This window comes from Tursiops truncatus, chromosome 1, assembly GCF_011762595.2.
Source record: "Tursiops truncatus isolate mTurTru1 chromosome 1, mTurTru1.mat.Y, whole genome shotgun sequence".
In the NCBI taxonomy this organism is placed as follows: domain Eukaryota; kingdom Metazoa; phylum Chordata; class Mammalia; order Artiodactyla; family Delphinidae; genus Tursiops; species Tursiops truncatus.
The window spans coordinates 67,052,541-67,300,465 of record NC_047034.1 but is presented as its reverse complement, the minus strand read 5'-3'; the positions used below and the strand labels follow the sequence as shown (position 1 = coordinate 67,300,465).

At 37.7% G+C, this 247,925-nt stretch overlaps 2 protein-coding genes and 1 pseudogene across 7 annotated transcripts; all 3 read left to right on the top strand.

Annotated features, from left to right (window-relative positions):
- Positions 1 to 13,632: 13,632 nt before the first annotated feature.
- On the top strand, positions 13,633 to 19,966 carry DUSP12 (dual specificity phosphatase 12). The gene is made up of 6 exons (XM_004330499.4): positions 13,633 to 14,335; positions 15,294 to 15,407; positions 15,498 to 15,616; positions 16,008 to 16,104; positions 16,416 to 16,602; positions 19,573 to 19,966. The coding sequence occupies exons 1-6, from the start codon at positions 13,953 to 13,955 to the stop codon at positions 19,732 to 19,734; spliced, it is 1,062 nt and encodes a 353-aa protein (XP_004330547.3). The 5' UTR covers positions 13,633 to 13,952; the 3' UTR covers positions 19,735 to 19,966.
- Positions 19,967 to 27,401: 7,435 nt separating this feature from the next.
- Positions 27,402 to 247,553, top strand: ATF6 (activating transcription factor 6). 6 transcript variants are annotated; one of them, XM_073805156.1, is made up of 17 exons: positions 27,402 to 27,547; positions 38,606 to 38,670; positions 41,332 to 41,419; positions 43,379 to 43,485; positions 49,467 to 49,596; positions 50,189 to 50,392; positions 55,869 to 56,089; positions 72,136 to 72,321; positions 73,251 to 73,342; positions 80,046 to 80,084; positions 98,686 to 98,817; positions 111,260 to 111,373; positions 112,452 to 112,551; positions 118,207 to 118,274; positions 125,280 to 125,391; positions 194,577 to 194,661; positions 242,293 to 247,553. In XM_073805156.1, the coding sequence occupies exons 1-17, from the start codon at positions 27,496 to 27,498 to the stop codon at positions 242,499 to 242,501; spliced, it is 2,004 nt and encodes a 667-aa protein (XP_073661257.1). In that variant the 5' UTR covers positions 27,402 to 27,495; the 3' UTR covers positions 242,502 to 247,553. The 6 variants fall into 6 exon arrangements, with proteins under 6 accessions (XP_073661257.1, XP_033711832.1, XP_033711839.1 ...); XM_033855941.2 differs by having other exon boundaries at positions 125,277 to 125,391; XM_033855946.1 differs by lacking the exon at positions 27,402 to 27,547 and adding an exon at positions 27,773 to 27,791 and having other exon boundaries at positions 125,277 to 125,391.
- LOC141278770 (glycine cleavage system H protein, mitochondrial pseudogene) lies at positions 94,046 to 95,090 on the top strand (annotated as a pseudogene).
- Positions 247,554 to 247,925: the final 372 nt, after the last annotated feature.

Sequence of the window (247,925 nt, the reverse complement as noted above, 5' to 3'; positions counted from 1 at the left end):
TGCATTTAGGGAAACTTTGGGCTAGCCCAGGCTGCCTAAGGAGAATCTCAGGCTCATTCCCAAGCAGCAAGGGTAGCAACAAAATGCTGGAGAAGCCTGGGGAGGAAGCTGCTTCTCTCTGGTTCCCTGATCACTTCTGTGTCTCAGACTCAGACCTTGACCCTAAACCTGTGGGAGTCCATACCAGATACCAGGCAAGGAACCCAAATGTCCTCCACCAGAGAGCAGAAAGGGTTCTGGCAGGTTTCATTTGGATCTCAGCTTTACTCTCTCATTCTGTCCTCCCTGAGTCTAAGTTTCTTATCTGGACTTCACTCTATAGAAAGAAGGAACTCCACTCTTTGGGTTCTACACTTATGACTTTTCCGGTAAAAGAGTGAATCAAATCCTCTAGGTTAAAGTCCAAACTCCCTATCATGACATATATAGAGGTCACACTGACCACTTGCTCTTTCCCCAGCACACCAGCCTCTTTCATACCTCTGTGCCTTTACGTATACTTTGGCCTCAACCTCTATTGGTGGGGAGTGGACTGCACACGCCTTCTGAGCTCAAGATCTCTCATTTGTCTAAAGAGGGAAATAAGAGTACCCTTACAGAGAGAGACAGACAAATAAACAGACTTTTTCATTACTAGAGGTTTTAAGACATGGGATGCTAAGGTGCTTAAAAGCATAGAGGAGGAGCACTAAGCTCGGTGTGGAGGTTCACAAATCACTTACCAGAGAGATGACATTTGCCAGTCCCTAGTGATGAGCTCTTAGATTATTTTTAAACTTTTGCTGTTTTAAATTATGTTGCAATTAATGTTCTTACACTGTATCTTTTTTTTTTTTTTTTTGCGGTACGCCGGCCTCTCACTGTCGTGGCCTCTCCCGTTGCGGAGCACAGGCTCTGGACGCGCAGGCTCAGCGGCCATGGCTCACGGGCCCAGCCGCTCCGTGGCATGTGGGATCTTCTCGGACCGGGGCACGAACCCGTGTCCCCTGTATCGGCAGGCGGACTCTCAACCACTGCGCCACCAGGGAAGCCCTACACCTATATCTTTATGCACATATTTGAACATATCTGTGGGATAAACTCCTAGACTTAAGGAGAGTTGCTGAATCAAAGAATGTGAGCCTTTTAAAATTTTAATAGATATTTTCAGATTATGCATGAGAGAGCTTGTTTCTCTTACCCTAGTCAGGATAGCATATCATCATACTTATATATTTCTTAATTAGACCCAGAGAACCTCTTGACTCTTTATCTGCTATTGAATTCCCCCAGTTGGATCTTGGTAACGTTACTAACCTTGTGTTGTGCAACAGCCCAGCAGTACAGTCCTTCCAGAGTCGATATCCCTGTTTGTATTCCTAATCCATCCCTCTTCTGAATTCTTGTTAGCTGGTCTGCAATTAACTAAGAGAAATGTACTCCTGTCTATATTTCCTTATTAAATGAGAACTTTCTGCCAAGTAGAGCTCTTATTCCCAGCCAGGTCATCCTGGTTCTTCACCAAATTCCCAACATGTACTACAGTTTGCCCATATTGGTTTAGTTTATTCCCCAGTCATTACACCTGCAAAGATAATTTGTTTCAATGCTTGACATTCTAATTATAATGAGGACCCATGTAACTGTACATCCCTGATTCAGCTAACATCTGAGGCTGAAGAATTGGTATAGTACATGTTAGCCTTTTTCAGTTCAAAGGAGCCAATCTCATTACAGTGATGTGGGAAATGACCTCTCCCCCGTTTCTTTACAGTTAATATGCTCTTAATGTAGCATGTTAAGTTGTAGTAGCCAAGCTAATTAGCTTTGGACCTAGAGGTGACAGAGTATAGAAATTAAGAACCCTGGCTAAGCCGTTAATAGACTTGGGTTCAAACATCACTTTTACTACTTACCAGCTGTGTAGCCTTGGACGAGATACTCTGTCTCTGAAGTTGGGTTTCCTCATCTGCAAGACATAATTATAATAGTGTCTTCCTTACAGAACTGCTAGAAGGATTAAAAGAGATTATGCAAGTAACACACTTGGTAGAAGCAGTAAATTGTTATTATGCCTGTAATTCACTGAATCTAAAATGACGTTGACTGTAGGTTGCACCATTAAAGAGAAGAGTAAGAAAGAAAATTGTGGCCAAGTAGCCACGCGATGTCTTTTAGGCTTAATTAGAAACAGAAAATTAAAAAATCAGAATCACTCTAAATATTCATAAAAAAGGACACTATAAGGGAAATAAATTGGGTAAGGTATTCCTAAAACTATTTCACTTTCAGAGTCTGACTTTTCTGAAACACTTTTCCACTCAGATTTAGCCAAGTCTGTGTTTTCCCATTCTTGTAACATACTCTTTCCTGTGAAGAGCATTAGTAACGCAGCGTTTCTTAAAAGAAGCCATAACAAGAGTAACAGTTATCGTTGCCAGACTTTTAGGCTGGCTTTGCAATTATCTGGAGTTAGCTTACTTTTGACTTCTACTTCAGGAATGTTGCTAAACATGTCTGCTTCACCACTCACTCCACTTCTCCTCACAACCTATGAATATTTCACCTTCATCTCTAGAAATTTCTCCCAATATGCTCCCACCCATTCTTAAATTTTGATGCCAGTACTTTAATGTACATGCTTGCTTTAAGCAATGAAAACGATGACAAGACAACAATTATAAGATGCATCGTGGTTTCAAAGATGTTAAATGTAGTTTGAAAAAAATTATTTCTTAGGATTAATAAAATACAAAATGCACCCTAAAAGCAAATCTAGGAAAGCAAATTTTAAAATGTCTAGAAAAAAAGTTACATATGACACAACATGTAGCCTGAGACTAAAGGTGGACTTCTTTTGAGTGGAAGTGGAGGTTCTCAAAAATCTGAAAGGAATTTAAAGCCTGTTTAGTTCAACCAAGAAACCACTATTGAGACCTTCTAAACTTCTCCTGCCATGTGGCCACGCTTGACTTTTTGTGAGGATGTGGTCCTTATTACCTCCCAAGGACAGCCCACTCTATCTCAGGATAGCTCTGGTAATTAGAAAATTCTTCCTATGGATAATGAGCAAAATGATTTTGCTATAGCTTCTACTCACTGTACCTCCTAGGGTTACACAGAGCAGATCTAATTCCTGGTCCTCTTGTCAGGGCTTTAGATGTTTAAAGACATTGCTTAGGTTATGCTTAGTTTTCTTAAAGATAAACTTGGTTTCAGTGTTTTCAACTGTTCCTAATTTTGAGTTCCTTCTCCATCTGGCTTTTCTTTCTTTCTTTTTTTTTTTGGCGGTACGCGGGCCTCTCACTGTTGTGGCCTCTCCCGTTGTGGAGCACAGGCTCCGGACGCACAGGCTCAGCGGCCATGGCTCACGGGCCCAGCCGCTCCGCGGCATGTGGGATCTTCCCAGACGGGGGCACGAACCTATGTCCCCTGCATCGGCAGGCGGACTCGCAACCACTGCGCCACCAGGGAAGCCCTTTCTTTTTTTTAATATTCAGAGTTCTTTTTTTTTCTTTTAAAATTTATTTGTTTATTTATTTTTGGCTGCGTTGGGTCTTCGTTGCTGCGCGGCTTTCTCTAGTTGTGGTGAGCGGGGGCTGCTCTTCATTGCGGTGCGTGGGTGCGTGGGATTCTCATTGCAGTGGCTTCTCTTGTTGTGGAACACGGGCTCTAGGCACACAGGCTCAGTAGTTGTGGCGCATGGGCTTAGTTGCTCCGTGGCATGTGGGATCTTCCCGGACCAGGGCTCGAACCCGTGTCCCATGCATTGGCGGGCGGATTCCCAACCACTGTGTCACCAGGAAGTCTCCATCCTAGCTTTTCTGAGCACATCTCCAATTGCTCTATATTAGGTTTAAAATGTGGGACCCACAACAGAAACAGCCGTTTCTCAGGTGGGTGTGTCCAGGGAGAATGAGGCAGGAAGGCAGAATTTTATTTTTATTTTTTACAATTAAGCAATTGCACTTGTGACAGGATGTCAAGAGTGATATTTCATGATACAAGAGACATGGAATTCTGAAGCCGGATCATCATACCCAGAATTTACAAAGGAAATGGTTAAGCATCTGTTCCCTGACTTTTGGACTCTGAAATCACATCAAGGAGATAAAAAGGGGTCAGAGTATGGAGAAGAGAGAAGGTCTGTGAAGGTTTCTTTGCCATGTGAATAGTCGCCATCACAATTCTTACTCACAGTGGGGAGTTTTGGAAAGTTTACCCTCTCCTCATGAAGCCTAATAAGGGAGATGCCCATGAACTCACCCAGAGAGGTCTGAAATGTGTTGCCCACGGTAGGGAGACACATGGAACTGGGCCTGACTCACACGTGAGAAAGCTAAGGTTAATTGTGGCTGTAGGATGGAAGAGCCTGTTTTGGGATTCTGCACTACAGAAGTTGCTGGGACAAAGCCATGTGTGTATGTATTTCCATAGTCCATGAAAGACAGAGAGCTGGCATGGGTTCCGGTACAATAAGGAGGGGTTGAATAAAGCACTAAAAAGCTGGAGATGAATCTACATTCTTAGGGGTTGAGGAAAGAGGTGCAAGTGCTCTCCTGGAAGAAAGATGCATCTGCCTTGAATGGAGGAGAGCAGTCCCTCCAAACAAACACCTCTAAAAAGTCCACAGAAGTGCCCATGGGAGAAAGAATTGGACAGTCACTTCTAAGCTGAGACAGCAGGAAGCTGCCCAGCCAAAGAACTTTCTACTTCTTTATCTATCCTCCCTCCCTTCCCTATTCTCTCCTACTTTGGCCTAGGTGAGGTGAAAAGGAAACAGACACTGAGGAGAGAGGGAGGAGATATGGAGAGAGAAAGAGAGAGAGAGAGAAACCAGTCAAGTTCCTTTCCCAAGTCAGGACCTAAACTGAGTAAGTAGGAGAACAAAGAGTTATCTCTGAATTAAGATTGAAGGGCTGATTAACATCTAGGACTGGGCACTCTAATTCATAAATTGAAACTATGCTTGTGACCTAAAGTTGTTAAAAGACTATCCATTATCAAGAGAAGCACAACAAGCAGGGACTGGCTCAGAATTTAATGTACACATGAATCACCCCGGGCTCTTCTGCAAATGCAGATTGTGATTCAGTGGGTCTGGGGTGGGGCCTGAGAATCTGCATTTCCAACAAGTTCCCAACTGATGCCAGTGCTGGCATTTTGGGTCACACTTTGAGAAGCAAGGGGAGCAGGGGATTACCCCACTGAATTAATTTTAAATGGATTATAAAAGATTAAAAAAGCTACATTTGGGGGAATTCTCTGGTGGTCCAGTGGTTAGGACTTCCACTGCAGGGGGCCCATGTTCAGTCCCTGGTCAGGGAACTAAGGTGTCATGTGGCAAGGCCAAAAATTTTTTTTTAAAAAAGGTGCATTTTCAATGTTCATTTCAGCACTATTTACAATAGCCAGGACATGGAAACAACCTAAGTGTCCATCGACAGATGAATGGATAAAGAAGATGTGGCACATATATACAATGGAATGTTACTCAGCCATAAAAAGAAACGAAATTGAGTTATTTGTAGAGAGGTGGATGTACCTAGAGTCTGTCATACAGAGTGAAGTAAGTCAGAAAGAGAAAAACAAATACCGTATGCTAACACATATATATGGAATTTTTAAATAAATGGTTCTGAAGAAACTAGAGGCAGGAAAGGAATAAAGATGCAGACATAGAGAATGGTCTTGAAGACATGGGGAGGTGTGGAGGGGAAGCTGGGACGAAGTGAGAGAGTGGCATTGACATATATACACTACCAAACATAAAATAGATAGCTAGTGGGAAGCAGCTGCATAGCACAGGGAGATCAGCTTGGTGCTTTGTGACCACCTAGAGGGGTGGGATAGGGAGGGTGGGAGGGAGGGAGATGCAAGAGGGAGGGGATATGGGGATATATGTATATGTATAGCTGATTCACTTTGTTATAAAGCAGAAACTAACACAACACTGTAAAGCAGTTATACTCCAATAGAGATGTTAAAAAAAAAAGGTGCATTTTGATCATGCCATGAACTGTGCTTTCAACATATCCTGTCTGCTATAGTCCAAGGAATGGATGCTCAGGGTCCTGCTTCTCACCTCAGCACCACAGAGCTAGTGCCTGAACACTGGGATCGCTGCTATTGCTACTGCAGAAAAAACCAACAGCTTCCTCAAACTGGTTCCGGAAGCAACAGAAGCTGCACCAGTATAGCCTCTGCCTCACTTGTACCTTCCGTATGTTGTCCAAGGGCTTCTGAGTGGCCAGACCTAAGTTACACCTCGTACCTAGCTGCAAGGGAGTCTCAGTCCCTTTTAGCTTTCCAGGCTCTGCAGTTCGGGAAGACACTTGAGAAGGTAATGAAGTGGATGTTCACCCCACCTCCTCAGACAATAAAGGGCTGAGTCCTACCTAGGCTTTTACTGCTGTAAAAGACCTAGAGATTTAGTCCAACTTGTTAATTTTAGAGATCAGGTGATGGAGACGCAGAGACTAAATAACTTGTTAGTGGTGGGGGTAGAAATAGAGCTCAGGTCTTTTGACAAGGAGTTCAGTGTAACCTAAAGGATAGCCTCTCTCCCAGGAGGAAAGTGATATTGTCCAGCCTCATTAAGCTTATTGCTTGCAAACCCACCCAAGATGCTGTTTTCATCTAAGGCATACCTCTTCAACCCCCAATTTGTATTTATGTAGTTCATTTGGGGGACCAAAATACAGAATCTTACATTTATCTTTTTTTGAATTTTGTCTTTGTTAGCTTAATAAGACAATTTTGGATCCCAATGTAGTCCCTCTCAGCTGTAACACATGCAGATTAGTAAGCATGTCTTCTGCACCGTAATCCAAATCACTATAAAAAAAAAGTTGAATCAAACAGATTAAAGAAATTTAGATGATCGCGCTGTCTCACTAGAAATTTCTCTCATGATTGCCATGGATCCATTTTTTTCTCTTTGGGTACAATTGTTTAACCAATTACCAACCTATTCAATTGCTCTAATATTCAGTCTATATATCTCACCCTTATCTACAAGGAGATCTGTCTAAAAGACTGGAGAAGTACGGATTCAGTGGGTGAGCATTTCCCCTAATCTGCCTGTCTAGTCATCGTCAGAAAAAGAACAGGCTGTCAGGGCAAGACTGTTCTTGGTAAGCTCATGCTGGCCCCTAGTGGGTGCTTCTTCTCTTCTCTTCCACCTCCTCACACCTCCTCCTTCACCCCCGCTCCTTCTTCCTCTTCTTCTTCCCTTTCCCCTCTCCTTCCTCTCCTTCTTCAGTTGAGGTAAGATAATTGACATATAACATTACACTAGTTTCAGGTCTGTAAGTAATGATTCAGTATTTGTATATGTTGCAAAATGATCATCACAATAAGTCTAGTTAAAATCCTTCGCCATACATAGTTACACAATTTATTTTTGGTGATGAGAACTTTTAAGATTTCTCTTAGCAACTTTCAAACAGTTTTATTAACTAAGTCACCATACTTTCTATAGTTGATAATATTAGAGCTAATATAGCTGCTTCTTTTTATAAGTACTTACAAGACATTCCTGCATTAACCTGCATCATTTTGGATTAGAGGCAACCAGTCATGCTTTGATAGCCTAAAGGTATAAGGTATAGAAGCAGATGGGGCTCATCCAATATCCATTTTCCATTTAGTGACCCCACTAAAGGATTCTGAGACCCTTTGTGAAAGGGGCTGTGGAAAGATGAGGCCTATGCTGGACATGTAGTAGCCGCTTCCCTCCAAAAGGGCTGCAACTCTGCATGGCCGCTATTAGGACTGGATGTGGCCAGTGGGACTGAACACATGTCCCAGGATCGCTTGTGAAGTCTCAAAACAAATCGTTCATTTTCAGACATATTGGGCATATACTTAATGAAACATTCTCAAGTGTCTTAGCCCTCATATCCCTGCGCCTTCCCCCTCAGTGCTCTCTGTCTTTCCAGCACCTTTCCATTCCTTTCTCCCTCATCTCTCTCTCCTTCACCTGTGGGAAAGACCCAACTCAAATGCCACCTTCCCAGAGAATTTTTCCCAGTTTCCTCCAGCCAAAATAAGTTACTATTTTTTTTTTCTGTCTGAGCCCCCAAGCGTTTTGTTTGTACTGTCAGTTTAACACATGATTTGGGTATTCGCACCCCTGTCTGCATAGTGGAAACGTGAGTCTAAGGGCTTCATCTTATTCCCACTTTGGGATCATATAAAAATGCTTCTATTGAACATCCAAATCTAGTTTTTTTCCCTTTATTTGGGCAGTTTCCTCCTGCCAGCTTGAACATTTATAAATGGCCTCTCTGTTTTCAGTTCTCATGGCTGGTGATGAGTAATTATTGGAAGGTGTGGGCAAAGAAATACATCTTGAAAGATATGAGTCAGTGCATATGAAACACACACTTAGAAGCAGCAGCAGAGCATATTTGGTAGTAAGGGGGGGCAAGGAACAACATTTTAAAGGATTTAGAAATATTCTGTGGACTGACCAAAAGTTTATAGGATTTCCGATTTTTATAGTTTAAAATCATTTAGGGAATGTTAGAGCAGGCATTATTAGCCTTGCCTTTTTGGGGTGGGGCCATTGAAACTCAGAGGGCTTAACTGGCTTGGCCACGTTATATAATTAATACATGATGGAACCAAAACTTAAGTCTAGGACTTGTGCATACAAGTCCAGAGCTCTTTCCATTACAACACACTTGACTACATTTAGACTGCAAGAGAGCTCCAAAGGTTGTGACGTTGGGAAGGGGCAACTGTGGCCATTCTCTGTATTTTGTTTGGGGAAGAATGAAGGGAGAGGAGTTCTGCAAAATGTAACCCAACAAACCTCTGACACGCAACAGGGAACATCTGTGATCTCCTTTGCTCTACTCATCTGACTCTTTGTTTACCACTTTCTCCTTGAGTCAAAAAAGGAACTGAGAGCACGACCCAGATATCATCAGCCAGTTCCTGCCCTAGTATTCCTCAAATGGATAGTCCTACAATGTGATGAGTTTGTAAATACTGGGGGTGAGTGGGGGACGCAGTTGGGAATAAGGCAGGAGGAGTTGTTGGATCAGCTGACCAAGTTGTCCTTACATAACGAGGGGGCTTCAACTTTATTCAGTCATCTCTGGTCCCAGGGTTTGTGGAGCTGAAATTATTCCCTCAGAATCTTGACAATAGATGCCCTTCTAGGGAAGGAGGACACATCTTTACCAAGACACAGACTCTACATTAATAAGTGGACTTCAGGGGGCTTCCCTGGTGGCACAGTGGTTGAGAGTCCGCCTGCCGATGCAGGGGACACAGGTTCGTGCCCCGGTCCGGGGAGATCACACATGCTGCGGAGCGGTTGGGCCCGTGAGCCATGGCCGCTGAGCCTGCGCGTCCAGAGCCTGTGCTCCGCAGCGGGAGAGGCCACAACAGTGAGAGGCCCGCGTACCGCAAAAAAAAAAAAAAAAAATAAGTGGACTTCAGGGTGTGGTTGTAGCTGGATGGGTAGTTAGGATCCACTTTCTGTTAAATCTCATGACCATTGAATTCCTGGACTGATCACGCTCAGCAATTTATCTCTGCTCAACAGCTTCCTCAAGACAAGCCATCTGCAGCCATATCTCCCTCACCACAGCTCAGCCTCTCCTGCATGGAATCCTCTCCGAGCTGCTTCTGATGCAATGGTTCAGCTTGGGATTTCTTTCTCCCACTAATAATACATGTTGATAAGTTAATTCGTGTTAGAACTCTGTAATATGGCTATAATTACTCCTATTTTGCAGGTGAAGAAACTGAGGCTTAGAGAAATCATATAATTTTCTACAGGCATACAATTACATATTAATAGGTAATAGGGTCAGAAGCAGTTTGGGATTCAGACTTGGGTTTTCTCTGTCTTCAGACTGTGCCCCTCAAAGACAGTACCAAATCTGAACTCACCATTTTGTAAGTATACACCTTCTACTCATGAACACAGAAAAAGTAATAGAATTATGTTATTATCACCCATTTATATTTTTCGTCACCATTTTGATTTGGGGATCTTAAAGTACATTTCATGTGTATCTTCATAACTGTCCTAGATCTTAAGCCCCATTAAGAACATAACTGGCAAACATTTACTGATAATTCATTGGGTGTAGGAGGGCCTAGGCAACATGTTGGAGATAGAAAGAGGAACTTGTCTTTGGACCATGATGGGGAGGCAATGGGGCAGAAGAGGGGAAGTTTCCCTGCTCATTGCTCAGCACAGATATGCACTTACAGCAAATATTTTTAAAGATGAAAGTGATGAATCATACTTGTGACTGTGCTCTAGAAGAAAACCAAAGAACAGGAAGGCTGGGTGATGTGTATTCTCGTGTGATTAGGCCATGTTACATAGAATGCGTGGGTGTCTTCTTAAAATGCAAACCACAGCATACTAGACTATCTCTTAGAATTTTTGCCTAATTCATGCTTATCAATGATGTAGGCTTGCTCGTAATAAAATGAACAGATACATCGTGCATGTGTGTGTGCGCACACACGTGCACCTACCAGTGCTAGGACATAGAGCCTCTTCTCTTCTCCTTGACAGGAAGCAACCCAGCTGCCCCTCTAAAGACGAATTTCCTTCCCTGGGCCTAACATCCTGCTTTTTTGCATGTCGCCATATTCATTTTCCCCTGTTTCAAGGGAGGTACAGAAAATGTATCTTGCCAAAGGGCACATGGTGCCAACTAGTGGCTAGGAGGAAAAATACAGAAGCTGGTAAATACACTTCAGCCTCAGGAATTGAGGCGTTATTATTACCCCAGATACAGATATTCACTGAGCCGGGCTTTGTGGGTATTCAACAACAATTCAGAAGTGTCTCTTACTTCCATCCTTGAAGGAAACTATATTCATTTTAGGGCGTTGAGGAAGAAAAGCTCATTCCCAACAGAAAACTAATAAAGCTGAGGGAATGATTAGGATATCTTAATAAAATGTCCAGGAAATTAACCCTTAATTCTTTTTCCCCCCATTTTTCCAGAATGTCAATACCTATGATTGTTAACAGTGAATAATTTTAATAATACCTGTTGAAAAAAGATTAAAACTATATAGAAAGAAGTGTATAAAGCCTATCATGTAAGTCTCCTCATGCCAGCTCCCAGAAATAACCACTGTTAACAGTTCATATGTATATATTCCTATACATACATACATATATATATATACACATATATATGCTCAGACATGCTTTCTATTTGTAAACCATCTTTAAAAATTTTATAATATAGCTAGCATCAAGCACTTCCTTTGTTATCTTTTTAAATAGTTGCCTAGTATTTTATTGAATGGATAAAACAACTTCTTTAACCACTCCATTACTTGCATTTATTTAGATGTTTCTAGTTTTCACTATACTAGACAATGGATGCTGTGTCAGGGGTCACCAGGCTCCTTCAGGCTTGCTGAGTCACTGGAAGGATTTGCAGAACTCAGAAGAGCAATTATACAAAGTTATGGCTTATTCCAGTGAAAGAATACAGATTCAGATCAGCAAAGAGAAAAGGTGCATTGGTGAAGTCCAAGAGAAGCCAGGTGAAAGCTTCCAGATACCCCCTCCTAGTGGAGTCACAGAGGCACTTGCTTCTTTCTCCCAGTGATGACGTGTAACAACACACTTGAAGTATGGCCAAACAGGAAGCTTACCCAAACTTGGTATCCGGGGTTTTTATTGGGGGCCATTCACATAGGCATGCAGCTCCTGCATGACTGAGCATAACTACTCCATCTCCAGCCTCCCAGAGGTCAAACTGATACAGCATGGCCCAGGGCTTCAGGCATTCAAAAACAATTTTATCAGGCAGGCTATTCTGAGGGCTCAGAGATTGTCTCCCAGGAGCTGGTCAAGGGCAGTCCTCCTGAAGACAGACTTCTCTTTGGAATGTGCTGGGAGAATTAAGCAAGTGCCTCACCTCCCTCCTTTTTGCCCGACAAATTCCCATTTATCCTACAAGACCTAGATCAAGCATCATTTCCTCTGGGAAGCTATCCTTGATTACTCCCCTTCCATTAGGGTTAGATGCCCAGCTCCCACATGCTTCCTTAGTAATTTGCCCTTACTTCTATCAGAACAATAATTGGGCTATTTACTTATCTTTTATTCCAGCTTTTTCTCTAAGTTCCTCGAGGGCAAAGACTCTTATTAATTTTGTAGCCTCAGCATCTACAGTAGTGCCCGACACATAGTAGATGTTTCCAGGATTGTAAAGTGAGAAAGGTTGAGTTGATTCAACTGGGGGCTCAGAAGACCGCTAACATGACTCTCCAGGCAAAAACGCTAAGTGAGCCCTTGAGGTAAACCCTTTGGGATGGGGAAGGAAATGGCATTGAGAGGGAAGGAGTGTCTCTTCTGGTACTCCTTTCCCTTCCATTTCTAACATTCAAAAGATGGAGTAACCAGCACCATTAGCCTAAATTCTGTGGGGGATACAAAGATGAAAAAGCAAAGTCCTTACCCTGAAGAGGTTCACAGCCTGTGGTGGGAGTAAGGGAAGATAGCACTCTTCCTCTATCCCTGCAGGCTGCCCACTTAAGTGTTCCCAAGCAGAAGCATTTGCTGCTTCCTCCATCTGACTTGGATGGGGCTCAAGTATCCCTGCCCCGAATCTCAATCTCTCTGAAAATTATAAAGTTATATATGAGAAAGACAAAAGCAAGCCCTGGCATCCAGGAACTGGCCTGGAACTACGAGGTAGATCTTCCTTAGTGTTGCTACAGCTGGCTGGGCACTCACAGGTGTTTTTCCCCTCCTGCTGAATATAAACAATTTCACGGGACATCAACCCCAGACAAGGCAACACTGACCTCATGATGAAGAAAGACAAAAACAAGACCACCATGAAATTCCCTGCTCATGTGGGAATCCTCACTCTGGGCCCATACTCTAACAGCAATAAAAACCCCAAGCCAGTTTTCTGTCTCTGCTTTCTCAATTCATTTTTGGACCTACTTGTGAGTCACCCTGCTATCTCCAGAAAGCCTCATTATGTGAGTAATAAATCTTTTTATGCCCTTAAAACAAAAACAAGACCACCGTAATCATGTTTGAACACAGATAAAACAGGAACATTGTCCAACTTCAAAATGCCAAACATGTTTTGGTCTTTATGCCAGGACCATGACTGACTGCTACTTCTTGACCAATTACAGCTTTAGTGTTTCTCTAGCCTTTCCTCCCTTAGGTAAGATTTATTAAGATACCCAGTGATAGAATCACCCCCACTTCCTGACAGCATCCAATCCAGAGCAAAGTCCTGCTTCTTTAGATGCTTAGTCCCTTAGACCCTTAGCCCAAACTCATCTAATACAAGCTCAAATCCTGTAATAGGATCTTCCTAACACTCTCTTACCTAGATTTCCCGAAATTCTCCAGTTCATGGTTGAGTAATAAACCCAATTTACTTAACTACAGGTGGATTCTTGGTGGTCTTTGGCTGGAGGGCACTGACACGCAAAACCATAGGATTAATATCTTCAAATATATAGAACAGTATACATCAACAAGAAAAGGATTCACATACCAATAAAAAACGGGACAAAAAGGGGGAAAAAAAGGAAAAATAGTCCCAAGAGAAGAACTACAAACAAATGGCTTCATAAGCATTGAAAAATATTTTATTTCAAATGCATAAAATTATGCTGCTGATTCAGTTGGTGGGACCATCATTTCAGTTTGTGTCCATTTTCTGCTCCTGCAGAAAATCCAGAAAATCTCAACACTAAGAGCCTGAGAAGCCCTGTATTAGCGTTAGTTTATCCTATCCCACCAAGTTGGAGGAGCCGGGTAGAGACAAGGCTCCAGAAGCGGTTTTGAACGGGGTTTAGCTCCGCCCCAGCCGCAGTAACGTCACCTTCCCCCAGTAAATCCACATTCCCGCGGTAGACGTGGTCCCACGAGGGAGCGGCGGCGCAACTCAGGCCGGCTGGTCCTAGATGAAGGACGTTCTAGCCGACCCCCTTACTCGATGGTAGGGCCCTCCTCAGTCCGGCCTCCGGGCGCCGCCATGTTGGAGCCTCAGAACGGGAGCCATGGATGTGAGCGCACGGCCGGCAGCCGGAACCGGGCAAGCTCCGCTGAGCACATGCTGGAGGTGCGGCCGGGGCTGTTCCTGGGTGGAGCTGCGGCAGTCGCGGAGCCGGACCACCTGAGGGAGGCGGGCATCACGGCCGTGCTGACGGTCGACTCGGAGGAGACCGACTTCAACACGGGGGCTGGGGTCGAGGGTCTACGGAGTCTTTTCGTGCCAGCGCTGGACAAACCCGAGACCGACCTGCTTAGCCATCTGGACCGGTGCGTGGCCTTCATCGGCCAGGCCCGCGCCGAGGGCCGCGCGGTGCTGGTGCATTGGTGAGTGGCCGGGTCCGTGGGGAGAGCAACCCCGCCACGCTTCCAGCCTGCCCCCCTCACCCTTCTCCCAGGCCCCAGAAGAGGACGAAGGGGCTGTCGGCCACTAGAACCTTCTCCTCCTCCCTCTCGCACAGGCTTGTGTCTGAGAGAGGATCGGGCAGGAGGCGGGCCCCTGATGGCGTGCAGGCTTTCGTTCATTCAGTTTGTGTTGGTTCATCCTGCAGCCGCTGAGTTTTGTTTCGGAGGTAGGAGGAATCTTCAGGTAAATGACAAAGTCTCTGCACTTACAGAGTTTAAATCTGTCCACGAGAGGCCGCACACATACCCAGATTATTGTAATGCAGACTAGGATGCGAGGTGTGTAGTAAGAGATTAACAAAGGTTAAGGTTATTCAAACTTAAGAGGAAATTATTTTCATTGCTTTTGTTTGAGGCGGGGTGGCTGATGTAGGGGAAATTTGGGGAGAGAAAAATTGGTTAGGATGTAAAGGATCCCTAAGCCATTCCTAGGGGAAAGATGGAGTAGGTGATAGCAATGGCAAAACGAGTGTAATAACGATAGTTTACATTTATTGAGCCAGCACTTTTACTGCCAGCATTTGCTCTAAGTATTACATAAAGGACATAAGGTAGTGATAAAAGGGAAAGAAGTCTGGGATCAGATCTCCAGGGCTCTTAAAGCCAGCAAAGGAGTTTAGATTTTTTCTGAAGCCATTATAAAATGTTAAAAAAAATTAGTGTAATTATTTTTGAATAGGTAATACCTTCATATGGTTCAGAATTCAAAATGAATAAGGAAATAAGGGAATAATTCTTTTGTACAGCAGTAGTAATTCAGAGGCAAAGGGTTTATTTGCGTAGAAGAAGCAGACAAGAAGTGGACCTGAACTTTACCATTAGTGGGGGGCTGGGTTTTTTTAATTGTTGCTATTTGATATTTTAAAGGTTTCTTTTTCAGTCACGCAGGGGTCAGTCGAAGTGTGGCTGTAATGACTGCTTTTATGATGAAGACTGACCAACTTACCTTTGAAAAAGCCTATGAAAACCTTAAGACTATCAAACCAGAGGCTAAGTGAGTTCTTTGTCGTAGTAATAATTCTGCTTTTGTGATGTGATTTTATTTATTTAAAGAAAAATTAACTATGTTTGTTTGTCCTTGCAGGGTGAATGAGGGGTTTGAGTGGCAACTGAAATTATACCAGGCAATGGGATGTGAAGTAGATACCTCTAGTGCAATTTATAAACAGTATCGTTTACAAAAGGTTACAGAGAAGTATCCAGGTGAGTAATAATTGGTAGTATGTGTTTGGTCCTTTCTAGATGCTGTTTACTCTGACACCAAATGTTTCAGGTGCATTATCCCTTTTTCCAGCGACCCCTTGAGATAGGTATTTATTTCCTTTTGAAACCATGGTTTAGCAAGAAATAGCTTGTTCAGGGTCACAAGGTTTGTAAGTGGCTGGCTTGAATTTGAACTCAGGCAGTCTGTACCTGAAACCCAAGGGCTTGATCACTGTGCCCTCCTACCTCATCCTGATTTCTCAACAATGGAGAATATATATATTTTTTAATTTCTGAAGTTAGCACTACTTGCCTCAATTTGACATTAGCTGAATTTTGTCTGAAAATGCAGAGTTGATTTTGACAAATGGATACATTTTGTGTCATGTAGAATTGCAGAACTTACCTCAAGAACTCTTTGCTGTTGACCCATCCGCCATTACACAAGGATTGAAAGATGGGGTTCTCTACAAATGTAGAAAGTGCAGGTAAAATATTTTGTATCTTCTGGAGATTTTATTTTGTCTCAGTAGCTGAAAAGTACTGAAAGTTTCAGTTTCTTAAAATCTAGTAGGAGGAATTTGTTTAATTGAATAATACAGAAATTTCATATTCAAATCTGGTTTCAAGAAGAATATGAATTCTTAAAAGTAATGCAGTTACTTGTAGAAGTTATTGAAAATTAAAGTAGCATAATCAATGTTATATTAATTTGCCCCCTAAGAAATAACTGCACATTTAATCTATTTTTTCATCCTTTTGCAAGTCATTAATGTTTTTGTTTGTTTGGGGGTTGCAGGCGATCTTTATTTCGAAGTTCTAGCATTTTGGATCATAATGAAGGAAGTGGTCCTATAGCCTTTGCCCATAAGAGAATGACACCATCCTTCCTGCTTACTACAGGGAGTCAGGCTCAGTGTACATCTTATTTCATTGAACCTGTGCAGTGGATGGAATCCAGTTTGTTGGGAGTGATGGATGGACAGGTGAGAACACGTTTTACTTTCTACGGTTTTATTATGTCATCTATATTTTGTTCCTTTCATTTTAAACCATATTTTAACTAGCATTTTACTCCATCTTAACTGCTTTCTTTCTAAAGTTTAATATCTTTCTGATATAGATAAGACTTTATCAAAGATAAATTAGTCAAATAAAAACGAGATGATGTAAAATAGTGAACCACTTTTGGTGGAAAGCTGTTGGTCTAAGTTAATTAATTCCTTTTAAGGGTATTGTTTGTATTTTTTCAAATTAAGACTAACAAACTAATTAGAATATATTTAACAAAACTTGAACTTTGTAAGAAGTAGGGCAAATCAAGGATTTTAAAATTAGATTTTAAATTTCTTCTTAATCTTCCTTTTTTTCTCTTTTGGCTTTGTGTATTTGTTTTCTTGGTTTTTCAGTTTTGTATGTTTGTTGTGAGATTTTTTTTCATTTCCTGTTAATTCTAAAGAATGCAGCTCATATGAGCATCCTGTGACAGCCACAATTCTCCTTTAGGTTTACATGATATTAATCTAAAGATATTCTAAATCTAAGATATAATGATGTTTAAAGTTTGTATAAGTTTGTATGGTGAGTATTTTATGAAACCTTTTCACTGTATTATTTCATTTGAAGAATACAATAACTTTATAAAATCGAGCACATATCTATTCACATTTTATATGTGAGGAAACTTAGTTTGCATTAGTTAGTGTCTTGCCTAGAAAGAGGTACCCTATATTCAAACCCATGGTTTCAGATAATGCTGCTTTATTGAGGTATAATTCACTTACCATATAATGTACCCATTGAAAGTGTACAGTTCAGTGGTTTTTAGTATATTCACGGAGGTTTTTGCAGCTATCACCATTTTTATCGCTACCAAATAAACCTTGTACAGCAGTCACTTCCCATTCTTGATGATATTATTTGTTGAAGTCCACTTTATCTGTTTTTTTCTTTTGTGGCTTGTGCTTTTGCCTTGCTGCTTTTGTTTATTGTTTTTTGGGGCGTGCCTTGCAGCTTGTGGGATCCTAGTTGCCCAACCAGGGATTGAACCTGGGCCCTCAGCAGTGGCAGTGTGGAATCTTAACCACTGGACTGCCAGGGAATTCCCTTGCTGCTTTTATTTAACCCGGAAAACACAAGATAAAGGCGTTTTTGTGAAATATTCTAGATCACATTTGTGCATACTTCTTTGTACACTTATTTGAATTTTCTTATAGAATATATACCTAAAAGTGGAAATCCTGGCTTGAGGAGTGTGTACATTTTAAACATTACTGATAGTCTGGGCTGACATTAACAATGCCCATACAAATTTGCCTTTCACTAATGTTGAATGCATATACTCATTTCCCCATACCCTTGACATAATGGATATTGTAAAATTGGTAAGGTTTTGTCAGTCTGTCAGTCTGTGAGATGAAAAATGTTAATCCTAAAATGTTTTAATTTGAATCTCCATGACTACTACTGAGACCAACATCTTTATATACTTATGAGCCATTTATATTTTCTTTTACAGTAAATTTCCTTCAGGTCCTTGGCCCATTTTTCTGTGGGTTTTGTCTTTTTCTAATGGATTTGTAGGAGTTCTTTATATAGTCTAGAGTTAATGTTTCGTGTAATATGTTGCAGATATTTTCTCCAGTCTGTTGCTTTTATCTCAGCTTTGTGATACATTTTTTTCTTCAGCTTTTTGAGATATAATTGACATACAGCAGTGTATAAGTTGAAGGTATACAGCGTAAATGACATACATATATTGTGAATGTGGGTTTTTTAAATTGTGGTAAAATATTCATAACATAAATTTACCATTTTAACAGTAGCCTTGAGAACATTCACATTGTTGTGCAACCGTCACCACCATCTTCCCCAACTGAAATGCCATACCCGTTAAACACTAATTCCCCATACCACCCCCACCAGGCCCTGGCAACCACCATTCTACTTTCTGTCTTTATGAATTTGAGTACTCCAGGTGCCTCATAAAGTGGAATTACACATATATTTGTCCTTTTGTCACTGGCTTATTGCACTTGGCATAATGTCCTCAAGGTTCATCCATGTTATAGCATGTATCAGAGTTTCCTTCCTTTTTAATGCTGAATAATATTCCATTTTATGTATAGGCTACCACATTTTTTTTTTTTTTTGCGGTACGCGGGCCTCTCACTGTTGTGGCCTCTCCCGTTGCGGAGCACAGGCTCCGGACGCACAGGCTCAGCGGCCATGGCTCACGGGTCTAGCTGCTCCGCGGCATGTGGGATCTTCCCGGACCGGGGCACGAACCCGTGTCCCCTGCATCGGCAGGCGGACTGTCAACCACTGCACCACCAGGGAAGCCCCACATTTTGTTTATCCGTTCATCTATCCATGGACATTTGGGTTGCTTCCTCCCTTTGAGTATTGTGAATAATGCTGCTATGAACATGGGTATACAAATATCTGTTTGAGTTCCTGCTTTTATCTCTTTGGGGTATATACCTAGAAGTGGAATTACTGGATCATATAGTAACTCTATGTTTAATTGTTTTGAGGAATGTGGTATATTTTGTCAAACTAAAATTTAAGATATTTATGTAATCAATTCTAATTTCTGAGTTTTATGCCCAGACTTTCTATATAGCTTGTCGATGATTTAAAAGTCAACACATGTGCCACAGTCACAAAACAGTCACAAAACCTTCTGTTTCACATCTCAACCTTCACCTTTCTCCCTTAATGCTGGAATTAATCTATTCCTCCTTTAAACTCCCAGAGTACAACATACTTCTTACACAATTATTGTAGTCTACTATCTATTACAGTAAATTGCCATTACATCTCACTGATTAGACCATCAACTCCTTGAAGGTATGAGCCATGTCTTACCTGTTTTTATATCATATATTACCAAAGATAATTATTTGTTTTGTATAAAAGTGAATGAATGAAGTAACACATTTATTTTATTTCAGCTTCTTTGCCCCAAATGCAATGCCAAGTTGGGTTCTTTCAACTGGTATGGTGAACAGTGCTCATGTGGTAGATGGATAACACCTGCTTTTCAAATACATAAGAACAGAGTGGATGAAATGAAAATGCTGCCAGTTTGGGGATCACAAACAAGAAAAATATGAACTTGTGACATTTGATAACTTGCTGATGATATGTGCTACCCTTGCTTATTGTCATTCATGGCAGATTGTTTAGTTTTAGGCCATTAACATTTCATTTGAAATATGAGAAGATAAAAATCATTTGACTTAGAAACTATACTTTGTCAGCTTCTTACACTAAGTAGAATGGAAATCAAAACCTTTTAATCATGTAAATTATACTTTATTTGATATTAAAATCTTTTATAACCCAGATACTTTCTTTATTTCATATATATTTAAAAGTTGTGATTTTTGGAATGTTAGTTATGTAATCTTAAGGTCTAGATGGACAAAATTATGTATAAAAATTAGAAACTGTCATGTTTAAGTGACATTCTTTTATTTCTAGAAATGTAAAGCAGATTTGTTTGGACATATTTTGACATTTCTCTTTCTCTCTTTTAAGGGACATTAGTAAAGCTACATTAGTCTGGGTTTTTCTTGGAAATGTAGAAGAAAAGGACATCAGTAAAACACTGACTAAAGTGTGGTTTTCCTATGATACTTTTTGAAGTAATCTACTTAAAGAAATGTATTAATGTTAGGTATATTTCTAATGATGAAGAAAATTAAACGTGGAGTAACTACATATCAATCACCTTTTTTAACCTGATGTGTTAGTGTATTGGAAAAGGTAATATGTCCGGATTAGTTTTTTTTTTTTTTGCGGTACGCAGGCCTCTTGGGGCATGAACCCGTGTCCCCTGCATCAGCAGGCAGACTCTCAACCACTGCGCCACCAGGGAAGCCCCCAGATTAGGTTTTTAATGTGATCTCTGGAGACTGGAATTTATTTTACTCATTGATAATAGTTAGAATTATACCTAATTAGATACTTGAACATTTACATTAAATCAGAATTAGCTAATAAAGAGAAATATAGTCCATGTTCTTAGTATGTTTTTCATATTTACACATGTGAGTGTATATGTACATAAACACCAAAACGGGAGTTATTTTAAATGCAAAATAATGTGAATCAGGATCCTCTTTAAAAGTGTGGGAGTGTTATAGGTGATTCTTGAGAATATCTCAGCATAGGACCTGAAGCCTTTGGCAGCTTTCGTATAATAAATTTTTCTTAGGAGAAAAAATTTTTCCACTTCTGTCTTAGCTTTCACAATACCTGTTTACTTCTTTACTTTGTAATGTTATACTCCAGAAAGCTTTTTAAAAACAATTAGGTTGAACCATATGAAATTGCCTCTTTGTAGGTGAAAAGTAATTGAGTAGCAGCAGTTTTGTATATGGTTCAAGCTAATACCTATGTATAACACTGTGGCATCCATCACAGAGAAAGTGACATAGATTTTATTTGAATTTATAATTGTTAATTCAGTAAATATTTACTAAGCACCTTTTATGTACGCGATTCTAGGTGATATATTGAACAAACGAGATAAAATCTCTGCCTTGTAATTTATATGCTAGCCAGGAGACATTGACAAAATAGTCTCTTTTTTTGAAAGATAATCGGTATTTGCCAATGAGGAATGATTTTGGGATACCTGACTTTTCTTTATGTAAATTTTGAACTTTTGTGAAACATCCACTAAGCAAGATTTTCAGATTTGAAGTCTTTTAATGTTTTATTTTGGGGGTGGGGTAAATCCGTTATGCCTTTGTTCTCAAAATAAAAAAGGAATCCTTTCTTTTTAATATTTAGGAATATCAATGTAAAACATTTGAATTTACACATTTGTTGAAAATAGCAATATTAACCTTACTTCAGAGGCAGTGTGGTACAGTGAAAACAGTACTGAAGTAGAGGTCAGAGAGCGGCTCTAATAATTCTGGCTCTACTGATCACCATCTTCCTGGAAGTGAGCAGGTCTTTTGAAAATTGGGAGTCATTTCTCATCTTCACAAAATGGGATTAATATATGTTCTGCTGTCCTGACAGGGTTGTTTGAAAGATCATTTGCATTAGCTTTAATTTCTTTTTACATAAAATGGAGATAACAGTAGTATCTGGGTTATTACAAGGATTTTTGTGATACACTGCAGATAAAGAACTTAGTATAGTGCCTAGCTAGTAGCAGTCAACATTTTCCCTTAAAGGGACTTCCCTGGTGGTCCAGTGGTTAAGAATCCACCTTCCAATGCAGGGGGTGTGGGTTCAGTCTCTGACTGGGGAACTAAGATCCCACGTGCTGCGGAGCAACAAAGCCCGCAGGCCCTGGAGCCCACATGCCACAACTACTGAGCTCATGCACTCTAGAGCCCGTGCGCCACAACTAGAGAGGATCCTGCGTGCTGCACCTAAGACCCGACGCAGCCAAATAAATAAATATTTTTAAAAAATTAGCATTCTTAAGAAAAAACCTTTCCCTTAAAATAGCTGCAGTTTATTGAGCACTTACCTGCCAGTCACAATCCTAAACACTTAATGTGTATTTGATTTAATCCTCAAAACAGCCATGAGATAGATCCTATTATTCCCATTTTACAGGTGAAATTGAGGCTCAGAAAGATTAAGTCACTTCCTCAAAGTTACATAGCAAATGAACCTAGATTAGAAGCAAGATTTGGCTTACTCCAAAATTTGAGGTTTTAACCTCTATATTCTAATATTTGGGCTCACTGTTCAGGGTGGTATTTGTCTTAAAGATGTCGTACTAAAAATGTCAATCAGATTGTAAAATCTAATAGTACTGATGAAATGCAGTTTTTAACTAAGCTATAAATTCACTAGTCAGGCATCCCACCAACATTTGCAGGGTACAAATTGAGGCCTACATTCTATTTCCCTTCAAAGTTATAAATAAAGCTACCAAACTATTAAAATGTTTTGTTCTCTTGACAAATATATCTTCATAATGACCTGGAAGACAAGGTTTGAATTTAGAATTCTCTGACTTCATGGAGTTTCATGACAAAATATGGCAATGCACTGAGAGTTGGCCCCTGACCTACAGACTGCCCCCCTTTTCCCACCCCTGGATTTGTTCATGCGGACCCTGGTGTATATGTATATGTGGACTCCCCACCTCACATTTCTAAGCTCTGTCTACACTCCTGGCATACAGTATTGGCACAGTTCTGTCAGAGGCCTGAGCAAGGCTTGGAGCTATTTGGGCTAGTTGGTTGTCAGAAGTGTGTCTAGAAAGGGACCACGTGTCCTGGCTGAGCACATCACTTTGGCATCGTGTATTCTTAACCTGTGGGAAGAGACATTACCAGATGCCAGAGTAAAGTCCTAGGTATGGATCTAGACATAAAATTCTTTCAAATTTTATTTCTCTGCCAAGGGTTTAAGTTGAAAGCAAATGAATAAATGAAAGCAAAAGTATTTGATAACATTCAACATTTATGACAAAAAAAAAGGTAACTAGAATGGAAGGAAGCTTCCTTAATGTGCATATAAAAAAAGAAAACTACAAAGAGCACATTTCTTAATGATAATCGAAAATGTTTCCTTGTATTTAAAAAAAATCTCCAGAAAAAAATTTTGCAAAAACAAATGAGGAAACAAAAAAACAAAACCAATCAAGCCCCTAGATATTACAATCAGCAGAATCACAAAGTGAGAAATTATACAGGACAAATGAAAAATTCTTTTTTTTTGGCCGCACCGCACAGCAGGATCTTAGTTGCCTAACCAGGGATTGAACTCGGACATCAGCAGTGAGGCAGTGAAAGTGCTCAGCCCTGAAAGGGCAGAGTCCTAACCACTGGACCACCAGGGAATTCCTGCAAGTGACAGATTCTTATCTCTTGTTTGTTTGAAATTTTCCATATTAAAGGTTAAGTTTTAAAACGTTGATGTTAAATAAAATAGATTTTTAAATGCTAGTGTTTGTGTACAGTAAGTCTACACAGAAAATTCTAGAGGATTTACAGACAAAATATTAGAATGATGTAATTCAATACGGTTTTTGAATACAAAATTGCTCTATAAAAGTCAATAGTGTTACTATACCCCAGCAATAACTGAATTAAAAAAAATTTTTTTTTAAAGAAAAGGATGTGTAAAATGAAACTAAAACTATGAAAAGAAAACTTCCCTCAGTAGGGGGAAGGATTTCTTATGCAATATACAAATAACAGAGATCATTAACAAAATTTGATACACTTGACTATGTTAAAATTAAAACCTAGAGGACAAAAACCCCATAAACAAAGACAAGTGTCAACCTAAGAGAAGGTATTTGCTATATACATACGGGTTAAATGAATAGACTATTTAAAGGTGTACACATCATTGAGAGAAAGAAAATCCAATAGGAAATTTTATAAAAGGTAAGAATGGGCAATTCACAGAAGAGGAAATAAGGTTTAATGAACATGAAAAGATGCACCACCTCTTTAATTTACATTTAATTTAAATGTAAATTATAGTCACACCCTTCACAGGCAAAAAATAAAAGTCTGACTACATCTAGTGTTGGTGAGAATTCATCACTGCTAACGAGAGTGTAAATTGGTATAATTTGGCAAATAGTAGTACTCCTACTGCATGATCCAGCATATATCTTAAAGACATTCTTGCATATATGCACAAGGATACCCATAGAAGGATATATTTTATGTAACAGTAAAAAGTTGAAACAATCCAAATGTTCACCAGTAGGGAAATGAAAAAAAGTCTATATTGTATATTAATAATGTATATATTCAAGGAAATACTATAGAACAGTTAAAACAGATCATCAAAAAGTAATATTGAATGAGAAAAGTGACTTGGAGAACATTAGTGCTATAAGTTTATGTAAATTAAAATACCCCCAAACAGCACTAAATGTATGTATCTATACACATATTTAAACATGATCAAAATAAAAAATGGCTTTGAATGATTACCATAAAATTTATAATGGAAGTTGTCTATGTGGAGGGAGGGAAATGAAGCAGAGGAAAACGCAGACCTCAACTTTATCTACGATGTTTAATTTCTTATGAAAAATCTGAAACGAAAATGGAAAAGTTAATATTTGTTAATTCTTGGCAATAAGTACACAAGTGCTTGTTTTGTAATTATCTGCACTTGAATAAAAAATTAAAATTTTGAAAATTAAAAAATCGAAAATTTATTGGAGTTCAGTCATGGTGATTTTCTTAAAAAAAAGGCCAAATTATCTGGTGGATACAGAAGACTTGCTGGTTTTATTTTAGGTTTTATGCCAATTTTTGAATTTGCAGTTGGGTAAGAATAAAAATCTTATAAATTGCACCTGAAATGAAAACTGATTAGTTAGCTGATGACAGAAGGAATCACCTTTAACGTAAGGGAATTTCGTGATTTTTTTTCGGGGTTTGGGTCCCAGGGCTATTTTGTACATTGGGGATTGTGTAATCTGTAGTAATCATCCAGCCACGAGGAGTTTGGAGGATTCTGGGAAGCATTTGTTTCGTTTAGTAACCGAGGGAAAGATTCCACTTAGTCCTAGAGGGATACGTGTTCTTTTTTTAACATCTTTATTGGAGTATAATTGCTATACAATGTTGTGCTAGTTGCTGCCGTATAACAAAGTGAATCAGCTACATGTATACATATATCACCATATCTCTTCCCTCTTGCGTCTCCCTCCCACCCTCCCTATCCCACCCCTCTAGCTGGACACAAAGCACTGAGCTGATCTCCCTGTGCTATGCGGCTGCTTCCCACTAGCTATCTATTTTACATTTGGTAGTGTATATATGTCCATGTCTCTCTCTCACTTCGTCCCAGATTACCCTTCCCCCTCCCTGTGTCCTCACATCCATTCTCTACCTCAGTGTCTTTATTCCTGTCCTGCCCTTAGGTTCTTCAGAACCATTTTTTTTTTTTTTTTTAGATTCCATATATATGCGTTAGCATACGGTATTTGTTTTTCTCTGTCTGACTTACTTCACTCTGTATGACAGACTCTAGGTCCATCCACCTCTCTACAAATAACTCAGTTTCGTTTCTTTTTATGGCTGAGTAATATTCCATTGTATATAAGTGCCACATCTTTATCTGTTCATCTGTCGATGGACACTTAGGTTGCTTCCATGTCCTGGCTATTGTAAACAGAGCTGCAATGAATATTGTGGTACATGACTCTTTGAATTATGGTTTTCTCAAGGTATATGCCCAGTAGTGGGATTGCTGTGTCATATGGTAGTTCTATTTTAGTTTGTTAAGGAACCTCCATACTGTTCTCCATAGTGGCTGTATCAATTTACATTCCCACCAACAGTGCAAGAGGGTACCCTTTTCTCCACACTCTCTCCAGCATTTATTGTTTGTAGATTTTTGATGATGGCTATTCTGACCAGTGTGAGGTGATACCTCACTGTAGTTTTGATTTGCATTTCTCTAATGATTAGCGATGTTGGGCATCCTTTCATGTGTTTGTGGCAAATCAGTATATCCTCTTTGGAGAAATGTCTATTTAGGTCTTCTGCCCATTTTTGTATTGGGTTGTTTTTTTTGATATTGAGCTGCGTGAGCTGCTTGTATATTTTGGAGATTGATCCTTTGTTAAAATTTGCTTCGTTTGCAAGTATTTTCTTCCATTCTGAGGGTTGTCTTTTCATCTTGTCTATGGTTTCCTTTGCTGTGCAAAAGCTTTTAAGTTTCATTATGTTCCATTTGTTTATTTTTGTTTTTATTTCCATTTCTCTAGGAGGTGGGTCAAAAAGGATCTTGCTGTGATTTATGTCATAGAGTGTTCTGCCTATGTTTTCCTCTAAGAGTTTGATAGTGTCTGGCCTTACATTTAGGTCTTTAATCCATTTTGAGTTTATTTTTGTGTATGGTGTAAGGGAGTTTTCTAATTTCATTCTTTTACATGTAGCTGTCCAGTTTTCCCAGCACCACTTATTGAAGAGACTGTCTTTTCTCCATTGGGGATATGTGTTCTTAAGGTAGAGTATTTTAAATATTCAACTGCTGAAATGCTTTAAAAAGAAATTCCATTAAGTAGCATTCTTGAAACTGCTTCGTCAAACTTAGTTAAAATTTTCAGTTAGAGTTTGTGACGTAGATGGATTTTTCTAAACAAAACCGTTTCTTAAGTTTTAGTAATAAAAAGACTGGGAATTTACCTTATTGTAGGTCTTAGGGTAGGGTCGCTTGGACTTTCACTACTAGGTACTATGCTTTAGAAATGTATGTTTAAGGAGGTGAGTTTGATTTGGGGGAGTTTATCTTTTATATTTACGTTTTAAAATTTGTTTAAATAAACATAGTCTTTCTAGAAGTACGATTCATATTATTTTTGCTTATCTCAGGTACTGTGCCAGTGGAGAGGCAGCTCAAACGAATTTGGAAAAAATAGTTGTGTGTTTTCCTTCCACACACTTGTGTATACGGAGAACTTTTACATTGATAGTGAGTTTTTCGTAAAAATTAAACCAACTTTACTTTCTTAATCTCTAGTTTTGTTCTGATATATCTACACTGTGGTATTGAGAATGATACTCAGGGGACGAGCCAGTATGTTCAGAAAGGATTTTCTTCCCCATTTTTTATGTTATCAATATATCTTATTTAACCGAAGTAGTGATTACGTCTCTTTCTTTTTTCCCTAAAACAGCGGGACAGAAAATGCCGAAACCTCCAAAAGGGAAATATTTACTCAGAGATTTGCTTAAAATTAGCTTAGTCTCTGACGTCACTCGCGCAGAAGTAATTTGTCTTCATTCGGCCACCGTCGCGTCAGCGTTACGGGGTATTTTGTCCATCTGCCGCCACCGTCCCAGATATTAGTTGCCGAGTTCCAGGGCAGGCGAACGTGTGTTTCGGGGGAGCCGGCTGGCGTTGCCGGCACCATGGAGTCCCCTTTTAGTCCGGGACTCCCTCACCGGCCGGATGAAGAGTGGGGTGAGTGGGATATGAGACTGTACCAGGGGTGGCTCCAGGTTTCTTCCCCCTTACTTCTGCGCATTTGTGGTGACAGGTGTGGACGAACCCTGCCGAGGGAGCGAGGGCCACTCGTTGCTTCCGTCCGTGGTCCTAGTAGAGTCTAGCAGAACCTGTCGGTTTCTGCCCTGGGGACAGCGAGCGTAAAATGTTGCCTGATTGGAATTACTACCGTGTTTCACCGCTTCCTCTGGGAAAGTACCAGGTGATGATTTTGTGGGGCGAAAACGACGTCATTAGGAAGCTTAGGGCAGGACGGCTGTGACCATCAAAAAGGCTGCAAGCTATTTTCTCAGAGTGTGGGATGTGGGAGATGCTTGCCATGGAGTGTACGTGTACGTGTTTGGTTTGTGTGAGAGAATGTGAATCCTCATCTCGAAGCTTCCACTATTGATCGAGGCTGATGCCCATCTTGGCAGAGAAGCAAAGCACCCCAGCACCTGACCCCATGTCCCTGATTACGTAGACCTAACGCTTATAAACGGATATAATCCTGATTGCTCTCCGAATACAACTCTGAATTTTCTTGTTATGGATATTTTGTTTGGTTTTGTGGTCAGGAAGAGTGGAATGGAATGTAGTGGAAATGAGAGTGGAGAAGCTTTATCATCTAAGTGTTTAGAAGAAACTTATATTCCTCCCTTGTTTGCCAGACATAGTACTAATACTGTTCTTGGGCTTCAGTATGAATTTGGGGTTGTATACGTCCCTGAATGTGTCCTGCGGTGAACCTACACCCTTCACTAGCTTTAAAATTTGGGGGAAACCCAGACTGACCTTCATTTTTTCCCCCTTGGACCATCGTTCTCAGTAGCAAGAGTGTAATCTCAATTCTCTTTGTTGAACTGAAGTCCTCATTTGATTTTCCAAGGGCAGAACTTCTCTTAAATTATATAGTGTTAGAGATTTATTTCAGTCCTTGGATAGGTTTTCTATGAGTTGTTGGAAAAACGTTAGACTATCTCTTCCAAATGTATTTTCCCAAGCCAAATGTAGTCGTAGTAATAGGAACAGTTGCCGTTAAGCACTTTATTTGTGTCAGGTGCCCTGCTTAGCTCTTACATCCCAAGCCAAGTGTAGTCGTAGTAATAGGAACAATTGCCGGTAAGCACTTTATTTGTGTCAGGTGCCCTGCTTAGCTCTTACATCCCAAGCCAAGTGTAGTCGTAGTAATAGGAACAATTGCCGGTAAGCACTTTATTTGTGTCAGGTGCCCTGCTTAGCTCTTACATCCCAAGCCAAGTGTAGTCGTAGTAATAGGAACAATTGCCGGTAAGCACTTTATTTGTGTCAGGTGCCCTGCTTAGCTCTTACATGCATTATCTTATTTAATCCTCCCAACAGTCCAGTGAGGTATTGTTATTTTACAGATGAGGAAGCTGAGGCTGAGAGAGAACGAACGCTCAGAGTCTTATAGCTAGTGAGTGTCAGAAACAGGATCAGTACCAGGTTTGTCTACCTCCAAAGCCTGTGCACTTAGTCACTATTCTATATTGCTTTCCTAAGTTATTTCTACAGATTTGATTTTTACCAAGATCCCCCCAGTTATTAACAAATCTACTTCAGTATACTCGGTTGTTATGATCTGTTTTCTCAGCTAGTCAACTATTATATTTTCATGATGTTTCTTAAACTATAACTGTGAGGCACTTCCTGATAGCATTATTATGTCTTCTGATACCCAGGCTGCATTTTCCTGACTAATCTGACCAGTTGACTCCTAGTCTTAATGTTCTTTAACAGAGCATTCAGTTCTTTGTAGTAGGTTCACTGACTCAGCTCAGGTACCTTGCCCTGCCCCTCCCTGAACATGCCCATTTCCCATGGTTTTCCAAGCTTCTCTTTTCAAACAGTTAACAATCTTTTCTTAGTGGAACACTTTAATTCTGCTTCCTCAAGTGTTCAGTAAGCAGGATAGATTTTGCAGGCACTGGAGTGAAAGGTTACTGTTTGCTAACATTTCTCAGTAGAATATGGACTCTTTTTCTGGGAGTTGCCATTTTGGGTGTTCAAGTACTTCACTGATTTATTTGACTTTTTTTTTTTTCTATATTAGAAACTAGCTAGTTAAAATTTTTAAAATCAGATTATGTAATTAGTACTTGTGACTCTTAACAACTTTGTATAATTAAAAATGACTTACTCAGAACAGCCTATGATGGGATGTGCATCCCATGTGCATTTTCCCTTTATGTGGGGTGATGAAATTTTGAACGGGCCTATAAACATTTTCTGTAAAGGTCTAGATAGTAAATATTTTAGGCTTTTGTGGTCATGTGGTCTCTGTTCTGACTCCTCAGCTCTGCCAGTTGTAGTACAAATCAGCCATGGACAATGTAAACTGAGCATGACTATGTTCCAAAACAACTTTATTTATGGATGCTGAAATTCTATTTCATGTAATTGTTTTTAATACTTAATAGAGTTTACTTTTAGTACAGTTTTAGATTTACAGAATAATTGAGGGGATAGTACAGAGTTCCCCTGCCCCCCAAGTTTCCCCTATTGGTAACATCTTGCATTACAGGAGTACATTTGTTACAATTGATGGGCCAGTATTGATACATTAGCATTAACTAAAGTCCATAGTTTATATTAAGATTCACTCTTGTTCATTCTGTGGGTTTTGACAAATGCATAATGTCATGTGTCTACCATTACAGTATCATATGGGATAGTTACACTGCCCTAAAAAATCCGCTGTGCCCCACCTGTTTGTCTCTGCCTCCCTCCTCCAAAGCCCCAACAACCACTGTTCTTTTCACTGTCACCTAGTTTTGCCTTTTTCAAAATGTCATATTGTTGGAATGATAGAGTACGTAGCATTTTTAATTTGGCTTCTTCCATTTAGCAAAATGCATTTAAGATCCCTCTATTTTTAATGGCCTGATAGCTCATTTCTTTTCAGCACTGAATAATATTCCATGGTATGGATGTACCACAGTGTCTTTTGGGCTCCCATAACAAAATACCTGGGAAGCTTAATGAACAGAAATTTATTTTCTGACAGTTCTGGAGGCTGGAAGTCCAAGCACAGGTGCCAGCATGGTCAGGTTCTGGTGAGACTTCTCTTCCTAGCTTATAGATGGCCACTTTTTATTGCTGTGTCCTCATGAGGCAGAGGGGTGGAAAGGGAAGGAGGGAGGGAAGGAGGAAGAGGTGGGGGAGACAGAGAGGTAGGTAGGTAGGTAGACCTATCTCTTAGTCTTATAAGGCCACAGTTCTAGTAGATTAGGGCCCCACCCTTGTAACCTCATTTAACCTTGATTACCTCATAAAGACCACCCTACCTCTGGATGCAGTCATCTTGGGGGCTTCAATATATAAATTTTGGGGGGGATACAATTTGGTCCATAGCACACAGTTTGTTTATCCATTTACCTGTTGAAAAACGCCTTGGTTGCTTCTAGGGTCTCAAAACCAGTTAAAGACAGACTGAGGCCAGGAAAGAGGGCCAGGCATGGGGGACAAGAGTGACAGGTTCCGGCTTATAAAGGGCTTACATGCAGTGAAGGGACAGCCACAAACTGTTCTCCAGTGATGGACACTGCACAGAGAATTAAAATTGGTTGCTTTCAAATGTTGGCAGTTATATATAAAGCTGCTATAAATATTCATGTGCAGTTTTTTTTTGGCTGCACTGTGAGGCTTGCAGGATCTCAGTTCCCCGACCAGGGATTGAACCCGGGCCATGGCAGTGAAAGCGCCAAATCCTAACCACTAGACCACCAGGGAACTCCATTGCAGCTTTTTATGTGGACGTAAGTTTTCATATAAATTGGGTAAATATCAAGGAGCATTAATGCTGGATCATACAGTAAGAGTATGTCCAGTTTTGTAAGAAACTTTCAACCTGTCTTCCAGAGTAGCTGTGCCATTTTGCATTCCCACCAGCAGTGAATGAACATTCCTGTTGCTCCAGTCCTGCGAACATTTGGTGTTGCCAGTGTTTCAGATTATAGCCATCCTGATAGGTGTGTAGTGGTATCTCATTATTTTAGTTTGTAGTTCCCTGATAACATGTGATGTGGAGCATCTTTTCATATGCTTTATCTATTTGTTTTTAAAGGAACGGTCTTTTAAAAAATATTTGTTTATTTATTTTATGTTTTGGCTGTGTTGGGTCTTAGTTGCGGCATGCGGGATATTCGTTGTGGCGTGCAGGCTTCTCTCTCTAGTTGTGGTGCTCAGGCTCTAGAGCATGTGGGCTCTCTAGTTGCGGCATGTGGGCTCTCTAGTTGTGGATCTCATGCTCAGTGGTTGCGGCACACAGGTTTAGTTGCCCTGCAGCATGTAAGATCTTAGTTCCCTGACCAGGGATCGAACCCATGTACCCTGCATTGGAAGGCGGATTCTTAACCACTGGACCACCAGGGAAGTCCCCATATGCTTTATTTGTCATTTGTATATCTTTCCTTTCCTCTTTCCTTCCTACCTCCCTCACTCCCTCCCTTTCTTTTTCTTACAATTTGCAAAAGCCACTTTTTTTTTTGCCGCACATAAGATATATGTACCAAGATCAGAAGCTTCCATCTGCCACTGTGGTTTCTTTGATAAATTCAGTGTCTTCTGTGAAAGTTCTCTGTACCCTCCTGCGTTGACCAAAACCTGACTCCCCTGATAACACGGTTTTCCCTAAAGTCCTAGTGAATGGTAGCTCTTTTCATTCTCAAAACCTTTTCTCCATTAGGGCCTCTGAAAGTGGGTTAGTTATCTTCCTTGTTCTTCATTGCTACTTTTAGATCATTCTCCTTTCATCCTCCCTAAAAACATCCAGGCTTAAATTTCACATTGTCTCACATGCTGTCCTCTCCCTCTCCCTCTTATAGTCATCTGGTGATTTCTGGTTCACTCTCCCTCACTTTTTGAAAAAATTTAGTTCCTAGCTTATTGTCACTTTCTTTAACACTCCTTCCATCATGATTCTTGGCTGATTTCAGTATTCTCAGAGAAGATCCTTCAAATACCCTGATCTCTCGTTTCCTGGGTCTCGTCTCCACCTTCCACCCTGTCTCAGGCATTTTCTTCCCCAATCATAAACCTAAACCTTGTCAGTACTAGTAACATAATCTCAGTTTCCAACATCCCACTCTGACCATCACCTTCTGTCTTACCAGCTCACTCTCTTTAGTACTCCAATTCCAGTGGTACCTTCAACACTGCTGAGATTCTGCCATCTTTTCACTGTCCCTCGTCCCCTTTATGTTATCACTTTCCCCTTATCCAGTTTAAATTCCATGGACAATCTCTGTAATCATTCCCTCACACCCTCAATATCCTTGTCTCTCTCTTGTTTTGTAGTTCTCTCTTTGATCAACTGCAACCTTGGCTAAATCCAACTCTGTCTACTCCATGAATGCACTCAAGTAGCTGAAAGTGGCTAAAAAAGAAAATTCAACCGTGCTGATTGGTCTCACTTTAAATTTATGATACTAACCTGAAATAGACCATTAAGTATTACCTGGCTGATCATATTTCCTTGGTCCTCTCTCTCTGATGATCGTTTTTATAAAGGTTCTTCTCTCCTCAAACCTCCAGCACCTCCTCCTGCATTCTTTGAATCAGAAGAGAACTGCTGCAATCTCCTACTACCTCATCTACGTGTGTACCAGTATATTTGCCTTCTCTTTGTTGGTGGGAATGCTAGAACCGATCACTTCTATATGTGCTTTAGACCCCTCCTTCTTTGTTTTATTTTTTTAAAATTTATTTATTTATTTTTGGCTATGTTGGGTCTTCGTTGCTACTCACGGGCTTTCTGTAGTTGCAGTGAGTGGGGGCTACTCTTCGTTGCGGTGCGTGGGCTCCAGGTGCGTGGGCTTCAGTAGTTGTGGCTCATGGGCTCTAGAGCACAGGCTCAGTAGTTGTGGCACACGGGCTTAGTTGCTCCATGGCATGTGGAATCTTCCCAGGTCAGGGCTCGAACCCATGTCCTCTGCATTGGCAGGTGGATTCTTAACCACTGCACCACCAGGGAAGTCCCTAGACACCCCGCCCCCACCCCTTTATTCAAGAATATTGCTCAAGCTCTTCTTCCTTCTGTTTCCTGAGTCTTCATTTCCATCCCTACATGTAGTTGCTTCTCCTGTCTAGAGTGAAAAAGAAAGAAAAACCCCCAAACCCTCTTTAGATGTTACTTCCCTTATAGCTTCAACTACATTTCTCTTTTTTATTTTACAGCAGAATTCTTTTTTAAAAAATGTCCATGTTCACTGACTCCACTTTCTCTTTTCTCACTGTCTCTTGAACACAATGCAGTCAGGCTCCACCACTCCACCAAAGCTGCTCTTTCTAAGGTCACCACTGTTTTCCAGTGGCCATTTCTCATCTTACAAGAAGTAAAAGAATAAGTAAATGGTCAAAGCAGCAGTCAGGTGGGAAAGCTTGCTGAGCAAACAAAAACTAATAGCTACCATGGTTTACTACTGTTAGGAGAAATCTATATAGTAGGTAGTGTGGGGTTGGTGAAAAAGATATAGAAGTAGGTAGTAAATTTTAGAGATACTTCATAGGTAACCAATGCCACCAATGTCACCACTTTCTCATGGATCTTTCTAAGATATTCTGTAGTATACAAATGTATTTATCAACCCACTCTCAGTTTTTTTAAGTATTCACAAACCACAGAAAAGTTAAAAAAGATCAGTACAGTGATAACCTGTATTTCCCTTATCTAGACTTACTGTTAACATCCTGCCATACTCACTCTTTCTGTCAGTATTACCCACACTTCTCTCTTCTCTCATTATCTGAAAGCAGGCTGCAAATAATATGAAACTCCTAAACACTTCACTGTGTATCTCCTAAGAACAAGGAAATATGTATTTTTAAAAAGCATGAATTCATGCTAATACCCACAGTTCAAAGCCAGTACCACAGAGTTCTTTCTCACCTTCTTGCATTACATACTTTTATTTCTCTTTTCCTACTGTGTAAATCCTGATTCCCAATAACATCCTATGTTTTTATGGGCTCACTTTAGCTGCTCTATTGAAAATATACTGAAAGAGGGTCAAGGGCAGAAGCAGAGAGACCATTTGGAGGCTACTGCATCAATCCAAGTGTTTTATGATGAGAGCAGTGGAGATAATGGAAGTGGTTGACTGTGGATATATAAACATACACATATGCATATGTATATACCCATGTGTGTATATATATATATATTTCTTTAAATAAATTTATTAATTTTATTTATTTTTGGCAGTGTTCGGTCTCTTCTGTGCACAGGCTTTTCTCTAGTTGTGGTGAGCGTGGGCTTCTTATTGCGGTGGCTTCTCTTGTTGCGAAGCACAGGCTCTAGGTGCACGGGCTTCAGTAGTTGTGGCACATGGGCTCAGTAGTCGTGGCTTGTGGGCTCTAGAGCGCAGGCTCAGTAGTTGTGGCGCACGGGCTTAGTTGCTTCGCGGCATGTGAGATCTTCCCGGACCAGGGCTCGAACCCGTGTCCTCTGCATTGGCAGGCAGATTCGTAACCACTGCACCACCAGGGAAGCTCCCCATGTATATTTTTTATTCAAAATTTAAGTTTTGGAATAGTTTCAAACCTACAGAAAAGTTATAAGAACTGTGCAAAGAACTGTTGCATGCCTGTCAGACAGATTCCCTGATTGTTAAATTTTACTGTATTTGCCCCATTTCTCCTTCTTTAGAGAGAGAAAAAGAGAGTGAAATGTGTTGTTAACTCATTACCCTTAAATACTGCAATGTGTATCCCCTCCTCCCCCAAACAAGGTTACTGTCCTATATCACTGTCATACACTCCTTCCAGTCAGGAAATGAACATTGATACAGCGTTACTATCCAGTTCACAGATACCGTTCATATTTTGCTATATGTCTTAATAATGGCTCTTTTTCCTTTCTAGTCTGGGACCCTACCTGCAAACACACATTACTTTTACTTTTCATGTCTCCTTAGAGTTTTTCAACCTGGGATGGTTGCTTAGTCTTTTCCTGTTTCTTGTATTCTTGACAGTCTTAAAGAGTACAGGTCTTTTGTTCTGTAAGATGACTCTAAACCTAAGTCTATATACTGTTTCCTCATGACCAGAATCAGGCCATGAGTCCGTGACAGGAATGCTAGAGAAATGATAGAGGCACACTATGTTGACCTGTTCCAAGGTGATGTTCACCTTGATCAGATTGTCAAGTTAGTATCTGCTGGATTTCTCCACTGTAAAGTCACTATTTCCCCTTTTACATTTGATTCGTATTGGGCTGGCCAAAAAGTTCCTTCGGGTGTTTTTGGTAACATCTTACGGAAAAACCTGAACAAACTTTTTGGCTAACCCAGTATTTTGGGGGAGATAATCTGAATGCCACCAATGTCCTATTCCTTACTAAACCTTCACTCACCAGCCCTGGCCTCCATTGATAACTCCAGCTTATATCAAGTACCACTCTAATGCCAAATGGTGATTCTCTCTTAACATTCTGTGTACATTTATTAATTGACATCATACTGTAAGAAAAAGCTTTCTCTGTTTCTTTGTTTATTTCATTATGAGCTCACTAATTCCTATTTGATTCAATGGGTTGTAATCTGGCTTTATTTTGATGCTCAGATTTTCTGAGAATTGACCAGTAAGAGTCCATTCACATCAGCTCCTTTGTTCTTTTGACATGTTTCCATCATTCTCTGAGGATTTCCTTATTTTCTGGCACAACAAGATTTTCCCAAGCCTATTTTGCACTTTCTCTGCCTAAGCCCTGGAATCAGCTCTTTCTCTAAGGAGCCCTTTAGTGGACTTCCGTTTAGTAGAGGATGGTATTCAGTATCCAAGGTCTGGAAACATACGATTTTTCAGTGCTGGTGGGATGTCTTCGTTTCTAGGACCTGTTAGCAGACAGAACTAGGACATACATGTATGTATATGTGTACACACATATACAAACATCTATAATTCTTTCTGTGTATGAATATTTTAAGAAAATGTGTTCGTATTAATACTTCTAATTCCAGTGCAACATCTTAGCGTTCTTTTATTCTCTTCCCTTTTCACGTTTCTAAATCCTTTCTCAGAAAGTGAGAAACCTAGCTCTAATATACTTTATCATTTGCTCCATCAATTAACACATCTGTTTGGTACTATCACTCTCCTAACCACTCAGGCTGCTTCTTACATCTGCCACTCCGTTCCTCCTCCCACTGCTCCATTTTTTTGGCATCTGAGGCATGCTGCCACCTCCACAAGGCACCTCCCCTCCTATATCATCCTATTTCCTTGGGTACCAGGCACATTGCCACAGAGGATGACACACACAACCCCACCACCCTCCTTGCTCTGCTGACATCTCTGTTGGGAAGAGTAGGGAAGGGAAGGAAGAATGGAAAGGAAAGGTAAGATGCCACATTACCAATACATACTTTGAAGACAGAGCTGACAGGATTTACTGGTAGATTGAATACAGAGAGTGAGGAAGTAAGCAATGACTCCTAAGGTTTTTGACCTGAGCTCCTGGGATAATTGAATTGTCATTAACTGAGATGAGGACGAACCAGTAGGAGGTTTGGTGAGGGATGATTTGAAGCTCAGTTTTGGATGTGTTAAGATTGAGATGCCTTTTAGATATCCAAGAGGAGAGGTAGAGTACTCACTGTGTACATGCGTCTTGAGGTATGGACTGGAGATGTATATTTAGGAATCCTTGGCGTATAGATGCTATTTAAAGCCATGAGCTCAGCTGAGATCACAAAGGGAGTAGAATAGATAGAAAAGTTTGCACTAAGCCCAGGGACAATTTCATGTTAAGAAGATGAAGAATAACCGGTAAGGTAGGGCCAACCAGTAGGGTGGGAGGAAAACCAGGTGAGTATGGTAATTTGGAAGCCAAGTGAAGAAGATGCTTCAATTAATATGAAAAGATCAACTGTTTCAAATGCTATTGAGAGTAAGATGAGGACCATGAATTTACCATTGAATTTAGCAGAGGAGAAATCATTGGTGACATAATACCTGATGTGTATGCGTGTGTATGTGTTGGGGGGGAAGCTTGATTTGAATAGGTTCAAGAAGGAAAGGGAGGAGAGAAATGAGAGGCAGCAGATAAAGAACTCTTTCAAGTTTTCGCCTGTGTATAAGGTACATAGCCACAGTCATCTTCTTATATGGGTTTTTTGTTTTGTTTTGCTCTGCAGCTGAGTTTAAGGTAGTCCTTTTCTGAGAGTTATATGAATAACCTTTCATTATCACTACACACAAAAAATGTGCTATGTACTATTTTGTTTTAGGCTGGTGAAATGTTTCTACCGTTGGCCAAGTCGGTGAGAGACTTGCAGTGTAGTTCTTATATATGTGAAGTAGGGAAATCACCAGAGCAAATTTCAGTGGCATGTTAGTAGGGAGTACAAAGGCAGACTTAGATTGGGAAACTCTTCAAAGTGCTTGAAGTTCTGAAATGTTAAAGAAAATAGACACATTACAGATTATACAGTAATCAGTCTTCTTTGGCCTTATCAGCACCTTGACCTGTGTTCATATATTTCTCAGTTTATAAGGAAATCTTATTAGGAAATTGGAACATAGTTAGATTTGTTGAAATAAATGAAATGGTTTAGATGAGTGAATTCCTTATTGTTTGGATAGAAAATTGGTTGTACCTCTAACTTAAGGCAAGGATGGCAAATACCTGGTACCTGTGTTGCCATATTCCTCTCCTGTCATCACCGCTGATCAACCATGTCACTTTTTTTTGTGCTGAACCCAGATGAAGCCTCAGAATTTGTGTTAGTAATGTTCCAGAAAGTCACTATCAATTAGTCCAACATGACAGGACATAAAACCTGTTTTTTAATCCCTGGTATAATGATTTAGTTCACAAGATAAAAATTATGTGGAAAACAATACATATGTTAGAAACCAGCTTTGAATTGGTTGTCATTCACACTCCTAGAGTTTGTCAGTAATAGTAATGGCTAATGAGAAACCCTAATAGAGCTGGCATAAGGATACAGCACTTATTCTTTTGTCAAAACATTGAATTAACAGTAAATATCTATTCTTTTTTTTTGTCCAAAGATTCTGCCCTCTTTGCTGAACTTGGCTATGATGACCTGCAATTGGATGCGGCAAATGAAACTTATGTAAGTATTTATTAGAGGAGAAATGCTGAATAATGTGATATTTAATCTTTAATTATTGCAAGAAGATTTCAGGATAACACGTTTAGGCTAGTTATTTAAGTTTAAATAACTTTTAAGATTAAGTATGAAAGTTAGTAGCCATTTTGTAGTCAGTGAGTGTAGGATTGTAGAAATTGCATTGGTCTTGGTATGAGAAGACTTGTATTCTAAGTCTACCTTTGGCCCCAGGGTTTTTTTTTGGTTTTTACAGATATTTTGCTGCATAAGGGAAACAGTGTGATGTTAAGGAGTATGTGTGTCATGGATCTAGTTAAGAGAACTTACCAACTTCCTTTTTTAAAGTTATGTATACTTAGTGTTGAAAGCTCTGAAACTTAGAAATGTCCTTATTTTTTGCCTTTGGGTGGTTAGAAGTATGCGTAAAAGCTATTATTACAGCACTTTAAGTTCTCAAAAATATTTTAGATTTTTTTTTCTTTTCTGGATTAGTATATGTGAAGCTGTTTGGCCTGAACTCTTACTTTGTCTTATTCTTTAATGGATGAGGTGCTTTTTGACTTGGGAAGTAGTTCAAGTGAACAGAGTGATTTTATATGCATATCAATCAGGTTGAATATTTATCACTTATTTTTTAAGCCCTTATTAAAAATAAAGCTTGCTTAGTGAGTTTAAGACAAAGAAAAAGTTTAAAAAATATCATGTGTTTCACTCCCTTCTATTGATTCATGGTAAAACAACTGCTAAATTATTCTTGTTTTACCATGAATCAATAGAAGGGAGTGAAACATGATATTTTTTAAAATCAATGCATGAGGTTTTAGTGGTTTCATTTACTCTGTGAGATGCTTTACAGTGTTGTCTGTTGATTAAATTGGCTTTTAATATTGGCTGGTTGCTTAAGCAACTGGTATTTTTTCATAACCTCCAGAGCCTAACATCGTCAAGAAACAATATAGTAAATTTGAAAGATTCAGGGAAATATGATCCTGATTTTATAACTAACATTCTGTCACTCAATCTTTCAGTTCCTTAGTTTTTCTGATATAAAATAAGAGATTGGATTAAATGGTTTCAGACAGCCCATTCTAGCTTTAAAACTGTCATTCTTCTTTCACATGGCTGTGCAAGTTTCCCTTGAGAAGTCATTGAAGAACTAGAGTATATAAGTACCAGTATGTTTTGCTTTACATAAAATGGGTCTGTGAAATTTCCAACCAGATAAAATTCTTATGCTGTAAAATGTATTTGACTTTTTTGTCTGAAGATTGAGTATGAATCATCCTCGAAGTAGGTCATGCCACTGTTGAACATGTTAAAAAGTATTGCGAGCACTCAGGCAAATATCCTTCCTCAGTTTACTTAGATTAAGAAAGTTTGAAGATTTTTCGTTGCTGAAAGTGTGGGGCTGCTTAATTTTTTGATAGCTAGATTCCAATATGAGAAAAAAGCAAAGGAGATTGATTTAAAAGGTGGTTCTTTCATAATTTAAGTAGTTTTTTCTTTTTTTTTTTATGTGAACTTTCACACATTCTCTTTATGTAATTTGCAATAATATTTACTCAGTTTAGGGCAGTATAAGAAAAGTTTCCCTTCTCTCCTTCTGTTACATTCTCAATAAAAATAAACCACAGAATAGACATTTGAAATGATAATATTCTAGAAATTATTACCAAATTGTTGTTATTGATAACTAGATTAACCTTTACTTTTTTCCTGAGGCTTGCTTTCTTGCTGTTTTATTATCTGTCACATTAAGTTAATATTGACTACTTTTTAACTTTGTTGTACTGTTTATATATTAAGTTTACTTCTGTTCTTATCTCTGTAACCTTAAACATTTAAAATAGTTGTGGTACTGTCTTAATCTTAAGCTCCTATGAGGGCTCTGAAATCATGTGGCAGTTCTTCATTAATATATATGGTATAAGATGGTCATCCAGATGACCCAGAATATGATTATATTTAAATTTAAAAATTGTCATCTGAATGAAAAGAAACTAAGAGCCCCTCTAAGAAGTTTACTGACCCCTGTTTGAGAAACTTAGTTTTATCTTCTAGGATTAAAAAAAAAATTAGAAATTTTATTTTAGAAATTTGAAAAGTACAGAACAGTAAAAAAAATATAAAATTACCCATCCTCCTATGGATCTCTTCCTTCTCCCATAAGCATTTTAATAATTGGTATATTTGAAGTTTCAGTTACAGTCTCTTTATGATTCCTGCATGTCTTTTGGATACATCTATATTCTTTCCCTTGTACATAGAGATGATATTGTAAATAGGCATTTGCTGTGACTCTTTTCCTTAATGGCAATGGGAAAACTTATTTTGCTGGATCTCCTTTATGACAAAACACATATTTTGTGACTGTTGTAAAGGTCCATTTCCACTGAAAAGAATGAGACCAACTGAATCTTTCAGATAGATGTTGACTTCAATACCTCCTTCCTAGCTGTTACTACTGTGCTTAAAATAACTAAATTGGTTTATCTCTAAGCTATCCAAGATGTATTTTCAAGATGAACTGATTAACTTAGAAAGTTATTTTTACTAAGTTGGGTAATCACAATTATATTATTTATGGCAAATTGCATCTGTTAGTTTGATTTCTGGATGTATATATTTTAATCTTGTAATCTTTTGCTGATTTGAAACCTACAGGAAAATAATTTTGATAATCTTGATTTTGATTTTGATTTGATGCCTTGGGAGACAGGCATTTGGGACATCAACAATCAATTCTGTACAGGTAATGCTGTATTTCATTGATAAAAAATTTAAATGGGTCCATATTATTTTGTAGTTTGGTAATAGTCAAAATTAGGTGGGGTTACTGGGCCACTTTTGTAGGCCAAAAATTTCCAGGGACTACATTCTATTTTGGTGTAGCAAGGCATACGTAAATTTCTTGCCAAAATAGATATAAAGAATTTCATAGTAATGTGTTAGTCACATAATGAATAAAAATCTTATTATTCAGAAATATTGATTTTGAATTATATGTAATATTCTCTAAGAGATTAATCTATCTGAGAATTAGACAGAATTTAGGTAATCAAAGGGAAGAAGCTTGGGATTATTAGAACCTAGGAACTTAGTGTAGGGGTCCCGTGTATACACATCTGAGGAGGAGGCCCTACCTGGCTAATGCTAGTATCTTTAAGGGGCCCAATGAGGTGGGTTTTAGGTGTGCTGAAAAAAGCTGGAACCTGGAGCAAACTGTCCCTTCTGGGATGAAGCTGATGGGAGGATGAAGAAATCCCTTCTTCCCTTCTACCTTTTAGTATCCTTCTAGTATCCCCTATGGACAGGACCTAAAAGGAAGCCAGCTGAGACATGTATTAATAATTTGCATCACAGACTATAGAAGGTAGACTTAGAGCTGAGAGACAATGTGTAAATAACCAGCACATTTCCCCATCTAAATTGCAGCCCTCCCCACTGCTGCATTTCCTTTTCCCTTTCATTTTATGTATTTGTATATCTTGCTCAATTCCTGTCTTCCCTCACAGAATAAGAGCTACACGAGGCCAGTGTTCTGGTTCCTACCATTGTGTAACAAACTATTCTAAAACTTAGTGGCTTAAAACAATAACCATTTTATTAGGCTCCCAGAATCTGTGGGTTAGGCATTTGGACAGGATGCACCAGGAATTGCTTGTCTCTGCTTCATGGTGTCCAGACCTCATCTGGGAAGATTTGAAGGCTGAGGTAGCTTGACACTGGGGGCTAGAGTTACCTTAAGTTTTCTTCACTCACATGTCTGATGCCTGGTCTGGAATGACTTGAAGACTAGGACTGCCAACTTGAGTGCTTACATGTCACCTTTCTATATGGCCTGGCTTCCTCACAGCCTGGTGGTCTCATGGTAGTCAGACTTCAAAGGCTCAAATGTGAGTGTTTCAACACACAAAATAGAAGCTGCATTGCCTAATGTAACACAGCCTTGGGATTCACCTAGCATTACTTCCATACTCTGTCAATTGAAGAAGTCATAAGCCCACCTAGATTCAAACAGAGGAGGAAATAGTGGCTACTTCTTGATGGGGAAGTGGCAAAATCACATTATAGATCATGAGATATGGTAGATATTTTGCACCTAACTTTGGAGAACACAGTCTGCCACAGAGATTCTTCTCTTCCGCATTCCTACCCTGTTATAAATTTGACACCTAGGAACACCTAGGCTATAGTTACTCAGCACATTTTTAAAAATACATAGTTCAAAAGATAGGAACATTTTTGTGTTTTAATTGTATTATCAAAAATGCTTTCCACAATAATTCTTTCCTGTTTCTTATGTTTTAAAATTATTTTGGGGGGAGGCTATAATTTTGCATATTGCATAATATTCAAAAGGTACAAAAAGTCTGTAGAGAAGAAAAGTGTCTCTTTTGGCTCTTGTCCCTCAGCCACCAAGTTCTGCTTCCCAGAGACAACCGCTGTTATCCATTTCTTATGTTCATCCTTCAAGAGAGTTAATGCAGATGCTAGTAGTACAGTAGTATACACATGTATAATTTATTACACAAATGGAAGCATACTAGATTTACTGTTTTCTGCTCTTGAATTTTCACTTGATGATATATTTTGGTGACCTTAGCTTCTATATCATTGAATTTTAAAAGCAGATTTTACCTTCTTTCTTATTCATTTCATTCTGAGTTTATATTGTTCAGTGGGAAAATTTTTGCCCCTTGTTTTTCAGTTAAAGATATTAAGGCAGAACCTCAGCCACTTTCTCCAGCCTCCTCAAGTTGTTCAGTCTCATCTCCTCAGTCAGTGGACTCTTATTCTTCGACTCAGCATGTTCCTGTAAGTAACCAGTCTTTTACAGTGATTTTGGTTACAGTGGAATCTGGAAAATATGTATGTGTGGGAGGCAGTTAACATTTATTAAGTGCTAATATAAGTCCTGTTATCTCATTTAATCCTGAGGAAGCTGAATCTTGAGGAATGGCCTTGAGGGAGCTAGAAAGCTGTTAGTCTCTTTGGTTTTGCCCTCCTTCCCTTATGTTCTTGTCTTCATAATTTCATTGTTTCATTGCACCTTACCAGTACCCAATATTTTTTTTGTTTATTGACTTATTGTCTTTTCTCCCTGCTACCCTCTTTACTCCCCGTTAGAATATACATTCTTTGAGGACATGGAAGACTGTAAGATGGTCTGTTTCTGTAACTCCTTAGCCATGTAACCTAGAATGGTCTCCTTAGTTCAGGAAAGCCTAGTACTACCTTTTGAATGCGCTAATAAGGTTTTTTACAAAAGCACCTTAAAAATGCTTCTGCTCTTCATCTAGACAAAAGCTCTGAGGCCAGGAAAGCGAAGTACCAAAGGGCTTAGGTATTTTTTGGAATGGGGAAAGGAAAAAATATAAGAAGAAAAATTCAAATTACTGTTTCAGTGAATTATATCTGCTGGAAATTGAGGTATCTTCATAATTTCCGTATAGTCAGTTACTAAATCCTGATGATTCTATCCACTTAGTATCTCGAAGATTCATCTTCTCCACACACACCAGGCCATCGTCACCTCATCTGGATTAAGGCAATAGAATTTTGACTGGTCTCTCTGCCTCCTAACTCCCCAAACCTTTCTTAGCAGAGGAATCTTCAAAGAGAAATTTTTCAAAATCACAAATTTGATTGTGCCAGTTTTTTGCTTAAAACCTTCCCAACTCTTACAAGGACAAAATTTAAATTGCCAGTGTACTAGGCCCTCCATGTTCTGGCTCCTGTTTACCTTTCCAGTCTTGTTTCTCACTATCCTTCCTGTTCCTACCTTCACACTCCCCTTGGGTTTAACCCTGAGAGCTCCTGTGTGCTCCAGTCATTCAACAACTGTGCCAGGAACTGTGCCAAACACCGTCCGTGGACAAGAGCAGCGAGATCTCTGCTCTTACCATTTTAGGTTTTTGTACATGCTCTTCCTTCTGCCTGAAATAGCCTCATTTTCTTTCTTCTTTGAAAACTCCTATTCATCCTTAAGTCCCAGTTCAAAAATTACTTTCTCTATGAAGCTTTTCTCTGATTGCCTGTCTTGGCAGTTCTCTGTGGTCCCACAGTTTCTCCAATGATTTAATTTTAAAAACTTAATTTACTTTTGAAGTCAAAAGTATTAATATATAACAAGGTATATTCACAGAAGCCTGGTTTCTGTCCTATTCTTTCCTTTCCATCCTTTCTTACACAAAAGGTAGCATACTACATACCCTGCTCTGCACCTTGCTTATTTAACTTAGAGGTAACTCCAATTTCAGGATATAGAATCTTTCTCATTCCCTTTTATGGCTGCATAGTGTTCCACTGTGTGACTATATTATACTTTATTCAGTGATTTCCTTATTGATGAACATTGGTGTTGTTTTTGGTCTTTTCTGGACTCAAACAATGCTGTAATAAATAACTATGTACATAAGTCACTTCATATTTTTGCCAGGATATCTTGGCAAAGATATCTGGTTATACCCCTAAAGAGAGATTGCTGAGATCGGGGTGAATACTTTTTTAATGTTACTGTTTATTGCCAGATTTCCCTCCACAGGTTGTACGGTTGTATATTCTGACCAGCAGTATGTAAGAGGGCCAATTTTCCCTTCATCATTACACAGCATGTTTTGTTTTCTATTTCTTTTATTATAAGTGTGGTTAAACATCTTTTTGTATATTTCATATGTCTAAGGCCTATTTGCATTTCTTTTTATGAACAGTTCAAATTTTTGTCCACTTTTCTATTGGATTGTATTGGTCTTTTTCTCTTCAATTTTTAAAGTGTTTTATTACATATTAGGATTATTAGTGTTTAGTGTGTGAAATAAGTTACAAGTGTTTTTCTCCAATTTGTCATTTGTCTTTAAGCTTTATTTTTGGTGTTTATTTTCTCCATAGCTGAATTATCAATCTTTTATTGCTTTTTGTTGTTGTTGCTCAAAGGAGGGTTTTCACCACTCATAGGTTATAATATTTTTATTCTTGTTTTCTTGCTTATATTAACTTTTTGTTTTGAAAAACCTTAAACTTATAGAAATATTACAAGTACATTACAAAGAACTTTTTTTTTCCTCAACCATTTGAGAGTAAGTTGCCAACTTGATGCCTTGTCACCCCCAAATACTTCAGTGTCTACTTCCTACAAGCAAGGATATGTCTTCTAGCCACAATAAAACCATTAAAATCAGGAAATAGATGTTTATACCATACTATCATCTAATCTTCAATTCCCATTTAGATTGTACCAGTTGTCCCAAAGATGTCCTTTAGTGAGCGGAAGGATCTAGTTTAGAATCACACATTGCATTTGATTGTCTTGTCTCTTTAATCTCCTTCAGTTGAAACAGTTCATTCTTCCTTGACATTCATGACCTTGTCACTTTTGGAGATTAAAGACTAATTATTTTATAGAATGTCCCTCAGTTGGGTTTGCCTGATGTTTCTTCAGGATGAGATTCAGGTTTTGTATTTGTGGCAGGAATATCACAGAAGTGATGCTGTGTCTGTCTCATTTACTTTTGATGTGATGGCACACAATTTTCATTTGTCCTGTTACTGATAAGGTTCACTCTGTTCATTTGATTAAGGTGGTGTCTGCCAGGCTATTCCACTGTGAAATTGCTCTTTCTTCCTTTGCCCAAAATAAGTATTTTATGAGGAGGTACTTTAAAACTATGTAAAAATAACCTGTTTCTCATCAGACTTTAAATTTATTCATTTATTTGTTTATATCAGTATGGACTCATGGTTTCCTAGTTTATTCAACAGATTATAACCCATTACTATAATTATTTATTCTGATTCTTATGTTATCCTGGATTTGGCCAGTGCAGGTCCCTTCACACTGACTCCTGTGTTGTGGGCATTGACACCTGCATCAAGCTGACCCAATATGAGCAGGGTAATCTGCTCTGACTCCCTGTGCTGGGCTGCCTGCCCCCACCTCCTCTCCTTAGGCTCCGATATTCCACCAGCCTGCATGGATGCTGGTCTTGCACTGCTCCATCTAGTGGCCTTAGGATCAAATTATTCAGGAAGTAATAGTTTCTAAGTGACTGTTAATACATATTTTTCATAAGGTTTTATTTTAAATATTTAGATCTCTGATCCATTTGGAGTTATCTTCGTTTATGATGTGAAATACGAATCCAAGTTTTTTGTTTTCCCAAATGACTATCAGAAGGATTGTTCCAGTACCATTTATTAAATCAATTCGTTTTTTAAAAAATGAATTTTATTTATTTATTTATCTTTGGCTGTGTTGAGTCTTAGGTGCTGCGCACAGACTTTCTCTAGTTGTGGCGAGCAGGGGCTACTCTTTGTTGCGGTGCGCAGGCTTCTCATTGCGGTGGCTTCTCTTGTTGCAGAGCATGGGCTCTAGGCGCACAGTCTTCAGCAGTTGTGGCATGCAAGCTCAGTTGTGGCTTATGGACTCTAGAGCGCAGGCTCAGTAGCTGTGGCGTATGGGCTTAGTTGCTCCATGGCATGTGGGATCTTCCCGGATCAGGGCTTGAACCCGTGTCCCCGGCATTGGCAGGTGGATTCTTTTTTTTGTTTTTGTTTTTTTTTTTTTGCGGTACGCGGGTCTCTCAGTGTTGTGGCCTCTCCCGTTGCGGAGCACAGGCTCCAGACGTGCAGGCTCAGCGGCCATGGCTCACGGGCCCAGCCGCTCTGTGGCATGTGGGATCTTCCTGGACCGGGGCACAAACCCGTGTCCCCTGCATCGGCAGGCGGACTCTCAACCACTGCGCCACCATGGAAGCCTTCTAAGTGATTATTAATACAATATTTTCATAGTGAAAATTTTGTTAGCTGGTTCTTAAATGTGTTCCAAGTAGACAGCATATCACCTTGCAAACAAAGGCGCTTCTGTTTCTTCTATTTTAGTATTTATTCCTTTTATTTCATTTTATAGTATAATTATGTCTCCTAGAATTACAGAAAAAGCAATTATTTCTTTCTTGTCCTGACTTTAATGGCAAAGCATTTAGTATTTTACCATTAAGTATGACTTTGGCTATACAATTATGCATAGCTTTTTTTTTAATGTTAAGAAAATGTCCCTCCAGTCCTTATTTTTTAGGACTTTTATGAGGAGTCTTTGCTGAATTTTATCAGATGCCTTGTAAGCATCTAAGGCTATGAAGATAATCATTTCGTCCTGTGTTATCTCATAGTCTTTGTTTTTTTCCAAATATATTATTGTTATAATATACTCTGTAAGGTTCATACAGCCCCACTTATGGCTACATGCTGAATAGGTGTTGAGGATGAATGAATGAAACAATTCTCATTCTCACCAGCATTAGTGAGAATGACCATTTCTCCCATATGGTCTTTCAGGTCATTTTAACTTTTTCTTACCTGATGATTTTTTTAAAAAAAGATTTTCTTTTAAATTTGCCTTTGGATACTATTTGCATTTCCTTTTCAGTGAAATGGTGGTTTCTTTCCTTTATCCATTTTTGGCAAATATTTTCTCCCCATATGTATCTTTTAACTTTGTTTATGTTCTGTTTTTTTCTTATAAAATATTTTAATTATTATTTGTTCAAATCTATTTCTTCTTCCTTTATGGCTTCTGGCTTTTTTGAGGTAAGGGAGCCTACATCATGCTGAGAGTAAACAAGTATTCTCTTAATTCTTCTTTCAGTAATCTTATAGATTCTTTTGAAGATGGTATGATGTATGTATTTACGTACTTGTGCCCATTCCATTATTATACATAACATCTTTTTCTCTTGGAATTGAAATGCTACTTTTATCCTATGTTAAGCTTCTTTATTCTAACAAAATGAGACAGATCCACTGAATATTAAAAGACTTTTAGAAAATATTAATATTTATATATCTGTTTTTTAAAAACATTTATTTATTATTATTTTTTTAAATATTATTTTTGTATATTGCATCGGGTCTTAGTTGTGGCACACAGGGTCTTCATTGAGGCATGCGGGATCTTTCATTGTGGCGCGAGGGCTCTTTGTTGCTGCGCGCGGGCTTCTTTCTAGTTGTGGCGCGCAGGGTCCAGGGTGTGTGGGCTCTGTAGTTGTGGCACCCAGGTTCCAGAGCGTGTGGGCTCTGTAGTTTGCGGCACACAGGCTCACTAGTTGAGGCATGTGAGCTCAGTAGTTGTGGCGCGAGGGCTTAGTTGCCCTGCAGCGTGTGGGATCTTAGTTTCCCGACCAGGGATCGAACCCATGCCCCCTGCTTTGTAAGGCGGATTCTTTACCACTGGACCACCAGGGAAGTCCCTCTGTATTATTAGTTTACCCATTAAATAAAATAAAATAGCCCTGCTCCTTTCAGTGTTTTTCTTTCAAAACATTCGGGACAAAGGCAATGTTAAGAAATAGAAAAGGATACAAATAGTGAGAATTATTTGCTTTTGAGATTCCTGTAAGACAGAATAAGAGATGGTGGGGGAAAGATATTAGCATTTTAACTGTAACTCTATAATGATACTAAATGTTTGTATGACTAGGAACAAGTAAAATATAAAGTTTGTGGGAGAAAATATAGAAGCAGATCAGATCAGTGATTCATATCTTTCATATAAGAGGATGAAATAGACATACTTCATTTTTAGTTATTTTTCCTTTAGTGTAGATGGATAATGTTGATTTATCCATCATCTCTTAGTACTTCATATATAGATATAGTTCTAATATATCACACCTTTGCCTTGAAATTGTCTTGAAGTGTTTCTCTGTTTATATATAGATCTTGCCTCTCTTTCTAAGCAATTTTCTGCTCAAGGATAGTATTCTTCTGCATGAATTTGTTTGTGTTTTATTTTGCTACAGGAGGAGTTGGATTTGTCTTCTACTTCCCAGATGTCTCCCTTTTCCTTATATGGTGAAAGCTTTAATAGTCCCTCCTCAGCAGAGCCACTGAAGGAAGACAAGCCCATCATTAGTCCTAAGAGCAAAACTGGTATTACTCCATCTCCTAACTTCTGTTATCTCTATTTTAGACTGAGCTTAGGCTCCATTTCTTAAAAGAAAATGTTGGATTAAGTGTATGTTTATTAAGCTGGCTTGCTGTTTTTAAATTAGTGCACCTGTTTTGTTTGTTGTGGATGATTAATGTGGAGAGGAAAGGGAAGAAATAATCTTCTTTGGTTGTTTTTGTCTTTATAGGTGAATGATACTTTAAATAGATTTAGGGCCCCACCATCTTCAGGAGAAATTTCAAAGTTTCAGTTAAAGATATTGAATGTGAGGGCCATTTGGCTGTGACATTTGTTAACCTTATTCACCTCGATGCTTTATTCAGGGGTTTTAGCTATTCTTCTTTACTGGTTCACATGTCCCTTCGGCAAAGCTGCAGCGTGGTCAAAAGGGAAGACCTCAGATTGAGGACTTTTCTTCAGTCCATTAAGATATAGAGTGGCTATGCTTAAACTTCAGTAAGGGTAGTCAGAGGTCAAGAAAATGTTTAGGGAAAGGTGTATAATAGCATCTCCTTTCTAGGATTTGCTTAATTGCCCTTAAACTGATTTGTGGTTTGTTTGGTTTTTCTCCAGAAAATGCACTGACTCCAAAGAAAAAAATTCAGATGAGTTCAAAACCTTCAATTCAGCCCAAGCCTTTATTACTTCCAGCAGCACCCAAGACTCAAACAAACCCCAGCGTTCCAGCAAAAACCATCATTATTCAAACACTGCCAACACTTATGCCATTGGCGAAGCAGCAGCCAATTATCAGTATACATCCTGCACCCACTAAAGGTACCTGAATGGAATTTGAGGCTGTGTGTGTTTAATTGGAGGGCACTGAGGCTTGTGTCATATGACTTGTTTTAATTCAGGGTATAATTTCTGAGCACATGCTGTGTGTCAAGAATTGTCCTTGGTCTTGAGGATGTTGTAGAGATGTGGTTCCTATCGTAACAAGGGAGATAGCTATCAAGATTATTTACATCTGATAGTTCTTTTTTCTCACAGTTTTAATTATGAAAGCACCTGTCTCTAAGGCTTGTGGTTTTATATAACCACTTGTAACGAAGAAGAAAATCTGGGAAACTTTTTCGGTGCCATTTTATTCTGAGATTTTTGTGTCCATGAACTTTTTTGTTTTTAAGGAGAAGTCAGTATTTAAAATAATATGGTCCATTTCAGGTCTAATAGGTGTGTTTTGGCAATAGAGTCAGATAATCTCTGAGGAGGCAGCGCTGTTTAGTAACATGATCTTGTATGGGGCATTAAGAAGAAACCTGAAACTGTCTTCAAGTAGCTAAGAATGTGTGTTTCTATATTTTGTCCACTAGATGGCCTCCCATAGTTGATTCTGCAAGAAGCTGAGGTCTATAGTGAAAGTTCAAGTTTGAGGATTTGGTACTATTCAGATATAGGAATCATTTGCACATAGAGATCTCTTGGGAAGATTATTCATCATTGTACTTATACTGATATGTGTACACATGACTAAATGGAAACTTGCACAGCATTCTTTCCCTGGATTTAGCTTGTTGGCGCCAAGTAGGACTGGGGTCAATGGGGAATGGGTTGTAAATAAATACCCAGTGTTACACTTATGGCTGTATTTCCAGCTATGGATTGTTAGCTCATTTCTTTGGAGCATGGTTTTAATGAGGGCAACGTCATAAATTTGATTTCCAGGTACTCTGTTATCTTTGTTCTGTTCCATGGTCATAGACAATACGACATTGATAAAAAGAACTAGGTGAGAGACTGGATGGATCCGTGAAAATCCACCAATCCCTACCAAAAAAACTCCAACCAAACAAACCTGAAATACCTGCCCTCTTAGGACAGGGTGAAAACTACTGCCTTTTTCCTGTGAAAAATAGCAGTCCTGTAGAATGGGTATTCTTGTGGCCTGTGAATGGATGTTAAGTGTTCATAAACCCCTTGAAATAAAATGCGAGATTTAGTGTATGTTATTTGTGGATTTTTCTAGGGATAGTCTCCAAAACTTTCATCAGGATCTCAAAAGGGTCTGTGTTTTCCCAAAGGCTGAGAATCTAAACTTGTGAAGAACTTCATTATAGTTCCCATAAGCTGTTAAAACACATGTATAAAAAGTAAAAGTTTGATATTAATATGACCAGTATGTAAAGCAAGGGGTATTCGTGAGAATTTGCTCTTAGCAGACCATTGGCTATGTTTGAATGATAGAAGTTCCTACCTATAGCAAGAAGAGAAACTTCTCTGAGCAGTTTATCAGTTTTAGAAACCTGAATCATACATTATTCAGAACTTCAGTGCTTTCCCGTTATCTGAAGACAGTTTTATTTTGGGGGAGCATATGCTAATATAGGGCACTTGTCTGTTTTTATAGTACAATCTGGAGAGGTATATTGTAATAACATATAGATTTAAGTGTATATCTTCCATTTATTTGAAAATGGGGAGGGAAGAAGAGAAATATAGGAAAGGCATTTTACAGTTAATCGATATAAGTATCAGAAGTAAATATTTTGCCATTAAAAAAGAAGTAATTCTTACAGGATTAAGTTCAAATTCTCTGGCTTGGAATGTAAAACCCTTCATGGTTTGGCTCCAGTTTAGTTTTCTAACTTTACCTTATAATAACTCTCCTTTCTATAAATCTTTTAGTTCGACTTATCTGGCCATTGTCCCTTAAATTTTCTTTTTTTTCCTCGTTTCTTGACATGCCATTCTATCTGCCTGAAACAGCTTCTGCCTACGTCTACATCTAAGTCCTATACATCCATTAAGACTTGCACGAGTAGTGCAGGTGAGAGATGATGAAAGCCTGGAATATCAATGAAAATGAAGAGCCAGGATAGACAGTAGAGATGTTAAAAAGTGTAGAATCACAGGGCTTGGTCATTAGGTCATGTGAAAGGGGGATGGAGGATAGAGAGGAAGGTATCCTGTCTTGGACTTTTTGGGTAGATAGTGGTAACAAATCATTGAAATGGAGGATAGAGGTAAAATAACTTGTTCTAGGTCATTCTACTAGTGAGCAGTAGAGTCAGAACTTGAGCCCAGGTGGTCTGGCTCAGTCTGTGTAATTAATCACTATAGTATATTGCCTCTAAAAGAATGCAGAGATGTGGTATTTGGTCTCAAGAATTCTAACTGGGGAGTTAACAAATTTATATCAACAGTTAAATAACAGTAACTGTGAGAACTAATGAATTGATAATACATGCAATACCCTTATAGAAGCTATTATTATACATAAAAGGAGGTTAATAGTAATTAATAATAATAAAAATAATTAATACTAGCTAACATTTAAGCTCTTATTACGTGCCAGACACTGTTCTAAGTGCTTAAGTGCGTTATCTTATTGAATCCTTACATCAACTCTGTGAGGATAGGTACTATTATTATCATCTCCATTTTATAGATGAGAAAATTAATACACAGAAAAATTTACTGTCACACAGCCATACTATTTTAGACAAAGCAGGCATTCAATAACTGTTTGATATAAAGTTTGAAGTCTTTGAAGGTAACTGAAAAGGAAGAAACTGACTATCACTATCAGTGAGCCATACATAGTCAAAAGTATCCAGCATTGAAACCAGCCGTGGTCCATTAAGGGGGATTTGTGTGTAATGCCAAAGAGGGTTTTGAGCATGCTGAAAGGGATAAACAGCCTTTTGGTATGTCCTTTTTAACTGCTTCCACACTAGGAACAGTAGTAACTATGTTCAGCTGCTAACTATTTAAGACCCGAAACAGTCCTTTGCACTGCATTTTGTGAGCTGGTGGGCATCTAGCATGTCAGGTTTAGCAAGTCACCTTGAACACATTGTCATGGAAATTTAGTTGTTTCTCCACGTTTTGTCTTGAACCCAAACATGCCTAGTATTTTTATAGGATCTTTGATTTAGGTGCTCAATAATTTGAGGTTAGTTAGGCACTCTGGGATGAAAGGGCCTGATGTGCATTTTGGAAAAAAAAGGAGGCATCAGTGGCCTGGTAGGACTTGGAGCCACATTTGGTACGCAGACCTTGACTTGATATTGCTCCATCTCCCTCGCTCCGTGTTGCAGTTCTTTCAGCAACGAGATGGTGATAACCAGACACTGGATACTACAGACTTGGATTATTTTTCTCAATTAGTTTTAAGAAATATTACAAAGCTATCTTTATGTGTTAACTGCTAATACTTTAAATGGGTAACTGGAGCTAGAAGTAGGATCCTTTCTTTGAAATGACTTAATTCTTTATGTTTACCACCTTCTCTGTTCTTTGGAATAATCCCACAATTCATTGAACATTTTTTAGTTTTTCAGGGTCTTTTTATCATAATTTTTAAACTCAAGATACGGAACACTACTTCTGATAATGCTCTTCTCAAAGTATTGGTTTAAGTCAGTGGTTCTCAACCTGTAGACAGTGGGCCCTGAGATACGTGTGGTTGGAGTAGTAGTAACATTTGGCTTTTGCAGGGCATCTGCAAATCCATATTTTCTGTAGACTGCATAAATAATTTGTTTCATATATCTTTGTACTGATGTACAAAGAAGTTATACTTCTGATTACTCAACTCCAAATTCATTTAAAATCATTACTAAATTCTTAATAGCCTTTTCTCATCACATATTTTCTCAATCCACAGAAACTGAAAGGACAGCCATGATCATCTTGGGTGACCATGATATTTTTGCTATTAAAGAAGGGTCTTTATATTCAGGGTGGGAACCCTTGGTTTAAGTTTTACATTCTGATGAGTATGTCTTTTCATAGTACCAGATTGACTGTAATATCTCAATAAGTGTAATTTAAAAACTTAACATTTACTATTTAAATAAATATGCTATTTATTTTACTTATAAATTTTCTTTTTTGGCTGCGCTACATGGCTTACGGGATCTTAGTTCCCTGACCAGGGATTGAACCCGGGCCCTCAGCACTGAAAGCGCAGAGTCCTAACTACTGGACTGCCAGGGAATTCCCTGTTAATTATTTTTATTTGAATATTTGGCATAAGCAAATATATATCTGCTTATGAGCCATTTCCGTATTTTATGTTTTCATTTCATAAAATAAATTATGCCGGGGAAAATTAGAAGATAAAAATATTTAGTGATCATTTACGCTCAAGTAAATTGTATATATTACAAATCTGTGAGATTATTTTTAGGTCTTTCTTACTAATTTACCTGGGATAAAATGCTATGAATTAAATTCTAGTTTTCGTATGCTTTCTGAGGCCTTCTGAAACATAAAGACTTTGATTTTATACAAGTGATTTTTTTTTTTAAGCTAAGACAGATGTTCTTAACAAACAGGTGTTCTGAAGCGTCATTTTGATTTTTAGATTCCTTGATCCTTTGAAATACTGAGCTGAGTTTTACATGGATCATGTTACACTGTCTGAAAGTATAGTATGTTTTTTTTCCCTTAAAGAAGAGTATAAATATACTATATGAAATTTTAGTTGCCAGTTACTTTAGTACCTTTATTTTGCTAAATGGGCTCAAGCAGCTGTGGATGTTAGGTGAGGCTTTCAACACCTTATAAAATTGGCCAGATCTGAAAGCAGATACTCAGCAGGCAAGTAAAAATTTTCATAGACCAGTGTTAATGAGTTGTATGAGCCTTCTTTAGGTTAATGATACTAATTTTCCTCAGATTAGTGTAATTTTAAAATAAGGTTAAATGTAAAGATTAAGAAAAGATTTGTAGACCATTTTGGTGGGTAGGGGAGTCAATATTATCTGCAGACTATTTTAAGTTACAGGTTTACATTTCCCGTGTTAGCTAAGTGGTTTTAACATTTTCGATATTTGTAGCCTCAGGTTCTTCCAGGTATTGAGTTACTGAATCTCTGTCATATATTTTTGGTGTTATATGTATTTCTAAATCCCATTAATTTAAAATATATAATTCTATGTTCAGAATAGAAGGTTTGATATTAGTAATATGATAAATACTTTTAGCACTAATAAATTTCAGAGGTTAATACTTAGAGAAACCTATGTATAACTTAGCAAATTTGATGTGTGTTAGCTGAAAAAAAGTGTGGAAATACGTTAATGATAACTTCAAAGAGAATGAATTTAGTCGGTTTCATTAAAAACACAACAAAAGTCAGTATGAATGTGTGCTGCTATTGATTGTGTTTTAATTGGTGGTTTCACATCCCTCCGTTTGGTCTTACCTATTATATCTGCAGAAGAGACCTAAATGTTGAATAGCTTCTCCTGCCACAGTAGTTATGCACCCTCTGATTCCTTTTCTTTTTTCTCTACTGCAGGTCAGACGGTGGTGCTCTCTCAGCCTACCATGGTACAACTCCAGGCACCTGGAGTTCTGTCCCCTCCTCAACCAGTCCTTGCTGTCGCTGGGGCAACCACACAGCTACCTAATCACGTGGTGAACGTGGTACCAGCCCCAGTGGCAAATAGCCCAGTGAATGGAAAACTTTCTGTGACTAAACCTGTCCTACAAAGTACCATGAGAAGTGTGGGTTCAGATGTAAGTTTTGAAGCTTAGTGCTTTTTTAATGCCTGATTTAAAAAATGAAAACAAAAAAAAGAACGAAACACTTTTTTGTTTTTTAAAGTTTGTTATATTGTGTCAAATGTGCTGAAATTGCAGATCCAGTCTTTGGTGGAAAATTAGGGTAAGGCTTATTATGTTAGAATCTAAGTGAAAAGGTTTAAAAAAAGTCTGAAGTGGTTTGACGAAAAGAGAAGTAGGCATACCTCCCTCTTCTTTAATTCCTTCTTTTGAACCTTTTCATCACATTCCTCCAGACTGTCACCCCCAACTCAATCATACACTAGTATTTTACAGGATTCTTTCATGTTTCCTGATTGAAATGTTTTTGGCAACTCCCCAGATAAGAGTCTGTAGACTGCTTTTTAGTCAGGGTTTATATTTATCTTCTCTCTTGACTTATTGAAGGGTTTTCACCACTGCTTAATGACAACTTGCTATTAGGAATTCTGTTTCTTAATGATTATTTAGTTTTTCCCCATCTTTGCAAAACTTCAAAATTTCTGTTGTAGGGACTTCTTGTAATTTATGAATCACAGAAAGTTTCCTAAGATCTGTCACAATCTAGAACTGGTTATAGTACTTGCCAGCTAACTCTTGCTTTCTTTAAAAGTGATACAAAATACCTCATGTTATGTATTAAATAGTAGTTGAACGTTATGGTCCTAAAGTTCAATGAAAGTTAAATAATCAGTCTAAAAGTGGGTTCTCTAAAATTGTGGTTGTTAATATTGCTACTCCACCTTTTCTTTAGGTATTGCAAAGTACTTTTAAAATCCTGTGAGTTATGTAAGGTTGTTTATCATACTACTGACTCATCTGTCTACCAGAATTATTAACTAGCATGTCAGTAGCCCATTTAGTTGTGAAACTGCTCTACTGTTGCATAAACACAACCAAGTAATCTCCATCAGAAATATTGTAAGGACCCATAACAAAAGAATATTATCTACTGGAAGTAGAACCTCGAAGTTCTATAGTAATTCCCGCAGTTTATATAGGTATTGAAAACTGTGTGCCAAAACATGAAGGAGGAACATTAGTGTCACGTGAGAACAGACATGGATAGTACAGGATTAAGCTTGACTATTATGTTAGTTTATTTTGTGGACTAAGAAAGGTAAGCACAGTGCTTATGGCATAATAGGCACTAATGCATAGTGTGTGTTTCAGTTGAAGGTGAAATGATATGAAGCTGGGATTTGCTTTAAAATACTCTATGGGGAGATGATGAGCGCAGGATAGAGGAAACATGATTGGCAAAATGTTGGTAATTATTTAAGTTGGGTATGTAATCTTTCTTTCCTTTTGGTGTTTGGTAAATTTTCTACAATAAGTATATGAACAACAATAACAAAGATCTAAAAATATTTCATGATATTTTCAATTAAAAAGTTGTACAACCAATAAAAAAAAGAGTATGTTTTTCACAGGAGACTGAGGAAGTTAAGAATGATGAAAGAGGATTTTTTTTTTAAAAATTCATTTATTTTATTTATTTATTTTTGGCTGAGTTGGGTTTTTGTTGCTGCGCGTGGGCTTTCTCTAGTTGCGGTGAGCGGGGGCTACTCTTCATTGCGGTCGTGCAGGCTTCTCATTGCAGTGGCTTCTCTTGTTGTGGAGCACGGGCTCTAGGCACGCGGGCTTCAGTAGTTGAGCCACGTGGGCTCTAGAGCGCAGGTTCAGTAGTTGTGGCGTATGGGCTTAGCTACTCTGCGGCATGTGGGATCTTCCTGGACCAGGGCTCGAACCCGTGTCCATTGCATTGGCAGGTGGATTCTTAACTACTGCACCACCAGGGAAGCCCTTTCATTTCTTATTTTGTTTATTTGGGTCCTCTCTCTTTTCTTCTAGGTGAGCCTGGCTAGAGGTTTGTCCGTTTAATCTTTTCAAAAAACCAGCTCTTCTTTTTATTGATGTTTTCTGTTATTTTTTGATCTCTATTTTATTTATTTCCTCTCTGATCTTTATTACTTCCTTCCTTCTGCTGGCTTTGGGTTTTGTTTGTTCTTTTTTTCCAAATCCTTTAGGTGGCAGGTTAGGTTGTTTATTTGAGATTTTTATTGTTTCTTGAGGAAGGCCTGTATCACTATGAACTTCCCTTTTAGAACTGTATTTGCTACATCCCACAGATTTTGGAAAGCTATGTTTTCATTTTCATTTGTCTTGAGGTATTTTCTGATTTCTTCTTTGATTCATTGTTGACCCATTGTTTTTTTAGTAGCATGTTGTTTAGTCTCCATGTGTTTGTTCTTTTCCCATTTTTCTTTCTGTGGTTGATTTCTAGTTTCATACCTTTGTGGTCAAATAAGATGCTTGAAATAATTTCTGTCCTGAAGGATTTTTAAAATGATCCCTTAAAATTTTCTTTTAATACTCTTTAAATTGAGAATTTGAATGTTTCTTCTATAATATTCCCAAATAGAACTTGCAATAGAAAATATTCAAAGTTGTCTTTTTTTTTAAATTAATTTATTTATGGCTGTGTTGGGTCTTCGTTTCTGTGCGAGGGCTTTCTCTAGTTGTGGCAAGCGGGGGCCACTCTTCATCGCAGTGCGTGGGCCTCTCACTATCGCAGCCTCTCTTGTTGCGGAGCACAGGCTCCAGACGCGCAGGCTCAATAATTGTGGCTCATGGGCCCAGTTGCTCCGCGGCATGTGGGATCCTCCCAGACCAGGGCGCGAACCCGCGTCCCCTGTATTGGCCTGCAGACTCCCAACCACTGCGCCACCAGGGAAGCCCCAAAGTTGTCTTTATGTAATTTGTTTAGACATTTAAAATATGTATGATGAAATACTTTAGACATGAAAAACATAATGACTAATTAGATATTTAAAAAATATAAACAGTATATCACAGTTGTTAAAAATATTAATATAGTTTTAGTCTACATTCATAGAATTATGACATTCAATCACTGGACAGTCCAGAGGAACATAGCTAGGAGGGGGAGGAGGTCTAGAAACCATGTCATGGGGAGAGGAAGGGTTTAAGGGTTGGTATGATTCAGTAAGGTGAAGGAGAGAAGACTGAAAATAGAGCTATCTTCTAGGAAATGAAGGTTGTCATGTGGAAAATAGGATAATTGTTCTGGGTTATTTCAGAGGACTCATCTAGAACAGGTTCAGGTAAGTTATAGAAAAGTTTCTTCTAATTCTAAAATTCTTTGATATAGTAATTGTATTTAAAATCCAGAAGAGGTCTTTTTTTTTCTAGGCTTAATATCTGAATAGTGAGCATCTTAATGCTGGCAATCATTGTATGTCACTGACCCATTTTGTAATCTCTAAACATTTCTATTAATTATTTGTTGGTCTTTTAGCCAGACATCCTTTAGAAGTTCTTTGGTGAGAAAGACTATGTCTGTTCCGCTTTTGCACTCTTAAGAGTGCTCTGTAAATTTGGTGAATAATTTACTGATATAACTTTGGTGAATAATTCAGTCAACATTGAAGAACTGGGGGCTGTGTGAGATGAGAAAGTATGGAACCAACAAGTATTAGCTTTTTTTTAAAGCATTATTTATTGACTAGCATTCTTATTACTTTTCAAAATTTAGAGTTGACAGTAATACACAAGAAAGATTTAAGTACTGTGTGTCTGGTGCAAGAGACCAAAAGACGATTAGAATAAAGTTTCTGGTCAACCTGCATGGAGGTTTTTTTGCTTATTTTTCCTTGGCTAGCACGTCAGGAAGTGAGCCAAGCCTTTTCAGTATGAGTTTTCTGGTAGAGGTTTTGACTTAATGTTTATTTCAAGTAAAGAAACATCAGTCTGTCCTATCTGCTGGCCAAGCCATTCAGGAACCCAGAGTAAATCTGTTCCAGAAGGAGCTGCAGAAAACTTTGATCTGCTCATGTATATAGTCTTCTGTGAACTCAATAGTGCATGTGTTTGTTAGATTCAAGTCCTGTTAAATTAGGATAAATTTGAGTTAGTATAAATTTCTGGTTTAAAATGGCCAAAATGAAAAATTTTTCAAGTGTTTTTTTTTGTTTTTAAACCAAAGGTCTGGTGAAAAATTCAGCACCAAAAAAAAAAAAAAAAAAAGTGCATCAGTCTTTTGTGGCTTTGTATTGCTGACATGGCTTCTTTTTTTCTACCTTTTTTGTTCTTTTGTTTGGCTAGTTTCACTCTCTAGAGGCCTGCTACTGCCATAAAGTAGCGTTTTTAGCATACCATATTCTGCAGACTACATTAAGTGCCACATTTTCTGTTATGAAACAGTTTGCCTGGTTCAAATTATAATCTCACTCTTTCTGCCTTTTGCTGGTAAATCTGTTCTGTTTAACTCTTGGAAACCTCATCTAAGTTTTCAAGAAATATGGTTGGTTTTTGGCTGTGATCCTGATGGAAAAAATGAACATGGTCTCTTATTTCAGTGTAGACATTCTCTTAAGCAGTTTCTTAGTAAATGGTAATCTTGGAACTACAAAGATGCCTTCATGGGAAAGCATGCTTATCTTTCTTTAAAGTGCTATTGAATGTGACCAAGCATCAAACCAAGGGCTTGGAAACAGCAGTCTGTTTAAATCTGCATTTAGTACTTCCGCCTACCCGTTATAATTCCATAAAGTTCATGAGACATTACGGTCCTGGTTTTAAGGCTGTGGAGCTACATTGTTCTGGTGATTGGGACAACAGAGCAGGAAAAAAAAAGTGGTGAAATTCTATTCTACATGTCCCATAGTGGGTCAACGTGGAGCAAAAACCCTTAATAGAAATCAGTTGGTGGGAACAATGGAAAGAAAATGATCAGGAACTAGGTCAGAACTAGAAATAACATCAGATAGGAGGCTGATGAAGGGGTACAGGCTATACTGACAGGAGGCCCAGGTCTTCCTCTCAGCCCATTCACTCTGTTGAGCATCTTCCAAACCCTTTATTACTTTGGACCCTCTGTCTAATTCTTTACTTAGTGACCTGACCTCTTCCATCCCAGTCCCTATCCTTTGGAAGTCCCTGCCCTGGGTCACTAGAACCATCATGAGAAGGTAGTTGCTGGGGGGATCCCTTTCCACTGTCCTTCAAATATTTGAATGGTGTGAAGGGGATTCCCCTAGCATACATACCAAATTAAAACTTTGTATTTGTTTCCTATGGAGACAGTGTTATACAGTTAAGTTCAAGATTTCAGGTATTGTTAGTATTGTCACCACTGAGGTAATGTGACACTGGCCCAGATGGGTGCTGTGCACACAGTGTTCCTTTACAGCAGTGGAGGAATGCTGAACCTGGGAATTGACTACCCTTTTTTTTTTTTTTTAAATGTTGAGCCTTCTTTTAATTTATTTATTTTTATTTCTGACTGTGTTGGGTCTTCGTTTCTGTGCGAGGGCTTTCTCTAGTTGTGGCAAGCGGGGGTTACTCTTCATCGTGGTGCGCGGGCCTCTCACTGTCGCGGCCTCCTCTTGTTGCGGAGCACAGGTTCCAGACGCGCAGGCTCAGTAGTTGTGGCTCACGGCCCTAGTCGCTCCGCGGCATGTGGGATCTTCCCAGACCAGGGCTCAAACCCATGTCCCCTGCATTAGCAGGCAGATTCTCAATCACTGTGCCACCAGGGAAGCCCAAGGGAATTGACTACCTTTACAGCAAGGAGTAAGCAAGCCTCCTAATTGTCCCGAGGAAGATGTTACCTTATCTCTCAAGGTTTCAACCCTGAGAAATGGCCTAGGTAAAGAGTGGTCAGGGCCTTGTATTCTTGTTGTACCCAGGAGGACATGTGTAGCATGACTCACAGGGGAGCCCCTAAAGGAGTATCTTCCAAGAAAAATATGAATCTAAAATAATCTGTTTACAATGCAAAGCAGTGCAGAGAAACTCTTAGAAAAATGGAGAGTGCCTATGTTCTATTTCAGAAAAAAAAAAAAGTGTAACTTTTACTGACACTTAAGCTGCTTATTTTATCTGTAACACCCAAGAAGAGATACTCTGTTGGGTCAAGGTGTGAGCTAAATATCCTTAAATTGTGTGGGTACCTCAGATCTAAGAAGGTGAATAATGAGTAGATACTTTTTAGTAACTAAAGTCTTTAACAGAAACATTGAGATCATGATATTTCTTCAGGCTATAAAGTAGAGGAATCCATCAGAACAAATTCAACAGGAAGATTTGGAGATCTGAAAAGCTATCCACATTATAGTAAAAAAAAAAAAATCACACACAAAAAAATCACTTCTGTGTTGACTACTTTTTGGCTTTGCTGCTACCAGGGACTCTGCAAATAAAAGAAAAACATGCTTTGTTAAAATATTTGCAGTTCCTTTTTAGATGGAGATTTGGGGCTTCTAAAAATTTATCTTGAATAAAGACGTTGGCAAGTAATCTCATTTGTGTTTACAGTATCTTTGGAATGGGAAGTGAACAGAAGGTTTCTTCTTTTTTTCCCTGATGTGTTGCATTAGGTTAGATTTTTTTCCCTGATGTGTTGCATTAGGTTAGATTTTATTCTTTATTCTGTATTTTTCAGTGTAGCATCTTGATAAGGTTAATAAATAATTATTTTTAGAGGGGTGCTGATTTATATCAATAAATAATTAAATACTTCTTTCCTTTCTCTGATTTCCCTTCCTGTAACCTGTCCCTGGAGACTCATTCTTAAGGAGACAGTTCTCCCATGCCCTAGATGCTTTCTAGCCATTTTGTTCCCCTGCTCAGAAGCAGTCACTGTTAACTAGTATTTTATGCATTCTTCCTGAGACAGTTCTTTAATATATAAGTATTTGTCTTTTTCCCTATTTACCTATTTTATGGAAATGGTAACATACTATAAATATAAACACTGTCCTGTACCTTGCTTTTCTCACTTAATACATCTTAGAGATTTTTTTCCACATCAGTACATAGAAAGTTTTCCTATTTTTTTAATAGATGCATGGTAGTCTTACTTCACAGAGTGCCATACTCATTTAAGAGTTTTGCAGGTTTTTTCTTTGTAAACATTCCTCCACTGAATAACTTGTTACTTATTTCATTTTGTTCATGTGCAAGTATACCTGTAGGAGAAATTCCTGTAATTGGAATTGGAGAGTCAGAAGGTGGGTAGTTTTTCACCTTAGGGGTAAACTGTTCTTCTACACAGTTGTAATTTGTTCTTCCACTTTCAGCGTATGAGAGTGACAGTTACAGGGTTTCTTAATGGAGCCCATAGATAGGTTTCAGTGTTTACATAAACATGTTCCCTTTTCTTGGCCTCACTCATTCCTTGCATAATTATTTGTAACACTTTGTGTGCCTGTACACTTGTCTGGAAAGAGAGTCCATAGCTTCCTAATGGCCTTTTGAGGTGAATGAAAGTCCTTGGTTGTTTGGTTTTCTAATAGCTTAATTGAGCTAACTTTCATACACCATAGAGTTTGCCCTTTTAAAATGTACTATTTAATGGTTGCTTAGTATATTCCCAGAGTTGTGCTACTATCACTGCTGTCTAATTCCGGAATATTTCATCACCCTAGAAAGAAACTCCATTCCCATTAGCAGTCATTCCTCATCCCCCAACCTCCACAGCCCCTGGCAACTACTTACTGATCTGCTCTCTGTGTGGAGTTGTCTATTCTGGACATTTCATGTCAGTGGAATTATACATGATGTAGCTGTTGTGTATGACATCTTTCAGTTACCATAATATTTTTCAAGGGATGTTCATGTTGTGACATGTATCTTACTCCTTTTTATGGCCAAATAATATTCCATTGTTCCGATATACCACATTTGGATTATCCATTCATCAGTTGATGGACATTTGGATGGTCTCCACTTTTTGGCTGTTATGAATAATGCTGCTTTGAGCATTCATGTACAAGTTTTCATAGTCTTTTAAAAACAATTTTTAGTATATAAAGTGTTTACAAAAAAGAAAAATGCAAGTTAATCCAGCAATCAAATGGACAAAATAAGTGAATAATTTACAAAGGAGAATGGCAAATTATTTCAATGAAAGGATCAATAGCTATATAGTCTTAGAAGGTGTATGTTCTCCAGAACGTTACTGCTTTACAAATATGTGAACAAATATTAATTGTTAACAGAAGAGGACTTTTGACTGGTTAAAGGTGGTTAACAAATGGTACTCAAAGATTAAACCTGTTATGGTTAAAATTTTCTGTGGCTCTTACCCCCCTGCCCCTTGATTATGAGTTCTAAAGGAAAGTTTCTTTTTTCGTTTCCTGTAACTCCTTAGTGTTATGTGTGCACTGCAGCCGTTTGTGTGTGTGTGTGTGTGTGTGTGTGTGTGTACATGTGTATTAGACTTTGTATATGGTAATAACTTCAAATTTTAAAATGTTGCAAAAACAAAAGTAGTGCAGAGAACACCCACGTGCCTTTACCTGGGTTCACCTATTGTTAACATTTTACCACATTTGCTTTATTAGTTCATGTTATCTATCTGCCTGTCTATCCATCTGTCAATACATACATACTCAGATTTTTTCCTGAACTATTTTAGAGGAACTTACATACCTCATAGTCCTTTACCCCTAGGTATTTCAGTGTGCATTTCCTCAGGATAGGGATATTCTCTTACATATCTGCAGTACAGACCCATAAATTTATGTTTGTAAAATACTTTATTCAAATGTCAATGTTACAGTTTTATCAGTTCAGTTTTTTTCTCTCCAATACAGGATCCAGTTTAGGGTCAGATATTGCATATAGATGTCATGTCTCTTTAGCTTCTTTTAATCTGGAACATTTCCACAGACTTTGTCTTTTTATTTTATTTTATTTTATTTTGCGTTACGCGGGCCTCTCACTGTTGTGGCCTCTCCCGTTGCGGAGCACAGGCTCCGGATGCGCAGACCCAGGGGCCATGGCTCACGGGCCCAGCCGCTCCGCGGCATGTGGGAAGAGTCTTCCCAGACCGCGGCACGAACCCGTGTCTCCTGCATCGGCAGGCGGACTCTCAACCACTGCGCCACCAGGGAAGCCCCAGCCTTTGTCTTTTTGACACCTTTGAGAAATTCATCTCTTTTCTAATGTAGTTTTTTTTAAAAATTAATTAATTAATAAGTTAATTTGGCTGCATGGGGTCTTTGTTGCTGTGTGCGGGCTTTTTCTAGTTGCGACGAATGGGGGCTACTCTTTGTTGTGGTGCGCAGGCTTCTCGTTGCAGTGGCTTCTCTTGTTTTGGAGCAAGGGCTCTAGAGCGCAGGCTCAGTAGTTGTGGCGCACGGGCTTAGTTGCTCTGCGGCATGTGGGATTTTCCCGGACCAGGGCTCGAACCCGTGTCCCCTGCATTGGCAGGCGGATTCTTAACCACTGCAGCACCAGGGAAGCCCCTCTAATATAGTTTTGATAAGTACTTCACATTTATTTTTGCATAGTCCTATTTGATTCTCATAGAATCCTTGTAAAGTAGGCTTTATTCCCATTTTACCATTGAATAAATCAATTGGTTAAATATTTCAGCCAAGGCCATATTACTTAGATGGCTAATATTGATAAAGTGGTATGTGCCAGACACTTTCTAAGTGCATAAAACCTCCTGTTGGCCTTTTGAGGTGAATGAGAGTCCTGATAAATACAGAATAAGGAGCAGTCTGAGCGATCTTGGGAGGAGATTAGATTTTTATTCTTAGGCTCTGTTTTTCTGCTCTTGTAGGAATTAAGTGAGATTTCCATATTTTGTCTGTTTTTGTTTTAGTCTGATATTTAAAATTTGAAATGTGTAAAACTAGGAGATGGAATGAGGACAGATATTTTCAATATTACTTTGGTTGCGCAGTTTATCGGAGCAGCTGTGAGGCACATTGTCATTGGAATTAAGAATTTTTGCCTCCTCACCCAGTTTATTCATAGCTGCAGGATGTTTCTTTTTACTGACACTTATGTGTATGGTACATTACAGTTTGCAGAGAACCTTCATGTCCATTACTCATTTGATCCTCACCTCAATCATATGACCTGCGATAATGGAGTTAGGATTTAAGCCTAGGCCTTCTCTGAGTCCAGTGCTGTTGTCATTACTCTGTGCTGCATTAATGGGGCTTTACTTTCAAGGCAGCCCTGATGCAGTGCAAACTTCAAATTACCTACGTCTTGAAACTTGCTGCTCCCTCTTCTCTCCCTCTGCAAATGTATTCTCTTAATTAAAAAAAAACATTCAAGCAGATGGTTTTACCTCTTGAGAGACAAAGCATAACGATTGACCTTATTTGAACAATCTGGTATCAAATAAAACAGCAAAGTTAATATCATCCATATTTTATGATACAGTAGTCATTATTGTGCTACATGGTAATTAAGCACACATGTTTAACATCAGTGCTAGAACCATTTTGTTTTTGGATTGGATGAGACCTTTAGAGGATTAAAGCGGTGGCTTTAAACTTTTTGTCCACAATCCACAGTAAGAAACGTATTTTACATTTCTCTTGACATACACAGTCTAATGAAACAAGAGATAAGCTCTTACTAACTCCCTCTTTTTATTAATGTTTAAATAGACTCTGGGAGAAGAAATGATTTTTCTAAGATCTTCCAATTAATTTATTGCAGTGCTGGGACAAGAATTAAGAACTTCTGACTTCTGGGATTTCCCTGGTGGTCCAGCAGTTAAGAATCTGTGCTCCCAATGCAGGGGGCCCAGGTTCAATCCCTGGTTAGGAAACTAGATTCCACATGCCGCAAGTAAAGATCCCGTATGCCACAACTAAGACCCGGTGCAGCCAAATAAATAAATAAATAAATATTTTTTAAAAAAAGGTCCACATCCGAAGTGAGAGAGGAGCATTGACATATATACACTACCAAATGTAAAATAGATAGCTAATGGGAAGCAGCCGCATAGCACAGGGAGATCAGCTCAGTGCTTTGTGACCACCTAGAGGGGTGGGATAGGGAGGATGGGAGGGAGGTGCAAGAGGGAGGGGATATGGGGATATATGTATATATATAGCTGATTCAATTTGTTATACAGCAGAAAGTAACACAACATCGTAAAGCAATTATATTCCAATAAAGATGTTTTTTTTTAAAAAAAGGTCCTCATCAAAAAAAATCATAAAAAACCCTCCCGACTTCCAGTGTTGTCATTTTTTAAAAAAATTTATTTGCTTTGTTTTATTTATTTTTGGCTGTGTTGGGTCTTCGTTGCTGTGCATGGGCTTTCTCTAGTTGTGGTGAGCGGGGGCTACTCTTCATTGCAGTGCACAGGCGTCTCATTGCAGTGGCTTCTCTTGTTGTGGAGCATGGGCTATAGGCAAGCAGGCTTCAGTAGTAGTGGCTCGTGGGCTCAGTATTTGTGGCTCGCAGGCTCTAGAGCGCAGGCTCAGTAGTTGTGGCACACGAGCTTAGTTGCTCCGAGGCATGTGGGATCTTCCCGGACCAGGGCTTGCATTGGCAGGCGGATTCTCAACCACTGGACCTCCAGGGAAGCACCCAGTGTTGTCATTTAATGACTAAATTACTATTACTCTTATATAGCTACACCAAGTACTTCTAGGGACATATGAAGCAGAGGAGTCATTAACTGAAGGCACAGGAAACTGCTCTGAGGATCTTTGAAGATCCTGTGCACAGGACTAAGATTCCTGCATTCTCCAGGAGGCTCTGCCCATAGTGTGGCTTTCCTGAGGGCATCTGGTGGATACTCTTGTCTTTGCCTCTCTACCAGTTCTTTCTTTTCACTCAGAAGATGGGATTGGATAGGGCAACTTGGACCTACAATCTAGTAGGGATTTTGTCTGTTATCCTTTCTCACTCTGGAAATCTGGGTGAAAATTATCTACTTGACTCTGCCAATTTAATGGCTCCTGTTACCAGTAATGAAGAGTCTTTATTTAACTTTTAATGAGTAGGAACTAGTTACACCACACACACACACACAACTTAATAGAGAGTAAAATATAATTTTGGCTTTCTGTCATAAGATTTGAGAAGAGTAGATGTAGTATAAGTAAAAATTTTGGTTTTCTGTTTAAAATAATTTTATGAGAAAAAAAGGAGTGTACTTAAGATTCTTAAGAGAAATCAAATTAAAATGTTTAATTTATTTGAATATTTAAAATAAGGTTGCCATAAATTAAATTTGCCATTGATTTCTGCTGTACATCTTTTTTAGGATGTATTTATAATAAGTATATTTACTATGATATACAATAATATAATAATTATGTAAATTAAAAGAAGTATTTAAGAAAATTTACTCCTTTGCCTTTTAAATCAATTTCAAATAAAGTTAATTTTTTTTTTTTTTTTTTTTTTTTTTGCGGTATGCGGGCCTCTCACTGCTGTGGCCTCTCCCGTTGCGGAGCACAGGCTCCGGACGCGCAGGCTCAGCGGCCATGGCTCACGGGCCCAGCCACTCCGTGGCATGTGGGATCTTCCCGGACTGGGGCACGACCCCGTGTCCCCTGCATTGGCAGGTGGACTCTCAACCACTGCGCCACCAGGGAAGCCCCTTTTTTTTTATTTAATTGAAAAAATTTTTGTTTGACATGATGAAGAGGTTAATCAGTGACAGTTTCCGCTTCATACGTCAGTTGAGAGGGAAAGATTCAGCAAAATGAGAATTAGAACTGACAGATGTGCAGTAAACCAGTGATTGATTCAGCTGTATGTTATCAGTACTTGATCTCTCTTGAGCTTGTGTGTGATGTTAGAATGTATTTCTTAGCAGTAAATATTTTAATATCTTTAATTGATAGCCATTCAGGACTTTGAAGCTCATTTCTTAGCAGCATCACAGAATCAAGGGTCTAAATAGCCTTATTTTATTTGTAAGAAGAACATAATATCTTATAGTGTTTATTAGTCAGTAACTTAAAATTTAAAAACATAATGGAAAGAGACTTAGAGTTTTGACTCTTAAGTTGATCCAGCCTTCAAATGTACTTGTCCATTTGTGAAAGTTCTCCTTTTACGAGTTTCTTTCTTACAGTCAAATAAATGTTTGTTTGATAGTGGAACACCATATTTTATAGTGCAGTGTCACTAAAGGGAGAATATTTTGCTGCCGTGGAGTTTTTTCTGTTTTCTTTTTCCAAGGCACAATGCTTGGTGGAAGAATTGTCTGAAGGCAGGATGACCAGAAGCAGTGACTGGCTAGCTGTTCACTCATTTTAGTCATGCTGAATCTTCTCATACGCCCATAAGGGAGATGTGTCAATTGATTAATGGGCCAGAGTATTCTATACTTCTAATAGAGGAGAATAAGCTTCTATTCAAGCAGTTCCGTAAGCCTTCAATTTCAAACAGGCACATAATTAAAGTAATCATACAGCTCACTGAGTTTAGAGTTCCATACTGTGATGCAAGACTTCCTGTTTGGTGTTTAAAAGCAGTGTGGAGCTGTTGTATCAGAAGCACTGGGCTTGGAATCAACTGTCCTAAGTTCTAGCCTTGGCTCTTCTACTCTCTGACAGTATCAAATGATAAGGCTTATTTTAAAGAATCTTGAAAACTGTAAAAATTTCAACAAGAGGAGATTAATTAAATGTATTATGGAACATCAAGATAATTGAAATACTATGCTGCCATTCTCATGGCATTTCAGAGATGATCATGATACACTGTATGTTAAAAAATTAGTTTACAAAACAGTTATTATAGTGTAATCCTTTTTTTCTTATAAAATATCATTTCCCATCAAAAAACCAAACAGTATGTGTGTGTTTAATCTGAAAATTATGTTTTTTTTGCCTAGAATATACAGAATAATTTAAATATTATTTATTTAGATAGCTGAAGATAGCTTGCTGAAATGTAAAGTTGGAACTCTGGTGGTTCCTGTGGATTTTATATATTTTTACTGTATTTATCCTTTGTATTTATTGGTAATATTGAGTATTTACCACATTTTCAGAGCTATTGTATCTTTTTCTGTGGGAAGAAATGAATATTTGGCCACAGATGGTTTTCATTTTTTTAGTATGAGGCATGTGCACTGACAGCCTTTGAAACTTTATGCTGTATAAAATGCAGGTGCTTTTATTGTTTACAGAAATCCCTAATCCTTGTTTGAAATTTATTAAATAGTGTGCCATCTGTAAGCCTTCCCAAATTCCATACATTAATTAGCCTTTAAAGTAAGGTTACCTTTTATCTAACTTTTAGTATAAACTCTTCCATCTGGGAACCTTCTCTTTTATGTGTTTGTTCAGCGTTCTGTGTACTTAAGCACTCTAGTATTAAGTATTAATTATGGATACTGGCATTCCAAGTAACAATGAAGATCACTGAGAGTAACAGTAGTTTGAACAAAGTGGCATTGTCCAGAGAATAGTTTGAAATTGATGAATAATCAGTCCATCGTGGCTTTGCCACCTCTGTTTGTGTGTGTGTGTGTGTGTGTGTATTTAGCATTATTGAAGAGTGGGATAGTTATTCCACAGGGAAACTTTATAAGTTTGGTAGATGGTTATATAAGTCAGTATTCTTGTGAAGTTTCAGTTAAAAAAGAAAAAAAAAAGGAAAAAATACTCCTCTTGACATCTCATATAATGTTTCTTTTCCTTGTGGATTCTGATTGCTTGGCTGGCTTTGGTATACCTCTGTTTCTAGCAAATGTAGTATGGGGTGGGAATTGTGTTGTTATTTCAAAAGAAATCAGTATTATTTAATTGTATTTACCAATCTGAGTAAGCATTATTAAACACCCACAGTAAAATGTTTATTTTTTTAAAGTCCTTTACAAAACAGAGAACTCAGTAATTCAGTCATCTGTATTCTTACAATAATAAATTTAATATTATTTGGTGCTTTTTATGGACTTTTGCTACCTCACCATCTCTCCCAAATAAATTAGACTAAAATTAAAACAAATAGGTTCCACACCTTAGTTCAGAAAATATGACAAAAATAATTTTGCTCAGTAAGTTTTGATTATGGTAGCTATTGTGGGTCATATTACATAGTTTTGGTTTCCAGGGTATAAAATCTAGGTGGCGAGAGAGAGAGTCAACATTTTTGAGACGGTTGAGACCATTAGAGTGTTCAGGTGTATCTTCCAAATTATATGGGCATAAGAAATTCAGATAATATAAAAACTCCGAGTGGTTTATCATAGTTAGAGTTTGGACGGTCCTTAATATTAGCTTAGTAGAGGAGACAGCATTCCAAATTGGAACAAACAGTATGAATAAAGGAACGAGTTAGGTGTGTATGAAGATCATGGAGTAGCCTTAAATGTTAAGTTTGGAGGGTGTGGTGTGAATAGTTGTGGGGATAGAGAAGTAGGGGGTGGTCACATTATGGAAGATCTTGAAAGCAAAGGTGGGTAGCTAGAATGCATGACTAGCTTGCTTTTGCAATGGAATAGCAAGATTAAAATGTTTTTAGGGGAAGGAAGTTACCTTAGAAATGGTAGACAGAAGGAGCCTGAAGCCAATTAAAGTAGTTAGGAGGCCATTGTAGTAGTCTAGAGATGAGTTAATGAGTGCCTGCATTAGGAGAATGGCAGTGGAAATAGAAAGGAATGACAGAGACACTTTCACTGGAAGAAACTTGGTCATTAGTATATCCTCAATACATATTTAGTGAGTAAGTGGGAGGTTGAGAGAGGGAGTAAATTTAGACAATGAAAGAAAAATAGGTTACTGGTCACATCTTCCATTATATCCTGAGAGATACCACTGATATAAAATGAATAGATTTTTTAAAAAATAGAGGGAGATAATGAGTTCAGTTTGCACATAGTGAATTTCAAGTGATGGTAACTACAAGTAGAAGTGGCCTTATAGGTAATTGGATATATGGTTCTGAAAAATAGTCAATTAATTCAGGGCCTGTGATATTGATTAAAGGTGTCTGTATATATACATACATATATATGTAGTGTTTCTAAAGGGAAAATTGGAAGATCAATAAATAAGCCTTAGAAAACACCAGAAGAAAACGTTTAACAGGTTTTAGAAGGCCTTATTTAATCATTTGATTTCAATTTACTTTGAGTAATATTTTTTAAAACAACCAGTAACCTGTGTTTTGAACAATTTGTTAAAAGATAATTGTAAAAATCAGTATATTCTTAACTGATCTGATCCTAAAATCCAAATATTTTGATTCACTGTAACTTTTCCTAGATTGCTGTGCTAAGGAGACAGCAACGTATGATAAAAAATCGAGAGTCAGCTTGTCAGTCCCGCAAGAAGAAGAAAGAATACATGCTAGGGTTAGAGGCAAGGTTAAAGGCTGCCCTTCTGGAGAATGAGAAGCTGAAGAAAGAGAACGGATCCCTGAAGCGGCAGCTGGATGAAGTTGTATCAGAGGTGAGTGATGGTTGTGATACAGCCAGGATAATGGGTTAAAGTGTTCTTTTTTTCTGATAAATCAATTGGAAATTTTACATTTTAAGTTAAATTGTGTAAAATAATAGTACTAGGAAAAGGCAGGCACGATAAACCCCAAAACATTTGTAGTAAGGATAAAGTATTGGAAAGAGGAGGTTTTGAATTGTACCTCACAAGCTGTATACAAAAGTTGTCTTCTTTTCCTGGGTTTCTCCTCACTTATTACCATAGCACTCTCTTGTTTTTTTTTTGACTAAATGAATCATATTGAGGCTCCTAAATAGTCCCACTAGGTCTTCCCTTTTAAAAAAGAAAACAATACAAAATAAAAACTTGTTAATGTTTTCTTGGTCTACATGACCACTATTATGTTTTCTATTTTGTTGCCATGCTGGTCCCAGCAAGGTTAATCTTCTCCTCAGTTCTGTTGATGAAATCTGCTGCTTCCAGGGTTTCCTACTGCAGTGCTGTCCTGAACCAAATTGATGCCTCTGCCTACTGAGTGGGGCTTCTTAATATTGCTCTTTCTATCTTTCCTTGAGCATATGGGAATATTCCATTATGTTACTGAAAACAATGATTTAATAGGGAGACAAACCACAGAAGTATCTTAGGATTCTCTGAAGATCCATAAAATTATAAAAATTGTTGAATTCTTTCCCTTTGGGTGAGGATGCCTCTGCCACAGGGTGGCTGCTATGTTTCTTCTCTCCTGCTACTCTCCTTTTCTCTCTCTCTGGAAGGTTCTGCTCTAGTCTTTTGGAAAGTACTATTTCCTCACATTTGCGTTTTGTTTTTTTGTTTAAGTATTCACATAACTGGTGAAGAGGAGAGTTGTTGTCTCAGATGTTGCTTTTTGTGAGATTGATGTGTAGTTCAATTGTATTTCATATGGTCCTTTTCTTTAGAACCAGAGGCTTAAAGTTCCCAGTCCGAAGCGAAGAGCTATCTGTGTGATGATAGTTTTGGCATTTGTAATACTGAACTATGGACCCATGAGGTAAGTGTATAGATATTTATTTTGGATACTAATGCTAAAAATTTAAATTCTTGTTATTTATTATTCTAGCTCTAGTCATAAGCTAGGGAAAAATGGATTTGTTTTGTTCTTCACCTAGGTCTGGCAGAAAGTTCATGTTTTTTAATGAAGAAAGCCTTAAGTTATTCAACAGATCACTGACGAAGCAGAATAATGAACTGATTAGGATCATGGGCATTGAAATTAGACTGCCTGAGTTCAAATCCTATCTCCTCCACTTAGTAACTTTGTTGTCTTAGGCAAGTTACTTAATCTCTCTATGCCTCAGTTACTTACTTTTAAAATGTGTTTATAAGAATAATATTACCTACCTCAGTACTATGATACTTGAGTATCAGAGATTATAAGGCACTTGGGTGGCTTCCTCCCTAGCTATAAAATAAGTAGGTAGAGCAATAATTCTCAGTTTCTTCTTTAGTAGATTTGGAATGTGAATCAGTATAAATATTTTAAGGATCTAGCTGAACTTGGTTCAGGTTTCCAGCTAAATCACAGCTAAGAAATGCTGCTTTTGTGTTGGAGTCATAGAGTACTAGAATTCAAAGGGATCTTAGAAATCATCTTTTTCAGACTCCCACTAACCATGGCACACTCAACACATGAACAAAATCAGCATCCTAGGTGTTGGGGAGTCAAGAGTAGTTAGACAGGGGCCGTGCCTTTAAAGATGTCGTGATCCAGCTGGAGGAGAGACATGTAAAAGGATGACTACAGGATAATGTGATGAATGTCATAACATCAGTATGAACAAAGTACTAAAAGAATATAAATGAGAATATGGATTCCTTGAGGAGAAGGTTCATGTCATATTGATAGATGCTCAAAACATTTTTTTGTTGAATGACAGAATGGTAAGGGACATCCCATAGAGGAAGCTGAATCTTAAAGTGTGATGACAGTCTGCCAGGTGGAAAGTATGGGAAAGGCATGCCAAGCAGAGGGAGCAGCATGATAAAAGGCACAATTATGAAATGGCCTGACATTTTCAGAAAAAAAAATGAAAAATTCAGTGCATTTTTATATATGTGGGAGTGTGTATGAGGAAATATGGCTAGCAGTATAAGTGGGGGCCAGATAATGAAGGGCCTTGTTTGCTGCTATATACAGTGCTACTATAAACCAGGCATTCCTGAGTTTTTAGGCAGAGGGTAACATAATCAGTTTTGTATCTTAGGAAGATGACTCTGAGGGTGGTATTGAGAATGGATTGGATGGAGGAGAAACTATTGGCAGAGACAGCATTAGGAGGCTGTTGGTGTATTTAAGGTAATAGATGAGAGCCTGAACTTAGACTATGGTGATGGAAAGGATGGACTATCTCAGGGTACATCTCTGAGATAGACTCTGTGGGATTTGATGACGAATACAGTGTGGAACATGAGGAAGAAAAGAGAGAAATTAAACATAATTCCAAAATTTCTGTCTTGAAGGACTGAATGGTGATGCTGTAATAGGAGGTAGCCAACATAGAAAGATGAATAGTTTTATGATGGAAGACAATGGTTTTTATTAGTAGTATGGGAAATTTGAGATAGTGACTAGATATTGGGAATTACCATGATAGATGGGTAGATAGACAAACAGAGATGTTAGTGGAATAGCTGAGATTATCCAAGGAGAAAAATAGAGGAAGAAGAGTAATAAGAATCTGAGGGAATCAGCATGAGCAGTAGATTGACTCAGGAAAAGAAACTTAGAGTGAATAGGGTTAGGGACAGAATGAGAAGAGAATGGTTTTCTGAAGCTAAGGATGAAAAGAGTTTTAAGAGGGGCTTGAGCAGTGACATCACATGCTGAGGGCTTGAGAGAGGCAGAAAGCTGAGACAGGAACATTGAATTTGGTAATTAGCAGGTCAGTAGTAATCTTGGAAAGCAGATTTATTAGGGAGAGGAGCGAAATCTATATTAAAATTAGTTGAGAACTGAAATAAGTTGAATTAATCTCTTTTATTAATAAAACTTTATTATAAAGATTTTCAGACAGAGAAATTAGAGGAAAATAGTATAATGAACCCCCTTTTTCACATGTTTGATGGGCAAACTAGGTCACTCCCATTTTATTCCTATGTAGTTGGTTTCTAAAAAATAAAATATAGATCTCGTATTGGACTTTTGTTATTGTTTGGTGTTAGCACAATTCCCCAGAGCATTTGATACCTCATCATGGAGCCCCAGAGACCTATCTACTTTTTAATTAGTTCACTAAGGCAACTCAGTGAAAAGAAGGCATAATTCTGAGTTGACTTATTTTTGAAAGTCCACACTATATTAGACAAGTTACATAGAATATGCTGAAGAGATACCTGGAGTAAGCCTTTGAATTATTAAAAAATTATTTTACTACTTTATTCATTATTTACTCTTGACATTTTACCCATATTTTTCATATTAAAATTATTTTGTCATTTTAATTTTTGTATTTGAGGACTGGGACTTCTTTATTCATGAAGATCTATCTCTTGATTAATAAAGGAGAAAAGAGACATGCTAATCAAAACTTTGTCATCCTGACTTAGGAACTTGAAAATAATTAAATTCCTTGAATAAAGTGAATCAGATTACTGTGGAGTGAATACAGAGTCACTAACAGCTCTCAAAATGAAGCGTTTTATACTGGGACCCTCAGTACCAGAGGGGGCTTCATGGGTGTAGGCCATTTGTTAGAACTTCTCCAGCTACACTCATTTCTTCCTTCCAAAGTCTCTTTTATATAATGACTTTTCCCACTGACTTTCCTCTGTGACTTTTGCCACAGCCATTGAGGATAACAGAGCCATAGGTTTCAATTATTATCTTATATTTAAATACCAGTTTTTAAAGGTGACCATTAGTAGTTATACCCTGAAGATTCTTTTATCATTACAGAGGCTGCTACTTTTCCTTCTCCTTTTGAATGCTCTTTGGACTACCTGGAACCCCAGGGCTCTACACTTTGAGAACTGCTGCCATAATTAATTTAACCATTTTCCTATTAATGGGCATTTAAATTATTTCCATACACACACACACACACACACACACACGGTATTGTTTACATACATGGAGTCTGTATTGTGTGTGTGTGTGGAGAGAGAGAGAGTAGTAGACTGGAGTTAGAAGGCATGAATATCTGAAATTGTAATAGATTCTGCCAAATTGCCTTCCAAAAAGACTGTCCCAGTTTACACTCCCACCAGCAAGTGAAAGGAAGATCCATTTCTCTACACCTTTCCTAACATGGATATTGTAAGTGTTTTTTAATATTTACCTATCTTCTGGATCAAAAATGTTATCTTAACATTTTTGCAGCCACAGTGGCCTCCTTGCTCTTCCTCAAACACACTAATGATGTTCCTGCTTCAGTTTCTTCACATTTATTATCCCTACTGCCTGGAATGCTCTTCCTCCAGTGGCCTTCCTTCAAGTGTTAGCTCAAATGCCACCTCAATGAGACTGTCCTGGACTGCCTTCTCTAAATTGCCACCCCTGCTCCTGCCACCACACTTCCTATTCTCTTTTTTCTTTTCTCCATAGTACCTCTTGTCTTCTAGTATACTGTATAATTTATTTATTTATTTTCTTTATTTCCTTGCAGAGATTTTCATCTGTTTTTTGTTTTACAGTGCTTAGAACAGAGCCTGGCACATAGTGGTCTCTCAATAAATATTTTTGGTATGAATGAATATGTTCCCCCTACCCTCACCCCCCATTAGGAGTAAGTTATTTTTTGATAAGTCTTTAGCTAGTTGTATTTCTCTTTTAAAAGGATTACTTGTAATCTTGACCAAAAAATCTTTTCTTTTGGTATGAGTTGCTGTAAACCTACTTGCATGTATTAAATATGTATCTAGTGTTTATTGACAAGTAAGCTGCTTGCCATACTCTGCATATATTTACTAATTCCTATTTTTGTACGTTTATGTACACCATTCCTAAACTGAAAGAACTTCCTTCTGTCTTTCAACTTATGTTTTAGTCTCTCCCCACTGACATTCTTGATATTGTTTTATTCAACTGCTTCTCACCAGTTATCAATTTGTTACATTTTCTTCCACTTGTTGAAGTTGTGTTTTGTGCTGTTACTGTTTCTTATGCATATTTTGTCACAGGTATAAAGTCTTAGATCATGTTGTCTAGTTCTTTAATTTTGTCCTGTAGAGACAAGACAGTGTTCATCCCAGAGGAGATACACAGTTATGTGTGTTCATTTGCTATTTCTCAAAAGCTGTGTGCTTTTAGTTCCTCGTTTCTTATCTAGGCTATATGAGGTACTCATTATTTATTCAGTCAGACATACAGCAAATATTTTTAGAGGACTATTGTTTGCCAGGTACTGAGCAAGGAGCCAGGAATGCAAACATGAATAAAAGTCTAGTAAGAGAAGCACATATGTAAACAACTGTGGTATGAAAAAGAATTATGTAGATGTTGTATAAAGATAGGGGCATATTCTTTTTTTTTTAATATATATATTAAAATATTTATTTATTTATTTGGTTGCACTGGGTCTTAGTTGCAGCAGGCCGCTCCGTAGTTGCGGCTCGCGGGCTCCTTCGTTGTGGCATGCGAACTCTTAGTTGCGGTATGCATGTGGGATCTAGTTCCCTGGCCAGGGATCGAACCCAGACCCACTGCATTGGGAACGCAGAGTCTTACCCACTGCACCACCAGGGAATTCCCAATAGGGGCATATTGTTGAAGGAACATCAGTGACTCTGATGATGGTAGTCACAGAGGCTTTATGGAGTAGCATTTGATGAACGAATAAAGAGAATGTAATTATGCTTCAGGAAATGAGGGTGGTATTGGGGACGTCTTGCTGTGAAAGCTCTCATAAGTCAACAGAGATTTGAAAAATAAGACAGGAACAAAAAATTTTTAATGAATTAATGATCTTCACTGATGGCTGAGGTGATGGGTGTATCATGGGTTGGGTCTTATTTCCATGAGCAAGTAGATTGATCCATTATGGATGGAGGAGATAATAGTCTCAATTTATTAATAAAGGTTTGTGTTTAAAAAAATTAGATGGACAGTACAAAAAGGAGAATTAAGAATGGGAGAAAGTTTAAATACTTGAAAATACTGAGCAACAACCTAAGGAAATCTGTGTCTGTCTCTGTGTGAAGGCTTTAGGAACAGAAAGCCAAGAAGTAGTGGGAATATTAGGAACTGTTCAGACTTTGAAAACATGTTAAAAGGCTTAGATTGAAGAAAAGCAACAAAGAGAAGAGCTAGAAGGAATGAAGAAATATCAAAATGTCTTAACAAGTTGGAATATCTCCAGATACCAAGAAGGAAATAGGAAAGAAACTGGCTATGAAACTCATAAAAAGCAGGAACTATTTCTTCTGGAGAAAATTTGACACAGTGAAATATCAAAGCTCAGAGAGCAACAATGTTTGAAAGACTGAAATCTACCCCTGAACCAAATGTTGGGAATGGAGATGTTGCATCATGTATATTATTCAGAAGCATTTCTTAATTGACCTCATTGTTTGCAGTCTTTTCACTGCAAAACCAATGATCTTCTCGGACCTGGGAATCTGCCAGAGGAGCGGGAAATCCCCAGTTGAACCTTATTAGTACCACCTGGAAGATATTTAGTGAACAACTTCCACATCCGTGGCCTTGCATATCTATAAAGCAAGCATTATGTTTTCATTGGTGCAGAAACTGCATAGGCTTCTAAATAATAGATTGTGAGTTCTAACTCAGCTCTTCTCAGGTACTACAAAACTAAGTCTGGCCAGACAAATAGACATTTTAATCAGAGATTTTGAAAGCATTTTAAATTTAGGAGCCTAAAGTCTTTCAGAAGAGATCACATTACCATAGTAGTGTTGTTAATGTTGTTTCAGATGTTCAATGTAGAATTGAACTTTTGTGCCTTACTGGTATGGGTCCAAGTGAGAAAACATATAACACACATTTGCCAAATATAGGTATGCCTTAAGAAACATTTCCTGAAGGCACTTGGTGATGAAATGTAAATACATCTAAAGTAAGAGAGTTTTGTCAAAGTAATGTGTAGCAAAACTGACTAGTTTGGAGAGTTTGGGGTTACTGAATAATCATCACACAGAAAAAGAAAATAAACTAAGTAGACTTAAAAGGGTTAATTTTTCTGACCTTATTGATATTGTGTGGATGGTAAAGAAGGCATCTAGCTATTTTTGGCACAGGATTCAAAGAACTGGCCTACTCTGGGTGGTCTATAAAAATAGTAACTCTAGGCAGCAGGGAATGGCTAAACAGGACAAATGTGAATTGGTAGGAAACCCTCTTCTTACTTACTACTCATTGGGATTGATTCTATGATTATTAGTCATATTTTATAGTTGTAGAACCTGAAATTTAACCCAGATCTCTTTTTAAGAAATGACCATTGAAAACTCTGCCTTTTATAAAGAATTTTTTTTTTCCTACCATTCTTCAAGAAACCTTAAGGACTTCTGTTTTGGGCAGTATGGTGGGCTAGAGGTACAGAGAAACTTCGCATTTTAGTACACCGGAAAATGCTGGATTAAAAAACAAATCAAAACTCTTTGATTTCATGGCTGAACTGAGGAAAAGGAAGCACTTCTCAGAGGCCAGAATATTAAGGTAACATAAATCCATAATGGTAAGCTAACATTGGAAGTGGTGCTTGTCCTAGAGTTATTTCCTCATCCTTTTGTCCTAGCATCTGGGAAGAGGAAAGAAAGCTCTGGATCCAAACAAGGTGAGAAGTCACAACTGAAGCCCTCCTACCCCCACCCAAGTAAAGCTGGAACTTCCAAAGAATGACATTCTTGGTTGCTAAAAGAGAAAAAAGTAGATTGCCATACCACATAGGGAGAGTGTTGGTAAGTACCTATCTTGGTATTGGCTTTGAGTAGAGGAGAAATAAAGAAAGATTTTCTCTTTACCACAAGCCCTAACTCATGCAGTTTGAGCCTGAATTTACACTACTTGTGTGGCCCCAAAAAAAACCAAGACAAAAATTTAGTTTAAGCGGTCCTGTGTTGGTGGTACTGCTAGTCTCCTGGCAGAATCAAATGTAAATCCTTCTCAGAGAAAGGCACTTTAAACAGACGTCTAAAAAACTGCCAAAGGTAGGGTTCCAACTGAACATGAATCCACGTCCTCTCACCTCCCCCCAATTATTAAACACACCAGGAAACAGGCCACCATGAATAAGAGTTAGAGGAAATAAACTACAGAATAAAACTCTGAAAGACTACAGATATTTGAATTAACAGATACTAGAGGTAAAATAAATATGTTAAATAAAAGAGGGAATTGAAGTATGATGAAAGAACAAAAGACTATAAGAATTAATCAGGACATTATGAAAAAGAACCTGGAAATGTGATAATTAAAAAGTTGACATTAGAAAAACAATGCACAGGTTAAAACAAAAAATTAGGCACATTTGAAGAAAGAAATAGTAAATGGGAAGATGGATCTGAAGAAATTATACAGAATGTAACACAGAGAGACATAGAGATGGAAAACTTGAGAGATATTAAGAGACACTAACCATAACTATGGGGTTACACTACAGTAACTTAGTAATCAAAGTAACATCACCAGTCATGAGGCATACTGACATCTTGTACCTCCTGATGTGATGCACTGAAAAGGGCACAACATCACTTCTGTGACATTCTTGCCAAAATGGCATAACCTGGGTTTTACCATGAAGAAACATCAGATAAAGCCAGATTGAGGGGGACATTAAAGTATTTTTGTAATCTTCAAAAGTGTCAAGGTATTAAGGAAGAAGGAAAATAACCTCAAAGAAGATTTGAGATAACAGAAATGAAGAGCCAACAACAACAAAAATAATAAATGTGAATGAAACTTTTAAAAAAGTTGATGGTATAAAACATTAACAATGTCTAGTTTGTAAGGTTAAAACAAATCAAGATGGAAGTATAGTATTCCCCCCTTACGCTTGGGGGATATATTCCAAGACCGCATGGATGGTATCAAACTCTATATATACTATGTTTTTTCTATACGTACATACCCATGATAAAGTTTAATTTATAGATTAGTCACAGTAAGAGGTTAACAACAGTAACTAGTAATAAAAAAACAATTATAACAATATACTGTAATAAAAGTTATGTGAATGTGACCTCTTTCTCTCTCAAAATAGACAAATTTAATGTCAAAATAGTACAAATTTAATGTCTTTTCCGTCTTAACTAAGCACTTATACACTGTGGCCATAACTTCTGCAGCTAGAGATGTGATGATAAAACTAGTACAAATTTCTTTTTCCTTCTTCACAATTTCATGGATAGAAGATTTGTTCTTACCGTAGATCTTAGCAACCTCAGCATATGATTTTTTTCCTTTCCATATTAAGTAGAGGACTTTACCTTTTCACTTAAAGGAAGAACTTTGCGGCTTCTCTTTGGCATATACAGATTGCCAGCATCTCTACTCTTGCACTTTGGGGCCATTATTAAGTAAAATAAGGGTTACTTGAACACAAACACTGCAATACTGATACTGCGACAGTCAACCTAGTAACTGAGATGGCTGCTAAGTGACTAAACCAGTGGGATACACTAAACAAAGGGATGATTGACATCTTGAAAGGGTGGGACTGAGCAGGACAGTGCGAGACTTCATCATGCTACTCAGAATAGTGCACAATTTAAAATTTAAGAATTGTTTATTTCTGGAATTTTTCATTTAATATTTTTAGTATGTGGTTGATCACAGGTAAATGAAACCGTGGAAAGTGATACCACAGGTAAAGGGGGACTACTATAACTTCTGGACAATAACATTGGATAAATTGTGAGGGGTGTGACTGAGCTTAAAGCACTCAAAGTTTCTATTGTTTGGGAAGTAAGTAAAGATAATGACTATGTTTAGACTTGTTAAATTAATTGGCATTTTAAAGTTTTGAGGGGTAACATCTAACAAAATATAATTAGAATATATCATTTCAAAACCTATTAGAAGTAGTATTGTGGAATGAGGTGGACAGATTCAGTCAAAAAGATGGCATGAAGAGAGAAATAAAGAAACAGCCAGATTATGAAAGCACAGAATATTGTAGTAGAAATAAATCTAGAATATTATCTGTAATCACAATAAATGGAAATGTACTGACCCGTGCATTTAGAAGGCAAAGATTGTCAGACTGGATGCGGGAGAAAAGCAAAATTCAACTTCATGCTGTTTATAAGAGAAACACCTAAAAGCATAAAGCTACAGAAAAGTAGAAGATCAAAGGATGGAGAAGCAAACAGTAGCTAAAAGAAAGCTGGAGTTACTCTATTAATATCAGATACATATACTTTAAGGAGAAAAGTATCATTAGACCTAGTCACTCCATGCTGATTTAAAAGTATAGTTTATCAGGAAGGTATAATAATTCTAAATTAGTATGCTCCTAATAATATAGTTTGGAAACGATAACTGATGGACCTACAGGTGAAAATTGACATTCTGCTGCCATAATGGGAAATTTTAGCATACCTCTCTCAGTAATTGATAGACCACATAGACAAGAAAATCTGCAAGGATACAGAAGATTTGATTATTGTCATTAAATTTGATCTAGTGGCTGTATGTATATATACGGCATCTATCAACACATAGTTTTCCAACCATATATGAAAGTGTTAAAAATTACTCTGTACTAGGTCATAAAGGAAATATCAGCAAGTTTCAAAAACTACATATGGACTACATTCACTGTTAGTGCAATTAAGCTAGAAATCAATAACAAAAAGATGCAACTAAGAACTCCTATACTACTAAAAATTAAAAGGCACAGTTCTAAATAACCCATAGATCAAAGAAGTCATAATGAAATTTGGTTTTAAATTATGGTATTAAAATGCTATTTATCAGACCTTGTAGAAAGTACCATACTGTGCGGGAAAAGCAAATTGCAGAAAAATATGTACAGTATGATTACATTTATAGAAAGTTCAGATCAGAAAAACTGTACATTATGAATGCATGTGCATAAATGGTATAGCTATAAAGAAAAGCAGGGGAATTGTTATTACAGATTTCAAAAGTGGCGTTGAGCAAGTTCAGCTCACCCCTAGGCTGGGCTAAGTATTTCTTGGTGTTCCCAAATTATCCTGTATACATATAATAGAATGTATCATATTTTACTAATTATTTGTTGGTGTATCTGTCTTCATCACTATAGACTCCTTTTTCCTTTTTTTTTTTTTTTTTTAATTCTTAGTGGTGCTTACTTTATTGAGATTCCACAGTTTCCCATGGACCATTCTTTTTTTTTTGGCCTCACTGAGCAGCTTGTGGGATCTTAGTTCCCCAATGAGGGATCGAACCTGGGCCCTGGCAGTGAAAGTGCTGAGTCCTAACCACTGGACCGCCACGGAATTCCCTCCTTTTTTTTTTTTTTTTTTTGAGAATAGAAGTTCTGCCTTATTCCTTTTTTTATATATTCTCAGCATCTAGCATAGTGTATGTAGTACATGGTAGACACATGTTGCACTGAATTGCAAAGAAGGTTTTTATCATGGTGACAGAGAGGGAAGGGCATTCCAAGCAGAGGCAATATTCTGAACAAATGCTTAGAGAGGTGAAAGAAGATAGCTTTTACCCACAGTAAGAAGCAGTCACAGATGGCTAGAGCTTACCTTGCTTTTAGATTGAGCTTGACGTGTTGTAGCTACTTGATAAATATTTGTTGGATGATGGTTGAGTGACTAAATGAATGAATGATTGAATGTTAATGAGCATAGAATGTATGGTGGGAAATGGTAAACAATTGGGCTGAAAGGGTAGGCTGTGTTCAGGTCACATAGGCCATCATGTTCACTCTAAAGGAGAACAGCATGAAACAGTGACTAGTGCAAGGAAATGTCATAGTGAGCACCAAGTAATGTGGTGTATGTTGTGAGTGTTGTACTGAGAAGAGGGAGATAAATGGAGAGAGTTATTATAAGGAAAGACTTCACAGAGGAGAGTAGAATTAAAGATTTATAAGGAGAGAAGGAGAGAAGGACATTCCAAGGGAAGTTTATGGCACATGACAGTAACCAAGGTATAATACAGAAATGGAAAAAAAGTTGTCCCCCCTCTTAAAAGAATAAAAATGGCAAAAAAAATTTTTTTTCGAGGCCTGGGTCTCCTATGACTGGTTCCATTTTCTTTATGTTTTTCTGATTGTACATTTTCTAAGATACCTTAATTTTCATAGCTGTTCTCTTTATCTCGTTACTACTACTTTCTGCACTATAAATGTAGTTTCTTCTAGTCATTTTTCAGACACTAAACCTTCTAACAGACGTTGAAATTGGATAGGGTACAGTATAAATGGTTATTACATTTAAATTTTATGAGGTTGAGAAAGATATTTTCTTTGTTAGGGAGAGGACTTAATCTTTAGAATTTCCTCTTCTGGGTTCGTACTTAACTCAGTGGTCAAAGTTCATACCTGATGTTCATACCAAAGGCATAGTTTTTCATTACTTCTCTATGCTGTGCTTCTGTTTGATTTTTAAGTTTTGTTGTTGTTTTAAGTTTGCACTTCATCACTGTTTTGACATTAGGTAAGTTTAACTTGCTCCCAGGCCCCAAGGATTGATGTAAATCTCAGACTTGTACAGATATGAAGGAAATACAGTGAGGTAGGGGAAATGAGCAGTGTTCATTTTAGACACTGGTGAAAATATTTCTTCGTGGAGGGAAGCTGAATTTATTTAAGAAATGAGGGGGAAATAAGGGAAGAAAAAGGGAAAATAGATTAATTTCGATAGAAATAAAGGAATTTCTGAAAGATTCTGTTATGAACATAAAGTTTAACCAGCAACAAACTGTGTTAAAAATAATTCCTTCTTTATAAAACAAGGTGATTAAGAGCTAGTTGGGAAAACATCAGTCTAAATGCTACTTGCAATTTGTTGTTTATTATCAGCTTTGTTACGTTCTGAGTTTTGTTGATTGTTGAGTATAGTAGGGCTACAGTTTTTATCATAGAAGTTTGTCTGATGTTTTGCTAATTTTCCTTTTCTCCTTAACAGTTTGGATGACTTTTTGGTAAATTCTCTCATAGTGGTTTTCAACCTTTCCTGTACATAATCACTACGAAATCTTAAAAAGAGAGCTAACTGAGCGCTACCCCAAACCTATGGAATCTAGTGAGATGGGTCTAAATCATTTATTTTTATTTTTAAAATTTATTTATTCATTTATTTTATTTTTGGCTGCACTGGGTCTTCGTTGCTGTGTGTGGGCTTTCTCTAGTTGCAGCGAGTGGGGGCTACTCTTCATTGTGGTGTGCGGGCTTCTCATTGCGGTGGCTTTTCTTGTTGTGGAGCATGGGCTCTAGGTGCACGGGCTTCAGTAGTTGTGGCACGTGGGCTTAGTAGTTGCAGCACACGGGCTCAGTAGTTGCGGCACACGGGCTTAGTAGTTGCAGCGCATGGGCTTAGTTGCTCCATGGCATGTGGGATCTTCCTGGACCAGGGATCGAACCCATGTCCCCTGCATTGGCAGGCAAATTCTTAACCACTGTGCCACCAGAAAAGTCCTTAGATCATTTATTTTTAAACAAAGTATTTTTCTTTAGGTGATCCTGAGGTATGTCCAGGGTTGAAAACTACTGTGTATAGTTTTATATTTCTTTCTATACATTGACCCCTATGGTAATTGTAAGAGCACTTATCCATTAAATTAGAAGATAATATATATAAGAGAAATTTTATTAAATCTCTAGACAGATGCTTGTATAGTCATAGGTTTGTATTATATAATTGAGGAAATTTATGGACCTGTGTTTTGGACAGAACAGGAATCATAACAGAACCCTGTGAGAGGAACTTCTTCCTGACACATAGGACTTCAGTATATAGATTCCTTTGTTACATTTTTCCCTTTCTACTATTTAAAAAGTCACTATAACCATTCTCCTTTTCTGCAAATAATAAGGCAACATCCAGAGGTGGTTTTAAATATATTAGGTGTTAAAAAAAATTAACAAGTGTTTGAAATTGATAATACTTTTCCCTTGTTTGTTCTGGTTGGGTGCTGTCCCCTCACAAGAACCAGAATCTTTACAGTTTGAGACATCAGACTTGGATGAGGAAGGGCAAATTGTACTACTTAAGGACCAGCTACTCTGTGGTTTTCTTATGAGACTATGTTATAGGGGAAAGGTAACCACAGAGAATATGGTTTTGAATTTGAGTGGCCTGGAACTGGTTAGAAATAAAATGTCTCTAATTCCAATATTCTCCAAGTTTGTCAGCTTTTCATTATTTTTATGGGAAGAATTCTAGCTTTTTATCCTGAGATGAGCCTGTCCCCAAATCTGGCTTCAATTTTTTTTTCCTTATTCAATTGCTGAGCACACTTTGCTGTATGATATCACTATTGGCTGTAAGTTAAAAGTTACTGTATAACTTAAATGTCAGACTTCAAACCACCAAGTATACATGGTTTTGTTCAGCCAGGTTTTTAAATGAAATCTAATTCAAGTTTTTGGCTAAAAGTGCTTTCCACAGTTATCAAAGTGACACATAAACTGAAGAAATACATCTAAGTACCAGGTGTTATTGAATCTGGGGTTGCAGAGAGGTAGCAGAGCTAAGGGCAGTTCTTTTCCCAAATAGTCTAATTTACTCATGTTCTTCAAAAAAGTATCTGTGCAAAGTAATTGGTTCTCTTTTCTTCTAGCCCCTGTGGATTTCATCCTTTAAAAAAATGGCTTAGAGTCTATCAGTAGTGAAGAGCTGAGTTTTGAGGGCATGGAAAATTCTGTTGATGATTTTCTTTAGTTTTGGCTTTCCTGAGTTATATATAGGGAGGCTTATGAGGAGTATCACAGTGGCTTTATCATGTATCACTTGGCTACTTCCCCCTCAGACTTGACTTGTTACAGTGAAGGGAAAAGCAGTTGAAATCAGAAACGTACATCCTTTGTTAACTTCCTTCTTTACCTTGAATAAGTCACTATGTCACTTTCAAAGATAAAAGGAGATAATGTGGTAACTTCTGCTGCTTCTGTCTTGTGAGAGGACATCAGTGAGAGACTAGGGCAGATGAGAAAACTGTCAGTTTATGTTGGTTACTTTGATATTTTCTTTACAGATCTTTAACGTAAAACAAGGACTAGTGGATGGTTTGTCTGAAATAGCTTTCTGAAACACTATTTTCAGTACTGAGCTGTGCAAAACATAAATAATAGAGGAATACACAGCTTTACTTTTGTAATAAGTGAAGGTCTAGCCTAATATTAAGGTAGTATAATAACTTTGAAACTTTTGATTTTTCAAAATATATGTGTAATTATTTATTGCTTCTAGGCAGTTAGCCTTTAATGTCTTATTTTCTCCAGATTTGACCTGTTCTGTCATTTCAGTAAGCATTTGAAACATATTTTAAGGGTTATTCTACAGATTTTTTTTTTTTTTTTTTTTTTTTTTTTTTTTTTGGCGGTATGCGGGCCTCTCACTGTTGTGGCCTCTCCCGTTGCGGAGCACAGGCTCCGACGCACAGGCTCAGTGGCCATGGCTCACGGGCCCAGCCGCCCCGCGGCATGTGGGATCTTCCCGGACCAGGGCATGAACCCGCGTCCGCTGCATCGGCAGGCGGACTCCCAACCACCGCGCCACCAGGGAAGCCCTACAGATTGTTTCTAACAGAGTTATGGCTAGTATAGCATGAACTGTGTGTGCTGTGCATCTAGACTTCATGGTGTCTGTGTTGTGAACATAAGCAAGCATTGATGTCTTATGTTCCCAGGCAGTTTGTCACAATCCATGAGCTCTGAGGAGCTAATATTGGGGAATCACAGATACTCTGTATGCCTTATATGGCTTTCTATCTCAACTCTTTTACTGGAATTCTCAATAAAACCGCATTACTTGCTTTCATTTTTCCTTCTCCCCCCTTTTTTTTTTGTGTGATGTGAATTTGAAAATGAGAGATAAATGGAAATAAGACCATTGGAAAAAAGATGATGAATAAAAAAGTGAAGACAGTTTCAAAATAATCTGAGTTTGGCTGTATGTTGATACCACCTGTGCTTGGTTGGTAAAGGTAGCAGTTTTTGTGTGTTTTGTTGTGTTAAGCTTTTATTTATCAAACATTTGCTCTGCACCAAGTACTAGTCTAAGCACTTTATATAAATTAATTCCTCCTGGAACTCTAAGGTAAGTGGTATTATCTCCATTACAGATGAGGAAACTGAAGTCACATCTAACATTTGGCAGAGCTAGGGTTCACAGTCTGCCTTTGGAGCCCTTGTGTTAATCATTAATAGAACAACAGCAATCCATGTAGAGAAAAAGTTGGTATTTACAGATAGAGGAGTTAGGACTCTATCCAATAACTTTACCCATTTTCCTAAAGCTTAAGATTGGATGTGAAAGGAGAAAATATATATTTTATGGGTTGATGGGATTGGTGGGAATATAACAGAAGAGATTGCACTCAAATTTACAGGCATCTTTTTGACATTGAGAATGAGTAGAGTGTGCCTTTCTCAAGTGAGAGGATACCAAAGAGTTGTTTGCACACAAACTTTTTGTATTAAACATTGACTCATTGACTTCAGCAATTTAATAACTATAGTGTATTGGTTATTTACTGCTGTGTAGCAAACCATCCCAAAACTTAAAGGCTTAAAACAATAACAGTCAGTTACTTTGCTGAAACATGTGCAGTTTGGGAAATTCAACGTCTCAGTAGAAACAGTGCTGCTTTGCTCCATGGAGTGTCAACGGGGTTGGCTCAGGATGGTGGACCTACTTTCGAGCTGGCTCACTCATCAGGCCAGCAGGTTGGTGCTGGCCTGAGCTGGGACCTGAGCCAGGGCCATTGGCTAGAGGGTCTCGGTTTTTTTTCATTTGGGCCTCTCCACAAGTTGCTTGGCCTTCCTCAGAGTATAGTGGCTGGGTTCCAAGACTGATCATCGCCTGTTAGAAGAGTGCTTGCTTTATAATTTTTCACTGAATGGATGAAAGAATCTCAGGTTGTTTTCTTGCTCTTGTTGGCTCACTTGGCAAACTGCCACTGTAAAAAGTACGTGTTTCTTCTCAGGGTCTGGTAATCCCTGGTTCTGAGAACTGCTATTTAGAGGATTAAAAAGAAAAAAAAAACATTTCAACTATTGATCTATTTCTTCCTTCAGTCAAATTTCTGTTTCTAGTAAATTATGCCGATTTACTACAAAGTCTGCAAAAATCATCTGTGAACCATTCAATAAACAGAGAAAAATAGCTTTTTTAAGATTTGGAGAACTCCCTGTCTTTAGCCTCAGTTGCAATGAAAATTAACATAATTTCCTGTTCCTGGATCTGGTATAATAATGAGTTTACCACCTGCTGTTCTTGAGTTGTGGGTTAGTTTCCCTAAAATAAAGATCTGGATTTTTTCTCCTGGCATGAGGCAGAATGTTAAATAAAATTCATTTATTTGTTATTTAAAAAAAAAAAGAATGCCTTCTATGGGTTAAGCATTGTCCTCGAACAAAACAGGTCTCTGTACCTACAGGGACATACAGACAATAAACATAATAAGTGAAATAATAGAACAAAGGGATAAAATATAGTAGGGTAAATGGTTTTACAAACGTGAGAGTGGTTGTTGGAATTGTAGTTTTAAATAGTGATCACTATAAAGTAGACATTTGAACCAAGGTTTAAAGGTGATAAATAGCCATATGGATATACGGAGGAAGAGCATTCCAGACAGAGGGAACAACCAGTACAAAGGCGCCAGGGTGGAAGTGTGCTTTGCATGTTCAAGGAAAAGCAAGTGGGTCAGTGTGGTTGGACTAAAGTGAGCAAGGGGGAGAGTAGTAGGAGATGATGCCAGAGAGATACGGTGGAGGGGTTAAATTTAGTGAGGCCTTGGTCATTGTAAGGATTTGGGCTTTTACCATGATAGAAATGAAGAGCCATCTGAAGGTTTTGAGCAGAGGAGTGACATAGTAATCTGACCTAGATGTTAAAGCAATCCTTCCAGTTGCTATGTTGAGAATAGCCTGAACCTGGCAGGCAGGAAGACAAGCTGTGCCACTAACTGCTGTGTCATCTGTGGGACACATAGCACTTTCCGATTTATAAAGCATGTTCACATCCATCGTTTCATTTGAATCTTCGAAAAACCCTGTGAAATATTTATTTTTCCTATTTTACATTTGAGGAATTGGAGGTTCAGTGAAGTTAACCGACTTTCCCAGAGCGACTCAATTGGAGAGTCTCATAGCCACACGTTGAATCCATATCTCTTGACTCCAAATTTTGTGTTCTTTCCTGTATTCCACCTTAAAACCTGAGGATTTTCATGCTCTTTCCAGCTTAAAGTGATTTCACTTTTTCATGTGCAGTTCTCAGGAAGAGGAATAGCAGCATATGGATATCTTTTGGGGATGGGAACCAGTAAGATTCTTAACTGCTGAGATGGCTTGAACTTAAAATTGACCAACTTGTACCATAAGGAAACAGGTTTGCAAAGGGAAGAATAGATTTGGAGATTTGCCATTTTTTGTTCAGCTACTTGGTATGAAAATTGGGTATCTGAAATCATATCTTAAGGATTAAGTTGGCTTCATAAATAATCTAAAACAGTTGTTGGCTTTTAGAATTTCATAAATGAAAAAGTAAAGTAACAATTCTTATAATACTTTTTCCAGACTTTTGGGGAAGTTGAAATTACTTGTGTTTTATTAATCTGTGCTTTTCAGGCCCATTGACCCACAGCATGAGCAAGGTTTATTGGTGTAATGATTATTCGAAGGCTTAAAACTGTTGTGATTCTTGCAGGGTAGCATGTTTCTGGTCATAGAGACTTCTATTTTAAAAAATATTTATTAGTTTATTTAAAAATACTGAATAGAATCTGATTTAAGCTAATCATGAAAAGTGATTAGATTGCCATATTAATATGATCTATAAACAGTTACTCATTATACTAATTCTTATTGTGACTCTGAGTCATCTCCTTGTGTTCTTGGAAATATATTTTTCCCAAAATTAACAAAAAGGGACATTGAATGATATAAAACACTCATGCCAAGGATCTAAAAGTTCATATCAACAGTAATTTTCTCATACTCTTTTGTACATTTGGCCATTATAAGGACTGTCAAATTCCTTTCTTAATATTTGTGTTGTCCAAATTGTACTAAGACAGTCTTGAATTCTGGCAGTAAAATAAAACTCCTTTATGTCTTTCAGATATTAATAAAAACAAGGGAAATGTAAATTTGCAGTTATTTAGATGGTTAAAATTAGTTTCTATAGGTCATTTCATAGGTTCAAGCATATATAGTTGTTTTGAGCTGAATTGGACAGTCAGCTTCTCTGTAATTTAGCTTGAGAAATTTCATTACACTTTATTTTTTTAGAAATTTCATTTTAAGACTTTAAAAAAAATTTGCAAGGAATTGGGACCAAATGGCAACAACAACTAAAAACAAAAAAGTGAAAAACTTTAAAAGATTCTTTCTAAAATTAATATATTGCCTTTTCAAAATACTTCCTGGCCCAATGGGTAGATAATAAAATTGAGACTTATAGACTGTTTGGATCCTTATTTTTGCCTCTTCTCTGACCCACTTCCTTGTTTAAAATGCTTTGTTGACTCTGTATAATAAAAGTGTTGTGAAGATCCTTTTTGTGGAGTCCATTGAATGAGATCTGAGTGAGTCCTCAGGCTAAAAAAAGGTAAAAGTTACTAAAGTAGCGGTAAACATATATTGTCATTACACTGTAATAATCATTACTCACGTGGGCAGTGGGAAAAAATAGCGATCACTTATGAGCCAAACCAATCAACATTAAAACTGATTCCTAGGAAGTGTAGCTACTAAGTGATTATAGCACAGTCCAGTTACAGATGGAATAACCTAAACTGATAGTTAAACTCAAGGCATTTGCTTGCAACAGTCACAAATTGTGAATCAAAATGCCAGTTTTCACAGTGGTAATAAAATCATGAAAAGAACAATGATTAGTAGAAGAGCTCTTTGAAAACTTCCAAGTACTAATGATTGTGAACTCTTGTAATTTACTCCATAAATCATCCATAAACCACATAAATAATTTTTTAAAAATATTTATTTATTTTTGACTGAGTTGGGTTTTTGTTGCTGCGCGTGGACTTTCTCTAGTTGTGGTGAGCAGGGACTGCTCTTCGTTGCGGTGCGCGGGCTTCTCACTGCAGTGGCTTCTCTTGTTGCGGACCATGGGCTCTAGGCGCGTGGGCTTCAGTAGTTGTGGCTCGCGGGCTCTAGAGCACAGGCACAGTAGTTGCGGCGCACGGGCTTAGTTGCTTCGCGGCATGTGGGATCTTCTCAGACCAGGGATCAAACCCGTGTCCTCTGCATTAATAGGCAGATTCTTAACCACTGCGCCACCAGGGAAGCCCACATAAATCATTTTTGATTGTGTCCTTCCACATGCCTCTCGTCTGACTTCCCCATCCTTTTCCCCAAACTGTCCACTTCTGTTGGGTTTATTGTGAGCAACGTGTAACTTTTAGGGAATTGAGGTAGGAAAGATGTTATGAGAAACAAGATTAGTTTAAAACAGTGGCTCTCAAACATTGGCGTATAGCAGATTGTTAGGCACCGCTCCCAGAGTTCTTGGGTGAGTAGGTCTGGAATGGGGCCGGAGAGTTTGCATTTCTAACCAGTTATCAGGTGATGCTAATGCTGCTGGTCCAGGTACCACACTCTGAGAATCACTGTGCTAGGGGAAGGTGCCTTCTGATCCAGGGGAACTAACAAAGTGTGTTAATTGCTAGTTGACAGTAGGATTCAAGAAAGGAAAAGGATAGAAACTACTCCTAGAAGCCACAGCAGCCACTTTGACTTGGCAGGTAACTATGAGAGCCTTGCAAACAGCTTTAAGATCCCTAGCCAGGAAGTAGGAAAGCAGAGGAACCGTTCTAGTAATCTGCTGTTTTTCTGGCAGTGGTAACCATCAAGTAGTCTAGATGAATAGGAGACAAATGTAATACCAGTTTTTAAAAGAAAGAAGGTAGATTTTCCCCATTAGACCAGGGAATTTAATATTGTTCATAGGGAAGATTTTGATATAGAAAGGGATATGTTAACTGGGAGCCACAATTAGAACAAGAACAGAACATAACAGTTTTGTTTATTTTATTGAATAAATTGCTAGACTTAATGATAATGTGGCAGACAGGGCCATCCGTAAATAATCTAGCCTTGCATTATGGTTAGTCTCCTTTCTTTTCCTTCTCTCTCTGAGATGATCCCTTTCTCACTGTGCTTGCACATGCACATGTCCACTTACATACCCTCTCCTGCTTTACTTGCAATTCCCCAAGCAAAACATACTCTCTTATGACTGTGTCCTTTTTCATATACTAGTCTATCTACATGAAATGCCTTCTCACTCACATCCTCCTTTCCACCTGTTTATTTACTGCTTGTATTTTAAGATAAATTCATGATCCTCTTGGTAAAGATCAAATGCCCTAGCTATATGCTTCTGTAACATTTGGCATTAACCGCTGTTATGCTGCTAATCCCTCTATTATCTTTTGTCTGTATCACTCTTCCCCCTGCCACACACACACACACACACACACACACACACACACAGTATTTGATTTTTATCTTTGAGTCTTTAGCATCAAATATGATTCCAACATAATAGGTATCTAGTACATGTTGAATAAATGAGTGAATCAGTCATTCTGGCTGCGAACATGGCGCTGCGAGTGGCATGGAGCGTGCAGGCCGCGCGGTCGGCAGCCTGCGCGCCATCTCTGCGCCCAACGCGCCCTGCCCGCCGCGGCCCTGGGGACTGCGGGCGGTCGCCGGCCCCGTTCTGCTGTCGGGTCGTAAATTCACAGACAAACATGAATGGGTAAGAACAGAAAACGGTGTTGGAACAGTGGGAATCAGCAATTTTGCACAGGAAGCTTTGGAAGATGTTGTTTACTGTAGTCTGCCTGAAGTTGGGACAAAATTGAACAAACGAGGAATTTGGTGCATTGGACAGTGTGAAAGCTGCTAGTGAACTCTATTCTCCTCTATCAGGAGAAGTAACTGAAATTAATGAAGCTCTAGCAGAAAATCCAGAACTTGTCAACAAATCTTGTTATGAAGATGGTTGGCTGATCAAGATGACACTCAGTAACCCTTCAGAACTAGATGAACTAATGAGTGAAGAAGCCTATGAGAAATACATAAAATCTATTGAGGAGTGAAAATGGAACCACTAAATAAACTAGTTTGAAACAACTTAAAAAAAAAATCAGTCATTCTGGGAAATGTCAACATAATGCAGTGATGATGTTCTCTAATCCTGGACCCAAATCCTGGCTTTGTTAATTACTCAGAGCACTTATATTTCTGACACCAATTCCAATGTATGTTTTTCCACACCACCAAACAGTTCTCCCTAAGTGTTCTGATCACCCAGTTCCAGTGTGTGGGGAGGTTTTTCCCATACCACCAAGCAATTCTCAGACACTAGCTGGGTGTCCTACAATTAAACTTAATTCTGACACAGACAGTGTGGAGATAGTGTCAAATCCCACAGGTTAAGTGCTCAGTCCTACAAGAGTTACCCTACACCCCCTTCAGGCATCAATCGCTAATCCAAGTTGTCACCTGTGCTTCTGGCTGACGGGCTATAGATCAGAGGTTCCCATGACCTCAGGTTCAATTAATTTGCTATAGTGGCTCACAGAAGTCAGAGAAACGCTTTACTTACTAGAGTACCTGTTTATTATAAAGAGATATAACTCAGGAACAGCCAAATGGAAAAGCTGCATAGGGCAAGGTATGGGGGAATGGACAGGGAACTTCCATGCCCTCTTCAAGCTCACCACTGTCCCTGAATCTTCACCAACCCAGATGCTCCCTGAATCCCTTCCTTTTGGGTTTTAATGGAGGCTTCATGACAGAGACAGGTTGATTAAGTCATTGGCCATTGGTGATTGAGCTCAATCTCTAGCTCCTTTCCCCTCCCTGGAGTTGGGGGGTGGTGGGTGGGACTGAAAGTTCCAACTCTCTATTCTTATGGTTCTCTCTATCCTTGGGTAACCTAGGGCCTTCCAGCTCACCTCATTGACATAGCAAAAGGCACCTTTATGGGTCTTATCACTTGGGAAATTCCAAGGGTTTTAGGAGCTCTGTGCCAGGAAAATGTTGTGACCAAATATATATTTCTTTTTATAAATCACCATATCACAGCATGACTTGGGCAAACTGTTTAAACTCTTTGAGCCTCAACTTTCTTTGAGTTTTCATTCCTTAGCACATAGTAGGTGCTCAAAAAATAGTTGCTGCTGTCATACTGTATTTGCATCTTAGAAGAACGTTTAACAGTCTTGTAATATCTCTGTGGTCAAGACAGGGAATTTTGGTCTAGGATATATTACAATTAATTCATAAGTGGTTTAACTTGTGTTTTTACAAACTTGGAAGGCGCTCCCTGGGAGCATGCTGCAGGGCTCAATTTCTTGGCTCTGTTCTTTTCGATATCTTAATGACAACTCAGTTGAGGATGTTGATGGTATGTTGTTCCTTGCTTAGAAGGAGAATTTCTTTTGCTAATTAGGATTCTAGAAGTTCTTGAATGATATTTTAAGAGGAATGTGATGTAAATTATTCAGCTGGATCAAAAAGCTCAATTATATAACTTCAGAATTGGAAGTGAGAGAGGAGAGGAAAGGAAGGGAAGGTAATAGTCCAAAATCAGTTTGTGAGAACAGTTGGAGTTTTAATTATACCAGCCTCAATATAGAGTATGATGTAACTGCCAAAAAAGCCTACCTGGTATTAGGTATATTGGTGGAAGAATAATATTTAGAACATGGGAAGGAATTACCCCGTTCCATTCTGTAATGGTCATACTACCTCAGAAGTGTTGTGGCCAGTTCTGGACCCATCTCTGAGAAACATATTGAGAGGGAAGTGACCAAATATGCTGAAGGGACCTAAGACTGTACTCTAAAGAGGAACATATGGAAGAAACTAAAGCCTTGAAAAAGAAAGCCTGGAGTGAGGGGCGGGGGATGTTAGGTGTCTTTGGACATTGGAAGAAGGCTTGCTTAGACTTGTCTGAATAGCCGCAGAGTCCAGAACTAGTACCAAGACTGGTGGTACTAGTTAAAGCATTTCTAGTTATAAAAAAAAAAAAAAAAAAAGAGGACCCTATTGAAGTGAATCCCAGGGAGGGACAACCCAGAATTTGCTCCCCTCCCAAACACTGTTCCTTCCCAGGAGCTTTAGCTCAACACTGTCCAATGGAAATAAAGTGTGGGTGGGCCGCATACGCAATTCTTAAATAGTTAGGGTGATAGAGCTTCTTCTAGGGATTGGCGGGGTTGAGGGAGTACTTCCAGCAAACAGGAATGTTACTATGTGGATATTTCACTAATGCAATGGAGGGGTGGGCCAGTAGGGGGTGAATTAATTGAGATGCTGTAAACTGGCGGGAAAGTTCTTAACTTTGATTTTGTTTACTGCATACTTTCCTAAGTAAAATTTTTAGCATTACACTTGAAAGGATTAAAAAGTAAACACTTTTCAAAAACATAAATTTCAAAAAGAAAAAATATATTCTGCAGTTATCATCACATTCTTCATTTGGCTTCCCAACAAAATTGTTTTGTTCACTGCTTATCTCATGTTTTCTAAAATACTCACCAAACTAAGTTTTCCTGAGTTTATTTGGACATTCCATTAGACCTTTTACCTCGTTTGCAGAAGGGTTTATACTGTTTGTGACCACTCAGGTAAACACTCTGTCTGAAAAATACAATTGTAACAAAATGTAGCCTCAGTTGTAGCAAAATTAAATTTTATACAATGATCATAATTTGGTGATACACTTTTGAAGAGTTTGTAGTATGCCAGAGTGCCACAGCATACCTGTGAGAACCACTGGAAGGCAGTGATTCTGGAGGTAAAGAATTGAGGAGAATAGGGAACATAATAAGATATCAGAAAAAGAGTCTAGGGAGGTGTACCTGCTTTTTGCTTCCACCTAACATCCCTTTCCCCAAATTTGGAGGCAAATTACTAAACCCCAAAGAAATCCTTTTCTCTTAGAATCACAGGACCCTTAGCTGTGACGTTCTCGTCAGCCTTATTTTCCTCCTCTACTTCATCCCTCTAAATAGAATCTGGTATCCCTTCTTTTGTGCTTTTCTAGGGAAATTCCCTTTGTGTTGAATTTCAAGAAGATTATGACTAGTGTAAGTTATATGTGTGGCATTGTAAAATTAAACACACACACAAGATATCTTATTGATGAGCCAAATTTCTAAGCCCTTGATTAATGAGCTAAAAGTGTTGGGACTTCCCTGCTGGCACAGTGGTTAGGAATCCGCCTGCCAATGCAAGGGACTCGGGTTTGAGCCCTGGTCCAGGAAGATTCCCACATGCCATGGAGCAACTAAGCCCATGCGCCACAACTACTGAGCCTGTGCTCTAGAGCCCGCAAGCCGCAACTAGTGAGCACACGTGCCATAACTACTGAAGCCTGTGCGCCTAGAGCCCGTGTTCCGCAACAAGAGAAGCCACGACAATGAGAAGCCTGTGCACCTTAACGAAGAGTAGCCCCCGCTCACCGCAACTAGAGAAAGCCCACGCACAGCAGCAAAGACCCAACACAGCCATAAATAAATGAATGAATGAATAAATAAAAGTGTTAAATAACTATTGCAGTATTTGATTGATATTGATATACATATGTTTGCCCCAAATACATGAAGAAGTAATTAGGGAGAGTGGGGAGAAAGAAGTAAGTAGGAAACTTTCATAGACATTTAAAAAAATTTCTGTTAGCTTTATTTGATAGCCTGCCTTCTGGGATTGTGAAAATCTAAAGAATTTGGCTGTTGATAGAAAAATTCCCATTTCATTTGAAGTATTTCCTCATTGAAAATAATCAGTTTGCAGCATCTAAGACTTCTTAGATGTTATTCCAGTTATTATCTGAGTTTAGAATTCGTTTATATGTACCTATTTCTACTTTTTATGTACGTGTTTCTACTTTTTTTAATATATATATATATATATATACACACACACACACACATAATTATAGTTTTTAAAGCATATAGAATACTGACTTTGTCTAAACAGGTTATAAATAAGGTACTTCTATACTTATAAAAATTATTTTCAAAATTATTTTTCATATATGTACAGGATGCCAAGCTAGGGATTTGACCATATCAGTAAGCTGTTTTGACTTGCTTCTATGCCTAGTATTCTTGCTGTGTGTATAGAGCTACAAAAGAATTTTGATTTGCTTCAGAGCTACACGTAGGATGCATATGTATGACATTTTTATTTCAATTATTTCTTAATATTTTAAAATTTTCAGTATGTTGGAACGAGATTCCAGGAGGATGAATCCTGGTGTGAACCCTACAAATCAAAGGAGGCATCTTCTAGGATTTTCTGCTAAAGAGGAGCAAGACACATCAGATGGTATCATCCAGAAAAACAGCTACAGGTTAGATTTACATCTAAATTGTTTATACACAATTTTAACTAGTAGAACAAATGAGTTACAAGGACATTCATTAAATTTACTCTTAAGATCAGTTCTAAGAATAAATATACTTTTTAAAAGCTGTCCCAGTTTCAGAATTCTTATAGAGATGTGACCTTAAAAATCTCAGTTTGTGTGCACTAATATACAAATTGAAACACATATAATATATACATATTATATTGTATATAATGTCTTTAATATAGTTATTTTATTGTCTATCATATGTTTATACATATAATGTATTTAATATTTGTTATTATATCATCTGTGATAGATATGATTTGGTGGAATGATATGGTTGAATCTGTTTGTAGTCATTAGGTAAAATCATTTATACTTGTTTATTGTGATTTTTGTTGAATCTCCTTCCCTTGTTATAATTTAATTCAGTCTTGGTAAATTTCCATATAGCTTCTCAATAGTAAAAGACTTAACTCTATGAAAATACAATTTCTCTGTTATGTCAACTAGAAGAAGGTTATAGTGGACTTTCTCAGACCTGTATACTTCTTGATAAACATTTCCCTGTGTTATTTGTAATTGTTATTACAGCCAAATGGAGCTAGGTCCTTGACTAACAAGGCAAAGGGAGGTCATAGTGTGGCAGCTGTGGCACAGAATAATGCTTGAAAATCATTAAAGATTTGTTTACTCTTAACTAAGGTTTTACAGGCCAAAGGCCATAGGGGAATCATTCTCCTGATTTTTACTTTGTTACACCCATACCATTTAATGAGATTATTACCATAGTCCTTCAGGCTTGTCTTCATTTAGTCTTCCTGGAAAAAATGCTAGTATTCATTTTTTTTTTTAGGAAGCTGCAGTGTGCAAAGTACTATGCTAAATGTGGCAGAGGATCCAAAGAATTATATGGTAGTGACTGTAATGCAACATAGAATGTGATAGATGCCATGATGTTGGAAAACCTAACATTTCCTGCCTTTTTTTTTTTTACATGCCCAAATTAGCCATGCTTCTGAAATACTGATCTTAGTGATCATATAAGTGTGTCCCTGAATATTGCTAGAGTTTAATAGAATTTTTAATTTACTAAATAATTTTTCCAAGTTTGCCCTACATGTCCTGTAATTTTGAGTTCTGTTGTTGTCTACGTGAGATCCAGCAAAGGTTACATTTTTAATAGCTAGTCTTTGGATGTGTGAGAGTTGAGACTGTGCCACTTAGGTTGTATAGCTTGTTGCTAAAAATGGAATGAGATTAGACACCAGAAATTACGGTTCAGGTAAGCTTGACAAGAATATTACTTATTTTGCACTAACTACAATAAATAGAAGCCTTCACTTATTATATGTCCATGTTAGAGTAAGGTAATATGGTGGTTCCCAGAAAGCACAGTACACTGATTGTACTAGTTCAAACTAGAGGTCTGGATGGCTTTTAGGCTGTAATTTATCAGCTTTCAAAGTAGTGCATGAAATGCAAGCCATCTCTCTGTCCCTGACCCCAGAGTCACCACTGCCTGTGCATAATCTGGGTTACTGGTCTTAGTAAAAAATGGATGTGATTATCGATTCTTGTAAAGGTTACGTGTAAGTCTCTTGAAATATCTAAGGTTATTATTGAGGCACTTGGGAGATTTAGGTGTTGGTCCATTATTTGATGTTCTTTCTTTTATTATTATAAATACTGAATAACAGATACGAGAAACATGTTTGTGAAACATTTGAAAGCACCGAGTATGAATTTGTTTTAAACTGAATTTTAGGTAGTTTATTTACACTCAGCCATGACATTTGTATTTATTTTTTTAATGCAGCTTATTTTATGTTATGTTTCATTTTTTAGGAGAGTTACGAGAACTGGTTCAAATAAAAAAGTAGATTCTTTTTATTTATATATATATTTTTTGCGGTACGCGGGCCTCTCTCTGTTGTGGTCTCTACCTTTGCGGAGCACAGGCTCGGGATGCGCAGGCTCTGCGGCCATGGCTCGTGGGCCCAGCCGCTTCGCGGCATGTGGGATCTTCCCATACCGGGGCACGAACCCGTGTCCCCTGCATCGGCAGGTGGACTCTCAACCACTGCGCCACCAGGGAAGCCCAGGAGTAGATTCTTAATGTTGTAATTTATAATATTGCATTTGCCTTTTATTTAATAATTAACTGCATATATTTTTTCAGTCTTAGAAATGTGTGGTATATAAGTAATATGACCATATAGTTTGTCAACCAAACTGAGGCACTTATAAGAATGAAAGGTGGTGCTAGTAATATTTATGTCAGGACGTCAGGCATAAATCAGGACTGTTTTAGATAAAGGGAAAAGGATGGTCACGCTACACATAAGGCATCAGCCAGAACCTGTAGTCCAGGAATTCTCAGTAACTCTAGCTCCTTAATACTGTCCTTCACTTTAGTGATTTATTTGTTGAAATTTTTTCTATTGGTATGGAATGGTTTGCAGGCAGCCTAGAACCCTGACCATCTCAGGACTAGTGTGGATCTATTTGCCTCCAGATTGCATGTTGGCTTAGGTTCTCCCTTTTCTTTCCCCTTCAACTCCACCCAGTCCCTTTCCTGGTATTTTTCCTATCAGATTTTTTTTTCTTTTCCAAAGAATATTTTTGGCTGATAGAACAAAGCCAGTCAGCACAGATGTGCGGAAATCATTACTAGAGTTTATCACATGGAAATAAAATTATAAATCAGAATTATATTTTCAATAGTAGTTTTAGACTTTGCTGATGGACTTAAGCATTTGTATTTTAGGCCTGATTTTTTTTTTTTTGTTTTTTTTTTTGCGGTACGTGGGCCTCTCACTGCTGTGGCCTCTCCCGTTGCGGAGCACAGGCTCTGGACGTGCAGGCTCAGCGGCCATGGCTCACGGGCCCAGTCGCTCCACGGCATGTGGGATCTTCCCGGACCGGGGCACGAACCCGTGTCCCCTGCATCGGCATGTGGACTCTCAACCACTGTGCCACCAGGGAAGCCCAGGCCTGATTTTTAAAATAACAAATATGTGACAGATCTTTGTTCTTGACAGTTTTTTTTTTTTTTTTTTTTTTTAGTGTGGCACAGCGTTTTCTTATAAGCATTCAGAATTTACCAAGTGCAAGGCAGAGTTTTTTTTTCTTCTCCCTCAGCAGCTAGTTTAGGCTGCTTTCCTTTTGTGTGTGCAGTCATTACTTATGTACCACCATCTCTGTTTTATTTCAAATAACCCTAACAGGCAGAAGAAAGGACATCAAGAATGTTTCTGGTGCAACCTGTAGGGAAGAATCATCTATATACCCTCAGCTGTTGCTTTTTTTCCCCTTGTATGTGGCATACATAGAAGTCTCTGACTTTTATCTTGAAGTTAGTTTCCACTCTGCCAAAATTATTTTTGTCAAGGGGGCCAGTGAATTCAGCACTGTCAAATTCAGTGAAAACTTCTTTTCATCTCACTTGACCTTTCCTCAGCACTTGGCTGTGTAGATCACTCCTCCTTGAAGCATTCTCCTTTTGTATTGCTACATTTTTAGTTTCCTCTTTTTTCATCGGCTCTGTTTCATCTTTGTAGGCTCCTCCGCTATCCAGATCTTAAGGCTTGGAATTGTGAACTTTTTTGTCTTCTTTCTGCCATAATTTAGCACACAGTCCATTTCTATATATCCTGATGACTCTTGAATTTATGTTTCCCGTCCAGACTTCTGAGTCTCCAGTCATATATCCAGTAGTTTCCTTGAATTCTCTTTTAACATTTCAAACTTAACACCTGCACAGTGAAACTCGAGGTCCTTCTCCATATTCTGTTTCCACCCACTTGTCTACAATAGGCTTCTTTTTTTTTCCTGTTTTTTTTTAACATCTTTATTGGAGTATAATTGCTTTACAATGGTGTGTTAGTTTCTGCTTTATAACAAAGTGAATCAGCTATACATATACATATATCCCCATATCTCTTCCCTCTTGCATCTTCCTCCTTCCCACCCTCCCGATCCCACCCCTCTAGGTGGTCACAAAACACCGAGCTGATCTCCCTGTGCTATGTGTCTGCTTCCCTCTAGCTATTTGTTTTACACTTGGTAGTGTACATATGTCCATGCCACTCTCACTTCATCCCAGCTTACCCTTCCCCCTCCCCGTGTCCTCAACTCGTTCTCTACATCTGTGTCTTTATTCCTGTCCGGCCCCTAGGTTCTTCATGACCATTTAAAATTTTTTTTTAGATTCCATATATATGTGTTAGCATACAGTATTTATTTTTCTCTTTCTGACTTACTTCACTCTGTATGACAGTCTCTAGGTCCATCCACCTCACTACAAATAACTCAATTTCATTTCTTTTTATGGCTGAGTAATATTCCACTGGATATATATGCCACATCTTCTTTACCCATTCATCTGTCAGTGGACACTTAGATTGCTTCCATGTCCTGGCTTTTGTAAATAGAGCTGCAGTGAACATTGTGGTGCATGACTCTTTTTGAATTATGTTTTTCTCAGGGTATATGCCCATTAGTGGGATTGCTGGGTCGTCTGGTAGTTCTATTTAAAATTTTTTAAGAAACCTCCATACTGTTCTCCATAGTGGCTGTATCAATTTACATTCCCACCAACAGTGCAAGGGGGTTCCCTTTCTTCCACACCCTTTCCAGCATTTCTTGTTTGTAGATTTTTTGATGATGGCCATTCTGACTTGTGTGAGATGATATCTCATTGTAGTTTTGATTTGCATTTCTCTAATGATTAATGATGTTGAGCATCCTTTCATGTGTTTGTTGGCAATCTGTATATCTTCCTTGGAGAAATGCCTATTTAGGTCTTCTGCCCATTTTTGCAATGGGTTGTTTGTTTTTTTCACATTGAGCTGCATGAGCTGCTTGTAAATTTTGGAGATTAATCCTTTGTCAGTTGCTTCATTTGCAAATGTTTTCTCCCATTCTGAGGGTTGTCTTTTTTTCTTGATTATGGTTTCCTTTGCTGTGCAAAAGCTTTGAAGTTTCATTAGGTCTCATTGGTTTATTTTTGTTTTTATTTCCATTTCTCTAGGAGGTGGGTCAAAAAGGATCTTGCTGTGATTTATGTCATAGAGTGTTCTGCCTTTTGTTTTTTAATAATTTTTATCTTTCTTACCTTTTTAAAAATAATTTTTTACAGCTTTATTGGAGTATAATTGCTTAGCAATGATGCGTTAGTTTCTGCTTTATAACAAAGTGAATCAGTTATACATATACATATGTTCCCATATCTCTTCCCTCTTGCGTCTTCCTCCCTTCCACCCTCCCTATCCCACCCCTGCAGGCGGTCACAAAGCACCGAGCTGATCACCCTGTGCTATGTGGCTGCTTCCCACTAGCTATCTACCTTATGTTTGGTAGTGTATATATGTCCATGCCTCTCTCTCGCTTTGTCACAGCTCACCCTTCCCCCTCCCCATATCCTCAAGTCCATTCTCCAGTAGGTCTGTGTCTTTATTCCTGTCTTACTCCTAGGTTCTTCATGACATTTTTTTTCTTAAATTCCATATATATGTGTTAGCATATGGTATTTGTCTTTCTCTTTCTGACTTACTTCACTCTGTGTGACAGACTCTAGGTCTATCCACCTCATTACAAATAGCTCAATTTCGTTTCTTTTTATGGCTGAGTAATATTCCATTGTATATATGTGCCACATCTTCTTTATCCATTCATCCGATGATGGACACTTAGGTTGTTTCCATCTCTGGGCTATTGTAAATAGAGCTGCAATGAACATTTTGGTACATGACTCTTTTTGAATTATGGTTTCCTCAGGGTATATGCCTAGTAGTGGGATTGCTGGGTCGTATGGTAGTTCTATTTGTAGTTTTTTAAGGAACCTCCATACTGTTCTCCATAGTGGCTGTACCAATTCACATTCCTACCAGCAGTGCAAGAGTATTCCCTTTTCTCCACACCCTCTCCAGCATTTATTGTTTCTAGATTTTTTGATGATGGCCATTCTGACTGGTGTGAGATGATATCTCATTGTAGTTTTGATTTGCATTTCTCTAATGATTAATGATGTTGAGCATTCTTTCATGTGTTTGTTGGCAGTCTGTATATCTTCTTCGGAGAAATGTCTATTTAGGTCTTCTGCCCATTTTTGCAATGGGTTTTTTTTTTTTTCACATTGAGCTGCATGAGCTGCTTGTAAATTTTGGAGATTAATCCTTTGTCAGTTGCTTCATTTGCAAATATTTTCTCCCATTCTGAGGGTTGTCTTTTGGTCTTGTTTATGGTTTCCTTTTCTGTGCAAAAGCTTTGAAGTTTCATTAGGTCCCATTTGTTTATTTTTGTTTTTATTTCCATTTCTCTGGGAGGTGGGTCAAAAAGGATCTTGCTGTGATTTATGTCATAGAGTGTTCTGCCTATGTTTTCCTCTAAGAGTTTTATAGTTTCTGGCCTTACATTTAGGTCTTTAATCCATTTTGAGCTTATTTTTGTGTATGGTGTTAGGGAGTGGTGTAATTTCATTCTTTTACATGTAGCTGTCCTGTTATCCCAGCACCACTTATTGAAGAGGCTGTCTTTTCTCCATTGTATATTCTTGCCTCCTTTATAAAAAATAAGGTGAGCATATGTGCATGGGTTTATCTCTGGGCTTTATGGCCTGTTCCATTGATCTATCTTTCTTTTTTTGTGCCAGTACCATACTGTCTTGATTACTGTACCTTTGTAGTATAGTCTGAAGTCTGGGAGCCTGATTCCTCCAGCTCCATTTTTCTTTCTCAAGATTGCCTTGGCTGTTCGGGGTCTTTTGTGTTTCCATACAAATTGTGAAGTTTTTTGTTCTAGTTCTGTGAAAAATGCCAATGGTAGTTTGATAGGGATTACATTGAATCTGTAGATTGCTTTGGGTAGTATAGTCATTTTCACAATGTTGATTCTTCCAATCCAAGAACTTGGTATATCTCTCCATCTGTTAGTATCATCTTTAATTTCTTTCATCAGTGTCTTATAGTTGTCTGCATACAGGTGTTTTGTCTCCTTAGGTAGGTTTATTCCTAGGTATTTTATTCTTTTTGTTGCAGTGGTAAATGGGAGTGTTTCCTTAATTTCTCTTTCAGATTTTTTATCATTAGTGTATAGGAATGCAAGAGATTTCTGTGCATTAATTTTGTATCCTGGTACCTTACCAAATTCATTGATTAGCTCTAGTAGTCTTCTGGTAGCATCTTTAGGATTTTCTGTGTATAGTATCACGTCATCTGCAAAGAGTTACAGCTTTACTTCTTTTTTTCTGATTTGTATTCCTTTTATTTCTTTTACTTCTCTGATTGCTGTGGCTAAAACTTCCAAAACTATGTTAAATAATACTGGTGAGAGTGGACACTCTTGTCTTGTTTCTGATCTTAGGGGAAATGGTTTCAGTTTTTCACCATTGAGAACGATGTTGGCTGTGGGTTTGTCATATATGGCCTTCATTATGTTGAGGAAAGTTCCCTCTATGCCTACTTTCTGGAGGGTTTTTATCATAGATGGGTTTCGAATTTTGTTGAAAGCTTTTTCTGCATCTATTGAGATGATTATATGGTTTTTCTCCTTCAGTTTGTTTATGTGGTTTATCACATTGAATGATATGCATATCATTGCATTCCTGGGATAACCCCACTTGATGTGTATGATCCTTTTATTTTTTTATTTCTTTTAACACCTTTATTGGAGTATAATTGCTTTACAATGGTGTGTTATTTTCTGCTTTATAACAAAGTGAATCAGCTATACATATACATTTATCCCCGTATCTATTCCCTCTTGTGTCTCTCTCCCTCCCACCCTCCCTATCCCACTCCTCTAGGTGGTCACAAAGCACCGAGCTGATCTCCCTGTGCTATGCGGCTGCTTCCCACTAGCTATCTATTTTACATTTGGTAGTGTTTATATTTCCATGCCATTCTCCTACTTTGTCCCAGCTTACCCTTCCCACTCCCCATGTCCACAAGTCCATTCTCTTGTAGGTATGAGTCTTTATTCCCATCCTGCCCCTAGGTTCTTCATGACCATTCTTAAAAAATTTTAGATTCCATATATATGTGTTAACATATGGTATTTGTTTTTATCTTTCTTACTTACTTCACTTTGTATGACAGACTCTAGGTCCATCCACCTCACTACAAATAACTCAATTTTGTTTCTTTTTATGGCTGAGTAATATTCCGTTGTATATATATACCACATCTTCTTTATCCATTCATCTGTCGATGGACACTTAGGTTGCTTCCATGTCCTGGCTATTGTAAATAGAGCTTCAGTGAACATTGTGGTACATGACTCTTTTTGAATTATGTTTTTCTCATTGCCTTATGTATTGAGGCGCTTCTTTATTGGGTGCGTAAATATTTACAGTTCTTATATCTTCTTCTTGGATTGATCCCTTGATCATTATGTAGTGTTCTTCTTTGTCTCTTGTAATAGTCTTTATTTTAAAGTCTGTTTTGTCTGATATGATAATTGCTACTCCAGCTTTCTTTTGATTTCCATTTGCTGGAATATCTTTTTCCATCCCCTCATTTTCAGTCTGTATGTGTCCCTAGGTCTGAAGTGGGTCTTTTGTAGACACCATATATACGGGTCTTGTTTTTGTATCCATTCAGCCAGTCTGTGTCTTTTGGTGGGAGCATTTAATCCATTTACATTTAAAGTAGTCATCGATATGTATGTTCCTATTCACATTTTCTTAATTGTTTTGGGTTTGTTATTATAGGTCTTTTCCTTCTCTTGTGTTTCCTGCCTAGAGAAGTTCCTTTAGCATTTGTTGTAAAGCTGGTTTGGTGGTACTGAATTCTCTTAGCTTTTGCTTGTCTGTAAAGATTTTAATTTATCCATTGAATCTGAATGAGGTCCTTGCTGGGTAGAGTAGTCTTTGTTGTAGGTTTTTTGTTTTTTTTTTTTTTTTGCGGTACACGGGCCTCTCACTGCTGTGGCCTCTCCCGTTGCGGAGCACAGGCTCCGGACGCGCAGGCTCAGCGGCCATGGCTCATGGGCCCAGCTGCTCCGCGGCATGTGGGATCTTCCCGGACCGGGGCACGAACCCGTGTCCCCTGCATCGGCAGGCGGACTCTCAACCACTGCGCCACCAGGGAAGCCCCTGTTGTAGGTTTTTCCCTTTCATCACTTTCAATATGTCTTGCCACTCCCTTCTGGCTTGCAGAGTTTCTGCTGAAAGATCAGCTGTTAACCTTATGGGGATTCCCTTGTATGTTATTTGTTCTTTTTCCCTGCTGCTTTTAATATGTTTTCTTTGTATTTAATTTTCGGTAGTTTGATTAATATGTGTCTTAGCGTGTTTCTCCTTGGATTTATCCTGTATGGGACTCCGTGTGCTTCCTGGACTTGATTAACTATTTCCTTTCCCATTTTAGGGAAGTTTTCAACTATAATCTCTTCAAATATTTTCTCAGTCCTTTTCTTTTTCTGTTCTTTTTCTGGGACCCCTATAATTCAAATGTTGGTGAGTTTAATATTGTCCCAGAGGTCTCTGAGACTGTCCTCAATTCTTCTCATTCTTTTTTCTTTATTCTGCTCTGCAGGAGTTATTTCCACTATTTTATCTTCCAGGTCACTTATCTGTTCTTCTGCCTCAGTTATTGTGCTATTGATTCCTTCTAGAGAATTTTAAATTTCATTTATTGTGGTGTTCATCATTGTTTGTTTGCTCTTTAGTTCTTCTAGGTCCTTGTTAAATGTTTCTTGTATTTTCTCCGTTCTGTTTCCAAGATTTTGGTTCATCTTTACTATCATTACTCTGAAATCTTTTTCAGGTAGACTGCCTATTTCCTTTTCATTTGTTTGGTCTGGTGGGTTTTTACCTTGCTCCTTCATCTGCTGTTTGTTTTTCTGTCTTCTCATTTTGCTTAATTTACTGTGTTTGGGGTCTCCTTTTTGCAGCCTGCAGGTTCGTAGTTCCCATTGTTTTTGGTGTCTGCCCCCAGTGGCTAAGGTTGGTTCAGTGGGTTGTGTAGGCTTCCTGGTGGAGGGTACTGGTGCCTGTGTTCTGGTGGATGAGGCTGGATCTTGTCTTTCTGGTGGGCAAGACCGTGTTTGGTGGTGTGTTTTGGGGTGTCTGTGATCTTATTATGATTTTAGGCAGCCTCTCTGCTAATGCGTGGGGTTGTGTTCCTGTCTTGCTAGTTGTTTGGCATAGGGTGTCCAGCACTCTAGCTTGCTGGTTGTAGAGTGGAGCTGGGTCTTACCATTGAGATGGAGATCTCTGGGAAAGCTTTTGCCATTTGAAATTACATGGAGCTGGGACGTCTCTTGTGGACCAATGTCCTGAACTCAGCTCTCCCACCTCAGAGGCACAGGCCTGACACCTGGCCGGAGCACCAAGACCCTGTCAGCCACATGGCTCCACAAGGATCCTGAGGGAGGCAGGCCCTTATCAGCTCAGGTGGAAACAGTGAAACTGGGTCAATCAAGCCTTGCGGTTCAGACACTGTACTGACAGAGACAACCATGCACGTGGGAGCAGCGCCATGTTCCCTCATCTCTGAGAGGACTGCTTCACCACTCGTGCACCAGACAACCCAGGATAAAATGGTTACAACAGGCTTCTTTATTTCTGTTTCTCAAGTCAGAAACCCTGGTTCCTCCCTTTCAACATGTGCTGTTGATGTTCTTTCCAAATATTATCTTGAATTGGTTCATTCTTCTTCATCTTCATTGCCACCACCTTAGTCCATAGTATCTTCATCTCTTGCCCAGATTGCTATAGATCTCTCCTAACTGGTCTCCCAGCTTCCCCTTTTGCCCCTATCAAAACTGTTTTTGGTAACAATGGCAAGGCATAAATGTAAATTAAAATATATCACTTCTCTACTTAATACCCTTTTGTGGCTTCTTATTAAATTTAGTAATTCCTTATCATAATCTGGTCTCTGTCTTTCCAACCTCATCTTGTGCCTCCCTCACTTGCTTACAACTCTTCAGCTGATGAGTAGTTTTCCTTAAGTTCCTTAAATCCTCCTTTGTCCCACCTGCCTCTGTCTAGAACGCTCTTACCCCAGTTTCTATAGGGCTGGCTTCCTCTCATCCTTTATGCCTTGTCTTAAATACCATCTCCTTTTCAGACCATTTTATCTAAAGTAGGCATTGTTGTTGGTTTTCTATTTCAACCATATGCTTATTTCTTTCATAGCTCTTACCACAGTTTGGATTTATTTTATGTGTTTGTTTTCTTGTATTTGGTCCATCTTCCCCACTAAGGTCTTTGAGGATGGAGACTTCATTTCCCTTGTTCCCTATTGGAATTCCAGCACCTAGCACAGTACCTGGCACACAGTTGGTATTCAGTAAATATTTGTTGATTGAATTAATGAAAAGTACAAATCTAGCTGTGTCCAATTTTGTGTTTATAGTTTTTCTTTTTAGATTTTAATATATCCAGTTTTCTAAATCCAGAGTATTGTATATAAAGAAATTCAAGATAGAGCTAAGATTTCTTAGTGAGAAAGGTTAAAATAGCTGACTGAAGGGAATAAATAACAATAATGCCCTCAGCTCAGATTCTAATTTTCAACTCAGATTTTGCTCCCTACGTCACATCCTGGATATGAATTTGCATGATATAGATCACTGTGATGATTAGGAAAGTATATTTTTTGAAGTTAATAGAATAACTGGTTAATGTCACTCTGTTGTTTTATTAGGGATTCTAAAATTTATATTTAGCTTTTCAAAGCTTTTACTTTTCTCCTACCAAGTATTTTATGCTTTCCCTTTCCCCTACCACACACACTGTTTTAAGGAGACTATTCAGTTCTGTTATCACAGATATGAGAATGACCACAAAACTTCAATCCTGGTTACATAATACTTTCCTATCAATCGTAAGTCTTTCCTATCAATCGGTGGGTCTTTCCCCCAATTTCCCCTCTTACTTTGTCACCACCTCTGTTCCAGCAGCACTGTGTATGCCTTGAGCTCATTGAAGATATGAGCCATGTGTTATCATTGTATCCCTAGTTTCGGGTACATAATAATTGAGCAATAAATGTGAACTACCATGATAATCTCTGTAGAAAACTGGAAAATGAAATTTGTGCTGTGTGGTCTATACTTCCCTCCTTTTTAAATTACATTCACTTCTTTCCTGCAGTATGTTCTATTTACAATATTAAAAACTTTTTTTGTTGAAGTATAGTTGATTTACAATGTTGTGTTAATTTCTCCTGTACAGCAGAGTGATTCCATTTTATATGTATACACACACACACACACACACACACACACACGCATTGTTTTTCATATTCTTTTCCATTATGGTTTATCAGGATATTGACTATAGTTCTCTGTGCTATACAGTAGGACTTCGTTGTTTATACAGTATTTTTATTTCCATGAAATCTTAATACTAGCAATGACTTTCTTATAGCAATCTTCGTCTTAGGAATTTAAGACAGAAGGTAACACATTTTGTAAATCTGTTTTTCAGATATGACCATTCTGTTTCAAATGACAAAGCCCTGATGGTGCTAACTGAAAAACCACTACTCTATATTCCTCCACCTCCCTGTCAGCCCCTGATTAACACAACAGAATCTCTCAGGTGAGTGTTTTCAGTTGTTGCAGATATATCTGAGTGGGTTCCTGTGTTTAGCTTTGGAACCTAGAAAAGTATTTGTTCAAATTAACCAAGTGGTTGAGAAAACTATGAATTATTTATTGAATAACCGTAGGCATATCAATTGTTGTCCAGTTTCCCCAGCAACCTGATAGAGATGGTGATGGGTCTATTTCATGTGATGGTATTGGGGTTGTATACTTAAATATGTCTTATTTGAAAACTGAAGAATGATATTAATATAAAAATTCAGGGTAAGTGTTAGACTCGCAGTGGTAACATTCATAGTGGAAAGTACTTTTTTCTTCAAATTAGGAAGATAATAATTTGAAGATATGTGATTCTGGAGTCATTTTCACATTAGTGTACTTTTCTTTATCTACTTTTCCCTTGAATTTTTTCCTGTGATTTTGGATCCTATCTTTGAACCTCAAAAACTGCTTCAGTTTTTTTGTGATACATAGTAATCAACTATATTTAAGTAAGTATAGTCTGACATCTTCACAACTGCTCTAAAGAGTAAGCAAAATAAAGGGAAGTTATATTTGAACTGGCTTTTTTTTTTTTTTAATTTCCAGTGTTGGAAAATTTGGATTATAGTACCTTGAAATTTCTCCTCCTGAGCAGTTGATTCATTCTTTTTCTACTCCCCAAAAAAGCATTATTTTCAAAGGCTTTAATGAATCCATTTGTTGTTAGGAGTCCTATGACTTGTTTTGTGCTCTCCAGTGTCTCCAGTATTTGTGTGTACATAGTCCAAGAGCAGAAACAGGAAATACTATTTTGTGGAAAAACCTTTGCATCCAATATTGATGTTTGCCAGGTATTTAGCTCTAATTTTCTTTGAATTTTGAACTCATGATTGAGGAGGCTACCATATAAAAATGCATGTCATTAAAGATAACATTAAGTGTCTTAGCTTTCTCAAATCAAAAAAGAATATTGAACCATTAGGCACTTGGAATGCTCTTTAGAACCTCAGAATATGATTAAATTCATTTCCAACCAAAGGTGAGACATCTGTTTCTATGAAATATGTTTAACTAATTAAGCTATTTTATAGGTTAAATCATGAACTTCGAGGGTGGGTTCATAGACACGAAGTGGAAAGGACCAAGTCGAGAAGAACGACAAATAATCAACAGAAAACCCGTATTCTTCAGGTTTGTTTCTGCTTGTCTTTGAACAATAGTTGGCATATTTGTTAGAAGGCTTCCTGTAGATGTGTTGCTCTCTTCTTTGGAACATTTGGGAAGCTTGAACTTTAGCCACTTCCCACTACCTCCTGCTGCTACTGAAGCAGGTGTCACTGCCATTGAAACCCTCCTCCCAGGTTTCACAGCACTCATTTAGGTTTTATAGCACTAGTATTTCCTGCTCAGACATAGTGCTGTTTCCTGCTCTCTCCCTCAAATTTGCTTTCAAGCCAGGGGTTTTATGCATGGACATCTGTATGACATGTTTTTGGCACAAATAATATAATAAATGATATTGTTTATCTCCTCTGTTCTTAGAGCTTTTCAAATGTAGGACAGCTTAGAAGTGAAGGCACATCTCCGTGGAGGGCATTTTTGTACTTAGACTTGTAGCACTACAGGTTAATGACAGCTCTTATTTAGAACCTATTAAACTGGGCTTCTATCTTAATATTGTTTACCACAAAGCACCATTTATAGTCTTTCTGTCATTCAACTATTTATTACTACTTCTGAAGCACTTAGACTGACACATTGCATTCTCCCAGCAAATGTTACCTGTGGTAGTAATAATGAGCCAGGTACTATTCTCGACCCTGGGAATACAGTAGAGGGTATGATAAAATCCCTGCCTTCATGGAACTTACATTCTAATGGGAAAGATAAACAATAAACACGTAAAGTGAAATAAGTCATACAAAAAAAGACAAATACCATATGATCTCATTTACATGTGGAATCTTGAAAAAATACCCAACAAACTCATGGATACAGAGAACAGATTGTGGTTGCCAGAGGTGGTGGGTGGAGGGTACAGACTTCCAGTTATGAAATAAAGAAGTCATGAGGATGTAGTTTACTGCATGATAACCATAGTTAATAATACTGTAGTGTATATTTGAAAGTTGCTAAGAGAGTAGATCTTTAAAGTTCTCATCATGAGGGAAAAAATTAAATTAAAAAATAAATAAACAAGTAAATAAATAAATATACTAAAAATTAGAAGTTCTCTAAAGAAAAAGCAGGGTTGGAAGTTAGAGTTTGAATGGAGAGGTGAGTGGCTATTTTAGATTGGGTGGTTAGAGAAGCCTTCTCTAAAGAGATACCACTTGAGTAAGGTATTGTCAAGGTAGTTATTACCAGCTGTTATAACATTTAGCCTCAAAATCTCAGTAGTTTAATGGAATAAAAATTTGTTTCTCACCCAGAGTTTGAGGTAGCTCTCTAGAATGGGTTTCCTCCAAGCAGTGACTAAGGAATCCAGGTTCTTCCACATTGTAACCCAGCAACTTGAAATCCTTTGCTTTTAGCTTTGGGTGTTGGGGAAAAAGTTTGGAAGATTATGCAGCATGTTTTAGGGATCAGGCCTGGACTTTAGTCAATGTTCAGTTGACTAAAACTCTGTCACTTTTCCCAGCCTCCCTTGCAGAAGGTTAGGCAAATGTAGTCTTCCTATGTGCTTGGGATGAAGAAGGGGTTTGGTGAGAACATAGCTTTTGCCATAGGCAGAAAATGAAGGACAAAATGTAAAGGTCTAGGAGAAAATCTGGAGAAACAGCTTTTAGACCAAGGGAATAGAAAGTATAGAGACCCTCAGGAGGAAACAGTTTGCATATTTGAGGAACATCAAGAAGTTGAGTAAGGCTGGATTACAATGACTAAGGGGAGAGTAGCCAAAGATGATGTCAGAAAGACAGAGGAGGCTAAATCATATCAAATCTCGTATGCAATGGTGAGAACTTAGGTTTTCATCCTAGGTGCGAGAGGACAGCATTGAGAGGTTTGAGCAAGGCTGTGACTTGATCTGATTTATATTTTTAAAAGATTGCTCTAACTGCTACCCCAGGTAGAACACAGCAGGGAACATGAGTGGATGTAGGGAGACCAGTTAAGCCATTTCAGTAGTGTAGGTGGGAGATCATTGTGGGCCATACTAGAGTGGTAAATTTGAAGGTGGAGGAAAGTACTTGAATGCCAAATATATTTTGAAAGTATAGATGATGAAATTGCTATTGTAAAATAAAAAGGAAACAGTGGTAATTCCTATGCTATAGCTGCTGGATGAATGATGATGCCATTTACTGAGACTGAGAGTAGGGAAGGAGGAGTTGGAGGCAAGAAAAAAGAGTTTTAGATATATTAAGTTTGAGATGGCTATTAGACATTCAAGTGGAGAAGTCAGGTGGCTACTCAGATATCCAGGTCTGGAGTATAGGGGAGAGGTTGAGACTGGAAGTTTAATTTGGGATGATATCACCTAGAGAGAAGGTAAAAAGAAGAGAAAAGAGGTAAGGAACTGAACCCTGGAACAACGTCAACATTAGAGGTTAAAAGACAAGGAAAAATCAGCACTTGAGAAGGAAGAGGAGTGGCTGGCCAGTAGAATAGGAAAAAATGTAGGATAGTTGTATCCAAAAACCCAAGCAAAGAAAGTTTTTAAGGAAGAGGATGTGATTTACTGTTACAGAGGTTAAGAGGTGTTGATTAAGATGAGGACTGGGAAATTACCATTGGATTTGATTATTAGAACTTGTTAATGACTTTGATGAAGGTTGTCTCATTGGAGTGGTGATGACAAAAGTCTGAGCGATGTGGGTTCAGGAAGTAAAAATAAAATGAGGAAATAGAGAAAATTATTTCAGGATGATCCCCATTAATGGAAACAGAGAAATGGAGTAGCTGTAAGAATCAAGGAAGAGGTTTTATTTTGGGATGGGATATGTTTCACCAGGTTTACCTGTTTATCTACTAATGGAAACTCCTAAGCTATTTGATTATTTGGAGACTAATTGGAAGCAGCACATGATAGGTTCCTAAGTACATTAAAAGTATATTGAGAAACATGGACTTTTAACCATTAAGGGACTGTTTTCAACTATAAAATAATGAGGGTTAGTCTAAATGAGCTTAAGCTCTGACATTTGAGATTCCATGATTATCCAGTATGTGTTTCTCTGGGCCTCTCAGGCACTTTTTGTTCACCTGTTATGGCATCTTTATTGGTTGTTAGTACATCATTACTAATGTCACAGTTACCTCAGAGTCCCAAAGCTGTTTACTGACGTTGGAATACAGTGTCCAGTCTGCCAAAGCCTACACGTTAGCTGCCTCCATGGCTGGAGGAAAAATGGACTCTGTTTCCCTTCTGCTTTCCAAATCTGGTGCAAGTATATGTTATTTGTAGAAGCTAAATTATGTCTAGACCCTGATAGCAAAAAAGTTTGGGTAATATAGTTTTCAGGCTTTCATCCCTTGTTACACAGGGGAAGAGCAAAAAGGGGGCAGGAAGAGGTAATTGCCAGTAGAGAATTCCACACAGCTGGTAAAATGGGCTTTATGAAAAATTAGATGAAAATTATTGGCCTAAATGAGTTTTTTGCCTTATCTTTTGACATATTAAATTAAGAAGTCATAAAAATTCTAAATGTATAGGCTCCAAGTAACAAAGTTTCAAAAACATAATGCAAAAAAGTGACAGAACTAAAGGGAAAAACAGATAAATCTGCAACATAATTGGAGATTTTAATATCTTTCTCATTTCTATGTAAATGTCTGTCTCACTTTTTTTTGCTGATTGTGACCTTTTGCTAAATCCACATAGCTAAAAATGCTGAAGTTCATAGCCAAGTTTTCAGAAGTCCCTTTGTTTATTGGTGTAAATCTTAGATAGGTAAATGGCATATCAATTGCTGTTTGCCTGATGTCTCTGTAACTCAGCTTTCCTTAAATCCTACCCACTCATTTCTGAGCCTAGAGAATGAAGTCTGGCTTCTTTCAGACTTCTCTGCTAATTTCATGTGTGCCAAAGTAGCAAAATCATTTAAAATTCACCAGTTATTTAATGTTTATTTTAAATTTTATATTTATCCACTAGCTGTAGTTTAATTTTGGCTTGATTTACTACTTACTTGATAAGCATATCAATAAATACAGTACTTTATTATTTAAATGTATTTGTTTTTCCTTTCATTTTATCTGTGCTTTTTATTTTTGTTTAACACATTTTTAAACTTACTATATGTAAGCCTGACATTAGATTTTCGTAAAATTAGACCCTCGACTTGTTACAGAGCCAGAAATTGGAAGCCCTCTATTCATCCCTGCATATTGGTTCCATCTACCACCAAACAAAATTGTTCCCTCTTCTCTTCCCATAACCCTTTGTATATTCTTCTATTTTAGCATCACATTATATCATTTCTACATATCTGTCTTCCCAGTTAAACTGCAAGCTTCTAGAGGGCAAAAGTCAAATGTTAAATTCTGTAGCACCAGTACATGTAGTAGGCACTCTATGAAAGTTTGATTGCTGAAGGAAGGATGGATGGATATAGTAATGAACAAATGCTAGTAATCTTAAGATTAAACAGTTATTCAAGTCACTGTTCGACAGGGTAATAATAAGGTCACTTCCTAACATAATAATTGGTAATGTGCTCTTGAACTCTGATACTCTTATAAAACTTTTTTGAAGATCAGCTTACAAAGCTGCTGGGGTATATAAGAAAGCATAGTGCAAAGCAGGTGCTATATGGAAGACAGGTTTCCAGTGTAGTCTATGTGGACCACTAATGGTTCCAGATTGGACTGTTCTCTGGCCAAGAATCATTGATGAGATATCTTTATGATGGATTAGGCCACAGGTGTATTTAGGCATGAAGATCTTTGTGTTTAATTCAGTAAACAATAAGATCTAGTTTCATTATGAACCTTTCATAATTCAGGAAATTTTCATTCGGAAAATAATTATTTTCGACAAACGTAAGTTGTTATGTGTTCAGTAATACTTGTATGACTTGGTGATAAACCTTGTGATACTTGGACTAAGTTTTTGAGCTTTTTTTTTTTTTTTTTTTTGCGGCATGCTGGCCTCTCACTGTTGTGGCCTCTCCCGTTGTGGAGCACAGGCTCCAGACGCACAGGCTCAGCGGCCATGGCTCGTGGGCGCAGCCGCTCCACGGCATGTGGGATCTTCCTGGACTGGGGCACAGACCTGTGTCCTCTGCATCAGCAGGCAGACTCTCAACCACTGCGCCACCAGGGAAGTCCTGAGCTATTTCTTTAATCTTTGCGGGGAGTGCCTTAAATGTCTTACTGTCCGTAAGACACACCTCTCAGCCCAGAATGTGACCAAAAGAGTTCTAATTTCTATATTGGTGTTTAGTTATGTGAACTTAATATGTTAGTATATTCATGAAAACAACTTTACGGGGACTTCCCTGATGGCGCAGTGGTTAAGAATCTGCCTGCCAATGCAGGGGACATGGGTTTGATCCCTGGTCTGGGAAGATCCCACATGCCATGGAGCAACTAAGCCTGTGCGCCACAACTAGTGAGCTTGTGCACCACAACTACTGAAGCCCGTGTGCCTAGAGCCTGTGCTCCGCAACAAGAGAAGCCACCGCAATGAGAAGCCCATGCATCACAACGAAGAGTAGCCCCCGCTCGCTGCAACTAGAGAAAGCCTGTGTACAGCAACGAAGACCCAAAGCAGCCAAAAAAAAAAAACCAAACAAACTTTATGAATACTTTAATGAAGTTTAGTAAATGTAGAATGAGTCAGTATAGGAAGCTTTTCATATGATTACATTATGTGACATCTAACCATTTTTTATCTTTCAGGGTGCTCTGGAACAGGGCTCAAATTCTCAGCTCATGGCTGTCCAATACACAGAAACCACTAGTATCAGGTAAGAAAGTGTGGAAGCTCTTGGCTAAGGAATTTTATTATTTTATTTATTCATTCATTCATTCATTCACTCACTCACTCACTCACTCACTCACCTGCTCCGGGTCTTAGTTGTGGCATATGGGATCTTCGTTGTAGCATGTGGGATGTAGTTCCCTGACCAGGGATCAAACCCAGGCCCCCTGCATTGGGAGCTTGGAGTCTTAACCACTGGACCACCAGGGGGGTCCCAGGAATTTTAAATACCTAGGATTTCAGTAAGGTTGAAATACACACTTCTCTTCCATCTTAAACTTGTTCTCATCATTATCTTGTAGAAATAGGTAATTCAGATATATATAGAAACTAACAGTTCTCTGTAACCAGAATATTTCATTCATTTACTATGTGTATATTTAAAAATATATTCATATTATTTCTTCATTAGTTAAAAATGTTTTTAATCTCTGTACCTTCCTCTCAAGTTTGCTGTGAACCTGAAACTGTTATTTAAAAAATAATCTTTAAAAAATGTTTTAAAGTGAATTATAGTTGACCTTCCTTATTCATATATTCCGTATTTATGAATCCGCTTACTTGCAAAAATTTATTTCTACCCCCAAAATCAATACTGAAAGTGCTGTCATGGTCATTTGCATTCCCAAAAGTTTAACAAAGCAATACTTCGCCTTCCTGTTTCAGCTCTCGTACTGTAAACAGTTGTCCTTTTTGAGGTCTATTTAGTGCCATATTTTTCACATTTTATGATTTTTGCTTGTGAATTCTTCCTGTAAAATGGCCCCCAAGCATAGTACTGAAGTGCTGCCTAGTGTTCATAAGCTTGAGAAAGCTGTATTGTGCCATGTGGAGAAAATACACACGTTAGAAAGCTTCATTCATGCATGAGATATACTGCTATTGACTGTGAGTTCAGTGTTAATGAGTGAACAGAATTTGTTAAAGAAGGTGTCTTTAAATAGAAACACATAAAACAGGGTTATATATTGATCAGTTGATAAAAATGCTGTAACTGAGAGAGCCTCATCCACCAGAGGGCAGACAGCAGAAGCAAGAAGAACTACAGTCCTGCAGCCTGTGGAACAAAAACGATATTCATAGAAAGATAGACAAGATGAAAAGGCAGAGGGCTATGTACCAGATGAAGGAACAAGATAAAACCCCAGAAAAATAACTAAATGAAGTGGAGATAGACAACCTTTCAGAAAAAGAATTCAGAATAATGATAGTGAAGATGATCCAGGACCTCAGAAAAAGAATGGAGGCAAAGATCAAGAAGGTGCAAGAAATGTTTAACAAAGACCCAGAAGACCCAAACAAACAGAGGTGAACAATACAATAACTGAAATGAAAACTACACTAGAAGAAATCAATAGCAGAATAACTGAGGCAGAAGAATGGATAAGTGACCTGGAAGACAGAATGGTAGAATTCACTGCCATGGAAGAGAATAAAGAAAGAAGGATGAAAAGGAATGAAGACAGCCTCAGAGACCTCTGGGATAACATTAAATGCAACAACATTCGCATTATAGGGGTCCCAGAAGGAGAAGAGAGAGAGAAAGGGCCCGAGAAAATATTTGAAGAGATTATAGTCGAAAACTTCCCTAACATGGGAAAGGAAATAGCCACTCAAGTCCAGGAAGCATAGCGAGTCCCATACAGGATAAACCCAAGAAGAAACAAGCTGAGACACATAGTAATCAAATTGGCAAAAATTAAAGACAAAGAAAAATTATTGAAAGCAGCAAGAGAAAAATGACAAATAACATACAAGGGAACTCCCATAAGGTTAACAACTGATTTCTCAGCAGAAACTCTACAAGCCATAAAGGAGTGGGAAGGGAGTGGCATGATATACTTACAGTGATGAAAGAGAAGAACCTACAACCAAGATTACTCTGCCCGGCAAGGATCTCATTCAGAATTGATGGAGAAATAAAAAGCTTTACAGACAAGCAAAAGCTAAGAGAATTCAGCACCACCAAACCAGCTCTACAACAAATGCTAAAGGAACTTCTCTAAGTGGGAAACACAAGAGAAGAAAAGGAACTACAAAAGCAACCCCAAACAATTAAAAAAATGGTCATAGGAACATACATATTGATAATTACCTTAAAAGTGAATGGATTAAATGCTCCAACCAAAAGACACAGGCTTGCTGAATGGATACAAAAACAAGACCCATATATATGCTGTCTACAAGAGACACATTTCAGACCTAGGGACACATACAGACTGAAAGTGAGGGGATGGAAAAAGATATTCCATGCAAATGGAAATCAAAAGAAAGCTGGAGTAGCAATACTCCTATCGGATAAAATAGACTTTAAAATAAAGAATGTTAAAAGAGACAAGGAACAACACTACATAATGATCAAGGGATCAATCCAAGAAGAAGGTATAACAATTGTAAATACACATGCACCCAACATAGGAGCACCTCAATACATAAGGCAACTGCTAACAGCTATAAAAGAGGAAATCGACAGTAATATACTAATAGTGGGGGACCTTAACACCTCACTTACACCAATGGACAGATCATCTAAACAGAAAATTAATAAGGAAACAGAAGCTTTAAATGACACAGTAGACCAGATAGATTTAATTGGCATTTATAGGACATTCCATCCAAAAACAGCAGATTACACTTTCTTCTCAAGGGCACACGGGACATACACCAGGATAGGTCACATCTTGGGTCACAAATCAAGCCTCAGTAAATTTAAGAAAACTGAAATCGTATCAAGCATCTTTTCTGACCACAACGCCATGAGATGAGAAATGAATTACGGGGGAAAAAACGTAAAAAATACAAACACGTGGAGGCTAAACAATACATTACTAAATAACCAAGAGATCACTGAAGAAATCAAAGAGGAAATCAAAAAATACCTAGACACAAATGATAATGAAAACACGACGATCCAAAACCTATGGGATGCAGCAAAAGCACTTCTAAGATGGAAGTTCATATATACAAGCCTACCTCAAGAAACAAGAAACATCTCAAATAAACAATCTAACCTTACACCTAAAGGAACTAGAGAAAGAAGAACAAACAAAACCCAAAGTTAGCAGAAGGAAAGAAATCATAAAGATCAGAGCAGGAATAAATGAAATAGAAACAAAGAAACAAAAGCTAAGATCAATAAAACTAAAAGCTGGTTCTTTGAGAAGATAAACAAAATTGATAAACCATTAGCCAGACTCATCAAGAAAAAGAGGGAGAGGACTCAAATCAATAAAATTAGAAATGAAAAAGGAAAAGTTACCAGGGACACCGTAGAAATACAAAGCATCCTAAGAGACTACTACAAGCAACTCTGTGCCAATAAAATGGACAACCTGGAAGAAATGGACAAATTCTTCGAAAGGTATAACCTTCCAAGACTGAACCAGGAAGAAATAGAAAATGTGAACAGACCAATCACAAGTAATGAAATTGAAACTGTGATTAAAAGTCTTCCAACAAACAAAAGTCCAGGACCAGATGGCTTCACCGGAGAATTCTATCAAACATTTAGAGAAGAGCTAACACCCATCCTTCTCAAACTCTTCCAAAAAATTGCAGAGGAAGGAACACTTTCAAACACATTCTATGAGGTAACCATCACCCTGATACCAAAACCAGACAAAGATACTACAAAAAAAAAAAGAAAATTACAGACCAATATCACTGATGAATATAGATGTAAAAATCCTCAACAAAATTCTAGTAAACAGAATCCAACAACACATTAAAAGGATCATATACCATGATCAAGTGGGATTTATCCCAGGGATGCAGGGATTCTTCAATATATGCAAATCAATCAATGTGATACACCATATTAACAAATTGAAGAATAAAAACCATATGATCATCTCAATACATGCAGACAAAGCTTTTGACAAAATTCGACACAAATTGGAAAAGAAGGAGTAAAACTGTCACTGTTTGCAGATGACATGATACTATACATAGAGAATCCTAAAGATGCCCCCAGAAACCTACTAGAGCTAATCAATGAATTTGGTAAAGTTGCAGAATACAAAATTAATGCACAGAAATCTCTTGCATTCCTATACACTAAAGATGAAAAATCTGAAAGAGAAGTTAAGGAAACATTCTCATTTACCATTGCAGCAAAAAGAATAAAATACTTAGGAATAAACCTACCTAGGGAGACAAAAGACCTGTATGCAGAAAACTATGACACTGATAAAAGAAATTAAAGGTGATACCAAAAGATGGAGAGATATACCATGTTCTTGGATGGAAGAATCAACATTGTGAAAATGACTGTACTACTCAAAGCAAGCTACAGATTCAGTGCAATCCTTATCAAATTACCAGTGGCATTTTTTACAGAACTAGAACAAAAAATCTTAAAATTTGTATGGAGACCTGAAAGACCCTGAAGAGCAAAAGCAATCTTGAGGGAAAAAAACAGAGATGGAGGAATCAGACTCCCTGACTTCAGACTATACTACAAAGCTACAGTAATCAACACAATATGGTATTGGCACAAAAAAAGAAACATAGATCAATGGAACAGCATAGAAAGCCTGGAGATAAACTCACGCACCTATGGTCAACTAATCTATGACAAAGGAGGCAAAGATATACAATGGAGAAAAGACAGTCTCTTCAATAAGTGGTGCTGGGAAAACTGGACAGCTACATGTAAAAGAATGAAATTAGAACACTCCCTAAAACCATACACAAAAATAAACTCAAAATGGATTAGAGACCTAAGTGTAAGACTGGATACTATAAAATTGTTAGAGGAAAGCATAGGAAGAACACTCTTTGACAGAAATCACAGCAAGATCTTTTTTGATCCACGTCCTAGTGTAATGGAAATGAAAACAAAAATAAATGGGACCTAAGGAAACGTGAAAGCTTTTGCATAGCAAAGGAAACCATAAACAAGACAAAAAGACAACCCTCAGAATGGGAGAAAATATTTTCAAACGAATCAACAGACCCAGGATTAATCTCCAAAATATATAAACAGCTCATGCAGCTCAATATTAAAAAAACAAACAACCGAAATCAAAAATGGGCAGAAGACCTAAATAGACATTTCTCCAAAGAAGACATACAGATGGCCAAGAAGCACATGAAAAGCTGCTCGACATCAGTAATTATTAGAGGAATGCAAATTAGAACTACAATGAGGTATCACCTCACACCAGTTAGAATGGGCATCACCAGAAAATCTATAAACAACAAATGCTGGAGAGGGTGTGGAGAAAAAGGAGCCCTCTTGTACTGTTGGTGGGAATGTAAATTGATAACAGCCACTATGGAGAACAGTATGAAGGTTCCTTCAGAAACTAAAAATTGAATTACCATATGACCCAGCAATCCCAGTACTGGGCATATACCCAGAGAAATCCATAATGCAAAAAGACACATGCACCCCAATGTTCATTGCAGCACTATTTACAATAGCCAGGTCATGGAAGCAACCTAAATGCCCATCGACAGACAAATGGATAGAGAAGTTTGGTACATATATACAATGGAATATTACTCAGCCATAAAAAGGAATGAAACTGGGCCATTTGTTGAGACGTGGATGGCTCTAGAGACTGTCATACAGAGTGAAGTAAGTCAGAAAGAGTAAAACAAATATTGTATATTATCGCATATATGTGGAGCCAGAAAAATGGTACAGATGAACCAGTTTGCAGGGCAGAAATTGAAACACAGATGTAGAGAACAAACGTATGGACACCAAGGGGGGAAGCGGCAGGGCGGTGGTGGTGGTGGTGGGGTGAATTGGGCGATTGGGATTGACATTTATACACTGATGTGTATAAAATTGATGACTAATAAGAACCTGTTGTATAAAAAAATAAATTTTAAAAATTCAGGGAAAAAAATGCTGTAACTAAGCCTTCACAGGAACCTAACCTGTATTTCCCTTAGGAGAATGGTTCAGTGTTTGCTAATTCAGTGTTTGCACTGACTTTATAGGACTATAACTACCATAAATAATAAGAATTGACTGTATATTCAAAGTATTACAGTCAGAGATGGCCTCTTGAGCACGTGAAATTATTTCAAAGGAAGTTCTTATGACTCAGTTATAATTTCCTTTTAGGTCAATCTTGCCCTCCTCTTAAGTTAATAAAAGTTTGATTGAAGGCATAAAAGAATATGATTTTTCTTTTTGAAGAAAAATGAAGTCTTTTTTTTTTAACTCTAACTTTTGGGTGTTGGCTTATTGTGCTAAACAATAAAAGACCCTGAAAATATTATTAAGAACTATATGAATATCATCTGAGTGTATCTTTTGGGATAAGATGTGCTCTGAGGTATTATAATTTTAGTTATAATTTTACCAAGGCACTGACTTGGTACTTTTAATATCTATGGCTAGCAGTTGTTGAGTGACTCCCATGGAAGAGGACCCATGCTTGGTACTAACATCTCTGACCCCAGTAACAGTCCTGAAAGGTTTATGTGGTTACCCTCATTTTATTGATGAGGAAACTGAGGTTCCTCAGAGATTGATTTCCCCAAGAATATCCAGTTGAGAGGCGGAGCAGGAATTCAGAGCCAGGTGTATTTGTTTCCAAATCCTAAGTGCTTTTCACCTTTCACACAGCCTCATAGACAAGTGCACCTTCACACATTTGACAGAACGGTGAAAGATAACTTTTCCTCAGACTTAATTTATGTTACCAAAATTTTAAAATCATGCAAACCAATGCAGAAATCTATTTTCTGGTACTTCTATTTTTTTTTTTACATGCTTTGCAATGCACTTGACTGGTACATTTTAGAGCCTTGATACAGAAATGAGAGTTTTGGCTTTAGTGAGTTGGATCTTACAAATATCCTGACCTTGAGCTTTTCAAAATGTTACTATAAAAATTGCTGCCAAAATACTACTAATATTTTGGTTGAGAGAGATTCTTACAATTCAGAATGGGAAGCGTTTTTGAGAGGATAGAAATTTATTCGTTAAAGAACACTTTGCCACTTTGCCATTTTCTTACTTCAGCAGGAACTCAGGGAGTGAGCTACAGGTGTATTATGCTTCACCCAGAAGTTATCAAGACTTTTTTGAAGCCATCCACAGAAGGGGAGACACGTTTTATGTTGTGTCGTTTCGAAGGGTAAGTTCACTTTGAAAGAATAAAAGAAATAGTTTTGAATACCTGCTATATATGAGGCACTGAGCTGAATGCTGTGGAAGATAAAAAGATATGAGAGATAGGAAGCAATATAAAATAAATTGTATGAGTGGAACAGCCTAAGTGCTATAACACAAGCTTGATTTTGAGCTGTTCAGCGTTATGAAGTGGAAACATGGAGTTGATGCCAGGCAATATTTAGAAAATATAAGCTGCTTATTGATTTTTATTCTTTGTTTGTTTATAACCAACATATTATTTGTTTGTCTATAACCAGTGGAGAGGTATAAACATAAAAATGTCTTTTTAGGCTCTATTCCTGAGACTTTCTATCCCTCTTTTCTCTGTACTTCATCAAGCATTTACTCTTGCTAGTGAAGAATGTGTAAGATAATCAGTTAGCTTATATAAAAGTAAATGTTTATACGAGCACTTTATGTTACAAATGTGAGACTAAATGGGGAAAAAATGCAAAGCTTACTTTCATTCCATCTGCTTTTCCTCTAAAATGAAAATACATTCTGCATAGAGTTGCCATATGAATATCTCGGTTACAGTGCTGTATGTTAAACCAGTAACACATGAATGAATTAGAATTCCTTGGTAGTTTGTATCCTAGGCTTTTCTTTTTCTTTGTCTTTTTTTTTTAAAGGATGTAGAGAGTGTATGATAGAAATAAGCATATGCTAACAATAAACGATTCATTCTCTGATTATTGTCACCACTCACTGTCACTGAAATTCTCAGTTAACTCAATGCTTTTCCTAAGGTATAAATATCTAGCAGCTCAGAATTTTGGACCAGAGAACTTTGACACTTGAAGATTAGGGAAACCAAACATTTCATGTGTTTTTAGTTATTAATCAAATATGTTAGGAGATTTGGAACACTATAGTGATGGTATCTCATGATTTCTGCCTTTTCTCAAAAATTTCCTGTGTTCAGCCTATTCTCTCAGACATAGCTGGTATATTTCTATACTGTGCCAGCCTCCAAGTTCATTTTCAGCAGCAAGGGGGCAGCTGAGAACAGGGTTTCAGCAAGGCTCCAACTGTATTGGCTGACCAGAGCTTAGTATTAGCTTTGGGTTGACACAATCATGTTTAAAGTTGGCAGGGGTTGCGGGGTGGGAGTAAACTTTTTTTTTTTTTTTTGCGGTACGTGGGCCTCTCACTGTTGTGGCCTCTCCTGTTGTGGAGCACAGGCTCCGGACACGCAGGCTCAGCGGCCATGGCTCACGGGCCCAGCCGCTCCGCGGCATGTGGGATCCTCCTGGACTGGGGCACGAACCCACGTCCCCTGCATCGGCAGGCAGACTCTCAACCACTGCGCCACCAGAGAAGCCCAGGAGTAAACTTTTTAAGATGGGATCCAGCACTACGAAGAAGAGACTTGATACATGTTAAAATGAATGTGTTGAAGTATATGTTATGGAAGTTACCACAAAAGAATATTTTTAACACTGAAATAGCTGAATACATTTTCTTAGGTTTGGGATAATTTCTCTATTATTTGATGAAAACAGAACAGTATATATTAAAAGTAGCAATTGTCAAGCCACAGATTGACCTTACGACTAGTAACATTTTTCTAGGGAAGAGAACAAGTATTTGTTATGAAGAAAATTATCCTAGCCTTAAAGGGACTGTATTTTTACAAAGGAAGATGAATGGTGTCCTTTGTTTTGTTTTGTTTTTTGCGGTACGCAGACCTCTCGCTGCTGTGGCCTTTCCTGCTGCGGAGCACAGGCTCCAGACGTGCAGGCCCAGCGGCCACGGCTCACGGGCCCAGCCGCTCCGCGGCATGTGGGATCCTCCTGGACCGGGGCATGAACCCGCGTCCCCTGCATCGGCAGGCGGACTCCCAACCACTGCGCCACCAGGGAAGCCTGAATGGTGTTCTTTTTTTAAAATAAATGCATTACGTTTCTTGCATTTGTAAAAGCTACTTCTCATTAGTTTGCTGTGAAAAGTGCTACTAGAAAATTATTTATCACCCTCCCTCCAATCCTCTGATGTTGTAGAAAAAACATTCTCATGTTTAAGAAAACTGTTAGGACTCTCTTTCACATTCTGTTTGAGTTTTTCATTTCCTAATTACTGATTTATCATATCTTAGTGTTTTATATCAAGGTAAAGTGAGGATAAGCATGAACTTAACTAGATAACAGTAGTTAGAGAGAGACAGCATCCTTTTTCACTTTTTCTTTCTTTATTTTGTTTTAACAGTTGGGATAAGGAAGTTAATTTTATCATCATGACTATAAATAGTGTCATTGGACAGGAATTTGATTCTTAAATCCTGGATTGTTCTTTTTGTTCTTGCTAAAGTGAAAATGAAAGACATAATGATCTCATGCTTAGTTTTTTTTTTCATTTTTCCATATAAAATATTCTAACAGTTTCATCAAAAAGGCAAGTGGCATCATTTCTTGTGTAGAAAGATGTAGACTTTTTCTTTCATTTAGGCTCTTAATTTCATTGACAGAAATTATTGTAATTGATACTGTGCGATTACATTAGAAATTAAGAAATATAGGGATTCTCATGCCTCAAGGTTTTGCTTAGTATAAACCAGACTTAACAGAGCCAATAAGCAAACCATGTGGTTTTATTGTATAATTGGACATGTGTTTAAAAGAATATTTTAATATCTAAAAAAGTAGATGTAGCTATTGACTGTTTAGTATACCATTATTTAATAAAGCAACTCTTATGCTTCATAGCTTGGAACATACACTTGCCCTCATGGAAAATTGAAATAGTGGCTTGTTGTCACTCCTGATTCAGCAGCAGCTCCAGTAATTCCATTTTAGTCTTTTTCACACATTGCTCATTCAGACTCCCTAAGCAGAAAGAGGATCTGATTATATATATAGTTGGGTAGAATTGCTGTGATAACCCTGGCTCATGATCCGTGGTCCATTCTTTTGTGACCAGGGAAATAGTGTTGATTTCATTAAATGTATTCTTTTGCTTTGTAAGCCAGCAACTATGCAAAAGGAACAGCCTGGGCCACTCTTCTGAGAAAATGATTGTGGTGGGCCCTTAGAGCTTCATAAACTGTTTATTATGCTACACAACACCTGCTTTAAAAAAAAAAAGTTCTTTCTTGTATTGGTCCCTAGTTGTTTGATCTAAAAGGCTTGTCTTCTCATCTGTATCATAAGCCTCTGAAAGGCAGGAAGTGTCACGTGCTTTTTTATTACCACTCCTGACACTCAGCACAATGCTAGCCACTCAGTGCTTATTAAACAGAACAATTTTAGGTATGGTTCACTAAGAGATGTCACAGTGATGGAAGTTCATTGTTTTCCATAATCATTTAAAGGGTATATTTACATGTTTTGCTTGGAGAAATTTAAATCTGTTTCACTGATCTAAGAAGTAACATAAACAGTGAAGTCCAGCAGAAAATTCAGTTAGAGATGACCTGTCTTTTCTTTATTTATGGTTGTACTAGCCAGAGATGCATCAGCTTTGTGCTTGTTTCTGAATCTAAGCTTTAGAGCTAAAAAAAATCACCTTGGTGAAATGTTCGACTGTGAAATGTTTAATAGTCAATAGGGAGAACTTTGAGGTACTTGCATCCTCATTTTTTTAATATTTGGCAGAGTCATTTGGGAGTGGATTGTTGTTAGACCTCACTGCTTTCTTTTGTGGAGAAGGGATGGTGTCTAGTATCTCTACAGATTCAAGCAGCATGAGCCAGAAACTTGAAACTTTGGACAAAGAATAGGAAAGATGCTAATTAATGCAGAAAGGTTGACTGGTGATGTTATTGGTTCAAAAGGTTTGCCAAAGGTTTATTCCCATGGAAGGCCATAATAGAGAGTTTCACAGAATGGCAATGATATTTTATAAATTAATGCCTAGATTAATACCTAATACATGCTTGGAAGAATGGCATATTTTCTTAATGTATATTATTTATTTCTTAGAAAGTTTTGTTTAGTATATATAACTTTATATAAAATCTTCAGAGGCAAGAAGAATTTCCTTAGAAATCAAAGGAAATTAGTCTACAAAGTCTACTTCAAAAGGATACAGCTTCTGTTGTTTTGGAACTTCACAACTTGAGTGTGCACATGGATCTTGGAGTTTGGCCATTTTCTTATCTCTGCTTTCATGGCCTTTTAGCCAGATTCTTTCTCTGGCTGGGAAAAAAAAAATGTGACTAAATGAGTTTGGAAAGATACTTGCATTAAAAAGAAGTCTTATCTTAGAAGAGACTTTTTCAAAAACTTCTTTTAGAGGGCTTTTTCTAAATAATTGTTAGCTTACTTTGAGATTTACTCTTATCCAGGTCTTAGGCACATTGTAAAAAATAGAACAGAGTTGTCTGAGGATCCACTTAACCTGAATTTACTTAATGATTACATCAGTAACATTATATATCCATTTTCTCTTTCATTTATATACAAATACGGATACCTTTAATGTATACGGCCATTATAGTTTACAAACCCCTTTCACATATATCATCTTGTTAGTTCCTTACATATAATAAAGTAAGTATTCCTAGTCCTGTTTTACAGATGGAAAAATTGAGGCACAGAGAGGTTAAGTAGCTTCTCTAAGGACACAAAAATGGTAAGCAGTAGAACTAGGGCAATAATTGAAGTGTTCAAATTTAATACAATGATTTTTTTTCCTTTACATTCTGGTGCTGCATTTTATTTTTTTTATTTTTTTATTTTTATTTTTTTTGCGGTACGCAGGCCTCTCAGTGTTGTGGCCTCTCCCGTTGCGGAGCACAGGTTCCAGACGCGCAGGCTCAGCGGCCATGGCTCACGGGCCCAGCCGCTCCGCGGCATGTGGGATCTTCCCGGACCAGAGCACAAACCCGTGTCCCCTGCATCAGCAGGCGGACTTTCAACCACTGCGCCACCAGGGAAGCCCTGGTGCTGCATTTTAGATTGCTGAATATTTAAATAGCAAAATTACTGTATTCCTCCAAAACCAACCATGTTTTGTTGCCATATCTGCTGGACACTTTTGCTGGAGTTATTGCATCACAATTAAAATTTTTTGTTTGTTAATTACCTGATTGTAGATTAAGTGCTTTATTAGGTTACACTTTGATAATAGTAAAGAATAACTTAATGGTCTGAAAGGTTATAGTATAGCTTCAGATTTCAAACCAAGAGAATAGAATAAATAGGCTTTGAGAGTTTCTGGTTTCTTTTTAAAACATTTGAGGAAAAAAAATCTTTGCTGTGTCTTAAAAAGGAAGTACTTTAGCCAAAATAGACAGTATTTTAATGATTGGTACTCTAGAACTTCTCATAGAGAAGAGTGGTTTTTGTGCATGTGTAAATGCATTTTATTATGCATTCTGTATATGGCATGCCGGATTCTTGAGATCAGAAACTTTTGATCTCAAGCTCCTTGTTAAATATGAGTTACTGTTGTGTGGTTTTAGGGGATTTAGTCATTTGTTCCTTGGCTCTGTAACAGATTCCTAGCTAACGTTAAAAAAAAAAAAACAACCTGTTATTTGGATTTTTCAATTGCATACTGTAATATAACTTGTTTTGTGTTTGAAAAATGATTGTTCAACAGTCTCTGTAACTAGACTTGTAAGTAGAATAGCCATGGGCACAAAGAATTTATAACTCATGAATAATTTGAAGTCTTCAAAATTCTCAGGATAGTGGGCAAGTCCATCTGAGTCAGGATAATTTTCCAACTGTTCGTTATTCTTGTGCTCTATTTGGTAGTCTTTATTTTATAATGTGTTTTTCATATGCATTTGTTCAGGCTCCTTTTTTAGCTGGCATGCTTTCTCTGGGCAGGGATAAAGTCTATTCCTTCTGTTTTGTCTTTCTACAAGGTCTGTTGCAATGTACTGCAGACTGTGCAGAGCACGTCCTAAATAAATGTTAGGACTCAAACTGCTGTTTATTTGTGCCTTTTTACCTTATCTTTTATGTCCTGCTGTTCAAAAGATTAGTAGAGATGGGGTTTGCAGAGACAAAGAAGGAAATTTTTCTCAATGAATGTTTAAAATTACTTTTGTATATTGAATAACCATGAAAAAGTTTAAAATATATAGTCTACTTTGATGTGGACAAACTTTTAGCTACAGAATAGAATGACTTCTAAAGAAAGACATCTAAAGTTACCCTGATTCTTCAGGTAGGATTTAATAATTGATAAAGTTTTGATAGTTTCCTTCTCATAAAATTTCAGATTTTTCATAATGAGGGAAGAAAACATTTCCTGAAAGCAAAACTGCATTCTAAGAAAAGATATTTCTTCACATTATGAATATGTGAGGAAAAATGTTTTTTAAATAATTCATAGATACAGGCCTTAGTGACTTGCATTTTAGCCCCAATTCTGTCACTTACTATTTGACTTTGGACAAATAGCTTGTCTCTCCTATCTTCAGTTTCCTGATCTGTAAAATGATAAAGTTAGAGCAGATTTGCATTTTCCTTTTTGCTCTAGAAATTTATAGTATTCTTCTAACTCTGTGTGTGTGTGTGTGTGTGTGTGTGTGTGTGTGTGTGTGTAGGTATATGTGTGTATATGTGTTGCTGTGTGTGAACACTGTCCTCTTAGAAATCTATAGTATTGTGTTAAAACTCTTTAAAGTTACTAGAGTGACTCTCAGTCAGTTGGAGTTAGAACATTTTAAGGGTTTTGAAAAACAACCATAACAAAACCAAAATGTTGAGTTACAAGGTAGACCTATAAATTAATGAGTTTGATTTTTTAATAGATGGTGGTCTTGTAATTTATTTAATAATGATCTTTATAGCGCTTATAATATGCCAGTCTTTAATCCTGAGGTAGGTATGATTATTGTCCTCATTTTACAGATGAGGAGCCTAAGGCACAGAGAGGTTAATTAATTTGTCCAATGTGACATAGTTTGGAAGTGACTGAGCCAGAATTTAACTGAGAGTCTGGCTCCAGAGTCTGTGTTTCTGGCCACTTCCCTGTATTGCCTTTCTAGCACTTTTATGTCCAAATGCTGCCTTATCCTTCAGAATATTCAACTTGGAATTTAATTCCACTGATCTGTCTGTTCAAAACATCGTTTGAGTTGCTTTAGGTTCATTTCCACAGAGGGCAAGACCAAAGATAAAGCCCTGTGGAAAGAAACCCAAGAACCATGCTACGTAGAGTAATAGTGTAGGAGAAATAAGAGCTACCAGGGAAACACAGAGGAAATGATTAGAGATATAGAAGGAGAACTGCAATAGTACTACAGATGAAAGTGGAAAAAAATCAACTTAGTTTTATTTTAAAACATGGAGGTCAAGGAAGAAGAGTTCATAAAGGAGGTGGTCAGCAGTATTGGGTGTCACAGAGCTCGCTGAGAATGAGAAATGAGAAAAGCCCATTTGGCCTATATAAACATGGAAATCGTTGGTGACTTGAGATTACAGTTATGGTAGAGTACTCAGAACAGAATCCAGATTAGAGGCTAAGAGAGATTGTGAAGGAAATAAAGTGGTGGGCTTGGTAAATTTGGCATTGAAGGGAAGGGGAAATAGCCTGGAGACAGGTAAAGGGAAGAGAACTAAGGTGTTTGTGTTTGTGCGTGTATGCGTGTGTTTAAGGATAGGAGGGCTATGAAGGTAAAGTATAAAGTAAAGAGAGACTATTGTGGTTAATTTATATACATATAAATGTAAGAATGGAGTGCATATTTTATTTTTGACAGATGTTTTAAAGGAAAATAAACATGTCAATGTTTGTTCCTCACCTGTATTAATGTTTTTCTATTTAAATCAGAACATGGAGAAAGTTGAAGAAAAATTTTTGTTTATTTGCAGTAGGACTATAAAAAATAAAAGAGAATGTGGAATTAAAACCAGATTTCTAACAAAATCATATTTAAAGTATTCCTTGGGACATCAAAAGTCTTCTAAATCTTAAATAAGGAGCTGACTTTTAATAATGGTAAAATATTTTTAAAATATAAAATTTGATAGAACTATTTCTAATTTAATTAATACCTAGATGGTCTTGGAGTTTTTCCTCATATAAAGTAAGAAAACTAGCAAAATAGACTGTTAAATCATTTTATGTTTAAACAAAATTTGATGCAAGCTTTTTGATAATGTCACAAAACTTAAATATGGAGGAAGCAATTACTATAGTTAGGAAAAGTTGATGATTTATCATCTGACTCAGGTGTAAGATCTGAAATGCTTGTGTCCTCCCCTCCCCCATATGTAGTGATTTCTTATTCTGGACTCTGATTTGTTTAACTTTGACCCCATCAGCAAATCTGAACACTGACACTTAGTTGGTTTTTCTTGAAAGATCCTAAGGCTCTAATAGGTGTGTGGCATTTATTTCAAGGCATTGATGCTAATCTAGAGTCTGTTATGGATGGGCTTTGAGGAATTTTTTGATTCCTAGTATAGTAATCTCACTGGAAGCCAGCAGGATGGACGATTAGCTGAGACCAGGAGTGTGGTATATGTCTAACTAAATAATTATGCAACTGTTTGCTTAATGTCTGTTTCCCTGGCCCGGCCTTAAGCACCCTGAGGGCAAGAACCGTCTCTGTCTTAGTTATCATGCTATCCCTAGTATCCAGCATAGTACCAGGCACATAGCAGGTATTCAGTAAATATTGAATGAATGAATGAACAAACTGGATACCAAATCCATCAGTTTGACATGCCATATTCTAAATTAGTTTATACCATTACTATAATGTGATAGACAATTTGTGACAGACCAGCTTCTTAACTACTTTTTTCAGGGCCATCTACGTCTCATGGTAAATCTAGAAATCAGTCTTTGAAAATTAGTAAATTTAAGTGCATTTTGTACAGCACAAGGAATATAACCAATATTTTATAATAACTTTAAATGGAATATAATGTACACTTGAAACTAATATAACATTGTAAATCAACTATTCTTCAATTAAAAAAATAAATGCATTTTAAGAAGTTTAGGTACCATGTTGCATGAGGGAACTATATACCCAGTAAGATCTTCTCTGGGTTTCAGAGTTGAAACACTGAGCCTGGTAGTACATGGATAGAGAAGATTTTTTTCAATTAGGGTGTTAAACAGACTGTGGTGCCATTTTAAGCACTGGAATTAATAAGCCGCAGACTGAATAAACTCCGTATGTATAGAGACCCATGTATAATGTGTGTCTTTGGTGTCCTAGAAGGATGGGACGATATTAGCATTTTTATCTCCTGCACAGTGTTTAATTTGAATATGTAAGGTGTTCAAGAAAAGCTTGTCTAACGAATCTCCCATAACCTATATTTCAAATAATTTAGAGTCATCTATGTCTGATTATAATACACCTAGAAATAAATCTTAAAACTAAAATATATCATACAGAATAAAAGGCCTCTGTTATTCAGTTTAAGTTTTATAGCTATTTTTCTTCTTGTTCCATTTGTTATTGAATAGAAATTCAATAAGTTTTATTCTGTTAAGTATGAATCTGCCTTGGGAGGGGATGTCAGATGTTTAATTTGAAGTTCTTTAAAGAGACTGGTTGCTTTCTTCCTCTTAAATGTGCTTTGAATTAGTAGCTTTCAGATATCTATTCGGGTGGAGGTACAAGCATTATAAAGAGAATGATATATAATCAAAAAATAATTTTTCCTTGGCTTTGGAATGAAAAAATATCCAACGCAGAGTTTTGCAGTCAGACATTTATCTGATCAGATATTTTTCCACTCATCTTCTATATAATTGACTCTGATCTCCAGGCTTCTATTTTGCCTAAAAAATCAGGCTTCAGACTCAACTGAGTAATAAGAAAGTGGAGGTCCTTAGACTGATGTAGAACAGTGGTTCTCAAACTTTTTGGTTTCAGAACTCCTTATATTTTCCAAAACACTTCAAAGAAATATTAGTGAGAAGAGTGGCATGGTTTTATATTTTTATGAATCTCTTTAATATCTGGCTTAGTAGAAGCCAGCTGGATTCTTATATGTACTTCTGCATTAATGATTTCCTTTTAGTTGAAATATATGAAGAAAATCTGACCTCACACAGATAATTTAGTTGGATAAGGAAGGAATATTTTTTTTTTTTTTTTTTTTTTTTTTTTTTTTGGGGTACGTGGGCCTCTCACTGTTGTGGCCTCTCCCGTTGTGGAGCACAGGCTCCAGACGCGCAGGCTCAGCGGCCGTGGCTCACGGGCCCAGCCGCTCCGCGGCATGTGGGATCTTCCCGGACCGGGGCACTAACCCGTGTCCCCTGCATCGGCAGGCGGACTCTCAACCACTGCGCCACCAGGGAAGCCCAGAAAGGAATATTTATAAAGCCTTTTCAGATAATTGTGGGTATTCTTCTTTGATGCTACACCAAAATTCAACGAGAGATAGTTTCTTAAAGGGTAGTTGCAGTGTAGAAGCCAAATCTGAGAACTTTTAGCACTCTGATGCATTAAAATCTATTGGTCATATGTATAGCTGATTCACTTTGTTATAAAGCAGAAACTAACACACCATTGTAAAACAATTATACTCCAATAAAGATGTTAAAAAAAATCTGTTGGTTTATCTTGCACTTTGAGTGGATCTCTTCCCCATGCATAATTTTGTAACATCACACTTTGGTCAGATGGAAAAAATTGGCTCACTGAGACATGGAGATCTTCCAAATGTTGACGTGGCTTATATACAATATTTTAAAAATCACATTGTTTAATACCACCACAAGTCTTATCTGAAAAGTCTTTAATATTAGGAAGCTGTTAAGTTCATGGTAGCAGATGCAGGTTTTTCAGAATTCTTGTTTTTGTCTGAAGACTCTAATTTTATCACTGTTGAAAAGATTGTCAGTTGTTTTCCTTCAAGTGGCAGCTTCCTTTAATTCATTTGTCTGTCAAATACCTAAGTCAAAATAACTATAATTTGTCTATCTGACATTCTTTAAAGTAAAACTGGTGTTACATTAAAAAGTAGCTAGGGAGTTCCCCGGTGGTCTAGTGGTTAGGATTCCAGGCTTTCACTGCCAGCCCAGGTTCTTTCCCTCGTTGGGGAACTGAGATCCTGCAAGCTGCACAGCACGGCCAAAAAACAAAACAAAACAAAAAACTTTGGGATCCAGCAGAAGTGTATTTCCTATTTTGTCACAGAATATTAAAAAGAAGTCTACTCAAGGGTCAAGATTTAATGAAATTAATAATTTTTTTTCCTTAAACTGACTTTGTGTGTGTGTGTGTGTGTGTGTGTGTGTGTGTGTGTGTGTGTGATTGTGTGTGTGTATCTGAACATGAGGTGATGAATAATACAGTGAACTCTAATACAGTTTGGTACTACTGTCTTGATTCAGGCTAAGGTATCAGAATTGATTTTGTACCGTCAGTGTAAATATCAACACAGTTGTTCTAGGATAAGTGATGAGATTCAAAAACATTATTCAACACTGAATATTTTAGTACTGCTTGTGTTTGTTGCCAAACATTCCCATATAAGATCTTCGTTCCTGATTACTTGGTGCTCATAATGAATATAAACAAAACATCCAGTCTGTAGGTACTTTCATTTATAAAACAAAAGCACAATTCTGTAGTGGAAATATTAATTCAGTCTTCATATTTGCAGCTAATCTTTAATTTAATGGGTTATTATATGATTAGAAAGTAGCAGTGCCATGATTTCTTTTACTGACTTTTCATCCAGCAGGCACTGAGCAAGGCCAACTATCCAAGACTTTATTAGTCTCTCATGTAAATGTACTTCTTCAGCATTTACCATGTAAGATATTTTAGCGGTCTTTAAATTCTACATGATTGGTCTCAGAATAACACTGGAACTTAACTGACACCCTAATACTATTTGAAATGTTTTGTTGCATAAGAGACAATAAGATAGATTACTGACACCTATAATGCAAGAGAAAGATAGCTTTCAGCATATGATCATTTCTTATTAACAGTTCAACCAGTTTCTTGGTAGATTCTGCCTTTCCATGAGTCACAGAATTCTCTAGTACATTAGTTTTATCTTTTTCAGCATCTGAGTTGTAGACAGTATGGCTGAGGGTTAAGGAAGCAAATCTTTTGGTTTTCTATTCAAGTATAGTTGATTCACAATATTATGTTGGTTTCAGATGTATAGCATAGTGATTCAGTATTTTTGCAGATTGTACTCCATTATAGGTTATTATGAAACAATGGCTGTAATTTCCTCTGCTATATAGTATATCCTTGTTGCTTATCTATTTTATACATAGTAGTTTATCTGTGTTAATCCCATACCCCTAATTTGTCCCTCCCCTCTTCCTTTTCCCCTTTGGTAGCCACAAGTTTGTCTTCTTTATCTGTGAATCTGTTTCTGTTTTGTGTATACATTCACTAGTATTATTTTTTAGATTCCACATATTTGTGATATCATACAGTATTTGTCTTTCTCTGTCTGACTTATTTCACTAAGCATAATATTCTCTAAGTCCATCCACTTTGCTACAGATGGTAGTATTTCATTTTTTATGGCTGAGTAATATTCCACTGTTTGTATGTTTGTGTGTGTGTGTGTGTATTTATCTCATATCTTATTTATTCAGTCATCTGTTGATGGGTACTTGGGTTGCTTCCATGTCTTGGCTATTGTAAATAGTGCTGCTGTGAACATTGGGGGTGCATATATCTTTTCGAATTAGTGTTTTTGTTTTTTCCAGATATATACCCAGGAGTGGAATTGCTGGATCATATAGTAGTTCTATTTTTAGTTTTTTCAGGAACCCCCATACTGTTTTCTATAGTGGCTGCACCGATTTACATTCCCAACAGTGTACAGGGTTCCCTTGTCTTCACATCCTCTACAACAATTTGTTATTTGTAGACTTTTTTTTAAGATAGCCTTTCTGACAGGTGTGAGGTTATATCTCATTGCTGTTTTGATTTGCATTTCTCTAATAATTAATGATGTTGAGCATCTTTTCATGTGCCTCTTGGCCATCTGTATGTCTATTTTGGAAAAATGTCTATTCAGGTCTTCTGCCCATTTTTTGATTGGATTGTTTTGTTTGTGGGTTTTTTTTTTTCTGATATTGAGTTGTATGAGTTGTTTGTATATTTTGCATATTAACACCTTGTCAGTCGCATTGTTGGCAAGTATTTTCTCCCATTCTGTAGGCTGTCTTTTCATTTTGTCAGTGGTTTCCTTTGATGTGCAAAAGCTTTTAAATTTAATTAGGTACCATTTGTTTATTTTTGCTTTTATTTCTTTTGCCTTAGGAGTCTGATCCAAGAAAATATTGCTACGATTTATGTCAAAGAGTGTTTCATCTATGTTTTCTTCTAGGAGTTTTATGGTTTCTAGTCTTACATTTAGGTCTTTAAACCATTTTGAGTTTATTTTTGTGTGTGATATGAAGGAATGTCCTAATCTCATTGCTTCACATGTGGCTGACCAGTTTTCCCAGCACCACTTGTTGAAGAGATTCTCTTTTCTCCACAGTATATTCTTGCCTCCTTTGCCATAGATTCATTGACCATAGGTGTGGGTTTATTTCTGGGCTCTCTATTGTGGTCCATTGATCTATGAGTCTGTTTTTGTGATAGTATCATGCTGTTTTGATTACTGTAGCTTTGTAATATAGCCTGAAGTTTGGGACGGTTATACCTCCAGCTTTGTTCCTTTTTCCTCAAGATTGCTCTGGCAATTTGGGGTCCTCTGTGATTCCATATAAATTTTGGGATTATTTATTCTAGTTCTGTGAAGAATGTCCTGGATATTTTGATAGGAATTGCATTAAATCTGTAGATTGCTTTGGGTAGTATGGCCATTTTAACAATATAAATTAATGCAAGAACATGAACTACCTTTCTACTTCTTTGTATTATCTTCAAATTCCTTCATCAGTGTTTGTTTGGTTTTTTAGTATTTATTTATTTGGCTGTGCCAGGTCTTAGTTACGGCATGCGGGATCTTCATTGCCACGTGCAGGATCTTCAATTGTGGCATGTGGCATCTTTTAGTTGAGGCATGTGGGATCTAGTTCTCTAACCAGGGATCAAACCCGGGCCTGCTGCATTGGGAGTGTGGAGTCTTAGCCACTGGACCACCAGAGAAGTCCTCATCAGTGTTTTATAGTTTTCAGAGTATAGGGCTTTCACCTCTTTGCTTAAATTTATTCTTAGGTATTTTATTCTTTTGATGCGATTTTATTTTTACTTTCTCTTTCTGATACTTTATCATTAGTGTACAGAAACACAACAAATTTCTGTATATTAATTGTGTGTCCTGCAACCTTGCTGAACTCATTTATTAATTCTAATAAGTTTTGGAGTGGATTCTTTAGGGTTCTCTTAATAAAGTATTGTGTCGCCTGCGAATAGTTTTACCTCTTCTCTTCCAATTTGGATACCTTTTATTTCTTTTTCTTGTATGATTGCTGTGACAAGGACTTCCAACCCTATGTTAAGTAGAAGTGGTGAGAGTGGACATCCTTGTCTTGTTCCTGCCCTCCTGCAGTGGAAGAACAGAGTCCTAACCACTGAACCACCAGGGAATTCCTGGCTTTCAGCTTTTTACAATTGAGTGTGATATTGGCTGTTGGTTTGTCATAAATGCCCTTTATTATGTTGAGATGTATTCCTTCTATACCTACTTTGTGGAGAGTTTTTATCATTAATGGATGCTGAATTTTCTCAAAAAAATGCATCTGTTGAGATGATCATGTGAATTTTCTTCCTTTTGTTAATGTGGTGTAACACACTGATTGATTTGTGAATGTTGAACCATCCTTGTGACCCTGGAATGAATCCCACTTGATCTTGGTGTCTGATCTTTTAAATGTATTTTTGGATTTGTTTTGTTAATATTTTGTTGAGGATTTTTGCATCTATATTCATCAAAGAGATATTGGCCTATAATTTTCTTTTTTTATACTGTCTTTGTCTTGTTTTGGTATCAGGGTAATGGTGGCCTCATAGAATAAAGTGTTATTTGAGGTATTGTAAGAAAACCGATGTGGCAGAAGACTATTTTTTTTAAGTTATTTATTTATTTACTTATTTTTTTAACATCTTTATTGGAGTATAATTGCTTTACAATGGTGTGTTAGTTTCTGCTTTATAACAAAGTGAATCAGCTATTTGTATACATATATCCCCATATCTCTTCCCTCTTGCATCTCCCTCCCTCCCACCCTCCCTATTCCACCCCTCTAGGTGGTCACAAAGCACTGAGGTGATCTCCCTGTGCTATGCAGCTGCTTCCCACTAGCTATCTATTTTACATTTGGTAGTGTATATATGTCCATGCCACTCTCTCACTTTGTCCCAGCTTACCCTTCCCCCTCCCTGTGTCCTCAAGTCCATTCTCTAGTAGGTCTGCATCTTTATTCCCATCCTGCCCCTAGGTTCTTCATGACCTGTTTTGTTTTTTTTTTTAGATTCCATATATATGTGTTAGCATACGGTATTTGTTTTTCTCTTTCTGACCTACTTCACTCTGATTGACAGACTCTAGGTCCATCCACTTCACTACAAATAACTCAATTTCATTTCTTTTTATGGATGAGTAATATTCCATTGTATATATGTGCCACATCTTCTTTATCCATTCATCTGTCGATGGACACTTAGGTTGCTTCCATGACCTGGCTTTTGTAAATAGAGCTGCAATGAACATTGTGGTACATGACTCTATTTGAATTATGGTTTTCTCAGGGTATATGCCCAGTAGTGGGATTGCTGGGTCATATGGTAATTCTATTTTTAGTTTTTTAAGGAACCTCCATACTGTTCTCCATAGTGGCTGTATCAATTTACATTCCCACCAACAGTGCAACAGGGTTCCCTTTTCTCCACACCCTCTCCAGCATTTATTGTTTGTAGATTTTTTGATGATGGCCATTATGACTGGTGTGAGATAATATCTCATTGTAGTTTTGATTTGCATTTCTCTAATGATTAATGATGTTGAGCATTCTTTCATGTGTTTGTTGGCAATCTGTATATCTTCTTTGGAGAAATGTCTGTTTAGGTCTTCTGCCCATTTTTGCATTGGGCTGTTTGTTTTTCTCATATTGACCTGCATGAGCTGCTTGTAAATTGTGGTGATTAATCCTTTGTCAGTTGCTTCATTTGCAAATATTTTCTCCTATTCTGAGGGTTGTCTTTTGGTCTTGTTTATGGTTTCCTTTGTTGTGCAAAAGCTTTGAAGTTTCATTAGGTCCCATTTGTTTATTTTTGTTTTTATTTCAATTTTCCTAGGAGGTGGGTCAAAAAGGATCTTGCTGTGATTTATGTCATAGAGTGTTCTGCCTGTGTTTTCCTCTAAGAGTTTGATAGTGTCTGGCCTTACATTTAGGTGTTTAATCCATTTTGAGTTTATTTTTGTGTATGGTGTTAGGCAGTGTTCTAATTTCATTCTTTTACATGTAGCTGTCAAGTTTTCCCAGCAGCACTTATTGAAGAGACTGTCTTTTCTCCATTGTATATTCTTGCCTCCTTTATAAAAAATAAGGTGACCATATGTGCGTGGGTTTATCTATGGGCTTTCTATCCTGTTCCATTGATCTATATTTCTGTTTTTGTGCCAGTACCATACTGTCTTGATTAGTGTAGCTTTGTAGTATAGTCTGAAGTCTGGGAGCCTGATTCCTCCACTTCTGTTTATCTTTCTCAAGATTGCTTTGGCTATTCAGGGTCTTTTGTGTCTCCATACAAATTGTGAAATTTTTTGTTATAGTTCTGTGAAAAATGCCATTGGTAGTTTGATAGGGATTGCATTGAATCTGTAGATTGCTTTGGGTACTATAGTCATTTTTACAATGTTGATTCTTCGAATCCAAGAACATGGTCTGTCTCTCCAACTGTTTGTATCATCTTTAATTTCTTTCATCAGTGTCTTATATAGTTTTCTGCATACAGGTATTTTGTCTCCTTAGGTAGGTTTATTCCTAGGTATTTTATTCTTTTTGTTGCAGTGGTAAATGGAAGTGTTTCCTTAATTTTACTTTCAGATTTTTCATCATTAGTGTATAGGAATACAAGAGATTTCTGTGCATTAATTTTGTATCCTGCTGCTTTACCAAATTCATTGATTAGCTCTAGTAGTTTTCTGGTAACATCTTTAGGATTCTCTATATATAGTATCATGTCATCTGCAAACAGTGACAGCTTTACTTATTCTTTTCCAATTTGGATTACTTTTATTTCTTTTTCTTCTCTGATTGCTATGGCTAAAACTTCCAAAGCTATGTTGAATAGTAGTGGTGAGAGTGGACAACCTTATCTTATTCCCGATCTTAGTGGAAATGGTTTCAGTTTTTCACCATTGAGGATGATGTTGGCTGTGGGTTTGTCATATATGGCCTTTATTATGTTGAGGTAAGTTCCCTCTATGCCTACTTTCTGTACAGTTTTTATCATAAATGGGTATTGAATTTTGTTGAAAGCTTTTTTTTGCATGTATTGAGATGATCATATGGTTTTTCTCCTTCAATTTGTTAATATGGTGTATCACATTGATTGATTTGCATATATTAAAGAATCCTTGCATTCCTGGGATAAACCCTACTTGTTCATGGTGTATGATCCTTTTAATGTGCTGTTGGATTCTCTTTGCTAGTATTTTGATGAGGATTTTTGCATCTATGTTCATCAGTGATATTGGCCTGTAGTCTTCTTTTTTTGTGACATCTTTGTCTGGTTTTGGTATCAGGGTGATGGTGACCTCGTAGAATGAGTTTGGGAGTGTTCCTCCCTCTGCTATATTTTGGAAGAGTTTGAGAAGGATAGGTGTTAGCTCTTCTCTAAATGTTTGGTAGAATTCTCCTGTGAAGCCATCTGGTCCTGGACTTACGTTTGTTGGAAGATTTTTAATCCCAGTTTCAACTTAAGTGCTTGTGATTGGTCTGTTTATATTTTCTGTTTCTTCCTGGTTCAGTCTCAGAAGGTGTGGTTTTCTAAAAATTTGTCCATTTCTTCCAGGTTGTCCATTTTATTGGCATAGAGTTGCTTGTAGTAATCTCTCATGATCCTTTGTATTTCTGCAGTGTCAGTTGTTACTTCTCCTTTTTCATTTCTAATTCTATTGATTTGAGTCTTCTCCCTTTTTTTCTTGATGAGTCTGGCTAATGGTTTATCAATTTTGTTTATCTTCTCAAAGAACCAGCTTTTAGTTTTATTGATCTTTGGTGTTGTTTGCTTCATTTCTTTTTCATTTATTTCTTATCTGATCTTTATGATTTCTTTCCTTCTGCTGACTTTGAGGGTTTTTTGTTCTTCTTTCTCTAATTGCTTTATGTGTAAGGTTAGGTTTTTTATTTGAGATGTTTCTTGTTTCTTCACGTAGGATTGTATTGCTATAAACTTCCATCTTAGAATTGCTTTTGCTGTATCCCATAGGTTTTGGGTCATTGTGTTTTCACTGTGATGTGTTTCTAGGTATTTTTTGATTTCCCCTTTGATTCCTTCAGTGATCTCTTGGTTATTAAGTAGTGTATTGCTTAGCCTCCATGTGTTTGTATTTTTTACAGATTTTTTCTTGTAATTGATATCTAGTCTCATAGCATTGTGGTCGGAAAAGATAGTTGATGTGGTTTCAATTTTCTTAAATTTACCAAGGCTTGATTTGTGACCCAGAATATGATCTATCCTGGACAATGTTCCATGAGAACTTGAGAAGAACATTTATTCTGTTGTTTTTGGATGGAATGTCCTATAGACATCAGTTAAGTCCATCTTGTTTAATGTATCATTTAAAGCTTGTTTTTCCTTATTTAGTTTCATTTTGGATGATCTGTCCATTGGTGAGAGTGGGGTGTTAATGTCCCCTACTATGATTGTGTTACTGTCGAGTTCCCCTTTTATAGCTGTTAGTATTTGCCTTATGTATTGAGGTGCTCTCCTATGTTGAGTGCATAAATATTTACAATTGTTATATCTTCTTGGATCGATCCCTTGATCATTATGTAGTGTCCTTCTTTGTCTCTTGTAATAGTCTTTGTTTTAAAGTCTATTTTGTCTGATATGAGAATTGCTACTCCAACTTTCTTTTGATTTCCTTTTGCATGAAATATCTTTTTCCATCCCCTCACTCTCAGTCTGTATGTGTCCCTAGGTCTGAAGTGGGTCTCTTGTAGACAGCATATATACGGGTCTTGTTTTTGCATCCATTCAGCCAGTAATGTCTTTTGGTTGGAACATTTAATCCATTTACATTAAGGTAATTATCAATATGTATGTTCGTATTACCATTTTCTTAATTGTTTTGGGTTTGTTATTATAGGTCTTTTCCTTCTCTTGTGTTTCCTGCCTAGAGAAGTTCCTTTAGCATTTATTGTAAAGCTGGTTTGATGGTGCTGAACTCTCTCAGCTTTTGCTTGTCTGTAAAGGTTTTAATTTCTCCATCAAATCTGAATGAGATTCTTGCTGGGTAGAGTAATCTTGGTTGTAAGTTTTTTCCTTTCATCACTTTAAATATGTCCTGCCACTCCCTTCTGGCTTGCAGAGTTTCTGCTGAAAGATCAGCTGTTAACCTTATGGGGATTCCCTTGTATGTTATTTGTTGTTTTTCCGTTGCTGCTTTTAATATTTTTTCTTTGTATTTAATTTTTGATAATTTGATTAATGTGTGTCTTGGTGTGTTTCTCCTTGGATTTATCCTGTATGGGACTCTGTGCGCTTCTTGGACTTGATTAACTATTTCCTTTCCCATATTAGGGAAGTTTTCAACTATAATCTCTTCAAATATTTTGTCAGTCCCTTTTTCTATTCTTCTTCTGGGACCCCTATAATTAGAATGTTGGTGCATTTAATGTTGTCCCAGAGGTCTCTGAGACTGTCCTCAGTTCTTTTCATTCTTTTTTCTTTATTCTGCTCTGCAGTAGTTATTTCCACTATTTTTTCTTCCAGGTCACTCATCCATTCTTCTGCCTCATTTATTCTGCTATCGATTCCTTCTAGAAAGTTTTTAATTTCATTTATTGTGTTGTTCGTCACTGTTTGTTTGCTCTTTAGTTCTTCTAGGTCCTTGTTAAACGTTTCTTATATTTTCTCCATTCTATTAGCAAGATTTTGGATCATCTTTACTATCATTATTCTGATTTTTTTTTTTTTTTTTTTTTGGTAGACTGCCTATTTCCTCTTCATTTGTTTGGTCTGGTGGGTTTTTACCTTGCTCCTTCATCTGCTCTGTGTTTCTCTGTCTTCCCATTTTGTTTAACTTACTGTGTTTGGGGTCTCCTTTTCGCAGGCTGCAGGTTCGTAGTTCCCGTTGTTTTTGGTGTCTGCTCCCAGTGGCTAAGGTTGGTTCATTGGGTTGTTTAGGCTTCTTGGTGGAAGGGACTAGTGCCTGTGTTCTGGTGGATGAGGCTGGATCTTGTCTTTCTGGTGGGCAAGTCTGTGTCTGGTGGTGTGTTTTGGGGTGTCTGTGACCTTATTATGATTTTAGGCAGCCTCTCTGCTAATGGGTGGGGTTGTGTTCCTGTCTTGCTAGTTGTTTGGCATAGGGTGTCCAGCACTGGAGCTTGCTGGTCGTTGAGTGGAGCTGGGTCTTGGTGTTGAGATGTAGATCTCTGGGAGATATATTCTGTTTGGTATTACATGGAGCTGGGAGGTGTGTGGTGGACCTGTGTTCTGAACTTGGCTCTCCCAGCACAGGCCTTACACCCGGTCGGAGCACCAAGACCCTGTCATCCACACGGAAAAAGAGAAAAAGGGGGAAAAAATATAAATCGTTGCTCCCGAAGTCCACCGCCTCAATTTGGGATGATTCGTTGTCTCTTCCGGTATTCCACAGTTGCAGGGTACATCAGGTTGATTGTGGAGATTTAATCTGCTGCTCCTGAGGCTGCTGGGAGAGATTTCCCTTTCTCTTGTTTGCACAGCTCCTGGAGTTCAGTTTTGGATGGGCCCCGCCTCTGCATGTAGGCCGCCTGAGGGCATCTGTTCTCGCCCAGAGAGGCGGGGTTAAAGGAGCAGGTGAAAAAGAAAAAAAAAAAAAAAAAAGAAGCAGGTGATTAGGGTGCTCTGGCCCACTCAGGCTGGGGGGTGGGAGGGGTACGGAATGCGGGACGAGCCTTCAGCTGCAGAGGTCGGCGTGACGTTGCAACAGCCTGAGGCGCGCTGTCTGTTCTCCCGGAGAAGTTGTCCCTGGATCACGGGACCCTGGCAGTGGGGGGGCTGCACAGGGTCCCGCGAGGGGAGGTGTGGATAGTGACCTGTGCTTGCACACAGGCTTCTTGGTAGCTGCAGCAGCAGCCTTAGCGTTTCACGCCCATGTCTGGGGTCCGCGCTGATAGCCTCGGCTCGCACCTGTCTCTGGAGCTCGTTTAGGCGGCGCTCTTAATTCCCTCTCCTCGCGCACCAGGAAACAAAGAGGCAAGAAAAAGTCTTTTGCCTCTTTGGCAGCTCCAGACCTTTTTCCGGACTCCCTCCTGGCTAGCCGTGGTGCACTAACCCCCCAGCAGGCTGTGTTCACGCAGCCAATCCGAGTCCTCTCCCTGGGGTCTGACCACCAAAGCCCGAACCTCAACTCCCAGCCCCCACCTGTTCTGGCATGTGAGCAGACAAGCCTCTTGGGCTGGTGAGTGCCAGTCGGCCCTGATGCTCTGTGCGGGAATTTCTCCACTTTGACCTCTGCACCCCTGTGTCTGCGCTCTCCTCCACGGCGCCAAAGCTCCCCCCCTCCGCCACCTGCAGTCTCCGCCCGCAAAGGGGCCTCTAGTGTGTGGAAACCTTTCCTCCTTCACAGCTCCCTCCCACTGGTGCAGGTCCCGTCCCTATTCTTTTGTCTCTGTTTTTTCTTTTGCCCTACCGAGGTACGTGGGGAGTTTTTTGCCTTTTGGGAGGTCTGAGTTCTTCTGCCAGCGTTCAGTAGGTGTTCTGTAGGTGTTGTTCCACGCGTAGATGTATTTGTGGGGAGGAAAGTGATCTCCGCATCTTACTCTTCCGCCATCTTGAAACTCCTCTCCAGAAGACTTAATCAATGGTTTGGGAGGTGAGGCTGAGTTATGAAAATGAGATTGGAGAGACTGGCAGGGGCCGTATCACACAAGGACTGTGAGCTATGGTAAAGAGTTTCAATTTTATTCTGAGGGCCAATTAAGGGATTTAAGCAACTGAATGACATGAATGATTTAGTTTGTAGGACGGCTTTAGTTGCTGTCTGGGCCGAGGATTAGAAGGAGACATGGTAGAAGCAAAGAGAGCAATTAGAAGGCTTTTTCAGTAGTCCAGGCGATATGATGATGGCAATGGAGTGATGAATGGGTTCTAAATACATTTTGCAGATAGATTTAGTGGGAATTGGAGATGTTCAGATTTTTGGCTTGGGTAATTCGGTAGATAGTGCTACCATTTACTGAGATGAGAACGATTTGGTGTAGGGTAGGATAATATATGAATATTGAGTTCTTTTTGGAAACATTTAATTTTGAAATATCTGTGTGAATTTCATCTACGAAGAGAGTGTAGAGGGAGAAGAGGGCCCAGGATTGAATTAGAGATTCCATTAGAGAAGGATAGCCTGCAAAGGAAACTGAAACAGAGCAACCAGCAAAGTTGGAGGGAAGCCAAGAAAGCCAAGAGAGGATGGTTTCAAGAGGGAATGAGTACGTGATTTGAATACTGCTGAAAGGTCAGGTAAGATCAAGGTAAGTATCTCCTGGATGTGTCAACATGAAAGTCATTGGTATCCTTCACAAGAGCCCTTTAGTGATGAGATGGAAGTGAAAGTGAGATTAAGGATGGATTAGGTGGTAAGGAAATGAGGACAGCATAACTATTTTGAGAACTGCCTATACAAGGTATGAATGAAATTTGTTGTCCGCCATATCAGTAAATAAAAGATGTTGCAGCCGTCAAGTCACTATGGCCCCCCCCAACCTTGAGCCTTGAGGGAACTCAGGATGGGAAAGCACAGGATACTGGCCCTGGATGGCTAGGGTGCAGTGCATATCAAAGGAGTGATTTCAGTGAGCCCAGACTCTTGAATCTTCCCTTACATAGAAAAGCGCTAAATTTCTTAACTTGAGATATCTGGTTTTCTTTAATTCGCAGTAGTCTTTTGAAGTTCCAACCACCTGATCTTTGCAGCAGAAACTCCTGTATATCCTGGCTCCTCCCTTACCTCTTTGGAGCAGTGTCTTAGAGCCATCTTAAGTCCTCAGTTTTGTCCGCCAAATAAAACGTAATTCTCAACTTTCAGGTTGGGCATTTTTTTTTTCTTTTTAGTTGACAAAGGGAACAGAGAAAAGGTAATTGTTTTTTTAATCCCAAGATAACAATTTAAAATTTTAAAGGAATGAACCAGTGGATAGGAAGAGAGCAGTGTTAAATAGGAGAAGTGATGAAGTCATTGAGGAGGGGCAGAAGGGTGGAATTCATATCAAAAGTAGGAAGACTGCCCTTTGCACTAGAAGGTGAGACCTTTCTTCTCTTGTGGTAGAGGCTAGGCCAGTTTATAGGTAGGACGTTTGGTTCCAGGAAGATAAGACATCTCTGATGGCTTCTGTTTTCCCACTGAAGTACAGTGTGATCAGCTGCAGGTGAGTCTGTTGGAGGAGGGATAGGGGATTTGAGGAGAGAGGAGCAGGTGAGTCTGTTGGAGGAGGGATAGGGGATTTGAGGAGAGAGGAGCAGGTGAGTCTGTTGGAGGAGGGATAGGGGATTTGAGGAGAGAGGAGCAGGTGAGTCTGTTGGAGGAGGGATAGGGGATTTGAGGAGAGAGGAGCAGGTGTGAAATTGTTGTCATAACTAACGGATTGTGTGCCTACCAGAGAAACAGTCGGATTGCCAGGCCATGGTGGGGTGCCAATTTGCAGTATGAGATAAGTGAAATCTCTGCAAGAAGGTGCTAGGTGTGGGGTTACAGTTGATTAATAAGACACAGCCCTTGCGCTCAAGGAGTTTATAATCTGAAGAATGAAAGACAAATAATTACAGGACAGTCCTGTAGAGGGAACTCCTCCTGCAGACTTAACAGCTGAGACCTGACTGCTCTGAGATACCTTACCTAAAACTATTACATCATAGCTCATGGTAACAAGAATATTCTAGACGGTGTGATAGTCACAACTATATTATTACATCTTGATGCAGTAGCTTGTTTCCTTTCTGCTAACATCATCAGGCACCTCATTAACACTTTGAAATGTGAGAAAAAGGGCCATCCTTCTCTTCTTTCTCCCTCTTCTTGCCCCTCACACCTTTCTTTACTTCCAGCTGTTGGAAGCTAGAAAATTACAAGAATTTGTAGATGCAACCTAATAATACTGTTTTGTTTTTATTTGGCATGTTCTTTTTATCATTTTCTAACTAATTTTATGCTGTTGTAATCAGGAATATTTGAACATTTAGCATTTAACTTGGATTTCTGCCTTACGGCCTTCTGAGGAGGTACCCTTATTAGCAATCTGGGAACCATACCACTTGGAAGACTCTAATTCTCTTAAAATAAGAATAAAACCTTGTGACTGGTTTGAATTTAATTTTCTGCTATATGAAACAAAGACATATTCTTTAACATAGTTTGTAATTAAAGTTGATAGTGAGATCTTGTATATCACGTAATGCCATTTTTTAAGGTGAAGGTTAGCGTTCTCCACCCCCCCGCGTTATTGAGATATAATTGATATATAACATTGCGTAAGTTTAAGGTATATAACATACTGATTAGATGCACATGTATATCGTAAAATGATTACCACAATAAGGTTAGTTAACACATCCATCACCTCACATAATTGTCTTTTTTTTTTGTAGTGAGAACATTTAAGATCTACTCTCTCAGCAGCTTTCAAGTATATAATACAGTATTGTTAATCACAGTTACCATGCTGTATATTAGATCTCTAGAACTTATTCACCTTATAACTGGAAATTTGTACCCTTTGGCCAACATCTCCCCATTTCCCCCACCCCTCAGCCCCTGGCAACCACCATTCTACTCTGTTTCTATGAGTAACATTCTATTCTGTTTCAGCTTTTTTAGATTCCACATATAAGTGCGATTATACAGTATTGTCTTTCTCTGTCTGAATTCACTTAGTATGATAATCTCTGGGTCCATCCATGTTGCTGCAAATGGCATTATTTCTTTTTATGGCTGAGTAATATTCCATTGCATGTATATACCACATCTTCTTTATCCATTCACTGTCGATGGACATTTCCATGTCTTGCTGTTGTAAATAGTGCTGCTATGAACATGGGTTGCAGATACTTTTTCAAATTAGAGTTTTTGTCTTTTCTGGATATATGCCCAGGAGTGGGATTGCTGGATCACATAGTAACTATATTTTTAGTTTTTTAAGGAACCTTCATACTGTTCTCCATAGTAGGATTTCCTTTTTATTGTATAATATTCCACTTGTGTGTGTATCACATTTTCTTCTTCCATTCATTCATCAGTAGACACTTAGGTTGTTTCCATGTCTTAGCTATTGTGAATAATGCTGCAGTGAACACTGGGGTGCAGCTATCTCTTCAAGATATTGATTTCATTTTTTTCAGATATACACCCAGAAGTAGGATTGTTCCATCATATGGTAGTTCTATCTTTAATTTTTTGAGGAACCTCCATACTCTTTTCCATGGTGCATTAGTCATTGCTGTTGTTTAAAAAAAAAAAAAAAAAAAGCTTTAATGAGGTATAACTGACATTTAAGAAACTGCACATATTTAATTGCCCATTTTATAAGTTTTGACAAATGTATATCTCTGTGAAGTCATCACCATAGTCAAGATAATCAGCATGCCCATCATTCCTGAAAGTTTTAAATTTCCCCTTGCCCTTTTGTAATTTCTTCCCACCCATTCTCTCCCCTGTCATAGACAACCACTGATCTTCTTTCTGATACTATAAATTAGTTTACATTTAAAACAATTTTATATGAAGAAATCATACATTATGTGTTTTTTTCTTCCAGCATAATTATTTTGAAAATCATCTACATTGTTGCTTTATTAGTAGTTCAGTCCTCTATTGCTTAGTATTCCGTTGTAGGGATATAACAATTTGTTTATCCATTCACCTTGCACTTTTGACTAATACACATAATTGTTAACTGTAGTTACCATGCTGTATCTTAGATCCCAAGAATTTATTCATCTTACAACTGGAAATTTGTACCCTTTGACCAGCATGAGTTTATAGATAAGGCTACTATGAATATTGGTGAACAAGTCTCTGTAGAGACATATGCTCTCATTTCTCTTGTGGAAATACCTAGGAGTAGAGCGGCCAGGTTATATGGTAGGTATGTGTTTAGCTTTCTAAGAAACCACCAAACTATTTTCCAAAGTGGTTGTACCATTTTCACCAGCAGTATATGAGTGTTCCAGTTCCTCTATATCCTCACTGACACTAGATATGGCCAGTCTTTTTGATTTTAGCTATTCTAATAGGTGTGTAGTGGTATCTCAGGTTTTAATTTGCATTTCCCTAATGACAAATAATTTTAACCATCGTTTCATGTGCTTATTTGCCATCCATATATCTTCTTTGGTGAAGTGTCTGTTCAGATCTTTTGCCCATTTTTAATTGGGTTGTAATTGTTTTCTTATAATTGATTTGAGAGTTCCTAAATATTCTAGATACAGGTCCTTTGTCAGTTACATGATTTGGGTATATTTTCTCCCAGTCTGTTGCTTTCTTCTCAATTTCTTATAAGTGTTTTTAAAAGAGTAGAAATCTTAATTTTGGTGAAGTCCAATCTAGCATCTTTTTCTTTTATGGATCATGTTTTTAACCTAAGGTCACAAAGATTTTCTCATGTTGTCTTCTAAAAGTTTTGTAGTTTTAGGTTTTACATGTAGGTCTATAATCCATTTTAAGTTAATTTTTGTATATGGTGCAGGGATGGATCAAAGTTCATTTTTTGCATATGGATATCCAGTATTGTATAATATTCAATGCTGTGTTTTCATCCAGTAGCTTTTTTTCTTCTAGTTTTATTGAGATATAATCGACATACAGCACCATATAAGGTGTACAGCATAATGATTTGACTTACACACATCATGAAATATTATCATAATAAGTTTATTGAATATCCATCATCTCATAGATACAAAACTAAACAAATAGAAAAAAATCTTCTTTCCTTGTGTCCAGTAGCTTTTAACAGAGTTAAAGCAAAGCCAAGCTTAAAAGGGTAGGTTGTCAGTTTTCTTGTGTTATCCTTAAAACTTTCATGTTGTACATTTTGCTGGAACTTCTTAAAACAGTATCCTGTGATTGAACTCCTTCAACCTCAAATTTCCCATCGTTATACTTAACCAATGAATTGTTATTTATATATTCTTTTGGAAACATAACGTATACTGTAGATAATTATAGCAAAAGAGTAATGGGTAGCAGAAGATACTGCCAAACCAAGGTTCTAGAGACCAGACGAAATAAAGACATAACATGTGCCTATACAGATCACAGTGCTAAGAAATACACAGAAAAGTAAGTGAAAGAGGAACTAACTATAAAGTTTTTAAAAGAACTATCTGCTACTTTTTGTCTAATCTACTAGTGTTTTCCCCCTTTTTTTAGTAAAATAGAGCTACAGCATTAGACCCTAGAATTAAACTTTTAAAAATATATATGTTATGTATGTATGAATGTGTGTGTGTATATACAAATTCCTACATACACATGACATACACATAGTTTAGGCATTGGCTTAAAGAATAGAAAAATGACAGAGGGTATAGATAGTTTATCCTGTAGCATTGTGCAGCCTTATTCAGAAATGAGAAAAAGAGTTTTCCACTCAGCTATGAGTCATTACCTTTTAGTTTAGTGGAGAAAATAACTTTGGAGGTGCTGAGACAGCCTCTTTTTTTTTTTTTCTTTTTCTTTTTTTTTAGGCAATCATGTAGCATAGGCTCTGGAGTCAAATGAAGTTGGATTTCAACCAGCATTGTTCTATTGCTTACAAACTCAAAGACTTGAGGGAAATACTTTTCAGAGCCTCGGTGTCTTATCTCTAATACAGTAATATTAATAATTATCTCTTCATAGGTTAAGAAATTTAAACAGAATAATAAAATAATAAATCAGGTACTAGAACAGTACTTAACACATAGTAGGTGTTCAATATATGTCTGTTTCTCTGTCATCAGGGAACTGACCTTTTGAAGCCTATGGCTACAGTTTGAAGAGTCCATAAATGGATAGGACAAGGGGAAAGAGTTTGTTTTTCATTAGATATAGCACAATCATCCATGATCACACCCCAGCCCGAACTCCCCATAAAGATGCATTTTAACGCCATTATCATCCATCAACAGACAGAAAATTAGCACATTTGGAAAGAGTATGAAATCTGCAAGATTTTACAAGTGACTTTTTTTTTTTTTTTTTTTTTTGCGGTACGCAGGCCTCTCACTGTTGTGGCCTCTCCCGTTGTGGAGCACAGGCTCCGGACGCGCAGGCTCAGCGGCCGTGGCTCACGGGCCCAGCCGCTCCGTGGCATGTGGGATCTTCCCCGACCGGGGCCCGAACCCATGTCCCCTGCATCGGCAGACGGACTCTCAACCACTGCGCCACCAGGGAAGCCCTACAAGTGACTTTTATATTACTATCCATTATCTGATTAGGTTTATGAAGGCTTTATTTATATAATTTAGACCTGCCCTTTATCCTTTTTTGGGGTAAAGGGAATCATAAATTTGAAAGGAAGAGCTCTTCCAAACAGAAAGATAGCCAGAATCTCCCTCAGTAGTCTGTAACCTCTTACAGTAGCCTTTAAAAAAGTGATTTTAGAGTGATTTCCTGAATTGACTCTATTTTAGTGTTCATTTCATGTGATGTCTATAGAAACTAGATACTTAGATTACAGACAGAAAACTAAGTAACAGAAGACACCAGGTTTTCAGCTGTTTTTAGGGTTTATTCAAATTGACTATGTCACATTCATTTTGATGGATTTAGTGACATCGGCTGATAACTGAAAAGAAACTATAGTCTTTAACCTTTCCATATTGATATCAGATAGGAGCCATTTGACTTATACATTGTATATATGATAGGTCATCCAGAAGATGTAACAAACATTATATATTTGTAGCATAAAACTAGTCTTGTTTTCCTATAAGTATTAATAACATACACAAAATCACAGATTTTAAAACAGTTACATCAGCATAGTTTTAGTATTATTAATAAATGTTATTGTACAAGCTTCCAATTCTGCTCATTTTTAGATGAAGTCTGTTACCTGACATTTTTATATATAATGGAAGTTCATAGGCTATTAAGTAGATCAAAAATTAATGATAAAATAATTTGAATTCAGATTATAAAATAGTTCAAGTCTATTCTGATGAAACAGCTTCACTTAAGACTGAGGCTTTGGGATCAGCTTTTTAGCTGTACAGTTTATCTTATTTTTTTTAGTAAAATATGTAAGTATGTATTATACCATACAAAAAGAAGTGGTCAACCTAATTTCTGTGCATATATGATTGCTGATTTTTTTGAAAACTATTGTCCTCCTAGGATTATTTTACCAACTGTGTGTTCAGCTTAGATTCAGGAGAATACAGTATCTCCTGAAGCAAAATACTTATTAGAACCAAAACAAGTCCAGACTCAATTGTTTTTATCTGTATTTTTTTGATTTTACTGCAGTTTGGTGTAGTTGGCATTAGTTGAAAATAGAAAGATAAAGAGGCATAATTTCTATCTATCAAAATGTGAATCTCAATTTCATTTTGAAACACTTATATTTTAAGAAGGTGAATGTAAGTGATAAATAGCAAAATCCAAATTGTTTTTAAACACGTAACATCTCTTATTGCTCTTTGAGAGAAAACATAAATATGAGATACCTTCATAATATAAAAGGTTTTTTCTTCAAACTTTTAAGGATTGATTTTATTATTCAAAAAACTTTATTCATGCTCAGTTGTGTCTATTTGAATAATTGCTTTACTTTTATAATTAAAAAAAAAGTTTTTCCAAATGCAGTTATCCTCAAAGAATTATTGTTTAATCAAGAAATTTAAACAATTTTGCTGTCATTCATCCAACAAAATATTTATTGAGTAGCCATTATGTTTCAGGCTATCCTCACTGCAAACAATCCAATAAACAAAACAAAAAAGCCCTTGCTTTTATGTTCTAAAGATGGGCACAACAAATATACAAATAAATATGTAATAGACTATCAGTTTGTGATAAGGGCTAAGAAGGAAAATCAAAATGAGAGGACAGAGAGTAATTTTATTTTATTTTTTTAAATTTAATTTTTTTTTATACAGCAGGTTCTTATTAGTCATCCATTTTATACACATCAGTGTATACATGTCAGTCCCAATCTCCCAATTCATCACACCCCCCACCCCCACCCCTCTGCCGCTTTCCACGCTTGGTGTCCATACGTTTGTTCTCTACATCTGTGTTTCAATTTCTGCCCTGCAGACCGGTTCATCTGTACCATTTTTCTAGGTTCCATGTATATGTGTTAATACATGATATTTGTTTTTCTGACTTACTTCACTCTGTATGACAGTCTCTGGATTCATCCACGTCTCTACAAATGACCCAGTTTCGTTCCTTTTTATGGCTGAGTAATGTTCCATTGTATATATATACCACATCTTCTTTATCCATTTGTCTGTCAGTGGGCATTTAGGTTGCTTGCATGACCTGGCTATTGTAAATAGTGTTTCAATGAACATTGGGGTGCATGTGTCTTTTTGCATTATGGTTTTCTCTGGTATATGCCAAATAGTGGGATTGCTGGGTCATATGGTAATTCTATTTTTAGTTTTTTAAGGAACCTCCATACTGTTCTCCATAGTGGCTGTATCAATTTACATTCCCACCAACAGTGCAAGAGGGCTCCCTTTTCTCCACACCCTCTCCAGCATTTGTTGTTTATAGATTTTCTGGTGATGGCCATTCTGACTGGTGTGAGGTGATACCTCATTGTAGTTCTGATTTGCATTCCTCTAATAATTACTGATGTCGAGCAGCTTTTCATGTGCTTCTTGGCCATCCGTAAGCCTTCTTTGGAGAAATGCCTGTTTAGGTCTTCTGCCCATTTTTGCATTTGGTTGTTTGTTTTTTTAATATTGAGCTGCATGGCTGTTTATATATTTTGGAGATTAATCCTGGGTCCGTTGATTCATTTGAAAATATTTTCTCCCATTCTGAGGGTTGTCTTTTTGTCTTGTTTGTAGTTTCCTTTGCTGTGCAAAGCTTTTAAGTTTCATTAATTCCCATTTGTTTGTTTTTATTTCCATTACTCTAGGAGGTGGATCAAAAAAGATGTTGCTGTGATTTATGTCAAAGAGTGTTCTTCCTTTGTTTTCCTCTAAGAGTTTTATAGTGTCCGGTCTTACATTTAGGTCTCTAATCCATTTTGAGTTTATTTTTGTGTATGGTGTTAGGGAGTGTTCTAATTTCATTCTTTTACATGTAGCTGTCCAGTGTTCCCAGCACCACTTATTGAAGAGACTGTCTTTTCTCCATTGTATATCCTTGCCTCCTTTGTCATAGATTAGTTGGCCATAGGTGTGTGAGTTTATCTCCAGGCTTTCTATCCTGTTCCGTTGATCTATGTTTCTGTTTTTGTGCCAGTACCATATTGTGTTGATTACTGTAGCTTTGTAGTATAGTCTGAAGTCAGGGAGTCTGATTCCTCCAGCTCCGTTTTTTTCCCTCAAGACTGCTTTGGCTATTCGGGGTCTTTTGTGTCTCCATACAAATTTTAAGATTTTTTGTTCCACTTCTGTAAAAAATGCCATTGGTAATTTGATAGGGATTGCATTGAATCTGTAGCTTGCTTTGGGTAGTATAGTCATTTTCACAATGTTGATTCTTCTAATCCAAGAACATGGTATATCTCTCCATCTTTTTGTATCATCTTTAATTTCCTTTATCAGTGTCTTATAGTTTTCTGCATACAGGTCTTTTGTCTCCCTAGGTAGGTTTATTCCTAGGTATTTTATTCTTTTTGTTGCAGTGGTAAATGGGAGTATTTCCTTAATTTCTCTTTCAGATTTTTCATCATTAGTGTATAGGAATGCAAGAGATTTCTGTGCATTAATTTTGTACCCTGCTACTTTACCAAATTCATTGATTAGCTCTAGTACTTTTCTGATGGTATCGTTAGGATTGTCTATGTATAGTATCATGTCATCTGCAAACAGTGACAGTTTTACTTCTTCTTTCCAATTTGTATTCCTTTTATTTCTTTTTCTTCTCTGACTGCCATGGCTAGGACTTCCAAAACTATGTTGAATAATAGTGGTGAGAGTGGACATCCTTGTCTTGTTCCTGATCTTAGTGGAAATGCTTTCAGTTTTTCACCATTGAGAATGATGTTTGCTGTGGGTTTGTCGTATATGGCCTTTATTATGTTGAGGTAGGTTCCCTCTGTGCCCACTTTCTAGAGAGCTTTTATTATAAATGGGTGTTGAATTTTGTCAAAAGCTTTTTCTGCATGTATTGAGATGATCATTTGGTTTTTATTCTTCAGTTTGTTAATATGGTGTATCACATTGATTGATTTGCATATATTGAAGAATCCTTGCATCCCTGGGATAAATCCCACTTAATCTTGGTATATGATCCTTTTAATGTGTTGTTGGATTCTGTTTGCTAGTATTTTGTTGAGGATTTTTGCATCTATGTTCATCAGTGATATTGGTCTGTAGTTTTCTTTTTTTGTAGTATCTTTGTCTGGTTTTGATATCAGGGTGATGGTGGCCTCATAGAATGAGTTTGGGAGTGTTCCTTCCTCTGGAATTTTTTGGAAGAGTTTGAGAAGGATGGGTGTTAGCTCTTCTCTAAATGTTTGATAGAATTCTCCTGTGAAGCCACCTAGTCCTGGACTTTTGTTTGTTGGAAGATTTTTTTTTTTTTTGGCGGTATGCGGGCCTCTAACTGTCGTGGCCTCTCCCGTTGCGGAGCACTGGCTCCGGACGCGCAGGCTCAGCGGCCATGGCTCACGGGCCCAGCCACTCTGCGGCATGTGGGATCTTCCCAGACCGGGGCACGAACCCGTGTGCCCTGCATCGGCAGACGGACTCTCAACCACTGCGCCACCAGGGAAGCCCCTGTTGGAAGATTTTTAATCACAGTTTCAATTTCATTACTTGTGATTGGTCTGTTAGTATTTTGTATTTCTTCCTGGTTTACTCTTGGAAGGTTATACCTTTTGAAGAATTTGTCCATTTCTTCCAGGCTGTCCATTTTTTTGGCATAGAGTTGCTTGTAGTAGTCTCTTAGGATGCTTTGTATTTCTGCGGTTTCCGTTGTAACTTTTTCTTTTCTAATTTTATTGATTTGCGTTCTCTCCCTCTTTTTCTTGATGAGTCTGGCTAATGGTTTATCAATTTTTTTTATCTTGTCAAAGAACCAGCTTTTAGTTTTATTGATCATTGGTATTGTTTTCTTTGTTTCTGTTTCATTTATTCCTGCTCTGATCTTTATGATTTCTTTCCTTCTGCTAACTTTGGGTTTTGTTTGTTCTTCTTTCTCTAGTTCCTTTAGGTGTAAGGTTAGATTGTTTATTTGAGATTTTTCTTGTTTCTTGAGGTAGGCTTGTATATATGAACTTCCTTCTTAGAAGTGCTTTTGCTGCATCCCATAGGTTTTGGATCGTCGTGTTTTCATTATCATTTGTGTCTAGGTATTTTTTGATTTCCTCTTTGATTTCTTCAGTGATCTCTTGGTTATTTAGTAATGTATTGTTTAGCCCCCATGTGTTTGTATTTTTTACGTTTTTTTCCCTGTAATTCATTTCTAATCTCATAGTGTTGTGGTCAGAAAAGATGCTTGATACGATTTCAGTTTTCTTAAATTTACTGAGGCTTGATTTGTGACCCAAGATGTGATCTATCCTGGAGAATGTTCCGTGTGTACTTGAGAAGAAAGTGTAATCTGCTGTTTTTGGATGGAATGTCCTATAAATGCCAATTAAATCTATCTGGTCTATTGTGTCATTTAAAGCTTCTGTTTCCTTATTAATTTTCTGTTTAGATGATCTGTCCATGGGTGTAAGTGAGGTGTTAAAGTCCCTCACTATTAGTGTGTTACTGTAGATTTCCTCTTTTATAGCTGTTAGCAGTTGCCTTATGTATTGAGGTGCTCCTATGTTGGGTGCATGTGTATTTACAATTGTTATACCTTCTTCTTGGATTGATCCCTTGATCATTATGTAGTGTCTTTCTTTGTCTCTTGTAACATTCTTTATTTTAAAGTCTATTTTATCTGATATGAGTATTGCTACTCCAGCTTTCTTTTGATTTTCATTTGCGTTGAATATCTTTTTCCATCCCCTCACTTTCAGTCTGTATGTGTCCCTAGGTCTGAAATGTGTCTCTTGTAGACAGCATATATATGGGTCTTGTTTTTGTATCCATTCAGCAAGCATGTGTCTTTTGGAGCATTTAATCCATTCACGTTTAAGGTAATTATTGATATGTATGTTCCTATTACCATTTTCTTAATTGTTTTGGGTTTGTTTTTGTAGGTCCTTTTCTTGTGTTTCCACTTAGAGAAGTTCTTTTTGCATTTATTGTAGAGCTGGTTTGGTGGTGCTGAATTCTCTTAGCTTTTGCTTGTCTGTAAAGCTTTTTATTTCTCCATCGAATCTGAATGAGATCCTTGCTGGGTAGTGTAATCTTGGTTGTAGGTTCTTCCCTTTCATCACTTTAAGTATATCGTGACAGTCCCTTCTGTCTTGTAGAGTTTCTGCTGAGAAATCAGCTGTTAACCTTATGTGAGTTCCCTTGTATGTTATTTGTCATTTTTCTCTTGCTGCTTTCAATAATTTTTCTTTGTCTTTAATTTTTGTCAGTTTGATTACTATGCGTCTCGGCGTGTTTCTCCTTGGGTTTATCCTGTAGGGGACTCTGCACTTCCTGGACTTGGGTGGCTATTTCCTTTCCCATGTTAGGGAAGTTTTCGACTGTAATCTCTTCAAATATTTTCTCAGGTCCTTTCTCTCTCTCTTCTCCTTCTGGGACCCATATAATGCGGATGTTGTTGCATGTAATGTTATCCCAGAGGTCTCTTAGGCTGTCTTCATTTCTTTTCATTCTTTTTCCTTTATTCTGTTCCGTGGCAGTGAATTCCACCATTCTGTCTTCCAGGTCACTTATCCATTCTTCTGCCTCAGTTATTCTGCTATTGATTCCTTCTAGTGTAATTTTCAATTCAGTTATTGTATTTTTCATGTCTGTTTGTTCTTTAATTCTTCCAGATCTTTGTTAAACATTTCTTGCATCTTCTCGATCTTTGCCTCCATTCTTTTTCCGAGGTCCTGGATCATCTTCACTGTCATTATTCTGAATTTTTTTTCTGGAAGGTTTCCTATCTCTACTTCATTTAATTGTTTTTCTGGGTTTTATCTTGTTCCTTCATCTGGTACATAGCCCTCTGCCTTTTCATCTTGTCTGTCTTTCTGTGAATGTCAGTGATTTTAAATGAATACAGAGAAAGTACATTTTTTCAGGCTAAGCATATAAATTCTTTGGCTTGTATTTTTGAAATTTACTTTTGACTATTTCTGCTGGTGAAAATTATTTAGAGAAATTAGAAACTCACTGTACATATTTTGTATACTAACTTAATTTAGCCCCAACTAGTGAATTTAGCATTTATGAATGGAAGTGTCTATGGAGGAATAAAATCTTTAGTTAATCACTATTTTACTTTTAGCAGTAAAGTCTGCACCTCATGAAATCTGTAATTCTGGAGTGGTTTCAGCTTGCACCAGCCCCTGGGGAGTCTGTTGATACAGCACTGAATTACAGATTATTATTCAGCTGTAGAACTTTTATGCTTAGGCATTTTCTTACATCTTCCTCCCTCAGTCAGTGAGATCTTGTATTTTTGCCAAATAAAACAAATCCCATACTAATAAGAAGCTATAAATAAACAGTAGGAGTGTGAGTCAGAGCCAGCACCACCCTTATTCCTTGTGTGTGTACCTCTCTGGTACTCCTCGATATGTTCATTTTGCACAAACATGTAGTAATGCATAACTAGTGTTCTGCAGACCAACACCAGTTATTTAAGTGAGGGCTCTTTTTCACAACTAAGCATTAGTTTGACTGGTAGAATTCTAGAATATTACCAGAGTCAAAAGCAGAATGTGAAACTCTGCATACTGTTGATGGGAGAGAAAAAGAAATATATTTCCTACTTTTCCTGTAAACCCCTAGAGAGTTCAGTCCAGAAGACTGCTGTTAGATCTAGCAACTTTTCAGGGGAAATAAGAAAAAGATAAGTTGCTTGAGAGTCCCATCTCTTCTGCTAGTCAGGTCCTATCTGATCAATTTTATCCTGTTTCTTTCATTAATTCATTTATTCAGTAAATATTCATTGAACATTTATTGTTACCTGGCACACTGCTACCAAAGAACATATAAAAATGAAAAAACTAAAATGCTTGTCCTCAAGGAATTTATTATGGTAAAGAAAAGTGACTTGTAAATCCAAAATTACAACACTGTGATAGGAACTGTAAAAGAGATTTATGCAGAATACTTTGAGATACAAATAAAACTACTACCATTTATGAAGAATTTAGTGTCCTAGCTGTTTTATGTAAGTTGTTTCATTTAATCCTTTCAACAGCTTTATGAGGTAGATATTATTATGCTATTTAACTTGTGCCAGGAGCACTAACTTCTAGGAAGGGAGAAGGTGGTATCAGGGAAGGTTTTTTCAGAAACAGTTCTTGAGTTGATTACAGCAGGATGAATTGGTAGGATAGAGAGCGGGAGGAAGATGATACAGTGGGCATTTTACGCAGAGAGAGGTGAATATGTAAACCATAGGACGTGTGAGAGTACTGTTGTTGGAATGTAGAGTAGGTTCTGGGAAATAAGAGATGGCAGGATCCAGATCATGAAAGAACTTGTGGACTCTGCTTAAGGAATTTGGTCCTTACACTACAGAAGATAGAAATATGATCAAAAACGCATTTCAGGAAGACAGCTCTGGAATTGTTTGCACAAGGCATTATAAGAGGGGTTTTACTTTTAAAGGAAGAAATTCTCCACCAGCACTGACTTATGTTTATTAAGTACATATAAACACAAAACTTGAAACATCTACTTTTAGTTTGCAACTACAAAACCAAAATAATATAATTATATAATATAAATAAGTTATATAAATATATAAATTAAATATAAATAATATTACAAAGATCAAATCAACAACTTGAATTTATGTAATAGACTATGTTTTTATGTCACTACTGATAAGTGAAGGTGATACGGACTCTCATGGTGCAAGTCTTTTCAATTTTTAATTAAACATTTCCATATTATTGAGTACTCTGTGATAACTTAATTCTCCCCACAGTTTTCTCTTTTTTTTTTTTTTTTGCGGTATGCGAGCCTCTCACTGTTGTGGCCTCTCCCGTTGCGGAGCACAGGCTCCGGACGCGCAGGCTCAGCGGCCATAACTCACGGGCCTAGCCGCTCCGCAGCATGTAGGATCTTCCCGTACCGGGGCACGAACCCGTGTGCCCTGCATTGGCAGGCGGACTCTCAACCACTGCGCCACCAGGGAAGCCCCAGTTTTCTCTGTTTGAATCACTAAGAAAACCTTTGTTCTATCTGATTTACAGTTATTTGGGAAAAGGAGATAAAGGATAATCATACCTCTAATAGGCTCCTCTCTCATCAATTAAGGTAGATGTACTTGGTGCTATCATAATCATAAAAATGTAATCACTGGCCCAAATTGCATGTCAGTTATAATATGACCCAGAATATGCTTACATCAGTTAATGAATCATCAAAATGAAGACACAAATAATTACAGGGAACCGATGGAATTCAATTTGAAAAATGCTGAACTAGCAGATTCATTGTTCATCCAGTACATTATTGATCCAGGGATTTTGTAAACAAGGAAGCTATCAGTGACTTAGGTAGAGAGTCATTGGCCGAAGCATCTTAAAAAGTTGGGAATCCAGGACCTAGAGATCAGTGGTTTTTTTGTTAAAAATCAGTGATCTTAAGGACCCTTGACAGTAGACATCATTGTTTCCAAACTATCCCAATTACATAATTTGTAAGATAAAATAATGTGAACTTGATGAAGACATGGCTTTTGCCAGAAGGGGTTCTATTCAGAAATGCACTTTTCAGCCAAGGTAGCCAGTAAAACTTTGTGCTTGCTTCACCTATGCCCTCTGTGATATGGCCTCTAAATACTGATGATCTCAGAAATTCAAGCCATTAAAAAAAGATACTTATATTCAACTGTGTAGTACAATTAGTCACTACTGCTAAGTAACAAGATAGTGAACAAGAAAATTGTATCTTGGTTTGTCTAGAATACACAGTTCTACTCCATTTCAAAGAGTGAAGGGAGATTTTGGACTGTTGATAGACTCTCCTTCAATAATAGCTAACATTTATTGAGCAATTAATATGTTTGAGGCACTGTGCTAAACTCTCTACATGTATTAACTAATTTAATCCTTAGAACAACTTTTATAAATATTATTATAATGCTCATTTTATAGATGAAGAAAATAAAGCACAGAGAGATTAGATAACTTAGCCAGGGTCACATGGGTAGTAAGTAGCAAAGCTAGGATTTGAACATGACTAACTTCGTAACTTTAACCACAATGCTATATTGCCAACTCCTCTTCATTTAGAGCCATGCTCGTGTTAGATGTGGAGGCTGATTCTGACAAAAGGGCACTGCAGTGAATACCTCCACATCATTTATTTCTGTACCTTTACGTGCAGCAATCTAGGAGGAAGAATGAAGGAAGAGGACGTGATATATTTGTCAGCCCTAGAAATTGCTCATTTGGGGGTCTACATAACATAAGATCCACTGCAACCCAGAGATGAAAAATTTTATAAATATAAGGGGATAAATATTACCATCCACCAGAGCCTTAAGATTATCTAGATTTAGCACCATTGATAATATTTCTCCTAACTTTTATAGATAGAAAGAAATCAGTGGGAAAAACAGCTTATTTTGAATGATTAAATTTCAATCCATATCTCAAGCTTACAGGTATCTCCAATAGTTGACACAACAGTTGCTTAGAATAGTTCTGTAAATGGAACCCATACGCAGGACCACAGAATCCCTTCTTCACAGGGCATAGTTTCAGAGTTGGAGGATATTTAAAGGATAAGCCAATCCATAAATCTGTAGGCATTCCTAAAAGAAGAGTGGGGTGTCAGTTATTGGCATCAGTACATAATGAACCCTGCTGGGCTGTGGAGAAAGGAGAAACTGACCTGAACAAGACAGTACTCTACACAGCTGTCCCTGGCCTTCCTCCACCTGTTAGCACTCAGTGTTAATTTCATGGGTCAAATAAAGGCATGCAAGTTTATTAAATAATTTTTAAAAACAACCACTGATTGCTGCTGGTTGATGGGGGTAGAGAAATTAGGAACTGTTACTTTCCTACCAACTGCTATCTCATTAACAAGGACAGGAAACATTACGAAAAAATAAAACTCTTAGGTCCCACTAGAAAAAAGAGCAGCTTAATCCCCCAAAGGATTTAAATTTATCATTAGACAACTAAAGAAAATAATTTCATATAAATGGCTATTCACTGTCATAATAAGTAGAAAGAAACTTTCCTACTTCTTTAAAAGAGCAACTAGAAATGTTTTCTGTTTGAAAACAGAGTAACCATTTGTTAAACCATATATACCACTGAGGATGTTTTTAGTATAAAAGGGAATTTCCATGCTGGTGCCGTCGTAATCTTTTATAGCCAAAGTTATGAAGAAAATCAACATATGGGAAATTGTGGTCATGTTTTAAGATTTGCTTTTTCTTTTCTGTTTGATAGCCCTATCTAAATTCCCGTAAGTTGAATGTAAATATGTGTGAGTAAAAATGTATATCTAATTCACCTCTTAGGAGAGGTTTAATATAAGTATAAATAGAAATCATTTACCTAAGCCCCCCCCCCAAAATTACATAGTATTGAATTCTGCCTTTTCTCATCTCTCCACATCTAAAACGATCACTACATACTGTTAATTTTACCTCTAAGATATTCTTTTCTTTTTTCCTAAGATATTCTTGATGCTTCTCTTTCAACCCCATCACCACCACTTAAAATGAGGCATACTTTCTCATTTGGATTATGGCACAGTCTCTCTTCCTTTAGTTTCTTCTTCAAATTCACCTCCACCATTGAAATCATACATCTGTGTGTATTTTTTCCCTGCCTAAATGTCCTTCATTGGCTTTTATTAAATCCAGGTTCCTAAAGCATGGCAAACAGGGCCCTGCCTCCATGAGCTGGTCCTTGCTTACTTCTCCTGTCTCATTTCCTGCCACTTCCCTTATATCTTAAGATCCAACTTACCAGTAATCCCCCATTACCTCCCTCACACACACACCTTTATCTCCCCTGCCCCACCTCTGAACATATAATTACTGTCACCACAGCCTTCTTTGTCATTCCTGAGAGGCTTGAATTGATCTGAACACAGAAACCATCTTTGAATTTTCAACTCCTGACTGGGGCTGAACAACTTAATTGCTAGTTTGTTAGTATAGATATCTTAATATCTTACATGTGTAGTTGAAGCTATGATGAGCTTCCCAGATTCCTCCTCAGAACTAAAGTTTTTATTTCCCAATTGCTAGAAGTCTTGCTACCAAAGAGCCCTCTTCAGGAACTGCTTTGACCCCACCTCAGGACAACTCTGAAGGGCATTTCGCAGTTCCCCATGGGGTCAGTTGAGGCCTTGAGATTGCATCGAAGTCCAACTTCTCCCTGTTCTGTCTCTTTCTTTTCACAGGTGTTTATCTTAAGAGGACTCCCTAATAAACCTCCTATAAGCAACTTCTCTGCTTGCTGGGGAACCCAACCTGTAACATGTTTGTCTTGTTGATATTTTTTTCCTTTCAGTTCTACATTTTGTGAAGTTATAGTTAGCTAAAATCTTACTAAGTCAGGATCATTTCATCAGACATGTATTGAGCACCTGCTCCACGCCAGCTGCAAAAGAGAATTAAGACTTGGCCCCTGCCCTGAAGGAGTTTACAGTCTGACTGAGGTAACAATTACATTTGAAACCATACTATAGCATCGTTAGAAAAATCCTTTTTTTAACTAAACTTCAGTAATTTTAGAATAAAAGTCAAAGGCTTGGATTTTACTCTGTGGTACTGCAGAGAACAAAAGGAAAATATTTCAGGGAAAGGAAAATGAATATAAATAAATAGGGTGAAAGTTTAGAAGTTTACAGAATTTGTCTCTATGATTCCGGAAACTTTTAAGGAAAAGGTAGTTGTTTCATTTTTTATTTTGAAATAAGTTTGAACTTACAGAGAAGTTAGAAGAATAGTACTGAATTCTCATACACCCTTTATACAGTTTCATCAATTTTGAGCATTTCTCCACATGATTTAGCATTCTCATTCTCTACACACACACACACACACACACACACACACACACACACACTTTTTCTGAACCATCTGAGAATAGATTAAATATATCATGTCACTTTATCCCTTAATACTGTAGTGTGTACTTCCTAAAAACAAGGAACATAACCTCTGTAACAACCATACACTTATCAAATTCAGGAAGTTTGACTGTGTTACTTTAATTTACAGTCCAGATTCAATTGTTAATTATTCCCCAAAAGATGAATTTTAAGAAGAGTCATATAACTTAACATATGTAATTTAAACTAAAAATTGTATGAAGTAAGCCATAGACGATCTCAGAAGTCTACTAACTTGATTAAAATACAATAGTGAAGTGAACTCACTTCTGACTTTCTAAGGGGAAAGCATGGATAGGCCCAGGTTACCTGTAAAGGTGTGACTTGAGGCTCTCCAGAAGTGAGCCTTGCTCTGGAGAGCCCATTTTGTGAGATGCCTTTCAAAAGAGATCGTGTATTCTGGATCCAGGGATTGTGGATTTCCTTGAGCTCCTATGTAAAGCGCACCGACTTGTCATTGCCTGGTCTTCAGAACTTAAGTTTAACGATGTTCTTTAAAGTGGCTTCCCGCCAGCCAGGCCAGTAGGTAGGGGAGGCGCAGCTCAGATAACTAGATCCAGCTGGGTCCCCCGACACGTGGTCTTTGGTGCTCTAGCGGCTAGGCACTGAGAAGACATAACACTTCTCAGAAGACACTGAGAAGACACTTCTCAGAAGACACTGAGAAGACACAACCTCAGTGTCTTCTACTTTCCTTTTACACACAATTTAGAATTTCTTCTATGTATCCATTTATCTCTTAAGTCCCTGCCAAGTCCTTTAAGCTTTATATCACATTTTTTTCTCAACCAATTTTCATCTCCATTCCCCTTTTGTCTCTTAAGATATTTCTTATAGGCTCTCATAAGAGTTTTCCTCTCAAATTGTATGGGTCATTTAAAAAATCTAAATACTCTAAAATGTGACTGGATTTTTTCCTCCTGACCGCTTTTGAGGCCTGGTTTAGGGGAAACCGTTGTCATCTTCTCAATAGTGATCTATACTGTTGGTATATTTCAAGTCCTGCATTTCCAGATTTCATTTGCAGGTAAGATAAATTACTGTACCCCAAGTCACCTTCTGCATCAGAGAATTTCTTGTGATGTGATATGATGAATCATTCTTCCATAGTGGTTTTTGTTCAGAATTTTATCTTTTTTGATGATGAAGATACTTCAGCCAGCTGAAGTGTATTTATTGAAACATTTTTTTTTCAGTTTTAATATTATTTGAGGATCTTCATCACTCAAAATCACCACCTGTGGAACTTACTTAATACACACTTAGAAAAAGTGAGAGCGGGAGCCTTTTTGTAGATAGGAATGAGATTATCCCTGTGTACAAGTGACAGCTTCATCTCTTTTTCCTATTCAACTAACTGTGCCCTGAATCCTTATAATATTTTCAAGACTGTATACATACGTAAGTTGTGAGCTTAACCTTTTAATGTACTTTTATAATAGTACTTTCATGCAATAAATTATTTCTCAAATGAGTTATTGGTAGGGAAATTATGAGGGATTAAATTTATTTTTTGTGAGAAATGAGAATGTTATTTCCCATTGAAATTTCTTTTCCACATAATGTAAGACCCTCTGAAACTAGGTAACTATATAAGTCAGAGTCCAGAATCTATTACTGAAACTTACATAATTCTACCTTTTTTTCCCCTTTGTGCAATATCTTTGTAGGAATATATTTCTTGCTACAAATGAAACTACCTTCAGATCTTGCTTTAGATAGGGTCAAAACATGATTATTTTGTCTTCTCTTTTAATTGATCCTAATCATCCCTCCCCTCTCCCCTTTCCCCATTTAATGAGCGAAATCACTTTTGAACGAGACTATTCAGGAGTTTCTTTTCAACAGTGCGTTTTGGTTGTCAAGGGTGGAAACCAGCACAAACCGTTATTATATAGACTTGACTCTAAAAGCTGCTATGAAAGCATTTCCTATTTAACAGCAAGAATTGTTTAAGATGAAAGCAGAGATGTTTTCTTTTGCATCTTTTTTTAAAAAAAGAAATATTTCTTAGTCTCACTACACCACATTTCTAGTGGGTTGTTTTTTGTTTTTCTAGGGTGGATAGTGATGCCCATTACGTTTTTTCTGAGGTGGTGTCAGTCTACCCAGGAAGTGCCTAATGACTTTTGGCTTTTCTTTTGCTTTTTCATTTTCCTTATCTGTTTGACCTGAAGGAGTAAAACAACTGTTTCTTCATGAGTGAAGTGAATTAGAGATAAAATTCTGTTTCAGTCACCTTTTAAAAAATTTTTACTTATAGTTATATCTGTATAACTTATAACCTTATAATTGGGCCTGTCCTTACTAAAATGAATATGACTGTGTGTCTATTCTGACCTATATAGATTAGAAAAATTTGTAACTGGTTTAGTGGAAGCTTTATTTTCAAAGTAAACTTCTAAAAAGATGATGCCACGGTAAAACAAGTTTATTCTTTCATTGAACTTCTGAAAAGCGCGAATCTTTCAAACTGGACCTTATAAAACAACAAAATATATTGCCTAATAGAAAGACTTTTGTTTGCTTTTAACATTCTTCCTCAAGAGTTCTCTTTATTTCCCTTGTAAGGTATTAAATCTGATTCAGATAAGTGCCAGGAACCCTACATCAGTTCATATCATTTGACAGGCATTTAATTGCATGCCAGTGTGTAGTGGACAATGTAAGGGAAGTCCAATTGTTGCTTGTTTTTCAACCATAGTTAATTAATCATCTAAGGTTTAAAATATCTGTTCCATACGTAATACAACCATCATCTTTTGCTTGTTCCTTATACTCTTAAGCTGTCAAACCCTATGCCAGATTGAAATAAATTGTCTCTAGTACCCAAACATGTCTTTTACTAAAAAAATATGCATGTCCTTTGTAGTTAAAGAATTCTGGTATTTGCATTTTATTCCCTGTTCTAACACTATGTCAAACAAAATTGGAGCTGGATTGCTTTTATAAAGTCCCTACTTCTGCAAAAATCAAGTCCTTTATTACTTCCCCTTCTTGCAAATGGTTGCAAAAGCTTTTATAATAACAAACCTATTTTAGGAACTGGTGTCAACATGGTATCCAATATGAATCATTTGCTAATTGTTAGCACTTAAAGCCCCTTTTAATTCCTTTTTAAAAGTCAGCTGAATTGAGAAAGAGTGTGTGTAATGATGTTTTGTTATTAGAAAATGGTTTGAAAAAATCATTTTAAATTAAATAATTTTAGTTTTAAGTTCTTTTTGTGATTCATGAAAGCTACTAACGCAGATTTGATTGGAAATTCTAAAATTGGTAGCTCTGGTTTTTAGACGGAGTGAAATACCTTTCTTAAGCCATATAAATGATATAGAAGAGGTTTAATTTTAAAGTTCTTAAACTTTGGAGCTTAGAGGTTTTTTTAAATTATTGTTTATAAATTCTTTGGTTAGAGGCAACATTTTTTATAGTCTTTATGAGGTTTTCATATTTCTACAGAACTCTTACCAAATGGCCTCCGCCATTAATAGATAACTATGTGATCAGTTTAAAATGTTATTTCAATTTCAAAAGGACTATCTCAATGCTCAGAAATTTGAAAAACCGGGAGAAATCATCCATAACCCACTAGTTTAACAAAATGGTTGAAACGTATTTGTGGGTATCATTTATTTTAAAGAATACATACATGTCTTTATATTATTGCAACAAAGATTATACATACATCTGTAGAAGATAAGCATTTATATATAAACCCAGTTTTACTAATTAGAATTTCATTTGGCCGATATCTCCAGATTCAGATAGCAATAAACCCCATTTCATTTTGTCTTTCAAGGATTCTTAAGGCTCTGTTACCTAACTGTGAGAATAATATTCATCTAGGGCAGGGGTTTTGAGTAGACTGTGGAAAATAGAGATCAAGTAGCAAGGAGAACATGTGCCTAGATGACGGTGAGAATGTCTAGATATTTATATTAGGATTTTACTCTGCTTTTGAGTTGAGGTTCCATAATGGCATTAGCCATTTTATTATTTAGTGTTATTCCTCTCCCCCTTCAAAAATTTTTTTATTACCTTATAAATATGTTCAAGAAAGCAATTACATTGTCTTATACTGATTAGATGAGTTGTTCCTGCTTACATGATTTGGTATGAGTAGGAGGGAATCCTACTTCCTCTGTCAACATTTAAACATTTCTGAAAGATGCTATTGTGCACTGACATCAAGGCATTTTTTTAAAATTCCTGATCTTCTTGAAAAAACAAAGGACTCAGTCAGTTACAGAAACAGGTGCTGGACCACCCCTGTTCTCTGCATTACAACACTGTACTGCTAGCACATTAAGTATCTGCCTACCTCGAACTGAAATTATCCATGGGAAGCAGAATAGAAATATAGAAGTTTCATGACTTATCTTTTCATCAGCAATAATAGGCATTTAATATTAGATGATTATACATTTGTATATATTTTTTCTTTGCTTTCTTTATTGTGATAAGTCTTCAAGTTCCTAAAGTTCAATTAGCAGAATCTTATCAGTGAAGCTTAGTGATCCCTGTCACTCAAATTTAAAATATTTCAATACTAAACTGAATTTAATGAACTCTCTCACATAGAGGACGTCAAGTGTTATTTTTACTTATTGGTGAAAAGCTAGCAGGAGCTAATGGACAGAAATTAAACCTGCAATCAGAATTAAGTTCCTTTTACAACTTGGCCATTTATTTTTGCTTTGTTATTTAATCTCACTCTTACAAAGTTTTACAGCGTTACATTGGAAATACCATTTGCTTCAGATAATATAGCATTTTTAAATTCTTGAATAAATATATAGTTTCCAATTAAGATTTTTGAGATTGAGGGATGTACTTTTGCCCCATTGATTTTACAGATGAAGAGATTTAGATCCAGAGAATTATATAACATCACACAACTCGTGTGACAAAAGTCTAGAAGCCAAATCATCTTCCATTTCAGGCTAGTGCTTTTTTCACTGCATTGTACTACCTCCTTTTTATTAATGAGATTATGTTAAAAGGGAGTTCTAAAAACGTGCAAACCAGTAGAATTCCATAAATTAACATATCCCTATGAACTGGTGTATTATTTATTCTGCGAAATTTAAGAGAAGTTGAAATGTTTCTAAACCAGAATGGGCTGTAATATTTTTACTTAATTAGAGATTATATAAAGAAATCTAAAACAATCTCTAAATTTATATGTTAACTGTAACTTTATTTTGGTCATAAAAATGACCCTTACTAAACAAAACTCAGGAGTTTCAATACCTCCAGTTCCACTTCTCCTTCTGAGGAGGCATTATTCTATACTATCAGCCATGCCACTTGTGTTGGAAGGAGGTGCTGTTAGAGCATTTGGAGATAGATGGGGAGAAGTTTAGTACACGATTTTGTTTATTTCACTTTTGAATATATGGGTTTAAAATATCCTACTGACCCAGTACCCCAACCCTCATTCTTCACCACCAAAGAACTGCTAAGTGGAGTTGTCATGGCTCTGTCCCTAATAACCTACAGAATAAAGGGGGAAAGCATAGGAGCTGTAGTTTTTTGTTGGAGACGAAGGCTTAAAGGGCCATTTCCCAAAAGAAGTTTATCTTCTAGAGCTGCACTATGTTCACTACGATAGCCACTAGTCTTCAAATGTAACTTGTCCTAATGGAGATGTGCTGTAAGTATAAACTACACACTAGAGTTTGAAGACTTAGAGCTTGAAGAAGAAAAAGTAAAATATCTCAGTAACTTTTACATTGATTACATACGTGTTGCATGATAATATTTTTGGATATATCGGGTTCAATAAAATAGATTATTAAAATTAATTTCACCCATTTCTTTTTACTGTGTACTAGAAAGTTTACATGTGGCTTGCATATATGGTTTGCAGTATATTTGCATTAGACAGCATGCTCTAGAGCTAAGTTTTCTAAAGTAATTGGGATGAGTCTTGAAGCTGAACCAAAACCTACAGTGATATATGATGGGGACATTAACCGTAGACATTGATTTGTCATCTTTTCATAATGTACAATTCAGTAAAAGTGAATCAAGCCTTCTCAGAATTCAACTTGATCTTGGAACTTGGAATGCCTAAAGGAGTGGTTGGCTAGCATGCCCCTGAAGCATACCTTCTAAATATCATATCTCTTATCCAGACTTATGGTGAGAGCTTAGAGTACTGATATTCTGTATTGCTGATTCAGGGTGACTCCATATGCTTTAGAAACCAAATAGATGACAAGGTTAACATCTTATTTTGATGATTGAGACACTTTCCTAACAGTTTTTACCTGGATGGAAGAATAATGTACCTCTGGTACCTACAAATACCTACAGGCAAAATCAGGCTCTTCCTCAGGGAGCAGCATTTGAGCACTCAATTAAATCCCGAAAATTCCACTGAATTCCTGTAATACTGTTTCTTTGTATTATTTTTGTATAATATATAATATCTATTTTCTCTAAGTTTCTTGAGAAGAGTGAGGGTCTTTCACTCTTTATCCCTCATGGTGTTTTGCATATAGTAAATTTATAAAGTATTTTGAACTACATTGAACTAAACCAAAACTGGATCAAACTAAAGGAAACTGTTTTCTCATAAGACATATAGTAAGTGAGCCACTTTGTTACAATTGAGCATGTTTGTGGATGTATACCCAGGAATATGTAACGATGAGAGACATCTAAAAATTTGATTCAGAATTAAACAGAGACCAATTTTAGGCATCTGATTAAACATTTTTTCTTATCACAATAATATAAATGTTTTAAAGTACTTCTGGTAATTCTCCTTCAATATTCCCAGTGATTTCCTTAAGCCTATTCACCCTGCAACAGCTGCAAGTTATTCCAAACCTGTGTACTGAATTCCCATGCTGTGTAAGCCCATTTGAAAACAACTCTCTCACCCCCTTAACAGCATCAGTAATTCTCTTATTACTTTTCTAACCAAGAGTTATGGAGAAGTAAGTCTAGTGTATCAAAGAGTGAAGAATTTTGTTCTTCAAAACTGATTCTCTGTGGTCATGAACATAATGCTTTACCCTTCCAGATTTCTGTATTTAAAAAGTTAATTTCTTAAATACTTAAAAGTTACATAGTTTATTAAATACTTTAAAAAGTATTCTCTTAAGTATTAGAATTTTCTTAGATTTTAAGTTTTATTTGCTAATAAATATAAAGACAAAGCATTCTGGTTAAAAATTATTTCATAAGTTTTAAACAATTTGAAAAGTATAGTGAACTCAACCATCACTGTCTTATTCCTCTACTTTTTTAATATCAGTGAACATTTTTTTCTTCTTTTCTGCATTTTATGCTGTGAGACAAGCTCAAAATTATTGAACCCATTATCAGAATTATTGAACCCATTATCTATATATTTCATAGCTTACTCCAGTACTTCTGGAGCTGAAGAAATTTGACAGACTAATATGCTTGCTATTCTGTAGAGGAGTAATGAAAAGGCCATTTTTATGAGTTTCATGAGCTGAGGGTTAATATTTTCAATAAGAAACCAATAAGTTGAATATAATCTTTTGCATTTAAATTCTACTTTATTGCACTGTATTATAAGAAGTCCTAAAGACCACATAGTTCATATGGTAGGAAGTATTAAATGTTACTTAAGAATCTAATTTCTGTTTATACTTTTAGAAAGAATTAAGAGTAATGGCAACAAATGAAGTCAGAATAGCTTGATTAAAGGAAGCAAATAATTGTAGTTTATTAAAAGAATATCTCCTTAATCTTTTAGTATGTGCTAATTCTTTGCTTTTCAAGTACATAAATTTATGTATTACCTGAGACATGCTCATTCTATAAAACTTTTGTGTAAAACTAATGAACTTTAGCCCCATAAGAAAATTTGAAAATTAAAAATGACATTTGAAAAATGAAAACTTTGATAATTCCCATAGCAAAGGCTATAAGAATTATTGTAGTCAGAAAGAAGTATTAAATAAATATAAAATATTTCTTTTAGCTCTTCCATTCCTACCTCAGAAATTATTTAAACTTATTCAGAAAGGTTTAATATAAAAGTTCTGCCTAGAAGATAAATTTGAGACTTTTAGTATTATTTCACAGTAGTACTATTCTAAATATATGTTTATACAAGAGGCAGATTGGTGTTCCTTTTAATGAACTAATGGTAGGATATAGTTATTCCTTTAATTATTTAGTCTCATTGAAACTTAATTAATTTCTAAACTAATTAGATTTACTCTGAAATTAGTTCTGAAATATTTAGCTACACTGTCAGATTAATGGCTAATTTTTTTTAATTTAATTTTTATTTTATTTTGGAGTATAGGTGAGATACAATGTTGTGTTAGTTTCAGGTGTACAGCAAAGTGATTCAGTTATACATACACAGATATCCACTCTTTTTCAGATTCTTTTCCCATATAGGTTATTACAGAATATTGAGTAGAGTTCCCTCTGCCATACAGTAGGTCATTGCTGATTATCTATTGTATATATAGTAGTGTGTATATGTTAATCCCAAACTTGATCTCTTCTCAATAATTTAAAGAAGCAGTATTATTTCATTAAACCATCAAATTGTACCTGCCCATTGATTAACATATCCTGAGGATTTACTGATATGTTATTTTGTTCAAGTGTATATGAAACTCTGTACATGTTCTTGGGCTCACCATTAGTATTAATGCATTCACTAACTTACATTTGGCAATACTTTTGCTGTATAACCTTAGTAACATTGTTATGATGTTTTAGTATAAAATTACAGTAGAGAGACCACTGTGTCAATCACCCAAACATTATTCTGTCCTGTTAACCAACAAAGATTATTCTTAACTGTCATAGAACTGATTTTCCTGTTTGTCATACATATGAAGTATTTGAATGTATTTATGTGAAGTAATTTTTAAAGCCAGTTACTCTTGAATGACCAAGCATATTCTTCAGTCCCAACATTCCTCCCTACCCCCACCCCCAGTAAACTTAAGAAATCCATCAATTGGATTTCTGTTCATAGTTTTGGCAATACTAATGTGTGTAGCAGACAGCAGCTATTTTTTAGATTTTGAACTTGCTCTTGGATCATAAGTAAATAAATAAATAAATAGCTAAGGTATATACTCACCTGAAGTTGGGTGGTTTAAAACCACTATACTGTAATTTTAACCTACTATTTTATATTGGAGTGATTTTATTTTCTAGAAAAGTTTTGTATTCTGAAAGTTGTCATCCAATTGTACTTTGATCATTCTTTGACTGCCCACAATATAGCCACACATTTATTTCCTCTTTGTGAACAAAGAAAATCGTTTGACAATTCTCAATTCTTTTCATGAACAAGATATATCCTAGGAGCTGTGGAAATAATAGATTCAAAGATTTATAGGACTGTTTCCACTACTCATGACTTAAAACATACAAGAATAATGCCTAACATAAGATTGCCTATACCTGTTTTGACATTAACATTTTAATATGTGACTGTGTTAGAATTGTTCATGCAAATGCATTTTAGGATCCTATTGATAATATTGAAATAATTATACTCATCTTTATTTATGATCATCCCTAGTTCTGTCTTTCATATAATTATCCATCATTCATATAAGTTAGAGGCTATAAAGATTGTCTCTGATGAAAAATTTTTTTCCCAGTGTATTTAACATCCTGATATTATATGATTCAGAGTTATGTTACAGGTGGCATATGCTTCCTGATCACACACCAAAGAAAGATGAGAAGTACACAAGGGAAAGAGGGGAAATTTTATGTTATAGACAAATACGACGTGTTAGATAATTATGTTGGTTAAGTTGCTGATGGATATTGATTTCCTTTCATTTAGGGACATCCCAGAAACCTATCTAGGTAGTGGGCAGAATCCAGCACCCTTGGCAAGTTGATAAATTGCCTTTCATGAGTGAATTGTATTTTCTACTTTGGAGGTCTCACCGTCATTTTTCTTGGTGATTTCAGAAACATTTATTTTGATGTGGTGATTGTTGGTAGATTGGAATAAAATTGTTATCGACAGAGCTTGGTCTAAGTTGCAGCTAGGCCTCAATATTTTCGAATGAGGGCATGGGCTGCAATGAACTCTGAGGTCTCGTCTTGCCCTATGACTCTGTGATTTTGCTAATAAAATTTCTGTCATATTTTGCTAATAAAATTTCTGTCATATTTTGGTTGACTTCTTGAATGTAATAGCAGACTTTTAAGAAAATCTCCTACATGAGACTTGAGACATGAGATTTGTGGGTCAGGAGGGAGATGATAATAAAGCCTTCAAAGAAAAAAAAAAAATGTATGAGCTAAGTCATGTAAGGTGGAAAGGTTATCCCAGCACAGATTAATAAAGATCAAGGGCAATACAGACACAAGAACCCTCACTGCTAAGTTAAGTATACCTGAAAGAATGTGGTGGGAAAGAAAGGAAAGACAGGAAATCTTTTGAGTTTATTAGATTTCAGGGAGTACTGTACAATTGTACTTTACAATTGTACAATTGGAAATTGGGACCAGATTTTCAGTTTATTGGCTATCACCTTCTTAGTTAAATATGTATTCTATATCTATATGCTTTTTGAATGTCCCATATATAGCAGAAGTTGGGAAATAGAAAAACTTCAGGAAAAACTTAGATTGCTTTGGATTATTATTATTACTTTTTAACATTTTAGAAAGCAGCAGTTTGGTATGTTTGCTTAATAATTGTGAGTATGTTGAAACAAAGGAAAGGGTCAGATTAGTCAACTGAATGTCTTTTCCTGCCTTTATTATTTGGTATTCACTTCCTAAACACTTTCCTTGGTGTTTTTTTTAAAATAGTACCTATTTGTTTTCCTAAATGTTAGGCTTTTATTTTCCTTTTTAGTTTATTGCTCCTCTTTATAATTGCCTGATACTTCAGTCAGGCATTTCAGGTTGTCATTCAACACATCTTTTGTGTTGGTAGATGTTCTGTGTTGGTAGATGATTTTTTACAATCTTTGAATGTCAGAGCTCACAACCATTTGATAGATCTAAAGAGCATATGTATAACCATATTTCCTAATAAAATATTTACTTATTGGGAGTAAAGATTCAAAACTGAGAGAAAAAAATCCCCCTGACCCCACCCAAAAAACCCTTCTAGAATAAGGAACATTATCTTTGTATAGTATCTTGCCTAAGGTCTCCCATCTATTCAGAGTCTGATTATGAGGAACACTCTTTTGTGTGACCTGGCATTCCAGGGCAGGGCTCAGCACATCTTATTTCCTCTAGTGCTTCACCATTAATTACTCATATCAGCACTTGTGAAGGTCTCACACTGGAGAGTGAACTCCAGCTTAGGTTCTTGTTACATTGTTTTGAGTGTTTCCATAGGTAAGTGTCGGGCAGTATCTTAGAATGATGGCTTCTGTTTCTTTAACAGCTGAACTCTGATGAGGAGAGTAAGTGATTTCCAATAAGTGTGATCTCCTCCAGCTGTATTTCTCATTTTACTGTTTCTGATGAGGAAGATATTGTCTATTTTGGTGCCCTAAACTTTCTCCTTTCTCTATTTTATGCATCTGTGTTTTGCTTTGTTTTGTTTTTGCCATCTTTAAAACTAACGAAGTTTGTAAAGAAACATTATAGCATCTCTAGACATATAAGTCTCTTAAAATAAGTATACTTCATATTCTATTGACTTGACTCCCTGTAACAATAAGAAAAAAGATTCACCCATTCACTTATTCACTTTTTTTTAAGTTTTAATGAGTTTCTATTATTTGCCCAATTTACTCTAGTGCTGTGGGGACAGAAATTCCAAACTTATCTCTTCTAAGTCATCTTTGTAGTGACCAGCCCTAAATTCCTTTTATTCCTAGTAGTGTATCTCATCATATTAAGAATACAGATCAGGAATAATATTTGTTTTGGTGGAATTTAAGATGTATTGGGAAAAGAGTGTATTTAATTGTTGGAAAGAGATTAAGATTAAAAAGATTTTCTAAGGATATGAGTGAATACTAACCATGATGATAGAATAACCACAAACTGACCAGAGCAATTTAATCTATTAAATCAGCAGTTTTCTATTAAATCATGTCTGGGATGTTAGAAAATGATAATCTGAAATGAAATGGTCATTAATTGCGAGAATACAGTTTCTTATAAAATGCTTTTACTAAAGATTTCTCACTGTTTCACTGTAAATGAAATCTGACCATTTAAGCACATTTTGTCTATAAGTGAATCTTTTTGTTTCAATGTAAATAAAGTAGTTGTTATAGCATGAAAGTCATTTGTTTACAAGATATGAAACAATTTTGAGTGAGAGAATTTTTTTCACTAAAACAACGTCATTCATGTTAAAATATTTATCGAGTACCTTTAGTCTGAGATGCTGGGAATTGAGAGATGTTTTCTCTTTAAAGCAGTGATTCATCATCCTTTTTTGATCATGGACCTCTTCCCTCTCTCAAGAAAAATATATTTACATATTTAAGTAGAAAGTCTCATAACTTAAGGAAGCCTATGGAGCCCACCATTATGAATCTTACCCTGAAGGAATGCAGCCCAGTAGAAGCAGACATATGAACACAAACTATAATACGTTAAGCGATTTAGTAGGGGGAGATTGTGGAAACACAAATGAGGGGCAGTTAATTTTGCCTAGGCCTAGGTGGTAGAGAATGGAAACACAAAGAGAAGTGGGTGGGTAGGATTGGTCCCAGAAGGTTGAGAATGGAGTTGATACTTTAACAGTTGACTAAAAATTTTAGTTGACTAAAAATCAAAACAGTGACAAAACCAAATGCTGGAAAGGATATGGAGAAATTGGATCACTCATACACTGCTGATGGGAATGTAAGATAATATAGCCACTCTGCATTAGATATGAGACCAAAAACACAAGAAAATTTTACAAAATAAATTTGACTTCTTCAAAAGTAAAAACTTTTATGCTTCAAAGGACACTATTAAGAAAGAGAAAAGAGAACTCACAGAATAAGAGAAACTATTTGCAAATAATATGTTTTATAAGGGACTTGTATCCAGAATACATAAAGAAATCTTACAACTCAACAATAAAAAGACAACTCAATTTTAAAATGGGCAAGGGATTTGAGTAGACATTTCTCCAAAGAAGATATACAAAAAGGCTAATAACACACAAAAATATTCAATATCATTTAGCCATTAGTAGAAATTAAAACTAAGAAGTGTTTAAAATATTTATTTAATGATTCACTTGAAAATAACAATAATGAAAAAATTATATTTTAAAATAGATAACATTTTTAATGAAAAATAATTATATACTAAAGAGGAAAAAATTTTTTTACTGAGAAGAGTGGCATTGTTTTACAGTTCTGCAAATGTCTAATCTGATTTAATAAAGTAGCAGGATTCTCATGTATTTCTGCATTCAATATGTTGCAGTATGTTGTTTTGGTTGAAATATATGAAGAAAATACAGTTATGTAATTGGAAAAGGGAGGAGTATTTTAATACTCTTTTTAGATAATTGTGGGTTATTTTTTTGATACAGCATCAAAGCTCAACAAGTGATCATTTCTTAAAAGATTAGTTCAAGATGGAATCTGACATCATATCAATGTAACTTGTATACTCTGTAACATTAAAAGCCATCGATCTGTCTTATACTTTGAATGGAACTTTTACCTGTGGATGATTTTGTAATATCATCCACCGGTCATTTGGAAAATATTCACTGAACTATCCATATCTTCCAGATATTAACATATTTCATTATACAATATTTTAAAAATCACATTCATTAATATCACTACTAATCACATCAAGAAAGTTATGCTCATGGTGGTGGATACTATGTTTCCAAAATTCTGAGTTTTGCTTGACAGCTCAAACTTTATCATTTGCAATACATATTGTCGACTGTTTTCTTTGAAGTGACATGCTTGCTTCTCTTACTTTCACGAAAACGTCTGATGAATACCCAAGCCTGAGTAACAGTAGTTTGGCAGTCACTATTTCAAGTTAAAGTGTGTAGTTCATGGGACTTCCCTGGTGGTCCAGTGGTTAAGACTCCGTGCTCCCAGGGCAGAGTTCGATCCCTGGTCAGGGAACTAGATCCCGTGTGCCGCAACTAAAAGAACCCGCGTGCTGCAACCAAAAAAAAAAAAAAGATCCCGTGTGCCACAACAAAGACCTGGTGCAGCCAAATAAATAAATATTAAAAAAAAATAATAAAGTGTGTAGTTCAGCTGGCAACTTAGTCACTTAAGTTTTTTTTCCCCCATCACAGAGAGTATTAATAATTTTTACTGCTTTGACAAGAATATTCTTTTTTTTTTTTTTTTTTTTTTGCGGTACGCGCGCTCTCACTGTTGTGGCCCTCTCCCGTTGTGGAGCACAGGTTCCGGACGCGCATGCTCAGCGGCCATGGCTCACGGGCCCAGCTGCTCCGCGGCATGTGGGATCTTCCCGGACTGGGGCACGAACCCGTGTCCCCTGCATCGGCAGGCGGACTCTCAACCACTGCGCCACCAGGGAAGCCCGACAAGGATATTCTTAATTGGAATTGGCTTTTAAAGTTTTTATATTCATCTACTTATTCATTCATTGATTCATTTTTACTATGAGTATGTGGCAGTGAAGAATACATGATTACTATTATAGTTTGGTGCTACCACCTAGATTCATGCCGAGGCCAAGCAGTTTTACCTTGCGTTTTCACCATTGGTTCAGATTTCAACAGAGTGAAAAAAGGCAAATAATGTCTTATTATTATTATGAAAATAGTTTGACCTTACAGACCTGCTGAAAGGGTCTTAGGGGCCCTTGCCTCCTGGAGGCAGAGAGCTAGTTAAAAAGCTATTATTAAAACTCTCCTGTAGCTAACTTATTTATATTATAAACCATTTTTGGATATCTATCATGTGAAAGACTGTAACAGATCCTGGGGATTCACCAATGAACAAAACAGATAAGAATGCCAGCTGTTGTAGAGCTTGCTTATAAAGGATAAAGACAGTAAATGTTAGGGAGAAAAGTAAAGCAGAGAAGGGAAAGGATGTGAGTGCGTTTGGTGAGGATGTGTTGTTCAATTTAACCAGGGTAGCCAAGAAAGGCCTGACTGAGAAGTTGACATTTGAGTGAAGATTTGAAGGAGGTGAAGGTACATGCCATGCACATACTTTAGGAGAGGATATTCCAGGGGGAACAGCAAGTGCAAAGGCCCTGAGGCAAGAACATTTGCATTTGTGAGGAACAAGAAAGGAGGCTGTTGCAGCTGGAGCATAATTAAGAAAAGAACCATAGAAGATGATGTCAGAGAAGTAATTAGGTGGGTCATAACATATACATCTCTAAAGGCCATTGAGGTTATTTTAATTTTACTGTGAGATTGGAAGTCATTGGAGCATTTTGATGTACATTTTAACAGGATCATTCTGGTTGCTGTGATGAGAATAGACTTTAAGGAGGGAAGAGCAGAAGTGGGCACACCATTTAGGAGGCTATTGTAATTATACAGACAATGGATGAAGATGGTTTGGACTGATGGTTAGATTCTGGATATACTTAGAAGGTAGAATCAGTAGGTTTTGCTGATGGATTGGATGTGGAGTATGAGAAGCATACTACAATATTTTTGACCTGAGCACCCTAGAAGAATGGCCTTACCACTCAGTGGGAAACACTATGGGAGAAGTACATTTGAGAGGTCTACCAGGAGCTTAGTTTTGGATATCTTAACCATGAGATGTCCAAGGGGATGTTTTGAGTAGGCAGTTGTATATAGGAGTCAAGGCCAAGGGAGTGAGATGGACTAGAAATGTAAACTTGGGAGTCATCAGTATATTAATAATATTTAAAACCCTGTGACTAAATGAGATTACCAAGGAGTGAGTAGAGGGTATACGAGAGGAGCTAATGCAGACTTAACGCTTGGGAATGAGGGTCATATTTAGTGTTGAGAGTAAGAAAAATGGAGGAGTCCAAGATGATTTTAGGTTTCTATTTGGATAACTAGATAGAAATAGATGAGTTAACTAAAATAGGAAACACAGGGGGAAGATAAATTGTAGTTTAAATACCCTGTTAACGAATATTCCAGTGGAGATGTTTAGTGAACAGTTGTAAATATGGGTCTTCAGTTAACGTTTTGAGAGGTTTGAGCCAGACATATACTTCAAGTCATGGGACTAGATGAGAATGCCAGGTGACAATATGGATTGAAAAAAGATTCATCTGGGGGGCTTCCCTGGTGGCACAGTGGTTAAGAATCTGCCTGCCGATGCAGGGGACACGGGTTCGAGCCCTGGTCCGGGAAGATCCCACAGGCCGCATAGGAGCTAAGCCCTTGCGCCACAGCTACTGAGCCTGTGCTCTAGAGCCTGCGAGCCACAACTACTGAAGCCTGCGCGCCTAGAGCCTGTGCTCCGCAACAGGAGAAGCCACTGCAATCAGAAGCCCATGCACCACAATAAAGAGTAGCCCCTGCTCGCCGCAACTAAAGAAAAGAAAGCCCGCACACAGCAATGAAGACCCAATGCAGCCAAAAATAAATAAATTTTTTTAAAAATTAAAAAAAGATTCATCTGTAAGAAACACGAGTAATTAATGTGGGATGTGGTGTAAGAGAAGGCAACAACAACAAAAACATTGGAGGGGAATGAGAACTAAGAGATTTTGACAAGGGAAAGTTGCATGTCAAATGCTGCAGAGAAAAATCTAGGGTGAGGACTGGATAACAGCAAGTGGCTTTGTCAATTAGAATATAATATTTATGAGGCTGGTTACGGTAGAATGGTAGTGACAGAGTCAATTTTCATTACTTTGGGCATCAAATGGGAAATAAGGAGGTCCATTGATTTATGACTCATTCTATTGTATTTTATCTACCTAAAATAATGCCATGATGAATCTAATTAAAATTAATATTTAGGTCAGACATTAACTGGCAGTATCAAATATGTCAGAAATGAAATTACAGTTCTGTGCTCGTAATGTTTCTTGGTTGTAAACAACAGAAACCTACTGTAACTTAAAGCAGAAACTGCAGACATTAAGCAGAAAAGGAATTTATTGGAAGGCTATTTGTTAGTTCACAGACTCCATGGAAGGCTGGAGAATTCAGCTTGAAACGTGGTGGGAACCAAAGGAGGCCACACAGCAAAGAACACAGCCATTGTCTCAGCTCAAGAAGTTGGGTTAGGACCACCATCCACTCAACACCCCACAGCTTGCTAGTACTACTGCCAGTGGCAGACTCTCTTCACAGCTATGAATAATCTGTATCTCTCTGAGTCTTTATTCACTAATGCCCAAGTCTTTGAACTTAAAAGGAGTATGTGATTGGCCAAGCTTAGGTCACATGTCCATGCTCTAGTTGCCGGAGAGCTGGGAGAGAGGCTGTGTCTCATTGCTTCAGGCTTCTGTAGTTGGAGATATTCCCTTCACAAAAATGCACTCAGTGGTGATACCAACAAATAGAAAAGCTATTGGAATGCTGGATAGCCAAACCAACAGCTAGTACTATAAGAACTAAGTACAAAATCTTAAAGATTAGGGAAACTAATTTGAAATTCACATGACCAAAATGAAAATTATTTAATAAGCTCAGGAATGTAATCCATGGCTTGCCTTACCAATATTAAATATCAAGAGTATCGAATTAAAAACTTGGCTTTGATCTCTCCTGCTTTGTACCTTATAGTATAGGCCCTTCAATGTCCTCTCTCCCAAGTCTCTGGGCCCCTATAACCTACACTGGGATTCACGATGGCAGCCTGGTCAAACTAAATGGAGGCAACACTACTGAACCTACTAGTAGGAGCACATTTCTGGGGATGAGATTAGTCTCAGCTAGACCTGGATGGATATTAGGGGAGGGGAAAGAGAAAAATACCACTCTGCAGAAGAGCAAATTGGGTTGAGGCTAGGGGAAAAGTGCTTTGGGCCACAGCAGAAGCTGAGTGGCTGGGCCAGGCCAGGGATTGGGTGGGGTAGGAGACATTATCGGTGGAGGGAAGAAGAGAAAGGCATGTGTTGCACAGATAGTGGCTGCCCAAATTCTTCAAGTAACTAGGCCTGTGACATTTTTTTTTTTTTTTTTTTGGTACTGGGATTTAACTTGATTTTTAAAGGTGCTTCCCTGCCAGAAGACCATTATGAAGTCTCCCCACAGAGGAAAAGACCCTTTATCTGTGTAATTCAAATAAAACTAGACTTTTTTGCTTGCACTTTTAAAAGACTAATTTTGGCATAGTGACACATCCAAAAGAAATACAAATCCCAAACTTCCAAAACTTGATAAGTAATGTAGCTCTTTAATGGAGTCTACTGAAGCTACTTTAAAGGGAATATTAAACAACAGCAAAATGTCCCCATTGCCCCCCCCCCCCCACACACACACACAGAGTCACTGCCCCAGTCTCTCTTCTGTCACACAAAGGCCGCAGCTCAAATTATAACAGCGCTTTCATTCCTAGGCTCAGGAGTTTGGATCAGTTTGTAAGTGCCTGTCACCCTCGGTTTCCTTTATTCAGCAGTGGAACGGTGGCTCTCCACTACGAGGTGGAAAGGAATAAACCCAAACAGCAGTGTCAGTGCCCATGCTCATGTTACCTGTTGCACTTCCTCAGGGACTTCTCTGACCTCAAACTTTTGAATGCTTTGTTTAAAAAAGAATTACCAAACACTTCTAATAGTGCTTTCTATGTGCCAAGTCACTATTCCAAGTGCTTTAAAGTATTAACTTGTTTAATCTTTATGAACAATCCATGCAATAGGTATTGTTACTGTCCCCATTTTACTGATGAGAAAACGAAGGCACAGAGACATTAAGGAACTTGGTTTAGATCCTACAGCTAGAGATTAAGTGGTAGAGGCAGAATTCAAACCCAGGCAGTACAGGTCCAGAGTCCATGCTCATTATCTCTATCTGTGTCATGCTGGCCAGTGCTTGTAAATCAGCGTCCTGGAATGGTTTGCATTAGAGTCACCAGGGATACTTGTTAAAAATGCAATATTTTGGCCCACCTCAGACTTACCATGCCAGATTTTTTTATTTTTTTAGGGAGTAGAGTGCCTGGGTATTTATATTGTAAAGTTCTGCAGGTGATTCTCTGTATCCTTTGTTAAGAACTTCTGTTTCAAAAGGACTTAGTACTGTCACCGTGTTCACTTCTGATCCTGGCTTCCTTTGAGCATAAGATTAAATGCTTTCAGAGGGATACCTTACTATTGCAGAACTTAAAATTTATACTATTGTACCATAGTTGTCTTTTTAAACCATTTCTACCTGAAATTTAGTTGAAATCCTTTCTTAGAACAATATTTGACCAATGAAAACAAAATTTTCACTCATTTTCCACAAATGCATTTAAATGCAAAGATTCACTTGGAAACTGAGAACATGCTGTTCCGTTTATGATGAGAATGAAGAGAACTGTAATAGGTTCTAGAAAGTATACCCTATGGGATATGAAAAGAGAACTCTGAATTATGGAATAGGTCTATATAGTATCATACCTCCATCCTTAGCAAGGATTGCAGCTGGCAATACAGCTCAGCTTCTAGTGTGAGCAGGTGTTCAGTCTGGCTATTTTGCTAACCTGAGATCTCAAGAGAAATTTTGTCCACTAAGGTAGATCAATCAGATTATTGCAGATTATGGACTAATATTTTAAGGGCATTAAAAGCAATTTAAGGGACATACTTTTTTTTTTTCCACTTTGTAGTTTGTCTTGTCAAGTCCAATCTTTCCTAAAGTGTTCTTTATGGCTATTTCACAGTCCTCCCTATTTCTTTGTGTGAAACCAAGATCAGAACTGCTTTGGAAAGAAAAGGATCAAGATCTGTAGTGAAGACTGGGGAAATATCCAGACACTGAGAGTCAGGCAAGGAGAGATACCTTTAGAAATATAGATTAAGTAGGACCCCTCTTCCTCCACCTCTAGGAGGTTGTAGAATCACTGATATGAAGGAATCAGCTAGAATAATATCTCCCCGTGTTCCCGTCCCCTGCTTACACACCTAGGGTATTTGAGACTACTCTTGTACAACTTTACCCCATTCCTAGAGCCTCTGCCTAGAACTTTAAAAAATCATTTTTGGGGGGCCTCAACATTTTCCCCATTTTTTCCAACAAAAAGTAAAGTAATTCTCTTTGATATCAATATCTAACTTTTTCCTTGAAGTGTTTCCTAATTAATCTCTTTTTTCAGAAAACTTGTTGACTCAGTTTGCTATAGCCTCAGACCCTCCCTCTGTCCCTTCCCCATGCTTTGCTTTGGTAGCATATCTGTAGGATGCAATTTAATTCTCAGGAAATTCACTTCCTGCCAGTAGTCCTGAGTAAAGTCAGTTTTTAAAATGAAACATCTTATAAACATTATGTCTGACAAACTCTCATATGGTTAACCTCTATGCATTTAGTGTTTGATCTTTTTCCTTAATAAGACATTTTTCGGATTGCCCCACTCTCGGCACTCAACAAATGATGATTGACAACAAGTTTCAGGAATCCTAATGTATTTTTCCTAAATCACACACGGTCCGGCCTTTGAAGAAGCCCTGTATTATAGCTGACAAAGTTTTGAAATTTGATGAGCTCAAATTATTGAATGAAGTAATAGGAAGTATAGAGTCAAAAACTTCCTAGCCCTCTACCTGTCCAAAGCACGTAACCAACATTTTGTCTAAGAGCTTTCTTCAGGGAAAACAATCCTACCCAGGTTTATAAACACTTTCCCTGAAACTCTCATCAAGAGATAGGAGTGATTTGGAGGCTACTGTCTTATCCTTGGGAAAGTTTACAAGGACTTGTTTTGACCATGAAACTCAAAATTAATTCTGGGTTTGAAAAAGAGACATATATAACTGTTAGGTTGAACCTTATTAAATTACTGAGATTTTTTTTGATATATAAAAATATGCATTTATGTAAACATTATTTCTCAACTTAATGCAGTTTATAACATTTAAAAATCAGTATTTAATTGCAAATGATTTGTCCTTCATGCCAGCAATACAAAGTGTTGCATTAGTACCACCGAAACCAAAGGAATTGGCGAGTCCAGTACATCTTTTCTCAGTTTTCCACTCCTGTGTCTTGAGTGGAACATAACTGAGATCAAATTGTGGTTCTGTACAGTCTAGGTTTAAAGTAGGTGTCAGTTTTCGATAATAACAAGCCAGGGCGGTGAGAGCTGCCTCAACACCCCGGCAGCCCCCAGGAGGTGTCTGGTGGCTCCCATGGTAGAGGAAACGGCAAGAGCGTGTGCATGGTCTTTGAAAAGATGTTTGATGGCTTTGTTTTCAGCAGCGTCTCCCAATAGTGTGGAAGTAGCATGTGCATTGATATAGGATATCTCTTCAGGTTGTACACCTGCATCTTTTATGGCAGCAGCCATACATCTGCACCTGGCCTCCTGCGGCCTGCGCAGCCGCGGTCCCCTGAAATTACTGAGATTTGACTCACAAAAATGACAGTTTTGTATGGTTCAGTCATACACTTTTTTGTGTGAATAAAAGGGGAGTTCAAAATCAGCTGGGCAGTTCTGGGGGCTTCCTATAGAGTTTGATATGAGAACCATCTCTTAAACTTGAGTTTGTACTTACTAGAATTTCAAGCTAATTTTTCCTCTGGTGACCTTGCCTGCATTATCAAATTTGAATTTAGTGTCAAAATTTTCCTCCTGTCAAAATGTGAACCTTGGCTCACTCTTGGGCCATCTGTTGTGCACCAATAGTTTTGATTTATTCTGCCTCTGGCTGACGTGTGCTAATGGTGCAGACGCAAACTTTACATTTCCTTTTATTGGTCTGTAGTTTTATTGCATACATTAGTGGCACAAATACTGCATTCATATAGCTATTTCTATTAACTGTTTCTACTTTGGGGATGAGTAATGTACTTTGCCTATGTTTTTACTATGATGTGAAGTCCTACATCATAGACATTTTAATAGGCTTTTAAATGATTACACTATACTTAATTTTACTACCTCTAATTTTTTTTTTTTTTTGCAATTCTTATTTTCAGGATATGTCCCTATGTGTGTCTGTGTATTTAAATGATTTCAAATTTTCTGATTGCTTTTGCTTTTTAATTGCTTTAAATGAAGGGACACATTTGGTTTCTGATCAACAATTAGTATAACTACTAGAAATTAACATTAGTTCAGAATATTGTGAATCTGATAAATAACTGTGAAAGGCCTACTTTTAATTACTACTTTGACCTTCTTATTTTATTTTTTGTGTGTGGTACACGGGCCTCTCACTGTTGTGGCCTCTCCCTTTGTGGAGCGCAGGCTCCGGAGGCACAGGCTCCGCGGCCACGGCTCATGGGCCCAGCCGCTCCGCGGCATGTGGGATCTTCCCGGACCGGGGCACGAACCCATGTCCCCTGCATCGGCAGGCAGACTCTCAACCACTGTGCCACCAGGGAAGCCCTGAACTTCTTATTTTAAAGATTTGATGTGCTCTTCAATTTGTTTGGCGGTTTGAAAGATACTTGGTAAGATAAATGAGGTAGAGTGATAGAACACAAAAGTTCTCTAGGGTAGGAACATAGATCAGAGAAAATTTAATACAAAGCTATTTTTCAAATGAGGATAGATGCTCTTTTTATTTTTGGTCTGGTTTTAACAGTTTTCTATGTTGGAAAACCAACCCCATCTATGTAATCCAGTGTATATGGATGAAATATAAAATATTAAGAGGCTATTGTTATTAATGTGGACCTGATTTGCAAAACTTTTTTTTTTAAATAATGTGTTATATCTTCCTAAATTTTATTTATTTATTTTTGGCTGTGTTGGGTCTTCGTTTCTGTGCGAGGGCTTTCTTTAGTTGTGGCAAGCGGAGTCCACTGTTCATTGCAGTGCGCGGGCCTCTCACTATTGCGGCCTCTCTTGTTGCGGAGCACAGGCTCCAGACGCGCAGGCTCAGTAGTTGTGGCTCACAGGCCTAGTTGCTCCGCGGCATGTGGGATCTTCCCAGACCAGGGCTCGAACCCGTGTCCCCTGCATTAGCAGGCGGATTCTCAACCACTGCGCCACCAGGGAAGCCCTGCATAACTTTTTGACATGTTGATCTAAGTGATCTAAGTGAAAGCTGCTTAGTGTCAGAAGTGCCACCTGTTGCAGATTGAGTTTCCTTCATTCCTACAGGACATCATTAGATATTAAGGACCTTCTTTCCTATCAAAAATAAAGGACTCCAGGGACTTCCCTGGTGGCGCAGTGGTTAAGAATCTGCTTGCCAATGTAGAGACACGAGTTCGAGCCCTGGTCCGGGAAGATCCCACATGACACAGGGCAACTAAGCCCATGTGCCACAACTACTGACCCTGCGTTCTAGAGCCCATGAGCACGACTACTGAGCCCACGTGCCACAACTACTGAAGCCCGCGGGCCTAGAGCCTGTGCTTCACAGCAAGAGAAGCCACCACAATGAGAAGCCGGCACACTGCAATGAAGAGTAGGCCCTGCTTGCCGCAACTAGAGAAAAGCCCACACGCAGCAATGCAGACCCAACGCAGCCAAAAATAAATAAAAATTTTAAAAAAGCATAAATAAATAAATAAATAAATAACTCCAGCCTTGAGTCAGAGTTTCCTAATATAGGAAAAGCTGTTTTACCTAGTACAGCAGAGACTAGTGGGTAATCTGTTAATTAACAAAATTGGTTAAAGCAGGGGATCATTTTTTTTTTAAGATGTATATGTATCTTATTTTGTTTCAGTTAATTATATAAATGTGCATTCATTTGCCACGTTTTGAGGTAGGGCCAATTCCTTTTGGGTCCAGATCTACTAAAGTTCCATGTTGTCTTTCTTGCAATAAACTATACTCACAGTGCTCTCTTTTCACGCTGTATCTTATCAGTTACATAGTAGTTTATTAAATTATACAATTAGTAACAAATGCAATTAGCAAAAGTAGTTTTGGCAAAATACAAAAACTAGTCATGAATGTTCAGTGTGCTAGGGGCATCAGTCAGTAAGTTTTAGAGGGGAGTGGGAAGGGTCATTTAACCTAGTGAGTTAGTTTAAGTTAAGGTCAGTTTCTATTCTACACAGATATGTAGAATCAACATTTGGCATAACTTAGTAGGACCTCAGTTTTATTGTGTTTTACCATCATAACCTCCAGCTGAGCAAAATGTGGTCCTGTTCTTTTGATAAGTTAATCTCCATTGCTTTAGCTGTCTTAAAAAGAGAAGAAACAGATAACTTCGGATGCTGTATTATGCACTAATATTTTGTCTTTTTCTAACAAAGTGCTTGGAAGAGGGGATTGGGAGACCTGTATGAAAATAGTGTATTTTCTCACGCACAATATTGTGTAACATTGGAAAACTGATGCTTCATTCTCATAGTGAAATGTTTTGGTGTTTTCCCACCAGTGTTTCTCTAACTTCCTCTGGGAATAAAAATAACAAAGCTTTGATTATAATATTTGTGCACATAGTTTCCTCCCTGAAGATAACCCTTGGTATCTCAGTCCTATAAAGGCTTTTTAGGAGTCCGTTTGAAGATATCGTAAAGTTAGTAACATAGTTTTGAATGACAGTGACAAAATATGTCATATTTATCTCTATGGCAACATCTTTTTTTTCTACTTTTCCTTTTTATTTTTAAGTAGCTTCACCTTTGTTGCAGTTGGATTATATTAACTGACTTAATAGGAAAGAAAGAGTTTTGTTCAGATTCATCTAATTGTACCTGTATTTTTCCAGGATTGAATTTCCTATACAGGTTCTTTAATAAATAAGTAATGGGGGGGGTAATATTAAGAATAACAATATCAGATAATATCAGATAACAAATGTGGGTTTTGGAATGCTGTCAAAAAAAGAGTAAAGCTGTCTCTGATTACTTTAACCCTTATTGAGATTTCTCTTGAGTAAATACCATTAGTATTATTTCACAAATTTATAATATAACAAGTAATCAGGGTTGTGTTTAGCTACGAGTGACAGAAAATCCAAAATAATAGTGGCTTGGACAAATTAGAATTTTGCTTCTCTCTCATGTGAAGTTCTGGAGATCTTACGGTAGCTCCTTGATCGTCAGGATCACTAGCTCCTTTATGTTATTGGTCCATAAATCTCAGATTGCAGTTTCCATCTCATGGTCCAAGATGGCTACTCCAGTTCTAGCAGTCATACCTGCATTCTAGCTAGCAGGGAAGAGAAAAGGGAAGGAGGAAGGTTGCCTTCCACCATCACCACCTTGACAAAGTTTCGTGCACCCTTTCTCCTTAAGTCTATTGACCAGAACTTGAATGTATGGCTTCATTTGGTTGCAAAGGAATATAGTCCTTTTTCTGAGTGGCTTTGTGCCCAACTAAATGCCATTAGAAATGGAAGGTCCTATTTCTATTCTAATGTTATAGAAGGGAAAGCAGATATTGAGCACAAATGACTGTTCCTGCCACAATTAGCATTCTTTCCCTAACAAAATAAAAGCTTGAATTTATGTTCTTTAAAAGAAACTATCGTCTGTAGCACAGTGCTGAGTACGTGGCAGGTCACTATGCTCGGTAAATTTTTTTTAATGAATGGTACGAAGTCAATAAATACTTGTTGACTGGCTCCTTTTCTCTGGAGATGTCACTGTTAGGATTAGTTCAATGCCATAAAAAGTGAAATGAACATAGTTGGAGAGAAAAAATGATTGATGATTCATTGTTATGGCAAGAAACATTTAACTTGAGGAAGAGAAAGTAAATGTTAAATGAAACAACTACGCTGTCCCAGGCATGTGTGTGTACAAATTATTTTTTAATATAAAATAAGCACAATTAGAGTTTGTAGTATACCAGCTTTGATTCCCTGCCGTTCTAACCTGTAGGCCTCTTGGTAAACAAGCACTTTAAATTATAGGTTTTCCTCCCATTTTGCAAACCTTTAATAATTAGAGGTAAGGCAGGTTAACTGTAATAGTTTTTATGCATTCAAGATGTGATTCTTCTTTTTCACAAATAATAATGTGATTTTTGGTTTTCTGCTGCAAAAGTAACTGCTTCGTTTGAAATTTAATGAAGAAAGTAGGAGGCATTATGTTTGGAAAATCGTAAGATCTTAGCAGGAAACTCAGCTTTAAGTCTGAGCCTGACCTTAACCCATGACCAATGGAATCTAAGTGTGTTTATTTTTACAGTAGCCTTAATTTGGGGCTTGTAAGTTTGTTGGTTTGTTTTCTCATTCAATTTTGGGGATCCTGAAGCAGTATTTTAATTATAGGAGTTTAGCCATTTATAATTTTCATGGCATGAAGATCAGCATGTTTTGTTTTGTCTTGGCTATCATGTTATCTTACTCTCAGAAACATGTGATCTTTGTGTCTAACAATGCACTTACAAAGAAACGTCTCATGCTGCAAGGCTGGAATTCTAAAAGAACAATTTCACTCATCTTTTCCCCTCTTTTTAAAACAACACGTATGTTCTCTTGGAGATGTTGCCTTCAATTAGACAAAGCACAAGCAGTTACTGCAAATGTTTTCTGTACAGCTCTGTTCATGTACATTAATTTCAATTTGTTTTTCACAGATTTTTTTCTTAGCTTTGTCGATACTTATATTTCATAATCACATTGACTTTGAATTAAGTTGCATTGAATTTTTATCACTCTCAGCTATGTCAAATCGTACTTTTTGATGAGTCCTTCCATATAGCAAGTTTGTTGAATGAACGAGAAACGAACAAGAAAAGAAAGCAAGAGGGGTTAGACTGTGTGTCAGCTTTATCTCAGTTTAATCATGCTCCCTTAAAGGGAAACATTTCTATATATATACTTTTTTCTTTTTTTCCTTTTTGCTGTGACAATTCCCATGTTTTTGCTAGGAAAAAGAGGAGTTATTGAAAACAGTAGTTAATATCAAAGTCATTAAGTCATTTATAATCAGCGTTGGAATACCTACAGATGTGTTTATCTTTTCCAAAACACTCATACTACCCTGTTTTTGATGCCAAACTCTTCTTGGCTCATTCTTATTGCAGTATTTGTGTGGTTGGAAACTAGAAACCTCAGATGCCCTGGGTCATTTATAGATGATCAAAGGTTGGCAATATCACATTTAGAATTATATAGTTATGCTAGACATGCACTTGTAATTTTTTAACCCTTCCACTACGCTGTATAGTTTTTAAGGGCAAGAACTATGTATCTTCTTCAGTATATACCTGTTGCTTACCAAAAGAAAAGTCTAACACTGGCTGCTTCAAAGGAAGAAGAGGAGGCTAAGCAGGCAAGGCTCTCGGCCTTGGCCTTGCTTCAGTGAGAATCTCTTTTATGTGTCAGTAATTTGGGGTCAGAATTCTTTTTTGGGGGTGAGGGGAATGTTCCTCTTCTTTAAAAAAGAAGTTTGAAAATGACTCTATTAGATAACTTCAGTGTCTTGTGACCTTATCTAGTGTAGCCTCCTCATTTTACAGGACTGGAAACAGACCAAGATCATACAGCTATTCAGCGGCAGAGCTAGAATTAAAATCCCTCTGTTCTGACTGCTTGACCAATACTCTTTATAGTATACTGCAGCATATATGTTATCAGAACCTAGGAATATTCTAAGAATACTATTGATACGTAGTACCTGGTAATGATAGTCATTCAGTAATTCATAATGTTTATTGCGTTATGAATGAATGAATCGTAAAATGGTTTGTAGTTAATTACCCCCAAAGCCAGGTTCAAATAAAAACTGTCATTTTTTTATGATTGCGATGAAATGTTGACATCCTGAGAACTCTGAATTTGACTTGTTATAGGACTAAGCCAATTATTATGAGTGACAACTTGTTCTTTGTTAATCTTAGGATCACCTGCTGCTACCAGCTACCACCCATAACAAGACTACAAGACCAAAGATGTCAATTGTATTACCAGCAATAAACATAAATGGTAAGTTGGAATTTTGGTTTATGAACGACATGCAATTGCTTTGTTTAACCTAGATTCTCTGGATTAACTAAAAGACACAAAATGTTCACTTGGTTAGTTATATGTCCATGCATTAATTCTGAAACATTTTCCCACTGTTTTCACAAAATATTATTTTTAAATTCTTGTGCTCTTTTAAAAAGTAAAGGATTTAATTTAAAGTTGCTTTTTAAATTACTATATTTTTAAAAGAAAAAATCATTCTCTTTTATTTACAAAATTGGAAAAGTTAACATCTTTACTGATCTATACACTTGTTGTCTGGGGCCTTTCTGGTAATACATGATGTATAAGAAGTCCCTGCTGTGTTCTGAGAGTGAATTTGTAAGTTAGGTTGTTGGAACTCAAAGCAGTTTCCTATATCACATAAATGGTGATATGATTCCCAGACCAAACCTAAGAAGCCTATTTATATTTAATCCGTAATACTGATGAATTTGATATTGATAGTATTACTATTGCATTTTGTTCCCCCACTAGTTCTGGGTATTAGATAAAATACAAATAATACCATTAATACTTTGAGAGTATCCAAAGATGTTAAGGCATAGCGTACTTGCTTAGAGTCTAGGAGGAAAAGTAAGACGAGCACAGAAATCACTGTATCCCAAAGAGAACGTCCCATAAGGAATAAAGAAAGTACGAAAGAAATTTAGTAAAGAAGAGATTACTTCCAGCTGGGTTCTTCATGGAAAAGAGAAATCGCTCACTCCCAATACCAGCTGTGTGTCGTAAATGAGCACAGTGTATATTGCTGGCTGATTACTTCCTCTGACACGTCATATTAGGCTCTAATGAAACTAGGAGAATTGGCTATCCTTCTCAAGTCCATTTATCTGGTGTAATAGAACTACTGGTAAATTTTCTGTCTAGTAATGGGAACCTTATAGTTTAATGAGTAAGACGAAAATGAAAAGCCCTTTAACCTGCAGTTGAACCAATCCACATTCTGATTGATGATCATGATTAAGCCACCAAATACAGTTATAAAACAAAACACTGGGATTCTACATAAACTCCAATAAAATTTAGTCTTAGAGAAAAAGTATTAGATATTCATTGTACATATTAAGACCATAGAGGACTATAGAATTTCAGTTAGCTGTATATAGACAGCTTATTAGAAATGCTTAGGAGGCAACGTTATAGACACAAAATAAAACTTTTTTTTGTTAAAGCATAAAAGAATTATGACATTTTCTTAGTCTTACAAAGACAACAAATTTTTTAAAGAAACAAACTATAACATTGAGACGAACTTATCTTCCTTCAATAAAGGCGTACCTCTGAAGCTTTCATGGAGCAATCATATTACAACTTCAAGTGGAACAGTATATTTCAAAGTGTACTATATTATACTCCAAAGAATATACTTAGGGAATATTATTAATCTTATTCCATAGGTACCTAGGTTTCTCTGCTTGAACCGTAATAGATTTTAACTTCTGGTCAGCTTATGCTCAGAAAGGCTATTGTCTAAGCTTCAACAAGGCAGAATTCACTTAACTTTGTTGTTCTGATCTCAGATTCTTATAAAATAAAACCAGGCATTCTCTTGCGTAACACTGAACTATCCGTTTGTATTAAGCCAAGAACAATAAGATGCTGTTTGATTCTGATTTTCTTGGCCAGGGGACTAATTTTTGAAAATGAGCCTTTTCATGGATTTGAAAAATACAATAATTAAAGGATCATTTCCTTTTTAATCTTGTTTGGGTTTCTTTGTAAATAAGTTTTGTTTTCCTTTTTAGGATATAGTATACTATTAGAAAATTTAAAGTTCAAATTCAGGAAATACTGATTGAATATATACCATGTGTTCAGTCCTGTGCTGCATCCTCAGCCTCTTTTCTGAACCATCTCTTCACCTTCTTGCTCTAACTGGGGCTACTTTTCAAATTAGAGCTTGATTTTTCCTCCCCACCTCATATACCTCTGAGCCTGCAGATGGGGTGGGTAGTATCTTTGCTCCCCACTACAACTTCCAAATGACCTCTCCTTTTTTCTTCGGTCTTCCTAACATCTTTCAAGTTTACAACACTCCACCTACCCTTCTTTGTTGCTGTCTTCTATCCCACCTTCACTGATGACTCTCCACCACTGCTTTTGTCAGCTCTTTGTAAAACTTCAGCATCCACACAGAGGACTCATCCAGCACTCTGGCCTCTTTAGATCCAGTCACCTTTTATTTCTGCACTACCTCAGCCTCCCATCCACACAGTCATACTCTAGACCGTATCATCATCCGTAATGGCACTCCATTTGTAATCTCCTCTTCAGGCATCTCCCTCTGACTCTTACTTACTCTCCTACTGTAATACCCACACTCCAGCTGGGTATCTCTGACCTCACAGATCTCCAGTCCGCTGACCCTGCCACTTTTTCTGTGTCCATTACATCCATCATGGCCATACACCCCTCCTTACTCAGCCTACATTCCATGTCCCATACTATCACCACTCTCTTGCAAACTACCCTCCTGGCTCCTCTTTTCTTAGGTCCCACTTGCCTGTAAAAATCCCACCCTAGTTAAGCCCAGCTATCCTCTTTATGCCTGCTCTCAAGCAGCTGAAAATTGCTACAAAATATCATCCAGTCAGGACAAGTAGATTCACTTCAAATTTATGACCGTGAATTCCGAAGGGGCATTCAGTACTGCATGTCAGGAATAAAGACGCAGACATAGAGAATGGACTTGAGGACGCGGGGAGGGGGAAGGGTAAGCTGGGACGAAGTGAGAGAAGTAGCACGGACATATATACACTATCAAATGTAAAGTAGATAGCTAGTGGGACGCAGCTGCATAGCACAGGGAGATCAGCTCGGTGCTTTGTGACCACCTAGAGGGGTGGCATAGGGAGGATGGGAGGGAGATGCAAGAGGGAGGAGATATGGGAACATATGTATAACTGATTCACTTTGTTATAAAGCAGAAACTAACACACCATTGTAAAGCAATTATACTCCGATAAAGATGCTAAAAAAAAACCAACCTCTTGTCATTGCTAGTAAATTCACTTGCCTTCCATCTGAAACAAGAATTTCTCACCTTCTCTTCTCAAATATCCAACATCCCCTCTCCTCACCCCCTCAGCTGATGAACTCACCCAAATGCTACATTGAGAAAATAGATGTGATTGTATAAGAGCTACTTTATCTTTCTGGTACCAGCTGCATCTACACCCACAAACTCTGCCTTCCTTCCTATTGCACTGGGAGAAAAGTATCTTCCATGGAGTTCTAAATCCCAACTTTGCTACTTATTGGATAAGTATAGTTGGGCAAGTTAATTAACTTTTCTGTACTTGGCTTCCTGTAAAAGGAGATATTACTAATACCTTCCTCTTAGATTTGTGTGTGAATTAAATGAGCAAAAATGCTTTAAATAGTGCCTAGCTGTTAGGTTAGTCACTGTTACCACCTTTGTCATTGTCATCATCATCACCCTTATCTAAGGTGACTCCTTCCTTTTGGATTGTGCATTCCAGTCCTTCTCACAGTTTCAAAGACTTTGCTCCCGCATTTTTAGTCTTTCTATCCTGAATGATCAGTTTCTTCGCTACTGGATCATCCCCATCAACGTACAAAATGTCTTAGTATTCCTTTTGGTGTAGGGAGACTTTCTTAATTCCACGTTCTGTTTCTCTGCTCCCCTTCATAGCAAAGCTCTTGAAAGAGTTACCTGCACTCGTTGCCTCCATTTGCTTATCTCCCATTCTCTCCTCTGCCCACTCTTACCTAGCTTTTGCCCCTACTGAAATGCTCTTGCTGCAAAAGGGCCACCAATGACCAGTATCTTGCCAAAGCCAAAGGTCATGTCTTCATTCTCATCTTACCTGACCTCTTAACAGTATTTGACATGGTTGACTATTCCCTCTTGTTTTCAGTCCTCCAATTTTTATTTTTAAAAACTTCAAATCTACAGAAAAGTTGAAAGATGAGTACAGTGAGTATATGGAGAACCTTTACCGAGATTTCACCAATTGTTGACATTTTTCCGCATTTGCTCCATTTTTATCTATTTATCTGTTTACAATCACATGTGTTTTTTTCTGAACCATTTGAGAGTTAGTTGCAGACATTTTAACACTTCACCTGTAAATACTTGAATATGCATCTCCTAAAAAAAGGATGTTCTCCTGTGTAAGCACAATAAAATGACCACACCAAAGTTTAACACTGATACAATAGAGTTTAATATAGTATCCATATTCAAATTTCCACATTTGCCCCCAAATATTCTTTATAGCTTTTGGGGGGAGGGATTCAGAATCCAGTCCAAGGTCATACATGGCATCTACTTGTCACACCTCTTTAGTCTCCTTTCATCTAGAACAGCTCTTCTGCCCTTTTTAGAATTGTTTTGCATGACATACATTTTTTTAGAAATCAGATTTATTGAGGTATAATGTACACACAATCAAAATCACCAATTTTATGTGTACAGTTTAATGAGTTTTGACAAATGGAAACAGTTGTGAAACCACCACTTCAATCATGATATCAACATTTGCACTACTTCAGAAAGTTCCTTTGTGCCCCTTCGCAGTCAGTCACCTCAAGTTCATTTTTGATATTCCCTCTTTTGAAACACTTTATTTTGTAGGCTTTTATGATACCACAGCTTGTCTAGTTTTCCTCCTGTATCTCCTTCTCGGTCAGCTTAGCCAGCTCCTCCTCCTCTGTGAGGACAGGAATGTTGTTTCTTATGTTTGCACTTATGACCATAACCTCAGCACCTAGAGCAATGTCTGGCGCAGGAAACACTGCAGGATGTTCACCTCTGTTACTTTATGTAATGCTCAGCTGCCAGCTAAGTATTATCTTCATTTTATAGATGAAGATGTTAAAGCTTATGGAAGTAAGTCATACCATTTATTCAACTACTACATAATGGAGAGCCAGGATCTAAATACATTGTATAACATATATTTTGATCAATCATTATATTGTTAATGAAATCAATATTAAAGACGAATGTGCAAATATTAAAAATATTTGGACTCCAGAATTTCAGATAGACTTTTATACCACTTTGTGCCTGTGGTATAAAGGTTAAGCGCATTTATTGAGAGCAGTATAATTCAATGTAATATAATGTTTTGGATTTGATAGGCACATGTTTGTTGAATGACAGAATAAGTGAGGTAAATGTTATTTGGTCATTACTTTGTGGTCACTTGAAAGACTTTACTATTTTAACTCTTTGATTAAAAACAGTTGGCAAGCACAGTTTAGTCTAATCTTTTCAAATATAAAATAATTAAAATATGTACTAGGTTACCTTTCTGCCACATTATTTTAAAAATTTGGAATTCACAGTAAAGAGTGAATTGAAATTATTAACCTCCTTTTAACAATTGTTCTACAAAGGAAAACACATGTGAAAAACTCAACTGTAGAACTCTCCAAGATTCAGAGATAGATTCCTTTGACTTATTAGGTGATGAATTTGACAAGCTGTAATATAATTATATCATTTATAATCTGAAGAGTATAAGTTACACGGGCTCAAAAACGTTTGAGCATCTGTTTATTTGAGCAAAGTCATTGTGAGGACATCCCTAGTATCAAAGTTTTTCATCCTGAGTAATATGAGGACTTGAGGAAGTTGAATAAAATATATTTTCTGCCATTTCTGAATTCAAAAGTTACGTGTAACTTGGAAAGAAAAAATGAGTTGTGGGTTTGATCCCTCTCTCTGACTTAAGTGGAGCCTGCAGAATTTTGGAGAGGGTGTAGAGGACATAAAGTCAGATTTTATTGAGCAACTGGATTTTGTAGTATCCTGGATAGGGATATTTGGGAAGAGGAATTTGATTTTCCAATTTTAGCAAAGTAAATTAGATTGCCAGGTCAATGGCTGGCCTTAAACTATAATGTATAATGATACTACTTTGTGGTTCTGAGCTGTGGAAAAAAGTCTATATAAAGAAATAGCTAAAGAGAGTAGGATATGGGTGTGAAATTAATGCCATTTAGAAAATACTAGTCACATCATTCTGTGTTCTCCATGCCGTATTTAATTTTTGTAGCTTATTACTCTTCATTTTGAATTATCTTTATTATTTAATTTCCTTTGTCTCATAAGAGAGTTGAAAACAGGTTACTGAAGCTGTAAGAAAGAAAGTCTTTCTTTGAGGAAGTCTTCACACTGAAGATTATTGAAGTAAAATGAAATTCTAGGTATACTTTAAAAAAGCTTTTAAACAAATGATTGCAGATGGATGGCAGAGCAGTTGGTGATGAATTAAAAGCTATTGCTATTTTTTTGAAAAGGATTCTGGAAGGTCTCCTTGTATACCGTAAGTCAACATTTCCTGCTTTTAAATTATTTCCACTCATAGTAAATCTGCTCATTTCCTTTCTTTCACTCTTTTTTTCTTTTTTGATTCTCTTTATAAAAATTAATTAATTAATTAATTAACGGTTACGTTGGGTCTTTGTTGCTGCGCGCGGGCTTTCTCTAGTTGCGGCGAGCGGGGGCTACTCTTCATTGAGGTGCGTGGGCTCCTCATTGTGGTGGCTTTTCTTGTTGCGGGGCACGGGCTCTAGGCACGCGGGCTTCAGTAGTTGTGGCACGTGGGCTCAGTAGTTGTGGCTTGTGGGCTCTAGAGCACAGGCTCAGTAGTGGCGCACGGGCTTAGTTGCTCCGCGGCATGTGGGATCTTCCCGGACCAGAGCTCGAACCCGTGTCCCCTGCACTGGCAGGTGGATTCTTAACCACTGTGCCACCAGGGGTATCCCCACCTTTCTTTCACTCTTGATAAGTAATTCAACAAAATAGAACATAGAAGAAAGAAGAATTTTTTTAATGGTAGCTACTTGGTAGATATCTTTTATCAGGGAATGAACACAGCTGTTAGCAGATACGTTTCACAGTTTGACCAGTGCTTTTGTTGATTTGGTTTTACTGTTCTCCTTCCCTCTGTATGCCATGTAGCTAAGTTAATGTTGTAGGTGAGTAATAAAAATAAAACTGCAACTCTACTTCTACCCTATCATTATTAAGGGTCCGAGTAGGTGAAGTTATGACTACAAGGCTAAACTGTAATTATATTTAATCTCAAAATAATTTCCACGTAAAGAAAATCTAGGAGACGTCACTAACAATGAAACATCTTTTTAGTTGGAGAGGGTATAACAGAAGGGCAGGAAGCAAACCAACCAAATAAATGGATTGGTTTTAATAATGAGACTGTTGATACAACTGCTTTTGATAATCACTTTCATAGAAGTGCTATCCCAAAGAAAGTATATTTGGAAACTGTCCTATTTTAGACTTGTTCTGCTCAAGCAGGCTGGTTGCCCAAGAGAGTTGTGCCTGAAAGTTGTGCCTTTTCTTCTTATATATTCATTTCTCCTTAAAGGCCTACAGGCTATTTATTTTTTTAGATATATTTACAATTTTGCATTTTCACTGCAGTTCATTCCATTTCAGTGTTATGTAATTGTATCTAATTGAGTAAATGGAGTCGTCTCTTGAAACCATGTTTCAATTTTTTTAAAATGCATTATCAAATTGTTCTCTCGCTTTTGACTCACTATTAAAACCACTAGTAAAATTCCCATACTGAGAATTTCTACTAAGGAAGGGAGAGAAATCACACTATTCACCTGAAAAAAAAAGAAGTTTTTTCTCTCAAAATATATACAGAGATCTGTTAATTCTGTATTATACAGTAATAACTGACAAGGAAAATGATGAGCATTAAATAACATTTACTATACTATGATAAGCAATACCTTTGTAAAGACCTAACTTTACCTTTTGAGCCACAGATTGAGTTGGCAGTTTTCTAGTGAGAAGACAGTCACCTAAGGTAGACAGAGTATGACTCCAGTTGTCTTTAGAATTTGGGTAAAATTTGGCTCAATTCCTTAGGTCCCTTTTTAGCTCATAGCATCCACTGATGCTAAGTTACCAAGTGGATCTAGACCAACAGTGATGACTTAGATCAGTTCTAAACCATAAACAATATGCTGATTGGTTTTTTAAAAGAGAGATCAATTAGGTACTGGGTGGTTATAAATCTCAATGCCTATGGTATAGGATCAACAATTAGAGGAATATGATAGACGGTAAAATCTTGGTGACTAACGTAATTTGGTACCTTTTTTCTAGCAGGTTTTATGTCTATAAATTTCTAGCAGACTTTATGTCTCATTGGATATAAACTGTGTCACATTCTTATGCCTAGCTTCAAGGGAGGCTCAGAAATGTAATGTTTTAACTAGGCACATTGTGATCTGAAAAGTATGTGGACTTCGCTTAGTATGGAAATAATGGATATTGTGGACAAACTAGCATCTGCTGCTTGCTGCAGCACTCCATCATGTGCTGTGTTGGGATTGAGCAAGGTGTCTAGGAGGATACAGTAAAGAGAGGATTCATGTTGAGGAGAGATGAGGAATAAGTGTTTATTACATGGGATACAGTTATATGATTTAGGTCATTAATGAGTTAAGGAAGTGACTTTAAGCTATCGAATTTTAAGAAAACACTATAAAAGCTCTATTAAAAGACTGTTGATCTGGCTGAGGTCTGTAAATAGAAAAAAAAAATAAGAGGGAAGCTGAGCTAGGAAGAAGGGGAGGGTAAATTGAAGCTTCAGAGAAGATGAGTTAGGAGACATTGCAGCAATCTTGGGGTGAGGTCATTAAAGGCCTGGAATGGAAAGAAAAGAAAATGTCCAAAGAAATGTAAAGGAAAAATCTACAGTGCTTGGCAACTGAAGGAGAGAGAAGTACAAGCTGATTCCATGATCTTGAAATAGCTGTCTTATTGCTGTTTCTTGCCACCCTCATTTCCTCTGGTTGGCTTTATTTCCCTTTTACTTCTTGAAGTCATCAGGGTATCTGTTTTTAACTCCTTCCAAACCATTAGGTTATTCCTACTTAGTATAGCCTCTTCTGAACCCTCTTCTACAAAGTAAATCTGAAAATAGATTTTTTAAATAGAAGAAAACCATGATTAATGGTATATCTGCCTTTATGTACTTGGAATACTTATCACTTTGTGAAAAATGATTATTATTTTGATGATTTATTGGCAGTTGTACAGGTAATTTTTTTCCATGAGTAGTTTGTCTTTTTTGTATGTAATTTACTAATCAACCATTTAATCTATTGGAGCTTTCACAGGACTTCAGAGGTTTAAATTAGACCAGTTTGCACTGCATCTTCCAGGATATTAGGACTTCCTTGACCCAAAGGAGCTTATTGCCAAGCCCACTGTACCTAACTGACCTTCAGAGTCCTGTTAGCTTCAGTGAGATCACTTTTACTCTTTCTCCCTTGTGACAAAAATCTGTTTCTACTCAAACAGATGGTTTCGCTTTCAACTAATAAAAACTACAGATCAGCATCTATTTAGCCAAAAAAATTGGTTTGAACCTCCTACTGACTGTCCAAAATCTGAAATATTTCTTATTTACACATATTGAACTCAGAATGGATTTATCTGGGAAATTACTGGAAAATTAAGAACCTTGTAAGTGTGTCAGAAGATTGAGCCATTTCACATAATCTCAAGTTTCTGTTTTTCAGAAGACCTGCTTAACAAGCACAGGTTCAACTCCTCTGTGTGTTCTCTTTTGCAAGGATACCAATTGGAAGCACTAGGTATCATAACTTTCTATGCAGCGTTGCACTGTTCTTTTAGCATTTGCATGGTAAATTCTTTGATATTTAAGACATAAGCTGAGGACAGGGTGATAGGCCAGCATCATCTCAGGGATATACATGTCAAAGACATTGTAATTTTTGTTCACACTGGGAAATACTCCTCCTTTGGGGCTTTTGCAAATAAAGGTTAGAGAGTCTGAAGAAATCTGTATTTCATTTTTCTGAATCCAGATGTTGAAATTGAAAATACGGATACAGATATTAGAGTTAATTAGAGAGAACTTTTGCTTTGGGGATCTTGAGTATGTCAGGCAAGAGTAGCCTTTGAACTCAACCAGATATCCATAGAGATATTTTCCTCCAGATTTATTACAGATTTTATAGAAACAAATGCATGCCTTAAACATAAGATTTAGATTAAATAATGAGACAGATGAACTATAAAATAGTTCGTTGCTAGGAGCAGAGTTGTTAGGAAGGCCATATAGATAGACTCTTTGAGGATATCTAAAGCCCATCTCTTTGTTCTCATTCTGCTTACTATGTAGGACAGAACCTTGTGGGAAATGTGATCTACTTGGCATCACTACAGTATAGATTAGCACAAAGAAAGACACATTAATATTCATGTATTCAAGCCATAAAATATCAGGGTTTAAAAGGCTTTAGTACAAAGTCATACATGCTAACTCCCTTCCAGTGTTTGGATTCCCTTTTGCAGCGCTTTGCTCAGTGGCCAACAAGTTTAGAAGCAGTCACCTCCTGGGATGAAGACTACCTGCTTTAAATAGCCCTGGCAGTTTGCGAATTGTTTCTTTTCTGTCTCTTCCTTACTCTACCCATAAATCTACAGGATTAAATATAAACTATTTCTTCTACATGACAGACCTGTAGCTATTTATACACTGTGTACCCTCTGAGTCCTCACATACCAAGGCCTTCCAGTTTTCAGAAGCTATTCTTGTGACCTGGGTTCAAGGTGCTCCATTCTGGTCATTCTCCTCTGAATGGGCTCTGCTTTTCCCACCTCTTTTAAAGAGACTGTGAATGCTGAGCATAATGGAGTATCTCCAGATTCTATACAGACGCTCCCCCATTTACAAATGTGCGACTTCACGATTTTTTGACTTCAAGATGGTACAAAAGTGATATGCGTTCAGTAGAAATCATACTTCAGATTTTGAATTTTGATTTTTCCCCCAGCCTAGTGATATTGGTGATGTAATACTCTTGTGATGCTGGGCAGCAGCAGCTCCCAGCCAACCACGTGATCATGAGGGTAAACAACTGACACACTTACAGCCATTCTGTACCCATACAGCCATTCTGTTTTTCACTTTCAGTACAGTAGTCAATAAATTAGATGAGATATTCAACACTTTATTATAAAATAGGCTTTGTGTCAGATGATTTTGCCCAACTGTAGGCTAATATAAGTGTTGTAAGCACATTTAAGGTAAACTAGGCTAAACTGTGATGTTTAGTAGATTAAGTGTATTAAATGCATTTTTGACTTATATTTTCAATTTACAATGGGTTTATTGGAATGCAGCTTCATTGTATGTTGAGTACGATTTGTATAGTATATTTCTATTTGTGAAACCACAGTGTTTTTTTCCAGTTACATCAGGCATTGTGCTTTCTGTCAAATATAGTTCATGACTCTTTTCACATATATTACTACCAAGTCATGTCTCCATTTTGCTTGCTGATTTTGATTTTTGGACTAAAGTTTAGGACTGTGTTTTTATCCTGATTTAACATCTTTTGGATAGAGTTTTTTCTTAAATCACCTACTCAGCAGACATTTAGGAAATGCTCTCCTAAAACCATAGAATAAGTTTGGGGCCCCTCCCCCACCTTATCTGCCCAGAAAACTCTGAACTCCCTTATTTTTGTAACATTCATATCATTTGTAATCAGTTGTTCATTGTCTAACTTCCCTGCTAAATTGTAGTCTCCCTTAAGGTTAGGGACCTTGTTTGTTTTAATATTTTTTGTTATTCCTAATGCCTTACAAAAATAAGTGCCTAACACATAGTAGGTGCTCAAATTTTTTTTTGTCAAATTGAATTAAATATATAAAGCATATATACAAGCCAGGCACTTGTATAGAGTATCCGAGAAAAAAATATAATTAATTAAATAAATACACACACACAGAGTGATACTTGCTGGGTCTTGAAGGATAAGTAGGATTGGCCAAGTGGATGAGATATTCTAGGCAGAGGGAACAGTATTAATAGTGGTATCAGAAAAAGGAAAATACTTAGCCAACTTGGGGGATTGAAGTAGGATTAAAGAACACAGGAACTGAGGTGTAGAAGAAGCTAGAGGGGACGGCAGAAGCCAGTTTGTGAAGGCCTTGCATGACATGGTATGGAGTTTTGAATATCCTAACAATAATAGGGAGCTACTAAAATTTTTTGAGCAGTGGAGAGGCACAAATAGACTCATGTTTCAAATATTTCCCTTACAGCCGTGGAAAGGATGAATTAGAGGGGCTGATGCTTTTACAGGGACGACAGTTAGGAAGTTATAATCATCTAGGTAAGAAGGAAGTGATGAGTACTTCATATAAAAAAAGGATGCCAGATAGATAGATAGGTAGGTAGGTAGGTAGAACCTGCAAACCTAGCAGTCTGAAAAAACAGACATTGATTATTTCACACAGTTTCTGAAGGTCAGGAATCTGGGAGCAGGGTGGTTCTGGCTCCAGGTCTCTCCTGAGGTTGCAGTCAAGCTGCTGGTGGAGATGAAGACTTGCCTGGGGCTGAAGGATCTGCTTCCGAGCTCACTCACTGTTGGTAGGAGGCTGCAGCTTCTCTATGTGGGCCTCTCCCTGGGGCTTCCCTCCAAGTAAGTTATGCATGAGAGTGAGAAAGTGAGCAAGTGAGAGAGCTCCCAAGAGAGCAGTCAGTCTTTTAAACTTAATCATGGAGGTGACATGCCATCAGTTCTGCTGCATGCTGCTAGTTACATAGACTGACCCTGGTTCATTGTAGCAGGGAACTACAAAAGGGTGTGAATACCAGGAAGTGGGGATCATTGAGGATCATATTGAGGCTGCTTACCACACTGGCGTATGACAGTGTATAAAGAGTAAGTCTAGAACTCAGGAGTATTTTGATGGTTTACGGAGATAAGAGGACAAAATATTTCATATAGAAACTATCCTATTTAGTCATTCCTCCCAGTTTCCTACTACCTAGGGCAGGTAAAGGAAGCATTTGCTTGCCTGAAATGTAAGATAGGACCCCACTGTAAATGTTAAATAATGGTTACTTTGCAATAATTGCTTAGTTTTACACTATAAGATATAATAGTCTTGTTCCATATTTGTTTTATAGTGTCATATAATTGCAGTTCAGATTTACAGATATTCAGTGCATAGCACTATGCTAAGCAATGTACAAATTTCAAAAGAACTCTAAGATGTGATTTATGCCTTCAGAGAGCTAATAATCTTTCTGGGAAGCAGGACATATGTAGATCATAGAGAATCTTAGAACTGAAAGAAAACTTAGTGACAGTTTAGCACAACAGCTACATGATACAGGTAAGAAAACAGTTTGAAGGAGGCAAATGGCTGATCCAACCCAGCTACTAATGGAGCTGTAACCAGAGCCCAGATCTTCAGATTCCCAGACACAGCACTTTAGTTAAATGTGAAAGGTAATTTATTTATACCACTGAGGGCATTCTTTGAGAACATAAACCATTTTTATATTCCAAGCAAAATGACTTAATATTTGACATGGAAGAGATGAGACATAAATATCTTAGAAAACATTTTTATCTTTTCTTAAAAGACCAATTCACTTTGTCACTGATTACTATATGACTTTGAGCTAAATTATAATACATTAGTAAACCTAGAGAAAATAATTAGCAGTGTCACACACCTTACCGTTTATTGAAGCAGGGACCACCCCAATTGACAGTGAGATGTTTACGTAAATTTTCCCATATTAAAATGATAATATCCAGGGTTAAATAAATAAAGTAAGAATTATGGTATAAATCATGAGTAAAAATAGTATGTAAGTATGAGCTAAACTGTTAGAATAATGAGAGGGTAAAAATAAATAAAATTAAGCATTTATAAGATTTATTCAGCATATATCACAGATTAAAATATTTTGGAATTTTTTTTCCCAAACAAAATGCTTTTTGACATAGATTTGCGTGTGCTACTAAATAGTTTAAATTGCAAATTCAGGTTTAGTTCCTCCCTTTTTTTGAGTACCCACCATGTATATTAAGCATATTTGTAGGTTCTTTAACATATATAGTTGCATCTGGTCCTCACACAGTCTCCACGGTATAATTTTATCCCTATTTTACAGCTGAAATGGCTGAGAAGTTAAGAGAACCATAACTGAACTTTCTGAATAGTCCTTGCAGTATATTTCCTTTAGCCCAAGCACTGGCTCCTACTTCGACTAAGTGAAAACAGTAGAACTAAATGCCAGTTTATGTTACCATAATTTCAGAGTAACAGCTACTGTGTTTATGTTCCAGTCATCTATAAATATTTAGGATTAAGCACATAATTTTGTATGATGGCCAACAAAAAGATGAAGTATTTATGTTCATAATAAGATAGACATGCTCACAAACTAGTTCCCCCGAATTTCCATGATAAGCCAGAAAGACTTTTTCACCAATATACTGAAATGTGAAGAAACAAATTGAGAAACTGTAAGTTCCAGCTTTCTTGGCATCATACATTTACCTAATTAAAGCACTTTTTAAATAAATTCATTCCATCCAAATTTAGCAAACACTGATTTCAAAGTTTGCTTGTTTTTTCCATGGTGTTTAAACATACAAAAGCCTTGTTTTACATTTTCTAGTAAGTAAGTGTTAGTCATTTCCCTAACGTAGTCTGTCCCAGACCAACAGATCAGTTCTACATTCAAAATAAAACATGTCATTTAATAGTAAAAATAAACAGTCTGTCTGCTCACTATTGAATTTACTGTCTACATTTCTATAGATGTGGCCATGTATCTTCCCAGGAAAACAGGCTTATACTCAGATTAAGATAGTTAGAAAGTTCCATTAGAAGAGCTAGGCTATGAACATAAAAAAATCTCCTGCCCCCTACTCTGAGTTTGGTTAATTGAGCTGTTCTCACACATTTTAGCAAATGTACTATCCTGTTGGTGCTTTCTTTTCCCTTTTATCCCAGGGAGCCTCATTCAGCATGCAGTTAATCAGTTAAGTACTACCTTTGTAAATAGTCAGTTCAATTCCACATTTATTAAGGCTCGACATTATCTTATGAGCTGAGAAATACTGTTTAATATAAAAACTACACATAGGGACTTCCCTGGTGGTCCAGCAGTTAACACTCTGCACTCCCAATGCAGGGGGCCCGGATTCGATCCCTGGTCAGGGAAATAAATCCCGCATGCTGCAACCAAAGATCGCACACACCCGGCACAGCCAAATAGATAAATAAATATTTTTAAAACCCCAAAAAAACTACATACAGTGCCTGCCCCAGATAAACTCACAATAGAGTGTTTTTTTCCTTTTTTCCTTTTCTTTTCTTTGTTTTTTTGTTTGTTTTTTACGTTTAGTCATCATTTTTCTTAGTTTCAAGTAACAGAAATTAACTCTGGGTAACTTAAGCAGAATTTCTAGGAGAACCAGAGAATCAGACTTGGAGGTCCCTTAAACAAAAACAAAGCCCCAAATTACACCACAGAGCTGGTCATAGAGCATAGCTTGCACCATTGAGATCACTGATTTCCTAACTCTGCTTCCAGAACCAGTGCCACAGCTGGCTCTTGATGCTACTAGATACTACTGCTTCCAGGGCCATCACCCTCTCCAGAAGAGTCTTCATAGCCACAGCTTCTTTGCAGTCTGGAGCTGGTGCATCTTGTAGGCAATGTCTAGGTCACATGCCCACACCCTAGTTACAAGGAGGTCTGAGAAATAAAGTATCTGGTACCGTACTGAAAAGAACCTATGATTCTCCTTTCCTGTGGCTTTCTCCTTTAGTTCTCGCAGAGAACACTAACAACACTCCTGGTCACCAAATGTATGGGATTTTCCCCAACACCAGGTTAATTCTCCACAACACCAGCTGGGTGTCCTACAATTTAACTCAATTCTGACACTGTCTACTTGGAAATAGTGTCACATCCCACAGGTTAAGGGATTGGTACCACAAGGCTGCTCCCACCCCAGTTCAGATGCCAATTGCAATTAGTAGGCCCCCCAGGTTACCCACAACTTCTGTCCAACTGGGCTACAAATTAGAGATTCCCATGACCCCCTTCTCGGGTCCAATTAACTTGCTAGGATGGCTCACAGAAATCAGAGAAACACTTATGTTTACCAGTTTGTTAAAGGATATGATAAAGGACACAAATGAACAGCCAAATGAAGAGATCCATAGGGCGAGGTCTAGGAGGGTCCCGAGCACAGGAGCTTCTGTCCGCAAGGAATTGGGATACATCACCCTCCCATTTCATGGATGTGTTCACCAGCCTGGAAGCTTTCCAGACCCCATACTATTGGGATTTTTATGGAGGCTTCATGCATAACATAGGCATGGTGATCGATCATTAACTCCATTTTCAGTCCTTTTCCCTTCTCAAGAGAATGGGGGGCAGGGCTGAAAATTCCAAACTTCTCATCATGGCTTGGTCTTTCCGGTGACCATCCCTAATCCAGGAGCCATCCAGGAGCTAATCCAGAGTGGCCTCATTAGGACAAAAGACACTCCTGTCACCTAGTAAAAGGTTTCAGGAGTCTTGTGTCAGGAACCAAGGTCAAAGACCAAATATTAGAACAAAAGGTGCTCTAGTGCTTTTATCACTTAAGAAATTCCAAGGGTTTCAGGAGCTCTGTGCCAGGAACCGGGGGCAGAGACCAATATATATTTTCTATTATCTCACAGGAACTTAAACTTATACAGTGGGAGGTAAGCTCTGCCTCATAAGATAGGAGATTCTCTAAACCTACGATGATAGTTAGATGCTAAATGAGCAAAAACTTCTATCAGCTATGTTTTGGATAATCAGAGAAGGTTAAACACAGGAGGTGTGAAGAAGGAAACAATAACCAAAGGAGAAATATAGTGAGTTTGACCTTACTTCATATCATTAAACTAAAAAGAACCCAAAAAACTGTTTTCCTAAACCATTTGATAAAACTCATTAAATGGAACTCTAGGTGATAACTGATATTCTCAGAAGTTAATAAGGTCCTAAAGAATGTAACTCCACTTGAGGTCCATTATCTCTGTGCAGATGCAGGAGCTGTCATCTCTTTGGAAAGGGTTAGCCTCAGCATAATGCCCAGGAAAACAACCCACACTTAGAGCCAAAACTCTTAGTTCTCATCCTGCTCAGCCCTTAACCAGATGTTCAATTTAATGCCCTCATCTATAACATGAGAAGGTTGAGGTAGGTGATCTTTAAAGTTCTATAACTTCTACATAATAGGCTAGTGACAACTAATGTCTTTGCTTAAATGGATTGTGTGTCTTCGAAGGTAAATAAATCATGAGCTTATTTTTTGATGATGGTAAATTTCCATGACCTCACATAATTAAATCTTCAACTCCCATTTAGTTTTAATTTATTTATTTATTTAAAGACAATGCTATTTTCCCACACAATACAGCTTAGGCATTCAAGTTGCAGCAGGGGAAGTACTCATTGAAGTTGTCACCATTATTTTTGGCTTCTATTTTTATGAGAGCCTCTTTAGCTTCCTAGTTCCAATAATCTATTTCTCAAACAGATTTTAAGCCATAGCATACCTGATTTAACATTTGTGGATTAAGTTGCATTTATGATAATGAATTAGAATGTTATCATGTTCTTTCAAAAATAGTCTTGTCTCAATGTGAAATACAAGATTTTTCACGTTTATTATAAAATGGCTTCTTCACATTTATTATAAATAAGGTGGAGGATTTTGTAGACATTCTGTATCCACTGGTCAGCTATTTTTCTTTTTTAATTCAATTGATTCAGTGATAGAGTTGGTAGCAAATTGTGCGTTTAAAGTAAATAAAGTGAATCAGCTGAGTAAATGCCAAATTGTTTTCCACCAAAAACCGTACCTTTTATGTTCCCACCAGTTGTGTACAAGGGTTCCATTTTCTGCACATTCTTGACAGCACTTACTGTTGTCTGTCTTTTGATTATAGCCATCCTAGTGGGTGTGAAATGGTATGTTAATTGCGGTTTTGATTTGCATTTTACCAGTGGCTAATAACGTTGATCATCTTTTCATGTGTTTATTGGCCATTTGTATATCTTCTTCAGAGAACTGTCTAATCAGATCATTTGCCCATTTTTAATTTGATTATTTGTCTCTTTATTATTGGGTCGTAAGAGTTCTTTATATATTCTAGATACAAGTCTCAGTCCCTTATCAGATATATGATTTGCAGGGATTTTCACTCATTTTACGGGTTTGTCTTTTCACTTTCTTGAACAAGCCTTATTCTTAACTCTAGTTAAACTTTAGTTTCCTGAACTTTCTGCTAAATTTTTTAAATGTCTCGAGCAGAGTAACCTGAAACTCTGTGAAAGTAGAACTAGATTCTAATTTAAGACTGTAATAGAAAATAGTAATTGTTATGGGAACCAAAATTTTTTGTTTGTTTACCATGTACCAAGCATTGTGCTGAATGCTTTACAACCCTAAAATGTAGGTTTTCTTATTATTCCTGTTACATGGATGAAGAAACAGGCATGAAGAAGTTGAACTGCACAAAATCAATAAGCACTAATGCCAGTGCTTTAAAGCTGGAATGCCAGTGCAGGTTATTGTGTCTTTATATTCCACTGTCATGCTTTTAAAAACAATATTATTTTACAACTTCATTTTTCACCCGATAACAATCCCTAAATTTTTCTCAGTTATGTTGGAACCCAGTCATTCACTTCTGCTCTTAGATTTCTGCCTCTTTGAAACTGGAATTTCTTAGTTTCTGACCAAATATTTTCATTAATATAACCTTTGGATTCTTTTGGCTGTTCCCTGCAAATTAGCCCTTTTAAACTAATTCGAATATTAGTCAAAGTTTAAAAAATATTATAAAGGTAAACTTGCTATTACAAAGCAATTAAATATGTATTTCAGACATTCTAAATGTCTTTTGGATTAGCCACTGTTAAAAAATTTAACTGATCTACATCTCCATTAAAATGTGTAAGTAGCTCAATGTGTTAGTTATGTATGGTTGTGTAACAGATTATCCCCAAACTTAGTGGCTTAAAACGTTTATTATTTCACACTTTCTGTGGATCTGGAATATAGGGGTAGCTTAGTTGGGTGCCTGTAGTTTAACGTCTCTCATGAGGTTGCAGTCAGGCTGGGGCTGGGCTGCAGTCTCATTCTTAAGGCTCAGCTTAGGGAGAATCCATGTCCACATTCACTCTCATGGTTGTTGGTAGGATTCACTTCCTTGTGAGCTGTTGGATTGAGAGCTTCATTTCTTACTGTCTGTTGGCCAGAGGCCTCCTGCAGTTACTTGCTACATGAGCCTCTCTACAGAACAGCTCATAAGACAGCATCTGACTTCTCTCAGAATGAGCAAATAAGAGAATGCTCAAGGTGGAAGCCACAGTCTCTTTGTAACCTAATCTCAGAGTTGATACCCCATCACTTTTACCATATTCTACTTATTAGAAGGAAATCATTAAATACAGTCCACACTCAATAGGAAGCAGTACCAGGGGTGTGAATACCAGGATGTGGGGCTCACTGGAGGTGATCTTAGAGGCTACCTATCACACTCAGTGAATCTGTTGTCCAATCGTGGAGTACCCCAGAGTCATGGTGTTCTTAGGTAGAACATTGACATATGCGATTCTGTCATGCAAACAAGTGATTATTTTCAGAAAATATATATTATCAGCCGGTCTCTCCATCCTAAAATATGTGTATATATGTATGATGTTTTAAAGCATCTTAAATGTGCATATCCACTATTAATCCACTTTATCAAGAGATGACATTGAAGTTCTGAGACACAAGTAGAAGAGAAATTTTTATGTGTAACTTCATTTTTCCCTTGACTTAGAAAAATTGACATTATTCAGTTTCAGTAATGGAAAACTTTGGCCAATGTAAAGATGATTTTAATTTAAACATGTTCAACATGCAAAAGGAGATTTTTCTTTCTCTTAAATCATGTATAAACTTCACTTCTAATTTAACAAAATAAGTAGTTCTGCATGGACTTTAAGCATTCATTTGTTCAACCGGCAGGGAGGGCTTATTAAGTTACTCTCATAACTCACTGTGAGTTACACCTGTAATAGAGTCCATGCTCCTAACTTTGGCCTCCATAGCTCAACTGATCTCTGTCAATCTCTCCAACTTCATTTCCTCTATCACCAGCACCCCTGTTCTTGTTCATTCTTCCCCATCACACAGTCCTTGCTCATCTTCAGCCTGACTGCTTGTTCATGCCCCAGGCCTTTCCATCTTCCTGGAAACCTCTTACCTCACATCATCACTTGGCTCACTCCTTCTCCTCATTTACTTCTCTGTTCCAGCATCATTACCATAAAGAGGCATTCGTTCACCACCCTTCACAATATCATAAGGACCGTCAAAGGCCAGGGACATGATAAAAGTGATCCTGGAGAAAGATTAATCTCCTGACAGTGTACAAGATGACTTGCATGTACACAGAGGCTGGATTAGACATGGATGAGCAGAGGCTACAGTTAGGAACTTTCACACTCATTCAGCTGTGAATTGATAATGATCTGACCTGAAAGAAAGGTTCGGATGATGTACTCGTAAGCAGAACACAAGACACTACAGAAGATGGCATGTAATCTGCCAAAACCACATTATTTTTTCTTGACCATTTAATTGACCTCACTTTTAAAGGATCCTGTTCAACTTTTTGCACAAATTTTGCCCACTATTGCCTTTGCCTTGGAGACTTGTTCATGAGGAATGCTTCCCTCATGAACACAAGTGTCATGTTGATGAAGGATACTGGGATCTCCATTCCATGGTTACTCCATGATCATATCTATTTGGCACAGGGGAAATATCTCTCTATGAATGTAAATGGAAAACATCTGCTATTAGCCTTTTGGTTTACATATTATAAGGAATAAGCAGGGTGAGTCTTCCCTGAGCTGGCAATCCAGTTATCTTTGTATGTTCAGTGAGATTACAAACCACTCTTCCTGTGTCTACACTGGAGAAGTCTCATGGATTTTTCAGAGTTCATGTCAAGTATTCAGTGCTACTGCGGCGATTTTGGCTAGCTCCCCTTCCTGTCTCTATAGGCTACCAAAAGCCTAGGTATTCTTTTAGACAATTTTTGTTGTGCTAATTTTGGTTTCATGTTTTCTGGACTATATGTGAGGTTTTTCTTTATATATATGTATATATTTTTTTTTCTTACCCATCTGTGCTGAGGATGTTTTGGAGATCACTGAGATACTGTGGGTGAGTAGGTCAACCTGAAGCATCTTCCAGTCCTCTAAACTGATGAATTTGACAGTCTTATATTTAATTCAGTTGATCCTATCATGAAAATAAATGTCAAAGAATAGAAAGTTAGTGAATGCAGTTTTTAAAAAAGGAAGTTAGTGAAAACTTGATTGAGGCCAGCTTTTGTGCTAGGATTTCCCTGGCAGGTTCACAATCATCTGTGTGATTACCTGTGAGAATATGATGTCAATTATTATCATCATGTAGGGAAGTAAAGGTTTCTTTTTTAATACAGGCCACTATATTAGGGAGTAGCATAGATGCCAGTGTGAAAACAATACAATGGTAGATGAGTCACCTGAAAACGATGTGAAACAATATATAGAGTGACAGTTGGAAACTAAGCACAGATTGAGCCAGTGGGTAAGTGCTAGTGGCTAATTACTCACTAGCTAGTGTGGAGATAACACGTGTTGCTCTATGAAGAAAAATTTTAATCAGGACACAGTAGTTGAAGCCACACACATGTCCTTTTAATGCCCCCGTACAAAGCAAAAGCTCCATCCACGCAAGTATGTCTGTTTCACATGAGGACTCCTTGGAATCTGAGCCCACCCTGGTGAGCCACCCAGTAGTGAGACCACCTTTGGCCTGGGTAAAGCTACACAAATGGCCTGTGAAAACCAGATCTTCCCTCTGGTTTGTAATGTCAATAGACTGTTGCTGCCTTCCTTCATACTCCTTTAACAGAGCCACTTCACAGCCCAAAACCTGATAAAGAAAAGTTTGATAAAAATAAGAGGTGCCAAAGAAGCGGCAGGAAATTCTTTATCAGGAATAAAACCCACTGAGGAAGGAGGGGCTCAGCTAGAGGAAGGAGTGAGTCCTTCAAAGTTCTGTTGCTCCTGAGACTCCTTTGGTTCCTAGTGGTATTGGCAGAGCTTTTGCCAGATGCACCACATACTTCCCCAAAGGCCTTTTAAGGAAAATATATGGCCAGCACCCTCTGTGTAACGGCCCATAACTCTCAGGAGTGTGAATTCTTTTAATAGGAGTTATGATTTAGTGTTTTCTTATAAGCTCCCTTCTAATTGTTTTTCCTCTGGTTCTTAAGCTCGGTGCTTTATTTTTTCCCTGTAGTTCTCATACGCTTGTGGAAGGAACAAATATGTTTCCATGGCACTTAGCATGTTATAAATGCTTTCTTTTCCAGGGAGTAAGCACATTGTACCACTGACAGAATTAAAACTACGTTCCTATGTTTCCCTGGGGGCAGGGCAAGAGTCATGACTAGTTTTCACATTCTCGGCTTTGTTCCTGGGGCATCATCACTCACTGTGATAACCACTCCCAGGAAGTTTCCTCCCAGAAGTAACAATACTTCTCTCTACCCTCCTTCCAATTGACCTTCCATTATAGCTAGTGCTGCCCAGAGTGCACTTTCCTTTATCCATCTTCCCATTTAATATGTCCACTTAGATGACTCCTCTCTAGCCATAATAACTAGAGAGAATCTGACTTTACAGAGAAATCTGATATGTACTGCACACAATTATAAAGGAAGATGCAGATGGGTTTCAGTAATTGGTATGAAGTTATCACAAAGCTCTTTAGATTAACAGGTACTTATAAACTAGGCAGGATATTTTTTTACTCCATGTTAGTTTTAGCATACACTCTTGAAAAATACTGTGCACACTTGAAAAATATCCAGAGACTTGCATATCAGCATGGGCTTTTTAATTTATTTATTTTCTTTATTTTATTTTTGGTTGTATTGGGTCCTCCTGCATACATGGGAGAGACCCAGGAAAACTGAGTAACTATCTGAAATGGCTAGAGCTATCATCTTTATTTTTTTAATTTATTTATTTAGCATGGGCTTTTGAAATAGATGGACATAGGTGTGAATCCCAGCTCTTCCTTAACTCTATGATTTTTTCACTTTGCTCTGAGTTGAAATTTTTTCATATGAGGTTGTAGTAAAGAATGATTTAATATATTGTGTAAATTGCCTAATAATATATCCAGCATATGAAAGCATTTATAATAGATTCTCAGTAATGGTGACAGTGCTCGAATATTTCTAATAAAAGGGCATTGATTATATCTAGAGACAGTTCATTCTGTTTTCAGACAGCTATAAATGTCAGAAATTACTTTCTATATGGCTCCAGCATCTGTACCTTTCAATTATTGGTTCTAATTCAGTATTCTTAGACCTCAGAGAAGAAGTCTAATCCCTTTCCCACATGGTCAGCTTTGAGATCTTTGAAAATGGCTGCTTTGTACCCCTGCATCTTCTCCCCCTCAGTTCATAGGAATCCTGTTCCTTCATCTACTCTTTCACAGCCTGGGTTCAAACCAACTCAGAGTGGAGCACAACATTGTAAGTGTGCTCTGATCAACAGGGAGAGAATAGAACTCTCAATTTTGGGCTGTGTTCTCAACAAAACCTTAGTTGGCATGAGTTGGGAGCAGGGGCAGTTATATTTCACCTTTGATGTATCAAACTTATATACTTGATTAAGACCTCCAAATCTTTTTTCAAACATGTCTCTAGTCACTCTGTATCCCTCATCATGTATTTGTACAGAATTTTACATTTCGACTTAATAATTTCATCTTGTTAGAGTTTGCTCATGTTTTCCCTAGCCTATCAAGCTGTTTTGGGGTCCTGATTATGACAGTGAGTGACTTGGCTATGCACCTCCTCAATATGTATTCAGTATCTACACTTGAATGATATACCTCTAACCTCAACCTAACCCCTAAACTCCAGATTCATTTATCCAACTTCCTATTTAATATGTCCACTTAGATGACTCCTAGGCAGCTCACACTTAACCAGGCTTCCTCATTTCTACCCCCAACCTTCCCCTACCACAGTCTTCCCATCTCAGTTAACAGCCTATCCATCCTTCAGTTCGCACAGCCCAAAACCTTGGAGTCATCCTCAGCTCCTTTCTCTGTCTTCCAATGCTCCACATCTAATCCCTCAACTAATTCTGCCAGCTTGACTTAAGAACATATCCTGAATCATACCTCTTCTACATCTCACCTCCTTGCCCTGCTTCTTTGGACCAGACCTCATCATGTCATACCTGGATCCTTCAACAGAGTCCTACTATTTTCTGCTTTTACCCTTGCCCTCTTTAGCCTCTGCCCAATACTACAGCTGGAGTAATCCTCCTCTGTCCAAAACAGTCACTTTCCATTTCACTCAGCATAACAGCTGGAGCCCTGACAACTGCCTGCACACCCTACATGATTCTGACCCACCCACACACACACACACACACACACACACACACATGCTGCATTTCTGATCTCATTTTCTACTCTTCTACCCATTTTCTCCTCTCCATGCACAGTGTCCTCCTTGTTGGTCCCAAAACGTGCCAAGTGTACTCCCACATCAGGGCCTTTGTATTTACTATTCCTTCTGCCCAGAGTGCACTTTCCTCGTCTCTTTTATTGTCCGGGAATCTTCCCTGTGAAATTTCCAGCTGTCATTTCTTTGTTTAACATATTATATGAGACTCTATGTACTAACAGAAGTTATGACTAATGGCAATTGTAGATTTGGCTTCTGGACTCACATAAATGAATATGTTGGAATTACATCTAAAGAAGTAACTGCCTCTATATAGTATTTTGTGTGAACAGTTAGATTCCTCCCCCATCTCCTTTTCTACCGAATGTTAATGATTCTCAAAGTACTTGAGATTTCCCTGTGAATCTAAGGGAATACAAGAGCATAATTTCCCATTTCAGGGAAATGGTCAGATTTCTCCAATGGAAAAAGTACCCCAAAGTTTTTAATTCATTAGTACCAAATATATAAGGTAGATTTAAAAAGTTTGTAGATGAAAGTTGTCAGACTATCAAAAAAGTTTTTTTTTAACTGTAGGCACTGAGTTACAAATAAGAAATAGTCCCGGGCTTCCCTGGTGGCGCCGTGGTTGAGAGTCTCCCTGCCGATGCAGGGGACACGGGTTCGTGCCCCGGTCCGGGAAGATCCCACATGCCGCGGAGCAGCTGGACCCGTGAGCCATGGCCGCTGGGCCTGCGCGTCCGGAGCCTGTGCTCTGCAGCAGGAGAAGCCAGAGCAGTGAGAGGCCCACATACCGCAAAAAAAAAAAAAAAAAAAGAAAGAGTCCCATAAATTACCCCTGTTTCCATTTGTAGTGTAGCAGTAGCATCTGTACTATTAATGTGATGTTTGTTTCTCACCTTATTTCACTAGCAGCTGCTTCTTGGTCTCATCTGTTGACTCTTTCTTTCTCTTCTCCCAAACCCTAAATGTTGAAATATTTCAGGGCTTAGAGCTTCACCCTGGTCTTTCACCTAGGTGATCTCATTTAATCCCATGGTATCTAAATTACAGTGTAGGTTAAGCTGTTGTAACAAAGAGACCCCAGAATGCAGGTGCTTAAGGTGAAAGTCTATTTTCCTTTCCTATAAAAGTGAGGGTAGATGATCCCACTGATATGATAGCTTGTTAGTGCTGGAGACCCAGACTCTTTTCTTTCCTGTTGCTCTGCCGTTTTCAACATGCTGCCTCCATTTCCTGGTCCCAGATGGCTGCTCCAGCCTCTACATCATGTCTGTGTTCTAGCCAGCAGGAAGAAGAAAATAGGAAGTTAAGGACACATCCCCACCCTTGAGGACACAGGAGTTAACCATTTCTTCTGTTTTCATCCCACTGGCCAGAACTGAGTCACATGACAACAACTTGCTGAAGGTCCTCTAGGAAATGTAGTCTTTAGTCAGATAGCCGTGGACTCCAACTAAAAATTGGCAATTCTTTTACTAGAGGAAAAAGACGATAATGGGTTTTGGTGGACAGGGAGCAATTTCTACCACACATGGCTTTAAGTATTATCTGTGTGCTGATGTCTCCCAGTTTGGTATCTCTAGCCTTGACCTGTGCCCTGAGTTCCAGATTCTTTACCCAACTGCCATTCCAACATCCCCAAACACCCGCATGTCCAAAACTGAACTCTTTACTTTTCTTCCCAAACCCCGTTTCTCATGTTATTTCTCCCAGCTGCTCATGCCAGAAATGTAGGACGACCTTGGTTCTTCTCTTTCTCTCTCACCCAACATCCAATCCATCTGAAGTTTTATTAACTTTACCTTCAAAGTAACACTAAATCCTACAACTTCTCATCATCTCCACTTCGTCACTCTGATCTGTCCACCATCAATCATCTCAGCAGGACAACTGTAATTCCTTCCTAACTAGTGGTGTCTCATTCTACTCTTTCACACAGCTAGAGATACGTGGGATTAGAAGAATGAAGAGAAAATGCAAACAAGGAATGGAGACATTTCTAACATATAGGGCATTTTAATTAACTAGAAGTTCTTTCTGAGCCCAAATTAAGTATATGTTGATAAAATTTGAATGCTACCTCTTCTTGAAAGGTCTCATAGTCTTGCTGTCATGGAAAAAATACTCAGACTTTGGAATCAGACCTGAGTTCAAATGTGATTCTTCTACTTCACTAGCTGTGTGCTTTGAGGCAATTTATATAAATCTCTCAGACTCAGATTTCCCATGTGTCAATATTGAGGATTCAATAGGTACCTCCCAGGGCTGTCGTGAGGATTAAAAGAAACAGTGTATGCCAGGTGCCTTGGTACAGTTCCCATCCTGTTTCCATATCCTTTCCTACTTCCCTGTGCTCTAAATTGCTTTGCTCCTCCCTAATAAAGCCATTTACTGCCATTGTTTGGTTCAATTGTGTTAATTCTAGAGCAACCATAGCCATAGAAGTATCTTGATATGTTTGTGTGTTCTTTAATAGTGTAACCAAAATTAGTTTAGTTAAATAGGGAACAATACAGGAATTGGAAGCAATGTAGGAAATGTAGCAAATTCTTCACTATACCCTCGATAATTCTTGTTTTTCCAAATCCGTTTTGAGTAGTCTATTTTGAATGTTTAAAAAAATAAAAATTCTGCTTAAGGGGAAACAATTTTGCAGTAGTTTTTGCCACTTTATTACAAAAAAAAGATGGGAAGACTTTTCACTGTGGGTCTAAGAGCCATATTGGACTTTTTGAGACTCCTCTTACATTGGGCTCATGTATCTTTATTAGAGGCAAAGGAGACCTAATAAGGACAGAGTGTGACTTGTGCATCAAGCGGGATATGCTCTGGAATGTTAGGCATACATTAAAAATCTCTGTTCCATACTTTTATCTTCACTGGCAGATATAAAGCAAAACTAATGGACTTCTTCACTCCAGAGGAAAAAAGTCAATATGTATACAATTTAAGATTGAATCATCCCTTTGTTCTTGTCTCCATCCTTCACCAGCTCTATCTTCTTCACTACCGCTAGTGACTTATTTAAATAAAATACATACCCGATCCTGTTTCTCACTTCCTTAAAACTCTTCAGTGGCTCCCCATTGCCACTGGGGTAAATTCCAAGGTCTGTGTGAACCACCCAGACTCACCTCTCCAGACTCACATTCCCGACTTTCCACCTCACAGTGTAACTTCAACAACACCTTGTACAGAACGTTGCCTCATGACTTCATGTATTGACTAATGCTTATCCCTCTCTAGAATTTCCCCTACCTCTAACCAGGCTGAAGAATCTTTCAGAGTTCAACTCAAGTGGCACCTCCTTCAGAAAGCCATCCTTTGCCCCCTCCTCACCCCCCAGGCCAAGGAAGGCACCCCTTCTCTTTGTTCTCTTTACACCATATGCATACCCATATAGCATTTATGCTGTGTGATATCTGTTTACATAGCTGCCTCCCTTACTTCATGGTAAACGCCTTGATCTGGGGCCAGGTCTTACTCATCTCTCTTTCTCCAGTACACAGCACAGTGCCCAACACATAACAGCTGCTAAGTAAATATTTATGTAGTTGAATCATATTGATCATATGAACAAACTCCCACTGAGAGAACATCTGCCTTGCCTTATATATCTGAGAAGAGCCCTTGTTTATTACACTCTATTAATTGAGAGCTGCTGGGCTATATATTAAATTGGATACTTTAGTCCCTGCTTAAAAAATAAAGGTTAAATTGAGCATATTCATAGCTCTGTTAAGATTACATAGTGCCTACTAGCGCAAAAACATAGGTAGTGACTACACTTGACAGTTGTTTGGGATGTGTGATGCCCAGCTGCAGTCTAGGTAGCTTCCTGTGTTTGGTGGTATTTTGATAAGATGAGCTAATAGTGTAAAAGTAGCAAGTCACTGTTGGTCTGTGGAAGAGATTGGGTAGCAGGCCTTCTCTGCTTTAAAGTCTTGCTTTTTAAAAAATCCCAAGAAATAGAGGTTCTTTCAAGAGAGTTTATGGCCTGCATTTTCTAAGTCATAAACCATCACAGTTTTCAGCCTTCAGCCTGGCTCCCATAGAGATTAACTGTGACCTATATAAACTATGCGGTTGTTCCAGTTGTTTTACCCAGGAAGGGCCCCAAGATTTTCATTGAAGAAACCCAGAAAGATGTCACTGATCCTGGTGAGAAGTACCAAGTTACCAAAAGCAGGTTGGGATAACTTATCTTGAAAAAGATAGGAAACTTGCCAAATTTTCTAGTGCTTTCTTAGCACTAAAAGAAGACTTAAAGAAGGTTTTAATACTTGCCAAAATTTCCCTTGTGGAACCATTTCTACTGTGTGATAGAGATCTGCGGTTGCAAACCTGTCTCCTTTTTCTTTTCTTTTTTCCTTTTTTTAAAATACTAAGTCATAGAACTTGAAAGGCTCTGGATAGTGTTCTTAAGATAAACAGATAAATCCCACATTGTTTCTAATGCAGCACCTTCCTCTGGATTCTTTCACTGTCTCCATAATGTAAGTCTTAGTCACACTTGTATTAACAATAGGTACACTCTGCAGTATCTCCTTTCATACAGCGGTGTCACAAGTATTAATTCCTCAACCCTGATACCACCACAGGAAAACGGTAGTCACTGTAATCTCCATCCATTGGAGAGATGGAGAAAATGAATTCACTATGGAGAATGCAGTTGACTTCCTCACCACAAGACCAGGAGGCAGTGGAAGGTCATGGCTAGACCCTGGGATCACTGATTCCCAGGCCTCTTCCCTGTGCTCTGATGCCTTTCCGTTCTGCTTCTTAGAGAGGTGTGCATTGCATGCTGTGTTAGGTACTTGAATTAATATGTTTAACTCTCGCAGCCACCCTATTACAGATGAAGTTCCAAAAACTTGCTAGCTACTAATTAGAAAAGCTGGCGTTCAGACCCACGTCTGTGATTCCAAAGTCTGACCTCTCTCCATTGTGCCACACTGACTCCACACAGTGACAGTAAGTCACATTTTATTATATATCACTTTATAACCTGAAAGTCCTCCACAAAGATTATCACATTTAATTCTTAAGATCTTTGAAAATATGAGTGGTTGTTATATCCTTTGCAATAAATAAGACACTAGTCAAAATGATCTTATTAAAACCTAAGTCAGCCAGTGATAGTCCTGCTCAGACTCTCCAGTTGTGCCTTATCTAATTAGAGTAAAGGCCCAAATCTGTGTGACCCGTAAGGAGTCTGGTCCCCTAGTCCCTCTCTGGCTTCATGCCTCCTTCCTTCTCTGCCCCAGTCACACTGGCCTCCTTGCTGTTCCTCAGATACTCAGGGCCTTTATATTGGCTGTTCCTCAGTCTGAAATGCCCTTTCCCCAGATACCTGCATGACTAGCTGCCTTAGCACTGTCAGGTCTTGACGAAAAAGTCACCTTTTCACCAAAAATCATCTTCCTGGTCAGGCCTTCCCAGACTACTCTTTGTAAAATTCTAGTCTAGCCCCCAGCTTCTCATATGCCCCTTCCGTGCTTTAGTTTTGTCCTTAATGTTCATCATTTTCAAACATACTATGTATTTACTTCTCTTGTTTATCGTTGACCTCCTCCTGCCCACCAGAGTGGACATGCTGTGAGAAAATGCTGTGAAGAAACGCTTTTGTCTGTTTTGTTCACTTCTCAACTCCAGCACCTAGAACAGGCTTGGCACACAGTAAGCACTCTGAAAATATTCAGTGAATGAAAAAGACATTCGAAAGTGGAAGATCAGAAAGGTAAAGTGATTTTCCCTGGAAAATGAGTTTAAGCTGACCCTGGTCTTCTGATCCACATTCCATGCGTTTTCAGTTTGGAGCTGAGCTGGGCCAAAATCCAGAAGAGGTTATAAATGATTTTATAACATAAAACCCAATTCATTAGGAATACTTTCAATGTAATTTGTACTTTTAAAACAATTGTTTCATTAATTACTATATCATAGCAGTCATAGACCAGTCCTTCCTTTGGACTGTCTCCACACAGCAGGAATAATGAGAATAGGTATAGAACTTCACATAGACCTAGTATTTTCACCTCACTGTGTTACGTTATAGGATTGGCAAGCATGCTGGTCTCTCATGCAGCCTCTGCTGCAGGGCGACTCTACCAGTGCTTCCTCAGAGTCATCAAAGGGGCAAACAAACCAGAAGGCAAGGCCACTTAAGGCTGGGGAGCTAAATCAGGAATAGTACAGTGACACACAGGCTAGGAAAGGAAGTGAGTCTACAACATGGTCCCACACTGTTGCCATTCTGAGTTAAGGACATGCACCAGGCTGTCAGACCTAAAAAAGAAATGCACTGGTAAGTCAGGTTGGTGGTTGTCCAACTCTGTACAACAGTTTTGGCAAAGAAGGTTAAATGCAGTGTTTTGCAGTGTATCTCAGCCCTGTTCATTTCTTTGGTAAAATTCTCTCTATAGAGAGTACACTTATCTGGAGGTGGTGTGCATTTATCTGGAGGTGGAAGTGGTATGAGCTGAAGGCAGCTTTCCAAGCTCCTTCAGAAATATTAACTATTAAATGCACAGCTTGAGTAAGGTTTGCGATTCCCACTCCTACTATACTGCTTGCACAATGATTTATGACTAACCTGCCATGAACCATGACAAGATAGAACAAATCTGAGAAAGTAAGAATGGCAAGTTAGTTACTGAATGTGGGATTTGATCAGTAATCACATCAAAACTGTTGTTTGGAAATAAAACATCAGCATCCTCAGTCACCTTTCTCCTACTCAATTTCCCTTTGCTCCAGAAGGAATTAATCTCTTCTTCCTCCTTATCCCTGAGCACTTTTATAGCTGCACTTAGTTAAAGGCAACTCTATTAATTTCTTTGCTTGAACTGAAGTTTCCTTAATTTATTATAACCATTACTCTTGTCGCGGGACCAGCTAGTGTTTGGATTTCACAAATAAGTCTTGCAGCTTCCAAAACACCAACCCATCACTACTGTATTTATTCTTAAATGACTTTTCACTGGGAGAAAGTATAATTATCTGTCACAACAGAACTACAAATAGGACCCTAATAAGTTTACCATTTGTTAATTTCTGTTGCATATAGGCAAATTGTTATATTTTTCTGTAATTTTTAATATCTTCCTTCTGAACTAATTATTAGTGTTTTATGTATTTTGTCTGCCACCTTGATTGTACACTACTTACAGATAGAAACTGTGTTATGTAATCATTTGGAGCAGAACACACGCTAATTCTATGAATGATCACAGCTAATCAGGAATTCGGTCAGACATTTCAGCTGAAAGCAGTCCCTGTCCTGATACCACTCTGGGTCCACCGAACCCACAGCCAGTAGCTTTTATGAGCACGTTTTCTGTGTCTCCTACCCAAGTATTTACGTAAGACAGCACAGGATTCTTGACTGCAAACCTGCAGAGTCTTGAACAGACAGGAGTGTGAGGAGGGCCCTGTATCCCTGATGTTAACACTCCTGTGGGAACAACTACAGATCCTTTAAGAAGATTATGCTTTGGCTGTTAACAGTGGCACCTATTAGGAATTGTTCCATGAGAGAGCATGAGAAATTCTCTGGAGTTCAAAAAATCAAAATGACATCCTTGATAAAAAATCTCTTCATGGTTTGAGTATCATAGTTGACACCAGGAATCTCTGGGAATTTGGTCTTGAAGCTATTCTCAGAGCATGTGTTGCATACATTCCACACAGGCCTTGGGGGATAGAGCAGGCTTAGTTTTTGGTTTTCAGCAGTTTGTCATCTTCACAGCTGAGTAGAACACTGGAATGTGACATTTACCCAAGTATACCCATTTTTCATTCAGTATCATTTTCGATGTAGCAGGTCTTATCTTAAAAAAACAAACAACCTCTTTGATTTTGTGAGTTTAGTTTGTAAAAAAAATGAGAGCAAGAGACTTCTCTCCATTGGACTTCATCCCTGGGTATCATCCTTCACTCCCTGTTCTCACTCTTTCCTCAGCAAGTCACATGACATTTATTGATCAGAGCATTTTATGGTTAACTCACTTTTAAATTTTCCAAAATGCCATTTGGCTTCTTGCCAAAGACCTGTATGGTAGCGGGATTTACTCAGTAGTTTTGTAAATACAACTGCTTCCTTTTTCTGGAAGAAATAGAAATAGGACTGAGAGAAAATGGCTTCCTTGCCAAAAAACAGAAATAGCTTTTATGGCTCAGAGAATAACAGTACAATTATAGCAAGAGATGGTTTGTCTATATCCCACTTTATAATAATTCAAAACTCATGATAAATTCTTAGAAAAGAGGTATTTGTTGTAGGAGTCATAAGTGGTAGTATTTGTAGACTTATGTGGTAATGTATCAGAATTCACAGAATGGAAAAATTACTCAATGCATGGAATAATATATTCCAAGTTATTTTGTGTTATAGAAATCAAAAATATTCTATAGTCCCTAAGCCGCTTCTTTTGAGAATCTGAGAGAAGAGGAAAAGCCAGTCCATTTCTAATTATTTTTGGGGTGGTGGGGATGGGGATAGGATATCAGTTCACAGCAGAGCCTTAATTGTACTTGGCAGTGACCTCTATCAGCTGTTCAGTTATGTGTCTTCTAGTTTGTTTCCTCTAAATAAATACCGAGATGTTTCCTCAATTGTTAGACAACTTTTCCAGATTGGTTTCCAATAGTAGCAAAAGGAAAAATCTTTTCCAGTAATTTTCTGATTACTTCATCTGCAAGAGTAAAGTGAACGCTGAAAATGCCACAGTGAGCTTCAGTCATTTATGGGAATGTCTAAAAAGGCATCAGTCATCAGTTATTTCTTTTCCAGATATCTACGAATGATATCTGCATTAGTTTCTTAACTAAGACTTTTTTTTTAAATCCTATTTGTTATCAAAGACCTCTGTGTCTAAAAGATAAACTTAAATTTTTTTAAGTTCTGAAGAAGTAAAATTTTAGATGACTCAACACTTGCTTAAATTTCAACTAAAGATGAGACTGAATTAACAATCTCAGAATCTCAACATATATTTGGCCTTACCTGTTGTTAATGAAACGGCTGCAGGCAGGGCTGCATGTTACAAAGCTTGAACAGAGCAATAGAACTATTTATAAATGCAGACACCTTTATGAAGACCTATTCCCTGGGTTTCACTTATGTAAGCCTACAAAACTATCAGTTGTAAGTAACTGAGGGGAGTAAACACATGAAAGTTCTCAAATGTCCAGGTTTTTCTGAACATTATGTGATTGAAAAGCAGCCAGGTTTACTGCAGACAGAACTGCAGACATTTCAGTGGAGAAAATGAGACACAGAATGGCAAATAATGTTGTGGACATTGACCTGTGAGCCTGGTCTCCACTTCCCTTTTACCTCCACTCCTGCCTTTTTTTCTGAGGGGGAAGGAATTCTCTAGTTAAAAACTGAATCCATAGGACAGCCTGTCTCTCCTGAGGGAGCTGCCGTACTCTAATTCTTGTTTAGCTCAGTTCTCTGAGTGTGGCGGAGGGGAATACTAACACCCTCTTTAAGTCAGCGTCCTGTGGGGCCACTTCCACACAGCCGAGGCCGCATTCATTCATTTATTAAAAAATGTTTATTGAGTGCCTTCTGTGTGCCAGACACTGGGGATTCAGCAGTGAAGAAACAGATAAAAATGCCTTGTTCTCAGGGAGTTGACATTCTAGTGTGGCTCCTCCTAGGAGGTGTCCAAGTTGAATGGAGCTTCAGGAATGGGTGTGTCTGAGAAGCCTCAGGAGTTTACAGAGCCCCTAACCTGTTTCTGTGCCCTCCAGCAGGTTTTATATCTGAGCTAATGTGGAAGGGAAGAGACACTTCCTCCTATTAAAAACAAATGCAGAACGGCTGCCTTCAGTGTTATGCAAACTGCCTTCTGGCCATATATAAATGATTCACTTTATTGGTTTTTAGTCTGCAATTGCAATACCACGTCAGGTCTCATTCATCTTGACCTGTTGACAGTTGTTTCTAGCGTGTGAGTGAGTTTTTCTGAATGTAGTTGGTATTGTGTGACTATTGTTTCCAAAATACTTTAAGATTCCATTTTATGAATAAAAAGTATGCTAGACTTTTTAATAGGCTGAGAGTAATATGACAGTATCAGGCCTCAGGTTCCTTCATCTGATTCTGATTCTGATTCAGTGATTCCTCTTAGAAGCTGAGCCTGCCCAACACAATGGCAGAAATATTGCAGAGAAAGACGTTTTAATGCTCTGAGAAGAATGTATAATTCCCATATATTAACTTTAAATGCAATTACAGAGCCACTATTTTTCAGAAGAACGAGTGCCCTTTAACCCAATGTTAGTACTTGCGGAGGTTTGGTCCTTAATCTGCCTGCGGGCTAGTTATTCCACATGTTCTGGTTTTATAGGGAAGTGCTTCTGAACATTGGTTCTGTTCTTATGGTTCTCAAATTTCAGATTGTGACACCATTGAACAGTTTTCCAATACTTGGTGCCAGTGATTTAATTATTAGAAGCAATAAAGTTATTGGCCATCCCTATAGTTGAGCCCAGGCTCTAGGCTAAAACTCCAAACTGTGTCTTAGGGCAGCAAATCAGGTCCTAGGTCTAGTTCACTCAGCTTTCAGAATGAATTTTAACCCCAATCCAGTCTTCTTATGGGTCCCTTTGTTGCCACTCATACCTGAAGTTCACTTGTTTTCAGTTTTTGAGGCACTAATTGAAATTACATAATCAGATTTCAATTTGGTAGTTTAGAATCAGTTTGAAGAAATGAGTAATAATGTTGTCATGTCCATTTTAATGATCTTTTAGGGGCTGATGGAGATCAGTGAACTGTAACTGTGTTCTATGATCTGATGAAAAAACCTCTCACAGATGTGGGCAGCATTTTCAGGGAAAGAGTAGGCAAGTCCAGGGTGTAAAGCAAAACTAATACCATTAGTCTTTTTTTTTTTTTAAACATGTTTATTGGGGTATAATTGCTTTACAATGGTGTGTTAGTTTCTGCTTTACAACAAAGTGAATCAGCTATACATATACATATGCTCCCATATCTCTTCCCTCTTGCGTCTTACCATTAGTCTTTGAACAATTATGGGATTAGCCAGATTTCCTGAAATCATTCTAGGAAACTATCAAAAGCCCTAGAGGAGCTGAACTTGAGAAAAAGTAGGAACTTGACCTTTTATAGCTTAGACCTCTGTAGCATAAGCCCCTAAATTTCCCAGGGGATGAATTTCATGTGGTCATCTCTAAAAGAGTCACTGTTGATGGTTACGAATTCAAAATATATACTTGGGGTTGAAGAGCAGTGACTTTGGCTGTGTTTCAGAGGTCTTAATAGGATTATTTTTTTGTTTGAGGATGTTAGAAATTCTTTGTTGCTGCCACCATTTCTGAACTATCCTAGGATGGCACGTTCTCAAGTTGGGTCAAAGAATGGTGGAACTTTCATAAAGCAAAGAATTACCTGATGACATGACTAGCAAGTATGAAGGACAGCCTTACTAACCATGTTCTGTATTTTTCATTGTCTGCTGAGAAGGGACTTTGCTAACTCTGGGTATGCAGTGTTGAATGAAACAGACATACTCTGACTTTATGGAGTTGATGGTCTAGTGGGGAGGCATATATTAGTAAATAAGCCAGTGTTTAATTATACATTGTAATAAGTGCTGTGAAGGAAAAGAACTGACATGATCTGGGGATGCTACTTGAGTTTTGGTAGTAAGAAAAGGCCTTTCTGAGGAAATGCACTTGTGTGATGTTTTACCAATATTTTAAATGTAATTCTGCTGCTTTTGCAACACTCCTGTAAGCTGCATAAGGGAAGAAACCTCATTTTCTTCTGTAATTCCTTACAGTTTAAGGCACTCGGTAAATGTTGGTTGACAGTTTTGTGACCCATCATATGGTATCCATTTTTCTTTAGAAAACTCACCCTCTGTTTAATTTGGATACAGAAAATGGGATCTAAATGCTTATAAGAGTCTGTAACCATGCCTAGCATATAGTCAGTGCGCAAACACTTGCTGAATGAATGAATGAAGGTTACAAACTGAGTTTGGTCTCTCAGTTAAAAGTAATCAGTGATCGGGCTTCCCTGGTGGCGCAGTGGTTGAGAGTCCGCCTGCCGATGCAGGGGACACGGGTTCGTGCCCCGGTCCGGGAAGATCCCACGTGCCGCGGAGCGGCTGGGGCCATGAGCCATGGCCGCTGAACCTGCGCGTCAGGAGCCTGTGCTCCACAACGGGAGAGGCCACAACAGTGAGAGGCCCGCGTACCGCAAAAAAAAAAAAAATAATAATAATAATAATCAGTGATCTGATGAAACCACAGACCTACCCTTTTCCTTCATGCCCATCCTTTTTTTTTTTTAACTTTTATTGGAGTATAATTGATTTACAGTGTTGTGTGAGTTTCAGGCATACAGTAAAGTGAATCAGTTATACATATACATATACCCACTCTTTTTCAGATTCTTTTCCCGTATAGGTCATTACAGAGTATTGAGTAGAGTTCCCTGTGCTATACAGTAGGTCCTTATTAGTCATCTATTTTATATATAGTAGTGTGTAGATGTCAGTCCCAATCTCCCAATTTATTCCCCCCACCTCCCCGCTTTCCCTCTTGGTACATAAGTTTGTTTTCTACATCTGTGACTTTATTTCTATTTTGTAAATAAGTCCATTTGTACCCTTTTTTTAGATTTCACATGTAAGCAATATCATATGATATTTGTCTTTCTCTGTCTGACTTACTTCACTCAGTATGACAATCTTTAGGTCCATCCATGTTGCTGCAAATGGCATTATTTCATTCCTTTTTATGACTGAGTAATGTTCCATGTGTATATGTACCACATCTTCATTTTTATTTTATTATTTTTTACATCTTTATTGGAGTATAATTGCTTTACAATATTGTGTTGGTTTCTGCCGTATAACAAAGTGAATCAGCTATATGTATACATATATTCCCATATCCCCTCCCTCTTGAGCCTCCCTCCCACCCTCCGTATCCCATCCCTCTAGGTGGTCACAAAGCACCGAGCTGATCTCCCTGTGCTATGCAGCTGCTTCCCACTAGCTATCTATTTTACATTTGGTAGTGTATATATGTCCATGCCACTCTCTCACTTTGTCCCAGCTTCCCCTCCCCCACCCCCTGTGTCCTCAAGTCCATTCTCTACATCTGCATCTTTATTCCTGTCCTGCCCCTAGGTTCATCAGAACCATTTTTTTTTAAAAATTCCATATATATGTGTTAGCATATGGTATTTGTTTTTCTCTTTCTGACTCACTTCACTCTGTATGACAGTCTCTAGGTCCATCCACCTCACTACAAATAACTCAATTTCGTTTCTTTTTATGGCTGAGTAATATTCCATTGTATATATGTGCCACATCTTCTTTATCCATTCCTCTGTCAGTGGACATTTAGGTTGCTGCTATATCCTGGCTATTGTAAATAGTGGTGCAATGAACATTGGGGTGCATATATCATTTCAAACTATGGTTTTCTCTGGATATATACCCAGGAGTGGGATTGCAGGATCAGGTAGTTCTATTTTTAGTTTTTTAAGGAACCTCCATATAGTTCTCCATGGTGGCTGTACCAATTTACATTCCCACCAACAGTGTAGGAGGGTTCCCTTTCCCCCCACTTCCAGCACTTACTGTTTATAGATTTTTTGATGATGGCCATTCTGACCAGTGAGAGCTGATACCTCACAGTAGTTTTAATTTGCATTTTGCTAATAATTAGTGATGTTGAGCATCTTTTCCTGTGCTTTTTGGACATCTGTATTTCTTCTTTGGAGAAATGTCTATTTAGATCTTCCACCCATTTTTTGATTGGGTTGTTCATTTTTTGATATTGAGCTGCATCTGCTGTCTGTATATTTTGGAGATTAATCCCTTGTCGGTCGCTTTGTTTGCAGATATTTTCTCCCATTCTGTGGGTTCATGCCCATCCTTCTTAACACACATGTTCCCATTGTTCTTCCCCCAAGAGTACCATTTGGTTTCAGGACTCCATCTGTCTTGTCTGCAGATAACTCCAAAATTACAGTCCTAGCTCTGTTTTCTCCTGCTAGTCAGTCTTCTAGCCCTGTTTTTTCCTACCAATCAGTCCTTACCCCTATTTCCTACTGCTTGCCTGTCCTCTGCACTAAAATGTCCCGGAATCTCAGACATATGTGCACTCAACTCCTCCCTCAACAGCTGCATGGCTCACTCCTCACTTCTTCTGTTTTGTTCACTACTGTATCCTCAGTGCCTGGCACATGGTAGGAATTCAGTAAATATTTGTTGAATTAATAAATATATATAGTGTTCAGGCATTATATATTATTATGCTTATATTGCATTAGAAGACACAGTGAGCACATCAGGTGCTTGAACCAATATGTACTATCACTGCGAATGCAACAGCTACAAATGCAAACTTATACTAGAGTTTCCTGATAGTGACCCAGATACCAAGATTGTGTTTGCCACTGGTGATGTGATTTTCTGAAATGATGAATAATTCTTGGTTATGTTGAGAAAAAAAACAATATTGCCAGCATAGTGGAGTGGTTATAAGAATGTATTCTAAAGACACTCTGCCTAGGTTTGAACTTCCTGCTCTGCCATTTGTCAGCTGAGTGGCTAATCACATGATGTTTCTATGTTCCAGTTTTCTCATCTATAAAATGGGGAATAATAATAATACCTGAATTAGGTTGTTTTGAGAATTAGATGAACAGTGTCTGGCATGCAGAAGCACGAGGTGTTATTAAATAAATAAATTATTATTCAGTAGTTTATTCCTGGAAATTTAGTGTATATAAAACCCATGTAAAAGCGCTCTATGTTTAAATGTAAAACAGTGAGTTTATTACCATAGTAATAATCAGGGTTTTTTTTTTTTTAACCTATGTGAATATTGTATGAGATACAGGACAGTTTTGCATGGGACTGTTCCTGTGCATTACAGACTGTTCAGCTTCCTGGCCCCTGCCCATTAAATTTTAGTAGTTCCCTTCAATCATCATGACCACTACAAGTGCTCCTTAAGGGTTGGTGGGTTTTGTATACATTGTTCTAGGCCCATACACTTTTTTAATGAAATTATTATAGATCTTCTAACTAGATAAGCTCTTTCTCATCTGCCTCCCCATTGTTCAGGAATATAACACCCATGTAATATTTAACAAATTCTAATACCTATCCTTCTCACACTGTTCTGAAAAATTGAAGAGAGAACACATCCAAATTCATTCTATGAGGCCACCATTACCCTGATACCAAAACCAGACAAAGACCCTACAAAAAAAGAAAATTACAGGTCAACATCTCTGATGACTATAGATGCAAAAATCCACAACAAAATATTAGCAAGCCAAATTCAACAATATATAAAAAGGATCCTACATCATAGTCAAGTGGGATTTATTCTAGGGATGCAAGGATGGCTCAATATCTGCAAATCAATCAATGTGATACATCACATTAACAAAAGGAAGGATAAAAATCACATGATCATCTCAATAGACACAGAAAAAGCACTTGACAAAATCCAACATCCATTCATGATAGAAACTCTTATCAAAGTGGGTATAGTGCGAACATATCTAAACATAATAAAGGCCATTTATGACAAACCCACAGTTAATATCATACTCAACAATGAAAAGCTAAAATCTTTTCCTATAACATCAGGAATAAGATAAGGCTGCCCACTCTCACCACTTCTATTTAACATGGTATTGGAAGTCCTAGCCACAGCAATCAGACAAGAAATAAAAGGTATCCAAATTGGAAGGGAAGAAGTAAAACTGTCACTGTTTGCAGGTGACATGACTCTATATAGAAAACCCTAAAGAGTCCACCAAAAAAAACTATTAGAACTAATAAATGAATTCTTCAAGGTTGCAGGATGCAAGATTAATATACAGAAATATGTTGCTTTCCTATTACTAATAATGAACTATCAGAAGGAGAATTCAAGAAAACAGTCAATTGCATCAAAAAGAATAAAATACGTAGGAACAAATTTAACCAAGGAGTTGAAAGATCTGTACTCTGAAAACTGTTAAGTCATTGATGAAGGAAATTGAAGACAACACAAATAAATGTAAAGATATCCTGTGCTCATGGATTGGAAGACTTAATCTTGTTAAAGTTACAGTACTACCCAAAGCAGTCCACAGATTTAATGCAATCCCTATCAAAATACGCATGACATTTTTCACAGAACTAGAACAAACAATTCTAAAAATTTTATATGGAACCACAAAAGACCTTGAATAGCCAAAGCAATCTTGAGAAGAAAGAACAAAGCTGGAGGTATCACACTCCCTGACTTGAGACTACACTACAAAGCTACAGTCATCAAAATAGTATGGTACTGTATACAGACACATAGATCAGTGGAATAGAATAGACAGCCTAGAAACAAACCCACACACGGTCAATTAATCTATGACAAAGGAGGCAAGAATATACAATGGAGAAAAGACAGTCTCTTCAATAAGTGGTACTGGGAAACCTGGACAGCTACATATAAAAGAATGAAAGTAGAACATCCTCTAGCACCATATATAAAAATAAAGTCAAAATGGATTAAAGACCTAAGTGTAAGATCGGAAACCATAAAACTCCTAGAAGAAAACATAGACAAAACACTCTTTGACAAAAATTGTAGCACTATTTTTTAGGATCTGTCTCCTAAAGCAGAGGAAATAAAAATAAAAGTAAATAAATGGGACCTAATTAAACTTAAGTTTTCGTACAACAAAGGAAACCATTGACAAAATGAGAAGACAGCTGTTTTCTGAGAAAATGGGAGAAAATATTTGCAATGATATGACCAGTAAGGGGTTAATATCCAAAATATATATAAACAGCTTATACAACTCAACTTTGAAAAAACAACCCAATTAAAAAATGGGCAGAAGGGGGCTTCCCTGGTGGCGCAGTGGTTAAGAATCTGCCTGCCAATGCAGGGGACACGGGTTTGAGCCCTGGTCTGGGAAGATCCCACATGCCGCGGAGCAACTAAGCCCATGAGCCACAACTACTGAGCCTGAGCGTCTGGAGCCTCTGCTCCACAACGGGAGAGGCCGCGACAGTGAGAGGCCCACGCACCGCGATGAAGAGTGGCCCCTGCCTGCCACAACTGGAGAAGGCCCTTGCACAGAAGCAAAGACCCAACACAGCCAAAAATAAAAATAAATAAATAAAATTTTTTTAAAAATGGGCAGAAGACCTGAATAGACATTTTTCCAGAGAAGACATACAGATGGCCAACAGGCATATGAAAAGATGCCCAACATCACTCATTATTAGAGAAATGCAAATCAAAACGCAATGAGGTATCACCTCACATCCATCAGAATGGCTATCATCAAAAAGACCACAAATAACAAATGTTGGAGAGGATGTGGAGAAAAGGGAACCCTTGTACACTGTTGGTGGAAATGTAAATTGGTGCAGCCACTATGGAAAACAGTATGGAGGTTCCTCAAGGAAATAAAAATAAAACTACCATATGATCCAGCAGTTCCCCTCCTGGGTATATATCTGAAAAAAACGAAAACACTAATTCAAAAAGACACATGCACCTCAATGTTCATGACAGCGTTATTTACAATAGCCAAAATATGGAAGTAACTTAAGTGTCTATCAACATATGAATGGATAAAGAAGATGTGGTATATATCTGCAATGGAATACTACTCAACCATAAAAAAGAAGGAAATTCCGCCATTTGCAACAACATGGATGGACCTGGAAAGTATTATGCTTAGTGAAATAAGCCAGATAGAGAAAGACAAATACTGTATGTTATCACTTATATGTGGAATCTAAAAAATAAAATGACTGAATATAGCAAAACAGAAACAGATTCACAGATACAGAGAACTAGTGGTTACCAGTGGGGAGTGGGAAGGGGGAGAGGCAAGATAAGGGTAGGGAATAAAGAAGTAGAAACTACTATGTATAAAATAAATACAGACATATATTGTACAGCACAGGGAATATAGCCAATATTTTATAATAATTTTAAATGGAGTCAAATATATAAAAATACTGAATCATTATGTTATACAACTGAAACTTATGTAATGTAGTAAATCAACTATACTTCAATAAAAAAATAAATACACATGTATTTTTTAAATATTTAACAAATCCTGATTTGTCTTGCAGTTAAACAAATAATATCCCTCCCGCCATCCCTCCCTGCCTTTGGACACTCACAGCCTGAAATCTCTCCTCTGTCCCGGAAACGGCAAAGGGCAGACATGGTGGTTGCTAGGAGCTCTTTGCTCCTGCAAGTGTTCTCCCTTATGTCTCCAGAAAGATTTTTCAAGTCGGAAGCATATTTTGTGTTTGCATCTGCAATACGACTGGTACTTACTCACTCAGTCTTCTTCCCCACTGTTGAGGGAGAGGTTCTATCTAGTTCTACCACTGATCCCCCACCCGCTACCTTCAGAAATGCCCAGCGTTTCTTAAAGGAGCCAAACCGTTTTTCTATAAGCATTTTAACATATTCAGTGACATGGAACATTTATATATTGGTTATAAAGAAAAAGATCAATGCTAGAGTTTTCATGGAAGGTTTCTTAGAAGTGGGATTTGAAATGGGCCTTAAAGGGTTAATAGAAATTGACTGGATGGAGAATTTGGGTAGAGAAGAGCAGAAAGAGCTTTTTAATTTTTTTTTCCAAGCAGAGGATAAAGTACTAGCAAAGATAAAATTCATGGTGCTCTGGGATGGTCAAAACCAGGACTCCGGTTAAACATTGGAGATAAGATTGGTTAGACATGGTGAAGTCAGCTTTGGAAGTTTTTGAAAGCCACCGAAAACATGTGATGTTTCACCCCTTATTGTTCATTGTATTCCTGCCTTCCCTTCCCTTTGTCTCCTTTGTCTCCTTTGTCTCCTCTTTCTTACCCTTCTGGATTTCTTTCATGATTTTTCCACGTGTTTGTTTTGGGTGCAGGTATCTCTTGTGATCAGTGGAAGGGGGGATTTTTATTTACCTTCCATGTTCCCTCACATACACACACATACCCCACACCCTACAGGATTCAGGCACAGGTCCTGACAGCCTGTCACTGCCTGTCACCAGCCTAGCTTACACAGAGCAAACTGCCTCTTGTTAGGGTTGGTGTCTGATTCTGAACAGAAATCTTGTTTTATCATACATAGTCTTTGCAAAGCACTGGTGAAGTCTTGTCATTTTTTAAAATTAAACTTTCTGTGAAATTTGGGGGTATTTAAATTCTGTTTATGGTTAAGATCCTGGTGTGTGTGTTAGTCATCTCCCAGCTAACAGCCCCTTGGCAGGCCATTCTTAATTCAGTTATTGTGTGTTTACAGGCTGTTCAGAATTCCACATTGCCTAGAGTTTTTCCACCGCCAGTGTCCAAGCACTTTTTTTCTTGCTTTCCCAACCCCTCTGGGCATTCAGACTCACTTTCTGGCGCTCATGTTTGAAGCCAGTCATCTCTTTTCCTTTTTATTTGCCTGATCAATTTTGAATTTGAAGTATTCATATTTCATACCTTTTTCCTGACTCAGGTCAGTGTTTCTTCTCATTCTGTTCACTTCAGAAGTCCCAGAACATAAGATTATTTATATCGCTTGTGCAGCACCCAAATGTTTGCTAATAGAAGAGGGAAAGTGAACCTTTAACATTTGTGCTCCATACTGTAACTTTTGGTTCTGTTTTTCCCAGTCACTGTCTTTTTCATTAAGTACACAAAAATCCTTCAGCAGTCTTTTCACATAACTCAGCTCTAACAACTCCCTAGTTGTTGACTTTGTTCCCTCTTGTCGGCAAGCCCATGAGCTGTAATGTTTTCTCTTATTACTGGGGCACTGCCTATTCATAATGGAGGCCTGTCCCTTAATGAAAGTGTGCCGTCCGTCCTCAGCCTCTCACATCCTGCCTGGGTTTTCCTTCAGAGGCTGTTCCTCTCCTCCCTACCTGAGCCACCAGAGTCTTCAGGTTCTCATCTCTCCAGTTAGAACCTCCTCTGGTATATTTTATTCACACCGAGGCACAAATTATAGGCAACAGTTGAAAATGTCCTTTCCGAGGGTGGTCAATTATTAACTCAAAGTCTGAAAGTAAAGGATAACGGGAGCTTCATCTGCCACTTGGGGGAGGAGTTTCGGAGCCTCTCTGATGCTCCTGGAAGCAGATCGTGTGAACAGATGCCTGACAGTGCAGGGGAGGGGCCTATGAAAACCACAAGTTATCATAAGCTGTTTCCCATTCTGTCCTCCTTTAATTAAAATAATTAGAACCTCATCAGTAATAGAGACCACCTCACTCACTATCCAAGGGGGTCAATACTGAAAACCAAAGGACTTTTATAAGGTCCCACAGAGTAGACTGAAGAAAAGAAATTGCTGTAGCCCCTTTAACTATTTTCTAGAGGTGTTGGGTAACTTGGGATTCCTAATGGCGTGTCACTTTAAACCTAAATTTTCCAGCTTGTCATTCAGAAGGGGCTTCCTAAATTCGGTTTAAGGCGTTCACATCCTATCTGGTAGAATCTTCTTCTAGTAATGCTGACTGTTTCCTTGGCCTAGAAGTTCAGAAAGGAGTGAAGAACAGAATCCGTTTTAAAGCCACCCAAACTGTACCTAGCATGAGCCTCCTGGTTGGGCTTAAGATAACAGTACCATTTCAGCCATGACTAGGGACTCCCAGGTTTTGGAATCAGGTCGCAGCTTTAGTTTTCCCCCAAGCATCTGAGCTCATATCACCAGGTTTTTCATCTCTTCCCAACATTTAAGCTATTAAAGAACTCCAGTTATCAGTTTAAACCATAGCAGGCGCATGGGCTCTAATAACTTCTGCAGGTGGTATGGGCTATATGACAGAACCTAGTCTTGATCTTAAACTGTCATCTGGATTCTGAGTTAATCTAGGAAAGTAGTAAAAATTAGTCATGTATATTACATGTCTTTTATACATGTGTTCTTCATTATTTGATCATCTGTGTCTCAATGTGTCCGTGTGTGTGTGTGTATATGCACACAGTCTTTCAGTTTTTCTAAAACAGAGGGGGCCCATGGTTCCAAAAGGAAATGACTAGTGTGGCACCTTGAAATCTGAACCCTGTCACATGTTCTGAATGTAATGACTCCAAATACATTAACAGGTTGTCTTTCTTCCATTGCCTACTTTTTGGAAAAGAAATCACTTTGATAGGAAACGTTGGCTAACTTACAGCCAATCAGATTTAATCCTCTAAAGATAAGTAAATGATTTGATAGCCATTACAAAGTGGCAGGAGTTGTAATATTGGAGTTAAGTGTTCACAGCAATGGTCTTAAAGAATAGGTAGGGTTAGTTATTACACAGCAGCAACCAACTGCTCTTCATTGCTAGTAAGGCTGGGAAAGAAGGAAATTAGCTTCAACTGTAATTGAAGAGATTTATAAGACTTGTAATGGGAAATTCACCATCAATGGAGACTATTTTAGAAATTGAAACAGGCAATCAACCAATAGAAGTGGAATAATGATGTCTTCCATTGACCTTAAAATGGGATATATGATCTGCTCAAGGCACTTAAAGTTGATAGATTATTAGATTTAATAGTTTTTAACTTTTAGGGGGTCATAGACCTCATTAAGAATTTGATGTACCCCCTCTCCAGAAAAATGCACATACAAATAAAACTTTGCATGCAATTTTAGGGAACTTATGGACTCCCTGAAGCCTGTGCATTAGGCACCCCATTAGAGAATTTAAGACACCCCAGATTAGATGATCTCCTTAAGTCATTTCCTGCCTCGTTAAGTTACAAGCTCCATAGTTCAATTTTCCCAAACATAATGGAATCTGAGGATCAAATGTCAAACTTTGGATTTTCTTCCTCTGGATTTATAATACTTGGCACGCCTGGTGTAGTAGTAAAAAAAAAAGAAAAAAAAAAGATAATGGAATAGAAAGAATTCCACTTTTAAGTTCAATTCTTTGCCCCGGAGAAGCCAAATGTTTAATTTTGAAATCACTGGTTGGCTGTATATCACCCTCATGAAAAGGCAGTGCAGGACTAGGCCCTCGCCAGCATTCTTCCTGGTCCCACACCCAGCTCTGGATTCATGGCTGAAAATGCGAACTGAGGTGCCACGTTGACTCCCCAGCATTCTTCCAAGTTTACACATCTTCTAACTGCATTGCTATGAATGTCCAGCTGGTCTTGAAAGATGTTATCTATTTATAATTCTGCCATCAGTTTTATGCCCAAGTTTCATTGACTACAAGTTGGAAAATGACCACCTAGAATTACAAATCGGGGAATAATTTGGCCTTCTCCCGAAAATAAAGAGCTTTTGTCCTCACAGGAAGAATGGAGTGTAGTACATGTCTGTGTATATTAAACTCATGATAGTAAGTTACCCCATATGTGTTAAGCATGGCTCTATGTGGTTTTTCCCGTTCCCTTATGCCAATAGCCTCTAGTTTACCTGGAAGTCCTTATAACATTCCTTTTAATCCCAAATTGGAAATGTATGGCTCTCTTTGTACCTGGAATCCAGAACTGAAATTAAGGACTGCCTTAATAGGGAACAGAAGTGACAGTGGTCTCTGGGAAAGAGCATGATTATCAGATGTCTACAACTTGTTGTCAGTCTTCACTGTATTTTATGTTCCTAAGCACAAATCTTTAAATTCATAGTTGGGAATGTCTTCATGAAATTAGAAGTATTACTGATGAACAGGAGCCAGGCAGTCCTGGCCAAGGTCTCCTTAACCTTTCGCATGATATGGTGGTCCCTTTGACAATTATTCCTGCCCACTGTTGGAAGGGGAGAACTTAAGTATTCTTCCCTCTACACTCTCCCCTCCCCCAACTGAAATCTCCTGCTGTTCCAGTTGGTCCAGTCGTGGTGATACACTGCATGGAAAGCATACAAGACATATAATGTCTGTGGACAGATAATCTGTGGTATTAACTCTGACAGTGGCTCCAGCCTTTACTGAGCCAGTGAAGGTGGTTTGGGAACTAGAATTGAGGTGAGGACAGGCCATCCTGGCACTGTAGCTCTGCTTAGTGACTGATGAAGTCTCTCTGTACCCTTGAAAGCGTGCTGACAGTTCACACCCTTGAAGCGCATTGATGTCTTTCTGGGACTGAAGCTTATAGCAGAATTGCACATTCTGTTGAATATTTATTCCTTGTGTTTATTTCTGTCTGCAGAGAATGTGATCAATGGGCAGGATTATGAAGTGATGATGCAGATTGACTGTCAGGTGATGGACACCAGGATCCTCCACATCAAAAGCTCGTCAGTTCCTCCTTACCTCCGAGATCAGCAGAGGAATCAAACCAACACCTTCTTTGGTTCCCCTCCAGCAGCCACAGAGGCAGCCCACGTTGTCAGCACCATCCCTGAGTCACTACAATAGTACCCAGGGGCTACAATGGAAAACTAAGGATGGGACCCTGCCAGACCGGTGAGTGGATGAGAGAAATGCTTCTTTCTGCCTTGGTGGCAAGCAGAGAACTGCCTCATAATAGAATTCAGGAGATAGAAGAGAAAAAAAGAAGCTGCTCTATTTTTCACCATCTGCCCATCGACTCGGAAAGCACTGGAACTCAGACACAAGGGGAGCAGCATATCTCCACAGGCATGTGTAGCCCTGCTCCTCCACTGTTGTCTGGTGTAGATAATTTTTTTCTGTACCTTTCTGAATTGCTTTTCCCTCTGTATTTGTTTTGTGTTTAAATAGTCATATGCTTTCAAATAAGATCCACTTCCCCTCTCTGCCATTTCACTTATTGTTATGGTAAAGAGACTTTTATTTAACAGCACCCATATGTTTCCACTCATTAGATCTTTCATCAACTTAATGCAAACCAATTGTGGATGTGTGCTTATTGGAAAGCAAATGTCAAAGCCAGAAGAGCCAAAAGCATCCCCAAAAGAGTCAAAACAATTTGGAGTGTCAGGTAAAGGGGAAAATCCCCCGGTGGTAAAGTTTATCTTGCGATATTCGGTTCACACCTGAGACTGCATGTGAACAACTGTATTGGGGTCGGGGGTGGGTAGCAAATTTGCGAGAATGAAATGGAAGAGAAGACGGGCTTTGAAAGAGGAGATAGCTTCATTAATACATATGTTTAAAACACTGAAAGTTTGATGTGATTGCAGTTTAAGATTAAAGCCACAGCTACCGTTTATTCTGAGGACCATGGGCCACTGAGTGTTAGCACACGTACTTATGTCTTTTCTTTAGTAATCTGGTTCAGATCCTCAAGGACCACAGGACAAATCCTTCATTTTTATTGTGAATCTCCACACACTACACACCTTCTATTGATATGATACCCAGTTCAGCTAAGGAGCATGTAGGCGACTTTACATTTAAACAAACGAGAGCTTTTTCTCTTGAGAATTGATAAGTATTCACTCCTTTAAAACTTTGCAGACAGGCAAGTTAGATTCCTGCTGGTGGAGTGCATCCCATAGTATGGCAATCATTTTCAATTCTCCAGTGAAAAGGCAGTGAAGGAATTAACTCTTTTGTCCTCCCATTATTAAAAACAAAAACAAAACAGAAAAATATCTTACTTTGTTCACTTGTACTTTGACTGTCTCCTCTGTGATTTCTACCTTCAGCTTCTAAAAGTGAGTCTTCTACCCTCTCCTCCTATGAAACTTTTGAATTTCTCCATAGAATTCATTCTGCAAACACCGCTTCCTGTCCTAATTGACTTGCTCTTGTCAGATTTCTTCCCTTCCATTCCACACTGTATCAATCTCTTCCTCCTTGCAAGAAAAGGAACGAGACATTATATCAACTCCTCAAGGCCTACCTTGAGTGAGTTAGTTTTCTGCCTGTGAAATTAGGCGTGGCTCCTAGATAATTTTGAAGACTCACCAGCACTTCTTTGTGGACAGTGATGCCTCTGTGCTCAAGCCAGTTAGACGCTTTCAGAGGAAATCAGTTTAACTCTTGTGAGGGGAAGAAGGGGACTCTGCTGCTCTATTCCCTGGGAATCTGGAGTTTGAAAAGTATCCGTTAGCCACGTAGCAACCATTTTAAGTCGGGGCAGCACTCCTCTCTGATTTGGCTGCCCCAGGCGGTTTTCAGACAAGACCCATTTTCCCTGGGGACCACTCTTGCTTCTAAGGGGCGCCAAGGAATAGAAGGCAAGTGCCTAGAAGACCTTTAGGTTGCGGGGCAGTCTTCTCATGGATTGTCTTCTCCTGGCCCTGCTCCTTCCCATTCTGTCCTGTGAATTAGCCAGACAAGAGGCTGCTACCATGGCTGGTAGGCAGTGGCAACATGGTCATTCCCAAGCTGCCAGTCTTCTCCTGCAACTGTCGTAGTCATCACGGTGGATGCAAATACCGTGTGTGTGGAGTGACTGTAGATGGTGCTTCCGTCCTCTCCTTTGCGCTGAATCACACAAAAACAAACCATCACGTGGATTCCTTGTTTGGGGCACTTGCTTTTACTTTATCCCTCTATTCCCAGGTTTTCCTGTGTCCATTTTACCAGCTGGTCAGACTGAAGACTTCATTATGTCACGTTAACGCCTCTCTTTCAGGTGAAAGTGTGGGTTAAGTGTATCCCATAGTATGTGAAGTGACCACGAAAAGCAGTCTGGGAGCCTTGCCTCCTTCGCTTTTCACTCACTGACCCTTCCACCCCTTGTCATTACCCGTTCTTGGATTGATCTTTTTGAGATGAGGGAACAGGATTCTCCTCAGGGTAAAGTTTCAGGAAATGAGTGAAAGGCAGCTGACAAGTATTCTACTTTTTAAACTGCTGTCGAGGCTACTGTTAATCTCGGGGCACAATGGTAGTTTTTATTGTCATGTCTGTACATTAGCTCAAGGTCCTTTAGGAAATGGAAAATTGCTCTGCCTGATGAATAAACTGGTCTTTTGGCTTAATTGTTTTGGTGAGAAGGCCTTTTGGGGATTGCAGCCAGGAATTATGGGGGACCTGTGTGTGTGTGTGTGTGTGTGTGTGTGTGTGTGTGATTTTTTAATTTATTGAGTTTTTAAGTGGCATTTTGCAAGCTTGTGAGAATGTTAGGTAAGCTCATGGAGGAGGCAAGTCTGCCTATTATTAGGTGACTCTGTGCCCTTTGGGCCACCAGTACTACTGTCTTGAGAGGTGATGGCAGAGACTGCTGGGAATGGTTTTTCCACTTAGTTGCAAGTTCCAAGTTTTTAAGGCTTAATGGAAGTGGATGTGCCCTCATGCTGTCTACTGAGTCAGACGTCAGGAGCTTCTTCCCTGTGGGGTTAACTCACTCAGCAGAACAGGGACACAGCTCCATTAGGGCGGCAGTGTAAAATGCCTCTTTCCAAAGTTAGGGTTTGTGAAAGGATCATCTTGAAACAAATGTATTGCTTGCCATTCTTGCAGTTTAGGTTATTGGGTGGGGGGTTGTCTTTTCACAAGTGAAAAACCCCCTGTAATTATAAAAGCTCAGAGCATCTTCTAATTTTTTTTTTTTAAATGACTACAGTCTCCAGAACAAAGCTGGCATTTCTTTGCCTTTTCTTGTTAGCAGGAAGTAGACATGGCGGTATTTGAAGGCAGCCGTGTTATATGAGTCATTCTTGAGTGTTCTGAATAAACACTACTTAGAAACAGGCAAGAAACTTGGGATTCAAACTAATTTTTCTAGCATTTTAAAAGAGGCACTGTCCTGATCAAACTTTCCTGGCTCGAATCTTCCTCCTGGGAATGAACCCCCAGTAGTCACAGCAGTGACACTCTGATAAGATGCTGCTGCTGTGGCATTTGGAGTGACTAAAACTGGAGAACTCTCGAGCTCCTTGCAATTTTTGTACTATTTTCTGATTCTTGCCATTTCACTAAGCTCAGGTTGTGAAACTTGACAGCATATCAGAAAAACTTGTCATTGTACTAGACTTTCTAACACTTTGAAAAGTTTCAAAGCAGCTTCCACTTTCAACTGTCTGTTAGAAGTAACCACTTTTACTGAAGAGCCAGAGTAAGAGCCCATATGCCCCCTCTTCAGTCTGACCACATGGACATTTTCCACTGCATACGGCTGGGCCAACTCAGCTTCCTGCTGCAGAGTCATAGGCCTGAACTTCACATGAGACCTTGCATACTATTGGCTGTTTTCGTGCGAATTAACCTCTCAAATAAGATTGCTTAATGCCCAAATTGATAGACATTTATTACCTGCTGTGAATCTCTCATTCTTTGCGAAAATGTGACTTCTGTCAGTCCTGAGTCATTTTAATTTACAGAAATTAGGATCTTTGCTGCTAATAGGAATACTAATTATAACTTTTACCTTAAAAACAAGAATAAAGCTTAAAGAAAGAAAATGAAATGTAAGACATTTTTATTCTTACCCCTGACAGTATTTGGGATGGAGCAATTCCTGTTTCCCTAGGGGTTGTGGTTAATTTGTAATTTTCTAGGAAACAGTATTGGACTACCCCCAAAAATGTTGCTGGAGTCCAGCTGGAACTATGCACATTAAAAAGAAAAACAGTTTTCTCTTACCTGAAAAAAAGAAATCAGAATGTATCCTGTTAACTTATATTTTTAAAGACTAAGCTTAAAACAAAGTTTATTTTGGATAAGACTAGAACTTTTAGCAGTTTATTCTAATATCTGTGCATTAATATCTATGTTGATATCTGTCAGATTATCTGTCAGAATTTATAAAAAGAAGGATGACAAAGGTATCTTGATCAGGAAACCTGATCCTACGTATGAATCATGTCACGGCTAGTCACTGTGAAATAGTGGACACCATATTCAACATATTAGTTTGCTGCCTTAGAGACTTTTAGCACATTAAAAGACTTTAAATGATATTAAGTTGGGGAACCAAGGATTAAATAAACCATAGTTTATCATTTGCCAAGGTCAGCAAACAGCACACTGTCCTGCTGCTTGCCGCCAGCAATGTCGGTGACCATTAGTTAATAAGCAAACCAGGAAGTTTGGCATATCCCCCAGTAGGATCATCCCAGATAGAGATGAGCAGGTTGACTTTCACAGTAAATGTATATTGGACCATTTTAACTCACACTCAGCCCTAATTTCTAGGTCAGTCATCTTCATAAAAGATGGTGGGAAAATAAATAGAATTTTAGATGGAAACTGCTGTGCACTACTGGCCTTAGAGATACTAGTTTCCTGTCATGTTGCCAATATGGTTAGGCTAAGACCAACAGTGCTTCTCGCCTGGAGCCATTAGAACCTGAGGAGAGAGTGTTAGAGATGCCATTTCACCAGGGTTTTCTTTCTAAGGGTTGTATCCATGCTCCGTTAAGAATGGGTTAAAGATGCAGAGGAAAGATATACCATTCTCTTCCTTAATATTTATGTTGGTTTACAACACATAAAGAAACAATAACAACAGACTATGTCATGCTTTTAAACAAGTCTTTATAATGCAATACTTGTTCCTTGTCTAAAGTTCAAATAAAGAATTTTTAAACTTGCCTTGTTCTGTTTTGTATGTAGAAAGAGAAAAAAAGACCCAAAGTGAATCATCAGTGTTAAGTGATTAGTAATGAGAAGGGAAGCCTAAAATGGTTTTGTGGCCTGTTACTGTTTAGATGAAACAATTGAACTCTTTTCCACTCTTTTTCCCAACCTGGTTAAGTAAAAGTTTCCTTTATTGTGTCCAAATATTTGAACTACAGTCTTCCTTACTAAGGGAAAAAAAAAATTGTCTAAAAACTTATACTTTGTCCTTCTACATCAGGAAACCGAGTTCATCACACCAAAGCCTTTTCTCAGCTTAGAATGACGTGTCTCCGAGCATGAAGCTAGTCACTGCAGACTGACAGCAAAGAATCCTTCTGGGAATAA

Bases quoted from the DNA above. Each gene is read 5' to 3' on its own strand.
- ATF6 (XM_033855941.2), top strand. From the start codon at position 27,496: ATGGAGTCCCCTTTTAGTCCGGGACTCCCTCACCGGCCGGATGAAGAG. The intron at 98,818-111,259 runs GTTAGATTTACA...TCTGTTTTTCAG, and splicing joins ATCCAGAAAAACAGCTACAG to ATATGACCATTCTGTTTCAA. The intron at 194,662-242,292 runs GTAAGTTGGAAT...TTCTGTCTGCAG, and splicing joins ACCAGCAATAAACATAAATG to AGAATGTGATCAATGGGCAG.
- DUSP12 (XM_004330499.4), top strand. From the start codon at position 13,953: ATGGTAGGGCCCTCCTCAGTCCGGCCTCCGGGCGCCGCCATGTTGGAG. The intron at 14,336-15,293 runs GTGAGTGGCCGG...TTTCTTTTTCAG, and splicing joins CGCGCGGTGCTGGTGCATTG to TCACGCAGGGGTCAGTCGAA. The intron at 16,105-16,415 runs GTAAAATATTTT...TGGGGGTTGCAG, and splicing joins TACAAATGTAGAAAGTGCAG to GCGATCTTTATTTCGAAGTT.